This window comes from Trachinotus anak, unplaced genomic scaffold, assembly GCF_046630095.1.
Source record: "Trachinotus anak isolate AG129_WGS33_773 ecotype Australia unplaced genomic scaffold, CSIRO_AGI_Tana_v1 ptg000032l, whole genome shotgun sequence".
In the NCBI taxonomy this organism is placed as follows: domain Eukaryota; kingdom Metazoa; phylum Chordata; class Actinopteri; order Carangiformes; family Carangidae; genus Trachinotus; species Trachinotus anak.
In genome coordinates, this window is record NW_027273883.1 from 5,171,261 (window position 1) to 5,459,618 (window position 288,358).

Consider the following 288,358-nt stretch of genomic DNA (forward strand, 5'->3'; position numbering starts at 1 on the left):
AAAGAAAATCCTGAAGAGTTGACTCTTTGAAGATGCAGCTCCAGTGTAACGAGGTCCCTCTGACTTTAAAGTCTAACTGAAACTGAAATCAATTCTTTTTTAAGAAATCACAGGCACGGGATGAATGGACACTAAAGTTCCAGCAGCTATAAAGAAAGCACCTGGGGGGTAGTATTGTTAACCTTTGCTTAATCCTAATTTAAGATTTAATTGAACACTCCTGACATTACCATATGTCACGATTTAAATCCCTGAGGTTACAGGATTACCTGTTTGGCAGTCTGGTCATTTACCCCAACTTAGCCCAGTTTGGGACCCGTCTCATCAACCCTGTCTCCTCTAAAGTACATCTCTATACATTTTGTCGGAGACGTAATCACTGTCTGGATTATGGTCAGAGGCAATGTCTCTTTATGAAGGAGGCAGCAGTGGAGTCAACAGGAGGTGGTCGGGATGGTTGGCAGGCGTACAAAGCTCTGCACACTGTCACACCGGCCACCGGGGTTTGTATCCGATCATGTTGTCTGAGGTCACTGTGAACTTCTTCTGTGTTAAACAAGACATTCCCAATTAGCTTAAAGGAAGTTAGCGTGCTAACTGGCTAGCCCCAGTCCAGCGAGTTACTGCAGCATCCAGCCGGCCCTGAGGACATAGCGCCGCTCAGAGGGCGTATTATCACCTCTTGTCTTGTAAATGCAACAATGGCTGAAGCTCTTGGCAAGTGTCCATCTCCACCACCTCCACCCAACAAGAAACCACAACCAGCAGCTGTTATAAGGAAGGTTTATGGTTATACACTATGAAGGTGTCAACAGAGAAATGCATCCAACCCGTATTAAGAAACTGTGCCTTAAAATGAGACGTCAGGACTTCTGTAATTTTGTGATGTCACGACTGTACAGTCACCAACCGCCCCAGCACAGCCCACCAGGACCCACCATCCAGCCTTTTTGTTTTTAAGTTAATTAACAACGCAACACCAAACGGTCATTCTGTTACGAAGGTAGACAGCTACAAGACAATGAGCCCAATCCCAGCTGACATTGGGCAGGGCGGGGTACACCCTGGACAGGTCACCAGTCTATCGCAGGGCTGACAACCACACACACACTCACTCACACGCCTTCGGGCAGTTTAGAGTAAAGTGCATGCCGTAGGTGACCTGTGGCTGGCCTGCTCATCAGCCAATCAGAAGCATAGGCTCAGAGATAGACACAAAACACCCAGAGAGAAGTGTGAGGGAGGAGATTAAAAACTAAGCTGAGATGGTTTTTTGGTACTTAAAACCACAAATATATTGTTTTATGGATATCAAAACCTCAAAGTGTAAAATATGAGACTTTAACCCTCTCAGTACCTAAACATACCAATAAAAAAGTTTAATATTACTGTAGTCACTTGTCTGTAAACATTTTACAATGGACATTAACAATATGTCCTCATTATATTGACAGAAAATGTTGCAATTACATTTCCTAAGAAACATATTTGTTGCTGCAGTTTAGTTTTACAGAAATGTAACATGTAGGAGACAGGGTTGGTCAGGGTCAAACACTATGTGGGAGACAGTTGTGGGAAGTCCCACAGAAAGTCTCTGGGCAGCAGCTGTTCCCTGCACTTTAATGCAGGTGGAGGAGTTAACTAGATGCACATTTGCAAAACCAACCAGTTAGTCCTCAACCTTAAAGTCCTGTCTCTTGCAAAACTTTTAAACAAATGTGACATTTATCACATTTGTTTAAATTTTTGTTTTTGAGGCTCGTTTGTTGCTCTTCTGGCCATCGGGGGGAAGACACCCATTACCAAGTTTATAGCTTAAAGCTTAAATGCAGTTGATTTATTCTCTTTTGCTGAATGGAAAAATCTGCACAATATCATTATAGTTTGTTTTCCTTACACAGAAAGGGAAGAGAAGGTGGACAAAGGTCAATACACAAACACCAGAACACTATATCAAACAACAAAAGCTTTTTTATTATAACCATTGTCACTTTTCTCAGTCAATATTGGCAGGCATAATTTGTTTTAGGCAGAACAACGTGGTGTGAGTTTTAGAGTGAAGCAGTAAGCAGAAAAATAAAGAAGAGTACAAAAATACAACCTCACTGTACAAACGCTGCACTGTACAAAGCAAAGAGATGGGAGGGCTCATCAGACCTCAGACTCCACTGACGTATGGCACTTTAAAAGACTGAAACAGTCGAGCCTGAAATCATTCTCAGGAAACATGCAGGTGTGCGATTCTGTTAAAAACAACACTTTAATCAGGTGTGTGTCACACTGGTAGGTCTGTAACAAATCCCCAAACATTTGAAGTGGTGTGCGCATTTGTCTTTGGTGAGACTGAATAAGATAAATAACAATAATAATTTGAATGCAGAAACTTACTGAATCATTTCATCATCATTTTCCATCCAGAATATTCTTATTAAGTTGTATGAGGAGACTTATATGTAATAAACTGTTTAAAATTAGTTGTTGTTTTTATTTTTTTCAGAAGGTGCACTATGAAAGTAGTGGCTGTAAAATGCCTCTGAAAACTGTGATTATTGGATGGGATTGATTTTCAGTATTGATTCTTTAAATCAAGCTTGTACTTTATATATATGTCAATAGTCATTTTGTTTTTAGACTTTAATTGGTTAATGTACGCTTGTATGCACAGTGAACTATAAACACTCAGCTGCAGACATTAGAACAAATCAATTACCAGAGGAAGTCAAACTGCTTCTTGTGAATGTCCAACTATACAGCAATAGTACCAACATACAGTCTGACTGAACACTTTACTGCTTTCTGTTGCCTTTTCTTCCAGTACCTGAGTACATGTTCAGAAAAAAACACAGGCTCTCATAAAAATGCAGCCATCTCATAGATAAAGTGTGATATGGTTAAACCGAGCAGCACTGTAGATGCAGAATCAAAGAAACGATCAATTTCCACAAGTGTCAAAACACATCTTGGTCACTCATGCAACACAGAGTGTGCACACAATTGGTAAAACTATCTGGAAATCTCTCGTGCGACATAAAACAAACAGTGTCATGCAATTTTTATGAGCGATCAATAATAATTCCTAATCTTTCCACTGACGGAGCAGCTACGCAGCAGATCAAAACATGACAAAGATGACTTGCAGGAACCATTCAAAGAAAGCAGAAGAGATCCTCTGTCTCTGCACTACTGGAAGCCAATCATGAGTGAAGCGCTGAAGAAATGCTGAGCAAAGAAACTTCACTTCTTGCAAAACACACTCGCTAAAGATTCAACTGCAAACTCCAGATATGTCAGTTCTAACAGCAGCAACGTCTTTCACTGTCCATCATGCATCAGGGGTATGCAAATGCAAATGCAAATGCAAAAAAATAAAAATAAAAACAAAACGTTAAAAAACATCAACAGCAGCAAAATATGAATAAATAAATACATCATATCACAAAACACATTCATCTGTGGACTTAGTCCACATGGCACAGATCACAACAGAAAAAATAAAAACAGACTGTAAGAAAATGTTTTAGACTTCCAGAAATAGCTTCAGTATTTTTGGAGCTAAACTACACCACAGACTGTAGATCGAAAGCATCAGTCCTAAACGCACCTCATTCTGGATGAAATGAGGACTTCCCACTGAGATCTTGAGAATGCTGCAGGCAACACGTACTGAACCTACAGTTTGCTACTGTACGCTGGGCTATCAAACAGGCATCAAAGACCCACTTCACTAACGGGCCGAGTGGTGATCGACATGTGACCACTGCTCCGCAGGTGCTCGTGAGGACTCAAAGGTCTTGATCTGTGATGGATCAGTCTTTGCTCTCGGTGCGCGTTCGTCTGATGACTGAAGAGAAGAAGCTTCGGCCTTGCGGTGGTCCCATTAGCATGGGAGCCTGGTTCTTGTGGACAATCTCAATCTGGTGTTAAGGAGAAAGAAGAGTTGAAGATTTAGTTTGGCACTACAAGCTGCCGGTCGCTGTAAAATTTAAACAATATGGAAGGACACAGTGTGGTGAGGAAACATTTCCTTTGTGCTATTTCTGGTGCTCTGTGTATCTGTTAGCTCCTTGTTTCAGAAATATGAGCCACAATCAATTACGGTTGGGCAAAGTCTATCGAATTGAGAATGGCTACAGTGAGACATTGTGATGGACGATGACAATGTCTTACCATGCTGGGTTCAACAACTGTCAGACAGTCAGCAACCAACTGCTTCACTCCAATCGATAAAAAAATCTTTTAATCTTGTTCCAGCACTTTTGGTCAAATTACATTCATACATTCAAAGTTTATTCACTTGTACCTTTGGCTGTGTTTCATTGAGACTTAATGCTTCTCTATAAACTGATGGTATTTTTGTTCATTGGTGCAAACACGCCAAAGTCAAACAAGTCCTAGTCAAGCTAAATTTTTTAACTAAACACTACCCCTAACTTTTCAGCTACGCTAACACACCAACACTGGTCCCTCTCCCTGTTTAGACAGATTTCCATCCATTTATCTAAAATGGGGTGGGTTTGATATGATGACTAACAGAGGATTGCTGCTGAAGCATTTTCGTAAACAACCACTGCCGCTGATGAGGAAAGGTCTACTGAAGTAAACTGGATAGTTTGCTTAAGAACTGCACCTTAACAACTGGTCCCGCCCTGTACTACATCACTCTTTGAGTTGCTCTGATTGGTTGTGGGTCTAAATGCCCAGAGGCATTTTAGTCTGCAACCATTAACGACTGTTGGAAATCGGAAAGGGGATGAGAGGTTCCAGACCCAGTAGCAAATGCGCATTTGGTGAAACACTAACCTTTCTTCTAGTGGCCAAAATTTACACTGATTTCACTTTGTGAAATCATTGGCAGGATAATGCGTCATGTACTGAGTTACTGGCAAAACAGGAAATGGCTCTTATAAACATTGCTCCATAACACCACTTGTGGTCAAAAACTCCACAGGGTGCAAACTGGAGAATTTCTGTATCTTGAGACACTCTCTACATTCTGGTGCTGAGGAAGGTTGATCAGTTCGTCAGGTCACTATCTAATTTTGCAGAGGGTCCAACAACATTTCAACTACTGTTTCACCACTGCAGAGGGCAGTTTATGTAAACTGACTCTCAAGGGATCTACAGAAGTTCTTGAAGGGAGGCCCAGTGACAGGTGAGGTTTATTTTACTTGTAATTTAATTAATAAATAAAATAATTCAATTAATCAGTGCACACTCAAGAAACAAACATTTCTAGCCACAGTTCATTATACCCACTGCCATCTCATCACATCATCATCAACAACATAAAATCTCCCATATGGGTCCTGAGTCCATATGGGTTCTTGTCAAATGGGGTCTGTTGGCATATGAGTGTATATTTGAGGATCCTTAATGTGACAAACTTTGAGATTCCCTGGGGTTCATGACTCTGATAAAGAATGGTATAATACATTCTGGTAAAGTATGGGCTTTATGGGTAAAATCTGACAATATCCTGTTTCCCAACAATGATGCCATTTCTTTTGAAGGTTGTAGATCAATGGAACAACAAATATCAACTATTAGGGGCTGCCATATTAAGCACATAATTCATTACACTGTTGCACTAAAAGTCTAAAGGCAGTAATGGGGAGAGGAAGTGCCACCATCTGCATTAAAGAGACCACATTCACTTCAAAGGAAAGCTGCCATTTATTGTGCTTGCACTCTGACTCCATAGCAATTACCAGACTTTCTTCCAACATTGAACATGATTGAACTTAATGTTCCTGATGTACTTTACAATATACAAGATAACCTTTTTGGGAAAGACATTGGTCACAAAAGGAAAATCTAAAGGAATACCTAAGATTTGGAGGATAAGCAGTTTTAAAGATGCAACATTAGGCATTTACATGGCCCAGTTAAAGAGCAATATGGCACAACAATTAAATTAAATGAATTATGTATGTAATGTACCCCATCAAAAAATCATCCAGGTTGATGACTGAGAGGACATTAAAAACAAGACTTAACAAAGTGGCATTTTATCAAAATCATGTGTAGTAATAGAGCAAAATTTCAGTCTGCAGCAGTTATTTCAGACCTAGTTATCAAAGACACGGTGATACACGTCATATGCCACTTCAAAATGCAAATGGTTTGATGGTGTTAAATATGTCATGCATGCAGAGGAGCTGAGGTGCATTTGCATAGCTGTTGTTAATAATTAGTAGGATAACATCCCATTTCATCTGTCATGTTTTTATAAGCATTTAAGAGGTCAACTGATTCAAATTCAGTCTCGACATACAGTATGAATAACTTGCCATGGAAATCACTGCAGCACAATTATGTATTGTCAGATCCAAACTTTGCTCTGTGGACTTGTGCCAGCAGATACAAGAGCACTTGCAGGCTACTCATTTTGTCATGCACTGGGTTTTTCTAGCTTTGCCTGGGCGATCCATATGTAAATCTCGGCAGCACTTCATCTGCAGCGGTGTTGTAATTAAAGCTAAACACAACAGTAATCAACACAAACTGAGGAGTTTCATTTTTGAAAAAAATGAACTTGGGATAGAGAGCAAACACTTGTCGAGGTACACATTGTCGATATAGATGGTGAGCAAATTAGAAGAAGTAAGACTTGCATCATTAAGTATTTGTTATCATAAATTGCTGCACAACCCCCCCCCCCCCCCCCCCCCCCCCCCCCAAAAAACAAAACACAAAAAAACAAAAGCAATGATCTGTGGGAGAAATGCAAGGAGCAGATAACTGCACTAAATACCAGTCTTTTATTTTGAAATCAGTTCTTTAACAAAATTCTTTAATTCTTTTTTCTGTTTTATTTCTTAACATCAACATTTAATTGCATTGTGTTATGCTGACATGTCTTTCTATTATTTTGTAAACTCCATTTGTGTCAGCGGAGGCAGACTAAATAACAGAAACACCTCTCAGAGTAAGGCAGTTCAACAGCACCACAAACTACATCCTCCACAATGATCACTTTCAATAAAAACTGAACATCATAACCTTCATGAAGGGGGGAGTTACTGCAGGACTATTGTGTTGATTAACAGTTGCATCACTGTTGCGATGTCAATCAATCACAGTCCATACACGCCCACACACTCCTGAGAAAAGCTCCAATCAGTGGAGTGAAAATGTCCGTGCAGGTGTAGTAAGGCTGTGTGGGGGCAAGTAACCAAACACCAGCTGAAAATGTTTGCTTTTGTTGATGTTAAAGTTCTCACCTCGCTGCAGTGATGTAATAGTGCACTCACTCTGCTCGTCGCAGCACAGATTCACTGTTACGTGTGATTGCAGGCGCAACAGATTGCAGTTCTGACGACACACAACATGGATGGATCGGTGTCATAAAAGGTGCTACAGACTTACAGACCAGAATAATCTGGTGAAAAAAATCAGTTCAGTCTGGCGTTGAGTTCTCTATAAGCTCCTGTTTAGCAGCCTAATAAAGCTGCAAAGCCTCAACCCCATTGGGAAGCACTTCATGTTTATGTTCAGTTGTCAGAAAGTGGTTTATAGATTATGCAATATATGTTTTGGCTCAACTGTGGCTGTGTGCAATACACAACGAGGAGACATTTAATGACTTACAGTGCAGGGAGTCTGCATCCAAGGTTCACCATCAATCTGCATCGGGAGGGATTTACTGGTTCTGCAAGTAACGAAGAAGACATCATGTTATGGTGAAACTGTGTGTGTCAAACTATGGTGAAAAACAAAACAAGAACTTTAAAATGTCATATTAGACAACAACAAACGACAGGAAGTGATCATTTTAATATTCAAATGCTTAAATTAAACTTATAATAAAATAATGTAATCATTTTTTTGATCAGAAGTAATTTTTGCAGCACAGCAGAGTTGTGGCTCAGTCTAACACCGACCTGATGGTCACAGAGGAGCACTGTGCCAGACGTCTTCCAGCGCTCTTCAGGCCGGTGTAGATCTGACCCATCTCCATGGCTCCTTCCAGCCCCACCACCTCCAGCAGCTCGTCAGACAGGTCTAAAACACAAAGGAGACAAAAAACACTTTTCACATTGAGAGTCCAGCCAACTGGGCATGTTTCTATGATAGAAGTCCTGTGCTGATATAATGGCGCCAGATACAAACAAGGCAATGAGAAATTCTGTCCAGATATGAGCACATATCATAGTTTGTTACTTTATGTTTGCTTATGCCTTCAAAGTGGAGTTTTACACAGGTAAATATGCTGAAATTATTCAGTAAGTAATAAATACAACATGTATGTTCCCATTGTTGCCTCTGAAAGTTGTCAATGTTGTCTGAAAACCAACAAGTAAACGCTGAACTTTAGTAAGAAAGTGAGGAAGCAAAGAATGTGTGAAGGAAAGTGAGGACAAATAAAAGAACATGACATGTGATGTTCCTCACTTCAGACTCTGCGTTCTGCTTCTGAAACATTTAACATTCACCGTTAAAAAAGAAAAAAAAAAGGCAACAAGAAAAACAAAACAGCTATTAATTAGATTGCACCGGCAATGCAAAGCAATCTTGTGATCATATAATTATTAATTTCTCCTCTGTTTTGCAGTTATAAGCATTGATTTTGCCCCTGTTGGAAGCCCAGTGTCATGCAGGGCCCATCTGTTTCAGCGGCCCGCGCTGCCTCCGACTCTCCATCGACTCGTCCCTCCACAAATTAAGAAGCTGCTGCCTCGCTGTTGGGAGTATACAGACACTAATTGAAACTAAGACCCATTTTTAGGTCCTTGGTGCGTGCGAGCGAGTTAGCTCGCTGTCACCGGTGCTGCTCCATCGCTGTCATGTTTATCTGAGCCGTGTTGGTTTCCTGAAGGAGTGTCGTAGGTAATGTTGCTGTTTCATGAGGTGTTGTTGTGGCTGCCAAGCTGTGGTGTCCAGGTGTCACCATGGTGATGGACATGCGTCTGTCCTTATCTCAGTGCTGGACTGTGAGTGCAGTGCTTTCCAGGGTCGGAGTGGAGGAGTGTGTGTACACACACAGCGGACCTCTTGACACTGGGCTTTAAAGCTGCTCCCCCTCCCTTCATGACTTCTCACGTTAATGCTAACAGCTAACACAGACCCGCACTGACACGTATGATGGACAGTGTCACCACGGCGATAGGGCTTCCTTGTTGCCCGGGGCTACAAAGATACAGTATACCCATGGGTGCTTAGTGTGGGAAAGACCATAGAGCCTCTCTGCAAATACAACAAGGTCAGGAAGACTCCTTACAGTCAGTGGATGTTTATTAAAAACACAACTAAATATATTTGTCCTGCTGTTTTGAATTTAACCATCACCTTCTAGAACAATCTTAACTCAGAATACAACAATATTTGACTCTGTTTGAACACAATACTAATGCAGACATACTGTTTACAGTCTCAAACAACTGAAAGACCTCATTTAAAGGAATAGTTTTTCCATTTTAGAAAGTTTTGACATTTTAAATTATTGATTGATGATAATCATGAGAAAAATGTGGTAAAATCTTTGGTTGTTAATCCAAAACAGTCCTAAATTCGACAGTGAGACAAAGGCAACGGACAGCCGATTTCGATGTCTGGCAACCTGTGGCAACATATTGACGGTGTCAGAAATTTAAGACCAAATTCTCACCGTGTGCACAGCTACAGAGCCAGTCAATCAGAATATGACACGAAATGACACCACTACACTGGCCAGTGCAACATTTTATGAGCGCCATTTTTGAATTAAATTTCGGAGGAAATGAAATGAAAAGGAGGTTTGAAGCTTGTTCATTAGGTGAGCCAATGACGTGCCTCTGTTTTCACATATCTTTTTATCCACTTACAATCTGACTGATGCCTCGAAACTGATGTCATCCAGTCTGACACAGACTACAATTAGATTAGGCTTCATTAGACTCATCTCACACAGTGACATGCATAAAATTACATGATAGATGTTGTTGCAGAGTCGATAGGCGCCTTTAGATGAGAAGATCGTTTCAGTTATCATATCTGTCCTTTCAGTATGGAGCTGGAGCCATGAGACTGTTTATCTTAGCTTAGCATAAAGACTGGAAACAGGGCAAACAGCTAGCCTGACTCTGTCCAAAGGTTACAAAATACGCCTAGCAGCACCTGTAAAGCTAAGCTAACTAATTAGCATGTTACATCTAATTTCTTTAAAGGGGCTATTCATACGTTTTCACAGGTGGTGGTGATTGTCGCTTGCCGAGAGCTTCATGGCAGCGTTCGGTCTTCAGCGCAGACTGGAGGCTACAGCGAGTCCCTACCAGACAGTGGCGAGATGGGCTAGCTGGTTAGCATGCTAACTTCACCAGAAAAAATTCCTTGTATGTGAAAACATACTTGGCAATAAAACTGATTCTGATTCTGATTCTGATTCAGAAGAAGAAAAGAGGAAACAAGCGGTAACATCGGTGTAGCTTTCCACTGCTGGAAACATCTCCTGGTGAGTAAAGGAATGAAGTTTGATGCTGATCTCAACAGCAATAGCAAAATTTACAAATAGCTCCTTTAATCCATACAAAGACAAAAACAAACAAAACTAAATATCAAGCTGTTCTTTAAGATGTTCCATACTGTCTTGTTTTGAGCAAAACCACAGATAATATTTCTATTTCTGTCACTACTTAAAGCCCAGAGGTAATGAATAACATGCTTTCATGTTGGACCAGGATTTTGAAATTATCTTAAAATGAGCCTACACTTCAGTGTCTTATTTTCCCCTATTTTAATAAGGTGCAGAGACATGATTTCAATAAAGGATAGTGAGTGAAAGTCAGACTTCATCTAGTGTGATTTACTGGTGAATTTCCATTTTTATTTCGAATCAGCAGCTATAATTTCACATATTACAGGTGCAAATGAAATACCTGGAACAATAATCAAAAATAGACTCTGCCAAATATAGAAACAGCACCACTATGTTTACTGTCCAAAGATAAACTGAGTCACCCAACTGTTTATACCAGAAGGAGGTTGAATTAAGAACACACAAGATAAGCAGCTGGTAGCGAAATATAAACCCAGACATCCCTTACTTGACTTACCATCAACCTTATGTGCCTCATTTGGATGATTGCAGCAATATTTGACTGCGATAAACACACAACACACTCAGAGACACAGAAGGTGACAGTCGTATGAATGAATGTCCATATGGGAGATTCACAAAAGCAGCGCTGTGGCTTTAATCTCAGCCATGCCTTCCAGTCAGAGTGTGGGATTAGAAACGGCGTCCGTGTCACTGTCAAACAACTACCTGTCGAGGCCGGTGGCTGCACTGACACATGTGGAGCGACAGGGCGAGAGCGAGGGAATAAAGGAGGAACAGCGAGGGAGCGGAGCAGAACCAGCAGCCGATCAGCTGAAAGTAAAACTAAAGAGGAATGGCGGGAGGAGGAGGGAGGGTGCGTGGAGGTCGATCCTCCAATGAAAGCTTCATGGGGCTTGTCATGGGGCATCAGTCCCCAGCATCAACCCCCTCCACCCACACATCAAGCCTTCCCCACCCCCACCCCACCTGCCTCTGCAAAAACCTCAGTCCCATTCTAAATAATTCACTCCGCAGCCATTCCCTTCCACCTGAGGGGCTTGTCTCCTGGCGTCACCAGCGGGACGATTTAACAGCTCCCGAAAGGTCAGGTTTTTTTTTTTTTTTTATGTCCCAACCACCCTCCACCCATCCACCCATCGATTCACACACACACATTCAGACACAAACACACACAGAATAATCCCAACCAACAGTTTGATCTGTGAGTCGTGCTCGGCGGTGCCCCCTCTGGCCTAATGCACTCCTGTGTTTACCTCTAAATATGCCGTTCTCTTGATCTGACAACTTAGGCCGCTCACCTTGAGGGCACCTTCAGCAAGGGCATCCATCCTCACACACACACACACGCACACACACACACAGGTGTATGCCAACACACATCAATAAACACACACAGGCAGACACAAATGGGCATGAGCACACAAAGACACACACCCCCCCTCACACTAAGTGCCTTCCCGGCTTCAGACTATAACCTTTTTTTTTTTTTTTTTTTTTTTTTTTTTAAACACAAACACCAAACTGATTGATTTTTATTCAGGGATTAATGGAGTGTTCATCATAGCAAGGTTGGGCTTTGAACTATCCCCGTCACAGTCTGCCCTCCTCTGTCCCACACTGCGTCCTCACCTGACAGTCACATCATCACATTAGGGAAGTTAAACACATCCAAACATGCAACAGCATTTGGTCTATGTTTTATTATTTTACAATTGAGCTGTTTTTCCTCTTTCTTCCACTCCCTCACTGTCCCTGACGTGATTCTGACTTTCTCTTGTTCTCTCAGGTTTTCCAAAGATCACTAAACATTTATTTTGTTTTTGATAGTACAGTAAACGCTGCCACAGATTTTAACAAGCTTTGAAGGCGCAACAGCCCCTGAAATCCAAAGGAAACAAAAAACTGAATCATATCAGTAAAAAAAAAATTAATAATGCCTCATGGACAGCTTCACAGAGCTCTGTTTTTACACCAGTCATGTTCTGACCCGTGAAGTCTCATAAGGGATCACTGGCAGCCACGTCTGGAGATCCTCACTGACTCGTCATGTTTCAAGCCCGACACTGATTGTAACATCCACTTGATCCCCAAGTACAAACACACAATCACTGCAGGAAACCTAAAAACATACTGCGCATCACCTGAACGGGCAGGAGTCAGACATGATGGAAAATAAAAAACAAGAACCAAAGAAAACCAAAACTCGTGGCAGTGGTTCATTTATGTGGTGAAAAGTATGTTTTGTGCTTGTTTCTCTTGATTTAGGATGAGTCCTGTGATGCTGATTATGATTTTGCATCTGATGTAAGACAAGCATCATTGTTGTCAGGTACAAATATTCAAAATGTCAACTTTCAGGAACTCTTAAAAAAAAACAGCCTTGTTTCAGCTCAAAAACAATTTATTTTAGAGAGTCTCTGAAACCAAGATGATTTAGTCATCCAGCAGTGAAACAATCCTTTAAGTGATCTTTGATATTCAAACATGCTTAATAGTAAAGCAGGTATAATTTTACCATGTTCACCAAATAGTTTAAACTCGCAATGTTTCTTCTAGACTGGTAAGTAAATTGCTGTTAATGATAACATTAAAACAAATAGGTCATTTAAGTATATGGGCTAACATTTGCTTATTAGCATTAAACACAAGTAGAGCAGAGGCTGATGGGAAGTCAAATATTTGATCATAAACCAGTAAACCAAGTATAAGATAAATTAAAAATTTGACCTGCTAGGGATAGAAGAAAAGTCAGGGAATCACCAAAGTTGTTAGAATTTATTCTTTTCAGGACAAAGAATGTCTGTCCATCTAGAAAACCTGAGACTTTTCACTGGTTGCTTAAAAATCTGACTGGATGGTTGGGGTAGATGATAAGTCAGAGGGTCACCACAATTAATAGGATTCATTCTCTTGGCTGAATGATTGTACTAAAGTTCGTGGCAATCTATCCAATTTGGTAATCGTTGAGATATTTCATTCTTGCCTTGACTGACTGAACAACTGACAATGCGATTTCCTGAAGCCATGTTGCACAGGATGTCCAAAAAAAGATTTTTTTAAAAATAAAGAAGGAAAAGAGAAAAACTAAACCCTACTCCTTTTCACTATATCAACAGAACCAGATCCATTTTGGTATTAATACTTATTGGATGGGAATACTGCATCTGCTACGGCCTTATGGATATTTTTTTGTTTCCATAAACTCCTTCAAGTGGCTCTCACCATTTCACCAGTTACCACAGAGCAGCTGACTCATTCTGCTTCATTCATTCATACATTCCCATTGATGGGCTTCCTTTTGACGTAAATGGATTCAGGGGTATGCCCAACACCCCCCCTGAGTCCGCTCCTATTAACTGAGCCTGCCCACTGGTGCCTACACAGACCATTAATACACAAGTGACAGTCCCAAACAGTGACATGATTGTACCTCTTCTTTGCAAACAAAACCTGCTAGCTATGATTCACCTTGTCATCAGTGAAATATTCATGCACTTGCGAAAAGTTTGGCCAAAAGTTTAGTCTTTGTTCTATCTGATTGGGGCAAGGACACAGACTGTCTGTGGGCTTTAGGGAAAAGAGACGCCCACACTGTCTAACCTATTCAATTTATAGTATTACTGTCCCATAGCACTAACCAACCACGATCAACGGTACATGCGGGGCAGAGGAAGTGCTGTTGGTGACTCACCAATTACCTCACCATGCGTCAACATTTCGTTTGTTTGCGTTTGTGAGTCTACAGAAATGCAAGCGGCTCTCTGAGACTGTACTTTAAGCTAAATGCTAACATCAGCATGGCAACGTCACAATGACAATGTTCAGATGGTGATGTTTATATCGTTCACCATCTGAGTTTAGAGTGATGGCAACGGAGTCATCAGGATTCATCATTTGGAGGCCACAAATGTCTGCGCAGGGTTTGTGCCAATCCATCTCGTGGATGTTGAGATATTCCACTGGGTGAGTGAAAACTTTGAACTCCTGGTGTTGTTAAATGAAAGAGCTTTATCTTTTGGGGACCATGACATTTCACGGCAATCCATCCAGCCCACATTGATATCCCAGGTTGCTGAGCATGACTAAAAACATAGATTCTGTTTGTATTTGTGCTCTGATGTGCGCCAATGACTGCAGGATTTATGCAAACAATCCCAACAGTCTCAATTACACTCACGTCAAATCTTATGCGGTCAAAGGTACCTTGAACTGCAAACATCAGCTCTTTGGGGTCGACCACTGGTGTCCTCTTGTCTTGGCCCTTTTTTCCTCCCTTTCTGTTTCCCCTCCTCTTCTTGCTCTCGCCCCAAAGGTTGGAGCCGCCATGCATGCTGGGAATGTTGAGAATGGCAATGCCTTCCAGGGAGATGCTGCTGAGGTCCAGAGTAACACCATCACACTTTTAGAAAGGAGAAATAAACAAAGGGAAAAGCTAGAATTTGGCTTATCATACATCTTTCATATGGGAAAGCAACATAAGCTGCATCACGTGCATTTAAAAACTGGGTAGTATTATTGAATGGCTAAACACCCACAATTCACCTGATGAACAAGCATATATCTGATATAAATATGCATTTGAACCAACCCATGCATGTAGCTGTGAAACAGTTGTTTAGTTCACAGATTATCTGGTTCGCAGTGCTAACTCAAATTGTACTAAAGTAGTGAGCTAGGTCATTCACCTGAGCTTTGGACCAATCAAAAGTCTCTAAAATGTTGTAAAATCAGTTGGAACAGTTGAGAGGCAGTTGAGCTACAGTGATGGTGACCTCCTGTTTCAGTCGAGTCTCCTTGTTCCTTTGTCAGTCTGTATTTGTTTCTGAGCCTCTGCCTGGACCTGTCTCTCTATCTGAGCTGTGACCCGTCTCTCCATCTGAGCCTGAGCCTGAAAATGTCTCTCCAGCTTAGTCTTAGCCTGTAATTGTCTTTCGGGGGAAAGGTCTGACCCTCAGCCTAAACATTTCTCTTTGTCTGAGCCTGAACCTGAGCCCGTCTCTTTGTCTGAACCTGAGTGTGAAGTTGTTTTGCCGTATCAGTCTAAACCTGTCTATCTGAACCCGAGCCTGTTTTTAAACCACCATTACTGTCAATTTCATCCAATTTTGCTGAAAGGAGTCAGGCCAGTAATAAAAGAGCTCCATGCCTACTCTACTCCAGTAGGTACTTATCCAACACTAATTTATAAAGACCTCTGCACTGTGTGGATAGCTCTGAGAATGGGGAAGATGAATTGTATAGACACCTTCTTCATTATCACTCAATATCACACACAGCAGGGTCATGTAGGGCTAATTACCTGTGTGCTGAACTGAGGTTCAGTGAGAAGCAGGTGGTGAGATGCACAGATAGCCGTCACACATCAACACTTTGTCTGCGTGAATTTGAAACTAGTATAAATTCAGGCTATTTGTGGAACAATGGTTGACCAGGATATTTTACCTGACCAAATATTCCTAATAATATGAAGAATGTATGCCTGCGCAGGATTCACGTGATAGAGTTGATATAAGGATAATGCACAAAAGCAGTGACTTTCACAAACATGTCTTTTGCGTCTTTGTTTCTTTTCTGTCTCCACAAGCTGAGAAGGCATGGTTTGATTTACCTCAACCTCCAGAAAGTCGTGGAGCTTCTTACATGTGGCCGAAAAGGTCTCCGAAGTGCCAAACTCAAAGTACCACAGCTTATTCTTTGTTCTGAAAGAGACAAGACAACAGGAAGTGCAAAGGGACCAAGAAAAGAGGAAACATAGGAGTGTTTTCCCCACATCAAAATCTGAACCTTGTATAGTCAAAGCATCTCTTCTTCTCCTCTCTGTCTCTAGCCCCCTATATGCTGAGCTTATGACAAAGAGGAACAAACAGCAGACTGTTCTGTAAAGGTGTATTTGTGTTTGAAAAAGGGTCTTCTAAACTACACAGGAAATACACCTCTAATGTTTACCGCTGACCAAAATCACAGAGTCATTAATCTCTACAGAATGCATAATGTGCATCATTAATCACATATCGAAGCAGATGATGAATCTAAAGTAAGTTAAGGAGGCATCTGAGGGAGCACATGAGGTGACCACTGGGTACCCGTGCCCAACATTAAGGCCCTGTGAGGGGTGTAAGAGGGTAATCTACCTGCCCCTGCAATTAACAGAGGACTGGGGTGCTGCTCCCCAGGCTTCCTACTGCACACATTCCCATTACTAAGGCTGATGATCAATGACCTCGCAGGAGTGAGTCACCATCTGTCCCTAGGCTGCTTACATTCTCATGGCTACAAGAATAAAATGTCATTGTCGTCTTACAATGACATTAGCATTGATAATTTGTTGTAGCCCTTTTTGTTAGATTTTATTTTTATTAGTGAAACTCGAAATATCACAGATAAAATAAATCACAGATAATTTTGCAACTGTTAGAGCCTTATAGGTGGATGGGGACGTGAATGTAAAGCTTGTGCTAAAGTATAGGGGTCATTAAAATAACCAAAAAAAAAACCAAACTAACAATAATTTAAAAAAATGTCCTGGGAGCCTGTATTAGACAATCTTTAAGATGTAATGAGATGCGGGTGAAATTGTTAATTTGGGGTCCATTCATCCATCCATCCATAGTAGAGGATAACTGTACAAAATGTGAATGAGCTTTTTCCTCAGTAACCTGGGACCTGTTCTTATTGGTGCGCAAATAAACCCCTGAATGTCACACTGGGTCAGGCTTGCCATCAATAGTTTGTTGTTGATATCTACAGGAGTTAGATGAGAGGCTATTTCATACAGCATGTGGAAGATCAGCACAGCAGCTTCAGATCTGAGGAGCATTAAGAGTGAGGATGTTGAAAACATCTGCTGAACCTTCAGGTGATGTTGTTACCCTCATGCACAACTTTTCATGCACATGATGCGATTCCAGTATGAAAATTACAATCACATAGCGACACATCTTCAACATTTGAGCAGGTTTTAAAATTGCTTATGCAGTATAGTAAATTAGATTTTTGGTAATGGCATCATTTATTTCTAAAAGACTGTGTCCACTACACATATAGTTACACTGCAGCTCCAGAGTTTTGCAAGAGGTCTGTACTAACTTTTTCCACTCGCCACTGGTCTGAGGTGAATTACTCAATGGAACATGTTTCCTCTCGACTCTTTGTGGCAAATATCCAAACCTCCTCTTAGTGCCTTCAGTGAAAACAGACTGCAGAGTCTCACTGAAGGTGGGAAACAAGTTAGGTATACTTTATGTTTCCTGGAAATTATTAAGTGATGTTAAGCTCTGCATGTTGATTTCTCAACAAAAAAGAGGGTTAGGTTAATTCTTTACAGAATCCCAGATGGCTCTTGAGGAAAAAACAGACAACAACACACAATTCATCTCAAAGCTTCAAGGAGAGAAAAAAAAACCTTCAACAGTGCTGACATGCAGAACTGAAAACGGTAAAAAATGGCCTTCTCTTTGCTGGAATCAAAGCACTACAAGAGGGACGTATTAGTATAAGCAGAGTAACAATCACTGAATTATTGATTTCCTCATTAGGACTTTTGTCAGGACCATTTAGCCACTTTATAAATGAGCTTTCATTAGGGTACTTGCAAGGTAGCTCAACTCGCGGTTGATTTATAATGTGCAACATGGTCAATAGCAGAGGGATGGGAGCAGAGGGAGGTGGGAAGAGGCAGGAGGGCGACAGGGCCATGTTGAGAAGCTTTCTACAACAACACGTCCCTATGTTTCCTCCAGCTCAGTAGTCCAGAGGGAAAACCCAGGAGAACACATGAACTTGTGCCTGGGCAATTTTGCAAACAAACAAATGAAGGTGGCTACTTTGAAAAGCATATTCAAAACTAGTGGTTGGTGACTGATGGAGAGAATGGAGCCAGATATAGGAAATGCTTTGGATCCTTTGACTTTGCTTTGTTGTTGCTTTATTGAAACTGGTTTTGATTGTTCAAGAGCCTTTGATATCTGAAGCCATGTTTAGACTGAATGAACAGAGAGTTTTAGAGTCAACAAAGCTGCATACAAAGTCAATGTAAAGACATTTTGCATTGGGGGTTACGTAGTTCCCAGGTTTTGACAAGGAAGAAGATTTTGTTGGATAAAAACCAGGATATCTCTGTTCCTGTTGCATCAATTAGATTATTTTTTAAAAGCTGTCCAGCATGAGTCCAACACTGTTATAGAAGTGCAATTCTATATCAGTGGAATACTTTTTTAAGGCCTTATATCAGTGGGCTCCAAGAAAAAAAAATACAATCTCCATGCTGCTACATCATTCACCTGCTGGGCAGAGTTTACCTGAGAAAAACACCTACTGTACACTCAAGAAACCTACTAACCTCCAGTGATTCTCATTTAATTTTACAGCATGAGTAGAGTACCATCCTAAACAGAGAGCTCTGCGCTTCTTTTTACAGGACAGCAGAAGCAACTTTAACAACAGATACAGTAAGAGACAACGTCTGACTGTCCTGTCGATTCCCACCACTTAACCTAACAAGCGCACCATGGCAACAAATCACTTCATGTCCCTGTTCATTAGGTAATTAGGAGCATCTCATTGGCTGGATTGGATTGTCGTTTGTTATCTGCCGACTGATGCTAAACACTGGACTCATCTGACAGACTGACTGCGAGCAGCGTCTTCAACAGTGGCTAGCTTACACCAGGATTAATAGGGAGTCCATTTGAGTAAGATGATACTTTTATGTTAGATAAAGAGGACCTTACTTTATGGTAAGTGCAATAAAAGTGAACATAAAGTGTTCATTTCCTTAAACTGTTGGCTGACTTTTAGCTCCTGTATCCTTCCAGGACATGTTAGAAGTTCATTAATAATGTTTCCTGTGGGAGTGATTTGTGCTTTCAGAAAAAAAAACAACAGGGTCCTGTTCATGTCAGGTTTTTAATTCTCACTGTAGCCACAATGCCTCTGCTGTGACTTTACCTGCAGTGTGTCAATGCAAAGCGTACTGCAATAATAACTTTAGCGGTAACTTTAGTGAGATCAGCTGTAGTGTCACAGCTGGCAGGCCAAAAGAAAACAGTGGCTCAGGTTTCCAGAGCTGCTGAGGTGTCGTTTATTTGCACAAACAAATCATAATACGAAACTGAGAGAAGGGGACGAATACAAATTTTGTGGCCAAGAGGGAAAAAAAAAAACACACAGAGCTTTATAAAAACAACACAAGTTGAGAGACAGGTGAGCTGAACATCAGGAAGACAAATGTAGCTCAAACAGCCTGAATCTGAACAATACACCCATGTTCATCAAGCCTTCGCTGCTTGGTCACCATATTAAAGGATGTCAGAGGCGATAAGCTTCAGTGTAGCGTCACTGTCCTGAGGCCACAGCACCTTCAGATGCACTTTCCACTGGCCACACTGAACGCGAGGCACAGCGCCCATTGATTTTTTTCCCCTCTGACACTTAATCTAACCCACAATGATCTACGACCTTATTTTCACACTAATTTCTTCTTGATCAGAGGTGATAAATATCGCATTGACATAACCAACTCTTTGTGCATTGCATCAATGCACTGTTTTGTTTAACATGACACCGCCTGGAGCGCTCTGACTCCGACTGGCAGCTTGAGAAATGACCCAAGTTGCATCGTCTTGCCTTCAGAGACGCAGCAAGCAGTTTGAAAAATGTATTTTTCTCTGTTTCACTGCAATGATTCCAATATGTTTTTTTGAAGTACTGATACCAGTATAGAACACCCAACATCTTTGGGAACAAGTACATATACTACTAAAATGAAGCGAAATGATAAGCTTGAGTCCTAAAATATTTTTTCCTTTTCTCATATTCTTTATTCATATTGGTGAACCGAGTTGATTTAAAGCTACACAGATTTGTGTTTTATGTAAGTTTTTAGTCCCCAGAGTTCATGACATTTCGGACCAACCTTGTGACTGTGACTACAAATAAATGTAATAACTATAACTCTATAACCATTTTGTTGATTTACAGGATAAAGTCTGACTGAAAGTTACATATTTTTAGACACTTAAACGGCTTTATTTCAATGTGAAGCAAGTCTGAAATATATTAATTGAAATGCTCTTGAAACAAAGCCAGTATGTAACTTCTTCAAGACCTTCACTTTTTAATCAAATTTAGAGCAGTTTCAACCTAGACCTCTATATCTTCTGAGCTGTAGATCATCAAGTCCTGAGCATGGATTCCCAAACATTTTACATTTACACGGACTCATTTGGCAGAAACTTTTATCCAAAGCGACTTACAAGTGGGGGGCATCACTAAAGTTTCAGTGCAGTAGGAAACCTTGGCGTAAGTACTAAGTACTACGGCTATTTAATAAGTGCAAGGAGATCAAGTAAAGAAGTGCACCAAAAGTGCATCATAAGTGCTGGTTAGGCATGTTAGGGTGTGTGTCAGGAGAGGAGGTGCTCTCAGAAGAAATGAGCTATCAAGAAATTCTTGAAGATAGAGAGGGGTGCTTATGGACGCTCATGAACCTTCAAAGCAAAGAAACGTCTTCTTGCAACCTCTCAACATGGGTTTTAAATATCTAAGCTGTGGACAGTTCAGCCAAAAAAGTGATCTGTGATAAAGTGTTCTAAACTCAAGCTTGACACTTGACCTTTTTCTGGATGTCTTAGACCTATTCAACACTTTTCTTCAATGAACTGAACTTGCTTATTTGTTGAAGTGGCAAACTATGCAATTGTTGTGGGGACTGGTCACTGGTATGTGGTCACCGAATAAGGTTTGGGAGAAGGCGAAATGTTTAAGAAAAAGCTAGTGAGTGAACTTGGTCACACAAGGTTGGCGAGTTTAGAGTGGGAAACTGTGGCATCATTCTTTAGAAACCACTTACATAAATTGGTAATACTGCAACTCAAGTCAGGTTGAACAAGTAAAAAACAAAGTCTTATTTGTGATACTACGCCACCATAATGTAGCGACTAGAACCATTCATTCTGGGAATTGTTTGACACCTGATGTGAACTTAACAAAGCAATACTGTTAATTAATGATTTCATATTGTTTTCGAGGCCTGAGAGGTGTTTAAGAAATGTGTTTATCTAAGGTCTGGCACCTCCAGCAACACATCAGCAGGGAGAAGTTAGTTAGACTTCACTTTCTGCAGTGAGAGTGCAATTCAGTCAGTGATCTTTCTTCATTACCTTTTGAAAGGTGCCAGTCTCTAATGTGCTTCCACACACCCCATGGGTTGTCTGTGCCAGCAGCTATTACAACCCATAGTTACATTTTATTGTTAGGCGACCTCTAGTGGGTGTAGTATGTATGACAGGAGCAAAGGAGGACGTCACATGACGTAGTTAAAAGAGCGACGGAGTTCACGTTAGGAGAAGGTTGGGGTGGGGTTGGGTGTATGAGTCCATAAAACAAATGAAATAAGTCTTGCCATGGTCATGCTTAAGCAGCATATACAAAATGAAAGATGAGATCTCTTTCACTTTTCCATAAATAGTGGGGTATTTCAGTTTTTTTGCCTCCGGGAGTTGCCCGTCTCATGCACACGTTATCTCAGTAACGCCTTGAGGGAACTTCTTCAAATTTGGTACAAACATTCACTTGGACTCAGGGATGAACTGATTAGATTTGGGTGGTCAAAGGTTCAAGGTCTTGGTGAGCTCACGTTCTTGTGAATGCAATATATAAGGAATGCCCAGTGGGAATTTCATTAACTCTGGCACGAACATTCAGTAGGACTCAAGGACAAACTAACTAGAATGTGTAAGTAAAGTAATTGGTAGCTGTGCTTTCAAAGTAGCTTCCTCAACACTGTTAAAAACAACCAAGGTCCAGAAGGTGTATTGTACGAATGTGTACATTTTGACCACTTCTGGCAGACAACCACAGCACAAAGGGGATATGACGCCACTGACAGGCAACCAAATGAAACGGACCAGTTACCTCGATTAAAATTACGGATTACTTCAAGTTTGAGAATTGCTGGACACATTTGGGATAATCTAAGTACACAACTCAACAAAATATATAACATAGGCCTAGTTGTTTTTAGAAATTTTAATTCAGAAATGTTACATATTCTACCTTTAAATAATAAATGGCTGACAATGATGTCAGGGGGTCACAATAATCATCAAAAATAATGTTAAAAAAATAAAAAGAATTGATTTTCATTTTATTATTAAAGTGAATCTGTGAAATTATCGTGACGGGTTTTTTTTCCACATCGCTCAGCCATACTACTGATGCAGATTCTTGTGTTCATTTGAGATTATGTGTTTTTTTGGAATGTGTGTGTGTGTGTGTGTGTGTGTGTGTGTGTGTGTGTGTGTGTGTGTGTGTTCCCACTGAGCAGGGGACAGGGCCACAGGTGAGATCCCTCTAAATTACACACAAGTGATCATTAATTATAGATGACACTTTGGTCACATAAACGATTTCATCCTCAAATGAGGTCTGAGGGCGGCCGCTACAGAGGTCCGCCATGCTTATGTGTGTGTGTGTGTGTGTGTGTGTGTGTGTGTGTGTGTGTGTGTGTGTGTGTGTGTGTGTGTGTGTGTGTGTGCATGTGTAATTTAGAGCGCCATCACCTGTGGCCCCGTTTCCCAGCTTGGCAGGAAACACACACACACGTACATGCGAACACACACATTAGCATGGGTGTGTTGATGGGAGCGTGTGTTGGTGAATCCGGCGGCCCCATCCAGCACATTGCAGGGCTTTGATGAACATACTCATTATGCTAAAGAGTGCTCCATGCCTGGGCTTCCCTGTGCCTTCAGGAAAGGTTAACTCAGGATGGTTACACAGCACAGCGAGAGCCTGTGGGCGCACGGGGGGCAGAGCGGCTCTGGAGGAGTGCACTGACGGTGTTAGATGTCTCAGGACCAAAAATAGATCTGGGTATGCAGAGCAAATATCATGGGAACATCAAGGTGCCATGATTGGTGCCACAGAATAAACAAACATTGTAGGCGAAGCCACAGCACCTTTCACACTGCCGCTAAAAGGTCCCAAATCAGATGTTTCCCCTCACAGATGTCACACTGTCTAATTATTTAAAACAGCTTGATAGAATTTTATCGGGTATCAAATCTTTTTAAGTAGTTTGTTAATTTCGCTCAGCAAATTTCAACAGCTTTGTGTAACAAAAGATAAATTTGATAACTTGATAATTCGTCTAACCATGTTAATGATACGATTTTAGTTGTTATTTAGTGATTAATGACCAATCAACTATCAACTATCAAACCTAAACCATGGACATTCTGCTGTGCTGAAGGGGGGCAGGGCCTGCACCACATATTCTGTCTGTCTGTGAGGACTCTCAGTCGTCCAGGTTAAGTGCCTGGGATCAGTCACTTAAAACTGAAGAAACTTTTTGCATGAGACACGAAACATCTTCAAGAACCTCGAGCAAGACGAGTTGCTTTTGTGTAGCAGAACCATGTTCTGCGACATTCATGACGTTCCCTGTCCTGACTCTGTGGTGAGGGAAGAGGCCGTCTGCTCACTGGGGGGCTGTGTTGCTGAACATCAACTAAACAAATCGCAGATGTTTTGAACGCATAATGCACTTTTCCTTAAGTTACATGAAGGTGAACTCGTCGTCGTGTTGCTACAGGTCACAGAATCTGCAGGGGTCACAGCGTAAGACCAGCGGATGGCTGAGGTCCAGCACCCGTCCTTCCCAAGTTAAAAGACTCAAGTTATTACTTTAACATGCAGTAATGTAAATATTTAAACCAATGACCCCTTCATGAGTAACCTCCGCAAATTCTGTGTTTTGCAGTTTGTTTTTTTTTGTTGACTTTAGGAACATTTTAGACGACGCGCCAGGAGGTTATCAGGAGTTTGTATTTGTCATCAGTCTTTCATTTTTCTTTGCTGGTGGTTGTAGTGTCAGAGTGAGAGGCAAAACAGATTAAACTAAACAGAGGATATAAAAGCAAAGATAAAGGTTTTGCTGCAGGGCTTCACAAATCTGAGTATTTTACTTTGAACTGGATCCAAAATGGAGCCGGCTTTCTGAACACACCCATATGCTTGGTGGCCAATTGTGCTTTCAAAATATGACCTAGACAACACAGATAATATCACACAATCACATAAGTAAAGTTTTAATAGTGCAGCTGATCCTGTCTGGCAATATGGATGCTTTGTGTGAGGATGATACAGATTCAGATTGGACGATTGTACAGCTCACGATTTATGTTCAGTGGCAACAATCAGTGCCAATGCAGGAAGTGCTTTGTCTTATCTGTAGCAAGGTGGAGGGTAAGGTTGTGGAGGGTAAGGTTGTGGAGGGCAGGGTGGTGGGTGGGCGTGTAGCCCATCCAAACTTGATGGGGTTCATGTCCCATCACTGACCTACTATTAATGCTGCCTTCCTATGTAGTTGCCTACCCATACCTATAACATAACTAGGAGATCATTTTCTATAATCACATCTTTCCTCAACTTTTTTTCTATTGCCTTTATTGGATAGTCGACAGTGGTGAGGTCGACAGGAAGCAACGACTGAGTCCACAGCTGGAAATTAAGCCGGGGCACCTTAAGTGTTCGGCTACCAGGTGCCAAGCTTTCTGTGCAGATACTGTAGAAAGAGAAACTTTTAAAAACTTTGTTATTTTTTTGTGTATTGTTATTCTCGTCTGGCAATAAAAAATAAACGAAGTGTAAAGACTGAAACAGTTTAACAGCACAAAGTTCTTATTTTCCAAACCCTCTCTCTCTTCCTCTACTTCTCTTTCCTTGTTTCTTCCCTCTGAATCAGAGATTAGTGTGTAATTACATGAGAGATCAGCAAAAAAAAAAAAAAAAAGGGGGGGGGTGAAGTGAAGGGAGTAGTATATTTTAACAAGGCGGTCGCGGAGGAGTGGCAGTGGGGGAGGAGGTAGCGCAGCCCTCGTCACGGGCCGACTGATTGTCTGCTTTTAATCCTCGACCTCATTATCACCTCCAGGTCCGGCAGTGGCAGTAAATGAATCTATCTGCCGAGTGTCAAATCTTCACACCTTCACCCTGGTAATCACCCCAAGGTGCAAATACAGAAGATGGATAGAACGGGGGAGATGAGGGAGGGAGAGAGAGAGAGAGAGCGTATGACCCCTGCATTTCATCAACAATATCCTCTCATTTCATAATGAAGAAAAGCTACATGATGCTGTTTGGTTGGTAATTAAAGCTGATTAAATATTCAGTTTCTTTAAGGTCAAACAGTGACAGAATGTATAGATTTGGTACATATGAGATATAAAAGAGCAATTACTGCTGTCAGATTAAAATCTAATAATTCAATATTTGACATTTAGTATGTGTTAATTCAACTATTCTTTTTGACCTTGAAACCATTACATTGGCAGGACAAAGTTTAAAACTACATGGGTATGTGAGAACAATAAAAACACACCAAATATTGATAAAGCATTATTTAATATGTATTTTTTATTTATAAAGAGATGCAAAGATGAAATACATTATTTGCCAACAGTGTTTGTTTTTTTTGTTTTTTTGTTTTTTATGGGAAAATTTAATTAATTGTATAATGCAGGCCAAGGGTGTTAGAGAATCAATTGTGGTTATAAAGGTTTAGGAAGAGTGTAAAATACTAATAATTAATAAAATACTAATAATTATTCATGTTTAATGATATCTGAGTCTGTGAAACAGTTTTTACATTTATTATTTATCCAGATGTTAACTAATTTAAGAATTATGAACCAAAACATTCTCTCTCTCTCATTCATATATATATATATATATATATATTCTGTTATCTCAGTACATTGGAACATAAAAACATTCATATTAAATCCATTGCAATACAAATAGCATGCATTTAAAATAGCGAAAAATGTACATCTCAATTTGATCCTGATGATATGTGACAGGTATATATGATAGGTGATAGGTTTCAGGTATGGTAGTAATTAGTTACATTTCACCTCTAGAGGAGGTTGCTTGGTAACTGTTAAAAGCTGTTAATTTTTAAAAAAATGGTGTGGTGTAATGTAACTGTGTAATATCACATATGAAGTTGATGCATTTGTTGTTAAGGTAATTCAATTACAGGGTAACCCTACGATTTGCAGGGCATAAGAACATCTTTTAAATTTTCACTTGCATTTATTGGAAAACATGAACTAATGTTCTTTTGACATCTATATTTTGCAGATTGTCAGAGATAAGAAGTTATTTTGATTTTACAGCAACATTTGCAAAGAGCTTTTATTGTTTTTATCAATATTGTGGTTGTTGTGAGGAATATTTTTAAGTCTCTGGTTCATGGGCCTCTTTACTTCCAACAGGGTTCCACTGCTGTTATTATGATTCTCTTCCATTGCTGCACTGAGTGAGTTTCATGATGTTTGAACCTTTTTAAAAACTCATCAAACACACTGCAGTTGCTCTACTTTCCCTTCATTCATACTTATTGCAGACTTGTGAAATTAAATATTTCCCCTTGAGACAAGCCGCACTTTGCTTCCACTGTCACTAAGGGTCCTGAGAAAGAGCTTCCGGCTGCAGGAAAATGACTCTGTGATAAGCTGCAATATACTTCCAATGGACACAAGCCCTTTGGACAAATCCAACAAAATCTATGCTACCTTGAAAAACTATAATCATGCATTATTGAATTGGCAAGGATAGTGTGTAATAGAGAGATCCTAAACCCATTCCCCCTTGTGAATTATTAATTGAATTCAAATAACAGACAGAATAATTTTCTTAAAATATCTCAATCATTTTTCACAAAGGCTTAAAATGGGGTAAAACAACAGAGATGCCAGTCCATGCGTCCTGCATGTGGATGTAGAAAGTGACTGAATCTGTGTCTAACAAACTATATAGAAGAAATTGATGAAGAATGGGCCGCCATGTTGGAGCGGTAGCAGGACGATACCTACCCAACACTCCCTTTGTTGAATCGGGGAATTCAGGGTAGATAACGTACAGTTATCCACAGTCTCTCCAACATGGTGGCAATGACGGTAACCATTCAAACCAGCCAGTCGGAATCCCTTTCACTTCCGTCCGTGTAGCTACGTGTCGAGCAGTGAGCAGCAGAGGAATAGTTGGCTAAATGTTGCACTAAGCACAGGGTAAAATATGATAATGAGTACAAATGGGATTATTAGGAGGCTGTGTGTCATCAGTCTGACTGATCCACAATGTCAAACTAGCCAAGCAAATTCAATTAGGCCTGCAATTACTCCCTGGCGCTAGTGGAGACGTATTGGGGACGTTAAATATTGATGGAAACATAGATGCCACATTTGTTCTTCTCCAAAGGTGAACGCATCTCCTCAAGGTAATCACCAACGCTAAATACGAAGCCCGACCATTCGTCACACTGAGCTCCAGAGCATCTACACTCACCACTCAAATGTTTTAATATACCCGCATTTATCCGGCTGTTATTTAAATTTATATAATTTAATGTCTTGGTGTTTCTGAAATTAAAGCATAAAACAAATAAACAACTGGAGATTTTTCCAACAAAGAATCATTCAATTTTTCTTGTTTTACTAGATTTAATCTAAATTTTTTATTCATTCTGCAGCTGAACACACAACAATCAAACATGGTTCAGACAGTTGCAGAAGATTCCATAAAATGTCTGGAGACACTGCTGGTCTTCATCATGTGAAGACACTGTCTGGTTCTGTTCTTCCAATGTTTTGGCTCATTATCTTGTTGTAGCATGAACCCCTGACAAACCAGTCTGTCTTCCTTTGTTACCTGCCTTTATCTCACTCATCTCAATCTGATTTATACAACATTACATTTGTACAGTGAGTCATCAACAAGTGTTAGAAATTGTTTGCATCTTTCAACTTTGACTCCCTGCAAAAAAAAAAACCTCTAAGTTAAACCATTACTTTTATATTAAGTTTTTGGTGACCTAAACTTTTTTTTCCACCTTGGTCAGTTTACTACTCACCTCTGCACCATTTCATGTTTTTCACTGGACTTGAACTGCTTGAAAATCAGGCTGTTCTATAACTTTTAACCTGTGGAATATACATCCATCTGTTGTTACTAAGAGGCCATGCAGAGGTTTAGAAAGTTTAAAGGTTGAAAACTCAGATTTACTCAAGTCATGGTCATAAGTTTCAAAATAAAAGGCGGAAGCATTTACATCATTCAAGGACCATGATGATTACATAGCCTTATCCTCAGGACATACACCTCTCCTCAAGAGATAGAAACTTTGAATTTCCTCCTAAAAACTGGTGTTTAACTGGATCTAGACCAGTACTAAATTCAGCCATATTGGTGGGAGACTTTATATTCTGAAGAGGTCAATCTAGTCTGTTTAATCATTTCAATGATCTCAATATCTCAGCAATGTAAAGACTCACTCACTAACCATGAGGTATGACCAATATGTGTCTTCAGCTTCAGCTATCGTGTTAAAAGCTTCACATTTCATCACAAACCTACAGCCACAGCCGCAGCAAGTCATTAAAACCTGAAGGTGGATAACTTGCCTATTAAATTTGACCATTGAGAAATAAAATGTAAAATTCAAGATGCAATAATATGTATATTTTTTTTCCAGACAGGTTTCCAGACATATCTTTTCTAATGGCCGTCTACAGGGATGATGCTGTTTGGGCTGCAGGGGATTTTCTCATTGTAATCATGTGGATGGCCACTGGGACAAACTGGTAGCATTTATAAATATACCCATGGCTGACTGTAGTGGTCTTTCCTAAGTCTTTGCTTCTCATCCCTGAGGCTACACCAGCTGAGACCTTCTGGGTTGAGTCATCATCATTTCCATACAGAAACAAAGCAAACAGACACAAACATACCTGCTGTTAAACTTCTCAGGATGCTTCTCTCTCATAACGTGGAAGCGATGTGCAATGGAGGCATCCTGAAAGAGAAAAATCAAATCTGTATTTCAGGTTATGTTTGTTAAGATTGTGTTGTAAAAATACATCCATCTCTTCTGCCTATGATGCAACTGTAAGTCAGTCTCATCTCCTCAAACTTAAAGTCTGTATTTTTGGGCTCTTAGTCCAAATTACTGTTCATCCTGAAGTCAGCGAGCATGTTTTTCAACAAAGGTAAGGAAAAGTTCCTGTTGCAGCTCTACAATGTGCTATTCTCAGTTTAGAAACATGTCATATGCTGGCATTTGGAGATGCTAACATGTAAAGTTACTCAACATCCACTGCATGTATAAAATCATTTGCATGTAAACAATGCTTTTACATGCAGGACAAGTATATTTCTATAAGATGAAAGGAGCTGTGTGTGGGAGGAGGCAGCGGGGTTGAGTCTGCGATGGAGAGGTATTGACAGAAACCCTGATGAACAGCACGCTGTCTCCACACAGGCTAATTAATTAAACACACATTGTGAGTAATCACAGCTCCCAACTAACCTACAGGATGCTGCCGACACCCTGGCAACCAAGTTGTTTTCTCTCTCCCTTCCTCCACCTCTCCTCTCTCTCTTTCACTCTCGACCTCTCTCTCACCCTGTCTGATCCTCTCTCTCTCTCTTTCTCTCTCCCTCTCTCTCTCTCTCTCTCTGTGACCTGAGGAAAAACATACAGCCACATTGGAGTACGTAGTGTGATACAGTTGATGTTACATGTAAGGGTGGTGTGACTGACGGATACACTTCACCAAGTATATTAACACCATCTCTGCATCACTGTATCTAGTACTTCAGCAGGAACTTATGGAACCAGGTATATTTATAGTAAAGCCTGCATGATTTTAAAGGAATTTCTAAATGAGATGGAGAATTATTTACAAGTGTAAATGCACCCATGCTGCACAGAGGTGGTCTGTTCTCGCACTTTCAAATATATTTGAGACTGGTCTCTGGTGTTACGTGAGTTTTCATTTTGCTCTCATATATGTCATCATCTGTGGTTGACTAATGTTGTGGAATGAGTAATAAAAGTGTAGCAGTTAGGAGTTTTTGTTTGTCCATGTTTGCCTGACTGATGAACGAGTTGGCAGATGTACTGACTCAGGCCACATTAAGAAGCCACAGCCTCTCAGCTCAGCCACAGGTCTGCTCTGCCTTGAGATTCCAGGCTACTGGACGTGTTTGTATTGTTAAACTCTTTCTTCAGTTTTCTCCAGATGGCAGCCGTTCGCTGCTGGAGTGAGTAGAGCCGAGCGGTTTGAAGCGGTTGCTCGGTAAGCCATGTTTTTTTAGTTTGAAATAAGTCTGAATTCATGGCAAAGTGTTCCCACTTAAAGTTCATCAGTGATTCAACAGCTTTGTGCAACAGATGAAATTATCTGAAATCTGTCCAGTTTCAAAGTCCAGTTTGAATTAGCTCCTGATCTCAGCCAGAATTAATTGCAATCATTCATTAAAGAGTAACACCAGGCTGTTTCACTGCACTCTCTGGTCACAGTTTCAAGCCTATTTCACCAATGAACATGCCCATTAGTGATGTCACAGGGTCCTGGAGTACACCAGCATCATCACAGCAGCAGGATCAGACGCTAAATCACTGGCGGTCATCGAGGACACGATTTTGTGCAGGTTTATAGCTTGTCTTTAGAGAGAAAGTTCATCTGACAAGTTAGACAGTCACCTAACTCCATCTCTTCATCTTTTAGCGCTCACAGCATATTAACCCAGTGTTAGTGTCCATACAGGCACAAGACCATTGTTTTAGAGCCTATCCTTTAAGTCAAAAATCACCTTCTTCAGAAGCTAAATAAACCATTTAATTACCAATTGGATTATGTTCAAATGTATCGTCACACTGGACTTTCACGGGACAGCAAAGCATGAAATAACAACAGCCAGAAAGCCTATTATTACCAGCTATAAATGCAGCACAATGCACCCAGATTCAGATCACATGTAATTGCCAGGTGACGTATTACTTATTTACGTTATAGTTGATAAGTATCAACCATGTATCTTCATAAACTGCTTTAATTAAAGTTTTGTCTTTTCGGTAGGATAAACTTCATAAAATGTTCAGTTTGAATTAAATTCTCTGCAAAACCTTACAAAGGCCTTTTCTGGTGTAATAACCTGCATGTTGTCTTTTCAGATGTACTGCAAGGACACAAAAATGCAGTCTGAGTGATAACTTGTTAATATACTGGTCGTAAAGTGTGCAGACTATCTCGTCAAAAGATTGTAAAGTCTGAAGCAATAAACTACACAGGGACACTAAAATTTCCTTTAATTTACACATCTGAGTCCGTGTCAGGAAAATGCTGGCAAGGCCTTTAAAAAGTTGTGCAGCTCAAGAAAGACTCAGAGAAAGTTGCTCTAAACTTTTTGGGCTTGTTCCTCTCCTCCCTCCACTGAAGCAATCTGTTTTGACCCACTCCATTTTGAGTGGCACTATTGAAACAGCACCTACGGGGAGGACCCCCTGCTAGCTCTCTGTACAGAAATTTTTAGGAGAAGCCAAAAGAGAAAAATCAATGGAGCTTCTCTTGATGTCTCTTCAAGAAGCTGTAAGCAGAAGACCAAAAGAATCCTTCAAGATCCCCGCAGACTCGCCTCACGCTTCCAACACGAGCCAGAAAGGTGAGATGATGGATGTATCTAAGAGACTGTAACTTGATTTTCTTACAAACAGGACAATAGCTGCAAACAAGAGAGCAAAAGCGAGGAAAGGTTGTCTCCCCTTTGGTTTGGGGTCTATTATCTGAGATCTGTACAAGTGGAGCCGTGGCTTTGCAACAGTAAACAGAGATTTCAAGCAACTCAGAGTGGATGGAGCATTTTGTTATCCTACATTGATGCAGCGCTTTGTAAAAAGTGGGAAAAACTTTAAATATATAAATTTAAAAACACTGCCCTGTAGCTTAAATCAACATCAAAAATATTTTTTCAATATGGATATATATTAAAAAATGGCATATATTCAAAATTACATATAAAATTGTAAAACTGATACATTTCAGTCCACATAAAAAGCAAGAACCTTAACTTATTTTCTTAGTTTTAATTACAATGTGCTTGAAATCATTAATTTGGGCCAGTGGTTCTCAACTAAATTAACTATGGCCCTTAAAACAAAACACTTATCATCCCATGGGGTAAACATAAATTGGAAAAGTTCAACCAAAGAAAGATTTGATCTCTTGGACTGTTTCTAATTATTTATGAATGATTCTCAGAAGCTCTAACAAGTATTAAGAAGAAAAACAGCAGAAAAATGTTGTATGCATCTGTTTTTCTTTTATACACTTTTGATTATTTTGTCACCCCTAATATTTACCATGGGACCAATTTAGGGATCCTGACCTCCATGTTGGGAGCCGCTGATTTGCACAGAATTTAGTAAAACAATAACACAATATGATCATACCATCACAGTGATTCCATCAATTGTCAGTTATACAATAACGCTGACCTTTTGCCTGGTCCTGTCCAACCTAGCAGCAACTGAAAATATTGTTTTTGCCAAACTCTAGTTGTTCAATGTCTCATCTTGCATGTAGAAGTGTACTCCGGGGTGGGTCGGTACACTGTGACATCACTGCTGGGTGTGGCTTCAGGTGTAACAGAATTATGTATTAGGGTTCGTCTCAGGAGGAGCTCTACATGTGTGATCAAAACTATTTATAACAACAATGTCAGTTCTTTTTGTTGTTGTTGTTGTTGGTTTTTTGAGTGGCTTAAGTTATTGAATTTCCTCCAAAATCCTCAGGTGACAACACTCAAACAGTAGATTGGTTCTCTTCACTAAATAATTACCAAACTGTGGCACTCAAGTTTGTTTACAGCATTTGAGCTGGAAATCCTCCACTGAGATTTTACCTCATTTCAGTTTGAGAGGTTGTTGCTGAAGCAGAGAAATCAATAAATAAACCCAGTTTTACCTACATCACTGTACATTTGTTAGGTTCAATACTCATTCTTGACCTTGGAAACAGCAGCTGAGCAAACAATCTCAACACAAGATCCATATTTTTTATATCTTTATTTTCATCTGGAGCCTGATCATGTATGTAAAAACAAAACCAGAAAACCTCAGTCAAACAGGACGACGCAGTGACACCATCAACACATGACGGACAAATCTACATCTTTTTAAGCCCTGACCCCTTGCGGCAGTGGGGCGTCTTCAGCTCACTCACTCTCTCTCTCTCCCCCTAGCTGCCTTCAAATAATTACCAATGTAAAAATCTGGCACCCAAATTAATACAGGACATGTGTAATGTCCTCTCATAGCTCAAAGTTTAGTCCAATTATGAGTGGGCCCCAGCGGTTTGATGTGCCTTTCACTACGGGGGAGAGTAATGGCTTTGACAGGAGCACCAGGGTCATTAGGGCGACTGACTTGCATTATGGTAGTGAAGCGTGCTCAGTGATTAGTTCTGTCTCTCACCCCTGGCCCTGATTGAGATCATTACACTTCACGTCACTTCCACATCCTCCCAAAGGGATGGCGCCATTAATTCTCAGTCCAAATGGGCCGTGGCAGATGGTTAGGTTAGAAGAATTTACTTCTTTTTTTTTTTTTTGGAAGAATTACCTGGGCTGTGGTACTGAAATTACTTAGAAAATTGAATTTTACGGTAAATATTTCAGTTTGTCACTTACGATTTGAGTCTGAGATGAATACAAATTTGAAAAAGATTCGAACTTCTCTGTAAATGACTTCAGGTTCAGGCCTCATGTGTTGGTGGTGACGTTCACCGTCTACGGTGGCTGCTACTGCTGATCTTTTGATTTCGACAGTGTCATTACAGAAACAATCTACTCTCCATCTGCATAATCTCTGAGGTAATTATTAGCTTGACTTGTCGCATAATCTTTATTGTAATTTTTATTTTTTTATTCAACGGAAAGCAAAAAAGAATTTGATGCCAACAAAATATTATAGCACACTCAAATCCATAGAGAGCTCAAAGTCGTCTTAATCCCCCCACAAACAACTTCATTTGTCATCATCACGCCCGCTGGGTACTAATCCCACTAACAGAGCACAAACAACAGGACTCATAATGACTTTATGAACCAGCCGAGCCAAAGCTGTTTTCTTTTAATGCTCTTATACGAGTCTGGTTCAGCAACAAGGACTCAACCGGTCCCATTAGAGTGTAAAGCATCATTATTACTCCTGACTGAAATGTACACTGGGCAAAAATTGAAAACACTTTTGTTTTTCCTTCCATTTTTCACGGGTTTAAATCAAAGACTAACTCTAACCTCAAAAAAGTTGCTTTTCCCTCAAATTTTCTACACAAATGCGTTTAACCAGTGTTAATGAGCATTTCCAGTCCCTCCACCTGACAGGTGTGGCGTGTCAAGATGCTGATTACAGTGCGTTGATTATGTGCCTCAGCCTGATCACAATAAAAACAACTTTCAAATGTGTAGTTTTATTTTGGGGAAAAAAAAGACATTTATTAGGTATGACTTGGGCAACAGATGTGCATTTTTGATGGGAAATCATATAATGAGTCAGTACCATTTGCCTCTTGCAGTGTGACATATTTCCTTTAACATATTGTTACCGTGGTAACAATGGTCATCATTGACACCTGCACTGACCAGTAGCTCCCAGCAACAAAAACCAGGAAAACATGGCTCGTAATTTATGGCTTCTCTAACATTGTTAAGGAGAGAGAAGGGGTTTTTAGAGATCACTGCCATTTTTTTTTTTTCCCCAAAATCTGAATTTTCTTTTTATTGTTAAACTCTTCGCTGAATTAGAAGCAAAATGTCCTTATAACAGTTGACTTCTTCCAAAAGAAATATTTTCCTCTGGAGTAAACAGATTTGAGATGTTGGATGTGGTTCCTTTGTCAGCCATTTTTATTATTTTTTTTTAAAGTCTTAATTTACCCAGAATGTGTTATAACACAATCTGGTTTAAGACTTAACTGAAGTGCTTCATGTAATGTCTGAATTTAGACCAGAGCATCTCAAACAGGCTCGGTGTGGCTGGTGACTCAGAGGCTGTGCAGATGAATGGCACAACAATGGGACTTGGGAGTAAAGACTAAAGTGTTGCACTTATATTTTTATTCAGTGTAGTTTTTCCAAATTGGGAACTGCCTCCAAAGTAAGAGCCTTTTAACGGCAATGTGAAAATCATTCACATCTTCACACTTTTATATCTGGATCATTGTTCTGTAACTCTCTCAGATTTTGAGGAGGCACACTTTCCTCAGAAGCCTTTTGTGTTTTTAAAATGAATAAACTTGACTGGATTGTGCTCTGACCCACGCCCACTCACAACAAATGTACTAAATCCACGTTAAAAATGTTGTTTGAATCAAAAGATTAAGTAACTTAGTGTTTTTGACATTTATACTGGGAGATTAAGGATCATTGTTCATAGATTTATTTCACACTGTAACACTTCCCCCTGTACACATCGCCATATGTTCAGCACTGTAGACAGATTACAGCCATTGTTCTCCTCTATCACAATGTTAACAAGACCTGTCCTCTAATATCCTCTAACATCATCATTAGGGGCCCAGGCTGGAGGTGTTATTCAACTAACATTTGTAAGGCCATGCATCACTTACGTCGCCGCCTCGGTCTAGTACAAATCTCACAACACAGAGTGGCTCCCTCCTCTGCCACCAGCAAATGTCAATTACCATATTTCCCCCTGACATTTATCAGTAATGGCTAACATGAGCTACGTAAAATCAGTGTCATTATGGTGGAGATGGACATGGGAGTGGGGGGTGCTGATGGGTGCGTCACAACATGCAGATACTTAACAAGGCTTGTTTATCAATCGGGCAGTCGAGGCTTGAGCGCATCCACTGCAGCGGCTTCTGTTTAAGTTTGTATTTGGGTTAAGATGTTTACCGACAGCTTATATTCTGCAACTCTTTGTCGCCATAATTGAACTTTAGTGCGGAAGGTTTGAAACACCGTCACCTGCAGTGCACAAGTTCACCATTACCATCACCCTGCAGTCACAGTCAAGTTCTGTTGTCTTTGTATTGTGTTCTTGGTTTAGTGTGGTTATTATGGTAGTTTTTTTTTAATCATCTTTTTCATGAAATACTGAACTTATGTATCAGCCAAGGCCGAGTACTGATCAAAAAAATATATAAATCTTGAAATAAAAAAAAATAAAAAATTGTCCTTCACTAGTGCCAACCCTCCAAATTAAAGCCTTGAAAATTGCTGAGAATTTGTTAACAGCTAATGTTACACCACCGGAAGTCAATTCTTCTTTGCTGCTCTAAAACAGCAGCTGCCAGTGGCTGCGCAGTGCAACTTCCTGTGCTACTGTTTTAGAGCAGTGAAGAAGAACTGATTTCTAAGAAAACTGCAGTTTTGTCTGAGTGTGAAACTGTAAAATGTATTAATAAGCTATGTGGTATCAGATCAGTGCACAGACTCACATATTCAGTGGTACCTGATACCATGTTTTAGACAGTAACAGAGGCATTTCCAATACTAGTATCAGTATCGTTACAACTCTACGTAAGTGTAGCTCTAAATATCTATTAGTTAATATGAATGGGACTTATGAGAATCAATAAAATATAGTATAGTATAGTCCCCACTGTTCGTTTAAATTTTTTTTTTTAATTTGCAGTAATTCAACCTTGTTATCCTTGGTAATCATATAATTTTTTTCCTGTTGGTTTTATTATTTTTTGGTGTTTTTAAAGTCTTATCATATGATATAATCAAACATTTCATTTAGGACATTTGAATCACAAGCGCTGCACAAATAAAGTTATCATTATCATTTCAGCTGGCATGGGAGAAGCTGATTGGTTATGTATTTATCTCGTTTGTTTTGATTATAAAAAAAAAAACAACAACCTATAAAACAAAGTGAGAAAATTGTGTTTGGGTGCAGGTACTAAACAGTTTGTTTTCACATTTGACACTTGAAAAGTGAGACTCACCACAATCCAAATCGCGCTGAGGTGTTTTTGTACTGAGAGGTGTTTTGGTTTTGTTAGGCAACATACAACTGGCTGTCATGCCTGTGTGGAGGTGCAGCCACACAAACAATCAACTACATCTGGCAACCATAGATTATGTGACCTGAAAAAAAGTATTTACTGTAAAATGCAGTGGCTGTTTCCTTTTGCAGTCATACAGACAACAACTACTGAAGGTGTCAGTTAATATGAAAAACTTTTTATACGGCTCAGATATTTCCTTTACCTGTGTTGTGGGCCTTGACTCCAGACAGTTCTTGTTCATTAAACTTAGCTTTCAAAATTACTTTTTACATGCATTTTAGTTTCCTTGTTTTTAATCCTTTTAAAAAATATATCTTGGTAAAAAAGTAGGTATGAGGTTTATATTCTTAACCCAAAAACAAAGAACTTGAGGCAACAAAGAGCAGCTCTATCTCTGCATGTTAATCCGTCGCCCGCCTGCTCCGTCCCATGAACACTGACTGACGTCCCACTCACCACTCCGATGGAGAAGTAGTTGTTTATAATGCTGTAAGGCACCGGGTCCCCTCGCTCCTCCTTGTCTGTGGGTGTGACATCAATCTTCCAGCGATCCAGCATCACCTCCGAACTGTTCTCAACGTCCCGCAGGATCTTCAGGAGGCTCTCGCCCTCGTAGCCTCAGGAAGAAGAAACACCGAGTGAGTGAGACGTTAAAACGGGTGGAGGGCAGATTGAGCCACTCGGCTGACACCTTAAAGTGAGTTACAGTAACAGGAGTGTGAACTAACCCCTGTATCTCTCTCTGTCTTTGTTCATATTGTATCTATGTATCTGTCTCTTTGTTCTGTTGTAAAACCCTATTGTCTTGTTTTTGCACCAATAAAAAAAAAGAAAAAACAATGTGTGTGAACTACCGCTGAACTGATGTATTGATTTATTGGGCCAATAATGGCTGTTTTTTTTATTAAGACATTGTCATGCTTCCTGGTGTTGATATGATGAAAAGAGATTTGTGCAATGACAAATGTTTTTTTTAAATTCATTTTATTAATATTTATTTTTCTCATTTTATTTCATGCTTAACATGTTCTAATAAACTAATTTTAATCTCCAATATGCTGAAGATAGATGCTGTGAGTTGCTAAAAAAGATGCTACAATGTTTAAAGTGTCAGTTTTAGTGTTGACAATGATCTAATTGCTCCTTTCGAGGCTTTTCTACCCAGATCTGAATTAAATTAGTAATTCTGGCTTTTTTTACAGGTACTGAATACAAACATTGGCCTTAAAAATCTCCCTATCAAACTCTGCTGCATATGTTTTTAGTTTTGGTGTCCCCAACACTAAAACCCCTGATGGTGTTTAAAATGGTCAACTGGCAGAAAATTAATAACCAACTATTCTGATAATAGTTTGCAGTTTCTCCGAAGTGAAGATTTGTTGCTTCTCTCTTGTTTTATCATTGTAAACTGAATATTTTTGGGTTTAGGTCGAACAAAACAAGACATCACCTTTCACATTTTATAGATATTTATCAATGAATCTGAAAAATAATAACCAGTTTAAAAAATAACTGTTTACAGCTTTACAGCCTTATTTTTAGTCACTCCCTGAGCTTTGTCTCCAACAAACAATTTAAATAACATTAATGATAACATTTAGAAATGGTGTAGTATATGAATATCTATATATAACTCTGAGTGGGATAAGGTAAATTGAGGCCATGTATTTCACTGTTATGTGTCTATTTTCTGTCAGTACCTCCTCCCCATCGCAGACATCTTGCCAGATCGTTGCCTGTGCCAAGAGGAAGTATACACACGGGGGGGTTCCTGTCCAGGTTGGCCTTATCTGGAGCAGCAGGACAAATATCACAACACGATGTGAAACACGGCCAAAGCAAGAAAACAAACTCGCTGCAAAGACTTGCAAAGAAAGCATCAAATCCATTTTGCAGCCCCACTTGTAAAACTACAAGTCAAGATGAACGTCCAGTTGTACAGTCTATTTCAAGAGACACATTTTGCCTGACGGTTATTACCTCTCTTTGTTTTGATTGATAAAAAATTGAGGCAATTTTTGAGAACCCAAACAAGTAACACGTCCTCAAGACCAAATAGAGGACGCCAGGTGATTTTTTTTTTCCCTCAAATGATGACTAATATGTTGTTTTCCAACACACGTAATCATCCCATTTTACCACCCCTGAATACGCAGGCTCGGACGTAATGAAAGTGTTTATACACAAACCATAAAGTACACTTTACCACTTCAGCCTGAACAACAAGAGTGCAGCTGCCTTTGGAAACTAATAAATACAAATGCAATTTTACCAAAAAAGGAAATGAAGTGTTTAAGTTGTAGTGTAGACAGTATGAGTACCCGCACTACTGCACCCCTGGGAGGTTTGGAAGTTTGTAATTCTTGTAAAATAATTGAAAACAGCACAGGATAAGGCCAAATATTATGAAATATTCAATGTACTGTGTACCTATGAAGTCCAGGATCCAGCCCACGGTGCCGTCTCCTCCACAGGCCAACACTCTGAAATCAGGAACGTCTCTGAAGAAGTTCAGCCTGAAACAAACACAGTCCGCGCTCTACGTTACTGCCACACAGGGTATATGTATGTTATCTACTTTGTATATATTTTTTACACATTTCCATTGCTCTGGTGAACCCTTTTAATGCTTAGCTCTTTATAGTAATGGTAAAATTCATCCCACAACATGCATATTTTTTTCTCTCTCTCTCTCTCTCATTCTACTCTCAGTAGTAACGGAAAGATTTTACTCCTGTGTTTTGGTGACATTGATTTTGTTTCCACATAAACCAAACTGCTGCATGCATAATAACGATCATATAGGAAAATCTAGCATTTTCTTCCTCTGAAGGTAAACAGACTGCACCAATATAGTGCTTTTCTAGTCTTATCAACCACTCTAAGCGCCTTACGACACTTGCCACATTCACCCAAAAACTAGATAAGGCAAATTAGAGTAGGCAGGGATGGATCCACCAACTTCCTGATCAGTAGAGGACCTGCGCCGCCTCCTCTGGCCTTATTGAGTATTTAGAAAACTACTGGCACTGCTGGTGGCAACACTTTAATGAAGGCGACAAGACACAGAAATGACCGTGAAGCATTGTTATTACACCAAACATGGAAATAATTCACGTTTTATAGGTTACATAAACACATGGTTGTGTTATTTTTGTTTGCCAAGAAATGGACAAACAACCAACAACCAGGTTTTATTCTATTTTTATTCAACCTGCATCTTTTTTCTGTTGGGATTATTTTGTAAATCCGGTTGTTCCAGAGGTTAAAAGAAAAAATAGTTATTGTCTTCATTCATAGAGTAAAGTCTGCTCTGCATTAGCATCATTGGGAGTTGCCTCCACTGCCTGTTATGCTTGTTTTGCTGCCTTTTTTCAGTCTGCTCTAAAAAAAAACAGTTTAAAAATGTCAGATTGACTCAGGTGAATGATGTTACATTAAAATCTCTCTGCTTTTCTCAGCCTGTCCTGACAACAAGAGAAATGGTGCTAAATATTCACAGGCCGAGATAAATAAGCATATTTCTGAGCCTAGGGAAACAACGCGCTGCTTCACTGCAAACCCCCTCTAATCCCACAAAGTAACACATGTGGCATTGACAATTATTCATTCAGTGAGCTAGCCTGCCTGTTGGAGGGTTAATTGGATCATGACAGGCAATGTTCAGTCCAACTTCTTCCGTTCCTTCACAATAACAAAGCCCTAACTGAATGAGCCAGCCTCCGAGCCTCGTATGGCGGGTAAATGATTCGCTCAATTACTCTCCAACTGGGACCGCAAACCGTATTAGACGCAAAACAGACAGACGCAAACATGAAAGGCAACTTTGGGGATATTTAAATACCAAGAAACAAACACTTAATTTGGTGTAATTGCATTAGCGGGGCAGCTAATTGACAGCAGTGCGTGCGGCTGCCTCGGCCTGCAGTGTCCGACGGTGACCGTTCACCTCGCTAATGTGCGCTGCAGTGTGTACACTTGACAAAATATTAACAAAGTTACAGTGGGGCGAGGTCATCTGGAATGTTCTCAGCTCTGAGGAGAAGCTCTGGGTTGGGCCCCAGACAGAGGGGGAGGCAGGTGATGCTTCAGGCCACGTGCAGGGCGGGAGAGGGGGGGCAGGGGGCATCAACAGAGGAGGAACAAAACAGTGGACACGAGGTCAGCCTCCAAAAACTTGGAGCTGCGTTGGCACAATCTGTGACATGAAGGTTGTGCCAGCTCCTCACAGTCCAAACCTTGTGGAGGTTTTTTTTGTTTTGTTTTTTTTGTATCCTGCGTGTGCTGCTGTGTATTTATTTTTTATAAAGGCACAAAGATTCTGTTTTCAGATCTAATCAGAGCCAAACAACGTGGCAGCACGGCAGCGAGGCATTCCTGTGTATTTAAGCGCTGCTGGACGCAAACAGCAAAGTGAAGGAGCCTGATGCATGTAAATGATCCATTCATTTTCTTAATCACAGATGTGAACCATAGGAAACCTGATGCTGCCCGCACCTACAGCCCGCGGTGAGCTGCTCGTCTGTATGCGTGATCACATGTGCTATGGCAAAGAGTTTCACCCCTCTCTGTCCGTCACTCGTCTGTGTCGCCAGCTCTCTGCTCACATACAGACTTATGCATATGGAGCCGCTGTTCATCCGAGGCTACAGCATGAGTCTGTCGTCTCCAGGATTTGTTATGTGTGAACTCACCTCATTTGTGTCTGTGCTGTGTGAGGGAGCTGAGTGGAGGCTTTAATACTACAGGCCTCTCTTGCATGTGATGCTGGTTATTATATGCGAGCAACAGAAAACAGCAGCATGTTTGTAAACAGAAGACAATATCATATTTTTAAAAAAGATGAATTGGGACTTTGTCTTCCTTTGTTTTTCTTTCTCCTTTCTTGATGTTAACAACAATTAATAATTAAAGATGACAAGAATGGCTATTTAATGCAACTTGTTGTCAGCAGGAACATATTCTGCATCATATTATCTGCATTTTAATTTCAACGTATAACATTTTAAACGAGTAAATGTTTAATGTAAAAATATTGGGGGTTTGTCCAGTTAATTTCTTCACTATCTTGAGTATTTTTAAACAAAATAAAATAAGATACATTGCAAATGAATTATATGTGATATATTTTTGCTATTGAAAACCTAAAACTAAAAATCAGTGCACTTGTACCCTAAATCCGTGAAGAGCTGTATTGAGGAATTTCTTTTTTTTTTTTCATTTTAGTTCTGCTCTCTTCATTGTATTTGTCATTAAGCAGCATGTAATTTGATATATTACATTTATTATAGTATTTAAAAAAACAGGACATGCACATCAGGGCCCATATTCATCAAACTTCTCAGAATAACACTTAAAAATGCTCGTAACAGCCACAAGACACATTTATCAAGCAACTCACCCCTACAGTGATCACATGATTCATCGCATTTATAAATTCAGACAAGAATTTATATATGTCTATCTGCAATATTGTTTATTCTTTAAAAAATCCTTATTTTTTTACTCCTATATGTTTAATTTCTAATTATCTCAAGCAGCAGTTGACATAAATGAGCATAAATCTGTATGAAATAAAAGGAAATTGTCTGAAAAAGAAACTAAATTCTGCTGCTGGTAGAAAACTAAATGGAAAGGGCTTGCAGACAAAATCAATGCAAACTTTATTGATGCTGTTAAATGCATCAATAAAAGTATTCTGAATTACACTGCTTCAGCTAATGTACTTATTCATGACCTATTAAATTTTGGACAATCATTCACCTCTGTTTCTGCGCTGCAGTCGTCCGGGAGCCATTCTCAACTCTCTTCAATTTAAGAGCATTTTTAACCTACAAGAACTTTGATTAAACAGCTTTTAATCTGAAGTTAAAGGTAAATACGGGTCCAAGTCAGTCGCATACACGGTGACCTACATACCCTGGCATGGGTCCATTTTTGGCCAGGTTGTACACTTGTCTCGGGTTCAGAAGATACTGGAACTTTCTGTAAATCCTTCAGGAGTAAAGATGCAGAGAGTTCACATCAGAAAACATCAAGACAACAAAGAAAAACTCACAATACAAATATCTGACTCAACTGTGACACATTGGGCAGGAAAATGTGGATTCACTGTCAGATTTCATCCCTAAACGACGACCAGCGTCCAATCAGAATGTGACAATGCAGTGGACTGGGCAGCGGGGTGGGACATACCCAAAGTCCCCTTGAGGAGAAACCATTAGAAAGACTAATTCATTTTAATTTCAATTTCATTATATCAACTGGCTGAAGTCATATTTTGATCTCATAATTTAAACAAATGAGGGCCGGCGTAATAAGGAGTGAATGAATATGTTTCAGTAATAACCCAATTAGCCCTGGGTTAAAGAAGGGGGACCAGCCAGGGACGTGACAGTGAGGAGCGTGTCTGAGGAGAGGAGGAGGGGGTGGAGGGGTGAGGGGGGGGGGGGGTGTATGAGCTGACAGCAGCGGTGGCCGGTGTGTTAGGTAAATGTTATTGTGTATTTATTTGACTAAGTAAGCCTAAAGCACTTGGCAGCCAGAGGCCATGCTGCTGCCTTCCCTCTGTGGATGAGGAGCAGGGCTTCAGAGGCCTCTTGTAGCATGTTGAGACAGATTGTGTGCTTACCTCTCTCCCTGCTTCCCCCCGCTCTTCGGATTGACAAACACTAGCAGAGGATGAGTGCCCTCTATTGTTGTGATCTGAATGGGAAGATGTCAAAACAAACCGTTGGTGTTGGGAGACTGCAGGATGCTTCACAGGAATTCACTTTCAAGCCATATCCCTCAGACAGTATGTACAGCACTTACAAGCAGTGCCAGTCATCTGATGCACTTCACACTGTAGTTTTCCTGTTACCTGGCTATGGTGAGGGATGGGTGCTCACTAATCCACTGAGTCCAAATATAAGCTCCTGTTAATTATAATACCTGATTATTTAAGTATTAATAAATCATCACATCAATGCTCCTTTTAAGGTGAATTTTTTTTTTGATGAACTGATGCAAAGATCAAGGTTGTCATTAGGGCTGTCAACAAATATTACACAATTACACAATCAAATTGTGAAAAAATAAATAAAAAAACAGACATTTAACCGTCAAAAAAGCAGCACTACTGTGGCTGTCTGCCTCGCAAGATCTCATGTGGGCCTGAACCTCTACACTGAATGCACTGCGTGACGGACGGAAGTCACATAACATCACTTTTGGTTGAAAATGAAATGTAGGTCAAGCTGAAACAAGCAGGCAATTTAACAACAACCATGTGATAATGAAGGCAGAGAGTTCACAACCCGACTCGGCCACAGACTTCAGATTTGGGTCAGAAGACGGCAGAATTGTGGAGCCTTGAGATAAAGTTGTATGCACACTATGCAAGCTAAAGTTAGCTTAGCCTAGCATCCCAGCACTAGCAACCTGAGGGTACATCTTGAAAATATGCACCCAAATGAGCACCTATACAAGTACTTATGTCTCTCATTGTATTGGTAAGCCCTTGTATGGACATAATGCACAAAAAATATATATTCAGATGGTTCACAACTTGAAGATGTAAAGCTTTAAAAACAGGTAACAAATATGTTGTTTTATTTTTAAAAAGGCCTCAGTAATTTCCTCAAGCAGCTGGGCACTGTAGCCTTTAGCAAATGTTACTTAATTAGGAGTAAATAGTGCATTTGTTGGGGACTACTTTCAGTGGCGGATGAATACACAGACAAAACTTTTTGTAGGAATGGAAAATTCTTGACAATATGAAAGCTATAGAATATCAGCAGCAAAATGCATCACACTAACTTTCAGTCATGACAGCTTTTGCTTTTATTTGCATCCATACTTCATAGATATTAAAGTTTTTGTAGAAGATGCAACAGCAAATTATACAGCACAGTAGAAACAAACTGTTCGTCAGATATCAGTAACCAGACGGCCGTGAATATGAAGTACAGTAAAACAACCCATCTATCTCTCAGTCAATCAATACTTTCAACCTGATAACTCAAGATTCATAATTTAGTCTTGATCGTGTGACGTGAAAAAGGATCTTCCAGTTTCTCTGAGCGGCAGTGAAACTGTGGACAGACAGACAGAGCCTGCAGTGCCGGAGGCCGAACTCACAAAGCGCCACATAAACAGGCTCTAAACCAGCGGCCCCCTGTTTGAATTGCCCTTCCTGCAGTTAGTCTGCAACAACTCGCCGTGTGCTCTCCCTGACACAGATGAAGCGCTTAACTCCCCCTGTCTGCTATCCCAGCAGGCCGAGGGTGAATTAATGAGCTCCCTGTCCAGTCCAGAGTGATCCATTACTTCCTGTAATTATAAATAATAATCTTGATTATTACGCTGGTTAGCCAGCAAGAGGCATAGATGGATGTGCCTGGGATATGATTCATCATATTTCTCTCCCAGCCACGCGTAGACGAGCAGTCGCCACAGACGGCGGCAGGTTTCCTTCCATCGCCAGCATACAGGCTGACAGATATTAGAGAGGATCAGGCTGGACGGGGCTCTGCTGTATGATGCTGATTACCAGCAGGGCCTGCAGACTCCTATCATGCATCCTAACACCAACTGCAGAGGTTCATTTCAAAACATGATACTCAGCCATTAAAACAGGTTTGATACATGGATATTCTGTTACAGCTGCTCATCCACAACTGCTGCAGACAGGTACTAGATTTCTCTCTTCCTGGCCGAATCCTACATTGACTCTTTATTCATTTTAGAATTAAATTTAAAATTCTGTTGATTACTTTTAAATCCCTACAAGGTCTGACTCCACCAAACACATCAGGTCTTGTTACACTTTGTTCTGCACCAACACCCTTCAGATCTGACAAATGTTAAAAACGCCACACTCCAGGTTTGTGATGAAGGGCAGTCATGCTTTTACTGTTCAGTGTCACTGCCAGTCGCTGACATTTTATAAACCCTTTTATAATTTTTACTCTACTGATTTTATCTTGTTCTGCTCATATTTTGCTTTATTTATCTGTATCTGGACACAACTGTATTTTGTGAGGCACCTTGTAACTCACTTTTGAAAGGTGCTATAGAAATAAAGTTCCACTTCCTTACTTACTCAGCTTCACACTGAAGTTGTGACTCATTTTACAACCAGAGCTTACAAAATAAATGTACAAATTAAGAACTTAAAAATGTTGTTTTATGAAAGTGAAATGTCTCTTTTTTACAAACAGATTTTAGAACAACTTAACTACATTGTTATTTTACATCAAAATAAGATTGCAATTCTAAAAAAAAAATTCTCTGATCCAGTTTAGCAAATTTCTGCCTTTTTCTAAGTCATTATCACTGAGATCACGAAGAAAAAAACATTTTGGTAAACTTCAGATAGATCACACTGAGGCACTGCAGCATGGAAACGGATAGACTGTATCTACACTGTAAGAAATGAAAGCAGTGATGCTACACTGAGGTTAAAAAAAGATGTGTTACCTGCAGTCCTTGGCCGTCCACTGTAACGGAGTTGGCTCTCTGCATCTTCCCTCGGCTCGACTGGCTGGACCGTGAGTCTTTCCTCAGAGTCGACTGTCTTTCCTGAGGTCAAAGGTCAAACAGTGATGCTGTTACAAGATCTGTAAATGAAGTTTCACTTGAAAAAGGTGATTTCCACTGTTTGGAAAATGTGACTTCTACCTCTTGAGAGATATGAGACACATTTAGAAGATTTTTGTTGTTTGTATTGTATTTATTGTTGTAACCAGGGCTGTAACTACCAGGACACAATCTCTGAATATTTACTGAATAGATTTAGCATCTCTCCAACAGAATTTTATTCCTGGCAGCATGGAGAAGGCTTTGAAACAGCACAGACCATCATGCTGGAAAATAAATTACTATAGGGGCTGTAGTTTACCAATAATTCATTACTCCATAAAGTTACCTATTAAATATGATGCTGATTACAGGGAAAGTTCTCAGATAGTTATTTAGTTCATGAGTAGATTTTGATTTCCTGAGAGATTTCTTTTAAAGAACTGATCAGTTTATATAAAGTGTGCAGAAAATACAAATGCACTTTTGAGGTCCAACAAATAAAATATTAAATTAATCAAAAAAGTTTCTCCTTGGCATCTTTGGGGGGATGTTTGGACTTTGACTTATGATCTCAGTATATCTAAAATCCTGGCTACAACCTGCCATTGTTTGGCCACGTCTGACCAACTTTCACCAGAGAAGTTTGAAAGATTACCAGAACAATGGGGCAGATTGAGTTTGGGGGCAGGATGTGATCCTTCAGGGGTCCGCAGTCACACTCAGGTTTCACGTGGGAGGCACACTTGTTATGGAGCTGGAGGAGGTGGCAGCCGTTATTAACAGCCAAACTTGCGTCAATAACAGAACATGTTTAAAGTGTACATTTTCAGGTATATGCTCAGGATTTATTTGCATTACATGTGTCGCTGCCTCTGTTTTATTTCTATTAAGCTGCAACCACAAAAACAAGTGTTTCCTGGGTGTAAATTGGTGGGATGACTTGTGAGTTATCAAAGGTGCAAAAACGAAACCCTAAACAAGAAGAAGCAGTGGGAATATAATGAGGAGGTGGCTGCCTCTCCTCGGGTGGCGGCTTACCGTGATTTGACACCACACACAGTGCAGCCCAGTCAGGCCCTGGTAACACTTAATGGTTTTGTGACACTTGTCACACTTGGTGGGGCAGTTGCCTTCCACCCAGAAATGATGCATTACCTGCGGAGAGAGGCAGAGACGGCATACAGGGAGGGAGAGAAGTGAGAAAAGAAACATGGTGCAGAAAAACAAGGCACGCACAAAGGCACAAGTGACACAACAATTAAAGACAGCAAGAGGGAAAGAAAACAAGCAAGAGGGAAACACAAAAATGAGAAAAGAGAAAGAAAGGAACAGCTCAAACAGGTGACGCTGCCGGTATCTGTGTCTTTACACCAGGCTTATCCTGGTAATTAGCAATGCTTAGCAGCAGATTGAGTTGTTTTAATTCCATTAGAGGAAGAGAGGCCCTCATCCTAATCTCCATGGAGCATCGCTGATCCAAGCGTGCCGACTGGTAAACACTTCAATTGGACGCACCTCTGTGTTTTTCTTGGACTTGACATAGGTTTTGATGCAAGACAGCGGAGCGCGAGCCACGCAGCGCTCGTGGACTGTGTACTTGCAGACTGGAAAAGGAACGAGAAAAGGAAAAAAAAGCGTTTTAAAAGGGAACATGGAGGAAAGAGAAAAACAGACTTCTCATACAGTTATAAGTGACATACACAAGGGTTTGCGTAATGTGTTTGTGAAAGCTGCACTGAAGGTGCTTGTTGCCAATGTTTTTGTGAAAAGCAGCTTCTGTGTAAGGTGTAGAGTTTGGTGCTCTATGGAAAAGGGAAAGTGGTAATTGGGGCTGAAACACAAGAAGTGTTTATACTTTCAGAATTAAAAAAGAAAAAAAAGTTTTTTATAAAGTGTCTATTGTGGAGAGGTGATTTTTGTTTTCCATTCACATTTCTGAAAACAGCTTTTAGATCATAATTAACTGTTTATTTTCGGCTCAGATGGAACATAAGTCTCAGTTGTTTTTATATGAATTTGATCACACACGAACATCCATCACATCTGCAACACATGAACAGACAACGCTGCCCCGGTGTGCTGTGCTGTGTTACTGTATGTGTCTGCACGAATCACTGTATCTGTCGAACCCTTGATAGCGAGTGAATTACTCACATGAGCAGCAGAGTCCCTGCTTCCCCAGTCCAATTAGCATGTTGAGACACAGGTTACAGTAGGCTGGCTTGTTGAAGTGCTTCAGCCTCCACACATGTTGCCCGTCATCTTTTACATTCTGCAGTGAGAGAAGCAGATCAGGTGATTAGCTGATTGAATCAATACTAATTAACTGATTGACTGATTACATCTTTTTATATTCTGGTGGGAGAATCATAAGATAATCATTGTTGTTTGCCTCTCAATATGAGTTGTCTTTTTTTTTTCCCAATAGACATTTTTATTTTTCCTTGTATTTTATTTTTTAAACTTCCAGCCAGATGCAGTGAAGACACAGGACAAGTCTTTCTGTCTTACCTTTACAGTAATATTCATTCATAAAAAATGACATCTGATAAAGATTTCTGTTGAAGTTAGTCAAATGCTTCCATCTAGTGGTATATTAATGAACTGCAGACAGAACTCATGGCGCCCTCGTTAGTTTGGGAATTACACAGCAGCAGCAGGGATCCACATGTTCTGAGAAACCACTGAGGAGTGTGTAAGATGTTGTGAGATCATTAATGAATTGCAAAAAATGGTTTAATAATGAGGAGAAATGCCTTTTGATTGTCAAACATTGTATATTCACTGACTCTAATCTGTTTGCGATTATTAATTACAGAAGAAAATAGAAATAAAACACTTCAATTTAGATTAGATCAATGTTATCATGCAGGAATGGATTTAAATTAGGTAAAAGTGATTAAGTCATTTTTGAAGTCAAATTTTGGGAGTATTGATGTGTTCAGGATGTATTGATGATACAAGTGGATAATGAAGACTTTTAAGACTTTTGAGATCTCTTTAGAAATCACAACTTTGGTCCGTTGGTTGGTCGACACTGAAATATCTCAGAAACTGTGAGATGATTATCAGACGTCCATGGTTCCCTGAGGACGGTGGTGAGACTTTATCTTGCATCACCGGAGGTTCACATTTGTGTTTTTGAGTGAAACGTCAACTATTGAATCGTGTTCCCTTCAGGATGAAGTGTAATAACTTCAGTGACTGACTGACTCTTCATCGAGCTCCATCACCAGGTAAAACTTTGATTTGTCCAGAACTTTGGTTTGTGGCCATGTAGTGTTAATTAGCCAATGTTAGCATGATAACATGCTAAAATAAAACAGTGAACATGGTAAACATACCTGCTAAACATCAGCATTGTCATTGTTAGCCTGTTAGCTGCTAATGCTAGCATTTTGCTTAAATCACAGCTGTGCCTCACGGAACTGCTGGCACGGCAGTCAACTCTCGCTAAGCTGTTGTTACACAGCTCCACCTGGTGATCACCTGAAGTTGATGTACACATTTTGACGGCTGTGTAACTAATAACATTAGCTGAGTATGTTCACTGATTCCAGGTTGACTTTACATGTATTAGATTTATGTCTTTGCCATTTTTGACTCTGATAAAGACACAGGTGTTAAAACTACTGTGTGGCGTTGGTTAGCAAGCGACCAGCGTCTCCAGTAAACTGCGTGTCTCTCTGTGGACTCACCGTCTCCAGGCCCAGCAGCACCAGCAGAGGGATGGTGGTCATGCCGCCCTGGATCCACTCCTCCAGTGACACGGTGCCATCGTGATCGTAGTCGATCTCCTGCATCATTTCCTGGAGGATCTATAAACGAAAACAATGGATCTGGAGCTTTTGATCACATCATTTTTAATAGAGTTGTAGATGGTTTTTTCTGAGCACTTTAAGGAAATGATGTGATTGTTTTCTTTAAGCTTTGAATATCTTTTTTTTGTATTTAAAAAAAAAACATAATTCAAATTTTTGTGCAGAAAGTCATCCCATGAAATTATGAGTATTTTTAAGTTTATAGGCGCCGTGCTCATTAACTGTGGGGGCACAAATATGATAAGATAAATAAATAAATAAATGTTTTAATCATTGAGAATGATAAATTAAAAACAAATTATTAGACTAAATAAAGATATTGATCAACAATAAGTACATAAATAAATATTACAGAAAACAATATACACAGAAAGATAATTTCCTGTGCTTATTTATTTATTTTTTAACCATGAATTTATCTATTTATTAATTTGGCAAAAAAAATCTATCTATTTTTAATTTATCATGCTAATCTTTTTTATCTTTTTATTTATTTATTTTTATTAATTTATTTCTTGTGTCACTTTTAGGCCCCCATACCCTACAAAGGAAAACAAAAATCCTTATTTCGTGTCAAAATAAAGAAGATTTCAGCTCTCAGAAAGCTGAAGAACTGTGGCCTAGAGTTTTATTTCACAGAATATTAAATTCAGACTCATAATATTATTGATTTTTGTTAATTGATCAAATGTCTGGCTCTCACTGGTTTCAGCTCAGTCACGTCCCACTCCAGGTACTCGGCTACATGCATCATCTGGGAGATAATGTGCTCCAGCTCCTGCGGTGAGACCACAGACAGTCATTACACAGGCACAAAAATACTGTATTTACCTTTCTGTATATTGCAGCCTTACAAGTTGATGTCACTAAATGTCTTTGGCGTGAATAGACGGATAAAGAGCGAGTAATAGCAGGTTGGGAAATGTCATTCTTCTGCACAGAAGAGTTGCACGGTGGAAAACAAAAGCAGCGTGGGAAGAGCTCCGAAGCTGATGGTTTAATTACAATGGTTGCTTTTTTGGGGGGCAGAGGGGGGGGGTTGACATTATTATCTAGTGGCAGAATGAATCACTATGATGCACTCTCAGTTTATGCTGAGTATCAATAAGAGCAAATCAAGAGTTCACACTTTTAAAAAATGACTAAGTATCTTGTACAATTTGGCTCACACTGAATTAATATCGGTGCTGTTTTGTATGCTCTCTGCCTCTGCCAGCCAGCAGTGGGTGGGGGATGACTAATAACGGGATACATTACAAAACCCCCTCCACCCACCCCACCCTTGCCCTCTGCCTGCTAACCCTTTAATTCCAACACCCCACTCCCTCCTACGCACTTTCTATACATATACACATAAACACTGGTGCTCGTTCATTCATAAATACACCCATGCCCCACCTTTATCCTCTTCCTGGTTTGCTCAATTTCATTCTTCTTTTCTTTCTTTCACCCTGTCACATACTCATACCATATGTTAAGCCTTAACATATGGTACAAGTGTATGAAATGCAAAATATACAATTCGTGTAGTATCTTAACACTAAAAGTAATACACAGATTGTATATTTTGCAATATTTACTCATAAAATACAGTAGGTAGGTGAGAGAAAGATAGAGACAGAGGTTGAGTGAGAGAGTGATGTTGATATATATCAAATATATTATCATCACATATACACATTCTTTGGATATGTGAAGATATAGGTTTATAAAATATATGAAATAGCCATGGTAAAATTTGTATATCTACATGCATTAAATATATGTAGTCAGGCTTTGATGAATATATATTCATGTAATATTTCTCTACAATATTTCCCTGCTGTATTCCTATAGCTGAGGGGACGTATAAAATAAACAATGAAAACACTCAAAGTTATCAAATCAGTTTCATAATGTCAACATCAAACATCTACAATGTGCCTAATGCAAGTGCTCAAACACAGAGCTGAGAAGAATCGTTGACTGAGTGACGGAAAAATAATCTCAAATTTAATCCTTTAAATACTTTTTGAAGCAAAAGCATTAACGAGGCATTTGTTTGTCTTAAAACAAATGCCTTTGAAAGTGTGACAGGCATTTTTCTCTGTTTTCTGACATTCACTGATTAATTCCTAATGAAAATAATTGTTAACTGTAGGGGAGAAATATTTACCGAGCTGTCCAGAGACCCATTTCCATCTGTGTCATAGAGACGAAACATAACTGTGGAGACAAAAACACAGCGTCAGGCTACAGTATGACCACCCCGCACTCTCTCCCCTCGACCTCTGAGGTGAACGTTTCAACATTGTTTCTGTGTGAATGTCACTGTGTACTTCACTGCATGCAAATGGGAAGCAAAACCAGCGTCCCAGTAGATGTACGCATCTCAATGCTGCAACTTTAAGCGTCCTCCAGTTACCACTCAAAAGTGTCACCATGGAAACAGGGAGCAGCCAATCACAGCTGTGATGTGGGAGCTGCCTAACGTCACAGCGATGCGTAAAACACCCCCCCAGAGTCTGAGCGTTACAGAGTCGTGACTACAACAGCAACATGACCTGGCTGCAGATCATTTCCATACTAAAGGCTATACTTAGAAGTGCTCTAACCCGGCAGTACCCCACCTCCACCCCCGGCGTGAGGGTGGGGGTGGGGTAGCAGCAGAGGGTGGCTGCTGACATCATAAGGAGTTGACGTCAGATGGCCGTTCTTCAGGCCACTAACGAGGAGCTAATTGCCAGTTTCCTGAGAGACTGTGACCTTTTGACGCAAAGGGAGGGGGAAGTGATGCCGGCGTCTGGTGTTGGATGGAGGTCGATGGTGTTACGAGAAGGTGACTGCGGTCACCCAAAGAGGCCCCAAAAAGGCAATAAAGTGTAAAAGATGATGAGAGTTGTTGTTAAGCTCTGTCTGCAGTGCAAATAAGCTGAACAGCAAAGTCTCTGAGAAGGAAGGAAAAACTCTCGCACTCACCTAAATCTCTTAAAACTAAGATACAAGACACACAATTGTCCTTGAAGGGATAAATAAAGTTGTACTGAATTGAACTGAATTTAAGTAAACCAAAGTCTTAAAGTAGTTCCAGGCATTAGAAGTTTAATGTTTTATTTAGACAGTCAAATGCTCATACACATTACTATTAAGGTAATATAGCACAGTGTATTAATAAAAACTGCTAAATGTAACACAATATGTTTTAACAAAAGTGTGAAAGATTCAGTCTTTTTGGGTTAAAGTTATAATGTTCACTGTGTGATGGCCCACTCTGTTTTACCATGAGGATTTTCTGTCTTTAGTCTTTCTTAATACAGTTTTAAACTAAATGCTTAACTTCATTTATAAGAGTTTCAAAAACTTTTGTAAACTTTATATTTTATACCTTATACCTGAAAAGACAGCTCTGTTGAAACATTAGCAATGGCTGCTTAACACTAACATATCATCTTCCCCAGTTGTGTTAAAGCTGTTTTTTAATAAAGTTGCTTATAGTTAAGACATTATTGAATTAATTTTTTTTTTTTTTTTTTTAAAAAGAGATTTTATTCCTTGTTTATAAAACAAAACATTATATTTAAATCATTACCTTGAATCTTGGGCTTGATGCTGCCTGATAGTGTTTTGTGTTTTTTGCTCATTTCAAGAAAATACCTGAGCATTTCTCACTATTTCACCCCATTGCCAGACATTTGCTTTTTTTTTTTTGAGATAAAAAACTACTGTTGGTTGAATCTGAAACTAACTCACTTGTTGAGACGTGTTTCTTTTCAGTGCAGATGGCTGTAAGAACTTGCTTGTTTCAGACTCTGAAATCTTTTGAGCATTTCTCAAACCCACCAGCAGGTGGAGGCATCCACTACAGAGACAACGTCAGTGTGGACCACAGAGGAGGGAGACAGGGATGCAGGGAGAGTGTGTGTTCAGGAAGACATAAATCCATGATGTGTCTCTCTCTATTTCTCTCAAACACACATAAACACACACACACACACACACACACACACAAACACACACACACACACACACAGACACCATCAGCTGAATTATTTAGTCATCCCTACATTTAATGAGTGCAACTCCACTCAATAATTCAGCAGCTGGATGAGAATTACCGCAACATAAAAAAAAAAACAAACTCTGATGTCCAATTAAGCAGTGTAACCTTGTGAATAAATGATGTGATAGAGGCAATTAAGAGACGTGGGAAGATGTGTCAGTAAACTGCAAACACGCGGCATCAAACATCCCATCACAGATTACATGAGGCAGAAACAGAGTAGAAACAGTTAAATAAACTGAATTTCATTTGATAATAAATGAAGAGTATCACATCCAGACGGAGAACACATAAGGGAAAATAACTTTGATTGTGCGCTGAAAGAGCTTATTTCAATTATTATTTTCACCAGAGGGGAAGAGCAACACAACAAGAAAGAAAGAGTTTGACTGAAGGTGTTTTTTAATCACTAAATGCACCAGAGAAAACTCCTGACTCACTCCAATAATGACGGGAAGAAGGGACAGAGAGACACAGAAAGAGGGAAATATTTGGACGGCAAATAAATGTCAATAGGACAGTTTAAATCAACGCAGGCATCTGTACCATCTGTTGCCTGGCTTATATTAAACCAAATATGTTGGGTGAAAAAAAAAAGGGATATTATGAACATGCTGTATATCTGTGCTTGTTTAAGTTAATGCCTTCATGTCATGTTAACAGGAATGTGTTTCAATGAGCATTTATGAGAAAATAGTCACAGAAACAATATCACTGGTTGAGTTAAATATCAGTGGGCGGAGCTGAAAGCGCATAATTCACCAGAGTGAAGAACTAAGGTCAACAGAGACAATAAATTAATAAGATTAATTGACTTTTCATGCATTTCTGTGCTTTCATTCCTCTGGAGCCGATCTTCCCAACGTTTCTTCGTGTGACAAAGAGGAAATTTTGACAGGAGCATTTTACAGTGCTGAGTCTTTGGGAGATGTAATTCACAGACACGGTTTTCTGGACTCAGCACCTGGAAAAATACTTTGTGTTTTTTCACACAGGCTGTTTCATTCATTTGTGGCCACAGCTAAAGATTCAAAGGCTTTAGCAAGAAGTAGGGGAGATATAAAAACAGATTAAAACCGATGCGAGCTAAAGTGTAACATGAGGTGGTCATTGTAAATATTCAGCAGTCAGATCATATAATATTCTTTATTACCTCGACATGAATTCACAGCATTAGCCACATCTTGTAATACACAAAGCTCAATTTTGTTAGCTACATGCTACATGCATGCTATGTCATGGCCAAGGAAAGTACTTGTTTCTGATTTGCTGTCCGCTGCAGGAATCACATCAAACAAACTGTTCTAACTGAGGGTTTCCATCCACCTGTTTTTAAATTTGCTACTTAGTGTGGCTTGATGTTGCATTTTCCCACAAAGCAGCGGGACAAGAAATCATGGTTTTAGCTTTGTCGTCTTTTATCATTTGTCTTTTTCACTGGGCTTCAGTCTGACCTTATGTAGCCTGAAAAATTGCTTTCCACCCAATGAAGTTTAACTGTGACGTTCGTTCTGTTCCCTGTAGCTCAGTTGTCTGGCTTGTGTATCTATCTAGCCTCAGGGCTTCCTCACTGTCTGCACATCATTGTACCTCCGATGCTTGCTGCATATCAATAGAAGAACCAAACAATCATGAGACACGGGATGGAACTCACACTCGAGCTTGTCCTCGGGACGCCCGCCCTCCAGCAACGACAGGTAACACACGATGTCCTTCAGCTGCACCGAGTCCAGAGGCCTGGGCAGCGTGGGCGTCTTCAGAGGGGTCGAGCTGCCTTTGATCAGCTTCAACCCTGTAGGGAGATGAAAGGTCAAAACATCCTCCATAATGCATCTATCCCTGGCCCACTAACCTACTGGGTTAGGATGACTGACAGTCAGAGTCCAATCAATCAATGGTGGGTGGTGTCCAGCTCATCCAATAGATAGACCAGTTTTAGCCCTGTCAAAGGTTTTGTTTTGGTTTGGGGGCAGGGCTGTGTTCTTCAAGTGATTATGGATTAAACAGTGACACCAGAATATTTCAACCTTATCTCATTGGGTTTGATGATTAAGGGTGAAGAGAAATACATGATGATTAGTCATTAACACTCACTGATACAACCAGCCAACATACTGCTTATAGCCTACATATAGGGTTTTCAGTGGCACTGCTAAATGCAGTATTGTATTTTCACATTATAAAACAAAGGTAGCACTTCAATGGCATGCTAAAAAATTAGCCTACATTAGCATGCTAGAATATTAAATAAACTAGAATTACCGCATCGTGGTTGTATGTCTCTGTCAACCAGTCGAGTTGCAGGAAATAAAGTCACAATCTCCTGAGTTACAGCACTGAATAATTGCGAGATGAGTTTTTACAGAACATTATGACGTCACATCCTTATAGACATTTGAGTTAAATTGTGGTATAATTAGTGTATGAATTTGTGCATTCACAAAAACAAGACGTGACCTTGGCCTTTGACAACCAAATTCTAATCAGTTCATCCTTGAGTCCAAGTGAATTTGAAAACATTTCCTCAAGGTATTACTGAGATATTGTGTTCATGAGAATGGGACGAACCGACAACATGAAAAACATCAGTCTCTGGCTGTGGTTGTCGCCAGCAAAGGTAAAGACAAAGATCATGATTACTGATGCCACAGCGCCATCATGTGCAGGACTGTCCTGGAGGAGAAGGAGCTGAGACTGGATGCACAACTCTCCATTTATGAGTCAGTCTACTTTCTTTCACATATGGTCATGAGCTTTAGGTAATGACCAAAATGAAATTACAGATACAAGCATCCAAAATGAGTTTCCCTCACATGGTGGCTGAGACGACCCATAGCGATAGGTTTATAGAGCTCAGGCATCCAGAGGGAGCTCGGAGAACCACTTTGCTTTGATAGAAGTCAGTTGAAGTGGCTAAGACGTCTGACTCAGATGCCTCTTGAAAGCTTCCCTGTGGAGATATACAGAGCATGTCCCAGCGGGAGGAGAACCTTGGCAGACCCAGAACATGCTGGAAGGATATATATATATATATATATATATATATATATATATATATATATATATATATATATATATATATATATATATATATATATATATATATATATATATATCCAACCTGGCCAAGACACACCTCAAGATCCCTTAAGAGCTGGAGTATATGGCCAGGATGTAATTTAGACTTGTATAAGCAGTGGAAAGTGCATGGATGGATGGATGGATGGATGATCAAGATTGGCCAAACATCTATGATAATGATATGGAGTAAAACTATTTCAGAAACTGAGTGGTTAGATGGCTGAAGCCAGCACGCTTATGAAAACCCTGCCTTATACTGAAGGCACATTAATAAATCTGCTATTATTCTTCTTCAGTCCTCTCACCAAAGAGCTATTTATTTATAAAGTCAGTGTATAGATCCAGCTGCATCAGCCATAAACTGTACTTTAAACAAGTTAATTATGCTGTTTGCTTCAAAAAGTACTTGCATGGGAAAATATACCCTTTAATAATGTTATAAGAAAACAGGCTCCTGTTTGCAGACAGCAGCAGTTAATGGCTGATGGGACTTGTTAGCTCCCTTACCTGTACTTGGATATGCCACAGGTGTGGTGAGAGGGCTTATAGTCCACAGAGCTGGATCAATGAGGGCCAATCAACAAACTTACCTACTGTAGGCTGCACAGGGAAAACTTTGTGCATTAAGTATTGACGAAACTGCTGCGTAAAAGAAAGATCAAGTAAAGCAGTGTAGTTGATTTAGCTGTGTATTTATTTACTCTTTAGACTTTGGAGCTTTTAGCCTGTTGTGAAATCATTAGGGCTAAGGCTGTGCCAAGGTGGGTAAACTTGGGGGAACAGAGTTTACAGTTTTAAGGACATCAGGTTTTACTGTAAATGTGCTTTTGTACAGCTCAATTCTCCACCTGCAGCTACTTAATGCCACCAGCAGCTGGGGAACATTGCTTTATTCCATAATACACTCTTTTGATTCTGCTGTTCGATGACAGAACAACCTCTGCTTTAGAATGCAGGCAAAACAAAAATACAAAGGCTGTTTCATTATTTCAACCACTGCATCAACATCTATTCATAACTACAGCTTGTTTACAGTCTACAGTTCATGTTCAGCTGTTGCTCATTAAGTCTGCAGCAGCTATCAGCTGCTTGTGAGCAAAGGCTACAAATGATGCTTGTAATGGCAAGAAACCTTGTCCTTGTAATTTGTTGAAGCTATTGATAAACTGTCAGTGAACGTCTCACAGTTATGAAGGCCTGGGCTCCTTAGATGATGCTACATACAGTACACATACAACATTGCAATATCTGAGTGATGACATTTGCTGTAGTTTTAATAGGGCTGGATTGGTTAAAAAAATCTGTTCTCTGATTCAAATCGATATAAACATTAGAGACAAATACACGGCAGACCCAGCTCCACTAAAGTCTTAAGGCAGATGTGTGGTTGCGTTTCAGATTTAAAAATCATGAAGACAACAAAGCGCTGGACAAAAGTGAAGACATATGCAAGATGTGCAAAAAAGAAGCCTTGTGTCTAAACTGTTGGTCAGGTTAAATTAAAAAGTGCATTAATGTAACTGCTTTGGGGCTCATTCTTAATGTAAACATCAATATTTTTAATAATTCACCAGGTTATAGACACAATTTACAGAATTAGTTCTCTGAGAATCTCATTCATGTCTGAGCAGAATTGGTATTGTAAATATTTCTAAATACAAAGATATTGATTCGAATTGAATCAAATCAGGACCTTGTGAATCAGAAATCAGTTCGGGAAGTCAGTGGTAATACCCAGCCCTATGGTTTTGTGTCTTTGAGGTTTTTTTTTTCCCTCAGCTGTGGGATGTGATAATCTTGTTTTCAGGCCTTGCTTGTTTCCTATTTTTGAAGTCATCAGCAATACAGCTCAGGACACTTGTGACATGACAACGGACATTGGACAAGGTGTAACGGGTTGCTGGGGCCTTGCTGTTTCATAAACGTCCAAAACTTTAGAGTAGAGGTCAGTTAACTATTTTGAATGAGGTGGTAGGAAGCCAAGTCCCAGTGCAGGGGAATCCTGGCTGAACCTACGATGTCCTGACGTGTTACTAGTGTCATTTTACTATCAGTCAGTCATTACCACATGAGAATGAGATATTAGTATAAATCCTGTAAACAAACAAGACTATTGCCAAGACAGTTGGCAGCTTCTACACAACAATTTACGTTGTGCTCCACTGGGCTCGACTTGGCAGGAAATCCATTAGACTGTTTGACGGCACAAAGGAGAGAGATGAAGCTGCTTTAACACAGCGATAAAATGAAGCTCTAAATGCTTCTGGAAATTGCAGAGTAAAATGGCTCATCTTAAAAACAGACAAGAACGTGTCACTGAAGAAATGCTGTGAGGGCAGAGAATAAGTGACAAAGTGGCTGCACGTCGTAGTTTCACACATATGTATCAGTATCTACAAAACACCAACATGCTGTGTTGATGAGTTGAGGGTTTGTGGGGTTAGAGATTTCATTCCTTCACTTACCAGAGACTTTGGGTTTGTCCGAACATGACGGGCTGGGTTTGGGCCCCTTGTTGCTAAACGACATGAAGAGGTGTTGACAGAACTCTTCAGGGAGTTCGCTCTCCAGGAACGTCTGCATGAAGACCTTAAAGCCCTCAAAGTCAATCTCCTAAAAAAAAATAACGAGACAGGAATAGAATATGTTGTTCGGTGAAGCTGCAGTGGTTGCCTGAAAGGCTTCAAGAAAATACAGATGATTTTCAATGTAGAGGGAGTATGTTTTTCTGTGATTTCTGCACTGAAAGATTTCTGAACTGTTGTTTGGGCTGTGGGCGGTGAAGACTTATTTTAGAGTAGTTTCTGCAGCTTGTAGCTTTGCATGTACTGTGGTCTTTATTACTCTCCTTTTTTCTAGCATGAAGGTTTTAGCTTATTTCCATCCTTTTGACTGTTTGGTTGGTTTGACTCAATCAATGAGCTGTCATGTGTGGACTGACACAAACGTGGACCTGTATGTTGTCGTGCACTGTGCTACATTTTGCTTGTGAAGACACTTACTACCAGTTCAATTAAGACACTTCAGATGAGTAATATTTTCCTGCAAGTGGCTGTGTGCCCTTTAGAAATTCCTTCAATTTTGTTTCCAGCCAAAAATATTTTTTATTATTTCTCCACTGCAGACTGACGGTGGAACTTCTCTACATGAGCACTCACCAAAACACACCAACAATAAATGAGAGAGAAGAAAAGAGAGCAGTTACCTGGGTGAGGATTTCCTGCTTCTATAACCCGCAGCAGTTTAGAAGGAAAGAAACCCAATATGTTCAAGGATGCATCATGCAGTTATTGAATTCAAAATGTGCTAAATGTCCAAAAAGGCACAACAAAGACATGATATTTGTGATATGAATAATGGATAGAAAATAGTGCACCTGTGAGTCAGTGTAGTGAAAACTATTGTATGTAGTGAAAAACACAATTATTCTCCACACCTCATCACTTTTACCCAGCAACTGTCAAAGCTGAATACAAAATTCAAGCCTTGAAATACTTTTATTATGGTGACATATCTGAATAAACTTTTCAGCTGCAGGGGTGTAGGTTTTTTTAAACATTTTTTTCATGCTAATATGGCAGCTCACAGTTCAGCTGTATGTATTTATTTATTTAAATATTTTAGAAAAAGTGTGAATGAAGCAGAGTGCAACATCTGTCAAACTGCTCTGCTAAATACTATTACCTCCAAATCATTTTATGTTTAATTGTCTGCAGTGCTGTGTTTAAAATCAAACTCTATTTATGGCAGATTTTTTTCATTCGTACAAAAGAAAAGCAAAGCAACAAAGACAGCAACCATTCCTCCAGAGACAACCACTGTTCAATTTTTGTCATTATGCAGATAACAGGTCTGTATGAAGACTGTTAGCACAGCTGGATTAAGCAGGCTTTAGACTGTCTGTTACAGTATAAACTGAACATACCTCCTCTGGATTGTATTTAGCCAACACACCATCTCCATGGAACTCCTGCAGCACATCCTTCAGCTTCTTGGTTGAGTCTGAGCAAAAACAGTGAGGACACGTTAGCTACTGTATTTCTGTGTTGTGTTCTGCTGTTAACATTTCAAAAACCTGGCTTCCTCTTCCAGTGAGTATTGATATTAAACATTCATCTACAATACTGTACCCAGCAAGCAATGCTAAGTGTGGAGACAATAAGGATTTAACAACAAATGCATCTTGTTACTGCAAATGATATTCTTGCACCCTCCCATTCAAGTTGGAGCTGTGAAAAAGTAGCCTGTACGTATGTGCTGATGAACCACAGCTAGGCCTATATGCTTCCCAGAGTCTTACTGAGGATACCAGGTTTGTTATTATTGTGCCTCTATAGAAACCAAATCGACAGACTGTATCTGGAAACCTGCACTGAAGCCGGAGACACTGCACATAAGTACTGGGCAGAAGGATAAACTGTTGTTCGTCAAGAAACCGTTCCAGATGAGAGGGGGATTCTCCTAATATTTGACATTTTTATATTTTTTGTTTATGTACAGGTTGAATTGAAGAGATATTTGTTTATATAGTGAGCTTTAGAGGTGTTGATCATCATATTCTCGTCTTTATGTCAACCTACACTAACCTCATCCTGATCATGCAGGTATGAGTGTGACATCAATCCTCAAAAAAGTTTTTTTTTTTTTTCAAAATGTTGACCTTTAAAGACACACAGTAAAATTACCAATGCCATGAACATGGCATCAATTATTCTGAAAGGGCAACAGCTAGCTAAGCTAGTTTTAGTTTCGACCTCAGGTTAGCAAAGTTAAACTGCATTTAAACCTGCATTACATTATTCTCTGTTTGACCACAACAGAAACCGCCAGCAAACACAACTACATTTATAAATATTTTATAATATTATCATATTTTAAGTTTATATAGTGAACTTGTTAGCAAACAGTAGCCTTACGTATCCGCCAGATACATTAGCACCAGCATTTATTTGTGGTCAGGTTTCTGGCCGACTTACAAATATAAGTCCGAGTGTGTTTAGCTGTTTTTGGTTTGCACCAACTCCACTAAAGACACAATAAAGATCAAAACATATAAAATACAAAAAATGCATGTAATTCAAGATCTATCTAACTAGTGCTATTTAAAGCAAAAGTGCTGTAGAACAAATGTAGACAACATATTAATTTGTGTTAGAAAGAGGCTGAAATTATGCGACTGCATTGGTGTGTTTTGTTTTTACTTGTTTCAAGAGTGTCACAGACAAAAATAACTTGAACAGAGTTGCTGTGATAATTACTGCGTGCAGCAGAGCGTTTATGAGCCCTACTGCTAAATCAATTTGCTGCGCCACAGATACCAGGTTCTAATGTTACTGAAGTTAATTAGAAGCACCATTTTATCACTGGAGGGCCTGGTTCATCTCTAAGTATAAGCCAATCCCTGCTCATCACAAATTACATTAAGATGCTTGTTTAAGTCGGTGCCTCATATTAGCTACCTTGTCTCCTAACTCCTAACAGGTTTGATCAGGCCCAAGAAAAAGAAAGGTGGACTTTTGGTTCCTCTCACTGATAGAATTATGTCAGTTTCTCGAGCAGTTCTGAGAATCGTTTTTAGAATAAAAACTCCCACCTGCCATTATGGAGCAGCCAGAAACCCTGAGGTAAAGCTCAGCACGTCACTGATTGATAATCAGCAGGTGTGTTGGGAGTTCAGCCTGGCAGGTAAGGACTGAGAGTGTGTTGCTCGATTTCTCTTGTCAAAAACTGCGAAAGCTGGTTAAGGTGTATCAGAAATTCTACAGTATGTGTTGTGCATGATTACATTAATTCATTAGCCTTTGGTTTTAATCAGATTTACAAGCCAAAATATCACAGCTTACACAGATCTTTCTGCCACTCGTTCAGTTAGTTAAAATACATGAGCATGAGAAAATGTCACAGAAAATGTAAGTATTAAAAAATGAATAATGGATGATATTCTCCATCTATTTAGATGTGCATTTGAACTCCTTTATACAGCGCCGTGTTTGTTGTTTCATTTTGTCGCCTCCTGCACTAATGGCTTTGGATCTTTGTTTTTGTCATGATGCATTTGTCTAGAAATAAATGCTTCACACTGGACTGAGTGTGTGTCATCATTACTGACCATCTTTAGCAGCACACCATCCACACAAAACCATTATGGAGCACAGTGATTATGTATACACTCATTGCCTGTCACATTCAGCAGGCACTGCTGAATGTATTTTCTCAATCAGGCTAATGATTTAACCATTGTGTGGCACACAGTAATCAGATGCGAATCTCATTTCATGTTTTTAGGTTTATAAACACATTGAAAATGTTTTTTGTTTTGTTTTTTTACCTTGAAAGGTAAAGGTTCTCCTTCTCTGAGGCAGAACTGTGCAACACTACGCACACCAGCAATTATATCACATAAAGACAACCTCTAATTGTTGTGAGTCAGATCTTAGGTGCCCGACTTGGTGCACAGCTATTAAAATGTTATAAAAGTGTGTGCTGCTCACTTTAATGAGAAGGAAGGGGGAAATGAAGTGGGGACGGGAGGAGGGAGAGATGAGGAGGGAAGGTGAGGCGATGTGATGCCCATTGTTGCGGCTCAGAGAATAGGATATTTTATAACCTGTAGCTGCACAGTGCACAAAGAGTCGCCCAGAGCTCATTGAAACATGATTATCCAAATCTGTCTAGCATGCACACATGCCTGCACGCACACATGCACACGCACACACACAGTAAGTCTCCTTAGTTTTCTCTCGCTGCTTTGCTTTTTTTCATTACGCTCTCTTGCTCTTTATTCCCACACAATTTTCATTTCAAGCTCACGTCGCTGAAACATGTTCTCGCTTGGCCACCCACAAAGCAAATATTTGCAAAACATGGAAACAACAACCAGAGCCCAACTGACTCTCGAGTGCAGCATCCGCCAGGAAAGAGCAAGGGAGTCCCTCAGAGTAAGGAACAATGTTGGCACCAGGCACAGAGCAATTAAAGGAAGAAATGTCATTACCAAGTGAAACACTGGTGCGAGAGATCCTGGGTGAAAAGCATTAATTATTGAGATTCATACTCAGTGTTCTGAATAGCAAATAAAAGAGACAAAGGCTGAAATGGCTTTAAGATGTCATGTTTTTGCTCTAAAAATAGCTGAAACATATTCAACAATGTGCACCCACTCTGCTATCGTACAAGGACAGCTGTCACAAAAAGCACTCTTAAAAAAAGTTGGACAACGAATGACTCTATTTCTTGTCCACAGTTAGTTTTATCGTTTGTCTTCCTTCGAACGATTTACTGGCGTCCAGAGCCGGTCCAGAACTATGTGTGGGTGGTGCACAGCATCCTGCAGTTAGCCTGCCAGGTATCGTCATATTTTCCGTCCCTGGTACCGTTTCAAATGATGAAATGTGTCAACATCTTGGAGTGTAACATAAACTCCAGGCATCCAGAGCACAGTCTGGTGAGCAGGGGAGCCATTTGTCGGGTTTTGCGAATGAATCATTCAGAGCTGAAACGGCAGCACACAGATTAAATGCTTGAGCAGCTTGAGCTTCCTGCATCAGCAGGACGAGCGGGCGTGCAGCCGGCGATTACAACGTCAAAATTTTATCATTAGAAGGAGGGATGTTCGAGATTAACCACAGTGAATTGAATTGCGCTGCGGTTTATAGCAGACACAGGAACACTCTTGTTATTGTTAACTCCGTGGTTTGATGCTATCAGAGAGAATTTGTGTTTGTGTGTGTCTCGGTGTGCAGGGGACTTGACCGTGAATTGCACATTTGTCTTCATGTGTGAGGAGGATGACCGAAGATATGAAAGCAGAAATCTGACTCATGCAAACTTTTTCAACAGGTCGAAGTGATGAAGTGAAAATTTACCTCAAGTCAAAACATTTTAGTGAACTGGGGGAAACTGCATAGACGCAACACAGACACAAGGTAATGAGGAGACGACATTTTGGACATTGTTTTGCTTTCTTACCCAGGGGCTGGTTTCATAACGTCAAACTTTCACTATAGCTTAGATATAACAAAAAGTCAGACTTCAGACAGACCTCTAACTTCACCCGTTGCACAAAGCACTTTAGTTCTTGACTATCTTAAGCTGAACTAGGGTACAATGCATTCTGGGTAGATTAAAACTTTTTTCAAAATAAAAAAAAATGGCTAACCGAGGAACCGCATCCAACCATTCAGCTCCATTTACTCCAGCAGAAAAAGGTTTGTCTTTTGGAGGAATTCAACAGTTGCAAGGACATTTTACTTTTAGTGAAGAGAGTAAGAGTAAAAAGAAAAATCAGATTTGGAAAAAATAAATAAATAAATAAAAATGCTGCATCTCTAAAAACTCTTTCCCTTTTCATTGCTCTCTCCATAACAATGTTAACAAACCATAAACTATGAGCCATGTTTTCCTGTTTTTTGGTGCTACTGGTCAGTGCAGGTGCCATTGATTGTTACCATGGTAACATTGGTCCTAGGCGTGATCAGTCTTTAGCTGTGTCCCAGTTCAGGGGCTCCTCCGTAGGCCAGACCAACTCATTTTGGTTCGGGCTTTGCGGCCTATGACGGCGAGGCTACGAAGGGTTCTCCAACCGGGTCCTGAACTGGAACACAGCTGTTGTTTTTGTGCAACAGTCTGACTTGTATTCAACTAATCTATGAGCAAAATTAAAACTGGTCTAACACTACAGAGCAGTCTAAAATACCTTTGTGAAACTAGGACCAGAACGTACTTGGATGAGAAGATATTGAATTTCATCTCAGTGTATTCTGTAGAGAGACAGGTCTAAGATGTGTTTAGCCAATTAGCTTCACACAAGCAACCAACCTTCACCAACAGAAAGAAATTCACCTCCTTACACCTCCCAAATTGTCTTATTTCCTTGTTTTAGCTTGTAAGCAAACAAGCTAACCACCAATACATCCAAACATTTGAAGGTGGAAACCTCATGATGACGACAGGACCTCTGGAGTCACTGTGCCCAGCGGTGGCTGATCTGTAATTAAAGCTTTACCTCAATACAAGAAACCACTTGTACAGCCAAAATATAACTGCTTTAGAGTTGTTAAAAGATACCTTTGATGTTGTTATGCTAGTATTTCTCCCCTACTTCCATTCTGTGATAAGATATGCTAAACATGTAATGAACCTACAGTATATCAACAGTGAACACACACAGATCAAACTGGTAGCAGTTTTCTTATTATCTTAATATTTCCTATTATCCTATTTCATGTTTTCAAGGAATATAAACTACATTGTGCTGTTTATTTGTCCCAACAGTGACAAAGTTATGAGAACATAATAACAAAACACCCTGACAACTGGTACAAGGGCAAAAGAACCTAACAGAGAGAATCCAGTAAAAGAAGCGTAGCTACAGTACATGTCTAATCTAATCTAACGTCTTTTATCCTACAAAAATATCTTTTATGGTAAAAAAACTGTGACAACTTTTCCTGTTTCACAGCTAGAAGGGCACTCGGAGACCGCAGACCTGCACCAATGCCAATGTTACCATACTGGTGTATGCTGTTTGCATATTAGTTCAGTACTTTTTTTTTCATAATAGTTTGGACTGTGGTATTACAGGTCCTGAAGAATACTGAAAACATCACCACAGCTGTATCAGTCTCACAGCCATGGCCACAGGGAGGAATGAAAGAACAGTAGGTAATGTTTCACTGTCAAATGTTATAATGGAGGACGTTCACCCAGACACCGACCTGCATAAATACCCTGAAGCTGATGAGTGTGAGGATTTATGCATCAACTACACTGATTTATGTGAGATGTCACACCAATAACAAACCAGTAAAATGTTTACCTTAAAATTTATTTTGATTTCCAACATTATAATTGATAAATCATGATGTTTTTTGCCCGTGTGGAGAAAGGGAGACTATCAATATATATATATATATATATATATATAAAAATATATAAATATAATGTATGATGGGCCTGGACTGACTTTGTGGTTGTCATTCATACCGGAGAGAAAATCCAAAATACAAGAGCACTGGTGAAAGCGATATGCTCTTAACATACCTGCAACTTACGATTATACCTGCTTGTGTAAGAGGCCAATTGAGAGGAAAAACTGCATTGATTTATATTTTGGCTACTTTAGGGCAGCACAAAAAGTTGTAAACAACAACACTGGTATCACCATATATAACTGTTAGCAAACAGCTGCCAATTAAGACAGAACATATCTGCTTTCTTTACAGCTCTGTCTGGTTTCAAATGAGTCCTTGGGGAAATATCTGGCGGGTAATGGTCCACTTTCTTCTTCAGCTAGTTGCTAACTAGGTGGGCAGATTGCATCTGTTTAGATGTGCAGCTTGGGCTCATAAGGATGCTGAACAGTAAACAGGCTGTGAAACCATAACAGTGATCATTTGATCGATTGTTAAAGGAGCTATTTGGAAATTTTGCTGTTGCTACTGCTGCATAGAGGCATTAGCATTAACAGCCATTAATCTACCTGTCAAACATTGTGATTTCATAATCAAACTTCATTCCTTTCAAAAGCAACCATTTTTTTGCTTCTATTTCTGTCACTTCTTTTCTTTGTATAAAGTTAGCATGCTTGCTAGCAAACCCAGGCCTGGTTAGCCCATCTTGTCACTTTCCGATACTGAGTCACTGTACCTTCCAGAAGTAGAGCTGCTCAAAGGATGTATTATAACCTCTTGTCTTGTAAATGCAACAATGGATATATATATATATATATATATATATATATATATATATAGCTTCTTTAACATAGAAATATTAGCCATGTTGGCCTATTAGCCAACATAATGAACACACAAAGTCTGTCACATTTGATCAGAGCCAAAACAGTCCGTTCCTAGTTAAAGACATCCCTGAGGTTAAGCACAGGCTGAAGATTAAGAAAGAAATGAGTTTTCCAATGTTAGCAGCAACTGTTGACTGGAGAATGAGCACCTATTTCGCTGCCTGAGGGTGTGATATGTCACTTGGAAAATGACTATTCACACAGAGAAGCCTCTAAAAAAACCAAACAAAAAAAAATTATCTCCTTATACACCATTAGACACAAACAGAAAGTACCTCTCCTACTCACACTGCGTGTATTCCTGTAGCAGGGCGAATTCAGCTGGGGTCAGTGTGACCCATTTGTCCTGGCTGCTCATTGTGTTCAAGCCTCGTCTCTTCGTCCGCAGATCATTCCCTGGGCAGCGACACACAGCGGGAGCGTCACACTAGAAAGCAACAATAGGCATCAGATCACCTGCCCCATTAACAGCTGCAGACATCTCTTTGTACTTAATGGCAGTGAAAATAATCAAGCGGGTTAAATGCACCGGCTATGTGGTTGACTTGACACAGAGCTGGAGAAGCTTGTTTGTAATGAGAGCCTGCAACCAAGCCAAACAACTGTATTGTAAAAGGGCAGAAATAGATTTATCAATACATACTGATATATCGAAATATCATTTTGTCTCACTTCCTATGACGCTGACATTTTGGACATGTGAGATTTCTGTTTTCTTGCCTCCCTGATTCTCTTTATGCAGCTGTCACCTCAACAATCAGCAGTGTGACAGCCAAAATATCCCTTTAAGCCTCTTCTGTCAAAGTTGGTGCAACGACATGACATTTCAGACATTTGGCAGCCAGGATGGGATGGAAAATTAATTGTTTAACACGAGCCAGAGTACAGAATCCATCATAATTAGATGCTGATGGAGACATTTCATAAACAGAAACATTTAAGTTTAGCACACATTTTAGGAAGCATAACAAATGACACTGGACTCTGCGTCTTTGGTGACCTATGTTCATGTTCCTATATTTGTATGTCCAGATTTCTATCCACCATTTTTAAATTTACTTCATTTCTCTAATAAACTGTCACACATTGCTCCAATGACAATTAAACCCACAATGCCCTCTTAAGCTACATAAGTCAAATTAAAAATGTTATTGCAACATCTGGAAAATGGAAATATTACCCATCATCCAGTTTCTTGTTGGTTTTTGAAGTCTAAAAGTGTTTGCACTTCTGCAACAATTGGTATATTCAGACCACAGGGGTATTACAAAATTATAAGAAATAAAATATGCATTGCATTTCTGAAAAGAAAAAAAAAACTGCAACACAAAAACATCTCTCTAACCTCAGTTCAGTGAAGCATCATAAAATATCTGTGGAAGAGAAAAAAAGCCTAATTTGGGCATTACAGGTATTCAAAACTGCGTTGGAGGTGCTTTTTTTAACAACCTTGCATCAGCCTCAATGGTTGTTATGAGGACAACAGGATCAAGTTCTAGCTAAATGGGCTTTTGTAGGCTGGTACTTATATTTTTGAACTGAGTCCAATATCCAGTGTTTCATTGGAGGTAAATTAGCAACAGTCGGTGTTTCTGCTCGAATTGCCGAGGGCTATTAAAACAGCATTTAAACCACCATGGTATACACAATATTTTAAAGTTTACAGCAGTTTTAAGGGGGAAAGATGCAGTTGGGAGAAGGAAAAACACAGAACATAAATCATATGAATAAAAAAAAAAGGCAAAATAAATAAATAAATTATTATTATTATAATAATTTCTTGTCAGGTTTTACAGCTTTGTATTATGAAGCTGTGACTCAGGAGGAACCTCCATCATATCAGATGATGGGTAATGTGCCTCGCTGGTATTTGATATTTCATAAAAGCCAAGTGTCAGCTGACATCTTGTACTGCCATGCTGATTTAAGATTTCAACACATACAATATATATTGTATGTCATTGTTAAGCTGCACTGTGTAGTACAACATCATGGTTCTGCTGTCACTTATGTGACCTTGCTCTTCCTCTTGCTTGTGTAGAATGAATATGCATGTGTTTGCATGTTTGTGTCGGTGTCACTCAGGCATTGGTGTGGGTGCTTGTATGTGTATTTGTACATGTGTGTGTGTGTTTGTGTATAATTGCCCCAATTAGTGGAAACTAAATCCTGGATCAACAGGTGTAGATGTTCATTCATGTGGAGATATGAATGTGTGTAACTAATAGACACTGATGTGCATTTAGTGAGGCATGAATTGTGTCTCATTTTGTTTTGGAAGTCAATAGTCCATGTATGTCTTCATACAAGTGTGTGTGTGTGTGTGTGTGTGTGTGTGTGTGTGTGTGTGTGTGTGTGTGTGTGTGTGTGTGTGTGTGTGTATCCTAGCATGAAATACATGTACAGAAAATTCCCCTGTGACACCACATTTTACCTTGAAGAACCCCTGCAAAAGGAGGCGATTTCGTAAACAAAACCTGTATGAATTATTAATAGAGCATCATTATTATTATATAGACCACACTTAAAAGGGAAAGCAACAGTCAACACAATGTGCAGCCACCAGTGTTGCTGTGTTAACACGCTGGCTGTGTGGGAATCAGCTTCCTTCGCATAAACTTTGATCTGCCTCTGGAGCTTAAACTAGAGACGTCTTATTTAATGTTTCACACACACAGCAAAAAAAAGGGCTGATGGAGACTCCTCTTATTTATCTCATCAATCTCCACTTAGTCAACACAGTGATACCATCATATAGTACCAATGTGTCAAGTCTATTCCTGCACTGGAATCATCTTCTGTCTCTTTCTGGTGTTGCCTAACTGCAGTGCATCCTCACAAAACACTGGGCTGGCATCCTGTCAACAATCACAATCCAGATCAGCTTCACTTTCCACCAGTGGTGCAGTGAGGAGATTCAACAGCCAGCGTGGATCCATGTGCAACACCCCACCGACAGAAGATCTGAGCCGAGATACCACCGGTGCCACAAACACGAGATGCAGCACATTAGTGGCCACTGCGACATCGAGCGCCACGAAATGAGATGAGATATCAACATGCCGCTCACCTGCTGCAGCGCTGGAGTTCACCACCAGGAGAGGGTGAGGGAGGAGTCCTCCAGGCAGATGTTTTCAGATGAAGCTTCTCACTCTCATTCCTGCCGTGTCCTCTCCTCTGGATCTTCTCTCAACTGCAAGGCAAGAGTGGGTGTTTGTAATTAGATGGAGCGTGAGATTGTGTGTATGTGTGTGAGGGAGAGGAGACGGAGGAGCAGCAGCAGCAGCAGCCCTCTCTGCTGCATGTCAGTGTATGAGTATGTGGATGGGGTAGTGTTTGTTTTTCTCTGACGGTGTCTGGTCAGAGCAGCATCGCTGGGGATGTAGAGTGGTGAGAGAGAGAGGGAGAGAGAGCAGGAGAGAGGGAGAGCACAATTACCCAACACTGCGCTGCCTGCAATGATCAGTTTCCATACTCCCGCTCGCTCACGTCACATCCCTCCATCCCTCCCCTCAGTCGCTCTGGTCCTCACCTTCCCCTCCCTTCCCTGAAAAACCCTGAGGTCCTATGCTCTCCTGCTCTTTCTCTGTCTTCCTCATCTCTCTCTCTCTCTCTCTACTACTCCACACCTCCCTCCTTCTTTCAAGACATCTCTACTCCAGTCACTGTGGCACGCATCAGCCGGCCACATTAGCATTCAACACGACAGACAGTAAATGCAGTAACCTGTGGGATATCTTCTCCAAAGGGCTGAGAGAAGGCGGGAAAAAGAGAGAAGGAAGAGAAGGTGGGGGCTGATGCAAACAGAGAGATGGAAACATGAGAAATGGGGACAAATAGAGAGAAAGAGGGGGAGGATGAAGATGATGCCGGGGAACAGGAGATGGAGGAGGATGGATACTTTCTCTGACCAATTTCTTCACAGAAACATGACATAGATTTTGACAGCAGTCATACAGTAAATGCACACTAATTAATGACAATACCTACTGTACATTATCATCAAAAATGAAACAAATGCGCAGACACCCTGCTCTAGATCTTTACAATAAAAAAAACAACTATAATTGAGTGTGAAATATATGTATTATATAGTGCCTTCAAAAATTCTGCAGTTGAATGAAAAAAGTAGTGTCCATTAGGTGGACAGAATCCAATGTCCAACAGTGCAAAATTACAGTTGTGTGGCCCAACATTTATTATGATGACACTAAATTGCGATGATTCATAAGTGCACTTTTCAGGGTCTGCAGTGAAGAGATGAAGGCAACAGAACCACCTGCCCTCTGATTGGACTCTGCTTTGTGGTTGGACTGTCATTGTCCAATCAGATTCAGGTGTGAAAACAGGTCAAAATTTGTACCCTCAGTGTCCCAGACTGCATTAGTTTTAGCAAGGTGTTTCTAATAAACTGCCGACTGAGTGCACATTTGTAATCATTAGTTGTACACACAGACTGCAAAGTGCCTGACTGGGATTTATTGAATGCTATTGGTGCAGTTCTACCTGGCAACAGTGTATATGCAAAAAAATACCAATGCATATACGCCTGGTATCATATTCTTATTATCACCATATTTATTTTTACCCCTCAGCTTCCCCCTTTTAAAAATGTTAAAGCAATAACATTTACTCAGAGTACATTTTAAGTGACACAGTTTGTACTTTTGAGAACATTTTTACTTCTACTCGAGTAAGAGTTAAGCAGCCCATTATGAGTCTGACAGTGTTAAAGGAGCACGATATTATACTAGTGTAGTACTATGCAATATCTTTGCATGGCAACTAGAATATGAATAGATCACATTTACTATAAATAAAAGGTTAATTGCAGATGTGAGATGCAAAGCAACCTCTAGTCTCCTGAATCAAAGTCAGATGCGCAACCCAGACCTCACCACCCTTTCTTTCCACCTACATAAATGATGTAAATCGTAAGATGTAGAATGGTCTGATGTGACTGTAAGTCCGTGAGATACTGAAGAGAGGGTATAATGAAGCATTTTGTGCATTTTCAAAATGTGGATTTTACTCTGTGGGATCCAGGTTGGTTTGACATTAGAAACATGATGATTAATTGTTTTACGAAAAATAAACCCCTGAAGACGATCTTTTAAAATAGTCACATCCCAAAGGATAAAATCACCAATTCTTCAGGTCCATTCTGTTTATGAATGAAGATTCAGCAGCTTGAGGCAAAATATGTTCATTAATATTCCAAACAGTGTCATTGACATTTCAGACATTCAGCTGACACTCCAATCCAGCAAGATGCACGATGAGTGTGCACGTCAAAATGAACTCGGAGTCTTGGGTGGCCTCACTGAAAGCAATCAATAGTAATGAAGCCAGAGCATTAACACATGAAATATAAAGCAATTTTTGCAGTTAGCACAGAATGGTCATACACTGTTACGAAAAAACATGAACAAGGATGAAAATGAGAATACATTAAAGAGATCAATAAAGCACAAAACAAATCAAACAATATTTATAACAGCAGAAGCATTTAAAACCATGTATGTATGTATGTATGTATGAACTACATATGCACATGAAGTATACAGTACATTAATTCTGATCACACATATATACACACACACACAATATATATATATAAAATCATATTATAATGGCAGTGACCCAAAAGAAAAAAGTTCAGTCGACCTAATAAAAGAGGTTCAGAATAATCTGCAACTTAAATATACATCATGGAAATATTTTTAAATGAATGTTTATGCAAAGTTGCAAAATGTTTGTGCAGAACATAACTGCAAAGTGTTTATTAACAGAGGATAGGGTGCAGAGATGAGTGGCTCTTGTTTTTCGCCTGTCCTAAGAGGCAGAACAGCATTCAAATAATAAAACTGGTTTACTCTGAGATAATTTGTGTTAGTTCTTGGAATGGAGACACAGCATGATCAGTAATTTACCACACTGAGTTCTGTACAACAATCCCTGTTCCCCTCCACTGTTGGGTTTGAGAGGTATAAATAATTCAGTGTTATCAGCATATAAATGGAGATTTATGGCATTCACACATATTAAGTCAACATGTAAACAGCAAATAGCAGTGGACCAAGTGTGGAACCTTGTGGCACTCCAAACATTACAATGGAGTGATTTGAAAGAACAGATTCTTTCTATGCATGGTGGTTTTTAAGTTAATCTTTATTATTAAATGTAACCAACACTGACTGCAGAAGGAGACAAAAATCTGGTGTCAAAGTCAGATGCTTTGCATGTCCATCCATCCACCCTGAACTACTAAAAATATTCATCAATTCTCACGAAACAGTTCAAAGAAGGTGATGTCCAAACTCGACTTGACTAGATGTTTCAGAAGTTATTCAGAATTTTCATCCATTCATTTTAAGCTGTTTAAACAAACTGATGCTGTAATTTTTTAGAACACAACACAAAACTATTAATGTTTTCACTTTTCTGGAGAAAATTGTTTCAAAACTAAATTAGTATTATGAGTGACTCTTGCGGCGAAATTGTGATTTTGTAGTATATAAGTAAAATTGACTGGACTTGTCTAACTCTGCAACAGCTATTGTCTAGAAGATCATGGGCCAGACATGTAACCTGGAGCTACTCCAGTATAAATGTCTAGCTTTGTGAAGCATAGCAAAATCCCTCTGCAGGAGACATAAAGGTTACTCAATAACAGCTTCTGCCCTGCTGTTCTGTCTTTCAGACAAGGCTATAAGAGGAAAAAGACTTGAGCTATGAGCATGCAGCTTCCAGGAACAAACCTAATATCTCCAATTCATTTACCAGCTCACCTTTAGATAACCTTTACAACCATGTCACCGTTTACGTAGCCTCCCACCCACAGGACCCAACGTATAATCTGACCCATCAGCCTCAGCATGGATCGAGTGTCATGAAAGATCTCCGAACAATGACCCAGATATGGGCAGTGCGTGGGGTGGGGGTGGCTGACCAGTGTGCCAATAACATTTGTGTTTTAGTGCTGCCTCCAGGCCGCCTGTGTAGGTCATGTGGGTGTTTACATTTGTGTCAGAGAGGCAGAAGCAGTTGAAGTATTGACATATCCTTCAGATGTGACTGTCAGTTGGTAACTACAGGGCATCTGCACCTCAGTAACAAGCAGCAAAAAAATTTAAATCATAAGTCCGTAAATAAATGTGGGAATTAAAATTATTCACCTGTTGTGGAGGAAATAAAATGGCCTGTGGTTCCGTATCGAGCTTAACCTTGATTTTGTTTTGTTTAAAACAGCATCAGCTCAATTTTTCTACTGCTTAGGGGCAGCAGAATAAGCTGTAAACACAATGTGAGCATGTTAGCAAACATTTGCTTCTTTACATGTCCAGCAGACACAGCCCAACATTAGCATTCATTTGGAGTTGTGTCTCTGTCCAGCTGATGGATGTAAGTTCAATATTCACTCTCCTCGTAGCTCAGGTTGGGTGATCAACAACTCCTGAGAGAAACATCTTGTTCTGTAGTTGTTAAATGCTCCGTTATGTTCATCAGCAAGTCGCTAACTGTGTTTGTCTGCCATTTGGAGCTGATTAGGTAGTTTACAGTGGGTTTATCAGCTGCTGTGGTGATGACAGCGGTAAGCTGTGATCACTCAAACCAAATCAATGAGCTGAAAGACAATAAAATGCTTCATAGAGCTGAGGGGGAGATGGGGAGTTGTGATAATTCTCGGTGGGTTTGTCATGACGAGCGACCCCTTTTACATTAAACATTTCATTTCATCTGTTGTTAATGTAAAATACTGAATAGTGCAGCTGTGTTGCACTGTTAAAAGTATAAATTAAATATCACTATTGAGCATAGAAGCTCAGTCTTAACTTTGACAACAGGATTTTTCAAAAACAAAAATCTCAAGGTCCACTTATGAATTATGCAACTGAGCAAACTCCATCTGCCGAGAAAGACTGAGCGATGGTTCAAAGACGATAGTGGATGTTCAGCTTTCTGGCACACAGTAGTCATAGTCGTAGTAGTACTTGTACCATGTTCCTGTTTGATCTGGTCTATCTCATTAGTGTGGGGTGTCAAGTACTGTATTTTTTATATATTTTATAGGAAAAAGTCCTCAAATTTGGATTAATTCTGTATCTTAAGTCCAATTTATATAATTAAACTGTAAACTTGTACATCTAAAATAACCTTTTCTCAGAGATTTGTAAGGATATTCTACCAATGTTGTGTAGTTAGTCAATTTCCTACAGCAATAAACACAGTATTTATATTTTCTCATAGGGTATTTTGTTTATTTCTGCAGTAAAGTCAAGTCATTGATTCATTTATTCTGTATCTCTTCTATCTGTTGCACACTAATTAACTGACCCTTGTACTACAGTTCTACATTTAGGCAATAAGGCACGACTCTCTCGTATCATCCAGGGTGTTAACATCTCAGATATTGATATCCTACAGCCTTCTGTAGTTCTGAGGGTTTTGTTGTAGACATGTTTCTAATTAAACCCAGGTGCTACAACTAGTTCTTGACATCCACAATGTATTGTGGCTGCACTCCATCTCATCAACAACAATAAAAACAACCCTCACAGATGTTTGTTTTGTCTTTTTACAGGATGTGCACTTGTGTTTAACATGCAGATGACACAAAAGATGCACGTCAGATGTGCCCGTCACTGCTGAGCGCGTCGGACTTTCATTAACTGGAGATCTCATGAGGTCATTATGCATGTGGGTCAGACACACTGGAGGCAGGGTTATAGTAGCCCACCCTGGCAGCTCATCAACATCACTCAGTGAATCAGTGAAAATCAAAATCTAATCCTTCTGACTCCATAAATAGAAATGTACAGTCAGTCTTCTGTAAGTCCTGCACTGTTTTCTTTTCACCAAGTTCTCTGATCTGTGGTCAGAAATAATCTTACTTACTCAGTTAAACCAATATAGTTATAGATTCCTTTTCTGGCTAAGCAGCATTAGACTGGAGCCCAGTAAAAATGAATAGCTATAATACTGTGAATAGCCAATATACACTAACTTCACTGACCTTGAACTCATGCTGCCAATATCTTTTATAGTCGTTCTGTACTTTCGTCGACATTGTATTTCCATTTAAAACCTAAGAGATCCATTAACCAGCTGAGAATGAAGCTATTTGCTATAGTTTTCAGTATTATTTATGCGAGCTTCACAATGTAATGCCATCAACACAGCCAGATTGTGCTTGATGATCTTGTTACTGGTTATACACAGTATATTATTAATACATTACATAATATGCTTCATACTGTAATATTTTGCACCCTATTCCCCAGACCTCAGCTGTCGATCAAACCAAAATTGCACCTCATTGTACAGAGCCCGATAGTTATCAGGGTAAAAATGTAGACCAAAAAAATTAATAAATTAAAAAAAATAAAAATAAATTCGCAATTCATATGTCAAAGGCTCATGGGAGTTGTAGTTGCTACTAGTGCAAAAGCTATTTTGGAAGTGGTATGTCTCTTAAGTGATTTATTTTCCTTCGGATTTTCTATTGATGCAATTTTGATGTGAATTTTCTTCCTCTGTCGAGCTGTGGTAGTTAATTGCTCCTCATTCAAACTACCCTAGGAAGACCAATAACAAGAACTGCGAATATAAAAGCGTTAAAGGACTGGGGATGACACACCATACATTGTGACAACTTTGTTTTGGACAGTTAGGACACACAGCTAATACTGATGCACTAATGATTACAGCACTTCCCGTACAGAATACTGTATACAGCGGCCTGGACCCTGTGCTGGGAGCAGATGGGTTGTAGAATAAATTTATTGCCATGCACATCAACACTACAACTTCTACGCCCCCATCAAATTGCCACGTCACTGAGAAGGGAACTGGCCAATCTGTCACCACCATAACTGCTCCCAGTCAGGAGGGGGGTCAGCAGTCCACAGCACATATCAATTCTACCCCACTTCTGGCCCTCTGTGCTATAAATAGCAGTCTGTGAGTGTGGAGTCTAGTGCAGAACACCATGTATCATAATGGGACCATTATGTAAGGGCCTGTCCTGTGTATCTACACAGGCTGACCCTGGGTCTCCGTTCCCATGGGGCTCAGACCAGATTGATGCTGGCTAGGTAACAGACAGCTGGGTCTCCCTCGCTGAGTATACATCCCCAGGCATCAGTAAAAGAGCATTAAGAGTGTGGAGAGACTGACGTTAATGTACACACACTTAATAACAGCCTATCGGCATCTACCATTTTCAGCAAATCCCTCGGTACGTAAGAGAGTTTCATTGAAGACTGCATGGGCCAGATGACAGATTGAGGATGCTCAGACTCCATGAATAACTTTCTTATACACAACTCTTCTTACGATTGTTATTATTAACTACAATTTTGCTTTTGAAAGCACATTTTGGAGAAACCACAACACATCCTGCATGGCCACGGTTTGGATGCATGGAATATTAAAGCCTCTATGATCACTGATTGATTATTTAGTGTTCTGATCGCACAATCCAGGTGTTACCATCTTTGTCTCTGTTGTTATGACTGTGTACGTTTTACGCAATTATATGTGTTACACACTAAAATAAAATTGAAGAGTATACACAGAGTATTAAAAATTGCACTTACATCCAATGCGTATAGAATTTGAAAATTCTCAGCTTTGGCACCCCCCAGTGGTTGTACATATACTTGCTTTAATAATACATTAAGTCAGTTGTCAGTTTAATGCGTAGGTGAGAAGTCCTTATACGAGCCCCATCAAAACACTTGCCTGGTCAGAGATTTTTTTCAAATAACAGATATTTCAGTAAATTTGTGAGTCCTCGTGATCAGACAGAGCCCACAGGACGATGCAGTCCACTGGGTGACACATAGAAAACACACAAGTTCTATATAATGACAAAACATGGCACAGACCTCACTATGTGTGTCGGTCAGGTGTGTGTTTGTGCATTCATGCATGTTTATGTAGTGCTTCTCCTCTCTGTCCCTGCACAGACAGTTGGTGCAAATCACTGAGCTATGTTATCATAGCATGAGTCACTGGAGCATTCTGTGGCTCTGAGGGAACAAATCACATTTGTCCACTCTTCCCATCTGCCATGTAATGAGCAAAAAGAAGGGAACACACACACAAATAAGATGTTTTAGCTGAGGCGTTAACTGTTTATACAAAGACAACACTCACAATCGTAGACTGAAGAATAAACTGAGATTTAAAGTGATAAAATAAAGATGAATGTAAGTTTAACTGATAATTAACACAATGCCTTGTTCATTTCTGTTGTAGTTTGAGTTTCAGTAGCTGATGATTTTGGTTTTTTTTTTTGACATTTTACATTTCTTACCAAATTGATCTGTTCGTTCTACAAACAAGTCGAGTGCACTTCCTACCCCACAAAGCCAGTGTTTCAAGCCACTGTTACACCTCACTTATACTCACTTGCAGACGCGTACACAGACAGCTGCGAACACCACAGCTGCGTAGACTCCACTTGGAATCAGCTTGGACAACGTGCTCCACATACGCGCAGTAGATCATCGATGTATCACACACACGCACACCACGAATCTGATTAAAATGTGATATCCATTACAGAAGAAGGGCTGCTTTGTCTGATGTGCTTTGTGCAAAAACATTAAAAAGAGGGAAGGTGCGAAGAGCTAGAAATTCAAACGAACCCAGCCTCTATCTTTCTTTTCGAGGTCATGCTACCTTTAGAAGTGTAGTGGTTGTACAGAAATAAAGAATTTGATGGGTAGGTGGATGAACCCGCCAGAGCCTCGCGCCCACCATCAGATAACAAAATTTAAGTCACATGGACCCTTGCAGAAATCTTGCAGACCTTTGCACTTGCATTATGTATACATATGAAAAACATTTTTCCTTCTTCTTCTTCACCTTCTACTCTTTGACTTGGTGTGCTAGCTTTTACAGAACGTAACAGAAAGCAACTGTCGATGGCCCTCACCGTGCTCGCTGCAGAAACTGTGTGCCCTCACATAAGTCACACTTTCATCTGCGAGTTGTCATCACTCCCCAACTCAGGTGCTGAGAACAAATTTACAGTGAACACAAGGGAAGGCCACTAACGGTGACTTTTCAAATTTTGTAGAGGCATGTGGTGAGACCTGAAGTCGTCTGCAGTTACATAATTTTGTCCAGTGGACGCCTGGTCATACGGTCATCAAGGTCCTGTGTACATGTCTATGACTTCAGACATTGACGTCAATGAGCAGCTCGGGAAATAAAAAAAGAATGATGAACATGCAAACTCACCAGGTGGTAGGCAATCTTCTAAGTGAGCTGTAAGGTGGAAAAGAAAATTATGTTATGCAGGTGCAAAAACAGACAGAGCTAGGTTAGCTTCCAGTCTTTGTGCTAAGTAATGATAATCATCTCCTGGCTACAGCTTCATAATTAGTATGGCGAGAGAAAAGGTTCATCTCCCTAAAATTCAAACTAATCCTTTATGTTGAAATCTAATACAGCTTGACAGAGCATCGGACAGGTACGAATTCTTCAAAAGCTCATTTTCATGTTACTTTCCTATTTATCTATAGTGTCAGTTGAACATGGACATGCAAACACAAGTTGTAATACATGAGTCTCATGACTAATTCACATGAACGGCACGTTTTCATGGAGACATGATGTCGACGCTTTGACACCAGGTGCACTAATGAGGGACAGTACAATCATCATTACATGTACTCCAGGCACCGTAGCACATCAGCGGTAACAGTGGTGGAGTTGTCCGGTGCATTCAGGCATTCCCAGGTTTTCCTGACCACTGCTGATGTGATTTGTGCTCAACCCAGTGAGCAGAACACATTCTTACGCTAACACAAGCGCTGTGATGATATGAAACTGGCATGTGATTATTTTCATTCGTATCTCACGGGGAGCAGGAGAGAGGCTGCGTTCCTCTGGTGGCAATGTGGAGGGAAATAGAAAGGGGGTGACTGAAGATATTTATCCACTGAGTCCTATAGTATTTTGTGGTTTTATATTAGACTATCTTGTGTTTTTGTTATTGGTGATTTTCCATTTTTCTCTTATTGTCAACAAATGCCATTAAGGAAAACAGACAAACAGTGAATCCATCCTATTTCTTGTGTAGCTATAGGCTGATATATGTCGTTCCTCTGTGCCACAGAGCTCCACTGTTGTCCAGAAAATATTACAGCACAGTAATAAGCTGCATTTTTGCACAGGGTGAAACCTTCATTCACTATAGTTTATGACTCAGTCCCACACACACCATCCTGAGGATGGATGTGTCCACAAACCACAGGGCTGTCAAACAGGAGACTGCTGTTCATTTCCTATGTGAAACTGACCAACCTGATCAACGTTGTTTGTTTTATCTGTGACCGTTTCACAACCTTAACCATGTGTTTATTAATGTAACCATGATGGTGAAGGTCCTCGAACCTTAAGAACTTTAACACAAACAACAATATTTAGTTAAACCTGACCAAGTAGTGCCACTGGTACGCTGCAATGGGTCGTATCAAGGGGTTAAACTGGTATTGTGAGGTATTGTGAGGCAGAGCCTTTGTCTAGTGTAGAAATCAATCACCTGAAATCTTTCTCCTTATAGTCTAGAATTACTCATCAAGACCAATATGCTGTTATATTTACTGGGAGATTTTAAAAAATACAGGTGAGATGTAATGATATATGAGCCCAGCTCCAGAGGGCTCTGGCTCAGTTTAACCCCTGGTTATATCCGAGGTCAGGGGCAAAGACCTAGATGGTCATTTATGGAGGAGGACTTGTTTTGCTGTAAATACTACTAGAGCATCAAATGTGTGTTAGTCCACTGCTGAAAATAGTCCCTAATAAATTCACAGATTACTCCTGTTTAATAAACTTCTACTAAATTATAGTGTCTGACTGTTTTAGAAAATTATTTAAACTTTTTTTTTTTTTTTTTTTTTTAAATGTAAGTATATATTTAGGACTCAATTAAAAAAATTATGTCTTATTCAGGAATGAATAGTCTAGGAGATAAGAGCTAAGGGAATTAGAAAGTGTTTATTAGAAAGCAACTGGTTTTGGTCTTTTCATGGGATTTGTCAATAGTACAAATGTTGAAAATGTTTAATATTGCCAGCCTCGTCCCATGACAGCTATAATTAGAGAAAATAATTTCAGTACTACTGACTTTCAGTGGATAAATATGCACTAAATGAATATCTTGTATTCCAACTAAGACAAATTCTAATTAGCTGCAAATATTTTGTGTTTGAACAGATCATCAGACGTTTATATCTGCACTGAAATGAGTTTTGTGTTTTTCATTTTAGATGTTAATGGGCATCAGTCTGGTTATTAATGAAATACTGGTTTTGATTTATCTTTCCAATGAAAATAAAAAGCTGCCGTAACACTGCAGAGGATGAAATGACTGCTGGTTTGTTTTGGCTCCCTCTTACATTAGAGCGAGCCCTTCGAGATCTAATTCTCATTGACGCTCTCATTGATCGTCTTTCTCCAGCGACATTTCCTCGTTCCATTAAGCGAGACCCCGGGCAGAATTCCCTCACCACTTATTAGTAGGATTTCATGTAAAAGGTGAAGGCCATATCCTTCTACGCTGCGATCAATATGTCAGCCTCTCGTCTCGTCTTGTCGGTGGATCGCTTCAATAACCCAACAGATCATTAAAGAGCAGAGAGTATGAGCACAGCAGCTCAGAGGAGTGCTCTTAATCTTTGCCAAAGACTATTCAGAAACTGTAACAGGTCACGGTTGTAATATTGTTATGTTATAATAAATGGAAAGACGATAATGTCTTAAGTTGAGGAGTTAATACCGTTAGTCAGCTGTTATTTCCTTCTCTCAGTTAGATTGAACTCGATATGACAAGGAATCAAATCAAATGTGCACAGGTGAAATACAAAACCCCCACAGGGGCTCGTAAAAAACTGCTCCCACAGCTCCTCTTTCAGTCTCTGCTTTTCTAGTAATCACCTATAGATCGAATGTAAACTTAAAAGGCCCCAAACAGTAACGTGATGTTAATCAGGGAAGACACAGTGTGCATGATGGGAAATAAACACAATTAGCAGTCAGGGCTGACATTGATAAAGTAATAAAGCACATAATGGCTGGGAAATTATAGCAACAATCATCAGGTGGTTCAGTAACAACAGCTTCGGTGCTCCTTGTTCAAGATTCTCTGAACTCTACTGTTCTTCACACATTTGGTGTTTAAAGATGTCGTCACATGACTCGCTCCATGACTGCCATTAGCTGAGTCCCAAGTCAGGGCTGCATTTGTAGACCGATTTTGTCACAGCGGTGCGACTAGGGTGGCCCATCCTATCCCAAGATTCATACAAAATACAAAAAAAAAAAGAAAGGTGTTGTCAAGGTTGCTAAGCAACAGGATACGCACTTTGTGATGAACCGTAAAGGCAAGCTCACCTGGTGAAACTCCAACTGGTGAAAAGCTAAAATCGTCCATAGACCAGAACGTCTCATTTAGGTTTGACGGCCTACGCCGGTCACAAAGGGCCACAAATTTTCTTACCAATCAAGCCCAAACAAAATCATTGAAGCATCACCAATCTTTGGTTTGGTTCCAGAACGTAGAATTAACAATAATGAAACACACCATTTTACCATTTATCTGTTTGGTTTTTTTTCAATCATATCTAGATACTAAAAATATGTATTTAAATTTTTTTTTTTTATATATTTCACAAAGATGAATTCACTTGACTTTAGGGATTAATATAATGAAATGAATGAGTTTGATAGGATTTAATATGGCCTGTAAGTGGACATGACTTTTTTTCCTTCTTTTTGTAACTACTCAAACTCCCTGGTCAGGGGCGACCTGGGGTGCACACCACGTGGGCTCGGACCAACTCCTGGTTGACCGGACTATTTGGTGCATGTCTTTCCCCTACTCTCTCCCTGCATTTCCTGTCTGTCTTTACTGTCTATATCAAACAATGTGACAAAATGATGGACAAATGTACAATGTTTTTTTTTTTTTTTTAAGTAAACAGCCCATAGGTTCATGCTGGCCTTCACCTGTTACTTGTATGTACAGTGTGTATGCAGCAGCCCTCAAAACAACCACATAGCAGGTATGTGCAAACTGTAGTTGTTGAGCATTTCTGTAAATTAATTTGCTATTCAAAGGCCTAATATTTTCCTCAAACACTGGGTTATGCCTTAAAGGGTAAAATCACACTGAGCAGAAAAATGATCCTAAAATCCTGAGGAGCTGGAAGCTTCCTCGTACTATCACCAGGCAACAAAACCAACTCTGCTTGTTCTTTAGATGGTGTAGATAATGACACGAGCAAGTGCTTTCAAATGCAGAAAAAAACCAAACCCACTCACCTTTCATTTCAGTCACGACACTCATAACTCAGCGTGGCTCAGCGATAATCTGTGTTGGTGCAACAGACAACACACCAACTCTACCTTCATTTTCTGAGCATAACAGTGGAGGAATGAAAGACTGACACGTCTTCAGCCATGTTGTCGACTCTAAAATAAAAACCAGCTAAACTAATAATATGTTTGATCACCACACGGATTCAAACCTTGAGCATGTTGACTGTCGGGCCACACCCCAATCAGTGATCCCATAGCAGGTGTTTGGCTTCAACAGCTGATAGAAATCACTGATCGTGACATCACTGATTGAGACGTGAACCGAGAGCAGCAGCAGCAGCAGGTGTGTTTCCTGTGTGACTCTGAACAGACTGAGCTGCTGTCTCTGAAAAATGTGATTCACCTGCAGCTTTTAGTGGAGATTTAAAGAGTGACGATGAACTTCACTGTGTACACGTACACCCAGATGAGCTCGTTCTGCCAGCTGTTCTTCACAGATGTTATCTGCATCTGTTGGATGCAGATACATTTGATAAGATGTCAGGTATTTTACTGAAGCACACGCGTACAGACGAGTAGTGTCATCTGCAGACCTAATATGACTCATCAGGAACATTCACACCTGCTCCTCCCCTCTTCAGTGATAATTTCATCATTAACATTACACAATGTCACTCTGATATTAATATTATTACACTCGTATGACACACACTGCCCTACAGTGGATGTTATGTCATTGTACATAATTGGCGGTTCCCAGTGAGCAAGAGATGAAGGTAGAAGACCTTTCAATGAAGTGTTAGGGAGACGTGATGCCGTGTCATGATGCCCTGTGCTTCATCAGTGTGAATGAAGCTCACAGTCATCATTTTGTTTTATGTTAGAATATATATGCTGTAAATTATATGGACAATTTTACTTCGAAACTCTTTTCTTTTCTTGTGTCTTGCAGTCATTCCAGATGTAAGTAATATTTGCTTTTGCTCGACCTCGGTTCTTTAATGGATTTTCTTTATGTCTCCCAGACACACTGTCGTGCAGGTTTGATGAACACAGGAGCAGCTTGAAAATAAGAGCTGATTTAAATGAGAATCATGATGGAGGGATAACAGCACCATCTGCTGTGGACTGTTGGTCACTCCCACACAAGATCTGGAGGCTGGAGGATGAACTCATAATCTTCCAGCACTGAGCCGACACGCTGCACAGCCTCCAGGGATTCATTTTGCTTTTATATTATTTTGTTCTGTCTGGCCTACATGCATTTTCAGGAAATCAAAAATGGCGACTGGTAAAGCAAAATTACAAATGTTTTATTGCGATCAGATGCAAAAACCCCCAAAACAATGCTGTACAGTGTTGTGCAATATTGCAATATAAGTCGAAAGGGAAATTAACAGGCATCAGAATGAACAGCATTTTATTTATAAGAGGTATATGTTGTATAGTTAATGTACACAGTGGCTCATGTTAAACATAAACATGCTGATTGATTAATACTTTAATTATAACTGCAGCAGAGGCACAGAAGGACAAAATTATCAGGAGAAATATATCATTTGATATAAAACTGTTGAGCACCTTGAGTTTCCTTACCACTAAATTCCTTACCTAATTTAACAGTCTTAAATTAGTTGTTTATATAAAGTTAAAAAAAAATGAATCAAGCAGAAGCTGAAACAAACATTTTGTTTTGCTGTTTTGCACAAGCTGATGGATGCCACATACAAATGAGGCTGTGCAAAGTGTTTATGGTGATAAAAATAATTTTCTGTGGAATTATGTCAACAATTATGACTTCAAAAGATTGAGTTCCCCTGCCCATCAGTCAGCGTCGCCTGGTGCTGACTCAGCCGGCCTTCCTCTTGATGCTGAGCAGCTGAGTGAAGCTCTGCAGAGCCCAGTACAGCAGAGAGAGGGAGACAAAGGCCTGGACAAGACAGAGAGAAAGAGAGAGAGAGAGAGAGAGAGAGAGAGAGAGAGAGAGAGAGAGACAGAGACAGAGAGAGAGGGTCAGAGGCTTAACGTGAATGTGTTTGACTCACAATGATGGTCCTGACACTTAATAAACACTGGGAGATACTGGTCTGTGAAAGATTTAGTCAGCCGACTGCCGAATGTGAAGGTTTGACATGTGATAAATGTTGTGTTGATAACCTGCATCATCAGTGTTTTGGGAAGATGTTTTCATTTGTTTTCAGACATCTGGCTGCAGCTAAAGATTGGGTTTATTATCAATTAATCTGTCGATTATTTACTCATTTCAAATGATTCATTGTTTGGTTTATAAAATGTCAGTAAATAGTCAAACGATGGCCAATTCTGAGACACATTTAAATAGTTTGTTCTGTCAGGCCAACAGCCCCAAAGTCACAGAGCAAATCTTCATATTGAAAAAGCTGCAACCAGTGAAACTTTGTTTCATTTTATGACTGATTAATTGATTATTAAAATTATTAATGAAAATAATAAATATTCTGTCTAAATATCTGTTAAGTGCGACCACCTCCGACAGAGAATAGCTCCTTATCACACCTTCAGTTCAGTGGTTTTTGAAACTTGAACTGGAAGCTTTCCTTGCACATTTTATTTGTGCATTAAGCCATTAATAATATATATTTTTATATTTTCACGATTATAGGCCTGATTGATCACAGTTTCCCTTCTCAAAGAGCTGTTGACCCTACAAGAACTTCCAGGTTTTATTGACATTACCAACACTTACAGAGAATATATGTATTTTTATAACTGTAATGGATTCTTAAAAATTTAATGCATCATTTTACACCCCTCAAATCACATAGATCTGAGGTCCTCCATGTTTATATTGCACCTCAGGAAATGACAATGTGAATATTTTGGTACATATTTGTTCATTGCCTCACTATGAGTTGGGTTTTGCTCTTGGCGGACTAGATATAGATCCACTTACTGTTACTCTGACTACCAGCATAAGCTAAAATGCACAATGTTACAATGCTTCACACTGAGCAAAATGAATCTGGAATGTCGTAACATAACAAAAACAGCCATGACAAAAGAAAAAAAAAGAAAAAAAGACATAAAAATGTGACAGGTTAAATTTATGATCACTGAGCACAAAGGAAAACACTGCAAGCGAATCTGTAATTGAAAGAAAACAGTGAGACCCTTCAGATGCAGTCAGTCTCAGGATGATGTAGAAAGTGGACTCGGAGGTTAAGGAGCAGGTCTTCTCCCCAGATGCTCTCACGGCGGGGTCAAAGGGGTCGCCGCCATGGGGGACCTCACTATTCAGAGAGGGGAACAGAAACAGCCCTCGCCTCCACCCCCCGCTGCGTTCTGGCCCATAAACTGCATCCTACATCGCAACTCAAGCCAAAACCAGACTGCTGTCCATCACAGGCAAAAAAGCCTGATGGGAAAAAAAGTAATGTTTCCTCCTGGACACAACAGCTGTTTTCCTCTGAGAGGGGGAGAGAGACAGAGAGAGAGAGAGAGAGAGAGAGAGAGTACAACACACACCTCTCTCTGCTTTTCTACCTGAAAACAGCCTCCCCACTGAGGGAGAAGAAAAACCCAACGATGGACGAAACAAAGGAAAAGAAAGGATTTATCAAGGATGTAAAGGGATTCAAAACATGTCCGCCCTCCTTTTTTTAGTGGCCCTGATCCTTTAATTGCCTACTTTACATTTCCTTCTTGTTGTTGGCACAGACATTACAGAACATCCCAGTGCAATTTAGATAGTTTTAAACTCCAAACCAACCAACGAAGAAATAAATCATATTATAAACCTGCATTCAGACCAGTGGTGGAATGTAAGTGTATTAAGTACAGTTTTGAGTTACTAGTACTTTCATACTATTTTATGCTACTTTACCTCTACTTCACTACATTTCTCAGGGAAATAATGTAGTTTTTACTCCTCTATATTTATCTTAACAGATTTATGCTGCACATCATCTCATAAAATATAATGCATTTTTATAGATTAAAATACCTCTAACAGCATATAAAGCTACAACATTGAAATGCTTTGTTCCTTTTTTAAAGCACCGGTACTACTACTACTACTACTACTAACAATAATTATAATAATCAAAAATAAAATATACAAAGTTTACTGAAAATATTTTTTATTTAAGGTTTTTTTTCTATGCTTAACTTTCACATGTAATGGGAGATTTCTACAGTGTGGTACAGCTACTTTAACTTAAGTAAAGAATCATCTTCCACCACTGATACAAAGACAAGGATCTGATGCCTGTTTGCATCCATCTTGTAATTTCCTGCCATCTTGTGTCTCTGGAAGCCGTCAATCATTTCTATTAATGGTCGTGGACTGTGTCCTGTTGACAGGCTGGGACTTGTCAAGCAGAGGGTGGAGCAGCATTTTTTGGACTTTTGCCCATTGAGGATAATCCTGGTGTCTTTGACAGGTGACCAGCTACAACTAGCTGCAGACAAGTGTGATTGTCAAGCTGTCTCAGCTTCCACCATTCTGAGATTAGTTATGATATTGCACATATTATTAAGGACATGCGCAGATGTATGTGGAAACTTGAAATTACTTCCACAGCCTTTCTTATAAAGCTTCAAGTAGAAGCAGTAGCAAGTAAACGAACAACTTACACCTTATTACACATTAGTAATCTATCATCTCAAATCGTTATAAGTTGTCTTACTACTTCGTAGTTGTCATATCTTCTACTTTCTGTTACTCAAGGGTTCTCTGTGCAAGATCGTTAAGAAGTCTGAGAAGTCTGACACAGGATTCTGGATTATCAGTGGAGTGTCATTGTTAGTGAAGAGAACCACAGAAGTGATTTTTAGATCATTTTCATCTATACTGAGGGAAATTGATGAAAATTAATTTACTATCAGTTTAAAAGAATAAGCCTAATACTATGTTCAGTCAGGAAGGAGTGCAGAAAGTTGGAGATGTCCTGGCAGAGTGCAGCAAGATGCCAGCACAAAATCATAAGACAGGACAGGACCTGAATTTGCATCTGTAGTTGCTGAATCTCACATTGATGGTGGTTTGTGGGGAGCAGCAGTGGCAGTGTGTGTGTGTGTGTGTTTGTGTGTGTGTGTGTGTGTGTGTGCACTGTGAAAAGATAAAGAGACAGAAGATAAATACGGGAAAACTGACAGATCTTGTTCAGATGAAATATTTAAAAAAAATAAATAAACAAGCAGTAACTGAGGATGTGGAGTTTTTCATTTTCACCCAGTGTTTTCCAACATGTTTACGTGGGCTTGTGGGTAATTGATTTAGTAAAACCCAAGGTTTAAATTGTATTGACATTTGGCTTCTACTAAAACTTACTGGATGAAACCACTTGGCAACCTGCTCGTCCTGGTAAGTCCAGGAAAAAACAGTTGAAACACGATGGCTGCAGGTCTAAATTCCCTGAAGGAAAAACAGATTGTGTCCATCTCAGAGACAGAGTGGGATCGAGAGTGGAGCGCAGGCTTGGCCGAACCTCACAAATCACATTTCACTCAAACAGACTGAAACATGACAGCAGCTTCTATCAAAGCCGCATGTCCAGGGCACCTATTTTTCATTGTTTCCATTTCTCCTCATTTGCCCCACTATATGCTACATTTTAATGGACTCTGTAGGAAATCCATGTGGGACAGATTACATAGTGGGAGGAAGCGGGTTTGATCATCTACAAATAAGCACTATGGGCAGACAGCAGCAGCTCCCAAAGTGGAGATCTCAGCGAATCAACTCACACTCACTTGATTTTGAGCAGAAGGTACTTTGTTAAGGGGAGTAATACAAAAAGCCACAAAGTTTTCCTCCACTTCTTTGTTGAACTTTATTCACTCAGGGAAGACACAGAGGCCTTTTTTCCATACCAATCAGCTTTGGGGTAAAAATGGTTGCACTCAGAGCTCCACTGAAGCAGCTGAGGTCGACAGGAAGTGCCTTGCTCAAGGGCAGCTCAGTGAGAGTTACAGATGCCTTTGAGGCTGTTTCAAGTGAGGCAGATGTGGGATGTAACGAGAGGCATTTGCATCGTATCAATTCAGTTTGCAAAGTGAATCTATTTACCAAACTAAAACGTGATTAGGAAAGTTGATTTGTCAGACCAACACTTTGGCCAAGAATAGCTCATATGTCTCAAACTATTGAACGGTCAAATTTGGTCTGGACATTCAAGGTCCTCAGAGGATGAATCCTTTGTTATCATCTCACTTTTCATCTACCAAGAAATTTCCACTTGTCTCACTTGTCCAACACTTCAGTTAACAAACTTTAACTAATACGCTAACATGTTGCAAATTAACATCATTAGGATCTATCCTCTGCAGACATAGAAAATAAGCTCCACGTACAGCGTAGACAAGCTGAGTCCGAGACATCTTAAAATGGCTACTGTACAGAAGATAACGTGGGCTTTGCTTTGGCGACACTCTCAGGCCAAACTTCACATCTTTGTTTTCACTAGAGCAATGGTTCCCTACCTTTTCCAAGTCTCTCAAAAATGTTGGCAGCCCACATCTAACCCCATGACAATACGGAGGCCAAATGATGCCCAAACATTCAGGGTTGAACTGAAAGCAGGGAAATCTCCATTTTTCTTTTTTGTTTTAGGGAGGAGAGACAACTTGTCGATTCATGATCTGTCTCTTGATTCTCTTTCCTTTTAACTTCCTGTTGCTAACCAGCTATTCATTTTGATTCTCCAGTTTTTGCCATGGATGTCATCGTTTAGCACACAATCAGACTGAGATAGCAAACAAGCATGTTTCACCAAAATTGTTTTGCAAATGATTTGTCAGCCAACTTGCCGTACCTTGATGGGGAACTTGCTATACGTTCATGGCCCTGGCCCACAGGTTGGGAACCACTGCACGAGAGGTAAGGATGTTGGACTGACCCATAATGGAAAACCTACCAGAACTTGACATGTATAAATGAGTTTTAGAAAAGGGAGGCTTGACCCGGATAGACCAGAGGATAAATATATCCTATATCCTATAATTTACAGTTCTAACAGTGAATGCAAAGTCATAGAAACATGTCATTTAAATGCTTGTAAGACTAATTTTCACCTCCTGTACCAACGATAAAACACAGTGTAGAAAACTGGATTATTGATTGACAGAATATGTACATTTTAGAACCAGTTTATATCTGTGAATCAAATCTTTTACATATGAAGATGACTTCCTTGAACATTTTCTCCAACAGTAATTATAAAGCACCACATGATCACAGCTGATACTGAGTTCACACTAGAGATCCTACCTGACCCACCTGTCTGTACTAAAATGCTGCTTTAAATATGCAAATAGCTGCCTCTTCTTGAGCAATTTCCTTGTTCTGTTTTTCAAGTGCGTCCGATGGAGTAAACACTGTTTTAATACTACTGCAGCCTGACATGAATTTCTCAATACTTCAAACATGGTCAAAAATAAAAACATGAAACAGCGGCCATCTGCAGCTCAAACACAAAAATATCTGCACGGACCTTCAGAACAACAACGGTCAAACTCTACATTAACCAGAGTCGTTTCGGCTGCTGTTGATGGACATGAAGCATCGAGCAGATACATTAAACACCCCAGGGTGCATTTTGTGCCCCTGGTGACTGTCTCCCAGCATCCAGTGGGTTAACGTGGCAGAGCCTCGCTGCTCTCCAGCGCAGCTGCACTCGTGATTGAAATGAAAACAAGGCAGAATGGCTGCTGTCAGACGTGTGATATATGACCTGTAATGGGATGTTTCCAGAGCTGCCTCTCCATATGGCTGCCTACAGTCCACCAGACCTGGCCTGAACTGTATCGGAAAATAACTCTGAGCTTTTTGTTTTAACCTGACAGCAGCGAGGAGGGGAGTGGGTGGAGTCTGCTACATCTGGACATTGCTAAATTGGCGAAAATAAACCACAGAAAATATTGTTGTTTGATCCAGAGCACTACTCTTGCACTGCTCACTTATCTGAGTGAGTGACACAGACACACAACAATGAAGTACTAAGTAGCACAGCCTGTAGATTTTCTTTTATTCTTTAAAATAATCTGACTTTCTGTTGCCAAAATATAAGAAAAAACAAAGCCCCTCGTCATGTGACAACCTTCTACTGTAAAGGAAACTAGAAAAGCTTTTTTATGCACGAGAACATACAGAGGCTGAAGTTTAGGATAAAATCAGTGAAACTGTTTTACTCCTTTTAAAACAAATCCAAAAAATGTGAGTCTTATTTACACTGGCAACATTTTTATAATAACCATATGTATCACAGGTCAATGTGAAAGCATGTGATAATGTGAAAGTCGTCACTTGTAGAGAATTATTACCCAAATCTGCAGCTCTGCTCAGGTTTCAGCTCATTGTTTAAATGTCTGGACCAGGACTTTACCTTTCTGGTAAAGCTCTAAAAACCAACTGGTGAGCATCGTGCAGCATTTAGAAGCTAAAGAGCCAGATTTCCAAACCAAGTAACCGAAAACAGCTAAAGGAGAGCGAATACTGGACTTACACTCACCAGTGGAAGGAAACATGACTCCAAATGAGTGAAAATGACGCCCCATAACTGCTGGATGTCCAACGTCACCATAATAACTTAAAAGGTGAAAAGTCAGTGCTTTTTTCACAACTTTCACAGGGGAATCAAACACCGCTCTGCTGTGTCATATTCCTATGTGTCGTTGACCCATCCATCCACCCCAGCCTCCTCCTGACGTGGACTTTGTCGCTCTATAAACTACATCACCTCACTTCTCCCAAGAACTACAGCCAGTAGATGTCGCCTAACAACAAAACACAACTATGGCTCATAATAACCTGCTGCACAGACGACCTATGGGCTCGTTTTTGAAGGACAATCTCTACAGTAAATAAAAAAAAGACAGGTAAAGGGATGAAAGACCATGACATGACATGCACACACATACACACATGTGCATGTACGCTCACACACACTGCATGCACAGTCTATACGGTCACAGATATTACACAGTAAATATACTTTAAATCCTCTAACAGATACACATGAAATGCAAAAATACACATATATATATACACACAAGTGCACCAGCACACACATCATATAACACAAAGACTTTTGCATACACGCAGTTCTATAAAAGTACACCTTCACTGGTCCTTCACCTGCACGTACACACAGAAACGTGCACCCTCACACATACAAAGACACAAAGAGGACTTCCTGTCTGTTCATTATGAGCAGATATACAGTCTCTGTGCCGGGGTTGTTTGAGCAGACTCAGGAAGGATACGCTGTGCAGGTTAATGTCCCACAAGAGAGTCAGTTTAGTGCCTGCCCTGTAGCACAGCCATGAGAAATATCGCCGTCACACTCCCACGCACACACACGCACACACACACACACGGTGCAGCCAGACAAAACACGTGAAGCGGCAGTTGCTGCATGGTGAAAGTGTAGCAAAACTTGAAGCGGTCTGATTATATGCCAGTTTAGAATGATACAGGTGTTTAGAGGTTTTCCTTTTCACATCTGGTATTTGTACTCATTTACCATGTGTCTGCAAGAGGGTCACATGTAAGGTCCGCAACGACTCATCCAGACCATTACGCCTCATTGAAAACATAAGACAAATCCCTGAGAGTAACCATTTTCATATCTGTTCAATTCACTTCAGACCACAGCAGCTTGGCACCACTTCAGCCTCAATAAGAGAAGTCTTCACCTCATCATTAACCACATGTCCCCGGGTGGCTGCACTGGCGGACCTGATGCTAAAGAGCGCACAAGTCGACGGAAATTTGGAAGGCAGGGCGGTGGGCATGAGTCCAGAACACAAAGAGGATGGAGGCACAGGAAGTTACATTTACTTTTATAAAATCAAGCCCCTGTTTGTATTTTCATGAAGCAAAGAGAAGACGTCTGGGTCCATGGTGGATTACCTCAATGGGATTTCTCAGAGTAACAGCACAGATGGATGAGTCTCCGAGGGCCTGTAAGAGGTGTATCTTTACCCTGACTCCTTTCATCCAACAGGGACATTTATAAAAACATTCCTACTGTAGACTTTGAAGCCAACTGTTCTTGAAGCCATTCTGCGTTCCTGCCACATGTGTGGCATTCTGGGTAGGAATGTCCAAAGAGGCAGTAATCAACGCTGCCAATTTGGGGGTAATGCAACACAAATAGTACAACTGCAATCAGCTCAACAAAGAGAACAAAGGTCTCATCTCTGCCAGCTTGGTCCAAGGTGTTAGCACAACAAACGTACTAAATGAAGATCTACTGCCCCAATTTAAGTTTATTTGACTGAGACAGTGAAATACAAAATCTGAACCAGGAACAGATCAACTCCCGATATAACAAAAATTTGCTTTGAAGGTAATAATTCAAGGGTTAGGGTTAGGCAGGAAAAAGGCAACAAAAGGACACTCTCCAAAAAGAAGCTGAGCAGCTCAACTCGCTGCGTCAATAAAAAAATTTTAAAAAAACTCCCAGAGTCAGGTCAAGACCTCAGTGAGGAGCAAATCTGTCGCCCTAAAGAGCAGCTCAAAAAGAGAAAACATAAAGTGTGTGGATGCCTTTGGAAAAGGAAGTCACAGCCTTTCAGTAAGGTCTCGAGCAGTCAGGTAGAATATACAGTTCACAGCAAAGTAGAAAGGACAGTATGAGGTGGTAAATCAGGAGCCCATATTATTGCTTCACAAGTGTAATAATTTCTCTGCCTAGGAACAAAAAAAGGCCTGCAAGAGGTAGAAGAAATATGTCATATATAAGGAGGTTCCTATTACAGATTGCTGCATTTTCAGACATAGAGCACCATTAAGGCTCAGCATAGTCACCATCCTAACCTTCTGCAGCTGCATGAGCACTGCCTGCAACGATTATTATGTACACACTCCACCATGTGGGAGTTCCCGTTGCATTTCAATCAACAGCAAGCACACTGAAAGGCTGCTGCTGAGGGAGAAACCAGAACAAGCCACGCAGTTGCATGCCGCTGTTGTGCAGCACATATGAAAATATGTTTGCTATCTGACTGTTGGTGCATTTTGGAACGAGATGGAAGAGACAGAGCAAATGATCATCAGCGAAGAGCCACACAAACTCAGCACGACTACAGAGATGTTTCAAATTTTGAGAGGCACGCAGCGGGTCCACATGCCAGCCGAGATTACGTCATTGTGAGGTTTTACAGATGCACAATGGAGTTTGCGGAGCCTGGCACGAGAACCAGGCAGTGGGCTTTAAAACGTGGTTTAGGATTTGTTTCAAAGGCAAAGACGACCAAACAAAAGTCTATGGGAGCTCAACATCAAGAAAAAGATCAGCATCACCACAGATACTGGCCTTATTTAGGGGACTGGGTGGCTTGAGCAATCCAGTTTTTTATGTTTGTTCCTGCTCTGATAAAATCATGTTTCTGCTTTTAAAATGTAAATGAACAGTTTTTGCATGAGGTACTTTTCAATTTGACCTTGTACTCACCCAGTTACATAGACATCCACAAACCAACAGCAGGAGCCATTCAAGGCACTGGTCTAACCACCTAATAGGGTTCAGTGTCTTGCTCAAGGACACCTTGATATGACAAAATGTATATAAAGATACAAAGGACGTAGCTTGTAATGTGTGATGAATGTTTCTATTTGTTTGGTTTGGAGTGCAGAGTGGGCTGTTTCGCCATCGCCATCTTGGCATTACCTGACTCCGACTATCTCCTGGCTAATCCCAAAGTGGGCAAAGAAGTAGGGCAAGTGTGGAGCCAAGACTTTGGTGCATGGCGGTTTGTGGCACACCATCAATTATGTATAACTTTAAGTCTTAATAAGATTTAAACAAGTGAGTCATATACAAATTCAATATGTACAGTTGTCATCAAGGGGGAACTTAGCTATAGACATCAAAACTGTTTTTATACCAGGCTTTAAACCCGGGGATATACCTGCTTTTGGAGTCAGCCTCAAGTGGCCATATGAAGAGCTCCAGTCTTTGGCACTTCCTGTGTTAGCTTCATTTTTCAGCCCCAGAGGATGCCTCTTGCTTGATATGCAGTAAAAAGTGGATGATGCCAGGGTTGGGGCCCAGACCCTGAGTTTAGATATCACATCAGGGCATCAAAAGTTCCTGTCCCAAAGAATATGTGACCCTGGACCTTCACATTACACCTTGTCAGTGGATTCTTTGTCAGTGTAGAAAATATTGATTGGTGGAACTTTAATGTGTTTCCTTAGTAGTTGGACAGCAAGGAATAAAATTATTGTTCAGTCTTTGTGTGACAGTGGCTCTTCCCAAATTTGCAACCTTAGATCTGGTGTCTGTTCAAACTTGTAATCCCCTATGGCTCATAAATCCTGGCAGCTGAAGACATTTTCCAGCTCACTTCTGGGAAGATACTGTCCCTTCAACTATTGTGAAAAAATGACCACAAAGAATTTCATTTTACTACAATATCAGACGTGTGATTATTAGCCAGTAAGCCAATGAGTGAGGTGGAGAGAGAGAGATTAATAAACTGAGTAGAGAGTGCTGAAAGCTTGCAGTGGAATAAAGATTGCTAAATTAATATGCTAAGCCTTCAGTCAGCACCCCACTGATAGATTTTACGGGAAAAAATCTTTGACTTCTTTATATTTGAACTTTATGAGAGTCTTTTATCATTAGTGATGTTTTCGATTTGTGCTCAGACGTCTTTGGAAATTGGCGTTATAGTTCTGTGAAATCAGCTTTTTAGAAGAATGGAGAAATGATACTGCGAGAAGAAAAAAAAGTAGTAGAAGAAGAGCTATCGTCAGGTTCAATCAGGTTCACATGCTGGCTCGGAGGCTGTATCATAAACTGGACGACTGTTGTGTTTCACCCATGAATTAAAGCACAAATAGGAAGACAAATTCAAAAGAAAGTCATCGCTGGCCACAGAAACTAACCCTATAAAAAGCCAAACTAAATACTGCTAGAAAACCCCCAAAGGGCCAGTTGCTGTTAGATTTCCATAGCTTTACCTGGCAAGTGGTTTGACAACATAAACCAAGCGGTTACTCTTTGACGGGCACGATCCCCTGCACATTGAGTGATAATATTTCACACTGTGTACGGTCGACCACCCCGCTGTTTACTCCAACGGAACAGTCCTACCCAGCATTTCTCTTTCAAATCCCTCCACTTTCTCCATGGGAGGAGATTTCCTTTCCTTTCCATTCCTGTGAGCTCTCAGATGATGTCATGCTCACAGAGTTTCCATAGCTCCAAACAGTCCTGTTAACCTCAGCCTCAGCTTCTTGCTACCACACATTCCTGCTTCAAAAAAAAAAAAAAAAAAAAAAGAGCCCGCTAACCTCTCACACCTGAGATCTGGAGGGTGGAAGTGACACTCTGAGATAACGGCGACCTCTCGCTGTTTGCTGTCTTATCTGCCCCGCTCATGGCTGGGATGGCGGGAAGGGGAAGGCGGGATTTTGCAATTATTACAGACAAGTCACTGAAGATAAAGCCACTTTGCGGTGAGATTGGGCCTTTGTGTTTGACACGAACTTCATAATATTGTTCTGACCTCTTCTTGTGGCCATGGAGCATTTGTCTTTCCCTTCACAGCCTGACAGACAGGGGCTCCTGTGAGATTGGAAAACACTATCAGCAAAGAGATGAAAAGATGGAAAATCCAATGGGGTTTGAAAACAGTTTAGATGGCTTCTTTTTACATTTCGGATTCAAATGGATTAGGTAGATTTAGATTTTCTTCTCAAATGTCAGACTTGCATGAGCTAATATGTCACTTCTTGACCTCTTTTTATTACAAGGAAACATCTCAGTTATATTGTAGATGCTGAATGCTAAAATCTTCTTGGGCTTTTTATTATTCTGTTTTAGTTTTTTATTTTTATATCTATAAAAAAAAAGGAAAACTGACAGAAAGACTTGGAAAAAACTGCAGGACGCCAAAGAAAGTTTTTTCCTGTTGGATTTTAACCCAGTAAGTTAAATCTAAAATGTTTTCCACGACAGGAATCCCTGAGAAACTCTCTCTTCCTCAACCAAAGGCAGGCAGGTGTATTTTTATGAGCTCTCCTCTTAAATTACTGTGACTTCAGCAGTTAGAGGCTGTTTTTTTTAGAGAATCGCTGCTTAATTACTCTCCAATACACACCGTCTACGTTCTGCTCTGCAGTGTTTCCCTGAGCCTCCAGGCAAAACCAGGGGCCCACACACTAATGCAACCATGTGTTACATCATCACTCCCCAAGTGCCCCCCCCCCCTCCAGATACACTGCACATGTGGACCACAAACAGATGGGGGTGGACTGAATAACACCAAACATTATAACGCAATCAAAACAATCTTGGTGAAGCTCATGAGACACATCATTGTCAGAGAGGTGCTAATTTAAATAACTGCTGCTAATTGCTTTCGCATCATTTTGTCAACTCCACATATATAATGATGAAAATCTCGGTGGGTGAGATCCTTGTCATAAAGCAGCTCACAGAGCTGAAAGGATTAGTTGTTTAATTGACGGAAAATTAATCAACAACTATTTTAGTACTTGTTTCAGTCATTTTTGAAGCAGAGAGGCCTTTGCTGCTTTTTGCTGTTTTATATCACTGTAAACTGAATATCTCTGGGGTTTGCACTGCTCGTCAGACAAAACAAGACATCAAGGAACACAAGATTTTTTTAAACCTCCACACCAGCGACGGCCAGAGCCGGAGGCATTATGTTTTTCGGTTTGTCTGTCCGTTCGTCCGTCCCATTCTCGGGAACAAAATATCTCAGTAAAACCTTGAGGGAACTTCTTTAAATTTGGCACAAACATTCATTTGGACTCAGGGATGAACTGATTAGATTTTGGTCATCAGAGGTCAAAGGTTAAGGTCACTGTGACCTCAGAAGTATATTGTGACATTTAAATGACCAAACAATTAATCAAGAAACTGATTTTCAGAACAATTAGTAGTGAAACTAATGATAAGCTACAGTCCTAACCATGTGTGAAGGGGCATATTAGCAGACTCTGCAGACTGGAACTAGGTTCTGGTTCTGGTTCTGGTTAAATGAGCTGAACTTTCTGAAGCTAAACCTGCTTTCAGGCACAAACCATGATCTGGCCAGTGGCCAACAGCTATAGAAGCCGCCAAACAATATCACATTGATTAGTATTATATATTTACTACAGCGTGCGGTCTCAGTGGACAGAGGCAGCTGCGAGGTCTGAAAAGTTGTTCACTGTAGTGATAAAGTTGCCAAACAGAGTAAGTATCACTACAGGTATAATCAAATCCACTTTTGTAGAGCACTTACTACAGCTTATCACTTCACTAAATGTGAATCTAACTCTTGTAGTTTAACATACTCCAGTCCGTCGCCATGATTACTATAATAACAGTCATGGCTTGGTTGGGTTTAGGCGCAGAAACATATTTGCTTGTGTTTAGGAAAATATGGTGATTCAGGTTAAAATAAGTACTTCATCGACATTAGAGATCCTTGTTGTCATGGTAACAATAATAACAACAACTTTAACTTTATTGAACAGAATAAACTTCTACTTTCACATGGGACTCGAACACCGCTCTCCTGTGTAATATAGCTGTATTTTGTTGACCCATCCATCCACCCCAACCTCCTCCTGACATGGACTTTGTTGCTCTGTAACCTTCGCCATCGCACTTTAACCTTCACTCCTCATAATTACAACGACCACTAGATGTTAGTTGTATTATACAGTTGCAGTGAGAGAGAGATAAGAAAGGTGGGGAGAGAGAGGGGTTGACATGCAGCAAAGGGGCCCAGGTCCGATTTTAACCCTGGGCTACTGTGGTTAGGACTAAGCTTTAATAGTATGTGCTCTACCAGGTGAGCCAGGTGTGCACCCTTATCATTGATAGCACTGATTAAAAAAACTGTTGTAAATCAGCTTTTTTTTGTGAATAAATCTGACGACCAGTAAGTACTAATTCCAGTCCAGAATTTACGTCAATTAGGAAAATCAACAGCATTACATAAATTGTGCACCAGAAATCACTCAATATTTTCATCTATAAAATGTTGAGTTATTTATAAAATGTCTCAGCACATATCTTGGTCACATTTTTTTAATAACCAAATTTAAGGAATCCTGTATCTCTCACAAAAATCTCATATTCTCACATTATGCTCATATTGTCTGACAGCAAACACACAAACATTAACCCTTCTTTCACAGAAAGCTATAACCTCATGCAAGGCGCTCATACAGACGCGGTTATCTCGTCTGCTCTGCAGCAGCGAGGCCTTCATGTGAGCCACACAGACACGGGTTTGGGTGGGTGAGTGGGCGGCTGGGAGCGAGAGGCAGCCCTGGTTTACAGGTCAAGCCTGCAGCTTTACAAGGGAAATCTCCAGAGCCACTATAAATACCACTGTGAGCTTTAAGGGTGCAGTATATCACACCACTGGGTTTGAAGGACCACAAACCGACCTAGTTTTTGTAGTTTTTTTTTTTGTAGCCCCCCACCCCCACACACTTTTTCCCAACTGTACAGTCGCATGAGCCTGAATACAATTAAATGTGAATTTCCCCTCCTCCATTTCAAGTGACTGTTAATTGATTGGCTCGACTTCAAAACACGCCCCCCCTCTGCAACAAAGGCCTGGCCGTTCACCTCACGCGTCAGAGCCATATATCATTAAAGTACCTTTAAGTTTGGGGGTGGTTTCACGTTTTTTCCCTTTGCTGTAGCTCTGAACAAAGGGCACAAATATGTCAGGAACCATTTCAAGCCAATTGTGAGGATTTTCAATGAGCCCCACCTGCGAGCAAGACATTTATTCAGCTCAATCTGATGTACTGCGACTTTAAATGAGGCCTAATGATTCGCTTAAGGAAACGGCTGCATAAAACTTACAGCGCTGTCAAAGTGACACAGCCGCGCAGCATGTGCAGCATAAATCAAAACACCTTTTTTTTTTTTTTTTTTTTGGCTGTGAAGCTGATTGAATATGCACTTCATTTCAGACTTGGGCATTGAAAAATTATAATTCATTCAGGTTTATTCCATTTTAAGGTGAGAAAAAGAAAAGGAGGAAAAGCCTCGAGTTGTCTCTTGAACACCTGAGCAGCGCAGATGTGGAGTCAGAGGACAATAAAAGCAGCAACTCAGCACTCATGTGCAAATCTCATCAGCCGGCGCTAGTTAGCGGCAGACGGCACTAATTGGTTCCAGAAGTGCTGCTCTCGTTCACACTGGCTGAAATGGTAAGCAGCGAGGGCGGGCAGAAAGGGGAAGGGGGGTGGGGGGGCAGGGGAGAAAGAAAAAAAAAAGAGGCAGGGAACGTAATGAGAGGTCAGCCGCCATCTACAGTTGGGCTGCCAGAGCCAGAAAAGCAGGCCAATTTTATGGTCAATTGGGCAACGCATCTGGACTCATAGATCACAGAGCTGTGGGGCTGGACTTAGCACCCAGCTCGCACATATTTCACACACACAAAACAGACCACACAACACACACAATCAAAGGCAAAAGGCTACACACACACACACACACATACTAGGGCAACATGATGCTGTCAAGGAATCATATGATGATTCTCATAAACATGCTTTTAATCTCAGAATCCACATTTTCCCCCGACAAAGATTTCATAATTAAAAAATTTCAGTGTGTTATTCTGCGCGCTGTCATCACACTCATTTCATTGTGACACATCGATATTTATATGAAAATTATTCTTCGTCTTTCCTGCTGTTCCCAGTGTTTGTTTAATTAACTTTCCACTGTTACCAAGATGTGGAATTATTTATTCAATATGTTCCCAGAATATAATGTGCATAGACGAAAGGCATAGGCCAACACACACATGCACTCTACATGCATTCAACACTGATTTGGCTGATTGGTTCTTGTTGTGGGTTGACTTTGTTTCAGTGTTGCACATACTGAACCGTAATCTGGACACAAACTGATTCTCTGCTCCACGCTCAACAAATATTGAAATGGAGGGTGGCAGGCAGAAGGCCAAACTCTCTGTAAACCCATATGAAAAAACTATTTCCACAATATGTCATTATATAAAAAAAAGAAATTAAATCGTTTTGGAGACTGTTTTGAAAGTACATTCAAAGGTTTTCATGCTCAGTTCAGGTCCATGTTTAGAACCGCTTGGTTCAAAACCATCACATTAAAGTCCCGTCAAAGAGATTCAGTCAAAATGACCATTGGACAGAACATGATGCACTTTGAGTCTTGAAATGAATGGAAAAATTAAACAATCCTAAATGAAGATCGTGTGATACGATCAAAAGCTCCAGCACAGCTACTAAATGGACCCTGAGGTGAGACATTTTTTTGTCAACTGGGGCTTCCAAGATAGAGAATAAACTCTGAAGCTCAACCAAAAGGGACAAGATGTGCTCAGAAAAAAAAGCATGTGATGATGAAGATCATGTGCTGTGATCAAAAGCCCTAAAACAGCAACTAAATGGCACTTGATGTAAAACTGTTCTGTCAAATCCTAAATCCTGTCTGGGATCATAAGGACTTTAAAGTGAGTCAGACTCACGACCACAGTGTTTTGATCATTTTAATTTTCATGTAGCTGAAGCACCACCTGTAGGAAGAGCACCACCACATTTCGCTAATATCTGGTCTCTATGACGACATCAGGAGCTTTGCTTTTTGTTTTTGCTGGCGACTGTCAGTATCCGCAGCTGAAACAACAACTCCGCTGTAGCTAATTAACTCCATGAGTTGGCCAAACTACAAAATTCAACTTTGGCTGTTGTCTGGTAAGTGTGGTCTCTGCGGGCCGGTGTCTGTAGGATTTATATTCAGCCAAAGATGGTTTCCTTGAGAAGAGACACCACTCTGTAACATTTTGATGTTTGCAAAAAAATAGAGAATAGACGATGATTTTGTGGTGACGACTTTTTTTTTTATGTAAATCTTCTACTTCATCACTTGACTTCAAACGGACAATTAGCAGATACAATGAAAAGACGTGATAATAACTATATATTGGCTCATTATATTGTTTTATGCTTTTTATGGAGTCAGGACTTTGACGCCGTGAACCAGCTCGTCCTGTTAGTCTGTGAAGCTAAAGCTAGCTCAGGCTAAACTGTACAGCTGTCAACACTTACTTAAAGGAGACCTCCATCTATTTTACACATAAAAGACTGTTTATAGGTCTAGTGCATATGTGAAAAAAGTTGTATACAGCCTTTTGTGGTTCCAGAGGGGGCTGAATGAAGGCACATGAATACTTCTATATCGCTGATGTAATGCCACAAACGTGACAGTACAGGTTGTCTTACCTCTGTGGGCACAGCCAGTGAAGGCAGCAGGGGCTTCATGATGCCGTACCTCTGCGCTGTCACCATGACGATGCAGCGTAGCATCTCCAAGACAGCTGCCCTTGGCCTGAACATGAGGAACACATCAACGAATGACACAACACTGAGGCCCAACGACGTCTCAGCTTGACATCTTCACCATACACGCACTTCCTGACCTTCACCTGAAATTTTTGCTGTCATGATGTTACAGGAATAATCAAGTTGATTAAGCTCAAGTAGATTTGACCCCTGAGGAGAGTCATGGTCTATTAGAGGTCAATTCAAGTAGACACCGCACATGATGTTGTAAGTGTCTTAAGCTGAAGAATGTTAATATTACATGCATCTTTTTTTACATGTACAGTTTTATTACATGGTTATTTTAAAAATAAACCTCTTCTTTATTTCCGATAGTAGAGTTTCATCAGCTCAGGACAGTTTGTGATCTGTGGGACAGCTGAAGAACTAGAAGGGGTATTTACTAATCTGATATCTGATACTAGATCATTAACAGCAACAGTGGGGCTTCAAACGTCTCACTGTGGGCAGGCATGGATCAGTTGTCCCCAACCTTTATGTCTTGTGAGCCTTTAAAGCAAAGCGAGGTTGCACTTTTTGAGTTGCATAGAAGTTTAATAAAAGGCTTCTTCTCAGATTGCTTCTTTTAAAAAATAAAACATTAGCTATGTAGCAATAGCAAAACTTACAGATACTGTAGCTCCTTTAAGATACAGACTGTTAAACTTATACATGTAGAACTTTAATTGATTACAGATCAAATATTAAATTTCATTCCGATCCTAACAGTGCTTTGGATTTCAAATGAAAGCCATAACTAAATGACATTTAATTAACGTTGTTTATGAGGGAAATCTTCACATTTGTCAAGATGGTGCCAGTAAATATTCGGTAAGATTTAAACAATCAATCCATTATCAGATATGTCAATACATTTTCTGTTGATTGATAAATAATTTCAGCACTGTTAGCAGAGGTATGTTCTTTTTCGTCTTTCCTATCTTATTAACCATCTTGTGACCCTCTGATTTATTTTGCGACCCCTTTGTGGGTTTCAACCCCCAGATTGGGAACCACTGACATAAATAACCAGTGGCTTTTCTTTTGCTTCCGTCTAAACTCTCTTCCCACTTCAATATTTTTCCACCCTCCAATCAAATATGCAAAGACTTCAAACACTTCTACAGAAATTGTTAAAATAAACAGAAGCCGGTACTGTACCTCTTGTCGATGATGAAGCCCAGGGAGGTGAGGGTGAGCAGAATGTAGATGGTCATCCCCAGAATGGTTAACTGGGACAGCACCTAGGATCAAGATACATTTGCTTGCCATGAGAAATGTGGTTGGGAAAAAATACATTAGAATTTAAACCTTAAATCAATATCATGGCTGGTTAAGTTACGATCACAAGAGACCTTACTGGGAGAGCAGTCATAAACCGCACGGCTGTTCGACTGTTTACTTGACAATGCCAACCAAAACATGTCTGACCTTCAGAATAAGTGTACTGGCACGTACAGCATCCTGCAGCAAACGCACACCGCCTCTTACTTTACACTGACATGCCTAGTTTACATAGACGCTCTAATCATCCCGGATGGGTCTTGACGGGGGACTTGACCACAGTGGCAGAGACTGCAGTTTGAATCCCGACAGCCCCAAAGCGGAGCCAAAACAACCAACATCGAAGCAAAAATCCCATGCAGATTCTCGCTGACCTTTTCCGAGCTATGTGGGGACGCGCACACACAAACAGGCTCCCACAAACATACAAAGTACAGAACGTGATGTACGGTCTTATTCGTGTTCTCTAACCTACGGCCTTGGCTGAGGGCAGCAGCTGGAAGCCCGGTGTCTCCTGAGGATGCTGTGGGCTGTCAGCTTAGGTTTATATTTCTCCGACACTCAATACAGAACCTAACAGCCAAATCTCACCGACTGCTCCCATACCATACAGACCCAGAGGGCCATATATAGTAAACATAAAATCAACCCATCAACAGGATGCAATATAGCAGCATTTCTTTATGTTTATCCAAGATCTGTAATCCATAAGCCCCCATAAGAACAATAACATCCGAGCCCTCGCATGAGAACACAGAAGGATGATATGATTAAGTTTTCCGTGAAAACGAGGAGGGGGAGTTTTGGGCTCGGTCCATCTATCAGACCAAAGGAACTAAACTCACTCCAGACTGTCAAAGCTTATTAAAACAGAGTGATCACTGCATTAGAGTTCAGAGGCTACAGATACAGTTATTTTTAGTAAGAGGTGTAATCAGTGCAGAATTATTTTGGTATCAAAGGTTATGTGAACTTATCTGTGTTTAATAACCCAAGGGGCTCGAGCAGACCAGACATGCTCTGTCACATGATATTTTTTTTTTTTTGTTATGTTTGACTATCGATCACCCTGGGGGCCACGCAGCCGAGACGCTACGCTCGAGAGAAAATCCTCTACAAATCCTTCAGTGTGGTCAGGTGCAGTCACATTTATGGGACTTTTTAAAGGCACAGAGGAGAGAGGGGGAGGAAAGGCTTCGTGCTTCTTTTTGTTTTTTTTTTTTCTTCGTGCTAATTTTTAATGTGATCAAGTGTCAAACTGCGGTAATAGCAGCAGAGGACAGAAGTGAAAGTTAACATCTGGTGGCAGCGCTTTGCCGTGAGCAGCGTTCTGATTGTGTTATTCTGCTGTCCCCTGAGACGAAGCAGATTAACTCATTACTCAGGCCGTTACTGCAGCCGTTATTATGAAGTTCATGAGGCTCACTGGGAGATTACTGTGCACACAGATAATACACCTCCTATACTTTTAATGATGAATGTAAAACCTTTATAAAAACTTTGCATGAGGATTATTTTTTGCAGCTAATGCAAAAAATACATTAGTGCTTTTTGTTGCACTGTCCTAAAGCCCAAGTTCTGCACGAAAACACTTATGCAGAGCTGAAGAAGTCTTTACTTGGTCAATTTCCCACTCTGCCTCTAATAGTAACTGTTTAGGAAACCTATAATAAAACGTACATGCTGGCCTGCTGATGATGTAATTGAAGAGTAGCTTCACTTGTTTGAAATAACCATGTTTTCATGGCTTTGAATTAACGCAAAGCCCATAAATTGTCCAGCAGTGTATCATCAATTGTCAAGCTAAATAAGTGGCTAGCGAACATGTGGGTATAAATATATAACAGTGACATGATTTATTGTTGGGCCAGAGTGCTCACTTTGTTATTTTCCCTCCAAGTCCTGATTGCTGCATCCTGAAGGCTATTTGGGTTGGGAAATGGTTGACTCGACAATTAAGGCGTTTGTGTTCACTGCTGGACCACCAGCTGGTGTTTCATTTGCCGAGAGGGAGGGGAGCCCAAGACCCTGGAGGGGAAGTGTGTGTGTGTGTGTGTGTGTGTGTGTGTGTGTGAGAGAGAGAGAGAGAGAGAGAGAGAGAGAGAGAGAGGGGAGGAGGAGGTGGGGGGACCACAACTGAAGGAGCACCATGAAGGTAGCGATCACAAAAAGACAGGCCATTTTATTTGGGAGTTTGAAGGGGCTGGGCGTGACGGCACTTTTTGGCTAACCAAAACTATGCCTAGGGAAAAACGCCTTCCAAAGATAACTGCTGAGGAGACCTGCTTCTTTTTTTTTTCCTGGAGGAGGAGGAAGGGGGTCCTTTGGCTCATCGAGTGGAAAATAATAGACAAAGGTTGTTCTAAAGGGGAATGCCGATCAGTCATTCTGTCATGATGTTAGACCGAGCTAGTCTTTTCCTGCTGGCTAAGTAGAGGACTCTGCTCGACCATGGACCAGCCACAACAAACTGCATAATTGGGTGAAATAATGTTGGCAAACAAACACGCAGCACTCAGTCTTAAATTAAGAACCCTGGACCACCTTGTCATACTTTATATGAGGGATTACAGTAGCCTAAACATCACGGTAGCCAGTGTGTGACCAGAGTTCAGTCACCAGCTTCAGTCCTGTAGGAGCCTGAAAAGTCTGACTGTAAAGAGGGAGACTGCGGAGGTCAACTAAACGTCTCTGTTCTGTGCTGATAATCACATTTATAATTTCCCTAATGTGACAAAAAACATACCATCTTGTTTTCGAACAAATCGTGGTAAGTCCGCAGCACCAGCAGGAAGTGTACGACCACATAGACTTGTAAAGGCGGTGACCAGCTGGGATCATGAGGCACTTCCTTTCCGGTGACCTGCACAAGGAAAATAAAACATGTTTAATTCCCTAATTCCTGTAATTTTCTGGACAGATTCTCACACCGCATGAGGTGCCTTGTTTAAACAGCAGCAACTGATTCATGTGTAGCTTCGTATTTATTTTTACATGTTCAGAAATTTCACAGAATTACTCGACTTTTCAGTGCTGTGAAAAGCTTGGAACCCGGCAAAAGTAAATACATATGTGAACAATATGTTTTGTGTATTAAAGCAGCATTAAAAGGACAATTAAAAGCCATAAACAGTAACTGCATGACAAGTATAAAGTGTTACATGTTCACTTATCTGAATAGACAGTATGTCAAGAAAATAACTTTGAGCATTAATATGTGAACATATGTAACAGGAAGGAGATAAAGCAAATAACAAAAACAACAGAAAACAACACAGTGTCAGTGTGAATGTTGGAGCCTTTAAAGAGGAAAAACTAATAAAAATCATGGAGGCAAACCTCAGCTTCATATGTTCACGCCAAAACAGGCTCAAATTGACCTTTCTCAATTCTCAAGTCCTTTCTACCTCTTGTGTTTATTTCCTTTGTAACAAAAGGCCTTCTGTTACTTCAGTCTCCTGCACACTGAATTTCAAAACTGGTGAAAATTAGCTTGTTGTGCTCCATCTGTAAAGTTGTACGGGATTTATTGGGTGTAGCGGTTTCCCCCAAACACTGAGGAACATATGAGTCCTTCTGTAAGAATTCCCTGAGTCACTTGACCTGTTTTTGTCTGCCTTTGCATCCAAACGATAAGTGATTAGGCCTGAGGGCTTTGTGTTGAAGCTCTTTTGGGAATGAAGTACGAAAAAAACCTGGCCAATCATGGACGCCTGTCTCTCATTCAGGGGGTTTTCCCAGGATCCTGAGGAACCAAACCGCCACATGTGGGTTCCCCCGCATCCCTTCCCCAACCCTGTAGGTATTCCAGCACGCTGCTCTGCTTTGTCTCAAAGAGCTGAGACACGTTCAGCCCTCTGTCCTCCTTCACTCCCCTCTCTTTCCTTCCTTTCTTTCCCTCACCGGCAGATATCAATAAGCAGACGTCCGCACGCACCCTTTCAAGATATTTCAGTTAAATTCCAGCTCAGTCCATGTTTAGAATCACCCTGCTGAGTTTAAGGGGCCAATATAATCACAAAGGCAAAGGGGAGTTTTTTTTTTTAAAGTGTGAAGCATGAGGGACCTAAATATGTGACACCATCAGCGTTATTTCAAAGCTAACCGCCGGGCATTCGACTGGAGCCTGTATTTCTTTCTGTGCACACATGCAAACACACACACATTTACACTCGACTGCATGCGGTTTTAATCCCGCAGACTGCATTTAAAGACGGTGAAAATGAACTTATTTTGTTCCCTCTACAAAGGGTTTACAGCTTTTTATTTGATGTGGCAATTCCTTGTAAAACTTGTAGAATATGTGAATCCTTCAAATAAGGAATGCTCTGAGTCATTCGGGCCTGTGTTTTCAGTGTGTCAAAATGATGGGTAATGAGGCCTGAGGGCATTATTGTGAAAATATACCCTCTTTCAGGAACAATGGGAACAAAGGATTGTTGCACAAACCTTGGGATTGCCAACGTGGTCGCCCAGCCGAGGTTTACCAGGTCTCCAACTCGGTCCATTGATGAAAGTTGACAATTTGTTGCTGATAGTGTTGTAAGTTTTGGACTTTTTCCACAAATACAAATAGTAGTGTAACTAAAAGAGAAAAAAAAAAATCTGTGAGCCGAACATCAACATACAATCAAACGCTACATTTAAGTGATCAGTGTTAACCAAGCAATAGCTGCGGCAATTAATCCTGAGTATAAATGTTTCTGCTTTCATTGGGCAGGACATTGCTCATGCTGTGCTCTGCCAGTTGTGAGGGCAACAAAAATAATCATAACATCCACCTTCTTGGCATTGGGTTTTATTGGCCTCCTTCACCTCTGCTGGCCAGTTTGTTTAGAGTGGAGTAATAATGTTATGGTTACAAAATGGCCACTCAGCCAACAAGGGAAACATGAGCTCACGTCTCATCTGCTGGAGGTGTTTATGCTCGGACAGAGGTGAGCCGTTCCACTGATGGGCGATCGCTCATGGTAGCCACACCAGGGACAGAAGGTGGGACTAACCTGAACATAGAGGATTTCAAATTTCTTGATAGGGTACACCAGGCCATACACCACTTTTTCTGTCTCCAGAGCAAAGGTACCTGGAGAGGAGATGCACAGTTTTACAATGTTTTATTAATCAAACAAAATAATATGAATAAATACCTTAAACCTGAATCTATTGACTTTTGTGGTCAATTGACTTTTTAGATTTTACATCTAGTATGTAGCAGGTATAAGTAGGAAAGTCAGACTAGTATCCATGGTAATAATAAAAAATATTGATCACACAACCAAGAAGAACTAGAATTACCACCTTGTAGTTGTATGCCAGTTTCAGGGTACATCCTGTTTATCCAGAATCAATATTTGGCCAAAACCATGTTTTGTGGGGTCACCCGTGACGTTGACCTTTGACCACCAAAATCTAACCAGTTCGTCCTTGAGTCCAAGTAAATGTTTGTGCCAAAACTGACGAAATTCCTTCTAAACGCTACTGAGATATGGCATTCACGAGAATGGGACGGTTAACTGTCGGCTGTTTGGTGCTGGACAGGTGTGCAGTCAGTTTATCAGAGCTTTTTTTTTTTTTTTTTGCTGATAACTCCCTGCTGCTGCTGCTGCTGCTGGAAACCAAAACAATAAGCTGAAAGATGCTAAAATGGGGACAAGAGGCATATATAAGACAAACGTTTGCCAAACTTTTGGAAAAGGGAAAAATTCAAAATTTATGTATAAAATATAACAGTTACTCCTTCAGAATATTAAGAACGGCTTCTGGGATTAAACTCTTAAAACTTTCTGCAGCCATGGAGAGGGAAAAAAATGGCCTCAGGGATTTATGGGTAATGTAAACCTCAAAATTTAATCAGTTACCTCTCACTGACGTCTGATACAAACTTGCTGAGTCCAGTGTAAAGGCTACATCCAAACCTACAGTTTATAGAGTCACGGTTTCCCCTCATTTTGACGCAATAAATGGTGACACCACAACTTTTGGTTTCCATTCAATAACAAATAATGACAGGGCAGGCATCACAGACACCAGTGCAGATGCTATATGAAAATCCAAAACAGTAAACTAATAACTTATTTCAACAGTACACAGAAAATTGTTTTAGAAATTTGGACTGAGACGTGTAACAGTAAATAATTTTAAGAGCAGTTTTACCTCACAGACTGCTAATATTTGTTTATGAGTCATAAACATACTCAACACTTTGTGTGCAAAATTTTATGTAACGTAGTTCAACACATCAATAACAATAAAAATAAAAAAAACATAAATTTTTACAGTGCAAAACTTTAAATATATAACTGGTGCGTCATAAATTTCTGTGTGGTTAGCACAGTCTGGGTCTGCTTTAACACTTCAAACTGTTCTGTAGCGCCACTCCTGTCTTCTTCAACAGTATGTGATTTAGCAGCAAATGGTAATTTCACAGTTAAAGGTCCCGTATTGTAAAAAAGTGAGATTTAACTCTTTTCTGATTCTAAAGCAGGTCTATCTTCTATATTATTACTGTGAAAGTATCAAAGTGCAAAGTACTCCAACTAATGTTTTCAATGGTTGTAATGAACTAAACTGAGGCATTGAAAAGGAAAAATAGAAGAAAATTACTGATGACTTTTTCTTACCGAATAATCTGTCCCATATGATCAGAATTCCTCCGTAGTTCTTGTCAATACAATAAAGGTTCCTCCCTGGGGAGATAACTTTAGTGAGGTTACCACAGTAATTATTCTAAAAAAAACCCAATCCTTGGACTCAAATGCCCCCTTTCATTCCATTATCTCAGTGGCATGTTTTCCCAAGCCTGACTGGTCAACCTGCCAAAAAAGAAACTGGAATGGACAAAATTAAACAATTATCGACCTCTTAGTCTTTCTCAGATGTTTGATGGCGATACACCAGCTCAGCCATGGAAAACATTGTAAAATAAGAAGATTTGATTTTCTTGCTCATTTATAAAACTCACCGTGATGTACTCTGTGATGTTTTGGGGTGTTGAAGACCCACTCCAAAGGTCCAAGGTCTTGGATCAACTGAAGGAAATAAAGTAGAGGACATTAAATCTATGAAATGAAGCCAAACTTTAAAGTCTGTCACATATTCTGGTATGAAATAAATAAAAGTAATTAAATCTATAGGTAGTTCAAGCTTTTACATTTTCTGTTCTGCACACCTAACAGTGTCACAACATGTACATTGACAATTTCTGTAAACCTGATTATCCAACATTCATACACATTTCACGCCGTGGCTGGTCAGATATGTTGAGCTTCTCACCAAATCTCTCTTTTTTCATTCTTTATACAAACATTTCTTCCACTTTTCAGGTGTACAACTGAGTGCAACACTATAAATGCAAAAGAAATATTATCTCCATATGTCTCCTTCCTCCCTATGACAGCTGGGATTTCAACCCGCCTCACAGTGTCCACGTTTCACGGACTAGTTTTGTTCGAGCATAACCCGACTCTTAGACTCTGTTTGTTCTCATGGTGGAGGAAAGTTATCATGAAAGGGTTTATCTTCTTGGGAGCATGTTAATGCTCAGCCAATTTCACGAGAATCTTGTGTACAAAACTTTGCATACAAAGACATTTTGGCCTAATGGTGATACAAAGGGAAAGCTCACGGAGTGTCCAAAATAGAAAAGGTTCATCCTCTGGGGAGTATGAACATCATGAGTACATTTCATGGCAATCTATCCATTAGATGTTGATATTTCTCGTTTGCAGATGAAAATTCTGGTAGTGGTAGTAAGAGATCAATCAATCATGCTGTAACTTTTCTGGAAATAAAAAGACAACTTCATTATTGAGACCAAAGTCCATAGACATCTTGTAAATAATACTCAAAAAATATCCTGGTCTGGTTTGGACATAAAGCTCAACTTCTTGGCCAATGGACTTCATTTGGACCATCTGCAGCTCCAGAATCAGGAAGTAAACCAAGCGATTGCTGTAAAAAACTGTTGGAAGGAAGCACATATGTCCTGTTTGAAGGTTTAGCTAAAGTATATTATTGCAGTGAGCTGTCGATATCACTTTCATACATTAATCTGTGTCCATAAACCTTTTTGATTTACTGATTAACAAGATCATACAAGTTCAGTTTGTCAATAAAGAGCGATATCTGTTGACTGGTAGCCGAACAACTATAGTAATGGGAATGAGGACAAGTGCTGCTAACACTGCTGATAATGGTTAAAGCCATTAACACACATAGAAGAAACATGCACATGTATAGTATCAACAACATGCAGCTGAATCCACCACGAGTTCAGTCTGTGCATAAAACTAACATGAATCATTTTCTTCTTTTAGATATCAAACAGATGCTCTAGTGAGTCATTACAGAGGTCACACTGAGCATATTTCACACAGTTCAAGTTTCTCTTCTGGTTGTGACTCCGAGATATTTCTGATGTTTCTCATCAATACGACCGGCCTCTTAATATGGAGAAACGTGCACGGCTGGGGAGAATTTCTCAGTGATTCATTATTTCCATGTAATGGCTGCGTCTGGCAGCCGAGCGTGAGAGCTTTATCTTGAATGAAAAGGGGTCTCCACCACTTCACTACGGCTCTGAGGCTGCAGCAAAATGGTGTGCCAGTAAATTACGTGACATCAAAAAAAGCCCATAAAGGAGGCATAAATTACATCCCCTCAGAAAATTGTGACTATTATGACTGTTTTCACTAATAGTGCACTAAAAGATGGAAGGCGTTCCAAATCCATTCATTCCCTCTAACGATCATGGGGATTGTAAAAGTGATACTCCCAGTCACTTTAAAGGCAGACAGAGTGGTCATGCTTCTGTTTGGAATATTTCATAAAATCTCATTATTTTTTATTGAATACAGGTTTCACTGCAACACTAAGTCTACAAAGGCTCGACTTAGCAGACGGATTAGTATTGGCACAGGGAGAAAGATAACTTTACAGACTGTTTTGTTCTGTCAGATTAACTCTGCACAGCATCAGTGCATGGAGTACATTCGTACAGTACTAGTGCTACATGCTGGTGGGTTGTATTTCAATATTTTATTATACAAAAATATTCATGTTCTCCATATATATAAACTTAATTTCCTAAACACCAAGAAACTAAAAAAAATGTATTATTGACTATTATAGTAATGTTTAATCATATACCAGTGAAGTCCTCGCCCTTGAGAAGCTGTATCCTGATTTTTTTAGTTAATAAGTTGTCAGCATTTATTTTCTCCATCAAATAATAAATTGATCATCTATTTTTTTCTATGGTATACGCAAGGCTATAACACACTCATCACCCCATTAATCATTATGTCATGACACAGAGTGCCGTGACCATTAAGTCACTTTTGTTCCCTTTCAAAATGCACTTTTCTTTATTTTTCTATGACTGTGTTATTTCCATTTTACTTAAACCACTTTGTAACATGGTTCTGTGCAAATAAAGGTCATTATTATTATTATTATCATTATTATCATTATTATTATTATAGTTTTTGATTAGGATCATCTTTTACTTTATTCAGACGCCCTACATATTTTTCCAGAAAATGACAACAAACACGCAGAAGTTATAAGAATATGTACCTACATTAAATCTATCAAATGTTTGTTTTTTTTAAATATGCACATTTATAGGACTCAGCTGATGCTCCCATCCAGAGCCACAGAGTCAAAGAGTGAAAGAAAATTAAAACAGGACCTGTGGCTGCTATTGGACAGTGATCGGTCTAACTGCATCCCTCCAACTGTTAAATGTTTTAGCAGGAACATCATCTATCATGCACCCTCCAGTAGTGTCCTTGCTTTAGTTTACACAGCATAACACATCTCTCATCACTATACAGATCTACTGTATGTGACATTCTGCCAAATCCTAATAGTCAAGATTATTTCAGGGTTTTTCACAACAGTCAGTCACACTGATGACAGAACCTATAACCTGTTTCAGTATTCACCTCCGTGTGGATCCAGAACTGATAGAGCAGATTCAACTGTATGTGAACAGCAAAGATCGACGGAGGTACAGCCAGAGCCAGGGGCAGGTAGAAAATCTGAAGACAGGAGGAAAATTAATACAGAACACATCAGACAAATCTCCTGTGACATCTTCACAGCAACGTCATGGGGGCCTCACACCAAGCCTGAACCGCTGGTTTCTGTTTCCTGTTAATATTCCTCTGTTATTAACATATTGTATAATGAAAGGACAAGTCAAGGGATTTTATGTGCAACAGATGGGATGTTTCCAGCCCTAAAAATGTTAACTTTGATATACAAACTTAGAAACATCGCTAGCATTTCCTCACACAGTTACACCACCGCTGGCGTGTGAATAGTGGTCGGAAACAACACACATGTTCTATTTTATGAGGTTGTTTTAATACGAAATCTGTCAAATACTCGTGATTTTACAAATTGATGTATGCCACTGTATGCTACTACTGTATTGTGTAAATTAGAACACCTGATACAAACATTATGGGGACCACAGAGCATCAAAACATTGCTCTTCAACACTGACTACATTTAAAGGATACAACACTCAACACTACTGGTTCCGACTAAAGACGTAAATCTTTGAGAACATGTAGTTTAATTTCTTAAAAAGGCTAAATAAATAATTTCTTGAAACAGATGGGAACTGTAGTTTTTTTTAGCAAACATTACTCAAATGTGAGGAAATAGTGCATTTGTTGGAGACTATTTTCAGTTGTGAATTAAATACATTTTACACTTTTCCAGTGTTTTATCTGAAGTGTTGATATCCATGAGAAGATATTTGTGGTTTTACGAACCAAAAACCATCTCAGTGTAGTTTATACATCTCCTCTCTCAGACTTCTCTCTGGAGCTCTAGTAACAACAGGTCGGTGAGCCAATGGCCGACTGTTTTCTGAGTGATTGAATAAAAATGTGGCAGATTTCAGGTACACACTCCAAATCCTGGAGGGTTGGATGATGGGTCCAGGTGGGCGGGACTTGGGGCACAGCTGAGAGAGGCAACAGCTTTTTTATGACATCACAAAGTCCCAGAAGTCCTGACGGCTCGTTTTAAGGCTCAGTTTCTGAATACAGGTTGTGTGCATTTCACTGTGGACTGAGGCTTTGATAATTTCACTTTATTAATATAGAGCCTAGACCTGCTTTATAATCACCTTTAAGACACATCCACCTTACTAGTTATCATCAAAATGTTTGTGGGATCATAATAAACTACAGTGCCCATGTTTATTTTTATGAAGACACGTGTCTCCTTGGGCAACAATTGTTAGTAGGATCAATTCTTCTGATTGCTTTTAAATTAACAAATGGGTTTTGCTGACTTATTATTTAGGAGAGCGAATAAGACCTTACCCATGATGTAAACTGCTGGGTGAGGGACTGCCTGAGGGCGGTGGTGAGGTTGTAGTACTCTGAACTGTGGTGAACCTGGTGAGCAGCCCACAGGAAGGCCACCTCTGGAGACACACACACACACACACACACACACACACACACACACACACACACACACACACACAAAACATGAGTCTAACAGTTCAAATCTCATAAGAGGTTATCACTTCATTCACCTTCTTATTGCTGTTACAGAAGTAACAGCAGTCATATAACTCTCCACACATCTCCTTTACATCACACACACGTTCAGCTGACTTTACATCACCAGGACAAGTGATTTATGTCAACAATCAACTCTGCTTCTTCCCCAGACGAGTAACTAGACACTTTCATCCTACAGAAGGAGCCATTTTGGTCCAGCTCCTGGCCAACCATGATGAAAAGTCAAGGCTTGAGTCTAGCTGTCCACTTGGGGGAGTGGGGCTCACGCTATTATGATGGCGGGGGTATTCGGGTGCAGCTGGTAAACGTCCAGCCTTATGTCCCAGTGCTCCAGTTTACATTCCTCTGCTGTGTTGTGATACTTGCTACATTAATATCTGTGTTACACTTCATTTTAACATCCAAAGGGAACATGCTTGTTAAGTTTCACTGGATCTCCGGGCCGTTTCCGGACCACCCCGTCTGGTCTGTGCTTTTTGGCACCTCCGGTCCACTTTGGCTTCTGCAGCCGTACAAGAGAGAACAGTAACCTTAAAATATTGCAGGACCACAAAGCCCCATTTCGACTATGTACAATAATGTATTCATTATAATAAAATCAGCCAAAGTAATTAAATGAGGTTTAAGTTTCATGTAGCAGCCTCGATATGTGATGATGGGATTTGTAATTAAAGGATCAACTATCCAACAATTGAACTTATTGATGAGAAAAGATTGAGGATAAATGAATGTTGTTACATTTGGGTGGTTGAGAAGCAGCTAAAATGTCAAGTTTAGAAATACACGATACATATAAATGTGTGTGTGTCCCCACACAACATTATTTTTACCTTGATAAAGATGCATATTTTAATTTATCTGCACGTTTCTTTTGTTATCCCCAGTTCCTTTGCTTTGAAGGTGTAGTTCATGTCTGTAAGCTAAATATGATGGGTTACGTGTGGCTGTAGTGGTTTTATTGCTCCCAGCTAAGAAATAGTCCACCACAGAACCTCCTGTAAAATGGCAGACCGTAGCCTTTACACTTGAGTTTTTGTCTCGATCAAACAAGGTAGATACAACTAGTTGTGTTAGTGAGCTTTAGGGGTGCCTATAGGCAGATTACATTCCCTTTGGATAGAGCCAGGCTAGCTGTTCCACCCTGTTTCTATTCTTTGTGCTAAGCTAAGCTAGCAATCTCCTGGCTACAGCTTCATATCTGCACATCACCAAATGCCAAACTCTCCGCCAGAAAATAAAGAAGAGTTTTTCTCAAAATGTCAGACTATTCCTTTAACCAATCACTAAATCAGAAGTTGTGATGTTTTCACAAGGCAACAGTGCTCAAGCACACATGTCCATGTATGCACAGACACGTACACACACACACACACAATAACAGCATTTCTCCCTTCTATTTTGAGAAATTGTTCAAAAGCCACATCTCCCAACTCCTCCTCTCTCGCTGTTTAATAAACTTGTGAATTGCATCGGGGTTGGCAGTCGTAAAACCCAATGGGTCGAGGGTCTGTCGCACCTGAAAAAACACACTGCTGAGAATGAAGGTGAGTGTTGTGTGAGCAGAGGAGCACCACGATCGGCCCGAAGACGTTTCCAATCAGTTAAAACAAGGTGGAATTCCTCAACTGTTTGGGGAAACCCCGAAGAGCTCCGAGTGAAAACTACCACTTCCGAGCGATACTCCACACCTCGCTTATTTAACAGGGTTATTGCTGGATTTCAGCAGGTGTGAGAGAGTAAATGTCACACGGAGTGTTTTTGGAAGTGTCATATTCAGTGTTAAATGGTGTATTTTGGATGGAGTCAAAATGGAAGCAACAGGGTTGGATTTTATTTCAAACTTTATTTGCCCTCTCAACGCAACTGACAGACAGTCAGGAGAGGAGAGGAAACAAGGAGAGGGAACACAAGGGGAGAAAAGAAGACTGACTGCAGCAGTCAAGAACAAAAATTATGACGTCTCTTCCGCTCTGAACCATGGGGGATTCAGAGATGAACTGTCTTGCAAAGAGACATATTCAGAGGATAATCCAGCCTTTGTTTAATTCCAACAGCCTGAGTCTTTTGCTTTTTTTCGTCTCACTGGAGTCGTGCTTGGCAGGGTCCAGGACTAAGGGCGGTTAAGATTGATGCTCGTTGTCATTGATAGGAAGTAAGAACCGCTAGGCTTCACTGCAAGCCCATGTCCTCATCTCTGGACTCGGCGGGACACTGCATAGTTTGGCAGGGCCTATTCAGGAGGGAAGCCCCGTTAATGGTGAGAACCAATGCCACAGAGTCTGCGTTCCCAGCAAGAGTAGAGAAACGCTGAGGACGGCACTTCCAACTGGCCTCCAGTGAGCCGCAACTCATGACTTCTCAGGAATAACAAGGAGGTGATGGACAGGTTATGACACTTCATTTAAGACTGTCATCCCAGTGAAAGGGGCAGCATTAGTCATTTATTATAATCCTCAAAATAAACTATGTTTATGTTTACTTGACAAGGACCCCTAGTGGCTGTGAATTATGACTTTTGTCTGTCAGGAACAAAGGCGGAGGGACTGCAACAAAGTTATAGCATCACAAAACCTTTTAAAGTAGGAGTCGGGGCAGAAGGATGGGTAAACAAAGCAGCTTGCTGTTTCATATCCAATTTCATACCAATAGTCAAGATTGTTTCTTTTCACAATGTTCACAATCTGTCCTTAACCAGGTTTTTGAGCCTTAACAAAAAACAAACGACCTGTTTTGTTGTTCCTTCAGGACAGCTTGTTGCTTTTGCCATGGCTGCAGAAAATATTAGCTGTCACATCTCCATTAAAGTCATATCACAGAATACCTCAAGCTTAGCTCACCCATATCAGTGGTCAGGGAAAGTCTAAGTTCAGGAATTCATAGCAAATGTTTGCTACAGTTGCTACTAGTTAACAGTTAAAATAACGAACTGCAAAACTACACCTCTTGTGATATAACCATGCAAATAGTTTTGGTTTCGTCAAAGGTTTGGAATTTCCTTTGGCGCTCAGCCCTATATTGTGTTCATGTTAGCCAATTTCTTGTTGGGAAGAAATCAGTAGTGAGTGATGTGTCCTCGCTGCCAACGTAATTTTCACTCAAAACAGAAGCTACAGTAGCAGCTGCCAGGAGCATGAAACAGTTTTCACAATTATTATAATGTTTAAAAAGATGATTTTAGAGTTGTTATTTGTGTAAGCTACATAAACAAAACTTGTGTAGCTGCATCCATCTCTCATTAACCCTTTCATCACTACTTTTCATGTAGCTAGGTTTACGAAACACTGATTAGTCAGTTATTTGTCTAATCAAGGGAAACTGCCGACAATGTACACAACACCACAACAATGTGAACCGCTGAATAAGTCAGTATGAATGGTGATTCAGCATTGGTCAAAAAATTCAACCGTATAATGTATGCTGAAGTTAATTGCTGACATTGGAAAAGGGTGTACTCCACCCTGGACAGGTCACCAGTCTATCACAGGGCTGATATAAAGACAAAAAACCTTTCACACTCACAATCATAACATGTACAACAACAGAATGTTTTTAACTAAATGGCTACATTTAGCTGCCCCTGCTTATAAAGAAAATTAGACAATAAAAATAATAAATCACAATAAAAAAAAAAAAAAAACTAAGATGGCTTGTACTCTTCACACAGCACAAATGTGGGCCTTGCTCTGTTATCTCTGTAATCACTGTAACGGTGCGGGCTTGATCTCCAGTTGTTTGGGATTTTCCTGTTTTGCCAGAAACGGATATGATGTTGTCGCCATCATGGTACCATAAAACAGAAATCGATTAAAAAAATTGTAATAAAAAAAAAAAAATCCCAGCCCTACTAACCAGAGCAGCACCATGCCGTCCATTATCACTTAGATGCAACAAAAAACCTTACTTTCCCGTTGCTCTGTGTATAACAACAGAGAAGGACTGGCAGCAAGGTGACGTAATATTCTACATTTTTAAATTGAGCTGTTGAATCATATCATGACACATAATCAAAGCCTATAAGTCATAATCAGTCATGTTAACATGACTGAGTTAGACTTTAACAGAGTCTGTTTACGTCCACCTCACCCCATGTCAGGAGTGGTGCTTACATAACCAGACTCATATAAACGCAAGAACCAAAGTCCTATTGAGCCCCATAAATTCAGCTCCAGTAGGGGCCTGCAGTTAAGTGCCAGTGATTATCAAACTGTACTTTGAATAATGCTGCTATAAAAAGAAAGTATGACCAGACAAAAGAAAAATAATCAGCATAGAAGGAGATCCAAATCAATCTATTTCTAACCACTCAAAGCTTATGAAATGCTTTTACAGGCACATCAATCAGCTGCCTAAATCATCACCCTAAGCGACAAACTCCTGGCACTAACGGGCAACGTCCTTCATGTGCAGCCCTCCGAGTGGTGGGCTGCCCTGTCAGTCACAGAGGTAATGGGCTGTGAATGGCCCTCCAGTGTTTGGATTGGAGGGCTCTTGGATGGGGTGCCAACCCAAACAGGGAGTGCTGGACTCGGTGGGACGGTCAGCCAACTCCCCTCCGCTGCTGCCATACTTCATGCTGTCCACACAGCTCAGTCACACGCACTAAACTAAACACACTAACCCTGGTCAGGGCCACTTACAGCTCTCACAAAGAGGGTGTAAAACTATGTGTAGAAAAGTGACGGCTGAGGTAAAATGACTTTTCTCTTATACTTTATTATATTTAAAATCAATTTAAATTGATTAAATTACAAGTTCTTCTTTTATTGCTCTGCTGCAAACTGATTTCACGCAGTAGTGATTCACACTGTTGCCACTCTATGAAAGATTTTAATATCACTTTATTAGGAATGTCTGCTTCATGCAATTCATGCAATTATCCGATCAGCCAATCACGTGTCAGCAGTGTAGTGCCTATAATCCTGCAGATACAGGTCAGAAGCTTCAGTTAATGTACACATCAAACATCAGAAAGTGTGATCTCAGTGACTTTAACGCCTTGTTGATGAGAGAGGTCAAAGGTGAGGGCTAACCAAGCTAGCATGACTGATTATGTTGGTCACTATAGACACCCAGATTGTGAAAAAAATGTTACTTCTGAAACATCCACTCATTACCACTCATATTCATCCTTCATATTCACACCCTCTTGTCGGTGGGGGTTGGTCCTCAGCAGCATCAGCAGTGGAAATCTCGTCTGTCAACAGTGTTGACAGGGGGAAGTCTGTCCGCACGGCGAGGGGAGCACACGAGGGCAGCAGACGGCCGGACTGTGGCCTCTGCTGAGCTCAGCGACCCTCTCAACGATCATAACACACTCTTCTTTTCTGCACTTTCTACACAGGCGCTGTGGTCATTGTCTCTTTGTGATGACTAGGTTTAATCAGACCAGTCTCCCTCTCTCTCTCTCTCTCTCTGTCATCACACACACAGCAGACAGAGAGTGAGAGCACAGTGACCTATAGATCACTGTTGATGTTATCTCTGCCTCCCATGAGGCCTTTCACTTGCTCTCTTCTGCTGCCGTGAGCGAGACCCCCACATCCTGACCAAACCACACCGATAGAACCAGCAAACCGAGCGGGGGCCCGGATTCTTTTGTCAGCCCTGCAACCTGCACTGCGCCAGGAACCTGCCGTCAAAGTGAAGATTTATGGAGCCCCGGGCTCCCCAGGGCAGGCTTACCCCCCCCACCCATCCATCCCAACCCGCACGCCCTCCACCCTGCCACACAGCCAGGAGAAACTCCTCTTTAAACAATAACATCCACATCGGCTGCGTCTCCTTGGGGATGGAGGACAGCGTAGGAGAGCAGAGGAGTGCTGAGCACATCTGTTTGTCTTAACAGCTGCAGCTGTCTGCAGAGCTCAGGGGGAGGGAGGGTGTGGACACCAGGTAACAGCTACAGAGGATGAAGTGAGGTGGCAGGGCAACTGAAGTAATGGGAGAGGTGTGACAACAAAGAATCAGCAAGACAAAGACACAGAAACTATTGCAAAGCTCTTTTTAAGCTTTTGACAAGAAGTATGAGCAAAAGATCCTGTAGAAGCTTAAAATGTCGGGCTCTCTAGTGACTGTAAATATTCACAGTAACCAACTGGCAAGAAATCAGCAGGCCAGCAGTGGAACACAGGTCAGACCGGTCGGATAGTCTAACATGCCCTGGGTCGCTCCTTTGGTAGCATTTTGTTCATAATGTAAACATGGTTTGAAAAACATGAAGATTTAAAGGGGGAGTGACGCAAAGAAAACTGCCTTCATGGATAAGAGGCTTGTGGGCTTTGCTTTGATTTGCATTTTTTCCATAGGTGGTTTGCAGAGAGGTGAAGGGGGGTCTATTCAGCTATGAAGTTTTCTCATTGAAATGTTTTTTTAGATTATAACCTTTATTTAAATGGCATTTCTTTGACATTTTTAATATGTAAAACAGGGATGTCACAATATCAGATTTTCTTCATATGATTATTGTGGTTAAAAAAAAATCTCAATGATAATTATATTATCATGATATCTATAGAAAATTTGAAAACAACATCAATAATAATAATAATAATGATCTTTAACTTTGTTTATTGCATGATTTGTTTCTCTTTTTGACAAATGAGTTAGACTCAAATCCGAGTGTAGGAAGGTGACATGATTATTGTCAATAATATAAAAAAATTTTCAGGATCTTCTGGATATTTCTTGTTAAAAGCTGTGAAAAGTGAAATCCTTTAAATACATGACAGTGTAATTGTGTTGGTTTACAAAGGAAACACCACCGTAGTAATGGTGACTTGGGCTTTGGTAGAAGAAAAAATGAAAAGGGCTCTTGAACAGTCTGGAAAATTGTGCATCTTTGTTGGTTTCATTTTGTTGAACCGATGGTGAATTTTTCAACAATATCACCGTTGTTTTTTTCCTAACAGCCGACCAGTTTACACTTCAAATCAACCAATCACTGTCCTGCTTCAACAGGAAATGCATCACACTAAAGGTGCAATGACAGCATCTCATGAGACCTTTGAGTGATTCTCTGATGTTTCTGAGCTATAAGTGTAACACAGCAGCAGCGCTTGGTGTGGTGAGACAACTGCAGTGCAAATCCATTACCTCACATATAATCAGAGTACGGACAGCTGACTTGCTGATTAATGGCTTCAGCCTGGCTGGCATGCCTGGATATAGATGCTGCCCGAGAGTAGAGCTGCTATTAGTGGTGCTTGCCATATGAGGTTAGAATAAACAGAATCAACAGGCCTGTCAACAACATGGCCGCATCTGAACCGAGTCGGCCTCCTGCTCACCCAAAACCCATCTGGTTCCAGGCTGGTTGAGAATAGAAGGGTTCCGAATATATATAGTCTGTCTGAGGGTGAAAGAGGACCTGAGGGGAAAACAGCAGGAAAAATGTGGGGCAAACTGGAATTTGGATTTCTATTTTGGTCAGTCACCAGGTTATTGAACTAACGTGTTTATACAGGATGGCTTTGATGGCTGTTATACATAAACCACTGATTAAATATTCAGTCAGGGTCATGTTATTTCGAGGGTTAAAGAACATATACTTTCTCTCAAATCTGTCAGCAACTGAAATTTTACACCTTTATTAATATATAAAAATGCAATCAGGAACTTAGATACTTAGTAGAACATAACTGTGGGACTTTCACCTCTTTCAAGAGTTCAAGCAAATACTGATATCAGGAGTAAAGATAAAGGAGCACTTCATTTGAGTCAATGTATGCACAAAGGTCATTCAAATGTTTGAAATTCCACGTTTGCCTCAACTTTAACCACGGCTGGTGTTTGTCTACGCAGCTTCAGACCAAATGCCAAGCGAAGGCCACAGCTACGGTCTAGTTGCATGGATTTTGCTAATATTTCTGTCAATGCAGAGTCCTGAATTTCATCCAGGCCTAAACGTCTGCAGACTGGCGCGTAGCTCAGTTTCCTTTTCAATCTGTTGCTATCTCCAAGATCACAGTGTCTGGCAAGAGCAGAGCCAAGCAGTAATGTCTCCTCGGCGAAGGAGGCATCGGCACAGACGACTGACCGCCTTTCAAAGGACTTTCCACTTAATTATCTCTGAGCTGTCCTTTCATGTGGCAGTCAAGAGAGGGAAACTATGAAAAAAAGGGCCATAAAACTGGTCAAGCTGAAATTGATATTTTACACTGAGGCTAATAAGGGCTTGTATTTCCCAGCAGAGGATGTCACTTTTGCCTCTTTTTGCAGTTTTCTATTGTGATTTTTCCTTACTATGTAATATTGAGATTTATAGCTCATATGTCTTGACACAATAGGATTATAGATGCAGTGTTCAAGCTGTTTTCATGCAAAAAAAACTGGTCAGATTGTAAAACTGTTCCAAGATATAAGAGCAATAAAACAAGTCAGGCACTCCTAAAGCATTGTTACATGACAATTTGACACTCATTAAATTGCTCTCTAGCCACATCCTACATAGGTCTCATTCCTCAGTGTTTCATTATAGGCAGCATCCATCCCACACATTGGAATATTTTGGTTGAACCTTGCTTTGGAGAGAGCCCGAGGTCAAAGTCTGGTTGACCGAGATGACCTCGGCTGACCAGAGCGAGGAGTGAGGACCGTGCCGGCCCTGTCCTGCGGTCACGGCGAGCTGCGTCCCTTTGGTAGCAAGGGAAAAAGCTTATACATCCTGAGCGAGCGCTGCGGCCACACAGCACCAGACAATTATCTGCGACCCCACAATGTTCCATAATAACAACCCCAACGGGCTGGAAAAAGAGGAAATGAAAGTAAGTGGAAACTTTTTTTTTTTTCATAAAAAGTGATTCTGCAGTTCAAAAATAAAAGAATTCCAACCGAATAAACCGAGCAGATATTTGATACTGTGAGCGTCACTGCTCTGCATCGTCAGACAATGAGGGCAACTCCGGGAACACACACATCATTAAATCCCCTTTCAGGTTTCACTGAATATTACTCAGCACACTCATCACCATGGTAATTCTAAAAATAAGTCGCACACATGGACCATTAACCCTCAAAACATCAGCATGTGCTGCTCACTCTGGTTTCCTGGATCGTCAAAACATAAGTGTGGAGCTTTATTTACACGATTCTCTGTCAAGGTGACGAGGACACTGAGGTTAAACTGGGAATTTGTCCCATCACAGATTACAAGAGCTGATCTACCACAGTGGGAAAAATGGTTTGGTTTGGTTTGGTTTTACTCTGTGATAAAACAACCTACTGTCCACACAACACACTTTACTGCATAATCACCAAGAAAACAAACAAACAAAAAAACCCCACAGATTCAATCTAACACTAAACACGGTCATGTAGCAACACAAAAACAAACACTGACAAATAAACCACAAAATGAACATATAATATAAACACACATACATAAGGGGCAAAAATGTAGATAATAACATACAATAACATTAAGATGAAGAGAAGGAAAAGGAAGAAAAGGGATTTTTTTGGTTTAATTTTCAAAGATATTGTTTAAAAATGGTCAGTTTTCTTTGTTACTCTAGCTACAGAGACTACAGAGTTTATTTATTAGTATCTTTTTATTTTGAATAGAGCTGAAACACTTTGTTGAATAAATGATTAGTCGACTGAAAGAAAAATGAATCTGCACAGCGTTGCACTGATTAGCACGCTGGCATTAACATGCGATTTGTGTCTGGTTGAGGAAAAACAGACATTAATGCAAGGTGTCAATTGCACTCGTCACGCATTATGATCAGAAAGCAATCAGATTGGCTGGTCCACATCTGGAAGTGGTCTGAATGTGCACACTTAAAGGCAAGGTTAAAAGTTGGCCGTCATGAAGACGGAGAGACGTGATATTATTTAAATATGGAGATAACTGAGCACATTTTCAGACAGTCTCTCCTGGAATAAATCACTCACTTGTTCACATGAAAAGTGCCAGAAATGGTTGTGTAACGAATGAAAAAACAGAGCTAGAGAGAGACGTTAAACCTCAGTTTACTCAGTACGGTCTCAAGTGGTCAAGTGAGGCTTGGCAGGTGTTGTTAAAGAGACTCTAGTCAATTTAGTCAGAGGCGCAGGAAGCAGCGGCAACACAGGAATCAACAGGTGATGATGTTAAGAGTGTTTATAAAGGGCAACTACGCAAAACTCACAGGAGTTTAATCACAGCTGAGCAAAACTGAGACACAGAATCCAAGATAGACGAAAGACGAGGAACAGGAGGGAGTGGAGAGGTAAGGGATGATGGAAGAGTTGAAACCACAACCAGCGCTGCGACACAAAACAGTCTCATAACAAACACAAATGCCAACAAGCAACATTATGCTGAGAGACATAAATTTATTGAACTAGTTCCTGCTGTCTACTAAGTGAAAAACTGGACAAAGGTGATGAACCTTTTTCACTATTTTCAGAGCTTTTATAGACAAAACTATTTATCAGCTAATTGAGAAAAGAATCAGCAAATTAATTAATATTGAAAATTATTATTAGTTAGAGCCCTAGAATAACTCACTCAGCTGTTTTGATACTATTCCTTTTAATAAAAAAATAATAATAATAATCCATTTGAAATAATTAAGTCAATCTCATAAGTTTCTACAGTACATTATAACATGGGTAATACGTCTGGCATAAATAGCAAAATGCTCCCAAATCCAGTTGGATCACCCTCTCTGCAGAGAGAACCTGTCAAGTTATTATGTACAATGACAACAACAATGCCCTCTGTCATGGTGGGCAATAAAAATACCTCCAGTCCACGTTAAGAACAGGAGCGTCCTGAATTGATCGTGAGTTTGTTGGTCACCTCAAAATCATGTCGGGCATTTGTTGGCGAGCTGCAGCAGACGTTTAAAAAAAACACAGCTTCTGTGGAACCAGATTCTAACGTCAACACAGCGGCAGTGGACTTTCATCCAAAACTATCTGGACTAGATGTCGGGCAGGCTTGATGTGCCACTGACACAAATAAACATCAGCACAGGCCACAAATAAATACCTCTTTTCCGGTGTGCTGTGTGGCAGCTGGGCATCTGGCACGTGCATCAGCCAACACACATGGAAGGAGTCGTTTTTTAAAAGATGTCGAGCCAACGCAGTAGGAAAACTGTATCCGGCAAATATTTTTCATTTCTGTTTTTTTTTTTTTTTTTCCTCAGTGCAGTGATGCTGCAGGATGTTAGCTGCCTCAGAGCCATGACTATATACAGCCCGTTGCTGTGACAGCGCCGGGTTAAGACCACAGTCCTCTGGAGACCATGGCCTCTCACATCTGCACAGCTCTAAAGCAGCTGGATGTAACTCAAAAATAATTGCTTCCTCTGCAACGTCCAGGAAAGCATGATGTGTGTGCTATCTTCACGACTCCTTCCTGCAGGGATGGCAACTAAATCAACATTTTTACAACCATTTATCATCAACTGGCTTTGTAGTTTTTGTTGGTTCTATCTGAGAGTCACATGAAAGGGGAGGATAGTGAGTGTGGTGCTGGCAGGAGGTGGAGTTATGTTGGCAAAATAATCTCACTTTAGGCCGAGAACACAAACACAACACTTGCTGCTCTACCTTCATTGTTATAGTTTGAATATGTGAGAGCTTCAGGAGTGCATCTTTGAAGCATGAATGAGACCAAAGCAGCATAAATATAACTGCCTGAAACACAGTGAGCATGTGCCCGGTCAGTGGAGAAGAGGATAATGCTGTAGGAATGGTTTGGAAAGTTTCTACTGACATTTTGATTCTTTTTCCACCAGGAAACGTGGTCACTATTCAAATCCGTAGTAACCACTGTGATCTGGGCTGACCGCAGCCGCCATGCTCCATGAAGGAGCAAACTTCAAAGCTGTCACATCCACCTATTAAGCCTGGAGAGAGGTGAGTGTTCCCCCACAAACACACTTCTCTTTCTCCCATTTCTCTTTTGAACACTCAGGAGGTACGTAGTCTTTCTATTTAATACACAGTGCAGAAACAACACGGCAATGACGGCTTAGCAACAACATTACTGTCAAAAAAAAAGAAAAAAGTAGGCTGTGTCTTGTGTCAGTACCGTGAGCGAAGCGGTGCACCCAGTAGTAGCAGAAGTCCACCCCCAGGAAGGTGAACCACCAGGTCCAGGCAGAGTCCCAGGGCAGCTCCACCAGGCGGTACCGGTCCCACACATATATGTAAGTCGACAGCTCACAGCCTCTCATCAGCAACCTGAGGGAGGACAGACAGAGCTCTGCATAACCCCAGTCTGTCAATGTAAGTTCAATTTTTCATGTTCATATAACAGCTGCACTGTTTATCTGATCACCTTGTGCCGCACACTAACGTAAAAGACAAAAACAAGAGGAATACAGAAGAAACAAACCCATCCTTTGCTTTAAAAACAGCATCTACTGTACGATCAAACATCTAAATTCAATTCTCCAACCAACTGAATCTCAAAAATAGTTATGAGACCACACTGGCGAGATGCCTTGTCTGTCTTTTTCAGCTCTGTAGCTGTTTTCCACTTCAAGGGCTAAGTCTGTGGAAGTCACATTTCAAGACAGAATACATAATAATGTGGGAACATTGCTGTCCCATCCATCCAGCAGAGATGTTTCACCATCTTTTAAACTGCTTTCAGGACAAAATGTCTGTTGTTGTCTTCACAACCCAAAAATCCACTACACACAACTTCAGGGGACATAAACTGACAACGATGTTACAATATAATAATACAATATAATACAAAAATAATAGTGTATTATTTATGAAAATGTACATACATTTAAATTGGTCTAGCAAATGACAAATTATGATGAAATTGGTTACTGTGCTTTTCATAATTGTGGTACCAAAACAAAAACAGTGTAGAAATGCTAATCAAGAGTATGGTGCTTAACCCTCTCATCTTTGAGTGATCTAAATTCTGGCCTTATTTTAGGAGAATATTAACTAAATATAAATAATAATAATAATAACAATAATAACCTTATGTATACAGCAATTTCACAAAAACAAAGTTTACAAAATGCTTTACATACTATTAAAATCATCATCCCTCAAGATACAGAAATAAAATACAACAGAATAAAATAAAGAATAAAACAAAATAAAATAAAACAATTCACACAAAAGTGCGTTTTCAGAAGGGATTTGAAGGACTCAATGGATTTTGCTAACCTAATATTCTCGGGCAGGGTGTTCCAGAGAACAGGTGCAGCAAACGCGCAGTCACCTTTTGTTCTGAGCCTGGACTGTGGCACGACTGAAAGGGCCTTACTTGAGGATCTCAGGCTCCATTCTGGCTCATAGTAGTCTAAACGGTCTGCAATATAGCTTGGAGCTAGACCATTTAGTGCTGTCAAAGAGCACTCCTAAATTACTGGCAACCGGTTTAATATTATGTGAAAAACCACAGAGAATGTTGGTAAAATGGTTTCTAATGGTAGGTTTTCCAAGGATTACTATTTCTGTTTTGTTTTCAGTCAGATGAAGGAAACTGCGTGACATCCAACCTTTAATGTCCTTCAAACACTTCCTAAGAGTAAGAATACAATTAGTGTCTTTTAGCTTAAGGGGCAAATAAAGTTGTGTATCTTCAGCATAGCTATGAAAAGAGATATTATGTTTATGAATTATGTGGCCAAGAGGGACCATATAGGGAGAGAAGAGGAGGGGACCAAGAACTGAGCCCTGTGGTACCCCGCAAGTAATTTTGGCCACTGACCATGACGAGCTGCCAATTCTAACAGAAAATGTTCTTTTTGACAGATAAGACTTAAACCAGCTCAGTGCCAGGCCTGAGATGCCTACCCACTGCTCAAGGCGATTAATCTAAATGGTGTGGTCGACAGTATCAAAAACTGAACTTAAGTCTGGGAGGATAAGAACTGAGCAATCAGCCATGAGGAGGAGATCATTGGCCACTTTAACAAGGGCTGTTTCAGTACTGTGTAATGCTCTAAAACCAGAGTCTTCATAAACATTATTTTGATTAACATCAGATAAAAAATTGGATAAAAACAATCTTTTCTTAGTCGATAAAAATGGAAGCTTAGAAATGGGTCTAAAATTGGCACAATCAGAAGTATCAAGTGAAGGCTTTTTAAGTAGAGGCTGAACTATTGCATGCTTAAAATGAGAGGCAAAGATCCCTTTGACCAGAGAACTGTTTACAATGGACAGAACAGTTGGACCAACTGCATCAAATACATCTTTAAGGAACTTTGTTGGAACAATATCAGAGCAACAGGAAGAGGAACTCATATGAGAAACAGTATTCTTGAGTGCCAGTAATGAAAGTGGATGAAAAGGGTCCAACACGGCTGTGTTTTCTGAGTTAGCAGAGGTCTCCGAGTCAGAGTGTGAGATCCGGGATCTTATACTTTCCACCTTCTGATTAAAATAGACTAAGAACTTCTCACACCTCTCTGGGCAGGCTTCGAGTGTGTGGCAAGATGAGGGCTTCATTACAGAATCAATAGCCTGAAAATGGCCTTGGAATTGTGACAATTTTCTGCTATGAGGTCTGAGAAAAAAGCAGCTCTTGCATCCTTAACCGTTTTTTTGATAATTGAACATTCACTGTTTCAAGATGTCGTGGAAGATCTGTAGCTTATTTGCATTTACGCTCAGGTTTTCTACATTCTCTAAGAGCAGCTCGAATAGTGTCATTGAGCCATGGGAGAGCTCGTGATTTTGACCTCTTCTGTTTGAGGGGGGCAATGGGGTCAAGAACAGCCAAACAGGTTTGTGGAAATGACTGAATAACTTATTAGTATCACAGTAAGCATCAGAGAATTTGGATGCAGATATAAATCTGCAAATATAAAGTAAATGTTCGGCAGTAGAGTAAATGTTCCTTTCAGACCGTTTCGGACGCACAGAACCTCAACAACCTTCACGAATAAGGTAGGACACCCTGTATGCAGCCTGACAGGTGAACCACAGGGAATAATGTCCACAAAACCATTTGCTGCTACTCACTGAGCTCATTGCTTTGAGCAGGTGATAATAACTGAAGACTAGCATAGCCAAATTTTTATCTCACCCTTCATGAAGTCTATGGGCTATGGAGGCCGGACACTGTCAGAAAGATTTTAGAAAGTAAATCAACCATAAAGGAGCTATTTGTAAGATTTGCTATTGCTATGTAGCCAGCGTTAGCATTAGCAGCTGTTTACTAACCAGCCTTGTTGAGAGCTTCAGCCAATGTTTACAAGACAAGAGATTATAATACGCCCTCTGAGCATCTACGTCTTCAGGATAGCCTGGATGCTCCAGTGACTCGTTATCGGAAAGGGATGAGACGGTCCAACCGGACTGGGGCTAGCAGGTTAGCATGCTAACTTTAGTAGAAGAAAGAAGTGATAGAAATAGAGGCAAAACAGTAGTCAGCATTGGTGTTGCTTTGCTCTGATGGAGACAGCTCTTTGTGAGCACAGGATGAAATTTGATGCTGAACTCGTAACGTTTCTGCTAGACTTTAGAATATACTTTAGAAATGTAGCATTAGCTAAACAAGTATCTCCTTTAAGTAATAAAAGTGGGGGTGACAAAAATATGATTATCCCCAGTGGAAATGGGACACAGCTCCACTTTAAGTTAAGTGTACAATCCCAGGATCTACAGAATAACACCATGTACTCCCTGATGCACCCCCTTCCTTTTTCCCAATCACATATAATGGTCCTTTAAACAACTACATCTAAAATTATAGCATTGCTTTACAGATCATTCAGGTACCATATTTTTCATTCAAAACACAAACAACAGCTGCGATACAGATAATCACGATCATGATATGTATGACCTGTCTAAACACTCACATTGGGAGTCTGGAGATCATTCCAGCAGATATGGAGGTGAGTCCATCACTGATAGTGACCATTGGGGCTCCTGCCTTCAGCACGCCCACCACCAGCTCCAGAAATATCAGCCCTACAAAGACAGGAGTGGCCTGCACACACACACACACACACACACACACACATACAGGGAATCATGATTCAGCACTGTTACAAACTGTAAAAACAAGACAGTTTCAAGTCCACTGTTGCTTTTACCAGTTGTGTTGAGATTGACTATTTGTTTTGGCTGATGAGCTGAAAGCTTGCAGAACTTTCATGTCTAGTGATCCATGATGTTTGTTTCACTGTGCGAGGCTGAAGCAGCAGGTCTAAAGCCACAATGTATTGGCAGATCGGAGATCACAAACATTTGTCTGCGCAGAGCTGCACTGGAGGCAGAAATGATCTCAGTGGTTGAGTTAAACATCAGGGCTAACAAAACATACATTGTCATTTTATAGAGATGCCAGATGGACGCCAAGTAAAACAAAACAAGGAGTAAGAGATGGTCTCATTATGAAACCCATAAACTGATAAAATACAGCCATACAAAGTCATCTAGGTAATGTCAAGGTAGTAAGCCTGTTAGCATGAATGAAACATCTGGCCCAACATACGCCTGGGTCCTTGGCCCAAGTCTGGCCCATATACTTCCACATCTGGGCAGAATCCTGCTGTTATCCTCCGATATTGACTGACAGCCGGAAGATTTTCTGTGTGTGCAAAAGAATTGGTCCAGATGTGAAAGTAGCATCTGACAATCATGCTATATATGGGCCAGATTTGGGCCGTCAAACCGGGCGTATACTGGACCAAAAGAAAACAAGCAAGAAGCCCAAGTCTGGGCCGGATTTATTTTGCTATCTGGTTAAGTAACCACCAAACAATCAATAATGAAGTGCAGCTCGCAGGTACAGCAAGCATGCTGGCAGGCCTTTCGTGAGTAGTCATTGTTATTTATATTCCCAATTTATTTTTCACCCAGAGGTCCTTCTCTGTTAGTTACCAAACACTTATTCCAGGAGGCTCTGCACTCTGCTTTTGTCTGGAAGCTTTTGTCTCCATTTGAAACAAATACATAAAAAAAGAGATGGCCTTCACATTCACTCTAGTTTCAATCAGTGCTGTGCCAAATTCAGAACATTTTGTCAATAAAATCAGGAACAAAACGGTGCGTCATAGTTGCTGAACTCAACCAACTTTGACCCAGAACTGAAATGTAATCTGTGTTGTTGCTGTTAGTGTGAACACAACAGAGTGTTTCTTACTGAAATGTACCTTGGGAGTCGTAGTTAACTTCCCTATATAGATTTTTATGTACGCAGGCTTGTACCTTTGACTTTAAATGGAAGCACAAGATATTTTCTAGTTGCTCATATTTTGTACTGAGAGTTTGAATCGGGTTTCATGTCCATCCAAGCCTTGGAAAGCTTGAAGTAACAGGAGAATTCTACTTCTGGGACCCAGTCCTCCCAACATAAATCACCCCATTTCATCCAATTCTATGTGAAAATGCGAAGATTAAAGGTGCAAATGTACAATTTTTGAGAGTGGGTATAACAATGCAGAAGAAATCAAAACTTCAGTTTCTTCAACTAGCTTCACACGATTATACATAAAGTTACATAAATCACTTTCCCTTTATATTATCAACTTTGATATGTTTTGGCGAATGTGTGATCCATAAAGACAAATCATTTTAATTAGCAGCTAACAAACGAAAAATGAAAGTGGAAGAATTTTACTTTCCAAAAGTTGCAAAGAATAGACGACATTTAGTAACTAGCTATGACAAAACAAATGGTGAGCGCGAGCCAAAGAGTCAGTGACAAGCTTCTGCTTCTAACTGTGCTGGAAACATGTAATAACCTCTTAATGGGTCTGTCAAACATGGAACAAATTAGTGAGGGACAGGGTTAGCAAACGGGTCACGACTGCGACTTCGGCAGCGTGTCAGCCCTGCTGGTTAGCTTTCGCTCGAAGAGGCCCATTGACCAAGTCAGCGCAGTCGTAACTGGGACACATGGCCCCCGCCAAGAGCGTGGGCGTGACGAGACCACAGAGGAGCACATCTGCAGGTGGGGTGTGAGGAAGTGTGTGTGTGTGTGTGTATTCTGTGTGAATGGAAATGAGAGTGACTGTGCATGCAAGTGTGTGCACATCCAGATGTGACTGTTTCCTCTTCAGCGTGCAGGTGTGTGATGTGAGTGTGTGTGAACGTGTGTGCACAAGCAGAGGCGAGAGCACCAACAGGGACCTGCGATCACACGCTACGCTCCAACATCTGGCAGCCGACTGCGGAGCTGCAGCTAACAAATGGGCTCGCAGCGCAGGCAGACCTCCTCTAAACCCGCTGAGAGAGAGAGATTATCTTTCTGGACGCCAGCCGAAGACCTTCCCCCCTTTTTTCTCTCCTGTCCAGCAGATAGTTTTACCTCTGCAGCTCTGCATTCTTCACAGCTTGGGACACAATTATTCAGCAGTGCAAACTCATTGACATGTTGTGCAAAAAAGACAAGGGGAAAAAGCTTGTCTTGTATTGTTGTTTTTTTTTCTTTGTAACATGCATCTTTGACCTTTTCCATCACTGTCTCCTTTTTCTTTTATTTATTTTACTTTTTTCTCTCTCCCTTTTTGATCTTGCATGCAATGAAATGTCTTTTCCCTGCTTTTTTAAAAATCTTTATATAAACAAACTAAAAATCACACTAGAGGAAGCCTATTTTATACTGCAGCATACTTGAGCTTGTGTGGACTGTTTGTTGTGGCATCTAATAATTTCATTTTATTTTCTTCTGAATTCAACCTTACATGGAGCATGACATTTGTGGACCAGATGTCTGCATTTCCTCCAAACAGCCTTTTTTATATGGCTGCGGATGACTGATGTTGGCCGAAAACATGTAGACTGACAATACACTTTTATCACTGCTGTCTGAGTAATATTGTGTTTGTTTTCAAATCACCGAAAAGCTGAGAGACCTGGCAACGACCCACGACGTCATAACTCCAAGCAACTTCCAAAATTAGAAGGTTGTGTTTTGTTTTGTTTTTTCCTATTAATTTGGCCTGTTGGGATCAGAGAACAACAGTTGTGCAGAATAATTAATGACACATCACAAACTGTAAACAGTGCTGAGTCACAAACTCCTCACACACACACACCCATGCAAACTTTTATCACCATCAAGCCCTGAAGCAATAACAAATTTGTTTAATCAAGTTTGGTAGTGGATTATAAGGACTCCTGCTGTGGGGGTAATTGTTCTCCTCCCCTGATGTGCCTCATAAAACCTCATAACAAACATGTGCCGTTAAACCTGCCCCAGACATTCACCGTAATAAAAGGCAAATGAGACACAGTAAACTGACAGTAAGACGAAAGAGAAACTGACTTTTCTTTCATTTAAATGAAGGAGATTTACTGAGATGCTGGACTAAAATACAGTTCAGTTCTTCTTTTACTCATTACGTGTCTGTTGTGACTTTAGTTACAGTGTAAGATACGTGCATCAGTATAACTGTGTTTTCATGTATAAGTATGGCTGGGCGTCGGACGTCTGCTCAGATTTAGGGCGGCAACTAACTACTATTTTCATTGTTGATGAATCTGCTGATTATTTTCTCTACTAGTTGATCAATCGTTTGGACTGTAAAATAGTTTAGTGTAATTTACATCAGGAATATACTTGATCAGTTATCAGCACCTGAATTTCCTGATGTGGCTCTTGTCAGACCTATGATCAGATATTTCCTGATCTAAATCAAAATTTGGACTGTGTAAACTATTCAACTTAAGTTATTGCGCAGGTGTTTGTGTTTAGACAACATGTTACATACACATGTTCTTTACTTTTATAGAAAAGTGCGTTGAAATTCCTAAGAGTATAATGAGGTAAGGTAAAAGTATCTTTTCATATCTGTTCTGAAACTCACACTGAAAGACAAGTCAATTTATACAGCCTTAAGTCACCAGTTAGCATTCTTCGTTAAACTGAAATCTAATACACATGCTAACATAGTAGGTTAGCTCCAAAGCGTCCTTGTCTCTACTCTGAAAGAGGAAAAACTGGTTGCAATTCATTCCAGTTTGGACCTTACTTGACCTGGAATGAACTGAACCACAGCTCTCATTCCTCTGAAAGTTTTACATTCCTGCAGTTTTTAAAATTGCTTTGTGATCGCTTCAATTAGTGTGTCTGTGTGGGAGATCTTTGGCTGTGTGTAACCCGCTCACAGGTCTCCTTTTGCTAAATATTATCTTAATCTCAACAAGACTGAACAAATACAGCTCAACCTAACTCATTTAGCCGGTTAACATAAAATATGGCCGTTCCTGAGTCATAATCTTGGACCTCCAATCACTTCTGAAGGACCTCCAGGTTCGTTTACATGAGATTTGGGCTTAATTCTAAGCGTTTGGAAAAGGAAAGCGGTTGGATAAGTTAGAGAAGCATGTAAATACATAAATCCCTAAAATAAAGTTTAGTCATAGATTAATGGGTTTAGTCTCCTGCTATATAATAACACATATTCAGATTGTTTTTTATGTGTGAACAGCTCAAAACCCATCAGATCTGCACATGTGAGAAGCTTGAATCCGTGAATGTTTGGCGCTGGATCTTGTTGGGTTTGAGTCTATAACCCTGAGACAAACATTAACTCTGTTCAAACCACACATGTATTGCATATCTCTGTAAAGGTCGCCTGAGGGGGGAGAGAGAGAGAGAGAGAGGGGGGGGGGGGGGGTCGTTTGACATTTGCACAACAAATCATCACATTTCACATCACATCACATCACAATCATCACATTTATTAGAAGTGAGTGAGAGCGACGGGATACCCACCTGCTGCACATACTGAGGAACATCCTCCACCTTCTCAAAGGATGATTCATTGGGTGTGAGCAGGAAGAACACGGCCCGGACCCCCGTGGAACCCGAGCCGGGCTCCACAGCTTCAGCCATTGACAGCCACCCGAGTCCCCCGCTGAGCTCCAGGTGAGTCTCTGCTACCTGTGCAGGTGTGACCGCTGCAAGCCCACACAAGGGAGGAGGTGGAGGAGGGGGGGTCGATTAACCTGTCTCCTCTATTGACCGTTTAACAGCCTTGTTTTTGTCTGTCTCAAGTTAAGTAGGTCAGCTGCGAAATGGAGAGAGCGTCAGCTCAGGAGCAAACTTCCCACTCACAGGAACCGGGTCCGGGCTGGATCCTGCAGGGTTCAGTCCCTGCGACCTTTTACCGTCCAGCCCCGCTGCCTTCACGGGGGGAGAACCTACCTTCTGTCGGCGCCGGTCAGGACACTTCCAGGTGTGTCCTCCCGAGTGGCTTTATATCGCGAGAGTTTGTGGTTACATAACGGGGGCAGAGTTATGGATCTGTGTGGTGAGACACTGTCAGGCTTGTTTGATGGCTGCTCATCTGTAAAACTGAGTCGAGCATGAATACAAGTAGAAACACTCAACAGGGCCGTAGCAAGGAATTACAAACAGAAAGTCCCCCCCAGCCCCCTTTCCCTCCTCAAGTTTTTTTTCTTTTTTTTCTCATTTTAACCAGATATAACAGAAATTAAAGTGGAAATGTCTCCTAAATTAATATGTATAACCTATATAATATATATATATATATTATAATATCTATCATTTCTTATCAGTGTATTGCTTGCACTTGAAAAGCTGTTGGTAACAGTTCAGTGCTTCTATCTTAAAGAAGCTATTTGTAAGTTTTTCTATCGCTACAAAGCCGTCGTTTCTTTAAAAGAAGAAGAAATGTTACAAGTTCAGCATCACGCTTCATTCATGCATGCTAGCCAGTACGTACAATAAGTAAGTACAATACAACGTATTATAACATTGTATTGTAAATGCAACAATGACTGAAGAACAAAGTAAAGCCAGCTAGTAACAGCTATATGGCAATAGCAAAAGTTATTAATAGCTCCTTTAAAGTTGTGGCAAACTAAGATAACTCCCGGTTTGACTATATATTTATTTGTGTCGTAGCTGGAGCGGTCAATATTATTCACATAGAGGTTCTGCTTTATTATTTCTCATTGTAATTGTCATTCCCTGCCTAACCTCCAAGCTGCAAATTATTGTTCTGCCTTTGTGCAGATTAAACAAATGAGATAAAACATGTTAATCGGTGAGCTCTGGAGGTGCCGGTGCAGTGGGTGGATTTTGCGACAGAGCCGGGTGTTTCCCACTGTTTCCAGTCTTTGGGTGTATATGCTAAACTAATCTACTGCTGCCTTACATGTAACAGACATATATGAAAATCGTATCAGTCTTCTCATAGATAGTAAACAACCAGTTTTGCTTTAAATATCAGTCTTTAAAAAAAGATACTGAAATTAGCTTCTAATCCACCATGTGAAAGTTTTTTTTTGTCGTAGTGTGTAAACTCCCCTCAGATTGATAAGAAACCCAAATTCCCCCCAAAAATACACAGAGGACATTAACTCTGTGTCCTCAGTGAAAGCCACAGTCCTGGTACTCATAGCAAAGAAGTGTTTAGAGAAACCCATAATCAGATCAGGTTTGTCTGACCAGATGGAAAAGTAACTGAGGGGGGAAGGAAAGACGAATAACAATAAAGGGAAAAAGTTTTGTGCAGGCTGAGGACACTACTTTTAACTCTTTAGATACACTAATTACTAAACATCATGTTATTAAACCCAAACGAAGCTATTTTTCCAAAGTTATTGATAAAAAAGTTTGAAATACCATGTTTTTTAGCTTAGTGTTGCTGCCTGATATCGCTAATCTACCCATTGGACAACTTTACGTCAGTTATACCCTTAAGGACTATCTGTAGACTGTTGATTAATTCATAATAATCAGTATCAGATGGGTGTAAATTATATAAAGACATATAGAGACAGTGATATAATAAAATATGCTGCCAGTAATGGCAGTGTGTCACATGTTGTTAGCTAATGACATTAGCCATTGCTACAGATATGTGAAATCTGAGAAATGTCCAAGAACATGTTCATAGCGGTTTAAAGGCTGGTCACCAGGTAAGATTTAGTCGCTGAAGTTGACTAGTATCAACTCTGTCCATTGTTTGATATAGTGCTTTAATGAATGGCGGGGAGAGGCCATGCGCTAACACAAGTAGCTTGGACCTCAGCAACTGATGGGAGACAGAGGGTGTCGAGGGGCTAGTTCAGGGGTCGGCAACCTTAAACACCCAAAGAGCTATTTGGACCCGTTTCCCACAGAAAAGAAAACACTGGGAGCCACAAAACCCTTTTGACATCTAAAATGAAGATAACACTACATATATCGTTTTTTACCTTTATGCTATGTATAAAAAAAACTATAGTGTGTTGCATTTATGAAATCAATGAACTGCTGCAGAGAAAACGAAATTACCAGGGGTTGAAAAGCTCAATAAATTAAACACGTTTTATTTTAATGTTACAAGATCGGACTAAAATTAAATAAAATTTAAATTAAATACTCATTATTTATTTTCCAAAGTCACAGGGAGCCGCAGCAGAGGGGTGAAAGAGCCACATGTGGCTCCGGAGCCGCGGGTTGCCGACCCCTGGGCTAGTTAAATAATAAAACAGCTTGTCAGTGTGGCTGTTCAGTTAAAGTATAAACACACTGTATGAACCACTTCTTTACTTGTGTAAATCTGCCCTTCGCTTGCAGAGGGCTGTGTGTTGAGGGGGTTTATCCTTTGACACACTTACATGTAAGGCCTGGTTACACAGCTGAGTACCTGCTCTTTGCCTGGGTGAGGGTCGGTTCAAGGACAGTTTAAAGGTTCAGGTTATCGGCGGTGTCACCTGAGAGAGGACCCAGTAGATTTATGATTGCACAGCCTGATTCCCCCTAATGATCGGTCAAAACAACACTCGTGCTGTGCTTCCATGGAAATGCTCACCCAAATGTCACTTGCTATCAGGAGAAAATGCAAAATTAATGAATTCCTCAAATCGTGCCTGCCTGCCTTATGATCATGGAGATTATTTAGTTAAGAGACCAAGGCCCATGTTCTTTTTATTGTATACAGTTATACTGCATCAGTCCTGTAGGTTAATAGAATCAAGAGGAACGTTAAAACGTTAATTTATACGCACGTATTGACAGTTTTAGGCCAAATGTGCTTAATATTTTGTTGCTTTTTTTATTGAACAGTCAAGAATCAGGAGACAGACATCAGCTGGTCGTTGCAGGTGACATGAAGACCATATTTGGAGGCGAGTCTGCTGGGACCTATACTTATATTGTGCAGAAGTTAGATTAGTGAGGCCCAGTGGAAAAGGTGAGTGTCCTCCATACTTTTCTCTGAATTGCAGTTGCAGTGTTTAAAGTAAGAATCACGTTCATCCCGTGGATTGCTTTGGGGGAAAGAAGAAAAAAAACGACAAACCTCACATGCCGTGCGAGGTGCGTCCTCAAGCAAATTAGAATGCACAATCATAATGTGGTGAAAGACGAGATCAAGTCATGAAATTATTTTCAACAGGATTTTGTAACAGAATACGATCCTTTGCGGGTTCTCCCTCTCTGAGTCTTGGCAGGAATCCTGACCTTACCCTGAGGCAAAGGTGAATTTAGCATGCGCCCCCATCACCAGCTTTCTACACTCTGTGCAATGTTTAATTCATTTCAGCTTTCACTCCATGAAACACAAACACATCAGCCTGGATTCATCTGGATGGATGGACGCGCACATGGAAAGACATGAAATCATAAGAAGTTCCATTTACCACTGGTTAAATTTTATTCAATTTGCAACTGTCCCTGAAAAGATTTAATAAAATGATTATTTCAGGTTTCAGAATTGTTTACAAAATGTCATCACCAGGCAGAAAACTAAAGAACTGTCAGTGTTTATTACTGCATGAGCTGAATAGTGTGGGTATAAAATTACTGTTAAGGTAAGACAATACTGAGGAATATTTACAGATCATTTATATTAGCTAGGCAAATTTGACCTCCTGGCACTTGATTTGATCAATAACTCAATTACATTGTAATTTACATTCTATACAGTAGAAACTGATTGAGGCGCAGACTGTATGTTCAACAGTGCAAATCAAAGTCGCAGCCTGCTTCTCTCAAGGCACACAACATGGAATGTTTACAACAGTTTGACTAAATATGATTTCCAAAATGTACGTTAATATTCTGTGAATTTCTGTAGCCAAAACATCACATTTCATTATTTATAAAATTCTATTTTTGGCACTTATAATGGAAATTTTTAACCAATGGCATTTTGAAATATTTCACCTTTTTGCTTTATGTGCTCAGTTCTTGAAATATACATTTTGCCTGCATGATGACTGTATTGTCTAACACACATCGTTCCACTGTACACTGTACACTTATTTAGCATCGTTGTATGACGATGGCGAATCAGCAAACAACAGTCCTTCTAAGGACAGTCCTGAGGCAGAGGCAGGGCCTATACTCGGAGGAGGTGGGGGGCGGGGGTGGGGCGAGGATAGATGTGTGTGCATCATAAGTGGGCGTGCTCGGAGCTCTGGTCGCTGTCGTGACTGTCCTCGTTGGCTAAGGAGTCCGTCGAGTGGTGGAGCGCTGCGATGCCAGAGAACTCTGACGGCAGCAAAGTCCCCTTTTTCACGTTCACCAGTTCTTTCTCTCGAGCTGCTGCCCCCTGCTGGCCGCCCTTCACTCTTTTCCACTTCATCCTCCGGTTCTGGAACCAAACCTTCACCTACGTGGTGGAGTAGAGAGAAAATGTCAAATTCACGGCTCTAAAGCTGACAGCATACAGTCACAAAAAAAAATAATCTAGAAGCAATTAGGAACCTTTACAGCTTGACAGCAACTTTCTCCAAAAGTTTGGCAGCTATTTCTACAGCAGCAATTATGTGAGCATGTACTGTTCCATCTGCCACTTGGCGTCTACCTGTTTTTCCCTGACTCAACAGCCTCGACCGTATTTACGTCTCTCAGATTGATGATTAAGCTGTTGCTTAAAACACTTTGCACGTCAAGTAGCAGCAGAGGCTCCCTGAGTGTCGACACATGCGCTTGAGGGGAGGAGGAGGAGGAGAAGGGATGGGGTGGGGGTGGGGGTGGGGGGTGGGGGGGGCGAAGTGCTCACTCCTGTCACGCAGGGAGGGGGGGCTGGGTTTATTTTTGGGGAGTGTCATTCCGAGGGGACCATGTGGTCACATGGCGAGGAAGTTAGTTGACAGCACAAACGTTTGTCTTACACGTCAGGGGCGTACGCCGTGCTGAGTACCACCTCGGATTCTTTACAAGCCTCAGAGCCTTTTCTGAGAGCAGGGGGAGGGGGCTGGGGGCTGGTGGAGGGTGGGGGGGTGTGGGGACTCCAGCAAAGGGATCACTTATTTATGCCAGGCTCTAATGTCAAACCAAACATGTGATCCTCAGGGCTTATGTGCACACACACACACACGCTCCTTTAAATCACAACACATCACACCATAGACTCTGACCTCTATGTTCATTTTAACCCTTCATTGCTCGTTTAAGCAGCGAAGCAGCATCAATATGCTGCTTAACTCCTTTATTTTACAGCATGACACATACCAAGAAAGACACTACTGAAATACATAAAACACAGCAAGCACTGACAAGTCAAAACCACAACAAGTCAGCTAGCTTAAAACTGGGCTAAATTTAGTTGGAATTGAAGGTAATGTACAGGTCAGCCACACCAGGTGTTTTATCAGCATTTTCAGTGACTATATATCAGTGTGTCATTACTACTTCACACTGAGATTTAGTCATTTAAATGATTAAATAACAACAGTTATATGTAACATGCAGGTCTAAAACAACATTCACTTTTCAACCAAATTTAGTGGTTTTGATTTATTTATTTACTAAAAATATTTGTGCACTCTTGATATTTCAGTGCAAAACTTCTATCTTGAAGTCTTTACTTTTTCTTTCCTATGCTGGTTTAAACTCTCACCCTGCAGCAAGTTAGTCCCTGTAGCTCCAGCTCTGCCATCTTTGAAAATACTCCGTTTTTCACAGCATAAAACATCCATCAAATTTCTCCAAACAGCTCATGCAGCATAAATCGAGCGCCGTGGCCAACTGATTGTAATGCCAATATTTACCTCACTATCTCCTGCTGTATAATTTCCCTCCCGACGAAACTGAGGTCGCACACAACTTCTGCTGCATGAGCTGCAGAAATTTCATGCACATTTAATGCTGTTTCGAGCCACAAAAAGATTAATTGCAACGGTCTGGGAGAAGGCTGAAGTGGAATTATGGTGGCAATCTCTGTGCTCGGTGGCCCTGCGGAGTTAAATGGAGCTTTGCCTGACGTGTCGGTATTTAGAAGTATTCCTTCAAAGTTTTTTTTTTTCAGTTTTGTAATATTAAGCAAAAGCAGATGATCACTTACACAGTCTGATATCACTTTTCATGTCACAGTTTCCAGTTGCTTTTGGATTGATGAGAAAGATCTTAAATGTGACTGAGCAGGTTTACAACTCACTTTACTTTAGAGGCCATTAAAACACACCTGCAGACTATTTCATTCACTGGGAGATTCCTCTTTGTGATGTTTTTATCCGACGCCCCTTACACAGAACCATGAGTGTATTCTGTATATTTTTAGCACGGTTGGCCCCATCGGGGAACTGAACCCCAAACCCTGACACACTGCTGATGTTTTCAGCTCACTGAGCCGCAGCAACATGGATCGATAGGCTACTGGGGCGGTAGTCAGAGGGAATACAGCAAAGATGTGCTGATTTAAGATGTTTATGTGATGCATTTGGTGAAGGAAAGCAGTGATTTAAAAACAATTTCTGATGGTTTTAAAGACATCCAAGGTTTGTAAACTTGAGGTTTGTACCAACTCTTGGTTCATTTAAATCATGACTTTTGACTTTTCACTGACTTTATTAAATTAAAGTTGGGACTATTTATTCATAATTTGCATTTATCTTTTTTATGTTACTCTTTTAATTCCTATAGTCTCTTTCTATTGACTAGTGTTGATTTTATATCTTGTCATGTTTGCCCTATATAAAGCACTTAGGTATAGGTACGAGGATGTATACGAATAAACCTGCCTTGCCTACAGACCGTTCTCACAGGCTGACATTTAAATAAGGAAAAGCAGGTGTAACCAATAACATCCATTTAGGCGTCTCAGTGAGCTGTGGCATTGAAGCAGCATGCACAATAAAAACTCAGTTTTTAGTTAATGCAAGTGATACTTTTTGATGTAGCATGACACAAGATACACGTCTTTCCAAAGACGTGATCTATGAGGTTCACATATCCTTGGGATCTTAAGTTGTGAGGTATCACCTGAAACGCTCCAGTCTGTTCTTCACATTCAGTCTATCACACTGCAAAATATCACTGGCAAGGTGTCAACTAAGTGTGACTTATAGCTTCCAAACGGGTGTCAGAGAACAACAGGCTGTACGCCGTTTCCTTCCCCTAACCATTCGTCTCCTGTTATTTATTTCATCTGCCTGCATTTTTTACAGCAAAGCGGCCCACGCTCTGAGACCAATCTGGGCTTTGCAGGGGCAGTGGGAGAGAGGAAGTGGCTTGCTAGACAGCACTTCCTTCAACCCGTCTCCCTGTCTTGACTGTGGCCCGCCTGAAAGAATAGACAGGAACATCTGGAATATGATAGTCCCGTCACACAGCCACATCTGGAGCACAATAGCCCCTCGCACCAGAGTTACAAAAACACAGTAGCGAGCTGAAGAGCCACGTCACTGTCCCGAGGCCACCTCTGTTTTCACAACATGGCATTAATGTGCTAATGTGGGGGGGGGGGGGGGGGGGGGGAGGACAAGCAGCTGTGGGTAGGCACATACTTGTCTTTCAGTGAGGTCGAGATTGACGGCGATCTCGTAGCGCCTTAGTCTGGTCAGGTAGTTGTGGTGAGCGAACTCGGCCTCCAGCTCTCGGATCTGCTCCTTGGTGAACGCCGTCCTCTCCTTCCTGGGCTTGCTGCTCACGTCTGACTTGTAATTTCCGTCCTGGGACTCTGAAACCAAACACCACACAGGTTTCTCTTCCACTCAGGGCAGATTTATATGCAACAAAAATAAAAATAAAGTGAATCTTATGTGGCAGGTGCGAGTCAGCAGGGGGAAGAAAGGAGGCAAGGTAAGGGAAACAATGGGAGCTGTCAATCACACTTTATTGTTCAGTCATTGTTTATGAACACTTTAAGTGGCTGGAAAGACTCACGGGCGGCTGCACATGTGTGCCTGACTGTGGCAGCTGTGCTGTTACAATAAGCTGGCCTTTACAATGCCAACATGGCTTTAATTTTTCTTTGTCTTAAAGGAATCTGCTTAAACCAGCCCAAAGCAGCTACGCAGGATACGCATTTCTTTTTTATGTAAAAACTCCTCATTTGGTGGTAACACCTGCCGAAGTACCACTTTTTGTAACAATTTTTTTCTTTCCTTTTTCAGCTTTGAATCTTTCAGGATGACAGTGAAACAATGATTCCTGTAATCATAAGATGATTGTTAAAAAAAAAAAAAAAAGTCTTAAAAACATTATGCATGTGTAACATAAAATATTACCCACTAATATAATAGAAAGCATGCTGTGGAAATTTAATGATGTATTTCCCTTTAATGAAAATAAGAAAATATAAAAGAACACATGCGAGCACTAAATTCAAGGAGGGGACTTGCAACCATTAGTGTGTTTCCTAAAGAAAAATTGTGGATTGAATTGAATTGTGAATATGAAATTTAAAACAGACATTCCCAGGATGTGTCATCTCCTTTTCAGCTCATCACCCCGGAAAATGCTTTTTGTTTTGGCATATCCGAAGAAAACTTTCCGAAGAAAACACATACGGTTAATTTACCCTCCAAAACTTTCCTATTGTGAGCAGCCTTTGTGGCTTCACTGTTGGGCACGCTTCAGTTGCACATTGCACTCGAAGGCAGCAGCGATTGCATGCAAATTCATCTGCGGTCCTGTTCTGCAGTGTGTGCTAATGCAGCAGGCCTGTGTCAAGCCAAACTGTAAATAGTCCTGCAGTGCGAAGGTCTGCAGCCACGTCAGAGGAGAAACGATCTCTTCACCTAAGCTGTCTCTCCGGAGGGGACCCCTGTTGGTTCTGTTTTTCTGCCAGAAAGAGGATCTTCCTTCTAATTAAGTGTGTGTGTTTTTTTTTTCAGAGCAAAATAACTCCCTTGAGAGGCTGAAGAGTAGATGAGGGTAAACTGAAACTGCTCTACAAAAGTTATATTTGTATGGCACTTGCACAGTTTTAGAGCCAAGGACAAACAAAACATATATAAACTGCAAGAATTCCCGCACGAATTTTATGAAATGAAACAGATCATTGCTTGACCCGCAGCCTGTGTCCGGCTCCCCCCTTGACCTTGCCTCTCCCTCCCTGTAATTTCAAACCCAGCGCTCCAAACAGTGTATGGCTGATTGAAGCAGGCCCTCGGACATATTTACCCACTCTCTGTCTCTGGTAAACACAGACACTGTGTAAAGAGAAATAAAAGAATAACACAGCCAGCTGCTGCAGACCAGCAGCCCTGGAGTTAAAACGAGCGGCAAGGCTTTTATGACACAGCCACTACACCACAGCAATTAGGTCCCCGCTGTAACTTTCATCTCTCCACAAAAAAGGAGGAATAATATGAGAAAAATACATGCACCCAGACGGGGCACGTCGTTTTAGGGTTCCCAAATGAACCGGGCTCGGTGCAGGAGGGACCCTCTTGAAAGCAAGAGAGGACAGTCCATATGTTGACCTGCTGATTGTTTTTTCTCATGTATTTTACTCACAGCTGTGCACATGAGAATGAAATCAAATGCATCAACACATCTGCAATGTTTTTTTCTAAAACTTACTCAAAGAAAATTTGGCCGCCACCAAGAAGCTTTCAGCACCTCACGCCTCCTTTTTACAACACCGCCTCAACAAAATAAGACTTCAAGCACCTTTTATTGTTCCACACAGAAAATCTAGTTAACTTTTTAAAGGACGACCACTCCCTTGACAGCGCAAGTCTTTGCAAATATAACCCAGGAGCTCAGCGGACAGACACTCTGCAGGGCTTAAAAACTGCCCGGCTTGCCCAGAAGAAAATGAACAGGTTCCCCCAGAAACCAGACACCCAGAATACCAAGGAGGTGGCTCATCTCATTAGCCCACCCTGTGGCCCTACTTGAGGAAACAATCAGAACTGAGTGTTAGACACAGAAAGTTGAGATGCTTCAAAGTTGAAAAAAAAAAAGGGTGTGGGGGGGGGGGGTAAACCTAAGCATGGAAATGAGCTCTCAGGTTTTGTTATTGTTCTGTATCTAAATTCAGGTTTTGCTTAAGTTTCTGGTCCAGATGGTGAAACCTAATCAGGGCTCTATCTCATGCAACTGGCTGTGGTGTGATATTTAGACAGCTGATTGAGTCAGCAACCTTGCTAGCCCCCTAATAATCAGCGTGATTGGTGTTAGCGTGGAGAGAATGTACCGCACATGTAATGAGTATGCAGTAACTATTGTTACAGGGGACGAGGGATTTGGAGGCTGAGGCTGAGGTTTCCAAATAAATTGACAAAGGAGGAAAGGAAATGGGAGGTGGTGTGTTGAATTTGTGGATTAGATATACTATTGCAACATTTTGCCTGTGGAGAACGGGACATTTAGCACAAACAGAACTGTAGAATTGAAAATTAAGGCTTTGAGCCTCTTGAAAAGCTGGGATAGCGTTGGCATGTTTTATGTTGCAGGATGCCTTTGTAATTTTTCAGCACATAACATCTGGAGTTCCTGTTAAATCACTGAGGAATATGGATTTTACCCTCTCTTTCTAGTATTTGGTATTATTACAAATACATGTTTCCAGCGCTGTTACACTGCCGACCACTTACAGTCAGTTAAGAATTAGTCCTGTTATTATTTTGCACATTTGAGTTATGCAAGCTGCAGCACCAGCCGGCCTGTCAGAGGGAACACACACTCCCAGCATCCCGAGTGAAAAACTATTCACACACAGTTATATCAGTCAGTGGTTAAAATGCAAGTGATTCGCTGTGCATACAAAGAGGCCTTTAATAGGCTGCAGGATCAGCGCTGCGGGCCCCGCAATCCTCAAATGGACAGAGAGAACACCGAGCACACTTTCCCTGGAAAACTAAGAACTCTCACTAATATCACGTTCCCTGCGAGAACTCCCGCGACCCGGCCTCGGCAGTTTGTCATGCCGTGATTGATTATTGTGGTGACTGCAGGTTGGAAATGTTCTGCAGGTCATCAGAGAGGTGCTACCTATTTGAGTACAGTCCTAAAAGAGGGATTTTTTTTGTTTTTGAACCTCTGTTGTTAGAATTTGTGTTTTATATATTATCATTAAAATACAGCTTATATAATTCTGGCTGTCCCTCTTTAAGGACAATGTAAAGCCTTAAACACAGCTGCATTATTTATGCTTAAAAACAGGGCCTGTGATTATAAAGATTAAGGTCAGACCTTCGAGAGACCTGCAGCTGCGTTTAGATGCCAAGTCACAAATTTTACAAAATCACAAATTAACTAACAACAGAAAAGTGGCCTTGAAGTTTACAGTGCAGGTGCACTTCACTGTGCAGAACATTCACTATGACTGTTGAATATATGAAAGTAAAACTGTGTAATAAATCTCTCTGACTCTCTTTTAGGCACTTTTCAGAGGAATGTGCTGAATATTTACTTGGGATAGTGAAATCATTTATAACCCATGAAAAGAAGAACCATAAAAATATCTGATTCATTTATTATTCTTTCATATTGAATTAAATAAGATAAATTCATGTACCATTCTGTCAGGATATATATATACTTAAAAATGACATCTGCAATTAGTGTCTTTGAGCTTAGCATTGCTTTTGTCCAACGTGACACACTTTCATTTTACTTCAGTAAACCTGACCTGATTTATTTGAACCGCAAGATTTAGACAAGAAAAAAGCCTGAAAGCTCTCGGCCTGTCGGGGTGTTTAGTGCGGCGCGAGGCGCCGGTGTAGTCTTTTACAATCCATGACATTAATTCTTTACTCTGTGCCTCAGTTTCTGCCCTCTGAAGAGTGTCGCAACAAACCAGATGTGATTTTTAAACAAAACATGGCAGCAGTCAGATGTGCCCACACAGTTATGATGTGGCCTTTGCTCCACGCTTCAGTCTGTCTGCTGCAACACCCTCGCTGCGCGTCAGCCAACACCTACAAACTGCTTTTCAGACAGTTTTTTGTTTTTCTATCAGAGCAGCAGAATCTCTGCAGTTATGTGCTGTTGAAAGATTTAGAATGACAAGTACAGATGTTTGTGTTATTCTTCAGCTCTGCTTGGAATTTCTTAAAGTGCTGATATTTATGTGATGATGTTTATCTAACTAAAAGACTGAGCAAAGACATGCTGGGAACGCCTCAAAAAGAATCTGACACTAAGGCTGGTTGTGATTTCTGTCAAAAGCAGATAATTTATTTATGATATTTACAGAGGACGAAAATCTCTGCCATTAGGATTGTTACAGTTTTTCACTTGTGACTTAAAAAGTGTAGTAAAAGACTGTGGTCTAAGTTCCTCTTACCTGAACTGTCACTTTTCCTCTTGCTGTTCCTCTTCTCGGCCTCAGCAGGTGACAGAGTCTGTCTGCCAAAGTCTGCAGGCACACAGGAGGCCCCTGTAGGGGTACTGCCACTGCCCAGACTGGGGGTGCTGGCACACATACTAGGCCCGCCAGGATGGCCAAGGTCGGGGGGTGTGGGTCCACTGTCGTGGGATGAGTGGGAGTGCGGGTGGCAAAGGTTGTGGCGTGTGGTACCACCGGGCGACGGCATCTGTGGGATATGCCAAGATGCATGGTGCTGAGGTGGGTGATGATGCTGCTGGGAGGGCAGGTGGCTGCGGTGGGGGTGGTGGTGGTGGTGCTGCCCGGGGAACAGGCCGTCATCAGCCGGGTAGCTGGAGATGATACATGGTGCCGGTGAGGAGGTGGAGGAGGAAGAGGATGAAGAGGCCAAGTCGGGGTAGGAGACGTGGTCCGAGCGTCCGTGCAGAGTCAAGGGAGACTGGGTGAAGGCGGGATGCAGGGCCTGTGCTGGGGCGTGGGGGCTCCGCAGACAGCCGAACAGTGTGTGATCCATCGCGTGCAAACACACACGGCCCTCCAGGAAAGGTGAGAAGGGCAAGTGAAAAAGGGTAAAGTTACTAAATCAACCAAGAACAAAAAAGATCACCAGCACATATCCAAGATGCTTCTCTTTTTCCCTTGACAAACCCAAAAACTTTTTCCTTCAATTCAAATAGTCAGAGCAGAAAGTAAAGTGTGTTTTGAAATGGGTGTCCTGTGGTAATCCGGAGCGTGCGGCCAGTTGCCAGGCTGTACAGGATAAACAGTTAGCCCAGGATAAGCTTCAGCAGAGCCTCTCAGATGTCAGGAGGAACTGGGGACTGGAGCTCGAGGCTAGGAGCAGAAGGAGGTTCCTAGGAACTGCAGAACGAGGGGAGCCGGCAGAGGGGATGTTATAAATAGGGTGTAACGTGAGAGGGAGGCTGGGTCACAGACTGCATACGCGCTACTGACCACATACATATGATCACCCTCCAAAAAGCACAGCACAATAAATCTGTACTATTAAAATGGCTGAGCCTCAGGAAAGAAGGCAATTTATTTTGGACTTGGATCTGACCTCCGGTGGCCATCTTTTTTCCCTGCAAGAAAACAGCCTTAATGGTTCATGGGTGTGGCTGGGGGAAGGGGGAGAAAAGGGAGGGGAGGTGAGGGAGTGTGGAGAGATGGGGGGGGCACGGGGCGAGGTGTCAGGGGTTAACTCAGCATGTCACCCTGTCTTTGTCAGTTTTGACCCCTTTAAACACAGTTAGTCTTGTGGCAGTCGGTGAGGAAAAGTTTCCTTTGCACACGGTGTCGTCTGCTTGGGTCTCATGGTCCTGTGATGTTGAGAGCTCAAGTTTATCACCGTATTTGTGTCTTTCTGCTACTTTAAAAGGAATATGAGAAGTTTTATTCCAAAACAATAATCAGAAAATAAAAAAATATTTATTGCAGTGCAATAGGATCATATTTAAAATAAGGGTTAACATTTTGTTGTCCAATGGAGTGACCAACTAATCTTTTAAATCAACAACAGTCCATTTAATTTTATGCAACCGATCATTGTGTATTTTATTTTGAAATGAAAGATCATCAAACCATTGAACACATCACTATGGATTCAGATTTTACCTTTGATAGGAGGTCATGAAGGTCAGCAGCTTTTATTTAAAAAAAAAGTTGCTTCAAATACTAAATATGGCCACTTTAAAATTAAATTAAATTGGCAGTACAAATTTAAAAAAAGAACTTTCTTAGATGTCACACGAGCCTTTATCATTGTTTTAAATGAGTTCATGCTGACAGAAAATAATATCTGTAGCTTGTAGAATTGAGTGACCAGAGTAAAAATCCCAGAAATCCCCAGAGTTTATATAAGATGAAATATTTCAACCACCTACAACCTGAAAATACATCAAACGCTCCTATCACATATTGTTGGCTCTCACATCAGTGTCTCACTAAATCAGTTTGGCCATAAAGATGTCATTTTCCATAAGTGAAGTAGCAAGTAAACAGCTGGGAGTGAAAAAGACACCTTTACTAGCTTCTCTTATTCCTCTATTATTATCATTATTATTTTTATTATTACTGTATGGAAATATACCAAGACTCAAATGGAAATAAATTTATTTGCTCACTAACTTATTTACATAACCTGTGATGCAAAAACAGGCAATATATAAAACAAAATGATAAAATCTGGTTTTAGTCTATAGAATTAAAATCTCTGTTATACAACTATATATACAGATAATATTGTAAATAAATATTTCATACATTTTATTAAAAAATAAATATGAATAATCACCTGACACACTTGTTTGCTTCCTCATTAAAACCCTGAGACTCAAAACAATACAACTGTCTATAACACTGTGTGCCGTAGTGTAAATAGAGTACAAAATACAGATTAAATAATATACAAAACAAAATGAAAATGTATGGCTGTGTCAGAGTTTCCGTGGCTGAGACAGATTTTTACAGATGGACAGTCACAATAACTCCACACTCTGGGGATCCCGGTGGACGACACAGGCTGTGCCACAGGCGCTGTGGGCCGCCTGAGAAAGGAAATTAATTCCTCTTTGAGAGAAAATTACTTTAACAGATAGCATGGCGGAGGCAGGCTGTAACTTTTGCCGCTGTTGCCCCCCTCCCCCGCCACCACCAGTCCCTCCAAAGTCTCTGAAGGAAGGCAGCAGCAGAGAGAGAGCAGCAGAGGAAAAGCACCTTAGGTGAGTGAGTGTCAAACTCTTCTACTGTTTACCTTACAAATTAAGGCTATTAGCAGGTTAGCCGAGGCGATATATATTTGCTCAGGGCCTTGAGCAGGTATTATTACGCACGTGTTTCCAATCCTGTCGCCAGTCTTGCAGCGGTGATGGCCTGTGGCGTGGGTGTTTTCAGTCAGTGCTAGCCTTTTCCCCTTGTGTGCAATATGAGGCAAAATCTCCAGTTGTGCGAACAAGTATGAGTGTGTTTGGGTGTGAAATAGGATTACATTATATATTGGGCCCATGGACTTTTATTGTGAAAATGAGGTGTCACCCAGTCATGTTGTCCACTTCTGATAAGCTTCAGGTTATACACAACTAATTAAAATTTATTCTCTTTACACATTTATTCTTTCAATCTGAAAATGGTCCTTTTTTCTTGTATGCTTGTCTCAACACATGTGGAGCCTTAAAGAGCCACTAACCCTCAAATAAATGCCATTAGTTTGGATACAGTGAAGATTTTTTTGTGTCCCATGATGGTGTAAATGTTGTTTCAGATGCTTTTCCAGTCTGAATTGAACAAACTCCAACTGGAAACTTTATATTTGGACTTGGAAATACCCACATTTGAAGATATGTGAATATTGGCCTAAACCATCAGTGTCATAAATCTAAAACTACCTTTGTTGGCCTCCAAAAGCACATATTTGTTGAACTCTATTATGTGATGACATGTAAAATGAAAAGGAGAATAAAAAGAGGTGAAGAGGTTACGAAGGTGAGTAGGTGTAACTCATAAAAGGGAGTTGGTGGGAAACCAGGGCCGTGTTTTGTGATGATCATGCGAGGCCGGGGTGGACACAAACTGAAGGTAGACCTGCTGCCCCAACCTGTGGCTGTCAGTCACACAGGCAGGAAGGATTACAGCAAACACAGCTCAGTGCCACTGTCACCAAAACAAACATGCAACTGCCACTTTAGTCCTTTTCTCACATGAATTTTAAAGTTAACATGGTTATTTACTGCATGTTTTGGGTTTGGCCTTCATTGGAAAATAAGCAACCTTCACTCCTGGATAAAAGGAGTCTTGTCTTTTTGCAGATACAGAGATCGCTTCTGGCTTGTGCAGAGGTCAATCAAAAGATAGCACAGTAGAAAAGCAGTGTGGCCTCTACATTACTGTGCCACAGGAGTCTCCTAAAGCTCCTAAAACATAAAAAAAACAAGGCACTAGTTTACTTTAAATCTCCCTATTTATCACTTATAAGCATTAACAATTAATAAATTATTTATAACCCTCTAAACTGTGGCTGTAAGCAGATGTAAGTGTTTATTAATGTGTTTTTAATAACTGTAACTACCTCAGTGGAGTAGGGGCTGCTGTATAAACAGCTAATAGTCATAATAATATAAAATATTATCACAGGGGGTGTTATAATTGCTGACAAATAATGTACACCAATAAACACTTGTAGCTGCTTTACAACTGCATCATAGTGTCTTATAAACCCCTTCTTGCATGTGTGTATAATGCTTATAAATGCTAATTAAGGGGACTAAAAGTATGTATTTTAGCTTAAGTAAATAAAAGCATTAATGACAATGGGAAAAATAGCAACAGCATAATAATATAGTAATTTCAGTCATAGACTGACTTTATGAAACAAAATGAGTTTTATCCCTGTAGCCGTTTTCGTTGCCACTCGCTGCACTCTCTCCAAACTTTAACAGCCCCGGATGTGTAATATGCTTTACTGGAGACAGCTTTGATGTCGCCCTCGGCTTCAGTAGTATAATACGAGCATTTAAGAAGACCCAGTGTGTGTGTAATCATTATTAGACGTTTTCCCTCTTATTAATTCTCCAGCTAATATGGAAACATTTCAGAGTGTATAACACTCACTGAGTCTCTCTGTGGATATATAGCAGCGTGCATCCAAGTGGAGTAAGATTAGAATTGACGTGTTCCGTTGCAGCTGTAAACCTAATACATCCAAAGATGGCTGGAACAATTACAAATGTCATCCTTGTAAATAAACGGAAACCTGCAGGAGTTCGGCCTCCACCAGCAGCTTTAAGACCAGAGATTTCTGTTTGACAATTGAATTTAAAGGAGAAGCTTTAACTTTCTTCTGATGTGAGATGTTCACCTTTTAAGGACCCTGATGTCTGCCTGAATTTCTGAAATTAAATCACACAGGATATCATTTTAAGATTATTATGTATAAGTACGTTGTGTCTTTGAGTCCAAGAAGTTCCCTAAAATATACATAAATATTTTGGATAAAAATGTAAAATATAAAAAATTAAATTGCCATTTTGTTGCTCATTAATTAAAACAACCTTTTACAGAAATCAGGATTCTTCATCATGTGGAATATCTAAGTGCTGGTACAGCTTCACAGATAATTTCATCCTTGGTTTGATCTTGCGACTAATAACAGAGCAGGGACAGTGACAGTGCTGCAGTGCTGAGACGAACATCTGCGGGCGGTGTGGAAACTGTTGTCGCCGCTCGCTTCCTTTTCAAACTTGAGCCGCAGATTTACAGCCGTTGTCAGGAATATTGTCCATGTGAACGATAGCAGGATGTCAGTGATATATCACAAAGCGAGACAGTAAATGTTGTCTCCATTTACAGCTCGATTACATGAGGAGAACAGCAGCCTTCTCCGGGAGTGACAGTGCAAATACATAAAAGAGGAAATGTTGACAGCTCTGAATGCATTTGTTATTTTTAATCTAATTTCCTTTGGCTTGAAATAGACAAAACCATATGTGTGTTTATAGTGCTGCAGTTTGCATGAGACTTAATTATTTGACATTTGCACGAGAGTAAAAAGTACGTTCAAATTATAAGTTTTGCCTTTGGGTTTTCAAATGTTCTTCCTTAAATTCTGGCTTCACTAACTTTTTTGTATCTTAAAATGTTTATTAAATATTTATTAGATTTGAAAAGTGGAATCTTTTTTTAATCCCACTTTGCTTCAGTGAGCTGCCACTATTATAAATGTTTAATTCATGCTGGTATATTACTGCTGTCATGGGAAACCTTGCAGTACCTTTTTCTGAAATAAATTGTGTTTTCAGCTAAATTTAAGGATTTTCCTGCTGCTGTGGGTTGAGAAAAATAGACGACCCTTGTTATTATAAAATTCATCTAATAATTTCTAAACTAACGTGGACACCAAGACAAGAATAAGCTGATTTTCTGATCTTCTGAGCTGATCTTTATAAAAATGTGTCTTCTGAGTCTGTTTTTCTGTGTTAATAGTGTCATTTAACACACTTGCTGCTCTTAGGTGGCCATTTTCTGTGTCTGTAATGGCCACGGACAGCCGGGGGTGAGATCATCATCTATAATGGGGGGCGGTTGGAGCCGCCTGGTGTGATGGTTCCCCTCTGCCTCCAGCTTGAAGGCACTGGAGTCTGAGTAGACGTGTGTGATACTGTGCAGGGCCTCGCACCGAGTCAGGCCACACCTCAAACAGCCTGGGGTCGCCGCACTAAAACCTCCATTTAGATCTGGACCTGGTACAACCGCCAAAACCAAAAGCGGCACCAACTCCAGCCAGCCTCAGTGCTAGGCGCGTTCGTTTCCTCCAAGACTAAATTTGTAAAAACGCCCTCCTTTCATTTCGCCCCCTTCACACTCCTCGCCGTCTTCAGGCGAGTGGGAATGGGTGCCAGGCAGGGAACAACTCCAGACTTCTCGATTTGTGAACGGGGCCATTAGTGACTTTTATATGTTCAATTGAATTGCCTGCCCGCCCACCTACCACTCAACCAAACCCACCCGCACGCTAAACTTCCTGCTCCACAACACTTAGGCACATGCAAAACACAGGCTTGGTCCAATGGCTGTGGAGGAGCTCTGGCCATATTGCATCACTCCAGCGTCCCTCTGATGGTCCAGCTTCGACATGCTGTTCCAATAAGGCAAATCATTCAGAAGAGTGAAGTCAACCTTTTATGATTTAACGGCTTCCTTCTCTCTTTAGGTTCCAGGGGGTTTCTGGATGATTCCCAGAGAATTGGTTCTGTTAAGTTACTGTACGGGGGACCAGCCTGTTTTCTGACTAATGTTAAGTCAATGTGTTAGGGCTGGTGAATCTCAATAACATTTAATTCAGACTCAGCGCCATCAGTTCATCCCCGCTATAGGTATGGTCATGCAGTTATGACAGGTTAGTGATGGTGTTTGATTTGTAGCCCTGTCTCCAAGAAATGATGGTTCTGATTTGCAACAACAAATAACGTTTTGAAGGAAGCATAATGATTCCCTTTTCTGTTAACATTATGAGGAAATGTTGTTCATTAATGTATCTGGCAAACAGCAAAAATAATGATAATGAACGTACGGTTCAGTGATCAGACAATAGTTTTCATTGATTTTCTGCCAAATATCTGATCAAAGCCACTACAGCATTATTAAACTCTAGGGAAAAACTGACTTTGTTTAATACAGAAAACGTCCACAGTGATTTGAGATACTATGTGTTTATTAACATTTAACTGAAACCAGGATCCTTCCCTAAACTTCACCCAAGTGCTTTTGTTACCTAACTGGAGTTAGGATGCGTCACAGTCTTCCCCGACCTCCCTGACCCCTGCAACTCCTGTGCGATTCTTAATGTTGTGCTTCATCCACTCATATCCCAGAAAGCAATTATGTTTTTAATGTACCACAACAGGGAAAATAATTTGGTTATATATAAAATAATGCCTAGGTGATAGGGTTGTGAACTTTGGAAAATTACATTTCAAAGCTGCTGATAATACCCAGATATCCTGACTCACCCAGATAGTAAATCTGGATGAGTCAGACTGTTTGTGAACTTTACTCTTTACACCTGTTGGTGTTCTGCAGAAATGTTCAATATGTTCAGCTGTATTGTTTGTTAATAGGAGCAAAGTGTGGTGCGAGCTACAGGTGTTTTCGTTTATTAAACCTCTGACTGTGTGGGTGTGTCTGTGCTTGACTGACACCTCACTTACTCACTCTCCTGTTTTGCTTTATTGCACCTATTTGGGCAGGACTAATTACACCCATATCTTTGTCATCAGTACACGGCCCTCACATGATTTCTACCAACACTGCACCCAGCTTCAGTCTGACCAGATGACTGATAAGACAGAATAACTGAAAACACCTCAGTGCGGAGCATTTATTCTAAATTTACTACATTTCAGCCAGTCACTGTCACCTAACTGTGATTTGGTGGCTGTCCAACTCTCTACCTCTACTATCACTTGCATTAGCAGGTCTTTAAAACTCATTATATATATTAATAGTTGCTGTTTCTCTACTCAGATTGCTTTGGTGCTCTTCTGGGGGAATACAGTTATAGGCCCATCTGGATTTCTGTCATCTGCTGATTTATTTTTTAAGTACTAAACGTACAGCTACTCTTATTACTACTGCCACTACTACCTCTATTAATAATATTACAAATGAAATTTGCGAATAGGGCTATTTTAGAAACAAAGCAACAGAATATCAGCTGGCAAATGCAAACAAAAAGCAAAGTAGAAACAAGCAACAAAGTAAAGTGAAAATCTTCACTAAAAATTTGATTTTCAAACAAACTCCAAAAACTCCACAACTTGTTCAGTCTTGCAGGTTTACTAAGGTGATGCTGCAGCTGAACAATATATCAGTGGTTTGGCCATTTTCTGTCTTGTTCTTTGTTTTCTTTCTTTATGTTTTATGTTGTTGCATTTTATGAAGCTTCATTTTGCTGTGAGTCATTAGTCAGATGTTGATAAACCTGATCTTTGAGGAACACTGTGATGAATGACTGTGGAAGTAATGAGTGATCTCACCCTGCTGATGCAGCTGTAGACTCTAATGATGGTCCTCATGCTATTTAAGGGTTTTTTTTTCCATCATGACAAGCATAAACCCAATGGGCTAACCCTTTTTGGCCAAATTCAACAACAACATGGGGATTGGCACAATTCAATTTTGGTCTAAAAATGTTGACACAAGTTGCCTTTACAAAAGTGATGAGAAAAAAGTCATGCTCGGGCTGCACAATGATCCATCCTTGATACAGTTGAAGCCCATGTGACCTGACGACCTAAAGGTTCTGCAGCCAGCCCTGTCTGAGGTCACAGGAGGTGCAGTGTGCAGCAGGAGAACAGTGACCTCTACTGGCAGGTAATGAGAGAGGTGTGTGCATGTGGGTGTAAATACTCTCTCAGTACAGCTGTATTACTGCTAATACTGACCCTTAGTGAAGCCGCTATGACTAATGTCTGACCTGTAATGTGCTGCAGAATCAGTTGGATGTAAAGAAATATATACTGCATATTGCTGGGGTTGAAAATTCGAGTTATTTTGGTGATGTGTTCACAATACAATTTTTTCTGAAGCTACAAAATTGGTATTTTTTTTCAGTTGACTGACAGTTCATTTCTGGCATAGTCCTGGGGCTTTGGAGACAATTTTCTGAACTCGATGAGCTGAGAAATGGTCTCATGCAGTGCAAGATGCAACAAAGGATCACTACAAGAGAAATGGGTAGAAGCCCTGCAGGCCAGTTGTCCTAAAAGCCCAATAAGTACTGCATGTCCACTGGCCATAAATAATTTAATCACAATGCTTACAATAATTATAAAATATGAATATAAGTCTTGAAGTAAGTGTAAACATTTTTTGACAATACAGTACATTTCATCACGAACTATCAGGAACAGTAGTTGTTACCAAGGTAACAGCTAACAAGTAATATCAGCTAATAATTGGAATTTGATCCTGCACACTAGAGACTTAAAACATGTTTTATTTATCCTGCGTTTATATGGTGCGTGTTAAATACTAACAGACAAACAGTAAACATAATGCCATGTGATACGTACTGGTATGTTTCTTGATGTCTGGGTAAATGATGATGCCATGTTTGCACTGTGCACTAAATGTTTGTCCCCGAACAGTGGTGAAAGATTTGATTTATTTAAGGAAAAGTAACAATGTAACACTATAAAAGTCTCCATTATAAGTACAATGATACTTATTGCAGTATGCAGGATCATCCCTACATTAGATCATTATCATTAATATATTATTGTGTAAGCTGTTGTACTTGGTTGAATTTAACTCATGCTCAATAAACATTGCATCATATTTAATAAAGTCATTATATTTAATATATTAATTCTTCATCTGCAAAGTTACGTGGAGGACAATCATAAAGTAGCATAGAATGGCCATGTCAAAACTGTACTTGTGAAGAGCTACAACACGTTCCTTCACAACTGGTACTCAACTTCTTTCCTTGTTTGTTTTTACTGGTTTTATTTCTCTTTCCTGCTCTGACTGAGCTGAAAATTCCTCACTCCCCTCAGTTTACATCACGGATTGTTTTCTACTGAAGACATGTTTGAAATTCAGAACTGTTTGCTTGACATTTATCTGCGTGCAAATAAATAGCGTGTCTCCCCCAGCAGCTCTGGAGTCAAGGGTTATTGCTGCTCGGTGTCAGTCAGATTTAGCTCTTGCCCAATAGAAACCCGGCGACCTCTGCATATTTTGCACTCAGCGGGGTCATCGGCTTTGCCTCCGGGGAGCCGTTCTGCTCTCCTGTCTCCTCTCACGCTGGGAAGTGGAGTTCCCAAGCATTTCCCCCGACTGTGATCCAGAACAATCCCATGTTGTCGCCCAATCAGGAGACTGGAGCGACTGGCTTCAGCCATGTAGACATGACGCATGGCCAGGACAATAGGAGGATACAGAGGCATGCTGTATGGATGAAATACCCTCCTTTGTCATTACGACTGGGCGAGATTGGTTGTGTAGTGCCGATTTCCTGAATTTTATATTTTGACACCTTAAGCCAGCTGAGGTCCTCTCCATGCTTTGCCTTGTTAAAAATGATGACCCATACTGCATAAAAGAAACCCAAAAATGGAGCCCTAAGCCTGATAATATATAAAATGTGTTGCCTGTGGATCAGCTCCACACAGTCACGCTATAAACTGACTGAAGCCCAGCGTTTTCTGTTGCCTGTGTGTCGTGACATCTGTTGAAATCATAGCCCAGTTTTCAGCAGGACCCTGTCCCGTCCTGTTTGCAGTTGCCACGGCAACGGGGCAGTGTGCAGGAGGCAGAGCAGGGTTTGGTCCAAGCTCACTGGGACTAAAGAGGAGGCGGCGGTTTGGACGGGATGGACTGTATTCAGTTCCAGGGCTTTCCAGAACCTCCCAGGGGCTTCATTAAAACAAAAGGAGGAGGAGGAGGAGGAGGAGGAGGTGGGACTTCCTGTTGGAATGCAACAGACCAACCACGACCCCATAGGAACTGCAACTTTTAATATGGACAGAAGGTCCTCAGTCACACCGCCGTAATGTCAAGTGTATGCATTACCGTTCTCCATCATGCAACAGCGCTGCAACAGCCTGTGTTGTCTTTTCTGAGCAAGTTATTGCAACACAAACCTACTGTCAGAAGACAGGTTCCCACATCATCTTCAATTCAACTTATCAGTGACCTCTACTGGTGAGCAGAAGGTACTGCAGTGACATCAATCGAAGGTACGGTCACGTTACACTCCTGTTCTACGAATGTTTGCTCCAGCTACATTAACTTCTATTGATGTGTACAAGAAGGACCAGTTTAAGCTGGTCTTTCCTGTTTCGGTGCGACCTCCAGCTGCTCAGACGGACTCACAGGACGAAGGTGAACTTTGACCATATGGTCGTTAATGGAAACACTAATGTGTTCAGGATTTAAAGGAGTTATTATTCTGGTGTGTTTAATTGCTATATTTAGCATATTATCAAGGTACAGGACTACAAACTGTAACATCACTTTCATGCACCAATAACAGTCTGTGATACCTGTGATCAATTTAATTTAATACCCGAATTAGAGTCATGGCATCACAAATTTTCAGGAATGAGTGCAGGGCAATTTTTTTGAACAGAAATGTAATGTTGCCTTACCTTAACTGTGGCACCAAGCCCCACCAATCCTGCCCCAATGATTGATTGAGTGATTCCTTTCATCTTTTGACGTGCAGGTTCTGCACAGCACGCAGTTGAAATTTGCACCCTTCTCTCTGGAGATTCTGATAAACATTTATATTTTCAGAAATGTATAATTGATGACCCCCTTGAAAACAAGATGATACTTCTCAAGTGGTTAATCCTCTAATTAAATTTCAAATTAATACTTTGCACTTTGGTTGATGCTAGGGAAAGACCTTGGTTTTGGTTTTAATGTTTAATACAACATGTCCAGTCTCAAGCTTCAACTCACTGTCAGCTTCTTCAGTATTTCACCAGGATCACGATCCTTCCCCAACATTAACCAACTGCTGCAAGAGACTAAACATAACCATAAAAAAGGCTAATCATGCTTTAGTTACCGCAAGTCAATACTGTATGATAAAACAAATTACTTATGATCTGATAAAAAGGTTTTGCAGAAGTTCAGTACAACATGCCGGATTCATTGATAAGCAGACTGCATTAAGTTTCCTTCCTGTGCTGTTTTAAAATAATAGTATATAAATGGTATCTGTGGGAAACAGGGCTGGGCAAGTAAAACTGAAACAATGAGCTAAGAGATAGTAAATTGCTCAGTAGAGCTGAGAACTGAAGTCAGATGATTTTTCTCTTCGGGTTTATCATTATTTAACAAACCTTTTTACATTACACATGATAGTCGATTAGTTTTTGATTAGTGCAGCTTTAAGTTTGGACTTAGAAATGCAGGGTTTGGATGTATTTCTTGAAACTCTGTTCCCAATTATTATTATTATAATAATAAATAATCCCAGCTGCCTGTACAAACAGTAAAGAGTTACTCATAAAAGATTAAATGTTCGGGGCGGCCTGATGGCGGAGTGGTTAGGGCGCGTACCACATGAGCGGATGCTCTTAGCAGGCGAGTGCCGGTTCGACACCCGACTCTTTCCTGCATGTCATTCCCCCTCTCTCTGCCCCTTTCCTGTCACTCCCTACTGTCCTGCCAATAAGGGCAAAAAATGCCCCAAAAAATATCTTTGAAACATAAAAAAAAAGATGAAATGTTTTGAAAAAGACTTTAACTGTAACTTAGATTTTCTTAGCGCACATTTTTTTGCTAGCTAGTTCAGCATTTAAAGGTTTCAGGCAGTGTTCTTCAGAAAGGGTGTCCATGTTTTCATGTCCTTCACTACAGAGCATGACAACTGGATAATTAGGGGCCTGTTGGGGATTGGAAAGCATCATATAAAATGCTTTGTTCCAAAACAGAACATTTTTGCTTTTAATTTTATGGCAGAAAACGTTACCTACTGCTGCACAAAGAAGCTGAACTCAATTTCAAAGTGACCAGCACAAAATGACTCCATGTTCAGATGCAAAGGGTGAAAGGAGGAGAAGACGCAGAGAGAGAGGGAAGAAGGGAGCAGCACCTGGGGTTTGACAGTTACATTACTGCAGTTCATCATCCAACAGGAAACAATAGGGATGTTGTCAGTCTGAAGCAACAGACTCGCTCAGGAATTAGTGTGGGACGACAGCCACTTGGATCAAAGATTGTTTTCCACAAAACTGATCTACAGTTCAATTTCTAGGCTTTCAGATGACACTCTTATCTTGTGTAACTCAGAGAAAGTGTAACTAGGAAAATAAGTACGGACTGCAGGTCACTAAAATTAAAAGCAGCAAGTGTCTTTCATCCACTGTGAACAGAGAACATTCATATAACAAGAGAAATATGACAGGAAAATAAATCAAATGAGAGTTGAAGAAAGAGATCAAGGGACTATTGTTTTCACTGACATGCAGGGGTCAGTGTGGGAATCAAAATGGTACATTCATGATATTGAATTTTTGCTATAAAACTGTCAGATTATGGAGTCATTCTCTGATGTTCAAAAGGTTAAATGTTCAACAAGCATAAAGTATTAATTTCACAAAAAGATGCCATATATATAAAATGCATTATCTGCTCATAAGATTTACTTAACACTCACAAATCAGGGAAGTGACTTGAACAGGGAATTTGCTGTAAAATAATCTTTTTTTAGGAAAATATTGCACCTCTGGACAAAGAGTTGGATAAAAACTTGTGTTACTGTGATCTTGGCTTCATTATCAATGGCCCTGTAAGCTGAATAAATAAACTCTGAGTAAATAAGCTCTCTGGTTTGAATTTCGTTTTGTGATTTTGACACATATTTCACAGCTATTCGCCAAGTATACAAACAACAGCTGTGGCTGTTGTTCATCAACCAAAGAACTTTCATGGCAAATCTCCACCACACTGTACAAACACTTAATAGCTACAAGGAAAATACAAAGAAAAGTTACACACTACATGCACATTGTACAGTGTGAGATATAAGAGATTATAAATTCTTTATAGCTTCACCTTATGAGAATTTATTCATGATACATTCAGAATGATTCAGACGATTGTTAGGCTCACTTCTTTTTTGTTTTGAACTTGCATTTGTTCCCTTACAAGTATATTTAACTTTACTGGAAAGGATTAAAAAAAGGGGGGTTTCAGTCAGGTTTCAGTCCAGCCATTAAACTCTGACACTCTGGAAACTCTGAATTTGATGTAGTGGCTCATAACATAAATCATACAGAGTAGAGACAGCTTAAGGTTGACAGACTTACAGCAGGGAAATTTTCCTCCTGTCTTGACTTTTTTCATTGACAAACCCAACCTCTCCATTTTAGTCCCACTCCAGTTCAATTCTGTGTAATTGTTCTAATCTTTAATGTTACAAAGAGCCTGGTACTGTGCATGCAACCTAATTAAATGTGAAAGTGGTAAGGCTTGAGGCTTATATATACTTAGACTAAAAGATTTCTCACGTCAGACCTTTTGACTTGTCATAGTAGGAAAACCACAGGTGCTAAAGTAACATCAGTGATGGCTCTGTTAAATGTCCCAGTAAGTCATGACAGTGAGCCAGTATGACTGATAGGAATTCAGAAATCATTAACTTAATATCGTTAAATAATTTTAATTTCGGTTATTTTGAATTGATGTTGATATTATAAACTTATGCTGAAAATGTGAGCATATTAAATCCACTTTGACATGTTATGTCTCACATTCTGGCCTTTTTAATTTGATTTCTTTGTGGTTGAAAGCTCCAAAAAACTAGTAATTTGATTTTTTTAATCACTTTTATTTACTTTGGTTGTACTTCAAAATGAGTTGATTTTTATTGTTTAAATAAAGCTTTCATTGAGAAAAAAGTACACATTTTGTAATGATGTTTGTAATCATTGATTGATTAGTGATCGTTAAAGGATAATTCTTGTTTATTTCAACTTGTGTCTCCTTTTTGTAGTTTGCCCACCATTCCTATTAATAACTAGAAGGTCACTTAAAGAGCACAGACCTCCCCTGAGACCAGTGCTCAAACAACATACACCAGACTTCAGAGAAAAAAATTTAAATTCATAATAAATGATGTGGATTTGCCCCAAAACTGAATGTGCTCTTCATTAAAAAGTCTTGTTGACATCAACCAAACATATTTAAAAAGCGAAAACATTGAATATTAAAATTGATTCCCAAATTGCCCAATTTAAACATCTGTCACTGTTCCTGCTTAAACTTTGACCTATTGTACTTGTAATCACACAGTTTTCCTGCTTAAAAAGAGATTTATTTTATTTTTTTTACCATTTTCTTATTTCTAAACATTTTATTTTCATGTCCTTGAAAAGTGCTTCAGATAATCTGGCTAAACTGTTGTCTTGTTTACAGTTCTTCTAGTTCTGCTAGTTCTTCTTGCCCTGCCAGATTATGTTGCCAATATTATGAAAATAAGTCTCAATTTGTAATAAACCAAAGGTATTCTTTACAGCAATCCAAATGGAAAATTGCTTTAAATGTGTTGCTCTAACCCAGAGTGTAAAAGTAGAATTATGTTTAAGTCCTAAATGACCAACATTATTAGTATTAAGAAGTGCAGCAGTTGGTGTAAATACTGTAACGATGTTCTTCATTTTCCCTCTTAATGAAGTGTGTTACACAGCCAGGCCATGTTTATCTTCCATCTGACTGATCCTTTATAAAGGCGCTGATTACAACCGACTAATTACACAATGCTGAACACACACAAACTTGCAGGAACCCACACAGAGTTAAAAGACACACACAATTACCAAGAACAGGAGGACACACAAGGATACATTCATGCACAAACACACATGCACAACAATAACACTCATTCACATACTGCACACACATACAGTGCCTACACCCATGCCCAGATACGCACACACACACCCAGGTGTGGGTATAAATACACAGATTCCCTGCCTCATTCTCACGCCCACACAAACACTAACACACAATCCTGGATTCCAGCTTGCGTCGGGTGTGTTTACATGCCGCCATCACTTCGTGGTCTGGCGTGAGGCATCGAAAGTGATCAGAAACGGGACGAGGAAAAGGCCGGGCCAAGCTGGAGAGTAAATAAGTAATAAATCTATCCCACATCAGCGGAACGTTTCACTGTAAACACACTCTTAAAAACTGAGTGTGTTGTGGCGTCCCGTGCTGATGGGAAGATGGCTGACATTCCTGCTGCTCTCCACAAGAAAGAGCTGCGATACAAAAAGGGGGCTGTGTGAGTTTACGGGGTTTTGGCCGGTTTCTCCGAAGCATCTGGTGGCTTTAATCACAACAAAGCACAATTAGTCAACGTCAGAGAGATGGAGAGGAGGCGAGATGAAGGGTTCTGTCCAGGACGTACAACGTGTGAGAAAGACTGAGAGAGGAAGAGCGGGTGTTGTGCCAGAATTTGTATCACGCTAAAAATGTGTTTCCCTCGGGCTCTGTACAATGATATTATAATGAAGGAAATCAGCTCCGTAGACTGACAAGTCACTAACAGAATCAACGGATGTGTGTGTGGTTAAAAAAATGAGATCAGAAACAAGCTTGTTGTGAGGAGTCATTCTAATTACTTTATAGTTTGTGAAATGTTTTTTAGTGCTTAAAAAGGGATTTTTTTGTTTGTTTGTTTTGTGTTGAAAGGGCCAAACATGTATTTTTGGCACAACAATGAACCTTCTCTGGTTTATATTTCCCTTCTTATTCTTGACTGTGATATTTCCTGTTTTAAAAAGTGGAGCCATTCTGTAAATCCCCATTAAAGCAGCATCATTCATTGTTTTAGCCAGTTGGGTTGAGGGGAAACAAGTTGTATTTACATAACACAGCATTTACACATCCAGCAGACATGAGCACTATCATTCATTTGGAGTCAGATTTTTGGCCACTTGATGAATCTGAGTCCAATCTTTACATTTCTTTGGGCTCTGTTTTGGTCTCTACCAACTCCAAAAAGAAATCTTTCTCTCTTAAACTGCTAAATGCTCCTCAGTGTTCACCATTTGCTAAAGTCGTCTGTCTTAACTTTGATGTTCAATTATTATTACGATTATTATTATTTTGCCGTCACATTACTAAATTCCCTGGTCCCTTTCACCCACAATACTTTATCATGAGCAGTGCAAGTTTTCCAGGTGGTGTCATATATTCTGTACAGCATCCTGTTTCAATTTGTCCATAGGCCTGTTGCTCTGTTGTGTCAGACGGTTTGGATTGGATTCAGACAGCCTCTCCAGCGTGGATGAAACACAGTTCAAATCCAGCTTTCATCCAAAAGCAGCACTTGAAGTGATTTTTTTCATGAGTGACGACTGTGCTGTCAGTGTAGTTATCTTGATTTCTTCCTAACTTTGCCGTTTTTATAGTCATATTGTTTCAATGATGTAACGTCATGATGCTGTCGAGATGTGATTTAAGATGTTGCGGGGGCATTATGAATATTTCTGTATGAAACTGTAATGATGCGGTTTTACTTCAAATACAAGTATGTGTACAGGTTAAGCAAGAAAATGACATAATTGAGTGACTCATGAATCTTCTTTCATTTTGAATTACAAAACTGTTGAAATGAAATGGATGAAATATTGACTGTATTTCCATTATTTCCTATAATCATTTTTAATGATCTAAACGCAAAAAGAAAAAAATTGACTGAAAAAGAAATTGATTAGTGCAGCTTTAACCCATACTAACAAACAATGTTAAAAACGCTATTTTGCATGAGAAATTCCTCAAAATACATTTTTTTAATCTTACATTAAAGGCTGTTTTCTTCCTACAGTCCCCAACTAGTTTGGAAATTTAAATCCATTTTGCATCATCCCTAACTAAATGACTAATTGTCATTCACTAAATTACATATTTCTAAATATGACATTGATTTTTTTATATTATAAAATGATGCAAAATGTACTTTGGGCATTTTCAAAAAAAATTTCAAAATTTACTTCAGTAAGTCATTACTGCTGCCTGTTAATAAATATTAATGACTTCATCTGTTGCTTTGTTGTTTAAATCTGTCTCCCTCCAATATTCTGGGTGCATTTTGCCACTGTGTGTCCCCCCACCCCAGTAGACTCAAGAGGTCACACATGAGCATAGTGATCATTTTACTGGTCAACATCAGGTCCATTTAATAGAGATGGAAAGAAGCTGGGATTTCTGGGGGAGTTTGAAACTGATCCCTCGCTCACTTGTAAAAGCTGCACACTTAACTGGACGCATGCAAGGAGGTGAAATTGATCGTAGCATAGTGGGTGTGAAATATATGCACAGCCCTCAGCCACCTGGATGTGCATGTGCATAAGCGTGTGTGTGCACGCATGAAAACGTGTGTGACATCTAAGACACCACACAGGTCCTATGCTCGGGTTAGAGCTGAAGGTAAAGCAGGGAGCAATAACCCCAATAACTTCTATGGCTCAAATTAGTGGTGCTTTTTTAAGAGGCCTCCCACACAGCTATCACCACGTTCACTGCCAAAGACCCTAATTATCAGCTCCGAGAGCGACGAGTTCACTCCAAAGACTGGACCTCATATGTCATCGACAGACAGTTGGCCACGCCTCCCTCTTAAGAGTGGGAACGATATCATAAAAGGCCTTGATGACATAAAACAAAGCGATTGGCTTTGACATGGGAGGAGATTTTAGCTCATTTGGGGTTTTTCAAAAAAAGAGAACCAGTTCTGAATTGATCCTGTGCTTTATGGCCTGCTTCCCCCTCTGTGCTAGGTCACTGGATTTATTTCTGCGTCTGCACAGCAGGACATAAATCATTCTCGGACTCTCTTTCTTCTGCTCCCTCTTTCTTCTTCGCTCTCTCTTTCTCTCTCTCTGAAAAAAGGGATGTGGCTGTCTGCAGCACAGAATCCGGCTCTCTCCCCTCCGGAAGAATTAGGCCCGCAGACATTACCACATTGTATTTTGCGGTGCATAGTTTTTCAAAAAGGGGGAACCAGTCCTGGCTCCGCCACAGTCCCAGTCCTGCGGGCCCCTTGGGCCTCTTTCCCTCACTCTTTAATTAGATTAGCCGGGTCCCCAATCTGGCAACCCAGGGCTCCAATCTGGCAATCCGGCTACCTTTGCGGCAGCGCAATATCTGGTCTTAAGAGGAGGAAATGACCTAAATGCATACGACCTAAATGTTGGTCAGCATGGTATTCTGTTACACCCAATAGTGTGCTGACAAAACGACTTGGGTAATGAAGACGTTAGAGGCGAAGCAGAGAGAAGGGAAAAGAAAAAGAGGATTTACAGCTGAGCACCATGAAAAGTGCAGGGCCGAGTGAAGGCTTGTGGTTGGGGCAGCCATTTTGAGAGGGAAGCTGGCAGCTGAGGGAGCCATCGCAGGTCGGGTAAGATCCAAAACAGCCAATTAGGAGCCCTGGGGCTGTTGCATATCAATAAATATCACCCGAGCATGTCGCTACTTGGAGGCGAACGGTTAATGTGCAATGAAAAGCAAAAGTGGATCTTTAGGTCGGGATGAATGCTGAAGCCGCTGAAATACTACCAGCCGCTTTCCGTGTCTCTCTTCTGCCTACTCCTGTGCAAGTGTTTCAGCATCTTCAAGTGTCTGGGCAGAAGGCTGTAAAATATCACAGCGGCATCGGAAAGGAAGTCATCAAGCCAACTGATGACGCCAAAGTCAAAGCCAAAGGGTTTTGAGCAATTTGGGAGCCTGAGAATCTTCCAGGACACTGTATTTCTGTCAGTATAGATGTTTAACTCACTGCCAAAGAGATGATTAAGAAATATAAAGAAAACACAAACTGAGTCTGTGCATATAAAAGAAAAAAAAAAAGCTGTTAAAACTGAATGAGGACAGTCAAGCGGCACACAGCTCCCCGCAGTGAAACACGTGTGGACAAGACTAATCCAGCCATGCACTAAATTCCAGAGCCAGCCATCTAGATGGGACATGACAGTATAAAACAGAGGAGGACGTCTGGAGATTTCACCGACAGGAAGTGAGTGCTGTGAATGATTCGGCCTCATAAATCATTTTTCGGGGGAGAGATGCAGGGAGCCTCCAAAAACCTAGAGTCTTTTTCATGCACAACTGATGAGCTGATCCCTCAAAGGGTGCTGCTGCTGCTGAGAATGGTGGTGGTGGTGTGTGGGTGTGTTTGTGTGTGTGTGTGTGTGTGTAACACAGCTCCCACGCTACAACACAAATCAAGATGTTATGGCATTTCGCGATGACTAACTTGCTGTTGTTGTGTTTGAGGTTGCATTGCGGAGAAAATAGTTACAATCCTTCACCATAGCCCAGTGGGAGCCGAGGCTCAGAGCTCAGGCCTGCTGAAGGGGGGGAGTGTCCTGAGTCAGGGAGACATGTTCATGGGAAAGATCAACTGGGGATTTGTCTCTGCGGTGCAGTTAGACTTTGAATATATGTGTGTGTGTGTGTGTGCGTATGTGTGCGTGCGTGCGTGCGTGTGTGTGTGAAAATCAGTAAGAGAAAGAAGCAGCTGAGTTTGAGACAGTTCACAGTGATTCAGATAAATGTGGTTTTCCTTTGTTTCAGCCTCCCATACACACTGAGCTTCCGTTTTCTGGAAATTGATCCTTTTGAAAAATCCTCTCTCTGAAAATGTTATTTTTCATGTTCTAGTGTAGACAGGAAAAATAAAGAGGTTTTATTAAATCCTGAACTATTCAGATATTGGAATGCAACACAGGAAAGTTAAAATAGTACAAAATTGTGATTCCAGGAGTGTGCGAGTCTGAGTTTCGAGGGAGTCTGACATTGAAGGTCAGCTCCAACATGGCGGCGCCCCATTGCTGAGAAGCACAGTGACAGTTAAAACAAACAAAGTTCATTCACAGCATTAAAACTCTATTTTGGACCAGATTACATCCATAATCCATCTGCCACTTCCTACACTTTAAGCACTAATTTTACAGTGGAGGATTTAACTGACCTGGATGCAAAAATACACCCAACACATCCAACAGGAAAAAAAAAAAAGACCAATGATCTTCAAACCATGGAAACTGAGGTTAGTCTACTTGCCAGTGTAAACAAAATATAGACATTCTAGTATCACTGCAGGGGGAAAAAAAAGCAATTCGTAACAGCCTGACATTTGTCCATAACCAAATCCTAACACTGCAAAAATCAAACCAGGAATTACAATTCTCTGTTAAAACACTCACCAAACAAATACCGTCACTAAAGAAAACAAAGTGATGAAAGAAATGATTCTGGATATACAAACCTGCTCAGTGCACAACAACCTCATCTTCTCAGGCATTTCCCAAAAAAAAAAAAATACACAAATAAAAATCCAACAACCCAAAATCAGTAACACATTCCACAGAGTTCACCGCCCCGGCTAACAGTCAGAAAAGGGACCCAGACCCATCATCTCAAATTCAAACACTTTCAGCAAAAACAACTGGTCACAAGCAAAGGAAAGTAACTTAAAGGCATAACATTCAGACTAAACAATCAATATCCATGAGAAATAATCAAACAATGGAGAATACTACACTCAATATTAAAGGAAAACAGGAAAAACAACAAATGTGCAACACTTGTAGTTGACAAACTGTATATCAAGGGACAGTTGTTTCGATACTCAGAAACCACAGCATGGCTCTTCTAAATGAAGCAAGAAACCATGATCAGAGGCAGAGAAAGTTTAGAAATAGCCTTTAACCCACACCACAAATTGTGTCGTTACATCACAAAATGCTTCTATGTGTTTTTCTACAGGGCATGAGCAAACAACCTAATTTGCTTAATTTGAAGGTCTTGTTGGTAATATCTCAATTTGTTTTACCTCTCCGTTTCTGTGGAGCCTGAACAAACTGTGTAGCATTGTGTGAAAGTTGTAAATGCTTTAATCAGTTTAGGCTTTAAGTTGGATCACAAGTGTTTAATGTAACTATCCGCCACAACAGATAATCAGACACTTATTGATATGGAAAAGCTGTAGGTCGTGACTTTACAGAATGATTGAAGGTCAGTCTGGTCAGTGTGTAACATCCTCAGAGGAGCGTGCGAGATCACATGTACGTGTCTGTGCTGAAACCCATAACTGTTTGTGTGGGCGTGAGCTGTAATGGATGGACGTCCTGTCTCGCCCGCTGGAGGTGGGCTTGATTGAACGGCGCCGGAGGAGTTGAGGAGCAAAGAAAGCAGCCAGGATGGATGCAGAGAGGAGACGCTGCGCTGAGCCCTGCTGATATTTCATCGTCTGAATCACGAACAGAGCTGCAACATGGTTGTCAGCATGATGGAGCTCCTATCAAGGAGGGGGGTGGGCGCGTGGGACCAACAGCCAAATCCACAGCTGCTTCCAACTAACTCTCAGTTTCAGCTTGATTCAATGAACTTTATTGGCATCAAAGTAAAAGGAAATATTTCCCAATTCAAGATAAGACATCAGTCTTTTTCTTTCTTATTAAATCTCATTCTCTTCTATCAGCGAGTGGTTCAGTAGCTCAACGGTGCAGTTTCTGGTCTTTCTTTCTTTTTCTTACCTGTTTGCTTCCATCCTTCCTTCTTTCCATTTTCTTGCTTTCTTCCATCAGTTTGTATGATAATTTCTTCCCTTCTTTTTTCTTTCCTTCATTCCATCCCATTCCCTCCTTGCTTCTTTCCATTTTTGTTGCACTTTCTCTCTCCTTCAATTCTCTTTTTCATTCTTTCCCTTCAGTTTTTCCTTCCTTTCTTCTTTTTTCATTCATTTTTTGTCCCCTTCCATTTATGAGCCTCTTTTCCTTCATTCCATTGCACTCCTTCCATTCACCTTTTGTTTCTGTCTTTCCATTTTTGGACGTCTTCTTTTATTCCCTCTTAATTTCTTTCCCTTTTGTTTCTGTCCTTCAGACTTCCCTTTTATCATGCCTCTTTTTCCAGCTTCTTTTCATACAGTGTAAATTCACTTCACCATGATGTGAACACTTTAACTCCCCCACACTGTCCCACCTGACCCGATCTTCATTTATAAAGACCTTTAACAGCAAAAACACAAGAAAACACACAAAGACACAGACACACACATTCAGATCAACAGAGGATGAGTCACTCCTCCTCTTCACCACCTCTGATGGAGCACCCATTAACCCACAGCACCCGGCCGCCTCCAAACACAAATAAGCAGAGCTGATGTGCGATCGTGTCTTCCCACCGCTGTAATTGTAGATAATTGTTGGACCTAATTTGGACCAATTCTCCCCATTACTAAACTCTCTGTTTCATCTAATCCACCCCTTTGGCTCTGGTAATGTAGACAAGGTTTGGATCTCAGCCCAGCTGAGTGATGAAGTCTGTAAAGTTCACAAGTGAACATCAGATCAGAGAGCAGAAAACCTCTTAGCTTGTAGGGAAAGTACTGAAATTACACACATTATTCAGGTACTATACTTAAAAGAAGCACTCTCTTTATATTTCTATTAACATTGACCTAACTGTCTGTGTGTTCCAACCCTATGGAATTAAACTCTAGATGGAGCTTTTTTAGCCCCTTTTAACTCATTGTTTTGACTCAGTGTTGCTGCTCTCATTAGGCTCGTTTCCAGCAGCAGCAGACAGTTGTTTTCAGGACACTGTCCTCCCATAAAAAATTACCCTTTAGGTCATTTGTGCAAGCAGCTTATTATAACGCATAGTTACATTTTGGCTGCAGTCATTTTGTCACGAGCAAACAAGGAAGTCAGCTAACATTGTAGCGTAGCGACAAAGTGCATGTCTGGATGAATGCACTGACAAAACATTGGACTTTCACGCACAAGATCACAAGATCTCTAACCAAACCTTTACCATTTGTCAAATCATAAAACAGTTTTTTTTTTTTTCCATTTTTCAACATTCACTTTTAAGGTAATCTGTGGCACTTCTTATCTACCTGGGCAGGGGTAGTCATTCAGGAAATGCTCCTATGGATCAAATCCGAGGATAGGGACAAACACTTTTACTGAAGATTTTTAACAAGCATTTTACTCTGAAGACTTTTGCATGTAATTACATTAGTTTTCTTTTTTCTATCATTTTGTCAATCCTTCACGAACTTAAGAGTTTGAGTGTTTCCTCCACCACTGATCCTAGCATATTACATATTATGCTAAAGCCTCCATCCTACATATTTTTGATCACTTTGGATTTTTCTTAACTATCTTGGATCTGAGTCTTGCTTCTGCTCACAGGCATCACCTCTATAGTGAAGAAAAACTTTTATTTCAGGCTACTGAATAAAACCCTGCCTTCATCTGCAGCAGGTTTTGGCAGAACTTCACATCATTGCCACTCAACACAAAGTTGCTCGCCACACAGTTGTGGTTCACCACATAGCACCACCTGGGCCCCGGGGCCTGTCCACATTTACGCACCATAAGAGTCAGATGAAGCTTCACACAGAATCTCCATTTCCAGCAGGTTGTTTCAGACGTAGCTGTCAGCGAGAGATCCCACGTCCTGCTGAGTCTCATTTATAAGGCGAGTCTCAGCTGTGTGTGGACCAGTGACAGCTCGGAGGGGGAGAAATGTGGAATTCATTTGGCCCTTAGGAGCGGTCAGCTTGTGGGGATAGGGGAAATATGTAGGAGTGGGTGCGTGGGGAGAAGACAGCACAATAAAAAATAAAAAAAAATACAATAGAGCAAAATCTGCCAATTTCTACTGTTTTATGGTAATTGAACACCAACACGCAAGACTGAATGAAAGCTATTCCACCACAGTGTTGATCCCTGTCATCTTTTCTTAATTATGGGTTTATCCAGTAACATTTGTCTGTTTGTTTTCCAGGACCAACCTGATCTCTACTCACAGCCTTTTCCGTTAATGTTTTGCTGCTGGAAACAATATAAGTATAAGCAGTATAAGCACATTCAAAAAGGTAGGACATGTATTCATTTAACCAAAAGATTTTCTCCCAGCTCAATGTTGTTACTCAGCTATGGAGAAAATTGATTTGTGCACAGTTCAAACAAAACCCAGGAGTGCATATGGAAGCTACAGGAACAATTATTTTTTTTATCTATGTAATTTTATATTAATTAAAAATTGAATACTGTTGTTTGGCTTTCTTTGGAAAGACTTTGTATAAAATTGTGCTTCTATTTTTCTCTTCATTTGAGTTGTTATATGATTCTTGTTTTTAATTGATGGAATAATAAATATTTTATTGATCCATCACAGGCCAATATGCCACTATACTCCTGATGAAGATAGGCGAACCACATTCCAATATTATTTTCTGTCTCATAGTAAATGTCCTAATTACTCTTAATTCCTAATTACTCAACCAAATAACCTGCTGTTTAAATGTGAGGGAACGTCATTACAGTTTCAATGCAGTATAAAAAGAATGAACTCCAAACAGACTAAATCATCTGTAACCAATCTGCAGGTGAATCATCTAAAATGGCCAAATCAGTCAGGGCGGGCTGAAACCACAAAATCTGGTTTTGATAAAATACCATGTAGGAAGAGATCTGGGATCACCAGTATTAATACAGGACATAACAAATGTCTAAGTGATCACTGGGTGCATGCAACAGCAGCACCACTGAGCATTCGCTGGCCCAGCCCTAAAGTCAACTAATATGTCAAGAGGAAAGAGTCTGGAAACTAATGCAAACATATGAACAAAGACCAACAACAACTGTGGATGTAAGTTGATATTAAAAAAATAAAGAATGGGAAAGCTCCTAACACCAGTGTATTTGTTCCAACTAATAAAGACTTGAGTGTCAGCAAACTGCTTCTTCAGGGTAACATCCAGCAGGCACCTTAATAACATTTATACCAACTGGAACAGGTGTGATAGATCAAGATAATCAACTCAAGGTCAACCTGAGGGAGAGCTGAGATCAAACACAATTTCACATCAACCAGGATGCACCAGAAAAATAAAGGACGAAGCTCAAAATAGAAAACACATTATATTCAAAAAAAAAAAAAAACAGAAAAAAAGTTTGTTTTTTTTGCATAGATATTGATTTGTATTTAATTTTGGTGTTGAGTTGAGTGTGCAACTTTTTTTTTTTTATGTCTACACCTAGCATAGATTTCCACTCAGTTTTTTGTATGTTAATATTAACCCAATGGGATACGACATACAGAAACATTACATTGGGGTTGCAGAAATACTGTTAATTTGCACACAACCCAATATAATCTGCCAGAAGCCCTCGAATGCAGCATAAAGCCTAATGTGATCAGTAAAATCAGCCACCTATCACAGACCACTGAGCTTCTCCACCAGTCCAATCTCCATAAATTTAGGTGCTTTTTTTCCCAAGCGCATCCTCGTGTTGGATGAGAAGAGAAAATTGTGTAAGAGGAGCACATGTTATAAAATTTCCCCCTATTGGATTTTCCCAGGCTAGCTCTGCATCTCAACCCCCTCCAAACCACCAAAATCACAGCTTTCTGTGATTTTTTTTCAGGTTGTGGGGATGGAGGAAATATGTAGGAGTGGGTCTGTGTAAACTCATTTTTCTACACACTGACATCACTCCCAGTGTGTTTACACAGCAGCTCCTCTGCACTCTGATCTCACAACAATTGTTTCAACATCCATCAGTTACGGAAGTTGATGAATCTTTCGGGAAAGTGTAATCTGAATTTCATAGCACCTTCCATCGCTGTAATTGTGGCTTCATGTGAGACAGCAAAGTTGCATTCAGTTGCTTACATTTGGTGGTTAGGCTGTTGAGTATTTGTTTCAAATCCACCATGAAATTGAAAAGTAATCTCCACCAGATGGCACTCTTCTCCACAGATGTGTCCCTCTGAATTCAGGTGACATTTGCTGGACGCTCTGCGAATGTTTGTATTTCATTGATATTGTTAGAATTGGTGGGAATCCATGGAAATTGAACCCTGACAGCATCAGTGTTATGGTTTTAACTACAGCAACACAAACAGACGCTGGATCCTACTGATGTCCAACGAATCAGAGTGAGTTTCATTCACTCCAGGATACCAGACGCTGTGGGTTTGCAGCAACTTCACAAGGTCAAATTCCTGAACACCTTCCCTCCTGTATTCATGGCTGCATTATTTTACTTGGCATCCCACCTCATGGAGCTTCCTGACCCGTCCAAAGTCCTCATATTCTTAGTCTGCTCTTTTGACCCCCTCGCTGTGTTTGTTTTCTAGTTTCCAGGAAGAAGAGGTTTCTTGTGGTTTCTCTCTGTGTGCCCTGTGTTAGGCGTTGCTGGCATGAACGTGACACTTTTATTGTGATCCGAATTTGGCAATCCCTCGGCCAGGATGAACTCGGACATAGGAGTAAATTTAGGGTTGTCACACGCACACTTAGAGACACACACAGAAAGCCTTCCCCTAAATGTGCTTGTATGAGAAGACACACACACCTAGTTGTGAGCACAGACTCTATTATAAAACCAAGGCCGTAATCAGAGCTGTGGTCGGCTGGTCGGGGTGACGACGTGCTGTCTGAGCCTGGCAGACCTACAGACAGTCAGACTGTGGGGATCTGGCTTTGGTCTTCCTCTCCACGGCACCAGCAGTGGCACTATCTAAACAGGACCTGGTCTGAGGTATCAGCCAAGGACCATCGCTCTGGTTAGCATTAAGCTAACTGGGCTCAGACAGAAGTGAACCTTCTGCCAGCACCTACAACCACAGAATCAGAGCTTAAACACAAGCTGAGGAAATTTAAAACAGGTGGATTTTTTTCTCTTCAATTGTAAAACTACTGTAAAATATTACAAATTTTGAAATAGCTGGTGACCAACTTCATCCATGAAGGATGGCAGTCACAGGTCTGAGAGTTTTTCAATGAACCTTATTAGAGATTTCACAGTAAAGTGATGACAGGAAATAAGGGCAGACAGAGAGAGAATTGGGGAACGACATGCAACAGAGGTGTCCGTCCAAACTGGGTTTGTGGATGTTTTGGTTTTTGCCAAGCATTGTTTCTTCTTACACTTAAATCCAAGACTGATTATTGTCTATGCCCTTGGGAAAACATCTTCAAAAGGTTAAGTGTACATGACCTTCATCATAAAAAGTCACAAAATGACCAGGCCAGAGAGGCAAACAAAAATGAGATCAGTGAAAACCTATTTATGTTGCCTTTCTTTGTCTTTGTTGTAAACTATATTGAAACACTATGGTTTTAAATGAACTGAATTTAATAAACAGAACAGATAAAACATTATCCGCCTATTGTCCCCAGCTCCTCTACCCCAAAGAGGTATTTAAAAAAACGTTAATGATTCAGTTTTTACAGGATGATATGAAATAAAGTACAATCCTTTCACAAATACCATAACTACTGTAGTTACACCACATTTCAAACCAAAAACGTTTAATACTGCTGTTGCAGCACCTTAACAAGCTCGTTTCTTATATAGATTTGGTATCAAACTCAACAAAACAATATCCAAACTTTGCCAAAGCAGCAGGTACACTTGTGAAGTCACAATATGGACATAAAAACTAAGTCCAATATGGCTCCCTAGTGGAGAAAGAATGTCTAACAACCACATTATACCAGACTTATTATCTATTCTGTCCACCAGGTGTCACTATACCCAAAGACATACAGTGAAAACATCTTCAAGCCCTTGTCACCACAGACTGACATATTAATAACCACTACAGCTATGTTAATAGTACTGATAATGTTCATCCAGTAGTTATCTGTCCCTCAGTTTATCAATGAACTTCGTCACATTCTGCCAAAATAACCTGAAAACGACTTCTTGAGTTTTCTGTCCAACCTCAGTCACTTAAACACACACACACACACACACACACACACACACACACACACACACACACACACACACACACACAGTTTCTTCCTGCTTCTCAAAGAAAAAATGAAACATCCGCTTTTCTTTAACTGCTCCCACCTTATTCTGAACTTCTGTCATGTTCAGGGAAATTGCATGATGACAAGACAGCACTGGATCCCAAGAAGGTAGAGACAGTACAACTTTATTGTCAGTTGCGGTGGAAATTCACCAGTTAACATCACCTAAAACATGAATAACATTGGATATACTTATCAAAACAGCATGATTTAAGACCAAACGAGCATTAAATATAAAACATGTTTTTTTTTTAATTCTTCTTCTGCAGGAGTGTCTGTGACTCCTCCGATCTGCTCCAATCAGCATCATACTATGATTTGAAGCCTACTGATATTCTATATTTTTCTTTGTGTCAACAAATCCCATTGAAAGACCAAAACCAACAGTGAACTGATCCTACTAACCAGTATTGTCTGTGTATCCAAAGCCTGATATATCTTATTCTTCCATTGTTGTCCAAAAACTATTAAATACACATCAACAAGCCACACTGCTACAATGGGTGTCATGTTTCTTCTTTCAGCTGTAGTTCATTTTGACTCAGTCCCACATACACAAGAAATACTCAGTAGACGAAAAAAGGCATATTATTCCGCAGCTGGAAATAGTACCCAACAAATGCACTAGTTCCTTATGTTTCAGTGATGTTTAATAAAAACTACAGTACCCAGCTGTAGCATAACATAACTGTGACTGGCTGTGCTGCAAATATTTTTTGTTACCAAAAACACCATCAACCATCCGAAATAGCTTTAGCTAGCCAATACTAACAATTCAACACAAAGCTTTCTTAGACATTGTGTCGGTAAACAGAGATTAACAGCCATTTAAAAAAAAAAAAAAAGCAAAACAACCAAGTATAGGTCTGAATGAATGGGTGATGGCACCTATTCACACAAACATTTTCATTTCACTGTGTCATTCACCAATTACACAGACACAGAGATAAGTGAGACAGTAGCTGAGACACCTTTACTCACCCATTAGAAGTTCACTACTGGACACTGCTGGTCTTTGAGAGTAGAGCCAAGCGAGCTAACGTTAGCATCCGCTGCTCGTCAACACCGTTAGCATCCCATGAACTTCGAGCAAGGTGAATAAAAACGTATCTAATTCCGTCATTTCACCAGTAAACTCATCCTGTTCTCTTTAATCCGTCCTCTTCTGAGCTTCGTTTTCTTTGTTTAAACTTTCTAGACATTATGCCACTAACTTTACAGCATAAAGTCCATTTGCTGATGTGTTCTTGCTATAACGGTTAAAAAAAACATGGCGTCAACTCACAAGTTATGACCTTATGACCTTATGACCTGAAGGAATGACAGGAAGCAAGCTCATTGGTCAAGTTAGATTTTCCCAGCAAGCATTTCTTCGTAACTTTTGAGAAGAAAGTAATCAAATTAAATAAGTGCTGGGTAGAAATAATATTTATTTTAACTAAAACAAACAATTTATGAACATTTCAATGAGAGTGATAAAAATATAAAAGACTTTGACTCAAAACCTTTTTATATATATAGTGATAGGCCCTTCCTAACTGATAACCACTGGTGTACGCAGGGTTTCTGAGATTAGCCTATTAATAACACTGTTGATAAAAATTGATTAGATTGTATTAATGACAAAGCAATTGTGACCCATGTTTTATGGCATGCATCTCAATATGGAATCACTGGGTAGGCAATCAGGAAATTGGTCATTTGGGTCTTTCCATGAAACATATTGGTAATAAGAAAAAATATAGAATAAGAGCTGTTTCAACCTTTAATACAGCACAGCCAGAGGTAAAGAGACAAAGAAATTTACTCGAGAAGAAAAAATAAAAGGTGGAGAAGGTGGAATAAATGCACAGATGGGTAATAAATTAAGAGGAAAAAGCTGAATGAATGAATAAAAGCCCAACAAATACAGATGCTTGCATATGCTTTACACTTTTAGTTACTTGCAGCACTCATCACATGTCACTATGGGTTACAATCTCCCGCGAAATCCCTGAAATATAAGTATATGTTGTGCAGAGTTCATTACAGGAATCTGAACGTGAAGACGGAGCTTCTCTCGCCTGAGGCGTCGCTCTATCAACAGCTGGAATTCCACTGAGCTGCAGTGGGACGGAGAAACGCAGGAAACTGGAGATGCCCTAGAAGTGTGAGAGGTGTACACAAAGCGACGAGGCCTTTGTGGAGATCTTAGGAATGTTCTGGCATCAACACTTTTAAAGACTAAATGTCCAAGGCTGTTTTTCCCACCTCATGTGACAAGTACATGATCCTGAGGACAGCTGCATTCACACATATGTGACCACACTCATCGCTTCAGTACATGCACATCCAAAATGTAGTATTTCTTAATATTCCCTGAGTTTTTCATGGTAATATATGAACATTTTGTTGGTGCTTTAGAGATGGAACATTCAACATTTCAGTTACTGTCATTTAGAAGAGTTTCATTGTATTTTACTTGCATTATTTCAGTCTTTCTATCTACTTCTTCTACCTGTTCTTCTTACTCCATTTCACCTATTTAAGAGCTGCTAGTTACTTTGCAAATTGAAATGTCTGAGCATTTTTTAACATAATTTTAACAATCTGGCTACACTATAGCTGACAGATATCAGCCTTAAAATACCCTGAGAAAGGCCTTGCACCTTGTTTCACACTTGGTCCTTTCTTACTTGAGCACCTAGTTGGCTGGTGAAGTTACAACAGCACACTCCTCTGGCCAAACACAAGGAGATTTCAATAAGTAAAGATCACCTGATAGAGAATGACTGAAGAGCTCAGTCAAGCTGTTTTACAGGACAAGTAACACTGGAGTGCTGCAGTAGCTTAACATCATACTCACAAAATCTGGCTAGAGCTGCCTGCAAGCCGCCCTCTGTTTATATGCAATGGGAGTAATTGTGGAACTTAGGGGCAGCTGTGCAGACAGGTGAGTGGTCAGGTGATCTCCAGTGGAGGGAAAATCACTGAAGGGAGCGAGAGGGAAGATTAGGCATGGCTGGAAACATCTAGTACAAAGACAGAGGAGGTGGGAAGAATGGGAGTCTGATGTTGAAGGGAGGGAGGAGGTGATCCCAACAGACTGAAGAATTAAAACCTTTATGTGAAAGAGTCATTTTCATACTTGGTCATTGTGCTCACTTCCAACTTAACTGATCCTGAAATCTCACTGGAACCCTCCAAGTAAAACAGGGCCTTACTTGAAAGATGTTCTTAAAGCTGGCCATTGTTTTTGGATAATTTTGATTTTGGATAATGCTGATATAATCAATATTTCTATATTTACAGTGGATCAAATGACTACCAGTCATATTGATGGACCCACAGATGATTATCACACAACAAAAAAAGCCAATCAAAGTTTTTTGAGTTGTGAAGCTGTAAGCAAGTAGCAAAGTAGCTACAGATTTATTTTCTGTCATCAGGCTTTCAGTGAATGAACTCACTTTTCATTTCTCACATTAATTTTATCATAATGAGAATATTTTACAGAGGACAGATAAACTGACCTCCTGAAATCTCTCAGCATTTAAGCTTGATGACCTCCAGTCACCAAGACCCTCTATGTATTTGACATTCATGGCTTCATATCTTAACTCCTGGAATAAAAGCACAATCTACATGGGTGTACGACATCACTCTCTCTCCCCACCATCACCCTCTGCACGGATAAGTTGCTGCAGACTCTGGTCGTATTAGAGCTGGTTCGCTGCAGGAAACAGGAGCCTGCTCTGCACTGAGCTGCTTCATTAAGGGCTTCAGTGAAGCATGAGCTCGCAGACAGACAACCAGGCCTGCATCTAAACTTCAGGAACCCATTTCCTCCAGCACACCTGAAAATACATTGTGTTATTATGGGAAGCTGTGAATACTTTCTCAATGAAGCTCATAATCATATTTCTTTGAAAAGAACAAAGGGAAAAGTAGAATATGAAAAACACATTTTTATTGCTCTAAAGAAGCAGTTTTAATGAAGTACAAAAAAATATACGAACCTTCTTGTTACATATTGGTGTTTCAGTCATTAATAGCTTTTTCCAGTGGTTATGACACAATACAGTAATTTAACTGTTATCATTAACGCCCCAAACTCGCCTCCATCAGTCACTTCACTTGTTGATGTATCGTACAAGCTGTGATTGATAAGTTCATGGCCTAAGACAGAAGGAGATGATTTATCCAGTTCTCTTAGTCTCTCTGAGTGATTATGCAGAATGTTTGAAGTTAATAACTTTTGCGGTATTTCTGTTCTGGGTAATTGAAAATTGCAAATCACCAGCCTTCCAGGACGGGGGTCATCTTACAGATTAGCGTAATGGAGTTTGGACAGTGTGCTTGTGTACCAGACAGGGAGAGTTTAAGAAAAGAATTGCTTGAGTTGCATTATGTGCAGAGTAGGATTCAAGATTTCTGGACTTGGCACGCACCTGGGACTAAAAATGAGGATATGTAGACCTCTGCTGCTTCAGTTTTGGCCATTCTGTTTCTGTGTATTAAAAGTTACTAAACTTTATGAGGTTGCAATATTTAATCATGGGCGTATCCCTTTAACCTTGCTGTAATCGACAAAGAGATGGATGTAGAGAGGAAAAAAAGGAAATCGTCTCCTCCGTGCAGCATTTTTGAGTCATGTTGAGGGGATTTTCTGTTGGTGCTGCTTCCCCTCATGCCTGCAGAAGCTGTCCCACCAGGGCGGGGCCCCTCTCCCGGATCAGGGCTGAAGTGATCTCAGCGACCCTTAACACTGACCTCTCCCAACGCTCGGTGTCCTGAGAGGGAGGGAGAAAGAGAGGAGCGGGAGGTCATGTGTCGAAGAACATAAAATTACAGACAGGCACAATAGCAACAAGCCGCCTCGCTCATTACATCAGCTCGGTAGTGAGGTCCTACAGTAACAAACTGAGACTTCCCCATGGAGGTTCACATTTGTTCACATTTATCTTTTTTGTTCCCTAGTCACGACTCAGTTGGAGTCATCCAAATGTTTGTACAGGCGCTTCACTTTATGGGCCTGCCAGCAGCATCCAGTTAGCATTAGCAGCCGGTTCAAACCAGCAGTAAACAAAGTTAAACCATACCCATGTTGTTCCACTTGTAATGATGGCAACAGTTAAGTAACAGTCCAGTTAGGAAGGAGTTACAACATCAAGGGTGAGGTTTCACTCTCAACTGCATCAACATCACTGACAAATGATAAAAAGGGAAGAGGGCGATTTTATGAATTTAGCATTAGCTGCCACTTTCTTTAAAAATGATGACCGACAGTCATAAAAGCATCCCAGATGCTGAAATTCCCACAAGGATGCACCTGATGAGAGAAAAAACCCTTAGCTCCTTTTCATGTCCTCATCTCTTGACACCTGCAGCGATTCAGCTGTGAGGTTGAATAAACACAGCATGAGCTGAACGACAATCTGAACCCACCACATTTAATTTGACTGCAAGAGTCAGAGTTGGAGGAGTTTCGTGACTCCCATGTTATGTTACGGCATGTTCAATCAACAGACGGAAGCAATTTTCCAAAGAAGGGGAAAGAAAAATGCCGCAGAATTAAGGCACTTTAACTTTCTTTTTTTCACAAATTTGTGTTAATGTCAAGTCCTCTGAAGCCTGTGAACCAATATGGCCTATTTTGAGATTTATGGTGCATGATATTAGACAGATCTATGCTAAACCACACATTAAGACAAAAGCAGACCAAACACTCTCTCATTCGCTCAGTCAAACTCCACTGTTGTGGTTGTTTTGCTGTCGTGATTCCTCTCTTCTATATCTCTTTCTTCTTTTTTCTACACAAACCGCTTACACAATGCACTTTTAATGGTTTTCACTCCCCTGTCTCGACTCCTTAGGCTACAGTGACTCCCTACTTTGATTTAGTTTCTTGATCAGTCCTGAGAATGACCTGCTTTCCATCTTTCAAAGGCCCTGCAGTTCAAGGAACTTTTACTTTGTTTTAATCACCAGCTTGTTCCTCACATAGATTTATGCTTCATGCTCTACCTGGACTTTTTCATAAATGGATCATGGACTTTAATAAGGTTTCTGACAAAGCTTTTGATGTAGCAGCATGCATGAGGGAGAACATGTAAAAAAGATTTTTCATTTCTTGAAACTTGATAAGTCCAGCACATACAACTGAAAACACAAAAAAGGTGTATACCACAGAGAACAGAAAAAAGAAAGGCCTGGGATAGACTTCATTCACTGGAAGCTACAAATTTTACACTTAGCTGTCAAAATTAAGTGGAAGGATAATGTGGTTTATTATATCCTTGGGCTTCTTTTCACATTTTTTAAGAAGCACCCTCTCTTACTCACTCTGGCTCTGCCTGTCAAGCTTTCAGTTCTCACACGCCACATAGCACTTTACAGTGACAACAGCGGCAGATTTACCATCAAAATTAATTTCAATTTTGAAACAATGGGTCCTTGATTTCACACAGAGGCCCACAAAATCAGGTTTCTCCTTTCTCACCGATGGTTATGAATGTTGCTGGCTAAAATGACAACTGTCACTGTCTCCAGATGACTCTTTATATTTCTGCTTGACTTGATTTAAAACCGGGACCCAAATGAAAAGAGTCTTAACTAGATCTCTACATGAATGATATCATGCTGAAAGACTGAGGCTAAAAACAACAGATACCAGGCAAAATGTCAGAATCTGCACCTGTTGATGATCAACGACGTAAGACAAAGTGCAGGCTCTCAAAATGTAAGTAAATAATCTGTTAGTGCACAAGCTACATGCAAACTATGGTAAGTAGAGTAGGTCAAAGTTGATGCTGGAGGTTGATCTGTAAACTGTGATAGATAATCTTAAAGTTCCTCTCCAGACATGTTTTAAACTGTAAAAATACTCATATTTTGTTTAACATTGTTTTTCCAGATAAAAAGTGAAAAAAAAAAAAAAACTGGGTCTGGATACACATCTACGCTTCTCATTTACTAATTTGGATCAGGCGTTATGCCCCGCCCACCACCGCTGCTTGCTCCAGGTTGACAGGTGAAAGAACAGAGTATCAATATGGTTAGAGGAGGAAACATCAGAGAGACTCGGCCACATGTTTGAGCCTCAGTCAGACCCAGACTCAGGAATTTTTGAGGAGTTTATTTTGCACCAAGACGTATCAGAATGGTAAACATAGTTAAATTATTATGTTGTTTGTTAGCTTGTAACTGGTAGTGGCTGACACAGTGTCAGTGGTTGTGGTAATGCAAATTCTCGCTCTCTGTACTGACATAGTAGTAGTAGTTCATAAGTCATATAACAAGGAACCAATCCTGTCCCCACAGGTTGACAGGATTGGTTCCTTGTTATATGACTTATGAATCCCTGGCTGTCTGAATCTGTTCTTACACGACTATCATTAGTTCACTGCAGTTCTAATGCTGGAAATACACAGTCATGATGTGTACTGCTTCTTTTGCTCATGAAATGCTCATGTATTGTATAAAAAACATCATATGGACATTTTAACAAGGTTAAAAACGTGATTTTCATCAGCACAGATACACAATTTGGGTGATAATTTCACTGTTCTACTGTTTTCTCTTTCAAATAAATTAATCTCATCTGAGGCTTAGTCTCAAACCTGTTTGACCTTCTGTGTGCTTGTCTTTCCCCACCTGACTTCTTAGGGATGTTGCTGTGCTTTCAGATCTCAACAACAGACCGTCTTCACAGTTGTCTTTTTTTTTTTTTTACCAGGAAAGGAAATTAATGACATTAACGATGGCTGAGTTCCACTTGGGTGTTCCAGTAAGTCTTGAGAGTGAACTGCACCACCTGATTGGAATGCAGCCTTTTATTACCGTTATTAGTTCCACTTGTGCTTATCCCGCTATGAGATGTCAAAATGTCTGCTGTTAAACAGGCCTATTACTTTGCCAAGTACAATGTCATCAAAACAGACAAAAGCAAGTGCCAAACCTATAATAATTAGATCCAAATTGGAATAAACCGTAATTATCCTTTAAAACAGGACCAGAAAAACACCAACAAATGTGACACTCTCTCTTTTGAGTCTCTGATGAGTTTTATCAGCCAGATCTCAAAGGCAGGTTTTCTTAAAGTGGAATAAAATCATTCAAGATGGCTTAAGGAGGCTTTTTCACAAAGCTTTTAATGTTCTAACATCCACAGACAGGAAAATAAAAAATGATTAAAACTATATCCCCCTAAAATGACAAAAATATATATGATTTGTGAACTTGTGAGCTCTGGCTTCCAAATACATTTTGCTTCTCAACTATGTGTCAGCAATTTAACACATTTGGAGCCGAGTGGAGGATCAGAAGGAGGAAAAAATAATCTCCCTTTCAAGCCGTTCTTTCTCGATCATGCAGCCTAACTCCACTGACCAGCTTTTAAGAGACCAGTTTGTGCAGGGGATTGGACGGTAAGATGACGAGGTGTGAGAGTGATGTGCGTGGAATCAGGCCTGACCGTGGTTAATGGGAGCGAGAGACCCGGGATCCAGAACTCCCGGAGCACTCTTCCCTAATCAGAACCAGTGGAGGGGGATTCAGATGACATGCATTTTCCACACCAACTGACTGAATGGGGGAACCAAGGCACTAGAGTACAAATTAGTCGCTCCAGCCTCTCATTGATTAAAGCAACACGGGTGATGAAAAAAAAAAAAAAAATTCTAAATATGATAGTTTTGATTGTAATCCAGAGGTATTTAGCCTCAGCATCTACAATCCTTTCTTAATATGCTTTTATATTTACAATTGGAAAAACCATTGAAGGATCAAAGGAAGTGGATTAAAAGGAAAAAAGTGAGTTTTTCCAGTTTTTCCTTACAATGTAACCAAGTCATTGTTCTGTGGTTTTATTATTACTACGAGGCATGAGGAGGTGGGCTGGTACATCTGTAACCAGTCAACACAATGCCGCTGATAGCACAACATTGTCCACATATCCACAGGAATAACGCAAAGATTCATCAGTGATCAGTCAGGAGCTCTGAGTGAGTTATCAAAGAGCTCTGGTAGATCTGACGGCATCTTTTCATTGTTTATCAGTTCAAAGCATTCCTTTGATTGTTATCTAAAAGCAATTACATCTTCACACGGAAAGTATTTGAGATGTTACATGTGTTTGGAGGAGCTAAAAGGCCGCGGGGATGATAAATGTGATGAGCGCGATCATCGGCAGATTACCACCCAAGTACATGGACGAGGACCATGGGAAAGTCACGAGAACTTGTGGGTGTCTCGGGCATATTGAAGACAGCTACAGCCATCAAACCACAGCTAATGACTCTATTATAGAGGTCTGTTTTCTTATAGGCAGAACAAAAAAAAAAACAGTTACGTTTGCTCACAAGAAAATAAGAAAAAGCAATGGCAAATCAAGATCACCAAGGAGGATCAAAGTTTTAAGTCTGTGGAAGCCCGAGCGCTGAATTATTTCCACTCCAGATACGTGGCCTTTGAAATATGAATCATGCTTCATAAAACAGCATCATTAAATCAAGTAGCCGCTTGCACAGTGGAACACAAATACGATTTGAGCACTTCATTGACTCGTGGCACAGTTTTAAGTAGTCACAACTGCCACTCAGGCTTCAAATGTGGTCGAGAAAAAAGCACGACAAAAGGGTAGAGTTACTGAACAGCAACAAACTCCGAGGCTGCAGAGACATTTACATATCTAACTGCTTTCAGGCTGAAATCTATATGACTTCAGTGTGAGGAACTTGCAAACTGATTGATCCGTTTCTCAGGGATGAGCTCACACTTCACTCCAGCAAGTGATTGGTCTTGACAGGACAGAGCTGGTACCTCTCCTGACCCGGGCTTCGTGCGCCGTTGGCGGGGGTAGCGCCACGCTCAGCTCGTGTCTCCTCTTTCCACTGAGAGCCATCCAGGATGAATAAAGCAGCTCGCTAATGAGCAGCTCACTGGCTCATTGTTACGGGCGCACAAACATCCATGAAACGGAATACACGTGCTGGGACACACACATACAAAAGATGTAACACATGCACAAACTGTGGAGACACTTCATTGTGCTTAAGTGCATGCACCCTCCCAGACACACACAGAGGGGGAATGTGATCCTGGAGGGATTTGCATGTCTCCAGATCTTCATCATCATCACAGCCTATGTCCTCCAGCGTTGACTGAGAGGCTTTTCCACTGTCTCTGCTCCAGTGTCTACTGCAGCAGAGTGCAGAGATGGAGAAACCAGTTAACGAACGCTCGCGGCTGAATATTTCTCACTGTGGCAGTGCTGAGACAAACAGAAGTGAAGCGGGGAGTTTGGACAGACATGAGATAAAAACCTGCAGCAAAGGCGTAACTGAGCCTGTGAGATGAAAACCACAAGCGAATTAGTCTGATTGATGGAGCTATTTGAGCTAACACGCACTCCTCACCTGTTTACAATGTGAGGTTAATCTTCATATATTCCAAAGATAGAAATTTCTTCATGTGCCAGAGTCTAAGTGCAGTCAGTAGAAGGATATTTTATTTTATTTTATTTTACTTTAAAACGAGCCATTTTTATGAGATTCACTTTACTATTATTAGACGTGAGGGAACCTCACTTTCCACTTCATAATCATTACCTGCCACAAATCCTCACTTAAAGGATTTCCCAGCCAAAGGTTTCATCATTTATTCACATTAGTGGAAGGTCTATCACTTGTAATTTATGCCACATTTAAACGTGAAAGCGACACATTTACATGTTGAAATGCAACACTTTTTTTTCCACTGACAGCAGAGCTCCTGCTACATCGATTACTGACGCATCCAATCCTTTGGTGGCCTTGTTGGCATTTAGATAGTTTCTCCTGACAGATTTCACATTCAAAAATAGAGTCTGTCAGCAAACAATATATGAACTGGTATCAAGGGAAAAATACCACTGGATAGGAGTCATAGATGGAGAGAGTTCAGGGGGCTTTATACTTCCATTTTTTATTTTTACTCTGTCCAGCAAGGACCCCAGATTCCAGTCCAAGAGACAAATCGTATTACAGAACTAAGTGACAGCACTGTTTTAATACATAAATAATTCAATATATAATCATATGACCGGGCAATAACTAAAAGCACAATGTTTTCAACAATCACTCCCATGTGTATGAATGCACAAACACATGCAACAGCCTTGTTATTCCAAACTGTAACCACAGGTTTATGGAATGGAACTTCAATCATTAGCTTCTATTTTTGCCTCCTGTTTAAAGGGAGGATTTTGACAAGCCATGAGGTGACAGGTCTTTGAAACACAGAGCGCAAGGGGGGGCGGGAGGGGGGCATCAGCAGACCACACAATAAGCAATCCTCAAACTCTCTCTACTCTTGAATGCCACGGGTGCAATCAACCTTTCCATGTGAGAGCAGTGCACAGCAGCATTTCTGCCACACAAGAAGGACCTGCTTTGAAGCTCAAAGGTTTCAACAATTAGGACCTTTAACAGTGACAATTTGCATGTCTCTGTCATACTCCCGTGATCCCCAGCCCCAAGGACTGCTGCTGCCGCTGCTGCCGCTGCCGCTGCTGCTGCTGAGGGCTTCCACTTCTGTTCCCTTCATGAAATGCCAAGAGAGCTGGGTCCTAATTGAAAAACAGCCTATGGAAAAAAAAAAAAGCTTGGCACTGAGCCCGAGCCAAGAGAACTGGAAAGAGTTGTTAGAGTCACACCAGCTACAATACGTAAAGTGGCCAAGAACATTTAAAAAGTTTTTATCACCTCTTTTTATCATTTTACTGTCACTGCATGTTTTCCTCTGATATGAGGGTGCACTGGTACTAATAGCTGTATAATCCACTTGAGGGCAGTATCATTACTAGCATTAAGACCCAGACAGCAATCCCCACTATGGGAGTCTTTAAAGCTTCAACCACCACCTCACATGAACTTCACTGAGCATTACTCTAACTTCAGCTCTTAAATAGATGAAGTAATTTCTCGGAAAAAACTCTCCCCAAATGACCTGCGTGTTGAATCCCAGTGATACAATACTGCTAAAAACACCCAGCGCTTTGGTCTGAGAGAGGATAGTGTTTCAGGGCTTCTGACAGCTTGTCCCTGGGTGGGTATTGTGGTCCTGCTGCCCTCCCTCCTCTCCGTGTATCATTGAAGACAGGCAGTAGCTAGGGGCTAAACTGAGAAGAGAGAAGGGGGTAACAGGTCCAATTACTCCAAAGTCCAAAAGTCTGATTAGAGCCCCAAATTTTACACCGTTGAGGCCCTGTGGAGAATCATTTGATATAGTGAACAATGGCAGCAGATTGAGTAAAATCTTTTAGTAAAAGCAGGAACACCACAGTGGGGAAAAAACACAGTTACAAGTAAAAGCCCTGCATATAAATTTTCAATCCCTTAATATCCCCCTTTTATTCCCCCTTAAGTTGGAAAATCCTGTTATTCCACACTGTCTAGTATCATATATATTCTGTCAGCTTGTTCTAGGTCTTTATAGAAGCTACAGAATATTTAGACTGAATGACATATTCAAACCAAAGACTCCATGTTTATATTCCTGGAAATATACTAGAGGTCTCGTGCGTCGTTTTATACTGATTCTCCCCAAAATTCAGTCTGACATATTTGGTATCTTTGGAAACTTTGGGTTCTCCACTAAAAAATTAAATAAAGATCTGTGGGTTTGGATAATGTTTGGCTGCACAGCGTGAGTTTGTAATGATTGAACCACAGGCTGGTCAATGGGAGTACAAAAGTAGAAGTAAACAAGTAAGAGCAGAAAAATATCCTCAAATATCACAAGTAAAAGTGCTAATTATAAAGCACAGTGTTAGCATTCAGTGTCAGATGAAAACATGTGGATTGTGATGTTTTTGATCAGTTCAAGAAGGAAGGAGTTAAGCACGAACATACAAAAAGGAAAGAAAATACCTAAAAATTGTTCATTTACTTTAACCTTTATTTATTTCCAGAGACTCGTAGACTTCAGATTTAAATTTCTTCTACAATCCAAACTTCCAATCGAAAACCATTATCATAGAAGACTATGTAAATATTTGAAGTACATTTACAGATTATTTTTCAAGCAATATCTTTTATGGAATTCCTTCGGTTTGTGCCTGACAAATTCTCCCACTTCCAAGTACCTTTTTAAAAATTTTTTCCCTCACTTAAGGATAACTTAAGAACCAAGTCTGTACTTAACTTGTTATCCATGCTCATTTTTTAAGAGGGTAGTTAATCTCATGAACTGAATTATCATCCCTCCTCTTAGCAAATGTTCGTTGTATTTTATACACATTTCCCCATTCAACGTGACATATCTGGTATCTTTGGAAAGACACAAGGATGTACAGTATATTTCATGGGTGTTTACTATTGGTTGTAATCATAAGATGATATGTAATTGGCTAATCTGTGTCCATTTCTTTAGCCTAACTCTGTATTGTTACAACAGGGAATGATCATACTTGCCAGCTTTGTGTGAGGTTTGCCCCCCTTATTGATCAATAATAAGCTTTTTATTCATCTTTGGGTCGATCAGTGTCTGTGCTTTTATTTCTGTGTCGGTGTACAGTGCTTTAACTCAAAAATCCACAACAAGATTAAGAAACAACATGTGGAATGAACAGAGAAAAGAGGGATGGAAGAAAAGTACAGAGAGTTTTGTCCTTAGTTGCTTCCTTAATACATCTTAAAAGTACTAATTATGTAAATAAGTAGGTCAGGTTTAATTTTGCTGTTAAGTGAAAACCTCTACATCCAGCATTGGGGATTTTTTTTTGCTTTAAGATCAATAGAAAAGGTAAAGGAGGAGGGAAACAGGAAAGGATATAAGGTCAGAAAGAAGGAATAAAGTAGAGTATACCTCAAAATTGTGCTCATGTACAGCGCTTTAGTACTTTTCACTTATGACAATGAGCTGGATACTGACTGGAGACCAGTAAAAGAGCAGATGATACATCAAAGATCGGTTGAGATGAAATGAATCAAAGATGACCAATAATCCCGCCAAACTTTACTCAGGAGCTTTAGCTACACTGAAGTCCACAGAGAAGGGATAAAACCTCCACTCGCTCAGATCCAGCCAGTTTTAATATTTACTGCTGAGCTCTGGGTCTAAACAACCTTCAGAGTATACATCACACTTACACCAAAAGTTCAGCCATAAATATGAAAATCAGCTCGGATCCAAGCTAAGAGACTGAGAGCTCAAATTGACAGAGATGACAAGGACATAAGCATTATTTCGTACTTCTTACAGATGAAGCGTTTCCAGGGGAATGTGTTTTATTGAATTTTGCCGAGGTATTTAGTGTCGCTGCCTGAATGTCTGTATTTTAGATACCCGTGTCGTTCCCACTCTGCCTCACTTCATCTGAAAGGGATAGTAATGTAGGAAAATGAATAAGTCTGTATCCCACCCTACTTTTGTGCCACTGTGAGTTCCCTCAGACTTTCCAGCCATAGAAAGAGCAAACTTTTGCACTGATAACTGCTTTTCAGAGCCCACGGAGGGAACAATTGCTACCACACAGGCCTTTCACGGTACACTGGTAAAGCTCTTTCAACACAGGTTTCCAAAATATCCTGTCTAGGGGCGTCCACTGGGCAAACATTGCAGATTGTTAGTCTCGTCTAATGTACGACTTCTCTTTCTGTGTACCCTCTTCAGAGAAGCCAAACCCTGCTAAGAATGGGACAGTGAGGGGGTCTGTATTTCCAATGGATCCCCTCACTAGGAACTTTTTCAACAAGCTCTGGTGAGAGACGACTTTGTTTGAATTGAACTCATCGAAAGACATACCTCAAAACAGTAAGCAGAACAATGGATCCTTAGTTGAGGAGGTATGAAAGCATGAAAGCTTGGGTGGGATTTATGAACTGGGACATACCGAATCCCACATGTGGGGAGAGAGCCCCACGAGCACACACACCCTCCACGGATGCCTCATTTACTTATCACACTGTATCATTTACAGAAAACCGAAGAAGCCAAATACAGTGTCTATCCCAGGCCATCTGAGGTCAGCTGCAGGTGCAGGAACATTTCACAAAACAAGACATTTATCACAACCTGGGTTTTCAGCAGCGCACATCCTGGCCAAGGCTTAGTGCCCTCACTTCTATCCTTAAAACAAGCATGGGATTGTAATCGTAGTAGGCCGTAAGCCAAACATATAAACATAGGTGCAACACCGTGTTTTTGTAGTGCTGTCAAAATAACGGTAAACCGCAGACTAAACATCAGGAGGATATAGCCGGCTGTGTGGCTTGACAGATGTAGTGTGAGAACAAGAAGGGGTCGCGACAAGAATCTGGTGAGAAAAAATCATTTTTACATGACTCTTTATGAGAAAACTCCAGGACTGTATAATTCATTTGAGGACACTAAATATACGACCAAATTTGAGTTCTTGAATCCTACCTTGAAATTCCATCAGAGCAGGAAATTTGACTTTAGCACTGGAGACCAAATCCCAATAGCCACCAGCCGCTTTCCCTTTTTTTAACAGCCAACTGAACCTTCAAACTGCTGGGGAAGACCTCCAAAAAAACATGGCTGGTCATCCACTAAAGCCATGCTTTAACTATTGTTTTCCGAAGTTTTGCAAAAACTTAGGTCATCACCCTAATGAACAAAAGGCGGCTTTAAGGTTGTCCCTTAAGGACTTATGTTTACAGCGGCTGTGTGTTCAGGCTCTGAAACTAAGGCATATATGCTGAAGAGGACACTGGCCTCCTTAAAAATTTAACTACACTCCAGGCCTACTGCAGCGACAGAGGTAAAACTTCAGAATCCCAAGAACTTTAAATGGTTACTTGTGTTTACAGTAAATGAATAAACATAAATGCAGCAATTTCCTGGCTATAGCACCCTACTAAATAATGAGACAAGGCAAAATAAAAGTTTTCAGGGTATAACCCAAGCGGTCTGTGTGTAGCCACTGCTACACATGTAGTGAGACTGAGGTTAAAATAATTAACCAGGACACGGCCCGATCACGTACGTCTGTCTACTGCTGCTGGGGTGGTCAGTACATGAAATCTGACATTCAGCTGTAAATGAAAACATGTGCTGTGTTGGTCCTTAAAAGGCACCCTCTGATGAAAATCAAGTTTTTAACTCTGCTCACATGTCCATATGATGTTTTCTTATAATACAAGACATATCATGGGCGAAATAAGCAGTCAGCACCACAACTGCGTACTTCCACCTTGAAACTGCAGTGAACCAATGACAGTCTGATAAAAACAATTCCGACAGCCAGGGTTTCATACGTCATATAACAAGGCACCAATCCCGTCAACTTGCAGGGACGGGGGGCGGGCAAAATACAGAATTTGTATTAACACAAGCCCAAACACTGTTATCAGCCACTGCCAGTTCCAGCTATGACAACAACGTTAACAAATCAAAGATGCTAACTATGCTAACTGTTCTGATAAGTCTGCTAATCACTGACTTTGGTCTCAACAGACTCACCTGTCAACCAAGCACGAGCAGCCGCGGTGGGTGGGGCACAAGGCCTGATCCAGAATTTCTAAATAAATTTTCTGTCACTTTGCTTATAAGTGGAGCACAAAGTAAGAAAAATGACCATTATTCTGGTCATGACTCAAATTTTGCGCAACACGTCTTTGTTCAGAGCTCTTATATTCCCGTATTTTCCCAAAATCACGGGCAACATCAGCTGATCAAAAGATCATCTTTGAAAAAGGTCTGGATCAGGAACAAGGTTAAAAATATTTTAAGCATTTGCTCCACGTAAAATTACTAATTTAGACTGTTCAAATTTGACAGAGGTATACAGTATGCCCTCTGAGTCCTTTCTAGTTTGCCAGCATGACTGGAAAAGCAGATAAATTTACCAGCATTACCTAAAGTTTTACTAGCATTTTGGGGCATCAGGTCATCCACCACACCCAACCAGAAAATAAAAGCACTGGCACAGCATGAAGGTGAGTCCCACAAAAACAAACTTTGATGAGGCCTGTTAAATAAAAGCATAATCTCTGAGGAGCTGTGTTCTCCTAAGACCAGACTGAAGAGCTGAGAGAAAACTCAAACCAGGACTACTGTGGGTGGTCAGAAACAGCTCAGAAAGCAAGTGGCAAAACAGTCATACACGTGTGTTTCGACCTTACTCTGTTTGATTGAATGTTTACAAACTAATTGTGAAGAGATGGCTGACATTAATCCTCCCTAAGAACATACAATCTGTTTGTAACACTAATTCGCTCTTGGAATGTCATTTCCAAATCGTCTGCAAGAGTCTGAGTCAAGTCACATCAACCCAAACACTGCGCTTGCTGGTCTTTTTAATCTACGAAATCAAAGCTGAGTAAACACCGCTTTGGTATGTCTAATTCCTTGAGCCAAACTCCAGCGGTCAAGTTTCACACATGCCGACACACATCTGGAGCACTCTCGGCATGGAAGATCAGACTTGATATCCTGCACATGTTGCAGCAGTGCGAGTCTCTCCCTAGGCTCTGACCCTAACACTCTTCAAGTGCATCAGTGTGGAGGGGAGCGATCCTCGGGCTTCTGTCTGTATGGAGATGTCAGGATTCCACAGAGGGAGCCAAGTGCTCTCATCCACATTTCCAGGGGGATCTTGGATAAAGTTTAAAGACATAATCATCTGAACAAAGACAAGTACTTAGGCAAACAGCAGGGGAAAAACTGTGCAGAGGGCCAGGGTGGATTCTGGACTTTTATTCTGATGCTAAGTGCAGTGGATCATGGACAAATACAAGATGACTCGCCAAATCTGTCAGTCCTCCCAGAGATGTTGTTTGGGCAACCAAAAACAGCTTCGTGAGATGCCACGTCATGTCTTATCTGGGCTGCTTTCAGTGTTTTCATTGGCTTATCTAATGGTTCATTTAAAGCTTAATTATGTACCTTTCTAATATTTTTCAGTTGAAATAACATCTTGATGTGTAGAGGCAGCGTCAAGGCTCGGTCTGGCAGCAGTGCAGAGATATCCTCATCCAAAGATTTTAAGCAAGCCCCGCCCTTCTAACCAATCAGTGAAGGACAAAGTTAGGGGTGGGAGCTCACGTCTGTCAATCAATACATGCAGTAAACAAGCCGCTGGTCTGCTAGTATCACCTGATGGAAGATGTCGCTAGCTGGCTTCTGGTTCCGGCATTAGCTGAGACTGCAAACACGACGAGGCTGTAGGTGAGGGGCGGAGCGTAACAGAACAAGGAGAGGAAGGGGTGGGAGGAGCCAAGTGGTTTGCTGTTGAGTCGCATGCCAGTGCTTGCTTGATTTCCAGAACTTGCATATTGTAGTTTTAAGTCAGTGTTTTTTCACTCCTTACTTAAAATTTCCCCTCAGCTGTCTGTCGGCCTTGACTAGATTACTCTTCATCTTTGTAAACTGGAATGACAATAGACTCTCAGGGTACATTAGAGCTCCCGATCCCCTTTCATCAAAGAAAATATAACACCAGTCACTTATTCATCTAAGGACAATTGTTGGATTTGCCAGGAGAAAGGTTGGGAGTGTGCTGAGGCAGCAGAGACAGCAGCCGTCCCTGATCTCCCTTGACCCCGCCAGGGTGCAAATACATAGGTGTCACAGCAAGAGCTTCGGTTGCTTGTGTAGGGTTTCATCTGTCTGCTTTGTGGCACCTAAAAAGGATAAGCTGCGTATGTTGCCTGACAGATGTAGTGTGAGAGTAAGTGTGGACAAAGACCTCTGGAGAAATCATTTGCCTTTGGCGCCTTGTTTAGCAAATTCTCCAGAAGTGTGTAATTCCTTTAACTAAAGCAGCAGGTTTTAGTTATGGAACTTTGCAGTGAAACCTGACTGTTAATGACTTTATTAACTTTGGCTCACTTTAAGTCTCTAGGGACGGCAACATCAGTCAGTCCCTCGACCCACTTTGGTCTAGACTGAATATCTCAACAATTATCAAATGACTCGCAGTGAAACCTTGTACAATCATTCAAGCTCATCCCAGATGATGAGGCCTAATGACTCTGGTGGTCCCCTGACCTTTTCTCTAGCGTCACCATGAGGTTTTGTGTGAAATCCCTCAACAACTACTGGGAGGATCAAAATTATAAATTACTTCATCTAGAACATCATCAGATCAAAATTTTATTTTGTCCAATACTTGTGTTGTGAACAAATTTGTTTGTGTGCATTATAACTGCTAAACATCAGCATGTTAGCATTGTCAATGTGAGCGTGTTAGCATCTGTATCTCCAGATTTTCTGCTTTAAGATTTTCTGTTTTATTTGATTGGAAACTGAAAAGATGCAGGTTTTAGACTGTTGTTCGGACAAAACGAGCAACTGGAGAGCTCACATCTGTCCTCAATTCTTTTATAGACTAAACATTTCATCAATTAATTGAGAAAATAATTGGCAGATTAAACAATAATGAAAATAATCATTAGTTGCAACTCTAATTATGTTCTATAAATCACTATTTCCCAAACTTTTTTTGATTAAAATGAATCTTTGTCTACTTGACTCATGTCTGTGAGTAATGAGCAGTTACACTAAAGGGTGATTCTCTCCCCCCCCCCCCCCCCCCCCCCCCCCCCCCAAAAAAAAACATCTTAGATTAATTTCAGTACATTTTTCTCTGTCTTATCCCATTAATCATCTCACAACCTGCAGACCGCAGGTTGATATGTGGACCTTTAAAGTGCTGTTTGTGGCTGGTAGAGAAGATAAACTTATTTGCCACAATTAACTTTGTTTCTTTTAATGCAAAGCTTGAGCCCCCATTAAGACCAGTCATTAGATTTAACCTGTGAAAAGTCAGGAGTGTGCTGAAGCCACAGAGACTGCAGACATCCCTGATCTCCCTTGACCCCGGCGAGGGTACAACTCCACGGGTGTCACAGCAAGAGCTTCGATGGGTCGTGTATGGTTTCACCTGTCTGCCTTTCAGACCTAGATCTGAACAGGCAGAGGAGAATACACCTATAGAGTCCTCTCCTTTTCTTCCTCCATCCCCTCCCTCCTCTCCTTTCTCTCCCTCTCTTTTCTTCCTGGCCGGCTAATCTCTTCTCAGGTTTAGGATTCCCAGTCCGGGCTCTTTGAGGAGGAGGAAATATGGGGTTGGGTAAACATCAGGGCTCTCACTGCAGGGATTACAACACCCATATATCACTGTGACAACTCCCTTTTCAGCGGATGACAAGTCGCCAGGACCCTGTGCGAGGAGGGATCCAATGACACTTCCTATCGCCACAGCAGACACTGATAGTGTATACCGTCACCGTTTTCACAACATCGTGTCAGTTTATGAGGATCCGGTGTCAGAATATTTCTCAGTCAACATCCTTAGACGGTTTGAGGTTTTCACACATTATTGCACCTGATGTTTGGCTTGTGGGCATCTTCAGAGAGACGGCAACACAAACGGAAAAGGACTCTCAAGAAGTGCTTTGATCACATGTCCCTTCAGAGAGACTGCCGTTCATTGTCCGTGACTCCATTTCACTCTCTCCTCTTGACGCACGAAGTGGCACGCATGGCGACTCGCTGCTGGATGCTTTGTGCCTCATCGGCTGAGTGTTTGAATAATGTGAAACCAAAGTCAGGCCTCATTTGAGAAAACCCACTTTTTATCCAGAAAGACATCATGAGAGGTCTGCGAGGCGGATCATTTCCCCAGCCTCTCCGGGACGAACACAATTCCATGTGCTCATGCATTTTAACTGTCAAAGGTTAAAATTCAATTAGCCAAATGGACGTTACTTTCCAAAACAGTGGGTGCGTCCAACAGTTTGCAGAGTGATGCATAATAAGAGGCGAGGGACACTTAAATATTTGCCCCAGTTGCTTCTCTCACTGGTGTCCAGTGGACAACAAACACTCAGTTCTGAGGATGAAATCATTAAGGGAGGAACAATACAGTTTATGGTTGATTATCTTTATCAATATTTTGTATTTAAAAAACTGGAAGATACACATAGTATTGAAGTCATACCTTAGGTAATTTCAGCCATCTGAAATTTTAATTAAACCTTTTCATCTAGTTTGTCAGGCGAGGGAACAGTACTGCATTAGGATATTGGAGATTTGTTTTAAATGTCATTTTTGGGCCTGTGTTATAGCTGCAGTGAGAGAGAGAGAGATAGGAAAGTCAGGGAGAGAGTGAGGGTCTCTAGTCACGGACCCGGGCCGCTGTAGTAAGAAATAAGCTGTCATGGTATGCTCTCTACCAGGTGACCCAACAGGGGGCACCAGGATTTGTTTTAGTAGAATGTGGATTCAAAATATTTCCAGGGACATGCAGCTCTGACTATAATATAGAAGTATTGTAAACTAACATGTCCTGGTCTTGACCTTGACCTTTACAGTTAAATCCAGAAGCATCAGCTTCAGCTTATTATTCTTAGCTGACACAAAGCCTCACTGATGCATGTTAAAACTGAGTCACTGAACTGAACACATTTCTCATAATATTTACCCAGTTCAGCTTTTCTACAATGTCAGATATTTTCACAACTAAATAACTTTTTTTTTCATTTTCTTCTCATTTGAAGAATTAGTTAAGATGTACTTTAACTCAGTGTCCTATAACTTTGGTTTCCACGGAGCCATTCTCCTGTTGCAGTTTCGATTCAGTTGCAGAATTCACTGCAAATACAGGAAACATGGAACAACATGTTCACACAGTGCAGCAAACTGTATGGGTGCGGTGGTCAAGACACAAGACTGTCTTTTCGTGTCTTAAACTAGTTGACTTTTTTTTCATTAGGACATTTTCTTAATGGGAGTCAGATGAAAGGATTGACAACATTCTCATATCTGTGCATAAATCATGGAGCTGGAGCTCAGAGTTGATTAGCTTATCATACTCCCCCCAAAAACATAAGTTGTTGCTTTTACATTTCTGTTTGTATAGAGATTAAACAAACAAGATATGTTGTGTTAATTAGTGAGCGTTGGAGGAGTTTGTATTTTTTAACTTTGGACTGTCAGGCTATTGTTCCTCCCTGTTTCCAGAGCAGCTCCACTCGAGCAGCTGGGAGTTATGCATCTTCCTCAGTGGTGGTGATGAGGGAGAACATCCAGTAATTCTTTAAAAACAGTAACAGCAGTCACAGTTCAAATGGTCACAGATTATGGCTCTGGTTTGGTTATTGTGCTTTGTTTCACCAGAAACCGCTGTTGCCAATGAAAACAGCCTCAGCTTTATATCATACAAACTATTTCCACAAAACAAAACGCTCCAAAGAAAAATAACTATACTCTTCATTTAGCCTAAATTAGAGCAGCATTCAAGATTTTATCTATGCAACTGTGGTGAGCGCAGTCCATGTTTGACACTGTGATAAACTAAGCCAGGAACCAGAAGACTGAATTTTAAGATCTGACCGAGACGATGTGGACCAGTGTTATTTCATTCTGTGGTGCAGAAGCTGGTTCACACATAAACACACAAAGCCACAAACACAAATAAAAGAATCAAAACACACTCACAAAACTGCATTTAGATGGATGAACACTAAATGATAATGGCTAACCAGCTCGAGTAAACCCTGTAACTAGTATCTTATTAATGTGAACCCAGTGAATGTTTATTGATACGAAGTGAGCTGTCAAATCACACTGGAAGAACAAACCATACAAACCACTGACAGCAGCATAACTACAATGTTTTTAGTCAACACTCCTTACAAAGACATTTTGAGACTTTCAAACTTGACTTTTCTTTGCAAGATATAATATAATATAATCTAACCCAGACTGTTTTGTCATGGTGAAAACACAACATGTGACCAAACGGAAAAAAACATCATCCTCTGGACGTTACAAATGGTGAGTTGCACGACAAAAATGTGTCTGGTCCTCTGCTGTGTCAGTGTCACTGTCACAGGCGTTTTCTATTCAAAAGTTATTTGTTACTTTTTATGTTTTCTTTAAAGCGACTGAGGGCAGAAACATAAACTTTCAATCAGACCGATTTCCTGTTCACCGTGTCTGATCTTTTTTTATTAAAACCAAAGAAATAAAGCTGACTTTATGAGCGATATTCATATATACTGTACGTCTGACGGAGGAAGTGTTGGCAGGCATCTCGACGACTATGGAGAACGCCATCTGGGGAGAATTATCCTCATTATAACAAAAGCTAACAGTGATTTAAACAAGGCTGCGTTCTGCTGTTCCACTATCTCATAACGATAAGCATTTTATCATGGTGAAACACGCATTATCGCCGTCCACTCCCTTCCCCTTCTCTCTGTTCTCTCAGAGGAGCTGGAGCAGGATGACTAATTAACAGCATTAGTCTCCAATATTCAGATGAAAACCAATGATGTCCAACTTCCGATAGCGGAATCAAACTCATATGTGGGCCGGCAGCGTATCTCACGCCGTGCTATCAGCGATACGGAGCATCTTGTTTTAATTAGAAAGCACTGTGACGTCAAGGCCTGACGGCATAACGCCGACTCACTGACCACAGAGGAGACGGGGGCTCCTTCAGCTCATCATTCAGGATTCCTTGTGCAGGACTGAATGAACCTGCTTAAACACCCGCTCGCCTGAGGCACAGAGGTTTTTACCACTGGTTAGAGAGGATTCAGCTGCCAAGAAGCCTCATCTGTCACACTGCCGCAGTAAGTCTTGGACATAAATCATGCCGGATGTCAGAGTTAAGGCCAACAGTGCCATGAATATTCAACATTTGTCTTTGAGTTTGCCCTGCACATCTGGCCCAAACGTTATGATTTGACTTGACGGCTTTGGTAGCATGAATCCTGACATTTCTTGCTGTGCAAGATGAATAATTCAACCTTATATAATCCTGTAATTACTGAGCAGTCAGTTATGGATTTCAGGTCAACCGCATCCACCCTGATGACTCCAATGAGCGCTTGGCGGGCCTCGTGGAGGATTCCCATGACACACAGCTTAACTGTGGAGGTTTGGCCTGCACGTGCGGTGGTCGAGGCTGCACGGTGCTTTAAACCTAAAGCACCTCTGCATCCTTTTCATCCCTCTGGCATTCAGTTCAAACAACTCTCCGCAACACATATGGTGGAAGGTGAAAAGTTAATATCCTGCCCCCTTAATGACACATTTATCCCTAAATAGACACACATCCAAGCATGTACACGCACCAGCATAGACAGACGGGTGATAAAAGACAGCAGGCTCGCCTGGAGCATTAAAGCATGACAAGATATTGGAGCAAGACACTTAAAAGACATTTCCCATTCTGTTTAGTTTGGCCTCTGTCAGATATGCAGCACAGGAACTCTGAGCTCACGTTAGAAAGAAATAAAAGAAAACAATGGAGAGGATGGAGGAATCACAGAGCGCTCACCTTTGACTGATGAAGCTGGATGCCATAGAGGAGAATGTTTCGCAGCTTGGCTGCCGCGGCCACGTCCGCGATTGGCACTGGCTCCGGCGTCCTCCCGCTGACAGACAGCTCATCCGAACCACTCAAATGCACCTATCAAAACAAAGGTCACCGCGCCCAATCAGAAAACACCTGCCAATTGTGAGGATCTCTTACCAGAAGTGCAATTATGCCCCTTTTTGGAGCAATTACAGCTCATTGTTCGAACAGTGGTTTAAACATGTTGCAACTCAATAGGCCTGTTTATTTAAAGTTGTGTTCAGGGAAGATCTGGGAAGCGTGAGCTCTGCTGTGCTGAGAGTAAACACAGGTTGCTTGATACACAGTCCTGTCTCGGGATATAATAACTCTCTAATTCAGTTGTAAATCTTTAGGGCCTCGGGGGTTTATTTTCTCCAATTAGGGCAGCGTAATCCAGACACATTGGCTCACGTTACTGTGTCATCTCCAGCAGCATTCGGTCGTAGCTTATTTCCATAACCATCCCACTGACAGAAACTTAACTCGTGATTTATTCACTGCAATTATTTTGTCATATATCTTCAAAAACTGTGACAGTGAGACGTCACAGTGGCGAGAACCATTTCAAATGTGTGAAGACATCTGCTCAAAATGAGTAATTTTAACATTTATACAAGAATATCAATCAAATGTTTGGTGTCATCAGGTGAAGTCTGAAGACTGATTATTCAGCACATTGGCAGGTGTTGAGCCTCCAGACCACTGGTTGGTCTGAGTCACTGATGTCTCACTGATGTTTGTTCCAACCATATGAGTTACTTGAGTTTCAAAATATGAATTAGCACAGCACAAGTTAAATCATTTAAAATGTGTCATTTTTCTGTTGTGGCAACTTTCTTGGAGCGAAAAAGGTTGTGAAGACTTTTTCATTTACACCAACAGTAACAAGAATATTCAAAAGAAATCAAATGGTTCCAGTTTTTCCATTGCGAAGATTTGCCAGTTTTTCTAGTCTTATGTGGCAATAAGTATTAACTGAAACTCATATTGGTTGAATACAAAAAGCTATTTCAAAAACATCACTTATATAATAATATCTCTATACAGTCCAGCCCTAATATCAAGAGATACAATATGGGGATACTATGTAAATATGTTCTTGTATTTTATGTTTCAGGTATAAGCGATGCTGCCACATTGTCACATTATGTTTCTGATATTATGAAAATGTTGCAGATGGTGGGAAATACAGCAATATTCAATATTATTGAATATTAGCCCAAGCATAGCTCTGGTAAATGATTATGTTCATTTTCCACTTTTTTCTGATGTTTTACAGAACTAATCAATTAATTGAAAAAATTATCAACTAATTAATTGATAATGACAACAATAATGGCTCTAGCACTTAAGCTGACATGCACTCTCTGATTTCTACTAAGTGGTTGCTAGGTAACTAGCAGGTGTTGCCCACAACTACAATGAGAGCAACAAGTTGCCTGTTTTCCTGTATTCTACCAAATGTAAAACATCTCATCTCAGTGATAATGCACGATGTGTCCCGATAAAAGAAAACAAAGAACAAGCTGGAGAAGAAAAAAGTTTCCTTGACAAAGTGGAGTTTACTATTACACTTAACCAATGACTAATTAGAAATGAAAATAAAGGAAAACTAATAGTTTCCCTGTGCCTATTCTCCTTACGAACTGCCCTGTAAAACCTTTTTACAGTATTTTTTGTGTATTTAATGTCATATATTTTCATTGAGATAAACACATTAAATTATTTGTGATTACACATTAACAGTACAATTGTCTTCTTCAATTTAAGCCATTAACCTCGGTCCTGTTCAGGGTTTACATTAGAAGTTACTATGCATTAACTAGAGGCAAAAACAGCTACAGCAGCCAGTGGTCAAACTGTTTCTTTCATTCACTTAGTTTGTTTAGAAACCTTCAAATTTGGTTTCACTGGCGAATTAAATGCTAATATGGAGTGAAACATAAGAATTGTTGCTATGGTTACTTGCCGTTTAATACAGCTCGTGCAGTAACAGCTCCTAAACTCTTGACTGGAAACATGTCTGAGGTGTACTGACATGATTTTAACCTGACAGTCGCTCAGAAACAAGCGGTTTTTATGGTGATTATGTAATACAGAAACTCCTGGAACAGACATCACTCACAGATTTATGATAAAACATGAAGTGATAATATCAACAACATGGGCTTCTTTCTTTGAATATCTTGCTCAAGAACATAACACCTCATTTTCACAGACCGTTGGAAAACAGTGACCTTCATCAATCAGTCTGCTTCTCTGCCCTCGAGGCTACCACCTACACTTCAAACTCAATAATCCCTCCGCTGATCACTAACATGTGATCAGACCTGCGATACATAACAAGGTACGGTTGCAATCTAACAGCAAAGAAGAAGAAAAAAAGAAGAAAAACACTTAGGTCGTGAACTCAGCCACATCGCTTATAACCGTGAAAGTCGGCGGCTGCTTCACGTTTCTCGTAGTCACAGCTTCCCACACTGAGCTCACAGTCAAACGTGACCATGAAATCAGGTTAGTCAGAGGGAAAAGGAAACTTTGTGTGATCTTTTGATAGAACCATTTTTTTTTTCCTTTTAAAATGCACTTTGCCTCATACTCTATAGATATATATATAAGAATATATAGTCTTATAGCTTTCTCTGGTATATAATGTAGGTCATGTAATGTAGAAGTTTTTAATGCTTCAATTAAGAATTATTTTTATTATGATATTAATTTATTGTCACGGTTTTCCAAACAATTAATTACTTAGTCAATAAAATGTCTAAAGACAGTGGAAAATACCTCATCAGGTGACGTCACCTTGAATTAAAAACCAAAAGTTTTTTTTTTATTTATTATATCAAATCTCTGACAACTTGGGATTTTTTATTTGAAAGACAATGTGGTGAAAAATTCCAATTAAATCAAATTCATTTTCTGATTGAACGATCAATAATGTCAGCCTCTTAATTTAGTGTCACAAGATTAAACAGAGCTGAAGAGAATAGAATAAAGTACAACAGAAAAGAGTCAAAGTGAGTAGAACAGAGAAGTGTTGAGAAGAGCACAGCAGACAGTAGAGTCCAGTAGAGCTGAGTAGAGTGAAGTAGAATAAACCATCATAGGAAAGAACAGAACAAAGTACAACCAAGTAGACTACAATAGAATAAAATAAAATAGAATCCAGCAGAGTAAACTACAGTGGAACAGAACAGAAAGAATAGAATAGAATAGAATAGAATAGAATAGAATAGAATAGAATAGAACCGTGGAGGAGCGCAGAACATAAAAGAATAGAATAGAGTTAAATAGAACATAGAGTATAACAGAGTAGAACAATATAGATTTTAATAAATCTAGACTATACAAAAAGATGCTAGAATAGAATAGAATAGATTAGAATAAGAGTAGTGGGAGTTGTGGGAAAACTTGACAGACTGTTTACTGTGTGTGTATATGTGTGTGTGTGTGTGTGTGTTTTCAGTAATGCTGTATGACATCTGCAGTGAGGGAGACTTGTTTTGTCGCAGGATTCGGCCTCTGCAGGTTTATTTTTTTCTCATTACCTGCCGTTGTTTTGGCGCTCGCTCTGTGTGTTAGCTGAAGAGGTCAATTTTCCAAATCAAAAAAAGTGTAAACAAGCCTTTCACAAATATTTAAATGTTTACTGGAGCAGATTTGATCAGCTTGTTTAGTTTTTTCTCCTGGTGAGCTCTCGGGTCAGTCTTTCTCCGGTGCATGTTTGAATCCGGATGAACAGTGAGCGGGGTCGAGCTGCTGCGCCCTCCTGGGAGGTGTATGGTTTCCAAACAGCTACAGAGCTCCTCAAGGGACCGAAGGCAGACTACAGGTGACGTTTTTACAAGCGGAAAAAAAGACAAGGTTTGGCTCGTCGTGTAGTGCATGTACCTCTATGAATCTGTCCTGTGCCAGATGTCTGTATTCACAAACACGCGGAGAAAAGTTAATTTAAAGTGTGGAAAATGGTTCTGAAAGATGCTGAACTCTGCCTCAGACAACCTTCACAACACACACTGACATCTGACAAGTTCTGACAAACGTTTAGGAGGCTTCCCTCACAGGTTTGCATAAAGATATTTGATAGTAACACATTTAAGCCTTGAAATTGTAATTATTTCCTATCAGAAACTGAGCTATTACCTCCGAGCGATTTAGGGTTTTCTAATCTATTTCTATTTTCAAAAATGATGAAGTAAAAATGTATAATGTAAACAAATGAAGAAATGATTGGCTGCTGCCGTTTCTGTATTTAAAGTGTTCCTGATGAACATCTAAGGGCCAAACTGTGGTTAATAAAGTCACCAACACAACTGTAACACATTAAAAGTTAAAATCATTATCAATAACTCACACCCATGCTCAGTTCTATATACTCAGGGGTTTTGCTGTTACAGCCTTACTTGGTTTGATGTAACCAGTGGTTTAAAATGGCTAATTTAAGCTAATGCTTTAGATAGACACTGAGGTGTTAAGCACATTATTGAGGCAGTTAAATGACTTTATGACTCTCTCCTAACTGTGCTACTGTTACACTATGTTATTGCCTGAAATTAGCTCTATATAAGTTTTTGCTATTGCTATACAGCCAGCGTTAGCATTAACAGCTGTTTACTTATCAGTCTAGAAGAAATTAGCTCAGCAGCTGAACAGGAGACTGAGTTGTAATATGATACCTTCAGCTTTCCCTGTCAGGCTTCACATCTGTTTCCTATTATTAACTTAAAGGAGCGATTTGCAAGTTTTGCTATCACGACACAGCCAATGTTACTGTCCTGTCTCTTTCCAATAGCGAGTCACTGTAGCCTCAGTCTGCCCTGAAGAAGTGGCACTGATCAGAGGACGTATTATAGGCTCTTGTCATGTACAGACAATGATGGATGAAGCTCTTGGCAAGTAACCATCACCACTCCAGCTCCTGGCGTGAAACCACGTTGGGCGGCAGAGAAAACCTACATGTAGCCTCTTTAACCATTTCCAGTAACTGCTGATTTATGGCTTCAGTGGTCAAACGTTGCAGAAACTTAAAAAAGTTACACGTGTTTACTTTAATTTGAAGAAGACTCACACTGAGTTTTTATTGCTTGTCTCCTGTGAGAATAAGACTTAGACAGATGCTTTTGTTCTGGTGTGACAGAGACAAATCAGTCCTGCGCTCATGAAACCTGCTGTGTGAGGACTGAAAAAGGCCGGTGTACCTACCCATGGTTCAATATGTGTGCTTTAATCGAGTAATGCCCTGTTGCATTTGAACTTATTAAACTGGAGTCGAGGAGAGCAAGCTCTCCAGGTTCTGTTGGCCTCTTTACTTATTTTGGCACTGGTTCTTAGGGTGCAAAGTTTGAATTAGAGAAGTTAAATCGTTGAGATCGGCTCTTACAAATTCAAGAAATAATGCGTTTTCCCAGTGTAACTTTGCGTGCCGCTGTTGCCGTACAGTCATTACTGGACAGCTCCTGCAATTCCCAAAATCCACGTGTTCTTTCTTTTTCACTGGTTTACAAATCTGTTCTTCAGACAACAACAAGAACAGCCAACTCACAGCAGGAATGGAAACAGTTAGGAGTCTGGTGAGTGTAGGACAGATCTGAATATGTGAAATCTCTGTGGTTTTTTTAGCCATTTTCACCGAGTGGTTTTAATAATGGCGATGTCAGTCAGTCCGGACTAACATGGGATGGATTACTATTAAATTTTGTACAGACATTCATGTTCCCCAGAGGATGAATCATCATGATTTTGGTGATCTCACAACCTTTCCTCTAGTGGCACCATGAGGCTCACAGTCTTCACAGCATTTGGACGGCCATGTTTTTTTGGTTTATTTTGTTATGTTGAAATATAAACACATTCAAATCCTGTTCAGTTTGAATAGAATCATTTACTTTTCTAACGTCTTGAAAGTAAAAAAGAACCATTAGTAGTTATTGATTAAGTACTGGACTGATAAGGAGTACTGACAGGAGCCGTATCAATAAAATATCCATCGCCAGTGAAACTTCCCCTTAAAGCTCTTGGAAAACATAAATAAGAAACCGATCTTATCAAAGACATTTTGTTTTTTCTTTGTGGTGTTTATCTTTGTGTTTATCAGGGACATTTTAAAGTCGCAGTTTCAGGGACGTCTGACGTTGCACATACTGTATCATTTCCTGTGAGTAAAAGCAGCAATATCATTATATGCTGCTGAGTCTGACCCTCGTTTCACTGCTTTGCTGACTGTATATTGTACTTTGACATGTGGCAAATAAAACTTTGAACTGCTGTTTAGTAGCAGCATAATTTATACCTGAAAAATACATTTTCTATTTGGCCTGGACTGTATTGGAGTATTTAATTTTGGACATTGCCCAAGCCTATAGACTATAAGTGTGTAGTACATACTGCAAAGAATTAGTCTGTAGTCTGGGTTTGGGACATAGCTTGTTTATAAAACCACGGCTCAGTATCTCTGTGAACTCACCAAAATGACGACCAGCGGGTGAAGAAGAGCTCGATTCGCTGCCTCCAGATCCTTCAGCATGGACTCCACTTCAGACACGCAGGAACGATTGACCTGGAGACACCAAGGAATTCACAAACTGGATGAGAACCTTCACAGGAAAGATACAGTTTTCCCCAGTACAACAGAAGCTTTCAGGAAATCTGGACACGTCTGACCGGAGCAGATCATGAATGTTTTAGCTTCTCAGAAAAAACAGGAACTCACAGAAACTTGGATGAAGTTCCACTCCTTTAACAGATACCTGCAGTTGTCTCCCATCAGATCTGGGATGACGTCCAGCTCCTGTAACACAGAGATACCCTGATGTGAAATACTCAGCTTGTCACAGATAACATGTAAAGCAGGTGCTGCAGCCCCAGAGCGCTGGTGCATCTGATGTCGAGTGACTGATCGACCTCAGTGCTTTAAGGTCAAGAGGCTTCTGGTTTTTGTTTCAGCCACTTCCTCGGTCATTTGGTGTGAGAGTGCACCCACCTGTTTTCCTGCCATGAATCACTTTATGATCAGAGAAAAGGGATAAAAAATCTAAATATACCGAGGGACTACGCAACTGAATGGCTTATTTCCATCAGCTGTAATCAGAAGCTTATTAGAACAAATGGAAGAGGTAAAATAAAAAGCGTTTCTGGGCTCTTTTATACTTCTGAACTGGCAGGAAAATTCTGTCATATGCAAAAGCTGGGGACAGCAATCATACACAAGCCAACCTAAATTTCATTACGCTGCAAATTGAGTCGGAGGCCGACGCACGGCCAACAATCGTAAAAGCTTTTTTGCTCAAAGAACCAGGACATTTAGGTCCTGATCTTTCCATTTAGCTTCAGCCCCTGGCAAACGGGCGACATGAGGCAACCAGATCGCTCACAGTGTCCACTGTGTCCGCTTGTTGTGCCTCTAATTACAGCCTGGTACTTCAATTTCACACATGCAGGAAATAAACACAGAAACAAACATTAAGAGTGACTTTGGCATTGAGGTACACTTGTTCTACATATTCAAATTACAGAAAGTCATTGAAAATGTGAAATGGTTATGGAAAACATATGTCAGAGGATTAATTGGTCTTGAACGATAACTGCCCATGGCTTCAGGAGGAAAATCATTTCAGTCCGAAACGTAGATTTGCAGGGTTTAAAAATACTTTGACATGATCTAAACCAGGTTGGGCATGAAATCCTGAGGTAGGAATGTTTATTTAAATTTAGGCACGGGCTGGAGAGCCAAGAGGCCACGGAGGCTCGACAAGTGAACCACTTCGAAGAGGGACGGAGAGAAAAACAAAGTGCTCAGCAGTGAGCTACTCACTATGAATTTCAAATGTGTTAAGGAAGAGTTTGTCATTTTAGTGTGGATGGGTCTAATTTTAAACAATGTAATGTTTAATCATTAAAAATGTTTTCAAATTACACTTAAAGAAGTAATATTTGGGTGTTTTAAAAAAATTTTTTCGCTACTTTACTACTTTATATATTTTTCTTTTGTCGTGGCGGCTGCAGAAATGTTACCAGCAGGAACACTGCTGCATGAAGCAACATTAGAAATAGTATTGTAGTCGTCTTTCTGGTCATTTACTAAGGCTGCACAATTAATCAAAATATTATCGAAATTGTAATATGAACAAGTGCAATATCTGAGGAGCTGCAATAAAGGTAAAATGTGTCACAACAGACCATAAATGAAGCATTTTGTTGTTACAGAGATGCCCCAATCTATAAACCATATCTTCCAGACATAAAGGAACTTCCTTGTTTGGTACAAGCCCCAACAAAAAGCACATCATCATCATTTAATTATCTTTTTTTTTTTTCAGTGAAAATGACCAGTCCAACTGAAATCATGACTTATATTGCAGTAACTGCTGAAATATGATTTTTTTTTTGCATATCCTTCAGCCCTATCATATACATATAAATATATATATTTATCTTATGTTGGCATCAAGAAGGAAAGGCAATAGACACTACCAGCCATAGTGTTGATGCAAATGTAATGACCAGGCCTATCAGGTTTGTCCACACTACCAGATTCTCTGACCCACTACATTCAGAGGCGCAGTATAGTCTCTACTTTAAAAAAAGCACCTTTCTAAATTGAACTTAAACCTATAACTTCTGACTATCAGTGACTGACAGACTAAAAAACCTTGCTCCCTGTGTGGTGTCTACTCTTTGCTTTCTGTCCAAATGACAGATCCTCTTATAGACTGAGGTTAATCATTGAAAACCTTCACTCAGATGATACATGAGCCTAATAAATTGTTTTGAAGTGGGCTGAATATAAGACTATTATCATACATCAAGATAAAAGGAATAATGATGAGGGAGAGAATACAGAGGAGGTGGTTGGACTTTTTTTAAATGAAATGAAATACTTCTGTCCTGGTTTATGTACTTAAGTGTCCATAAAACATCCGCTGGTCTGTGTTCAGCCTTTGTTCCAATTTCACTGCAGCCTAATGAATAATTGATGCATCCAAATTATGTAACAAAAAGGTGAAAGTAAGACAAGGAAAACTGCTTCAACATGAAGGAACTAGAATAAAGGAGTTCAGGGTTTTTAACTCTACATTAAAAACTGCACTCAGAGTTTATCACGTTATTAATACTTCAATGACAAGACCAAGAGGGACTCCCACACTGCACCAGTGAAGAAGCTCAGCAGCTTTCAGGCTGATCTCTGGGAAACTTCCCTGGATGAATAAAGGTAAAAAAAACACTTATTTTTGTATGAATTTTACATCAGCTGATGACTTTTCCTCTTTCTGTGTGAGCCTGGATTTAAACTGGACCTCTCATGTATCATCCTGCTGAGAGAAATCTTCATCATGTTCTTACTCTGAATGTCTTCCTCTCTCCCCCATACACATGCTGCCAAATCCCCCACCTGCAAACACACACACTCTACACTACACTGTCAGTTTTCAGCCGAGCCGTGCTTATCACTGTTATTAGATTCACGTAATGGCACTGGGACAAAGGTAATTCTTCACCTTCCGCTTCTTCTACTCGCCTTTCACCCCCCCGCCTCCATCCCTCCTGCCTCCCTGACTCCCTGAAAAAGGATGTATCTGGTTCTGAACACCCGCACCGGAAAGACACGTGGCTCCACCAGCTACCTGAGCGCAGACGGGAATGGCTCCAATCAGCCGAGCCAAAGGGGCTGACACCAACCCCCATTCCGTCTCTGGGGCCCGGCTCCAGCACCGGACAGTGAAATCTGCCCGTTTTGATGCCAGCTGATGAAGGACTTGGAGCGAGTTTAAAGGAGGATGGACTGTTTGTATCAAGGTGGAACATGGAAACACATATTGCGGCGTGCTCTGCTGCCGCCTTCCACCATCAACAGACTACACCCATGGAATATATATACACGTCAGGATGATCCAGGAGACACATTTCTATACATGAAGCCATGTGTGGGCAATTTGTCAGGCTGGGTGTCTGCTCTGAAGATGACTAATAGGTGCTGGATGTGAAATACTAGCACAGGAGGGATGGACACAAGATCAAAAAAACCTGATGTGTCATGTGATCCAGCACCAAAACCCTTGTGAAGCTTATATTGTTAATCTGTGTTGAGAGGGTTCGATTCAACTCTGTCCTCACCTAGGCCTTCACATGACGCTGTGTGAGCGCGTAACACAACATGAACCCCCGTCAGTGAAGGATGTAGAGTTGGTTTCAGGATTAAATCAGGCTACAGCTGACACCTGAGGATTGTGGTGTATCGTTATATTATATTTGACCTCAATTCTAGCCTTTTTCTAGGAAAATAGTTATTGTAAATAAAGACAGATTTTTTTTTATTTAAATACATGCACATGAGGTGGAAGTGCTTGAGTAGTGCCTGCACATCATCAGGAAAATGGACCCAACAACCTCAAGTAATAAAATCAGGAAAACTGAACAGTGCATTGCCTGAAACCCAGGATGAAAAGTCCATAAATCACTCGATGCTTGTAAGGGATAATTTCTGGGAGCTCACAATATAATTGAAGGTGACAATTACAGTGAAAGACAGTTTAAGTGGGTAGGATTTTGAAAAGTGAGGGGTACATGTCTCACCCGTCCTCATACAGTTCATACTGAAATTGACAGAAGCTTCTCACACCACCCGTGCACCTCCTGGACAGCCTCTGAGTTATGAGGAGGTGTGACACTAAAATGGTGTATTTATTTCTGCTACAGATAAACTGTAGGTGCACGAAACATGCAGACTGAGCAGATCAACAGCAGACAAGTGAATCATGCTGCAAGAGCTGTTAGGGAAGTCACACAGTCAACTTTTTAAACCTAAACACCTCAAGTGCTTGATTTTGAAAACACAGATTTTCTGCAGGATCTGATCTTTCTGCCGTCTTTGCTGAATGAGCTCTTCCCCTCCTCATAACACACTGCACCATCTCGCACCAATACACCTTTACTGTAGGCTGCATTGTGACCATTTTCCAAATACCAAAGCTTTTCTCTCAAAACTCGTGGTCATCTGTCCGACGCTTTGCTTCACTAGCAAACTGACCAACAAAGCTCATTTTACTAACATCCAGTCTTTATCCCTCTTTTTTTTAAAGAAAAATGAACCTTTGCATGAGTTCCTGGTTATGTGGTTTGCTTGAAGAAAGCCCAACAGTTGTTGAGGTAAAAGAGAGCATTTCACATGTGGAACCTCTGCGTGGTCTGTCCATCAGATTTAATATCTCAGACTGTCACTCTTCTCCGTTTTGCATATGGATACTGTTTTCCATTGTCTATTAGGAACAATTTTACAAATTAAATGGAGGATGTTTGTAACATGGGCCGAGGACAACATGGGAATTTGATGTGACCGAAAAAAGATTAAGAGTGAAAGGGAATGGATGTGAACTGCGGTGGAAACTGGGAGCTTGTCAAGTGTGACTGAGCTGAGGTGGTAGGAAGATGATGAGGAGAAGGCAAGAACTCATCACCAAACACTCCATTAATCAAGCAAACTCCCACGATACAGGAAATATAACTGCCATCTGCTCTCCTGCATGCAGGGGAGTGAGAGGTGGAGGTCTGGGATGGGAGGAGGGGGAGAAAATGAGGAGGAGGAAAAGTTGCAGAGTGTGGATGTCCCAGACAGGCTCCATTAGAGGCCTGACCGCAGATGGCAAGTCTCCCCGCCGGGCCACCCAAGTGGAGCTCAAATTGAGCTTGAGGGGGGATTGGAGGTACAGGACGGGAGACAGTGACGGGAAGATTGAGGAAAATAAAATGTTAAACTGGTGGGAATTTTTAGTAATGCTGTCATCAACATAACCAACGTTTTAATCAGCTGTTACTGTCAGTCTTACCATGTCCAGAGCTCCAGCAGCCTTCTGGAGGGCGTCAGCCAACGTCACAGCCTGTGCAGATCCACCTGTGATAATGCAGGCCGACCGAGACAGAGTCTCTGGAAGAGAAAGACAAATCTTCGAGCAGTTATTCTGGTGCCATCAGCAGAGATCCACTGCAGAAGCTGTGCATAAATAATAAGTGAATACTTAACAACCAGCCAAGAAAAGCAGAGTAAATTCTGTCATAAATAATAGGGAATGGTCTCAGATAGATGTTTTGCAAATGTAGGTTACTGTGACAGGATAAACTTCGCTCTAGATTATTTATGATTTATGTTATAACAAACTTCAGTTGTGTATTTCACCCTACAGCCTCACAACCACAACACCATTGCAGCCAAATTCAGAAACATGGGTTTACCCATCAAAAAACTGTAAATCTTCTCCATCTAAACACTTTCACCTTTTGATTTTCCCAATCATTACATTCAAAAGTGGTGTCATGTTCCACTTAAAGTTTTCTCTGTAGCCGGAATGTGGTTTCTTGCCGGGAGCATTTGGTGGTGATGGTCAAGGTTTGGCCATTGTTGCGTTTTCAAGACACAGGGTTATAATAGTCCTCCGAGCAGTCTACAGGGCAGATTGGAGGCTGCAGTGACTCGCTATCGGAAAGTGACGAGACGGGCCGCGGCTAGCTGGTTAGCATGCTTACTTCAGTAAAAGAAAAGAAAACATTAATGCTAATGTTAGCTAGCTGAAGGTACCAGATTTGATTGAACTGATCCAATTAACAGCTCTGTCTCTCTCTGCTCTGTCAGCTTTGCTGTAATTTAACAGACTGAGAGGACAAGCTGCTGCTTAGCACTAAACGCCCAAAGATTCACAGTTAAAGTCATGAAAATATTGATGTGATGAACTAAGGGATTCTGACTATTGTTTACTATCTGCTATCATTAGCTGTTGCATCACTGCTCAACAGCTAACTAGCTAAAATCTAATCCTGCATTTGATTTCATAGAGACAACTGGGCACAGAGAGATGAAGGTGATGGGAAATTTTATGTTTTAAAGGGATCATTGCTGCAGCGGTTCAAACCCTGAGCTCATCACAGCCACTGCTGGAAAATCCTGAGGACCTCCCCTATGGCCGCCTCACATCTATTGAGAAAACAGTTCAAAATTCAACTTGACAGGCACATACTTCTCTACAGGAAGCACACACACACATACACACACGTCGAGCTATGCAAGTACGTGTGAGCACACAGAAACACAAAAACACACACACACACACACACACACACACACACAAACTGAAACACCCAACAGTTTCTCATACTGACAGATGTGAGAACTTTCTTCCACGTCTTCTCTCAAAAACACACAATGAATTCATTCACTTCAGACGCTCTGGGAATAATCACCATGCACCTTATGTCACCATCAAACAGGTGATTGTTGGTCCAGGTGCTGGTGGGGTGAAATATAGGGCTGTGTTTGTTTCCATTTCTCTGATTGTGATTGTCTCCCTTGTCCTGACTTGCTCTTCGTAGTATTCACAGACCACTTACACCCGCCCCGCTCTAACCCAGATGAACAATGCTACAAAGAATTTCTCCCTCTGAATACAGTGAGGGGCCATTTTCGTTCAATGTCACCCATTCAGCTCTAACTCAAAAACAGACAAAACACTCTTGTGCTGCTCCTGTCAGACCATTTCACCTGCTGCTTTCAGTCTTTCATGTATATATGTCTGCATACTTGTGTGCATATAATGTGAGAAGAAGAAAAACTCCACTGTGCACACAGGAAATATTGTAAATGTATATTTATAAAGAAGGTAACGCACCTTTGATAATCGACTCTGCAGCAGCTAAATCCCGTTTGTAGGTTACCTGCAGGACAAAGTTCACCCAAATTATATAAAACTAAAAACAAACTAACAAAACAAAAAATACAGAATTTATACCTAGAGGTATCTTATTATCTTAGATATCTTCCTGATGAAAGTTCACAGACCATCTATGTTCATCAAAGCACTGAAAAATCATAAAATTTGGAAAACTCCCCAGCAACGTGTCCTTCAAGAAACAGTGTCCTACTTTCCCTGGATCAATGGTTCCCAGTGTCCTGAGATGTTTAATAGGAAAAAGAAACTAATAATCAAAATTAATAATATTAAAAAAATTATTTTGCTACACAAAATTACATTTATCCTCTGAACTTTTCTCTAATCCAGTGGTTCCCAACCTGTGGCCCAGGGCCCACTGGTGGGCCAGGAAGGTATCGCAAGTGGGCCGACAAATCATTTGCAAATCAGTGGGCTACAGTTTTGGTGAAAAGATGTAATTATTTATTGTGTGTATTATTGTGTAAATGTTTTTAAATGTTTTGATATGAAAGGATCTTTAAAACATTAAAAAACTGAGCTTACCTTGTTTTTTTATCTCAATCCTAAATGTTTAATCATTATCATTAATATAAAAAGTGTTCTGAGGCATTATTTACCCTCTGTATTGTTATGAGGTCGGTGGTGGGCCTCCAGCATTTTCTGAGATTTTCAAGTGGGCCATTAGTTGGAAAAGGTTGGAAACAGAATAGTTTAACCTCTTCAAGCCTCTAAAAAATCTAAGACGTTTCCAACACAAGAAGTTTTCGGGAGGACCAGGAAACATTTTTTCAGAGACAAAGAAACCTTACTTGCTTTTCGACTAGAGGTACCAGGGTGTGAATTTTGTTGCCCTGCTATATGGATAGCATCTTCCTGAAGCCCAGAAACTATTCAGCTACATTTGCAATGCGGAAAAAACACAAAATGACACTTTGATAAAGCTGCTCATAACTCACAGCCCTGTGGCATGAGGTCACAGCTTTGAATTCATCTTTAAGCAGAAGTTTGGGAACCACCACTCTGGATTATCCAGAGTAACCGGGGCACTGTTTCTAAAAAAAACACTGTGTTTATTTAATGTTATTAAAATGTCAGTCTTCAGAGCTTTTTGCACCACCAACAAAATTCAGACCATGTCCATTGTACCAAGGTGGAGACAGAACTCTCAAAACCAAACTATCTTCATGGTTAGATAACACTCAGTGTAACTACAAAAATGTGTCTTTTGTAATTTAGACTTAATCCTTTAAAGCCTGAGTTACATGATCTTACAGAGGCTTCAGAACAAAACATTTACATTTTGCCTAATCTCGACACACTAATCCCAGATGTCAGATTCAATATATTAAGGTTTCCTCTTCTGCCAGCACCCCTCACTTTAAATTCATGAGCTCTCTTTGTGCCCATATGATAAACAAGTAGTGGGCACACAGCTGTGCTAGCCAAAGTGTTACCAGATCCACAAACCCCAACCAGAACCAGGCATCTGGTGAGCTCACCTTCCACAGTGTTGGCGGACCCTCGATGAGCTTGGCATTGGTGCCACAGTACTGCAGAGCCAGATGGAGACACTCGGTGCCAAAGTCAAAATCTGACTCAGTGCACTGCAGAGGGGACAGGACAGAGGGGACAGGACAGAGAGGACAGGACAGAGAGGACAGGTTGTGGACAGTCGTAGGACAATATATTTCCATCACACACAGAGGAACCGTGTTGTTCCACTGCAGTGCTGGAACTGCACCAGCGGCTGCAACTAACTGGACGTTGCATATACATAAATGAATCTATTGATGCAAATGATGCAAATTCTATAACATTGACAATCTAAAAACATCAGCTTGTGTCCCAACACAAGTGCACTGTGTTTTACAAAATAATGACTATATTTATTTCTTTATCATCCTTTTATTGCTTTTATACAGCATCTGCTCTCACTAATTTTTCCTATTTATACAGAAATATATTGTATGTTGTCCCTCTTTAACTTACCTTATTTCTGTCTTGCTTCTGTATTACTATTGTTATTATTATTATTATTATTATTATTATTATTATTATCATCAGGCCGAATAGCCTATTACATAAAACTTTTTTTTTTTCAAAATAAGAGTCCTACTCTTATCTAATAGTGATTTAATAAGACTGTCTGCCTTGGTGCCCTGTATGGAACCCCCAGATGCTGCAATGATCATTACATCAAACAAAAAGTGTTGGATAAAGAAAACACCACTCTAAGACCTGGACTGTTCTTAGAGCCAATAGTGGTGCTAAGTTTAAAGTTTTGCCCTTTCCCTGGCAACTTGAACATGCTCCATGTCAATCTGATGATTGGGTTATGATGAATCTTATGTGCAAATTTGAGTTTTTGGTCTGTGCTGCAAGATGAAATCTTCCTTTATGTTCAGTACATTTCACATAAATCTGCAGTTTAGATTTAGAAATTTGCTGCGCATGAGTAGGAAACTGCAGAGTGACGGTGGTAGCAGAAAGGTCAGCAGCCAGAGTTGCTGGATTAATGGAAATCTGGTCACTAGTTTTTGAGGTACTTTGGATCAAAGTAATGGCCACTTTGATCCAAAGTATCTCAAAAACTAGTGACCAGAGGTAAGTTTGGCTGGACAATAATGATTGGTTGGGAGGGATATATGAAGCTATATATCCAATATATCCAATATATACCTTTCACAGTATTATCAGTCTGAAGCATGTTTGGAAAGGTGTCAGTCAACTTTGTAAACCTGCGTTTAAGAGCCACCTCACATTGCTACAGTCAGAAGAGCTCAGAGCTCATGACCTGCTCTGCACTCGCTGATCTAACACTTGTTCTTCTGTCCAGGCATTCCTCTGATAATCTGGCTCTTCCATTTGAACTTTACACACATATTTCACCAAATATCTCACTATCTGGAGTCCTTTTACAGCGTCTTCACAGAGACTCATAACATGAAGCTGCCATCACTACATTTTTCAGCAGACACTTCAGAGGATACTGTTTTCTTTGGCTGATGGACCACTGGTGCTGCAACGCTCTTATCTCTCTGAAATAAGATTTAAAATGTGTAAGTGGAATTTGATCAGGTCATAAGACATTTTCCCACATTTTTCGGTTAGATGTGATATGTTTTCTTCCTTTTCTTGAAGAACTGTGGACAATATACAGATGCTTTTCCCTGCATGTGCAAGAGATTGCAAAACCTTATCTTAGTCTGGTGCCAGCGGTGGTGCACAGTTGTTCCATATTTACTTGTTCGTTTGGGTGGAGCAGCATAATCTATTTCAGGATCCTGTAGTGTTCCCCTTGTTCTTCTGAAATCTTATTTCCCATTCTCAATCTACACTGGTTACCCACAGGAATTTATCTGTGTTACTCAGCTTTGTGAGGCTGTTTCTAGAAAATTTAGTCAGTGTTTACAGAGAAATCACCTGTTATTTTCAACTACTTTTATCATAAACTTTAAATCAGCTTTCACTTTATTGCCTTGTTTCAACAGAACAGATCTCACAGTTTATTTCCATGGATTTTCAAGAAACACGTCCAAGGCTCATTAGAAGGTTAAAAACATGTGGCTCTAGTATATTTTATTGAAGGAAAATGCTACACACGCAAATTTGACGCTTTTTTAAAAAAATGACTTACATAACATAAACATGCGTGACAGTGGCTGCACATGTTATGAATGGAAAACGGGCAGGTCTGTCGTGATCAGGGGAACGTCACATTTCAAAAGAGGAAAATAAATAGTAATGTGTGGAAAATCTATTTTGAATGATCAAACTAATTTACTGCACAGGAACAACTAAGCCAATGACTCCTAAAGAAGATATGTTCACTGTGTGCACAGCATATGTTCTCAGCTTTTTCTAACTGCCAGCTGCAGGTGAGAAAGAACCAAAACTGTAAAGTTGTAGGCCATGAACACAAACCAAGCTGAAAGACCAGGGCCAGAGTCAAACACCCTGAAACCTTTTAGTCTTTGGACTATTGGCAGGTTCACAGGTTGACGATAGGACGATCTGACTGTGGATAAGATCGTGCAACCCTAGTTCTGGTGTTTTCATTTCAGATAATGTAGATTTATGTTTTAGCCGTCAGTCAGTGTTTGCCTGCCTTCAAGGTCATATCACTGAAACCTGTTTGTATGTGCTGCAGCAGTAGAGGGGGCTCATGGTCTTGTAGAGAGCGCGCCAGGTGTGTCCGTCTGCTGCAGCGCTTTGACCAGTTGCCCCGCATTCTGCACTGGTGCTAACGCTGGCTGAACATGAGGTGACAATACTGTAAATGTATGTGGGAATCTCTGGCATTGTAAGGCTTACATTTGCAGAAATGATGTGGAAATGATGCACAATAACTGCAAACCTGCACTAACATTCAGGACATTTGTAAATGTAAATGTAAATTTACAGAGTCATCTGATCCAGTATTAACATAAAAGTATTAATTAGAGCTGCTTTAAAGGAGCTATATGTAAGCTTTTGCTATTGCTATACAGCTAATGTTAGCATTAACAGCTGTTTATTTACCAGTCTAGAAGAAACATTGCTAGTTCAGCATCAAACTTCATCCCTTGACTCGCTAAGAGCCGTCTCTAGCAGTTGAAAGCAACACCAATGTTAACTCCTGTCTCTATTGCGTTTTTAATTCTACTGAAGTTAGCATGCTAACCAGCTAGCTCTGGCCCCGTCAGCCTGTTTATCACTTTCTGATAGTGAGTCAATATCTACAGACTGTAGTTTCCAGGCTGCCCTGAAGACGCAGCTGCTCAGAGGATGTAAACGCAACAACAGCTGAACCTCTTGCCTTCACAACCACCACCTTCTCCCGGCAGGAAACCACATTTTGCAGTGGAGAAAACTTACATATAGCCCCTTTAAACTGAAGTATAGAAAAAAGCATTATCTTTTTATTATCAGTACCAAAACTCAGGTAAGTGTTTGCACCAGTCAGGCTTTATTGTGTGTGTAATTACGTCATTGTTGCTGACTGTGATTTCTTTTCCTGAACTAATCTTAGTTAAGATAAATATCTTCATAGTTCATTGTACCAGTGAACATTTCATTTGTGCTTTGACTGAACGCTGGGAAAGCTCAGTTTGTGAAGATCACATGGAAGTTTGGATTGAGGCGATGAGCTCATTTGGTTTAAAATACAGTCTGGACTACAAAGACAAATTCACGCTACCTGAGATTATATAGGTAATATTTTATCAAGCTGTGAAAGAGAGGGGTCTTTTATTCCAGGGACCCTGGAACTGAAGAGAGAAATTACAGGAGAAATACTCTCGGTCCTGAGGTAATTTAACCTTTAGCATTTTCTCCCAGCACAAAAGGCCTCAGTGGAGACTGGATAAAGTGTCTCCCCCTTTGTCTTTTCAGCCCTAAGTTGCTGTACCCTCAATAGATGTCGAGCTACAAATGAGCAGCTCTCAGAGATTTTTCATGCACATGTCCTACAGTCCTAACCTGACACTTTCCCCTCTTTTGAGGGATTGCGGAGGAGAACAACAAGAGGAGAGACTCAATCGACCCCAACCTCCTCAGTCCCCAGCGACCTCCCCAGTTTGTCTTAATTTTTGCAACTTGACCGGCCTTGACACTGCGGCACAAATGTGAGCTCATTTTCTGAAAAGGCCAAAGCCAACAAGGCTCTTAAAGCAATCTCAAGAGCCATATGTGCCAGGAATAAAAATAACTGCAGACAAATGGGGCTCCAATTGGAAGAATGCTTTAGCTCTTAGCTCAAAGTTTGCAGCGTCCTTCAGAAACGTGGCTATCAGAAGAACCCATCTAATGGAGTCAAGGTTGAAATAGCAAACTAAAAGTGTCTGAAAAATAAATAGGGTCAACTTCTGCCACTCTAGTTTCAAATTAAGTTGGTCTGCCAAGTCTTTACAATAAGCCCCTGCCTTCAGAGGAGAATCGACACATTTACGGCTTACGTCAGCGGGTGAATTCTTTCCATTTTTTCAGGTACACACATTAAAACACGCTCAACTGCTGAGACTATTAATCCGAATCCACCTAAATGTGCCATGTAATTTCAGTGCTGCTCCACCGTTTTTCCAGCTCAGCCTTCGCTCACTTTTATTCCACAGACTAATCCGCTGCAGTGTGGCAGAATATATTAACATGTCATTTCTTTCCCAGATGCAGGGAAAATGATAGCACCAACGCCACAAGAGTGAGACCCTGCAGGTTCTGGCACATCAGCTGAACAATGAGGGACTGTAAAGGCCTGATGTGATGTATGAGAACCATAGAGTTCCTTTGTCATCTAAGTGGTGTAATTTTTACAGCATAAATCTTGAGCTGACTGTCATTTCAGAAGATTTGAGAGACTTGTTTCGTAATAACTTCACGCCGGGAGTGAGCAGCACATGCCTGCAAGACTTTGATTTTTCCATCCTGTGTTGTTGTTGCTGTTGTGGAAATCAAACTTTATTGGTTGCATGTGCAAGTGAACTTCAACTAAAGACTAACTGCTCCAAATGATATAAACAACACAGCTAATTGTGGCTGCGAATCCTGGTTTAAAACATTTAGCTCAGGCACAATCTCTCTCACTTCCTACTTCTCATTCCACTCAACACATGAATAAGCATTTACCCTTTTGTTAGCATTAGCTAGTTAAATGTATGGATGAAAATTAGATGGATTACATAAAAAATGATTGCTCCCAGTGAGGTTTGCAGATTTTTAAGTTTGGGAGAAAAGGGAGCACATTAGGAACAGATCAATAATCAGTAACAGCAGAAACCCTGAGCTGAGGTATCAGGAGAGAAACAGTCAGGACGGTGCATCTCTAGTTTGAAGTAATGGAAAGAAAACACCCTAATTAACTGGTGCAGGTGTGCTGAGCTCATGATTCCCACAAGAGGGAATTATTGTTGTGAATTATTTCATTACTTTCCAGCTCCTAAGAGATTGTGCCAGCATGTGGCATCGTCATACGGCGAAATGCTGCGATCTGCTGTCTGTGTAGCTGCTTATACTGACTGTGATATTGTGAGTTATAGCCTGATTGTGTATGTGTCGACTGGAGAGCAGCCAGGGAACATGTTCTTCACTGCATGAAAAAGCACTGGAGGCATTTTAATCCATACGACAATAAATTATTTTAACTTTGAATTTATTGTGAAGGAAGGACATTTGTGTTACTTTCCAATTACAGTGACATACTCGTTGCTATGGCAACATTTTTGTAACCAGGAGCTAAGAGACTTTAGCTGCAAACTTTTTGACAGGTTTATTAAACGTCGTGCCACTTCAACACACTGCACGCACAACACGATGTCAAGTTTCAAGGTGATAATACTTTTTAAAGGACGTTCATTATTGCCTGTGGACCCACACTGACAACACAGCAGGAGCTCTCTCTTGTGTGTTACAGGTGAATTAAAGGACAGATCCTACCCTCTGATAGGCTTGAAAGATGACATCGTATGTGAATCCCTGCGGCATCTCGCTGGCTCTGTATCTGGCTCGCTCCAGAGAGTGATCCAGGAAGCCCTCTGACGTGGTGGCGATCACTGTGGAAACAAGAGGTCGGATGGCTCCCGCTGCCTGGGTGAAGAAAGGAGGATTCAGCTTTTAGTGTTTGTTTTGAATACAATCATAGAGTTTATATTTAACTTTATATTATATTTGATTTTTATATTGAGATACAGTAAATTATACAACGCGACAAGCTCTGTAAAGAGAAAAAAAATTGTCTCAAAGCTGCTCCTAAATATTCAATCATTTCAATAGTCAAATGCGAGGATTTTAGAATTCCTCACAAAGTTTTGCCACTTTGAAACATGGTGGTGGAAAAATATGATCAGCTCACAGTTTGATTATTAAGACATCCATGATGATGATGTCGTCCTTATCCATCTTATCTATTATCTATCCAAGTTTTTTCTCATTATTACTCTTTGTATTCAAATTAGTTTCAGTTTCTCTCACTTGTTGCAAGATAAAATGCCTGAATTAAAGCTGATATCAGAGCAACAATTTAGTTGGACTAACACCTTAATTAGATATTAAATCACAATTTCCACACAAAATGTGGTGATTGCTGCCATTTATTTACATTTTACTTTTCTGTGAACTGATATTGAGTGAAAGACAATGTGTAAAGTCACTGGACAGACAGAAACAGTGGTAAACAGCATAAAATGAAGATGAAGCCGAATCAAATCCATTTGTAAAATAATCAATTTTTGACCAAAGGTTTGCAGATTGATCATAAACTGTGCGACCACAGAAGTGAACAGTGAAGAGACGGGGACAGAGAGGAAAAGTTTGTAGGAGAAGACGTTAACTTCTGACTCACACCAAGATACCACTGTACATACAGTAAAACTACACCTCTACTGACAACACCTCCTCTCACTCCGGATGTCTATTGTAGATGTAAAAGTTTATTTTGGCCTTTATATTACCAAGACTCATGAATTATTGCTTATTAATTATGAATGAAGACCAGGAAATGCTGTAGAAAGCCCGTTGAAAATCTAGTAAGTTGACCTTGAGTTGTTCAGCAATAACTGCACATTTCAGAGAGAACCTTTACTCTATGTTACTTTTCATCAGCAGCCAGCTGGAGCTGGCACCGCTTCTACTTCCTCCCTTGGAAATTCAAAATAATCAGCATTTCTGAGATAATATTTTCATCTCCTCTCTGCAGCGTGATTAAAGACAGCTTCCAGCAGTAGGACGTCAGCGAGCGTGTGCGGGAGAAACTCCTCGCGTATGAAAGGAAAGCAAACATGTGTTCTGTGTGTTACACATGCTGTTAGAATCTAAATCAATCTCCTGCCTCTCAGCGCAGACAGGCTCTCTGTCATGAGCCGGGATACGAGCGAAGTAATGAAGAGCAGACCGCCTGCTGCGAAAGTTCATCACAAAAGCTCACACGCACACACACACACACACACACACATTCACACACACATAGACACACATACACATACACACACATACACATACACACATACATACAGACACACACCATAAATGTTGGGAGCTCTTGCTTTTTTCACAACCTGTGTGACCTGCATTCAACAAAGTCTCCTCTCAGCTGTTGAGCCTCACACATGAATCATAATGAAACTGATCCATGAGTTTCTTCATCAGGGCGGCTGCGGCTTTGGCCCCGTGTTTTCCATCTATCACCGATGAAATAAACACGGCCCACCGGGAGCGATGGCCGTGTCAATCTGTTAAACACTTTCTGAGAAGATGGAAAGGCCGATCAGAGGGACCATTTGTCGTCTTTAGTCTGAACCCGACTCTGAGACCTTGGCTTTGTTATATTTTGAGTGTTTGGTTTGTTTATGTTCACGCTGCACAGTGAAAAATCCACAGTGCGAACAAACACAAGTCACATGTTTTCCCACCAGGTGAAAGCTTTGATTCCAGGTCCTAGAACTGCTGTTCAGCATGATGGATTTGTTTATACTCGGAGCTGTAATTGACCTTCTCTGGTTCTGAGCTAAAAGCACAAGAAGCAGTGAAGTCTGAGCTTCAGCTGAGATTAAATTAGACGTACTGCGCTCTCCAAGCATGAGGAAATACTGGCATTTTGAGCTTGTTTCCTCAATTTGTAGAGGGATTACAATCTTTCTGAACTGCTCCTGGAAATAGACACATCCTGCCTTCAAAGGCTACTGGAAAAATTGACAATACATCCTCAATTCATATTCACAAATTGGAGCTTTGGAAATGATTATTTTAATTTTTCAAACATTTTGCTGAGCTTTAGCGGCTTCATCACAAGTGTTTGAATGTCTGCAGTGAACAAAGACTTATTTCAACTCGTTTCTGACAGAATGAATCTCCTGTCTGCTTTATTTTGTTGTAAAAAATGTACACAGTTAAACAACACAATCACAACCTGACAAGTAGAAAATCAGAACCTCTCCTGAGCATGTATTTTAGGGCTGTGACCAATGATTATTTTCATTATTGATTGACTATTTTTGCTATGAATGGATTAAAGTCCCAAATTCCCATTTGACCAGGATTTGTTGCAATTTCTGTCTTATATATGGCTGCAACTAAAGATTATTTTCTATTAATATGACAATCAATTTCTCGATCAGTTGATTGTTCTGTTTATAAAGCATCAGAAAATAGTGAGAAATGTCCATGATGCATTATTCAAATGTCTTGTTTTGTCTGAACAACAGTCTAAAGCCCAAAGATATTCACTTCACTATTATATAAGATGAGAGCTGCAGCCATCAGTCGATTAATTGATGAGTCAATCAACAGAAAAAAAGTGATATAAATGTTGCAGCTTCTCCAGTGCTAAGATTTGCTAGTTTTACTTGTCTTAAATTGCTGTAAATTGGATATTTTGGGGTTTTGAATTGTTGGTCGGATAAAACGAGACATCTGAAGACGTCACCTTGGAGGAAATAATCTGCAGATCAATCAATAATGAAAATACTTGTTACTTGCAGCCCTAAAGCTGATAAATTATTGTAGGAATACTCACATTTTAGAAGCTGGAACCGGAGAACGCTGTGCAACTATCTGCTAACAATATAGTTGCTGACTCATTTTCTGTTGACTTGACTAATAAATCCCTGTCAATAAAAAGGAGGAAGCCCAGTTCAAACATGCAGCGTGTTGGATGGATGTTAGCTTTTACCATACTGACCCCTTGTTCCTTAGCAGCCGTGGCGATCTTGTACAGAAAGTCCTCTTCCACGAAAGGCCGCACTGCATCGTGGATGATGACCACCTTCGGCCTGTTCGCTGGTAGCTTCTCCCCCTCCTCCCCCTCCCCCTGCTCACCCAGAGCCAGGACGCCATTGCAGATTGACCTGTGTCGAGTCGAGCCGCCTGGCACCACTCGAACCTTCCTGTGCTGGAAGCGCTGGATGATGTCCGTCATCAGGTCCATGTTTTCTTTGGCAACAACAACCACGATGCTCTGGATCCATGACACCCTGCAAGAGCACATCGGTCACTCAGCGTTGTCTGGTTTAAGGTGCACACAACACTCACCCACAGTTGTTTTATGTAGGATTTTGGCCTGCAACTAATCTATTGATTTTTTTTTTTTTTTTTACTTTTCAAAAGATGAACATCAAAAGTTTTGGCTGACTAACAAAACCCAAAGATATTCCATTCACAGTGATATGAAAGAGATAAAACCAGAAAATAATCACATTTGAGAAGCTAACTGTTGCATGAAAATTTGTCTGAAAAATAGGTGAGAAGATTGATACCACTCTCAAATATGAAGCTAGAGCCGGTGGTCGGTTAGCTTAGCTTAGCACAAAGCCTGGCAACAGCTAGTTCTGTGCAAACTCAACATCTGCCAACCAGAACTTCTAAAGATCATTAATTAACAAATTATCATCTTTTAAACCAGAGTAAAAATCCCATATATAAAAAATGACAAGTTGTGGCTTTGCTAGCTGTTTCCCCCTGCCTCCAGTCTTAATGCTAAGCTAAGCTAATGGCTGCTGGCTGAGGCTTTATATTTAGCATAAGTATACTGAATTTTCCATGTTGAAATGACTGCTTTGAAAATGTTACTGATATCAGGACCGACACCAAAATACGTTCCACCAACATGAAAACACATCTGCACAAATGTCAACACATACATTCCCTACAATGAAAGTCCAGATCAGGGTTTTGGGTCCACATCAGTTTTTATGACCTCTGACCCTCCTCTGCTGGGTCATCTTCCTCATTAATCACAGGGGCCACACAAGCAGCATCTCGTCCCAGGATGTTGCTGCATTCATTTCCTGGCAGCACGTAAACACTGACAATAAGCTAGGAGGAGACACTTCTGATTGTAAACACCGGTTGTTATTGTATTGTTATAATGAAGGTCAGGCAGTGATCACAGCAGAGTGTAAACATCCACCTCCTCATCACAGACCCTGAGCCTGAAGTCAGCAGAAAATCTCAGGGTCTGTCTGCCAGTGGTGGAAGAAACACTCATACTCATAAATATGATAAATAGAGGACCTGTGGGAAAAGTGTGTGAGTCAACTTTATTTCTACTTAGAGGTACATGTAGTCGTAAACAGATATTAGTAAGTATTGAATAATGTTAAATATCATAACCTGCAGTTCTGATGTGGTGATATGTACCACAAGATGATATAAATTTGTCGACCAGTAGTTTGCCACACTGTGGTAGTTATCGTTGTAATGTCTCTGGGAATATTTCATTTTATACGATTTGTACATTTAGACAGTTATTTAATTTTCAGGATCGGACACAGAAATATTCCAGGCTGGTTATTTTATCCATAAACTTTTTCTATGTGGACAGAATTCTCTCTGTTGTCATGGAGATGATGACAACTGTACCATCTCCATGACAACAGATGATGTGTTGGATGGATGATCATCTTAAAAGGTTAAGTAGAAGTACAGTTAAGTGTATGTATCAGCAGCAACGTGTACTTTAAAGTAAAAGTACTTGTTCTGTAGTAATATCTGACTCAATGTGACATTAGATTGTTAATACTGATGCATTAAAGTGTTGTAGCTGCTGGATAGTGAAGCAGGAGTAAATACAGAACATGGAAATACTGCAGTACAAGTACATCAAAGCTGTACTCAAGTACTGTACTTGAGTAAATTTACTTAAAAACAGTCAGTTCACTCATGAACATCCTGCACACACACACACACACACACACTGACCCTTACAGGTGGAGGTCTCCTGTCACTCCACCTGCACCTGGACATATACACTAACAGTCATTAACACTTATAATTATCCTGTTTCAATCACTTCTTACCTCTCGAAAGCCTGGATAGTGTAGCTTATTAGTGGTCTACCCAGAAACGAGCAGAACTGCTTTGGTGTTTGGAGCCCGGTTCTCTCTCCGGTGCCGCCCGCAGGTAGAACCACAGACACCGGGAAGTCTACTCTGCGTTCTCCCGGCTGGTGCGTTCTCTGCCCGCCTTCGCCGCCTGGGAAAATCCCGGGATGAGCAGGCCTGTCCGGATCACAGTTATCGCCTTCCATATTGGTATGATTTATCTCCATCAGTTCATGGAGGGGGGTTTGGGGGGGTCAAAGCAGATCATTCCTAAAACTGCCCCTCCCCAATTAATGGGCGGGGTGGAATAACACCGGCAACGTGGTTGGAAATTTGGGAAACACCGCTGTCGAGCTAAAAGAATTAAACGCTCTACTTCCGGTGAGTTCTTTCAAAATAAAACCCCCAAATCTATCTTTTTAACAACATACCTAAGTGCATAAATGGGAAACAAATTGAAAATGAGTAAGAAATCAGTATAAATATCTCAATCAGTTCTTTGTTTATGAAAAAATATTCAGAGTCTTACTTATGAAGGCAGTGACGCCACAATTGAAAATAATCTATAGCCTATAAAAGCTAACAATCTATCTAGATTTAAGTATCAAAAGAAACATTACTGTGTATGTTTGGTGGTGCAAATGGTATCTTATACTATATGAGCTCTTCATTTGTATTGGCAGTAAATTCTTTACATAACTACTGATAAGCAAATGTAGAGGAGTAAAAATTACAATCGTGAGAGAAAGGATTCCACTAAATATCTGCAAAATCTGGATGCAAATGTCATGCATTCAGTCAACAAACTGAACCTGAAGAAAGGCTGGCTTCTACAACAGGACAATGAGCTGTATCTCAAAGTCTACAATAAATCTAATTGCAGTAAAGTGTATTGAAGTATCAAGAGCAATATCATTGTAATGTTAGGTGTTGAAAATGGCACACCTGAAAAAGATAAGAATCTCAACTCACCCAATCAGATAGGCCTACAAATTAATTCAGTGAAAAAAAAAAAGTTAGGCTTCAGTGTTTGCCTCTGAAATGTAGTGAGAGGGAAGTAGGAAGTCTCTTAAATTCGTAATATTTAAGTAAATACCAGTTCTTAAAGCTTTATTGCACTTAAATGCTGAAGCAGTTTAATTCCACAGGGAGGCACTCAGTTTTGAACTTTAATTTTAAAGAACAAATTATGTCATTTCCGCTCATTTTCAAGTAAAGTCCCAAAACTTGACGCGTCATTAGGTCGTTAGAAAAAAAAAAAAAGCATCGGATCCTGATCGTCAAGATTCTCGCGTGATTTCAGTCAAGTCCCGCGGGATTCTGCTTTTGAAATAGAAAATTGCCCAAATTCTTGAATCTGACTATATGTTAATGTGTTGTTATGTTACAAATAATTCTACTGTAAAGGGGCATTTTCTCCCTGGTGCATTTGTGTCTAGTCTAAAATAACAATGTTGTCCTGATTTCAGTTTTAATGTGAATCCTCCTGCAGATCAAACAAACCTGGTAAAGTCTCCACTGACAACAACATGTGATAAAAAGTGATATTTATTTCATATAAAGTTATTACAAGTATGAATGATGAAGAAGCTTTCCCATACTTCACCCACAAACTGACGTCACTTAAGCAAAACTTATGTTATGTGTTGCCACAGAAAATATATTACATCATACACCATAAAATTTTATACACATGGCCATACTTCAAAAGGCAAGTAAGAATTTGATATATGTACAAGTATTTACATAAGATTTTCTTAGATGTTTGGTGTTGTTTACTGGTGTTGGTGCCTAAACAGGCAGGTCTCCGTCTGTGTATAAAATGACTAGGTTATAGGAACACATGCACATGGCTACATCTGGGACAATGTGGGTTATCTCGGGGGTCCAGAAAGCTCTACAGGCTGTACACCCCAGGTCTGTTCACATTATCTTTAACCTCGTGGATTAAAATGTCAAGAAAAGTCCTTAGCATGCCCTTTGGAGTTCTCCATCATAGTGAGGAACCAGCTTCACATAAATCAAGTCCCAGTCACTTTGAGAGATAATCCACCACCTCAAGCTCTGGATGTTGTGTCTCAATATCACAGAGACCAAACTCCTGTCAGTTGATGTGGATTCAGAGTGAGTCTGTAAGTCTGCCGGCGCTCAGGGTTCAGTGTCGTGCCAGTTCTCACTCAGCCGGTTCTTCCCCAGCCTCCTCTTGCTCTTGGACTTGTGTTTGTGCAGCAGCTGCGGCGGCGACACAGCCGGCTCCTCGAACTTGTTGCCTGACTCGTTGTGCTGCCTCGAGTACCTCTTGCACCTGCAGGAGGTGACCACAGTGATTTTGTATGTTCTCGTGCTGCCGTCCTGGCACTGCAGCTGGATGCGCTGGGTGCGGGTCTTGTCGTTGACGCACCGCCAGTCCTGGTTGCTGCTGCGGCGACCCCAGAACTTCCTGCCATAGGCGCCGCCGATCCAGTTTTGAAGCATCTGAGCTGGGAGGCACTCGCCAGCACACACCAGCTCCTTGATGGGGTTGATGCTGGTGCAGTGACCATCAGAGATGTACTTAGTGGACCTCAGCTCTCTGCATCCGATTTGGCTTCGTTCTGTGGAAAAACACAATGAGAATTAATGATATAGGTCAGTTAATAGTGAAAAAAGTCCCTTATATTTTCTCACGACCGCTTTGTCCAAAACTCCAAAATATTCAGTCACAAAAAAGCAGCAAATCTTCACAAGTGAGAAGCTGAAACGAGCTAATGTTTGGTACTTTTGCTTAAAAAAAATACAAAAAAAGTCGCTAGTAAATTCTTTTCTGCACATTAATTGACTGATTGTTGCAGCTCTAATATTTGACTGAGATTTTCTTCTTCAGCACTAAATGAGACAACAAAATTGCATATAACAGTAACTCAGTGTCATTATTTCATCATTATATTGAAAGATAATACATGATAACAGTGGATTCATGTCCAGCCCTTTACCCTGTACATTATATTATCCTGGTTATGAGCCACTTTGCAGCCTGTGGTGACTCACGGGAACACAGGGAAGGGACACAATAGCGTGTTGACCTTTCTACTTCAAAAAAGTTGAGGAATGATGGCATTGTGAAGGAGAAAAACGTTCTTTATTTCAGGGATTTAACAGGAGGATTACTTCTGTGCAGCATCGAAAACTGTCAGCATTATTCTGCTGCAGGCCACAAACACTGCCCATCCTCCCCCCTCCCCTCCACCACTGTAACCCAAGCTCAGACCCATTCATACAGCTGCATATACCTCAGTGACAATACCCCCCCGCTGCCCCTCTTCTGTGAGAGTGTTTGATGAATGAACAGTGCCGAGGCTCCATCTTTCTCTATCTCTTACTCCCCTCCTCCCTCCCTTCCCTCCCTTCATGGCTGATGGGAGAGCTCGGACCCACAATCACAGCTTTCCTGTGTGCAGGAGGACACCTCCATTCAGCTGCACTGACACCAGGTCAGCTGCCAAAGCCTGTCGGAGCCTCTCATCCCTACCTGGACACCAGCCAGTGAGGGAAACAGTCTCTGCTGAGAGTCATGATCACAGGAGCAGAGACACCGAGGTGATTATTCTCTGAAATGTGCCGTGTTTTATAATATTCTAACGCCATAATGTCTATGCAAGACTAAATGGCAGGTTTCCAGTGATCTTATACTCCATGGGATTTTAATATTATACAGCAATGGCAGGGTTTTTGTGGTTTAGGCTGCCTTTTATAAACAGGTGCTTTGTCACATATGTGTGAGGTATTTTTATCGTAGCATCTGTGATGTCCTTCAATAATGTGTAAAATGATTGAATGATGATGGGATTAAGTTTCTGATTAAAAGGCCCAACATCTGGCTCTCTGACAGGGAGATGTAAAAGACAAAAAGAGGAAACTTGATGGCTTAACCTGAACTTAACCAACAGTTTTGTGTTGCATGAGGAAAAAATAATGTGATTAAGGGCACAGGGGACAGAGAAACAGCATTTACCTCCTGGTTTTGTTTTCTCATCTGTTATTCATGCTCCTTTGGCTACATAAACTAGAAAAAAGTAGGGTATTAGACTACAGGAACCTATTGCAAAATCATAGATTTCAGTAATCATGACTGTTCATGCAATACCCAATGATGAAAAATACCATCAGAAACCAAAAGAAGTCGAGATTCTGCAGCAATAACAGAACTGTTTCCTAAAAAAAAAAAAGAAGAAAAAGAACCTCACAGCACAAAAAATGTCACAGCAAGTTAGAGTCCCCTGAATAACCATCAGAGCAGCTTCTGGCCATCTCTGACAGGCCCAGTGAAGGGGCGAAGCGGCAGAGCATCCCCCGGTCCTCTCCCCCACTCACCGTCTCCGTGCTGCGCCGCGCCGCCCGCTCCTCTCCCGCCGCTCCGTGCGCGGTTCAGGGACACGTTGCTCTGCGCCTCCGGCACCGGTGCGCTCACATGAGAGAAGAGCAGCTCCGTGGCGTCGTTCTTGAAGGCTTGGCAGCTCCTCAGCAGGAGGCAGAGGAAGACCAGGGAGTGGCACGACTCGTACGGGCTCAGGTGCATGGCTGCTGCTGCTGCTGCTGCGGGGGGGGGGAGAAGAGAGGGGAGTGTAGCGGCTGGAGATGAGAAGTTGGCCCGACTTGAAGTGGGCTGCTGCTGGAGGAACTGGACGGGTCTGCGTGGTCCTGCTGGTTTTATAGCAGAGCAGCCGGTCCGCCTCTCGCTCAGGTGCGTCTCTGTTGGGAGGCTCTGATTGGTTAACGCTCATAACATAAACCCGCCCAGTGCTTTTATTTTGGAAAGTTGAATTTGAGCCTGGATGCTGCAGAGGATGCTTCTACGATGATGATGATGATGATGATGATGATGATGATGATGATGATGGGATTAAGTGCCTGAGTAATTGGCCACATCAGTAAGTGTTTTTATGGTTTGGTTTAGTTCACTGACAACATCAACATCTGTAAAACAACACATAAAAACTTTGCCAGGAATGAAATGAGATTCTTAAGACTTATTTCAGCCGCTGTCCCTGGTGTTTGCACCTTAATCAGTTAAGACAGACATTCAATACATGATTTTAAGATCAATCAGAACATTGCAACAAAATGCTAGAAATCAAAATCAAAACTTTTGCTTCAGACATTTTGATGATGATGATCAGGAGAGATAAGGCTATAATCACATAACATGAAAATCTACTTGGAGATCAACTTCCACTGCAGATAAATATGGCATAAACTTCTTCATTATTGTGAAATCAGAATCAGTTGTATAGTCGCAGATTGGAAGGATACATTCAGAGAAGGCAGGATAGAGGAAATACTTTGAAATAATAATATTAAACTGTTGGTAGAAAGAAGGCTACTTTCCAAAGTCAAGAAGTTCTGATTAGATCCCTGGTCAGCTTCAGGTTTTGGTCTTTATTCAGGTTATCTAAACGCAGCAGTTTCATTCTAAATGAGACAGAAACGTTTTGCAGTCATTAAGTCAAAACACATGAACTCACATGTTATTTCTGCCACTATAAATACGAAAAGACTTGAACCTAAGATTTTTCCCAGCCTGAGCAGCTTGCAGCATATTTAAAAAAAAAAAAAAAAGTCTTTGTTCAAGAATACCAACAAAAATCAGGAGCTAAATTTAGCCAAACTTGGCAGTTGAACATCAACGTCTGAAAACCTGCGTCCAGATTTTTGTGCAGCTGTGGAGACCAAATCCAGTATGATGTTCTGAAACCTCCACCTCGGGTTATTTGCAGTAAATCTGCTGTTGCGATGCTTTGAGGTAATAAACAGCCTTAGCTTTGAGTCATTCTTGCTTTTTTGGGGTTTTATGATTTATAGCAAAGCAGAGTCTGGTTTGTTTGCACTGTTTGTTCTGTGCTACGCTACAGACAGAACAATTTGTGCAGTTTATTCATTTATTACATGAATAATTTCTTGAGTTCAAAATAGGGGTCTAGATTTTACGTGTAATTAATATGTTCAAATGTTCCACCAGACTTTCACAACTGAGGCACAAATTTGTTTCCATAACTTGACTGTGCTGTGAAACATGCAGGGAACTGTGCACTTGCGTATTATATGCAGTAAGAGTCTTAAGTAAAACCCTTCATGGTGAAGCAGAGGCCAGTTTTGTTTCTGGGTGAAGACCTTGTATCTCCAGTTGGCCAGGTGAGGAGCAAGCAGCAACCTGAGGGGCTGAAAAATGAAGACAACCCTAAAGTGCTAAAAACTGCAGGTCCTCAAATGGCCACGAGAGGCTGCCTCCAAAATGTCCAACTTTACAGCATCTTTCCAGCCTGGTGCAAAAATATTTAAATAACTCACCTGTTTCATTTTTGTTAAGGCCTAAAGTCCTGCATAACTGCGGGTGCGGCTGCTTTGAGTAACACATGGGTGAGCGTATGATTGTATTTGATGTATCTTTGTCCGTTTTAAGATGAGCTGGGAGTTCGGCAGAGTCAGGCTCTGCCAAGATGGTGACAGCAGAGCAGCCCACTCTGAGCTTCAACCCTGCTCTTCAGGAACCTGGTGGTGATGTCAAAGAGGCTACTTCCATCTTTACTGACAGTCTATGGTGAGGCGGTGAGGCTGATGGAAACGGCTTGGTTATAAATCAAAGTATTTAACACGTTCCCATTAGTAGTTTGCCACCATCATTTCTGTCCATTCTGAGGGAGAAGTAAATGTGTGTACTTTTCCACTTAAAAACCACAAATGTGAACCGCATGGTATCAGTGGAGGAAAAGTCAGCAGGGCCAGTAGCATTCAATCCCCCATGTGGAGCACGAATGTTTGCACACAAATTCATGGAAAACTGTACAATAGTTGCAGATATTTGAGTCTGTGCGGTGTTGGCATTGCTTAAAGGACGGGTGTTTGCAGTTTTGCAGATGAACATGGGTGTATGTGTTGGGTTCTGTCAGATAAAACTCACAAATGAAATCCAAACTGTACGCGAGGCAGCACGGAGAAATAAGTGCCCTGTGTCTGATTTTGTGCTCATGGAAATAGTTGGTACCAAAAAAGATCCAGAGAATATTGAAAAATGATGCATTCATAGCTTGTTTGTTTGAATCTTACCAGGTAACAGATGCAGTAAAAACTTCAATCACTCAACAGTTTTACCGAAATTATGTCTGAATTCTTTGGCATCTGCCGTCTTGTCCAGTGTGTCAGACCCTGATTCGGTCCACAGCTGCTCATTTTTCACCACCGTCCTCAGCAGCATTAATCACACGTGTGTACACAGCTGACGATTTAGGACACGACTCATATTTTACCTCTCGTTTAGTCCCCTCATGTTGGATGTTCTCCACGTTGCGACTTGCCTCTCTCAGGCACACGTTTAATTCAAGAATGAAAGCTGATATTGTCTGTGTGTAATTTGCTGTCGGTCTCTGTCATCCTCCGTCTGCCTACCTCTCAATCCCTGTCAGTTACACATCTAATGATTCGAGTGCCCAGACTAACTGGAGTCTTTGTGTGTCCGCTGCACAAAACAAGGAGAGGTATAATTACTTTTGTGGGGAACATTCAACCCGGGCTTGTCTAACTGATTTGAAAAGAGGCGTCGTGCAGAGACACTAATTGTTGCTCATGTGAGTGAAAGCTGATACGCAGATCACTTGTCTGTTTTATTATCACACCAGCACTTTTTTCAGGGCTGTGGCCCCTTTTCAGGATACAGGAGAGAGGAATAAAAGCCTGAGGTTGTGTCTTTCTTTTTCGGAGTGAAAGGTTATCGTTTGAATCAGTGGCGGAGGAAATACTCCCACTCAGCAAAACCACAGGGTTAAAAGTGGGTTAAAAAGAGAAGTCCACAAAAAGTCCTATGAACACGACTCAAGATCCATTCTAACGTAACCCTGCCTGGCTGATTAGCTTAGATAGTTGTTTGTGTTTTCAAATAATACACTTAAGTTTTTTATATTTTACTTTGAGGATAAGGACTGACCAATGAGTTTGTCAAATGTAATATGCAAACTGAACATATGCCCGTGTCCTCAGCCCAAGCCCTTCCCATATACTTCCACACCTGTACAGAGTCCAGCTGTTATCTGGTATTGACTGACAGCCGGAACATTTTTTCTGTGTGTGCGCCAGAAGTGGTCCAGATGTGGCAGTAGTATCTTACAATCTTGCTGTATATGGGCCAGATTCAGGCTGTGGAACTGGGCGCATACCTTGGCCAGAAGAAAACAAGCTTGTGGCCCAAGTATGGACCGGATTTATTTTTGTCATCTCCCCAAAAGAGCAGGAAAGCAGCTAACAAGAACTCTGAAAGTGTCCAAGGCTGGCCAGTCTGCGAGGAAATACTACACAGTGGACGTACTAGTTGACAACAGGTTTTGAGCTTTTTACATATTACCTGTAACCCCACAAACTACTATAATCAGTAAATGTTATCAGGCCTGGGAAGGTCTTATGCTAAGGCAGACAAACAAACAGTTTAATCCATTCATTACACTTTTACTCTTTTGGTTTTGGAAAGAAGAAACAAAGACACCACCCTCCAACCTTTATAAAAAATTGTAGAGTAATAGAAATGCTCAGGTACCAAAGCTTTAAATGTAAATGTTCGTCCCTGATCTCCACAGCAGGTGAACCCAGCCTGTCATTAAACTTCACACAAAGTTTCTGTTATTGTTTCCTCTCTCTTTTGTTTCCCCTCAAACAGCGACACCAGAGGCTCATTCACTCCACTTCCGAGACATAATAAAGGACAACACGGCCCGCTCTTCTCAGGAAGCTATTTACACTCCGACGCCCCTCTGAGCGTCTTATGAGACCGGGTTAAATGAATGCTGGAAAGTGAATATGATAGGCCCCCGGCTTTTGTGCCCTCACTGTGTAAAGAAACAGAAAGCTGGGCGCTGACTCCCTCTCCTTCCGCACTGAAAGTCACCAACCGGAATTCACTAGCCCCTAACCCTCATGGGAAATGAAAGGTGGCAGGGTTAACAGCTCACTGACAACCAGCATGGCAGGGGGGGGGGGGGTACGCACAACACCTGCAACAAAGTCAAGACAGGAAGTTTGGAAAAGATCCCAACAGGAGACAAACAATAGTTGAGGGCTGTGTCTCAATCACTTCTGTTATTTCCTGAGATTAATTCAATGTGATAAACAATGATACTTTTCCTATTAGTAAAATCTTTTTTAAAGATAAATTATTAATCATTTATGTCATTTTTCCAGCAAAAATAGAAACAATATCCGGGTACGAGCATCTCAAATGTGAATAATTGCTTTTTTCCAAGTTTCCTACAATAGGAAACTCTACATCTTTTTCACGTTTTTACTGTAGTCAGACAACAAAAGAGGCTTAAATGCATTTTACAGACATAGACATTTTTAAACTGAACAGTCAATGGATTAATAAAGACAATAATCGTCAGACCAAATGATAATGAAAATAACAGCTGCTTGCAGCCTCACTCGAGGGAATAATATTACTGCCTTCTTTCTCAACATACACAATAGATAGAAAACAGCGATATGTTATGAGCACTATTTGCAGTTAGCATGACAGTGCCATGCTAGCTGTTCCCCTCTGCTTCCAGTGCCTATGCTAAGCTAGGCTAAGCTGAGTGCGTCTCGGCTCCAGCTCCATAATGTAAAAACATAAGAGTGGTGTGGATCTTGTCATCTAAGTCTCAGAAAGAAGCAAGTGTGTTATTTGTGTTCCCCAAACTATTTCTTTAACCAAAGTAGCGAGTAACTCGGGCTGTTAGACAAATGTAATGAGTCAAAAAGTTCAGTGTTTCCAGAAGAAAAGCACAAAATCAAAACATCCAAATCAGCAGCTTTTTAATTCCAGCTCTGCAGTAAAAGGACTAAATGACTTTGCACCTCCAGGGGCTGCAGCTACAGCGTGCCACAGTTTTTCCATGACAAGAAAATCAGTGGAGGCTTTAGTGAACAAAATGGTCTGTTTGTAAAAGCAGCTGTTGGCTGCAAAAATCTTCTGGAGCCTCCGCAGCACGGTGTGACTAAACCTGAAAACTCAAGTGACCTTGTTTGCCTGTGAATTCTGGTGAAACACTCCCCTCTGCAGGTTATTTACCTCCCCTGCAGCTGAATGATGAAGCATTTAATCTCTACCCTGTACAAAGATTAAGTTAAAAATAAAATTAAAAATAAAAGAAAGACACCACTGTCCATGGATGAAAGGCAAACTAAAAAAACGGTATAATTTGTGGAGTAACAGTAGTAGAATTTTTTGTTTGTTTGTTGTGATTTCAATCACAACAGCAGTTTCCTGGCAACAGGTGAGGCTGGAGATCCAAAGGTGACGACAATGGAGGTGGGCAAGGTGAGCAGCTTTATCTCAAAGCCCTGACAACACGTTCAACCTCAGTGCAAAGGCACCTGAAGTTTACTTTTTCAGATTATGTTTTTTATTTCTTCTTCTCTTATCTTAAATACAGGATATAAATGACTTCCTCCAGAAGTGTGGAATAAGGAGGGATGCTGATGTTTGCCAACTCAGCCTCACCTTAAAGTAAGACAAACTTTTTTTTTATTTTAGCATCTGAAACAAACTGAACTGAGTCTTGCTGCATAATTTCACAAACAAGCCTTTTTAAAGGAGTTTTGCTAAACAGGAAACTCACCAGTGTTCCCGACTTATCAAGATTTCACTTTCTGAGGAAGCTGTGGCTGAATAACAACAAGGTAAAGCTTCTGTAAAGCTTCATTTACATCAGCAACAGCTTGTTGTTTTTTAAGTTAAATGGAGTGAAAGTCTCATTTATTTCTATCCTGATTCTTTCAGATCAGAGAGCTCAGCTGTCGTTCCCTGAACTGCTGCTTGACTGAACTCTACCTGCACAATAATAACATCAAGTCTATTGCAGGTGAATTTGACAGTGTACATATATTTTAAAGAGTTTTTACTATTTACTTTTCAGACTTTGCTCTTTTTTGGATGTAATTTTAAGAGGATATATATTTCAGTTAAAGCACTTTATGCTCCACTACAAAGGCAGCGAAGCTGCCAACATAAAGGACAGATTGTGTATCAGTAGTGGAAGAAGTACTCTGATGTTTGCTTAAGTGAAACCAATACAAAAATAAAATGTAGTAAAAATACACCATTATAAGTAAAAGTGTAACTACAGCTGTCAGATAAATGTAGTGTAGTTGTAACATTTCCCTCTGAAAAGTAGTAGAGTTGAAGCATCAACTGGAGACACTCAAGTAAAGTTCCTCAAAACAGTAGGAAAACACTCTGCTTGAGTAAATGCACTTAATTACTTTCCACCTCCTTCAGGTAAAAGTTTATGCAGGTAGATGAAAACCAGATGCTGGACCTGGATGAATAAACCTTAGAAAAGACAATCCATCTGAATCTCTCCCACAGGGGCCCTGAATCATCTGACCTGCCTGCGTCTTCTCTTTCTCCACAACAACCAGATCAGAGGGCTGGAGGACACGATGCACGAGCTCAGGAGGATGCAGCAGCTCCAAAGTGCCAGTGGGTGACGAAAACACAGTCAGACCACAGCTGTGGGCCGGAGAAAGTCCAACAACTCCACTAATATTCACAACAGCCTGTAGATGTTTTTTTTTTTTTTAATTGAGGGCATTTCTTTGCAGCTTTTTTCCTCAACCCCATCTCCCATGAACCTGGGTACCGACTCCATGTGATCCACTGCTTACCTTCTATCCAACTCTTAGATAGGAAAGGTGATAAAATATGGAGACGTCCTGTTACACTTTACCACAAACTCACACTTACTGCCTCTTTATGGTCTTTGCTGCCATTTGCTGTTACATTCTGTCTCAACATTGCTCAGCGGTTTGTTCTCTATCTGCTGTGTGTTCAGAGGTGAAGCCAGAAGAGAGGAAGAGGTCCTTCCAGATTTACAGCCAGGACGGTCATCGCGTCCTCCAGTCTGTGGCCTTCGGCAGGCGAATAACCACATAGACCACAAGAAGAGAGGACGATGGTGGCTGGTTTCTCAGGAATGTGTGTTTCCTATTTCCTCTGCAGACAGTTCAGTCATTACACAGAGGAACGCAGAGTCTCTCCCACTGTATCACTGTTTCTGTGGTCTGCTCAAAACAATCTGTTGCAATCAGTTTAAATAAAAATTTGACAGTGAGGTCTGGAAATTATCCACAAAAAATAATACGATGTTCTTTTTCAAATAAGACATTGTTTCTGAGTCGACGCTGATGAGAGGAGAAAGAGTGAACCAACACAGGCTGTAAAACCAAAACAAAGAGATGAAAAGATGTGAAACTCTCTGAGGAACTGCAGAATCTGTCCCATGCAGTCATTTGATAGATTGTAAATATAAAATTCTTGATTATAACAGCTTTAATTCCTTTCACCATCATTTTACAGCAGATGAAGCCTCATCATATTAAAAATCTGCCTGGTAGTACAGTGGAGGGATATGAGAAAGTCATGTGTTTGTAATTTGGGTGAACTGACCCTTTAAAAGATTCATTCTTTTGTCATATATGATCTCAGGACTAATCCAAACTTCTCAGTGCAAATGTGGACAAAAACTGGATTATTGAGGGGCAACTAGATAGTACTTTGATGTTTAAAATATTTACTTGCACCTCCAGTTTAATCTTGGCCTCTCTGAACATTATAGTGTTAAAAAAAGAGGACATGTTACAGGGATGCTGCATTGGTTTGCATTAAAGTGTGCAGGTATAAGCCTACCTAATAAACAGGAACACTTTGTCTCTCTGATGCTTTAGGAGCCACATCAGATCATCACTCTAACATCCACAGTGAAACGAGTCCTCTATCGACATAACCTGAAAGGCTGCTCGGCATGGAAGAAGCTACTGCTCCAAGACTGCCATAAAAAACACAAACTACAGTTTGAAAGGATCCGACAAAAGTCTTTCTGGAGAAATATCCTGTGAAGCAAAAGCTTGTGGAAGCCACGTGGGATGTTTGACCCCAGTTAAATAATTGTGATATCGTGCGAGGTGGGGAGTTTTCCTGCTGAGGTTTGGAGGAGTGGGTGCAGGAAGTGAAGACAGTGAGGCGTCGTCTTTCATCTTAAATGCAGTACATGCAGTCTTCTCAAAACAGGTCAAGTTAGATCTCTTTAATCAGAAGATCAATAAAACTAAAAAACAAATCAAAACTCTATTTCCCTATGTTATTGATATACCACTCTGATCCTCTCTGCCTGGTCTCAGTCTCCTCTCACTGAAGCTATCAGCTCATCTGATTCAGCTGGGCAGCACCTGGTGTCCTGGCCTTCCTACTGACTATGGGTCTTGTAGTCTTTTGCTGAAAACCGTGACGGGTTGTTGTCCTTACTGCAGCCTCAGGGAGGGAAGGAACGCTTCTCCCCTCTATGACACTACGTCACACAATTTAAAGGCAATGCGACAAATACTAACAACAATAATAAATAAAAAGTGTATGTAAACTTCTGAGCCACTGGGAATGAGATGAAAGAAATAAAAGCAGAAATAAATCATTCTCTTTACTATTATTCTGACATTTCAGTAGTGATCCTAACCTACCTGAGACAGGTAATATCAGGAACTGTGCAAATGTTTGAATGTATTTGGCTGTTTGTAAACGTCTTGCACTTCTTGTACAAAAAACCACATGTATGACACTTAAGGTTTAATTCCTCCTTAGCTGTAGGAGTTATTTAAGGGTGTTGCTCAGAATCAAAAGTGAAGTAATTTAGGGCAATGAAAGAGAATTTACAGCAGTAAAATTCTACTGTTTCCATGGAGACTGTTGATTTGCTGCCATTAGCACTTGTCACAGGCCTATCTATTATTACCACTTTTCAGAGGTGGGTAACATTAAAGAGTGCACCACTTTATACCAACACAATAAACTTGTGAAAAAAATGAAGTGAATACTGGCAAAATATGAAAATCTACTGCAAAAATGGTGAAGATAGTTTTTATTTCACATGATTAAGACCAAGTTTTTGGATCATTCAGGGCAAACAAAGCCTCCCCGGACATGTCGTTTACCTTCTGCTTCTCCGTCCATTCAGGCTGCATCATATATGAAAGAGTATCTCTGATTTTGTTTTTCTGGACATGATGGTTCTTGTGCTGTGTACAACAACGCTTGGTCATCAAATGTAGCATTTTGTGGAGGGAAAAAAAAACCAAACTTTCATTCAGTTACATTTGGAAAGTCCTGAGTTAACATCATCTTTCATGATTCACTAAAAATAAATTCACGTTTATGTCATTCATATTTAAAAAATATACATTTTTGGTCAATATTGTGCAGCCCTGCTATCCACTCAGAATCTACCACAAGGTTATCAGTACAAAAAAAAAAAAACCAAAAAAAAAAACCATCCCAATAACAAATCAAGTACAATGCAAACAAACAACAGCTCTGATTGGCTACACAGTCACTTCTTTCCAGCCCAGGTTGCTACAGGTTCTTAAGGCAGAGTTATGTTCCTTCATGGATGTGAACCATTAGCTCTTCACATATTAGCCACGTCTCCTCCGAGTGACCTCTACAACAAACACACCAGCCCTACGCAATTCTCACATTCACATATGACAATGTCAACATGTAAAAATGACAAAAAGATGACCGCTGTGGCACAAACCTTCCTCTGATGCTTTAGCGTCGCCCTGCCTCTGTGACAGTCTCAGGTCGATAATAAATACAGGCTCTCCTCTCTCCTGCCAGACCAGTCCTTGTCTGGCTTTCAGTCTCACTGCCAGTTTTCTCTCTGTCTGTGGAGTATGGATGTGTTCTGGAGAAGGCGGATGCTGATGTCGACTGTTTGATGTTCCTCAGTTGTCAGCAGCTGTGATGGGAGTGGGCTCTGAGGTTTCTGAGGGAGCGACCTCGCTGTTGGTCTCCACTGAGAGCTCCTGTATGGAGTCTGCGGCCTCCTGCACTGCTTTACTCTCCTCTGAAACACAGACACAATATTGGTAACAGATCTGACCTTGCTTTTATATTGAGAGCAACATTATCAATAAGACACTTGAGGTGGTGGTCAGTGTCATATTCTGGTGTTAGATTTATGGAATTCACTTTAAAGGTCCCGTATTGTACAAACGTAGATGTCAATGTGTTTTTTGATTATAAAGCAGGTCTAGGTTCTATATTAATACTGTGAAAGAATCAAAGCCTCAGTCCACAGAGAAATGCACACAGCCTGTATTCAGGAACTGAGCCTTAAAACCAGCTGTCACGACTTCTGTGACTTTGTGATGTCACAACAAAGCAGTCTAATAGATATCAACACTTCATATAAAAAGTGTCAAATATTTGATCTTTGATGCAACCTGGACAAGAAATCGATTTGTTCAAAGAGGCTTTGAAGACATTTAAAGTTCATGTTAACATCTTTCCAAATGATTTTTAAGGCTTGCTGCTTTTACAAGAAACAACAATTCTTTTTAAGCAGGTGGGTTTGCATCTCAATTTTATACCCCAATGAATTCCAACATTTTTATGTTTCTTGTCACGCGAGGACACTGATCACTGCAGTTTAAAATAAAAAAGTAAGTAGAAAATGCCAGTGATTGCCCTGTTTCAGTGTTTCATCTGTTTCATATTCTGTGTCTTAGACAGATGAAGTACCTTTACTCTGCTGCATCCTCAGTTTGGCTGATTCTGCTTCTTGCTTCTCTCTCTGCTCTTGGAGCTTCTTACAAACTTTCCTGTGGGTGAACCAGTGCATCTTCTGACAGGCCTGGTTGCAGTAGATCACCTTGTCAACAAAAGATAAAGTTTACTTTATTTGGACATGTAACTCATGAAAAGCTCAGATGAAAAAAGACACAAGGAATACCAACAGATGAGGCCAAACCAGGAGTTCATAAAGATGAAAGATGAACCATGGAAATAAATCAACACAAGAGGAAAAGTAGCACAAAGATGCTGTTTAAATATAAATAATAAAATTATAATTCTGCAGAAGGTTCACAATGACACGTGAATATCTGCAAAGACCATTACAATGCTTTTGAAAGATCTTCACAGTTTTATGAGGAAAAGTCAGTTTTCTGCTGTGAAGGTTAAATCCGACACAATTTTTTTGTGCATAGCAGAGACGCCATCATTCTCTGTGTATGTTGATATACTGCTGTAGTTCTGACTCTCACCATTTTACAGATGGAACATCTCTTCTCAGCTCCTTTCTCTCCACAGGAGGTGCAAAACTCGGCATCCATGAAGCCGACCTGACCTGTGATGGCCTGAGTCAGCACTGACAGAGCTGTGGGGTCGTTGCCCTGTAATTTAGGGAAGAAAAAAAAACCATCAGAACATAACTCCAACACACAAAGCTTTACATTCAGATGGCTTCATCAAGTCTGTGTACTCTGCACTGTGATGTGATAAGAAACAGTAAAAGACTGGATTTAAACACACTGCAGCATATAATCATCTCTACACAGTTTTTATCTTCCATCCAGACTCACAATCTCCACAGGAGCGATACTCCGCACCAGCTGCTGCAGCAGAGTGGCGTCGCAGTACGGGAACTTGCGAATGCACTCTCTGATAAACTTCTCCTGATAGACAGGGAAACCGTCGCTGTCCTGACCCTTCAGCAAACTGCAGGAGAGACATGAGGGAGACGTCAGGAAAACTTTCATATTGGAAATGCATATCACTATACAACTATTATTTCAGAGCAGATACAGCAGAGCTTCAGTCGGGCTCTGCTCAGTTTTGTCCTGTTGAAGCAGTGAAAACATGACTAGAGTGATAAACAATCTGTTGTAGGCGTGGGCCAATATTTTCCATTATATCAAAAATCAAAAATTTTGGAAATTGCACAGGCCTAATCCATCGCGTCTCTTCCCGCATCACAATAACTGGTACCAGGAGTAAACACAGAGCTATCAGACGTCACCGACACTCAGACATTATAAAGACTCAGACTCAGACTGCTTCCTCCTCTGGTTAATTTAACATAAAAGCTGCACTGAACAGTGAACACCTTTTCCAACAGTTTATATCTCTGATGAACAGATCATAACACAGTTTCCTTCACCTCTTGATGAGTCCGTCCAGCTTGTCCTCGCGGTCCTTGAGGAAGGAGGCACACTTTCCCAGCACGCAGCTGATGTAGTGCATCTTCATGGCCAGCACCTCATTCATGTCCTGCTGCTTGATGCACTTCTCACAGATGAGCTCCATCACCCGGCGGCATTTGTCCAGAGCCTCCACCTCTGCCAGCAGAGGGTTCTCCTTCACCAGCATCACCATCTGGAAAAAAACACAACAAAGTCTCATTTTGTTTTCAGTTTCTTTTGTAATAAAAATTTAGAAAAAAATCAAAGCTAATGATGTAACATGTTGCAATTTAACCTGCAATTTTTTTTCCATTGTTATTATTATTATTATTATTATTTTTAATTGTTTTAGTATTTAACATGTCAAAGATAGCAACAAGTGCCCACTACACATTTTCAGGGTAAAAACCGATGTTTTAATTGCAATTAAATTGGCAAAACTGGATGAAGCCTCATTCCATGAAAACATACAGTATGATCAGTGAAATTGAAGAACCACTCATAGAGAAGATCAATTTTTCTCTACTATTACTATTCCCCAAGACAGAGGAGGTAGAAATAATATATAAAGAGATGTTAGAGGATGTTTGGATGAGGGTGGTGCACAGCTACAGGATGATGAACTTGAGAGATGAATTCAGTCTGCGTCTGAAAATATAGTCCCTGTCCAGTGGTGTCCTACCTTGACAGGGTTCAGGTTGGTGCTCATGATGACCTTGTGGAGGGGTCCGGCCAGTTTGGGCGGCAGCTTGGGCTCCTTCTCCAAACCCTGGGGTTTGGTGTAGTAATCCAGTCTGGCACGTGAAAAGAAGTTGTTGATCACCGTGACACAGTCGTGTTGCCCTGAGCAGCGGAAAAAGAAGACTGAATGAATGTACTATCCGTCACATGTTTATGTTTAGTCAGAGATATTTAAGTTCAACAGCAAATTCAAGCCCGGAAGCCACGGCCTTCTTCACCAACTTCAGACCGGTTGGAGCGTAACAAGTGTAGTGCAAGACTGCCAAAGAAGTAGGTCAGGAAGTAAGCATCCAGATGATGGAAGTTTAGCTTAAAGAAGACCGTGAACAGAAATCAGATTAAACAACAGCTACAGAGGTACAGACGTACCAACAAAGGCGGCCATTTGTGCGGCGGTCCTTCCGACAGAGTTGACCACGTCTGTTTCCGCCCCTGCATCCAACATCATCCATGTGATATCAGTCTTCCCTGCAGGCACACAGAGAGAGAGAGGTCACATCACACAGAGAGAGGGACTTTCCAGAACAACAGATTTTTGATCATTTTGCTGCATTGATCAACTTGAACATCTTTAATTTTTCATCTATTACACTAATAACGTACCCGACAGGCCAGCAAACATCAGCGCCGTGTATCCGTGCTCATGTTCATTACAATTCACATCCGCTCCGTGTTGCAGCAGCAACTTGCACATGTCTGCCTTTCCTTTGTAAGCAGCATGCATGAGAGGGGTCATCCCGTACTGCGGACGACACAAAAAGACTGAAAGATCCTGTGCACTTTACATGAACCATCTCTCGTGTACATTGGAAAAACTATGAAACAAAATTGTCACTACAAAAAGTATAAATAGTCTTTATTAAAACCACAAACAAAAGCACTTTCGCACTGCCACATTTGCTCTTAATGGTCCCAGCAAAGACTTTAAACTGTCACTAAACAGGAAATATTTTTGTATATGGATTTTTCATTTTTCTTCTCTTTCTGCATTGTCCTAATTACCTTTGCTACCATGTTAGCTATTAACTTGAAATATTCAGTTATCTTAATGTATACATTACAAGCTGCAAATAACTATTATTTAAATTATAGTTATTCAATTCAATTTTAGAAAATAGTGATAATTTCCCATTGTTATTTCCTACAGCTCAAGGCAGCGTCTTCAAATGTCCTGTTTGTCTGATCAATAGTCTGAAAACCCAAAGAAAATCAGTTTATGTGATTGTCTGATTTAATATTAATAATTTAAAATAGAGAATTGCAGCAAACCCTCACACCGGAGAAAATGACAGAAACACTAATCAAAATACCTGCCAATTTTACAATGAATCAATTATTTAACTCATAATCACACCCTGTACTTTGCCTCTACTTAACTACTGTTGACATGTCAAGTAAAACTATTTTGTATATTAACAGTTTTTTATCCTGTTATCATTGAGTTCTGTACCAACCAAATATTTTCAAGTTACTGTTATGATGTTCAATGAGCTACACGCATCAAGTCCCTGTACATAAAAACAATCAACCAGTTGCTGTTAATTTTGTTCATTCCTTGAACAAAATTTAACAGTAGATTCCCACTCATTGTCACAATAGATGTAAAGTTACCTGCGACCTGGAATGTACGGTATATTTACCAATGACGAGGCCAACTTTAATTACGCTACACAATTATTATTATTATTTTTTTCTCCTTTCAAGCAAAGATGAAAGAGCAAAACGTCAACTGAGACTACTGAAGTGCTTCCGTTACTTAAGAGCATGTTCGTTTCAAACAGCTGATTTGGACAGTGGACAGAAAAGAGTGACAGAGTGAAGGAGGGACATGAAGGACCTCCTCCAAAGCCCTTCAGTGTGGAGTCCTCTTGTCCAACACATGTCACTGAACAAAGGAAGAGCTTTGTTAAAAGATTATATCATGTCTTCTCTGTCACAGAAGCTGTCATCCCAAAATAAACCAAAGTAAACTTTGTAGGAGGCCTCAGTGTGTCTTTTCTGTGTTCATGACACTTTTGATACTTTAGCAAGACGCAAGCTAATATTTTGCCAAGGATAAATACAAAACAAGCCCACCAGCACAATTTTTAGAAGCATTAATATATTATGTTTTATAGTGTTTGGTTACCTGTGCAAATACTTAACTAAACAAACAACATCCTGGCATGTGAGTTTGGAAATAAAGGTTATTACCAAAGGTGTTTTTGAGAGTTTACTCTTGTCAGAAATGTTCAGTTACCTCATCCAAACAGTTGACTCGAACATCCTTACAGCCAAGCAGCCTTGAAGCCTCTTGAACGTTTCCTAAAGGCACAAAACTCAGTATTAATCCTTCATGATATAACACTAAGCTTAACCAGCAATTAATGCAACAGTAAACCCACCTGTTTGTTGTGACATGTTCTGTCACTAATTGACCCATTATAATGCATCTGTTACATAAGACATACTCTTGTGCATCCAAAATACAAACACTTCTATAGAAACCACTTTAGAGATGAATTTTATTCTGGAAGTTGAGGTGGGAATATGAAGACAACAAGCTATCAGAGGTAAAGCTATTCATCATTAGCTGTTTGATAACGTTAGCTGCTGCCAAGCCTCGCCATCAAAATAACCATTAAATGAACAGATGTGATTTAACAAAGCAGTCACAGAGCAACACGTATGTTAAACTGACATTATTCTGTATTATCTGTATCATTAACTTATCACAGAAGCTAACAGGAGCTAACTGCTGCATGGTTTCCTCAGGGATTAGCGTTAGCCGAAGAGGCTTACCTGCAGTAATGACTTCAAACAACTCCTTTTCGCTTGCGGACAAGTCTCCCTTCTTAGGAGCAGACATGTTGGTGATTAATAGTTTAAAATTAGAGTATGAGGGCACAGGTAAAACACGGAATTGTTGATAAAAACGGCCCTTTTCTATGACTCCGACCAGCTGCTTGTGCTCGGTATAAGGGCTAGCTCAGGTCGAGCTGTCATTTGGAACGTACCACTGCGTTCTGCTAACAGGGGAGCGCTGGATTATAGACAAGAAAATACTTTAAAATTCATACCGGCAGCCCGAATTTATTTTTAAGAAGATATATTATAGACAATATAGGAATAAATTATAATAGTTAAAGTAATAATTTACGGCCAAAACGTTAACATTTGCACAGTTAGAACGGTTAATCACCCCCTTTTCTTTAACCGAATTAATCAGATCCGCGAAGGTCCGTTCGAAATACCAGGGACTTTATAAAAAATACACTTGAGCAAATGAAAGAAGAGGTGACATCTTCTTCATCAGTTTTCATGTACATTCATATTCAAAATACTGTGTTTTTGTTGCATGAGGCGGCTAAACCTGCAAAACAGTGGTGGAAAGTAAAGAAGAGCATTTAGGCAAGTGCTGTAATCAAAGCTGGATTACATGGAAGTGACACACACCCAGGTGGCAGTTTATTAGGTACACTTAAGTGATGCAAAAGTCCTGCAATAAATTCTGCCTTCATGGCTTTAATGTTCCGTTTTTAAGGAAGGTGTTGATTCTAGGGTGTACTTTGTGGTGCTGGTCAACTGTACAGAACATAAATTACAAATGCAGGTAAATGAGTCTGGCAGTAAAACTTAGTGATGCATTGTATTTGGATGGTAAGTAACTCCTATTTGTTTAAACAGGCCAACACTGTAAAATGGATTACAGACCTACCTTGCAGTAGATTAATCTTTAATCTTGAATGTGTTGATACAAAATTATTGTTAAATCTGTTTTTTCTCTTTATGCCAATCGATTATATACACACAGTCTACATATCTGTAGATTGAAGTTTTAGTTGTTAGGTTTTTTTAATAGGTTCAATATATTGCACTTTTTCTTCCCTGCAGCTGCTCAACATATTTGGTGATGGTCTTTTTTGTCACTTTTTATGAACAGGAGGATAGCATTGTTACTGTTTTTTTTTTTTTTTTTTTTTGATCCTGTGTTATTTTAATTTATTTTTAATGGTATATTATTTTATTTATTTAGAATTCTATTTTTATATACATTATTCCATTGCTTTATGCCTTTTTCTACTGATTATTGCTGTTCATTGTCATCAGTGTATACCTCTGGCCTGTGTGCTAATGCCTGCAGTTGAGGTTGAAAATCAATAAAAAAAATCAGAAGGAAAAGAGTGAGAATCATGAAACTCACCCCAATTGAGACTGTCACAAGGCAGTGTTGTGGTCGGCTGTAAATTTGGATGTCGCAGAGTATAAAGCTGATTTAGAAATGAGTCATGCAGGGTCAGTGTGTGTTTGTTTGTGTCTGTGCAGATATGTCTTCTTTAATATGTAAAACGAATGAAAAGTGGATTAAAACAAATGCAAACTAAACTAATGCTGTGAAGGGCAAACTAAACTTGGATGCTTCATGTTGGCACACACTGCTGCCAGTTCTTTCATTTGGAGGGTGAAGTTGATCTGGAAGTTTTGTTATATTTTCGGCTCATTGGGTTGGTTTCCAAAAGTTTTGCTACAATCTAGAGTTTTTGAGACTGTAAGGGTCTCAAAAACTGGACAAAGGGACAGGTACATGACTACTTATCAATATGTTTTGCATCAGCAGTGGCAATTGAGATAAGCTACTCTACCGTTAGAGCCTGACTGCTGTAATTAGTGTCAAACATCTGAGTCATTCACTGTAACTTACACTTAGAAATCACAGAGAAAAGACATTACTTATAACTCCAGTTCTTGCTTGAGAATCACCCTGTTTTTAAGTTTTCTTCAGTCACTAATCCAGTGAAATTTAACTTATCAGTACATCCAAATGTACATTAGCAAACAAGAACTGCACATTGTGAATTCAGCATATTTCATTTTCCATATGTAAACAAAAATGGGGCTCAAGTTGCAGCCCCTGCAACTCACAGGATGTATGTCAACATTACACTTCCTGTGTCTTGTTTACACCTGTTTATATAAGTGATGTTTAATATGTAATTTAAGGGTAACTAAAATACTTTGGATGAAGAAGCATTGAATTATACTGATATTAAAAAATTGGGCTGCTTTTTGTGATGACTGAGCAGGTTCTAGGCTCTGATTGAGCTACTTTTTTGTCAGTCAAAACAACACTTCTGTGTATATTTTTAGGGTAAGGTTGTGGCTTTAGGCTAATGACACAACCTTTGTAAAGCTGGAATGAACTGGACTGCTATTTCATATAATTAATTATTAAGCCATCTGAATGAAAACAACCAAAACAGGTACTGTGCAAACTGCAGCTGTATCCGGGGCTGCTTTCACAAAAAGAGCCTTTAATCCGGGCTGGAGTGTAAATGCGGATCATTTAACCAAATGTAATGTTGTAATGTCAGCCACTGCTGCGTACTGATACCGCTTTTTGAGCCCCACCTTCAGCCCCCATTTGTTTACGACTGGCATCATTAAGTACGGTGAATTAGCTTTTAGCAGATCCTGTTTTCCATGCACCCATGGGTGATTCCTGGATACTTAAACTCATGTCTTGTTCAAAACTCAGTGATAGTTATACATGTTTTTATGTGCGTGTTGCAAGAAATTTAGTGTTCATTGTTTGTGTAAATAAATTGTGATACAGGAAAATTTCAAACAAGATGACCAATATTTTCTTTAAATATCTCCTGTACTTTATTTCATATAGCAACAAAAAGATTGTAGTAATGCAAAATTATTGTGTTTATGTGGGAGTACGTTCACAAGCAAATAAAATTGTAATATACGGGTTCTCTGCCTTTGATTACACCTGACAGACTGACAGATCTAACACCTCCTGTCAGCAACAGCGAGAAGTGCCCCTAGGTGAACATTCTTAATCTTAAATGTCATCAACACAGAAACCTAAACAAGCAATGGTCAAAACAGAAATTATATATGAATAATAGAAGTAAAACATCACTTTCATCTACTGCTAACCACAAATGAAAACATGAATGAGAAATTACTACAGTGTGGAGCCACAGCTACAGCATAAAAGCAAATTTAACAACACAACTAACATGTAGTTATAGTCATAAACAAAAATAAACAATATGACTGCAATATGATGTATGTAGGTTACTTGCTCTGTGCTGTTTTCCTCTGCACTGGGAGAGATGTGTATGTGTGAATGTGTGTGTAGGTGAGGGTTGGTGGATATGATTATCTGTCAATAATAAGAAGTGTTACCAAAACAATTAAGTGACCACAATGGCATAGTTTAGATCACTTCTACATTACACTACACAGTCATGGTTAATATCATAGGTCACTGCTGGTATGAAAATTAATCAGTGAATTAGTGAGCACTTTGTTTCATGTGTGACTTCTGTCTCCTGCTATCTTAAGGTTCCTTGACAAAAACTCTTCCATCAGGATGCTTCTTCCATCTTAGTGTGACAATATTAGTCAGACTCACATTCCTCAGCTCCTGTGTCATCTGAGGAACAGAAGACAACATTAACAAAGTAGAACAAAATGTTGGTTTGATTTTTTTTTTTTTTTTACTGGGACCCTTTCCTCTTTTCAATATCTGCTAGCGTGGCTTCTCATATCACTGCTACGCAGACGACACCTAACTATACCTGTGAGACGAGCCCACAGTTTATTCCTGGATCTCAGCTTGTCTCCCTGACATATCCACATAGAGGAACACCACCGTCAACTAAACCTCTCTCAGGCTGAACTCTTAGTCATCCCAGCCAGTCTCCCCATCAAGTTATCAATATCAAAATTGTGTCTTGTGTCTAATAACCTGTTATTGCTGTTTATTGTTGTGGTCTCGTAATCTTTGAAAGAGGAAATGCCACAAACTTCTTTTTGCAAATGAAAAAAATGTGTCGGTGACTTTTTTGCTTCTGTTTGCTTCTCTATTTGTGCCATTGTTACACAAAATTTTAGTCAGGTCAAATCTCAAGAGAGTAATGAAATGAAAGGAAATTCAACCTGACATTATTCTGGAAATACCACATGTGCTCATAGGGGTGCTGTTCAGGAAAAGTTATAGTTTTGCTTTAAACTATCAAAATTTACAAGTTCTTCTTCTTGTGGTTTCTTTGGTTGTTACTAAACAGCTTCATGTTCATTACAATCCCCATCTGGACTTGCTAATTTGCATGTAGTTTGGAGATGGCTTCCGGTCAGATTTGTGATCTCATTTGGATTTCATTTGGATTTCATTTGGATATAAGACATTTGAAATGACAAGTGTGAATGTGGCCTTTGACTCACTTGCTTTAAGATGCTGTCTTGCACTTCAGGGTTATTTTGTTCCAGAACTGAGTCTTGTGAGCTGATCCTCATTCTAATGACCCTCGTAATGGGACCTGATAATGAACACACACACACACACACACACACACACACACACACACACAATATCCATTATGACAGACCAACACACAGTAGGATGTAAATTGAGCCATTCATCAGTGTCACCTACAGATTTAGCATTTATAGCATAGAGAAAATAAACATAACCACTGTGATCAAAGGCTTTAACCAAAACAGAGTAGAAATAATCTAAATGAAGAGGTTTGCTTACAGTTACAGAGGAATGGATGCTCTTCAACACATGGCTGCGCTTCCCATCTACCAGATTCACTTTTCAACAAAGCGGCACATAATCTTGAACCAGGTGCAACATGAATATGATGACCCACTTTCCAGTATCTCAGGGAGGAGTAAGTCCCGTCTGACCACTGCAAACCGTCTCTGTAGAGGCCGAGCCACACTGTGAAGCCATTTGCTAGTTTCTGAATGATCTGGTTTTCTGCCTCATTCCTCACACTGGCCAGGTCTGTGTGGTATTTCCTGCAGTAGTTCTGAGCATTCATCCAAGTCAGCTTTGTTGGGGTGAGAACATACTGTTCATCACCAAGTTTTTTTGCTAAATAAAACAAGAAAGAAACTCCAGTTATTTGTTTGTTATATAGCTTTTTGATCCTTGGGCCAGTCTTATAAAGGGACATGAAACAATTCCAACATGAACACATCTACCAATGTCATGTTAGATGATTTAGATGAGAGGTAGTCAAGGCGACGAGACATGAAGACAGTAGGATGATGGCCTACTGGTGAAGTGAGACAATTTTCCTAGTGACTACATACAATATGTCAATAACAATTATAACATTGATAATCCAAAAATATTTTCAGTAAATTGGCAGCCATGATATTGACGACCTGTTGAACAGAGTACTGATTTTGTGTTAAATCTGTTTTCATGATATATTTAATTTTCAACCCTGTGCCGCCAGTGCCTAAACATAACCATAGAACAGTTTACCAATACTTTATACAAAAGTGGATATTATACTGCAAGAAAACAAACATGTTGCCTATGAGCAGTTTACATTTGCAACTTGCCAAGTACATACATTTGTAACATATCATTACATTAACAGGAAATGTAATTCTGTCACTATTATGTTATCTACAAAACATTTACTGTTGCAAATTAGTTGTAAACGTATTCAGTGGATGTTCCCCCAGTGGAGAAAGGCAGAATATCACTATAAATACATGTATCACTCACATCGAAGAGGAAATTCAAAATACAAAAATGCTTTCTTAATTGACTTCAGAACAAATTGCTCAAGTTGTTCTTATAAAAAGCCCAAAATCTCAGATTTCATGTTGGGCCATGCAGTAAGTATCTGAAGCAGTAGCACTACAATATGGCCAATCACCCACCAACCAACCAGTGGTGAATATGTGGGTAAATTAAATTATTAGGATAATATGGACATTATTGTAATATGGTTACCTAAAGTTGCAAACATTGTTTATTTTTTTCGTTTGATGCTTCTAAAAAAAAATCTGTACGAACATCACAGTTGCTAGATCACATAAGAAATCGAGCAACAAAGGGATTTCAACCATTTCTCTTTTTGCCAGTTCAGACAGTTGGTCATGGGCGGGAAACTTTCTCATGCAGCTACTGTGCATGTGCAGGAAAACAATCAAATAACAGCCCCCAGAATATGATACACTGTGTGCATATATACAGCATACGATATTCAAACTTGCTAGCATGCAACTGAATGTGTGGCACCAGAATGCGAATGAATGACACTCACCATCGAAGCAAATGGAAAAAAAAATATTGTGACAGGCAATTGAATAAAATTTCCCATATCTGTAAGAACCACAATTATCTAATGTTTCTTTCCCCCAAATTAAATAATTTCTTTCTCCCTCCTTGTAGAAATGTTTGTCGGGCAGAGACCAGTGCCACATCTTAGTATCTACTGCCCGAAGCCCGGTCCACAGGCCAGTCACATATTTGTCCCCGACAACTGTGAGAACTGTTTCCATCTCTCCCACGTCGTCTATGGTGGCCAGGTCCAGACAGTTCTCTCTGCAGTAGCTCTGCGCCTCATACCAGGTTTTTGGAGTTTCAACTAAAACATAGCTATGCTTGGGCACACATGAAGACAGAGAGCACAGCCCTGTGGGAGAAATGTCACAAAATGTTATGCTGTGGACGACAGGCAACAAATGGAAGGAGGCTGGAGAGAAATGACTTCGCTGTCAGATATTTTCAACGTACCAACATAAGTTTGCACTTACAGGAAATTGAAGGTAAAACACTGACCTGACAGAAGGAGAATTAGACATGAGATCCTTTCCATAGCTGTAACAGAGTTCATAAAAACAGGGGAAAGAGAATTTTCTTTGTCAAACTCCAAAAATGTATAATATTCCTTTAGGTGGCACCAACAATGATCATTTCAGCTTATGCTGTTCTCCAGAGTAATATAAAGTCGCTCAGCAGTCACTCTGCCAGTGTACTATGAGGATCGAAATGCTGGTTCACTGGATAAGAGGTGGTTTGTCTACCCAAGTCAACATCATGGCTGACAGAGGCTAAACTCTAAATTGTTTACATCCAGTCTTTGCTTCATAAATTAATGAAGCCCAACATTTCATCCTCTTTAAATCTGCTCGATCCAGAATTTTGCATGGCCCTTAATCCTGTCACTGTCAATGCAAAAGTATTGTCAAAGGCAGTTTCTAATTACACTCATTTACTCTAAAAATGTGATTGGATCATAGCTCAGTGATTTAAAGTCAGAACCAACCACAGGCAGTTGAAATGTTTTATGCCCCTTCTGCGTCCCCTTCTCCTTAACTGTTTCAGCCAAATCCTCCCTTATTCTTGTCAACTCCTCTTTATTGCAATTCATCTTCTACATAAAAAACAGGCTCAATTCCAATAAGCACAATTTTTTTGTCACATATGCATCTCTGTATTTACAGGTATAAGCTGATGTAAAAAAAAAAAAAGAAAAAAGATAACTAATTGCTAATATCAGAAAAATATCCACAAGTATAAACAGGTTATGCAGACTTACCTGATGTTTGTTGAGTCTTGATTTGTCAGTGGTTTACTGGTCTTCTCTCTTCCTTCCTTCTCCTCAAAGATCATTTAGAGACTCACTTAAAGTTGATTCAGAAACACTTCAGGCAGGTTTAGTTGGCTTTGTCCCATCTTCTTATGTATGCACATGTTTCTTCCTCAAAATGTAAAGCATATGGAAATCATGTAAAATACAAACCATATACTAATTAATTAAAGGGCAAGCCAAAGACGCCTTAAGTCACTGGCAACTGGGGTCAGAAATGACATGGAAAATAAATAAATGTAGGAATAAATAAATGTGGAAAAATATTTGTACTATTCCCTCTAATAGTTATGAGTATATAGCATAGTAATTTTGAAATTGTGGGTTCTTGATTTAAAAAAGCAGACGTTATCATTTAAAAGCTGTTTCTGGCTGTCACGTTTTAAAATGAGAATCTTGTGAAGAGGTTGTAAATATGCACTTCAAGGCTACATACAGTGGTATGAAAAAGTTTAGGCACCCCTTTGAGGCTGCATAATAATTCACTCTGTCTTCACAGAAAATGATCACACTGGCATGCCATTCATTTTCTAATAAAAGCTGAGTACTGGGGTATTTTCCAGACAAAGATTTTTAGTGTAGCAATATTAAGTTGTATGAAATTAAATCAGATGTGAAAAAACGTGGGCACCCTTGTCATTGTGTTGATTTGAACACTGTAACTACTTAGAACTGATTGGTTTGGTGAGATCATTAAGCCTTGAACTTCATAGCCAGGTGCATCAAATCATGAGATAAGGTATTTAAGGTGGCCAATTGCAAGTTGTTCTTCTCTTTGACTCTCCTCTGAAGAGTGGCAACATGGGGGCCTCAAAACAACTCTCAAATGACCTGAAAACAAAGATTGTTCAACATTATGGTTTAGGGGAAGGCTACAGAAAGCTATCTCAGAGATTTCAGCTGTCTGTTTCCACTGTGAGGTACATAATGAGGAAATGGAAGACCACAGGCACGGTTCTTGTTAAGGCCAGAAGTGGCAGGCCAAGAAAAATATCAGAGAGGCAAAGGCGAAGGATGGTGAGAATGGTCAAAGACAACCCACAGACCACCTCCGAAGACCTACAACATCATCTTGCTGCAGATGGTGTCACTGTGCATCGTTCAACAATTCAGCGCACTTTGCACAGGGAGAAGCTGTATGGGAGAGTGATGCGGAAGAAGCCTTTTCTGCACACACGCCACATACAGAGTCGCTTGACGTATGCAAAGGCACATTTGGACAAGCCAGCTTCATTTTGGAATAAGGTCCTGTGCACTGATGAAACAAAGATTGAGTTATTTGGTCATAACAAGGGGAGTTATGCATGGTGGCGAAAGAACACAGCATTCCAAGAAAAACACTTGCTACCCACAGTAAAATTTGGTGGAGGTTGCGTCATGCTGTGGGGCTGTGTGGCCAGTGCCGGTACTGGGAATCTTGTTAAAGTTGAGGGTCGCATGGATTTCACTCAACATCAGCAGATTCTTGAGAATAATGTTCAAGAGTCAGTCACAAAGTTGAAGTTACGCCGGGGCTGGATATTTCAACAAGACAACGACCCAAAACAGGCTATAGGAAGCGTCTAGAGGCTGTGATTTTTGTTGGAGAGCCCAAATTTATGCACCTGTCTAATTTTGTTTTGATGCATATTGAACATTTTCTGTTAACCCAATAAACCTCATTTCACTACTGAAATAATGCTGTGTCCATCAGTTATTTGACTGATCAAAATGAAATTGCTGATCCAAGCACCCAATGATTTATAAATGAAAATAATGAAAATTGTCAGGGTTGCCTAAACTTTTTCATACCACTGTACACACTGTGCTAGAAGTAATTATACTAAATAATATAAACTTTCCATTGCATTGCGAACCAAGACATTTTAGCTCTTCACAAAACAATAGTGAGAAACATTTTTACTTTGCACCTACCATCATTAACTCAGTCAGATGCAAGTTATGCAGGAAGCTCCCATTAGTTTCGAAGGAGGTGGGTGCACACAGCTCCAAATGTAGATACTGTTACAAGGAATCCTGGAAAGATTTTAAAAAGTTTGAATTTTAAAATGCCTAAAAAAAATTTGAAGCTTCTAAGGACAGGAACTACTCTGTCTATGAAATGAACACCAAACACACTCACTTTTGTAGCATGGGACAGGCTGTGTTAAACCTTACATCACTTGGTTGTGGTATTTATTGGTGCCAATGGAAATGAGAGCCTATTTCACCCTGTGCCTAATTCTAGCTGGCACTGTTTAGGGGCAAATACAACCACATTACAATAATAATTAATTTAGTAGTAGTAATATCCAGCTCTCCACCCGGGGATATGGGCTCAAATTAATTTGAAATAATTTGATCTTGGAAAGAGTTCACAAATAATTAGTTTGTTGTTTTAATCAAGTTTCATAAATCTGTAAAATAAATCTTGATACTATGGGTCCACTATATAGGCATGTCTGGAACTAACTCTATTTACTATTAACTATAACTAACTAACTATTAACTATTTAAAGAGCTGTTTGTGTACTCCAGTCCAGCAGGTGGCAGTGGTGCTCATTTGGCTTACTTTTTTTTTTTTTTTTTTCCAGTGACTGTATCTTTAAACAGCACACAGAGGGCTGGAAACAATTCTTCCTGTTGTCTGTCTGTTTGAGGCACATTTGGCAAGAAGCAAAGGGTAACGTATTGCATTTACAGTCAACTTTGCTCAAATTTGATACAGTAGTCGTGTTAATATTCATTATTCATAGCTGCATCCTCTGAATGTGTGCGAGAGAGAAAGAAACAAGCTTGATCACTTGTGAATAAGGCAAGTGACATATAAATAATGAGCAAACAGCAATAACAACAAAATACAATAGGGCTGTGAGAGTCAGTGCATCTGTTAGAGCATATCCTGATTTCACCTGAGCTGCCTGCTTATTTGAATTGTTCCTCTTACTTACTGTAAAGCGCTTTGTTTTAAGTGCTATATAAATAGAGTTTATTGTTATTATTTTAACAGGTGTTTGTGGGCAAGAACCGACTCTGTGCCTCCTCTTCCACTGGATGGTTCAGCACTGACCTGGGAAATGAAACAAGAGTACCAGGATCTCATCCTGCAGGCGTGTGGTGCCTCATCTCTGCATGTTGGTGTAAAGATCCAGACCCTGTGGAGCGGCTATGGGGAGATAGTCAGACTACACCTGGAGGGCAGCGACCGGCCCTCTGTGGTCGTCAAACATGTCAAGTTTCCAGAGGAGGCCGAGCACCCGGGTGGCTGGCACACAGATCGCTCACACACACGTAAAGTGAGATCTTACCAGGTGGAGACGCACTGGTACCAGAACTATTCCACCAATCCGAGCTGTCCCATCCCCGCCTGCCTGGCTGCCTGTTCCCATGGAGACGAGATGCTGATCGTGCTGGAGGACCTGGATGTGGCGGGTTATGATCGGAGGAGGTATGAGCACAGAGTGCCGTATGAAATACTGTGGTAATCTGTGGCTCTGCAAAGTCTAGGGCATCAAATGAATGGACAAATCCTGCATTTCCATTAAAATGACACAGTTAAACATTTTGTTTGTGCTGAAAAAATACATTTTGACAAAATCAGTGTCCACAAAACGTCTATATAGGTTGATCAGCATGACTGTAGCAAAGATTTTAGAAATACTGGAGTCAAGAGTCTAATTTTCCCCCCAGAACTTCCCCACACACCTAAGCAAGTGATCAAAAAGCTTATGAACTTCTAGATTTCAGTTTTTTCATCATTTAATTAATTAAAGTGTTTAATTCTGCAGTTCAACATCATAGCCATTTTAATGTACTGGAGTACAGAATATATATATATATATATATATATATATATATATATTTAAAAAAAAAAAAAAAAAAAAAAAAAAAAAAATCAGTCCAAATATTTCAAACAAAACTATAAGAAACTGTGAGTGTAGGTGTGCCAGTACTGAAGCAGGCTGTTTTTTCTTTTCAACATCCTACATACTGTGTAACTCTCAGTTTCAAGGCATATTTTCCAGGTGTTTCAAGGCATGGAGAAGAGCGAGACATAATGCACAGGAGAATAAATGAGTTTGTTTTTCTCTGTAGAACCAGCGTGAAGGACAGAGAGATAAGGGCTTGCCTCAGCTGGCTTGCCCACTTCCATGCTCTGTTCCTGGGTATGGCACCAGAGGGGCTGTGGCCTGTCGGCACCTACTGGCACCTGGAGACCCGGCCAGATGAGCTGGAGGCCATGGATGATCCGGAGCTAAAAGCAGCAGCTGGCGACATTGACAGGATACTCAGTGGATGTCACTTCAAGACCATCGTTCACGGAGACGCCAAGTTGGCCAACTTCTGCTTTTCCCAGAGTGGACGGGATGTGGCAGCTGTAGACTTTCAGTATGTTGGCGGGGGCTGTGGGATGAAAGATGTGGTGTATTTTTTAGGAAGCTGCATGGAGGAAAAGGAGTGTGAAAAGAGGGTACCAGGCTTGCTGGACTACTATTTCACAGAATTAAAGCTAGCTGTGAAAAAAGATGTGGATTTTGCTGCTCTAGAGGAAGAGTGGAGGGAGATGTTTGCGTTTGCGTGGACAGATTTTCACCGTTTCCTGCTGGGATGGATGCCCGGACACTGGAAGATCAACCGGTACAGTAAACAGCTGACCAAGGAGGTGCTGTGCAAACTGAAACTGCAAGAAAAACTTCAAACATCCGACAACCAGAGAAGTAAGCATGTGGCTGAAAGGTGATCGGCTGGAAATTCGTGTATGGAAAAATGAATCACCTACAAACACACAGTTAAATACTTTCGTGCCTATTTGCAGTGAAGCATGCTTATCAAACCTTTTCTGGATGAATAAAGGTTTTTGAAATATGCTTTGGCTTTTCTTGTTTATACTGCAGCTCTTTAGAATGAGATTTTTTTTTTATGTTTTGCAAGGTTGGTAAACTCATCTCATTTCTCATTTTGGTTGTTGTTTGGTTGCATCCATCAAATCCTGAAAAATCCTGTCCCACACTAAAACTACATTAACTGAGTCTGCTGAATGACCAGAAGATCATTCAAAGACATCCTCAATCTCTTTAGTGCGAAAGGCTTTTAGTACTGAAGCATCACTCAATCAGTATATTGACAACGATTTGAGTAATTCGTTGTTTTTTGGTTGGGAACTTCAGGGAACATAACAAAATAACCTTTAGGAAACCTTCAGGAGATGTTACATTGATCAATCAATCAAAGTACTTTAATGATCCCAAATTGGGAAATTGTTGAGTTGCAGCAGCAGCATAACTTACAATATGTACAATACGAACAGAAAGCAACAAAAAAGAGGTGTGCAGGGTGTTAAAGAGATATGAAATAAATAGCAAATGAACAACAATAATCAACAGCTGTGCAGGGTGTAATGAGGTATATAAATAATAAATAAACAGGATTTATTTACCTAATTTAAGGTTCTCTAAAAAGCTTTTCACAAAGATAATCCTCAGGGAAGGAGCCTTAAAGGGTTCCTGAAGGTTACCTGTTTGCTCAGTTGGTATATGCATTGTTAGAAATGTTTAATTCACTAATAAACAGCTGATCAAAAACGCACAACATCGCCTGTTAATTATTTTTAAAAGAAACTAATGGTTACCTGTTTCTAGGTGTCTCCTAGCAACCACGCCGCCATAAACTCTTGACTAAATAACTAGCAAGAATGCTATTGATTGTATAACTTTTAGTGTTATAGCTTTGGTTATAACAGTTACACCGGTTTTAATAGGTTAGGACTAGAAATGGTCAGTCGTCGTGGTTGTTTATCTTTTTTTTCTGATCAGCTGTTTGAAGCGGATGATGACGTGTTTCCGCTCTCACAGCCGACATTACAACAACAGGGCAGGCGAGCGGAGCCCGGACGGGGAGAGGCGACGGCAGCAGAAGAGTAAGAAGGTGGGAGAGGAGAGCTGTCTGAAGGGGTAATCCGGGTTTAGTTCACTCACTTAGGTCGTTAAATGTGTTGCCACCGGGGGAACGGTTTGTTAGTCCGAACGATTTTCTAGCAAACCTCAGCGAAGCTAACGTTAGCCGGTTAGCTAACCCCGCTACCTGGCTTTATGACAGGGGTCAGAATATAAACAGAGCAGTCCGGAGTGACCTGCCTTATGAAGCCTGTTTACACAGTGGATTTGCCAGTTTGTGAACACAAAGGCTTCATTGGTAAACAGAGCAGTTGGCTAAGTTCACTCTGAATCTCCTGTTTTACCTCGACTCCGGATGATTTACAGTAAGTTAGTAGTTCTGACAGTTTACTGTGAAAATGATGCAACAGGGCAGGTGTCAGGAAGTGTGAACCCCCCCACCTCAGTAGTGGTGAGTTTCTGTTTCAGTGTTTAAATGTTTTAGCCCCCTAATTATAGAAGTCACGACATGATAAGATAACCTAAAGGGCTACAAGTAACGATTATCTTCAATATCGATTGATATTCAGATTAGTTTGTTAATTGATTGGTTGTTTGGTCTGTCAAACATCAGGAAATGGGGAAGAATGAAAATCATTTCTCAAAAAGCTCTTGTAAAGTCCAGCTCATTAAGTAATCATTCATTTCCACTGTTAGGCAAAAATCCCAAATTTCATAAATTGTCTGGTTTGACAAACATAAGAAAATAGTGAAAAACGACGATAATAATTTTTAGAGCCCAAGTTGATGTTTTCAAATAGCTCTTTGTATTCAGTCAAGAATCCAAATCCCAAGGACATTCAGTTTATTACAATGTAAGACTGGAAGATGTGGCATGTCAAAGATGAACTGATTCATTGATTATCAATTGATTATTATGAATGAATATTAGAGAGCAAACTCAGAACTCGGAGAACAAAGAGACTCAGATTATTCCTCTTTTTTTCACCAGAAATCCAGGAGCTGTCACCACACCAAGAGATACATTATATTGGAAACCACGAACAGATCTACAGATGCAGCAGATGTTGTAGAGGGGGAACCCCATCCCCCACTCACGGCAGGGACTGTTTTAGGTGTTTTGCTGAGTCCAGAATGGAGTGACAATAAGCTCTCCTGAGCTCAGGTTCTTCAGAGCCCACCCTGCTAGTAATATGAGCCATGGACTCTGGGGCAGTTGATAGTCCTGTAACCCTGGTCATTAAGGCCCCCAACCAGAAGTATGAAGACCAGACCATAAACTGCTTCCTCAACTGGACCGTGGAGAGGCTGAAGAGTCACATCTCCAATGTGTACCCCAGCAAGCCGGTATGTAGCTCTTGTCTTTGACAGTTTTTCAGTAGTATTTTATCTGTCAATATAAATGTCTTCATTTATTCATACATTTTATCGAAATTAAAACACACAGACAGATTTGATAAGTGGCTTAAACATTTTTTTATGTCAGTTACAATAAAATCCATGTGTAAGTAGATTTTATAGTGCATTGTGCTGGTTTATACACAATAAAGCACCTGCTTCCTGCTCCCATGTTTGGTAAAATAATCTCCTCTTGAGTTTTGTATTCAGAGGATAGAGAATGGTGCATTTCTAAAGATAAGTTCTTCAGTTGCTTTGGAAGACTGTAGTTTACATCTGTGTATCTGTACCTCAGAACATTCTTATTTTTTTATTTTTATTTGTCACAGTAAAAAAATAGGCCACAGATAAGAGCAAAGCAACGATGTATAACCACAGCAACAAAACATGCACTTAAAGGGGGAGGGGTGATGTTTGTGGATTTCACCCGGACGTGTACCCCAGTTAATGGACCAGTCAGTTGTAATGAAGTTTTAACATTAGACTTAATGCACAAACATGTAATACCTCACTGCTCCATGCTGGTCTGTCACAACACTCAGCCCGTGTTTGGGTGTTTCTGACAAAAACTCTGACTTATTCAGAAGTGCTCATATGACTACACTGCTACAACAGAGAAGTGGTAGGGAGAGTTTGAAGAGGTGTGACTGGAACATTTCCTCTTCTTATCTTAAAGGACCAGTGCATAGGATTTAGGGGGACTAATGGTAGAAATTGAATATAATATACATCATTATGTTTTCATTGATGTATGATCACCTGAAGCTAAGAATCACTGTGTTTTGTCTTCTTAGAATGAGACCCTTATATCTACATAGGGAGTGGGTCCTTTTCCACACAGCCTGCTATGTTGCACCACTTTCTAAAGTAGCCCAGAACAGGCAAATCAAACACTGGCTCTAGAGAGGACCTTTTGCATTTTTATGTTACCTGAAGGCCACTGTGGGTTCTTCTACACTCTTGGAAAAGGAGAGATTAGGGAATGCCATTAAATCCTAGACACTGGTCCTTTAGAACACATATGTGGCTCATGGCAGATCATGGTCCACAAGAGAAAGAAGCAAATGTAATAAAAGAACAAACATAAATGTGAGATTTTCTATGTATTGTGAGAATATAGTGGGAATGAGGGGACAACATTTCAGTTTCTGTTGCCAGTTTTCTCTCGTGGTCAAGTGTCCTTCCTACAATGACGTAAAGGAGCTGCCACTAAGGAGAAGTGAAAGCTTTGTGATGCACAGAGAAAATTTCTGTACACACAGAGAATGCTTTTAAAGTTTTAAAGGTCCAAGATTTCTGTGTCTTTTTTGATCATAAAGCAGATCTAGGTTCTATATTGATACAGTGAAAGTATCAAAGCCTCAGTCCACAGAGAAATGCACACAGCCTGTATTCAGAAACTGAGCCTTAAAACAAGCCGTCAGGACTTCCCCAACCCCAGCCCACCTGGACCCATCATCCAACCTTGCAGGATTTGGTTTTTCTGAGTGTTTACTTGAAATCTGCTTTACCTTTATTTGATCACTCTGAAAACAGTGGGCCAATCAGAAGAGAGGCCCAGATCCTCTCTTCTGATTGGCTCACCGACCTGTTCTTACTTGAGCTCCAGAGAGAAGCCTGAGAGAGGAGATGTAAAACTACACTGAGATGGTTTTTGGTTCTTAAAACAACAGATATATCTTCCAATGGATATCAACACTTCAAATAAAACACTGGGATAGTGTAAAATATCGGACCTTTATAATCTAATCCAGCCAAGCAGTCTAATATCTAATTTAATCCAAAGGCACTTTATTGCTTTTGATTTCACACAATAACGTTTCCATACAACAAGGTCTTACCGGCCTCATAGCTGGAGGCAAAACATTAGTGTTTATCTGAAAGGCTCATGTTTCTAGTCTGTGATGTGGGATCACTGTGGGCTGGTCACACTGGTCGTGTATCCTCAGAACAAAATTGTTGTTGAGGTTCAACATTCCTGGCCTTGAAAACAGAAGTTGAGAAACTAGTCTCACCACAATGTCGATTTAGTAGCTGTTGATTTTGGTTGTATCAAATTACATTTATCAGCACATGGAGTTTTTCGGTTTGTCATTGAATTGTAGATATTGAAATTGCAGTTTTAAAATCTGAGGTTAAAAAGTCCATTCTTGACCTTGGAAACGCTTCCAAGAATGTTTGGGGTTCATTTTAGCTCTGAGGCCCTTCACAGTATCATTTCCAGTGTCCCAGTGTTACAGTTAATGTCTGAGGAAGAGCCACAAGATTTCAGGTCACGTCATATAATCACAGCATTTTTATCACACGGCGCCTCTATCTGGTTACACTGTAAAGAAAAGCCTGAGAGAGATAGTTAAGTGAGTCAGTGACCTACATGCGCTGGCCTGTTGCGACATGAAAAACACATTTACGCGTCTTCAGACTGTCTCTACGCTGATCTGTTCCCTCTCTCACCATATGATGCTGTTTGTGTTGTAGCTCTCCAAAGACCAGCGGCTGGTGTACTCAGGACGGCTCCTTCAAGACCACCTGCAGCTCAGAGATGTGCTTAGAAAGGTGAGGACTGTGTGTGTGCATGCGTAATGTTTCACATGGATAACATTTAGTTTGGCAGCCCTGATTGATTCTTAAAAAAATGATAATGTCTTTATTTCCTAGGTGCATTAATATACACAGTTAGTCAGCTTGTGAAGTTATTGATGTCCAGAATTTCCTATAAATGTTCTATATGGTTATTTCAGATATTAAGAGTCAAGCAACTAGAAACTACACAACGAGTATGATTTATTGTGACATTAAAGAAACTGGTTATGTTGTACGTATCATGCCACTGCTCCTTTTGTGCTCACACGGTGGAACTGAAGATTCCTGGAGCATAAAAACATGGGCTTGATGCCTCATTTGTGACACATTCAGTGTTTTCCTTGTCACAGGAAAATAGTGTTAATGAAGCCAGAGTGCACCGCCACAGTATTTCATTATCCAATTCAGCTTCTACATAATGAACAGGAAAGTCAAGTGTTAAAGCAAAGATCTCCTATAAAAGAGACAGAAAGAAATAAAGTGTATGCATGCAGCTACTCAGTCCTCTAAATGACTTGTCAAGCCTCAGCACTATGGACCATGTTGGTTGTGAGTGCAACTGTGGGGGAACTGAAACAGGCTGCCTGGGAAACAATAGCTGATCTGATGGGTTTTTACCAACAAAGGCCGAGCTTTGTGTCTGAACTCTGGTCAATTCCACACTAATCCTACCTCTCCCTCTCTCTCTTGCTCCCTCTCTCTCTCTCTCTCCCTCTATCTCCATTTCTTTGTCTCTCTCTTGTCTTATCTCTTCTGTTGCTGCCTTCACCTCCTCCTCCTCCTCCTCCTCCTCCTCCTCCTCCTCCTCTTCCTCCTCCTCCTCCTCTTCCTCGCACATCTCCGGCTCTTGTCCTGAACTTATCGACCCACAGCAGGATGAATACCACATGATGCATCTAGTGTGTGCCTCCCACAGTCCCCCAGGCTCGCCCATGCCTCGGAGCCCCTCCATGGCCAACGCCAACTCTTCTGCCTCCGACTCCAGCGTGAGTAGACCGACACAGCACAGCGTGTCCTCCTCTTATAGGCCTCAAACAACGTGTGGATGACAGCTTTATTGTTTGGAGCTGGGGCTCATTACAGGACACACAAAGGCGGAAAACATGCATTAAAATGGCGTATTGTTCAGCTTTGTCAAACATTCATGAGAGTTGCTGAGTCATGACAACACACACTTGTTTGTAGCTCTTCAGATTTAGTTCTAGCAGCTTTCACACACAGCTAAACCCCGAAGATGACAAGATGTCTGGACATGTGCTTGATGCGAGTTGTTACGACTTTGCACAGACTACAGCAAATGAGCGTCTGTCAGCACCCACTCATGTCCTCACATTGACTTTTTATGGAGCCACACTGCCACTAAAATGAGCTTTGATTTAGTCTGAACATATTTTTTTAAAACAGCTGTTTTCCACATATTGGTTATTTAATGGTTGATGATGGTTGGTTGTTTTTATCTCGTCACTCAGAGTTCAGACAGCGTCGGCGCCGCCTCCCCTGCCACCACACCAAATCAGGACAGTCAGACAGCCTCTTCCTCCTCCTCCCCCTCTGTCCCAGGAAGTTATGATGGGCTGAGGTATCGTGGCGGCTTCCCCGAGTACAACCCTCAGAGCCCCCCTGGAGTCCCTCAGTGGTAAGCAAGTCTTTGGTACCACAGTATGACTCATAACCAATGTTTTCGTGTTTTCCTCAAAATAGGGTAAACAAATAGGCTTCTTTTTTTCTCTAAGCCAAACCAGGTTACAATTTAGATAATCATATTGTTATTGCAGAAACTACTGTGATTTGACAATACCTCTATTTATATACATTTTGCTAATAAAACTTTTATGCAAACTAATTTGTGACACACATAATACCCAAAGCAGATCTTTTTTCACTTTGCAGTTCTTAAAATGGACATTAAAATACTGGGTAATGTAATGTAATGTAAACCTTTTAAAGAAGCTAATTATATTCAGTTTTTGTCAGGACTGTGAGACAGGTGCTGGTTCAACACTGATAATATATAAGGCTGCAGTTTGTGATGGTGTTGTGTTGGATTGCATTATACCGAAAGTCAGGAATAAATATGAGAGATGAGGTGTATGATCGTCACATTTGCACAGAAGATACCATATTGTAATTAGTCTGAGTATTTATTTTGTTGTTTGACCGTCTATTTATGACATTTCTTCTACAGGCCAGGTGGAGCCCAGGTCCCTTTACAAGGCGGCCTCCCTGCCAACATACCCCCCCACCCGATGTACATGCCCATGCAGATGCTGTGGTGGCAGCAGATGTATGCACGCCATTACTACATGCAATAGTAAGTGAAAGAAGTGTGTCTGTAAACGGTTAAAACACTGAATTGAAGGATCAAGATGATTAATATCACTGTTTCCTTCACAACATATTGGCTGTTGCAGATTATTAGTCTATAAACATAATTTCTAAGGCTGACAGAGCTGGTGGTGTAGTTGTTGTGTTTATCAGTAAAATCAGATGATGTAGAGTTTGAAATGAAAACCAAATCTGTAAAATTGTCTGTATGACTTTGTACCTTCCTCTGTCCAGTTGTAAACTTAAGTTGGAAATACTGTTTTTTTTTCTAAACATGTGAATCCTCTGTTCTGTCTCCTCTTCCTCCCTCTTCACCTCCTCCTCTCAGCCAAGCAGCAGTAGCTGCCTCTCAGCCTCCCAGCACCTCCGCTCCCTCCTCTCCCTCGTCCACCCCCCATCAACCCGCTCAGCCCAATGAAGCCGTGCAACCCCCGCTGGGGCCTAACCCGGCGCCCAACCCTTTACCGGAGAACCCGCCGGCCAACCCCAACATCCAGATGAACGCGCAGGGCGGGGCAGTGTTGAACGATGACGAGCTGAACCGTGATTGGCTGGACTGGTTGTACACAGTGTCTCGTGCTGGCGTCCTGCTCAGCATCGTCTACTTCTATTCCTCCTTCAGCCGCTTCGTCATGGTGGTCGGCGCCATGCTTCTCGTCTACCTGTGAGTCGGAGCTGCAGACAGTAACATCCGCTCTGTTCAGTGCATTGTCCTGTTAGTAGCAGAGTAGCACAGCTGAAATGTGTCTCTATACATCTGAATTTTAAAGATGAAACTTGTAGCCCAGGTCTAGGAGCGTGTTCTCATTTGTGTTTCTATTTTTTAGGCACCAGGCCGGTTGGTTTCCCTTCAGGCCGGAGCAGCAGAACCCTGGAGGAGGAGAAAGAGCTGAAGCTCCTCAGGAGGAAGCAGAGAGACATCAGGACATACAGGAAATGGTGAGTTGGAGAATGTTGGCATGTCCCAAATTCATCCTACAAACAAATAAGATTTATGTGAGAAATCTGTTGGAAAGAAGAAAACCTTGCAAGGCTGTGTCAGTTTATATAGAAGTGTCAGCATTACGGCCACAGCTTGTTAATTGTTCTGCTGCATTATCAAATCGTTCATCTGTTTATGTTTTAGTGCTACGACTCACAATGTGACATGCCTCAAACTGATACTATACAGTCTGACACAGCGACCAAGGTTTTTATTATTTCCGTGTTGCACAGTGACACAATAAATTTACATATCTACTGTTGTCGCAATCATTAGGCACGTTGAGACAGACATATCAGTGTAATTTATCTGCTTTTCCAATGATGACTTCAAAGACTGACAATTGAAGATTTGTCTGTGTAGAATCTTTAATCAGCTGCAACAAGACAAATATGTGTGTATTTATTTTCCTGCATGAAAATGAGCTCTGAGCTACATGTGTAGATATGCAAAGGGTTTCACTGTAATTGATTTGCATCTCTTCAATATACACAGACTACACATGATACCTAGGAACTGCAGTTCCTCTGCCTCTGGCCAAACCATTTATGTGCCTGCCCTTTACCACTATTTTTACCTCCAACTGTCAGAAGTGGATGTGAGAGAATATAAGCTTTGGTGTAGAATGACGCTCAGCTCTGCCTGAAGTGTTGAGACTGCCATCTAGTTCTGCAGCTGCACTGACAGTCATAAGAGAGAGTTCACACAGAACTATAAATTACTACAGCAATCAATTTTAGAATGTAGTTGATACGAAACCTTGAAAGAAACCTTGAAACTATCTGAAATTCTCTGTTTTGAAAATGTGAAAAAAAAAAAGGCCAATCAAGCTATGTTACAAACGAATGGATCTACATTTAGATATGGATCCGCACCAAAAATTGATCTTTTTTCATAAGGTCATTTATAATAAATGTTATTAAAATCAAAGTTTGGAGATTTTACTGCTGAAAAACAAACCAAATATAGCACTGTGTCTTCAATATTGTCTGACTCGCGTGTCCCAGGAACGACTGATGGACGAGGGGCTAGAGGACGATGACAGCGGTGAGGAAGGGGGCGGAGGGCCTGAGGACCAGGCCCAGGCCCAGGCTGCAGCTGCTGCTCTCCCTGAGCCGAGCTTCCTCACCACCGCGTGGTCCTTCATCAGCACCTTCTTCACCTCGCTCATCCCTGAGGGACGGCCCCATCCGGCCAACTAGGTAGACCCCTACCTCTCAAAACCCCTTTTCCTCCTGCCAGCAGGTGTCGCTCTACAGCATTTCCCCTGTTCATCTTTACTGTCCTGGATACCCCATTAACTCCACAAGCATCCACCAAAACTGACCTGTTATCCCAGACGGCCGGGCACAGCCCCCGTCACTCAGCTACAAACCTCCTACATGCTGCCAACGAACGAACCCATATTTAAAACTGACTCCTCTGACGTCTAAGAGCGGATGCTGTGTGAGTTTGGCAGGGGTTCTGGGGAATAAATGAACATTTAGAAAAGATATATAAGGCTGTGTTAATGGAGTAAATGCTTAAGCATTTAAAGTTTCAATTTCATTGATCGTGTATTCATTGATTCGTGCAGATGGTGAGAGACGCTGGAGGGAGCTGTCTTCCATTTTAAGCAGTGATATGGTCATGCTTTTGAAACGTTTCAGATGAGGGATGTGACCCAGGTCATAAAAAAAAATATATCAGGAATCTCCCTAAAATGAACCATGAAAACCACATCCCTAAAGACATTTTCATATATGCACTCGATGTGCATAAAGACATTGCAGCTACTGAAGCACATCGTTTTCCCACTTTGTGTATTTACACATGTAATTTACACGTGTAAGTATATGCATCTTTAATTCCTGATTATATGCTTTTTTGAATAAAAATCTTGCGCTTGTTTGACTTTGTCTGCTGTTTTACTTCCGTAGCTTTTTCTAACATCCAGCAGGTGGAGACATTCACACACAGATGTTACAGTGGTTCAGAGCTGAGGGGTAGAGCAGGTTGAGTTTCCTCATACAGGACTTTGATAAATTGATTTATTCTTTGCTGAATTTGATGCTCATAGTTCTTTATGTTTAGTAAGATTGACTCCAGCCCCCACCCGTCACCCTGTACGGATAAGTGGTATAGATAATGGATGGGTGGATGTTTACTAAATTTATGGTTCTGCTTGTACAGAAACTTTTTTATTTCTGTAATTATTATGTCACATCATCTCATTCCAATACTGAGCCAATGACATTGTGATTGCCTGTCATGTGGAATACATTTATTATATTAATACTAATAAAGATAATAAACTATAAAAACAAATAATTTGTGGAGCAGAAGGGAATGAGTGGTGCAAATGGTAAAAGATATATTCATATGGTGAACAAAGGGAAAAGTGGACCAGAGTAAGATAATAAGGTAAAAGACAAGTCATGTAAAATCAAGGAAAAATAAAAAATTAGGATAAACTGAAACAGTTTTATGTCATAAAAAGAGATGATACTGACTGTCTGACTTCTGCCATTGCACATGTTTATCATGCAGCTGGTTTGTTCAAACCCAAAGAACATTTTTTGATACTAGCAGAGGAGCTAAAGCCTCCAGAGATTAAAAATGTGTGTGATACTATGCATCAGATAACAACTTCACACATAAAAATTTGACCTGCATGAAGTGGAAACTTCCAGAATTCACTGAGCACATTATCCTGCTTCACGCCTCATTTTTTTTTGCCACGGCTCTGTTGATCCACACTGAGGGTGTTGGTGTGGCCGCAGACACTTAGTCTTCTAGAAATTAAATACAGGCTCATCGTTGTCTTTCTCAAGGGCAGCTCAGTGGTAGACGGCGGAGGGGAGGATGTGTTTCATTGGCTTCACCTGCTGAGAACTGTGGGTTGTGTGTTTGTAAAGACTGTAGTGACTTTCAGCAAACCTTACACATCTCAGGAGTGAGAACGTCCTGGAGTTTTGACGGGAACTTAATGAAAAGTCTGAATTTTGTGCTCGTTGGATGTTACAGTTAAACGTTGTTTGTACATGGGCGGGATAACGCCGCCCTGACACTATCCTCACAGATAGAGAGGTGAGTGGGGAAGCAGCTCAGACAGCGATGCACTTCAGAGAGTCCTCCAAAACCCCCTAATCAAATGACCATGGATTTTTGTGTAGTTGGTCGTAGAAGGCCCAATTAATTATGCATGACAGCGGCTTGACGGCCATTTGATTTCGTTACGTGCGCCCCCTCTGAGCCGCCGATCCAATCAGGTTAGGATCTCCCCCCTCTCCCTCCCTCTGGGGCGAGGGTTAGACTCCCCTTATCGGAGGGAGAGATTTCTTTAAGAGGGTGTTTGGGGCCTTGTAGGACATTTCATCATCATAAGAAGTCCTTGTTATGCAGCCAGCTCTGCCCCGTTTCCCTGCTATCAGGCCTCGTCGTCTTCGAAGAGGCAGCAGTTGGGCTGGACACCTGCCACAGAGGACACAGAGGAGATGGACTGAGTTTATTATGAGCAGAGAAAAGATGGAGAGGACAGATAGAGTGTCTGACACCTGGGAGGATGGGACGTTGATGCACTGCAGCAAGTGCCCTGACTGAGCATGTGCAGTAGAAGTTTCATGAAGAGCCTGAAGTGATTCAGTTTAGTTGTTTAGACAATAGTTTGTCCATGAAAGAGCAAACATTTAATTGGTGTAGAGCTGAAACAATTAGTCAATAAATCAAAAAGCAAATATCAACCAGCTGACAGAAAATTAATGATTAACTACAGTTGGAAAAGAGACTTGAGATTAAAGTGAGACTGTCCTGGGAAGAAACGAGCCCATAGGTCGTTTGTGCAGCAGGTCGTTATGACCTCATGTTCATGTTGTTGCTAGTGGCCGTAGTGATTGTGACAGAAGCAGAGGGAAAAGTGCGGTGACGTAGTTTATAAAATGGTCAGTATCAATGACACAGGACAGCGATGATTGATTCTCGTGGGAAAGTAGCAGTTTGTGTTATTTCTATTATCCATGACCGTCCGACCAACTTAACCTGTGTTATTGGAACCATGACAACAAAGATTGTAAGTACTTATTTGAACCTAAATCATGATCTTTTCCTAAACCTTACCAAGCCATGACTGTTATTATAGTAACCATGGAAACAAAGGTAGGTATGCCACCCTCGGTACAGTCCACCTGCTTATTATTGTAACCATGACAACCAAGGTACGGTGTGCCTGCTGCCATAGGGGCGCACTTTCAGGAGACGCTGCTATGAGTCATATCAGAGGGTTGAAGAAAACGACCTGTGTGGGCGATCAGGTTGGAGGACAGGTTGGAGATTAAAGGCTGAGGTAATGTTTGAACACTGTGGGTGTGAGGTCAGGCACAATGAGACACCAGGAGAGGTCCAATCACATCCAACTCTGATTTGGTTCAGTCTTTTAGGCTCATATAAACAGGTAGAAGTGGCTTGAGGCAATCAAGGTGGACAACAATTAATGCTGTTGTTAACCCTATAATGCCAAATGCATCAAATTTGATGCAAGCATTTCTGAGACCTATTGCATCACCTTATGGTAAAAACTTCACTCAAAACCCTCTTGTATCCAATCTGACACTTGTCTTCCAACCTCTGGTGGATCCCTTTATCACTACAACAATTCAAACACAGTACATGGGACAATCCAAGTTGGCCACCTTCAGATAGTTCCCAACTCACTGGATCAAGGTCAAGAAAATTGCGATTTTTACGATTTTCCAGTGACATTTTCTTTGAAATTTTTAGTAATATTCTAACATGAACACTTAATCTGTTGAAGCAAGTTATAATTACATATTTTTTTGTATTTTAGTATGTAGTAAAATCGTGTATAAAATTTGGAAAAACCTATATGCATGCATGTAATTTTTTTTTTCAAATTTTGTGAAAGGGCCAAATAAAGGTTCCAGGTTCAAGAAATCAGAATTTTCTGTCCATTATTTCTGGGGTCAGGCATTACAGAGTTAAAAAAAAAATCTAAACAGGAAATACAAATCATGTGTTAATTACTCTAAGAAAACATCTAAGCTTATGAAGAGTCATGACGTACAACGACTACTAACAGCTTAACTTTAACATAACATCTCAGACAAATACTGCAGATAATAAAGAATAGAGGAGCTCATGTTAGACAATCACCCGCTGCTGGGAGAAGCCCAGGCCTCTGCTGCAGGTAGGTGAATGGCTCACAGCTGAACTCAATCCTTCATATAACCTCTGATGAATCCAGGCCCCTCCTCCCTCCTGCTCCTCCTCCAGACCTGCTCTTCACAACATTAATGATATTAAGGTGTCATTGCATCCATTTAAAAACAAACAAAAAAAAGTTTTTGGACTTATGGTTGGATAAAACAACTACTGGAATACATTGCGTAGCACTCTGAGAAATTACAATGGGCATGTTACTGAGATTGAGAGAATAATTAATAGTAAAAATAATCATTAGTTGCAATCCTAATTTAATAATAATGCAGTCTTGCCACACTGACACTACTTCATTAAATGTTTGTAGCATGTGTGTTTTTACATATCTGACTCTTATTTGTCAGATCTCAACCTGTATAAATACTGTATTTCTGTTGGGTTTGTGTTTATAGGTGTTATTGATACAAATGTACTTTCCAGTGAAGGTTGGTGGTGGTAAACACTACAGCACGGCAGGTTTATCAGTTTACCAAGGGTCTAACTTTCACATGCCAGTGTGTCGGTTGTTTGAGAGTTAAAATATCCTGCATTCATATTTGTATCAGGATCAAAAAGCCAGTACATGCCAGGCTCTAGACTCAGGCATGTGTCAGAGGTAATATTATATAACACGGTAAGTGGATTTCTTTGGCTGTGACTGACACTGAAAGGAAACTTGCATCTTTTGGCCAGTGTAATCCTCACTCCTGTCAAAAGTCATGCACATACAAGATATGATTAACATGATTACCTTGTGATTCAATTGATTCACAAACGTAACTGCATCCAAATCAGAATGACATACTGTTTTTTGCATTAGCTTAGAGCTCAATTTTGACATTTGTTCAAGAGTTTTAGTGCAAAAAGTTTGCAGCCATCGAGTCCAGTCCCTACTGTGTATAATCTTATTAACTGATTCATAATCATAGCTCCCTTCCCATAGCTCAGTCTAGGCACTGGTGGAAGATGTGTTCAGATATTTTACCTCGGTTAAAGTAAAAATACCATCCTGCAATAATACTTTATTACAAGTAAAAGCTCCCATAGCTGCTGTAATCAATATTTTCATATTAAGAATGAATCAAATGTAAAACTTGTTACAATGACAAACCCACAGAAAATTATCACTGACTCTCCACTACCACTCCGGTCTATAGAGCATTTTAGCATCTTTCAGCTTGTTGTTTCGGTTTTTAAATCTGCCTCTTCTGTTTTCGCTCTCATCAACGTCATTTTCAGATGCAGGCAGCTGTTTTCAGTGAGAAACATCTGGACTCTCCAAGCTCTTCACCAAACTGCAGATAAGTTAGCAACTAGCTGGTGAACATAGTGGAGCAGTTAGCAGCTAAAGAGCCTGACATTTCCCTCATGGGCTGGTGGAGGCCAATATGGAGCAAATATTGGACAAATACGATACAAACACGACTCCAAATGAATCCTAATGTTACCTCATGTGTGCTGGATGTGTGATTAGGCAACTGTTTGTAGATTTACGTGGTGATAATTGTCAGTTTTGTGCTTACAGCTTGTTGCACTGCCCCCAGGTGGTCTAAAACAGGTAATACAGATTTGAGTGTTAAAGGCCAAAGCAATTATTGTAAAACAGCATCCCATCAAATATCAGAAGAAATCTGGAAACCTTTACCACAACCTTTGTGTCAGACTACATTTGGTTTAAGAAATTTTTGGCAAAATCATTTGTACTTGAGCAGAAATCCAAATGTTTTTGGGCAGGTAGTGAAATTAGTCTGAGCTCTGTCAGGAAGTCCTGTCATCTCTGTTTGTCTTCAGGCAACTTTGCTTTCAAGGTGTATTTCCTCTAAAACGATTTTCCATTGTTCGCCACAGGTTTCACATTTCACCACAAACTCCTCCGTGTGTTTGTGTCCTTTGTCCTCCCTGAAGCACTTTGTGGCCTGTTTGTTAAAAGCGCTTTATCGCTAAATTTGACTTGGCACGTCTTGTCAGGAGAGATTGCAGCTGATGAGACTCTTGACCTGCAGATAAAACATCCATTAAGTGGCCTGTCTGGGGCTATTCTATACTCTTACCCTATTAGCATATTCTTATCCATTTGCAAGATGGTGCATCAATGGATGCACGCTGCCGTACTGCAGCCAGTCACCACGCCATAAAGACCCACCTCTCACTCTGCTGCCGTGCTAAATGTCGTCTCTGACATTGTAATGCTCGCTGGCTGTCCTCCGCCAGACGATTCAAATGACCGCTAAAAGCCTGAGGGAAGGAAAAAAAGGGCCAAAATGCAAAATTGATGGAAATGACATTAGATTCAGCTCATGCTCCTCACCGTGTAAATTATGCCCCAAAATGGACTCTCTGGCCCGACTGTTAGCTCCAATTTGTTAGGCCATACCTCATGGTGGCTTGTCTTGCCCTTCCCCTCTCCCTTTAATCCAATCAGAGCCACAATGGATGTTATTTATTTGTTTATTTATTTATTTTCGAAGGATGTAACCGATTCTTATCAGGGCAGAAGTGGGGCCTTCTTCCTGGTGAAACAGTGACTAACGTCCAGCCATCGATCCGTCAGTTCGTCTTGCGGTGGCGGGCGATGGTTCTGGTGATAGACGACTGTGTGTGTGTGTTTATATGTATGAGTGTGTATGCTTTATGTAGTGGAGTCAATAGTGCAGATGTGGGTGTGTTTTTCAGTCACTGAATTGTGAGTGAATACGTGAGGGCGACAACACTAACAGGCCTATGGGAAAAATTATTTTGAGCTGATTCTGATGTCAAATTTGTTTTTCTGAATTATATTTTTGGTAATGACTGGACTCATTCAAATATATCCAGTGCTACTGTGGGTTCATAATGTTTATGCTCATAAATGCAAAGGCTAAATGCCTAAAATGTAAATGTAAAGCATTAAACTGCTCCCATTTGAAGACACTTTTTATGCACATCAATTACAGGTCTATTTAGCTTTACAGAATATTATGATATATGATAGAGTTTAATGGAGAGCAGCATCCTTGAAAGAACTCAGACTTGGCTTTAATAATTTAACAACTCTTAAGGGTTCCAGAGTAGATAAGATTTTGGTCCAATCTGTCTGGTTCGTTCCATCATTCTTAACCTTCTCTTACTTTTATGCATCTTCAGACATCTTTAGTTATAGTGTACAGTTGGTATTATTTTAGATTTTTCTTATTGTCAACAAATCCCCCCAAAAAAGACCAGAAGAACAGCAGCTGACATTATCTTGACATCAAGAGTTAATCAAGTTAGTTGGCCTGTCCCCAGCCTGTAAACTACAGTATATATATGGAATGACAATAAAGTCTCCTTGAATATCTTGAATATATTTAATTTAACCTACAGTAACAGTAACAATGTGTACATACTATTTGTATATACTTAATTTGCGTGTTTGTGATATATATATTTTTTTATAGAGCTGTCACTCAGATTCATTTGAAGTTTTACTTTTCAAAGACTGAACTTTTCTTTGTTCTTTGTGTTTTCACTGCATGCAGATGAATATTATATCACCTTTGCTGATAAACCTTAATAATAAAAACAGCCTCCATGTCACCTTGAATTTGTATGAAGCAGTTGAAGTAAATGGGAAAAAGGATAAAGAATGCAAACTGTAGTGGAAGCAGTGAAAAAGATTAGATGTGAGTCATGGTGGAAGTGAGTTGAAATACACAGAGGGAAACTGTGCTTGCACTGGCTTGTGCATAGCCTGCACTGGAAATCCCAATTTACTCACTAAACTTTACAGGTTTATTGGAAACGGCCTGCACACAAAACTTGTTTACATGCCAATAATGCAGACAATTGAAGGACCTGCAACTCGACAACACTCATCACAACAAAACCAGACCAGATATGCAAAACGCTGGACCTCTGCCCAAACACCACCTATTTTCAGTACAACGGGGGCTTCTAAAGACAAAAGCACAGCAGTGCTCACCAGTATCTCCCGTTGTGGCAAACCTCTACATGGAAGAAGTAGAAACTAGTGCCCTGAGTTATTTTAGAGGAACAGCACTGAGCCACCGGTTCAGTTCTGTGGACAACACATGGATGAAAATTATAACCCAGGATGTGCAATCCCTCACAGAACACATCCACTACATCATGTTTCTACAAGAGGATGTCAGACACAGTTTGCCTTTTTTTCAGCTGTGCCATTCACATTGAAGTCAACAGGAGCATGCACAACTGAATATACAGGAAACCTACCCACACAGACCAGTACCTGCTCTTTGATTCTCACCATCCACTGCAACATAAGCTAGAAGTTATCAGAACCCTGCAACACAAAGCTGATCACGTGCCAACAAGTGTCCAGTGTCCAGACTAGTTTGAGATCAGAGTCATAAAATAATACTTTGTCATAATTGCTGTATAAAGTCTTGAGTAATAACTAAAAAGTGTTGTACGGTCACACTGACCTCGACCTTTGAACTTTAGCCACCAGTTTGTCCTTGAGTCCAGGTGGACGTTTTTACCTAATCTGAAGACATTCCCTATGGCTGTTATGTAGGTTTTGCAATCATGAAGCCAAAAATCACATTTTGTGAAATCACCATGACCTTGACCTTTGACCTGCAATCACCAAAATCGAATCAGTTCTTCCATATGTCCAAATGGACATTGTGCCAAATCCTTCGAGGCGTGACTGAGGTATTCCATTCACAAAGCCAACAACGTGTTTTGTGAGGTCACTATGAGCTTTTTTTGTTTTTGCCCACCATAAATAAATCATTTTGCTCCTGAGCCTTGAGCTTATGTGAACATTTTTACCTAATCTTCAGATATTCCCTGAAGGCTTTCTTATGGTGACTTATTTCAAATTTAAGAACAATACAACACAAGATGTCACCTTTAAGTATCAAATTTTGGTTAAAAAAAAAAAAAAAAAAGGCATGGCGGCTGGCTCGACCCCCAGGGGCCTGGACATGTATTCGTAACTGCAGTGTTTAGTCTTCTACACTGTTTGAGTTTTAGATCTAGTATTCTGCTCTGCATCTGTACAGAAGTTGACAAAAGCACTTCTTTCATTGTGTCTTTGTGCAACCTCATCACCGATATCATTTCTTCAGATTTGAAATCTAAACCATTTTTTAAAACCCAATTGCATTTGTGGGGCAAATACAGTCAGTTTAAATGGTAAATGGGCTAAATTTATAGCCACTTAAAACACTTTACACTGAATCTCACACATGACTCTAATATAGTGTTTCATCCTCAAAGCATCTGGTGCAGAAAATAACAGAAATTATAAATGTTAAAGTCATTATAGAATCTATAGGGGTCTTTACTTACATGATCATGTGAACTTGAAATGAAAATGTTATTTTTCTAGGGCCACACTGGACCTGACTGATGAATATGATCGAAGCAGGAGAAGAAGTCAGCAGGTTTGAAAGTATTTAATCTTTTGCAGTCAGTCAGGTGTGAGTGGTTATATTTCTACAAATGAAAGAAAGCCTACATACAGGTCAAAGTCTATCATATTATCTTCAATAAAGCAACAATACATTCTGACTCTAAATATATAATCATGTGAGAACAAACCAAGGAGATTAGATGTTCCACTTCACAACAAAAATAAATATAACAAAATAAATACAATAAAATAAACCAGTCACTGGACACACTCAGGAACAGAGGTGAAATAATGCTGAAGGTCAAACACAGAACGAGCTCAGGACACAGAAGAAAGAAAACTCAAGGCACCTGTGTGAGCTGCCCAGTCAGCTCACCTGTGCCCAGCAGTCATGTGACCCCACTCTCCACAATGTGTACTAAAGTAAGAATTAAAAAGAAATGCAGTAATCCAATCAGTATTTTCACTTTCACATACTCCTGTCGACGTTCTGTGACTATATTAGAATAAAAATTGAAAAGCTGTTTGACATTTGATCTTCAAAGACTTTTCACCTGCTCTACAGTGACAATATTCAAATACAATGACCAAACAGCTCCCGCAGTCCATTCGTTTATGTTTACAGGTCACTGTGCTCTTTGGGGTCAAAATGAACATGAAAATCTAACCTCTTCTCTCATTAAGGCAGATCATCAGTGAGGATGTCACTTCCTTGTCACTTTGTTTGTCTGGAGCAGTGGCAGCAGCTTGTTTCACTGGTCTGTGTACAAAACTGTGTTTAATATCAATAAAGCTCAAAGGAAATGATGAGAGGTCAGATTTAAAGAACTTTAAATGTTTCACAATAAGTGATAATATGCTGAGAGACATGAATCCGGTGGTTATTCTGATCCCAGTTCACAGCAGAGATGTAACCAGCTCTGGGTTTCAGTGCAGACCGGTGGGGTTCTGGACTGAAGGGACATAAATGACACAAAGATCAGTGTTACTGTCATTGTTGTGATCTCCCACTATACAACAGAGATTTGTTAAAAAAATATGCATGTGACTACATTTTAATGTATGTGTAACCATAGAGACAACAGTGAAAATGCTTTGTGTGTAGCTTCTTCCTGTTGATCCTTCATTGGGATGGGGAAATGAGAAAAGTTGAGAATTTTTGATGTGAAAAATTAAACACTTGAAGCCGCTGTATGATTTATGATACATTGATAAACTAAGATCTGCATGTTAGAGTTGCTTTAATCAAATTCTGTTAGGGAGGTACTGAACCTGCCAGAAGTCTCTGCAAAATAAACACTGGTCTGGTGGAACCCAGATGAGGGTCAGTAGGTTTACATCAGAGCTGTTCTTCTCACAGTGAACTAAATATTGTGAAGCTCAGTATTATCAGGATGTTTTACTGTGATGCATCTTGAAGAATCAGGGGAAGATGTTTGTTAGTTAAGAAGAACATAAAGTGGGATTGCGTTTGCAGCAATAATGAATTATGTAGAGCAAAATGTTTTGTTGTGAGCCTGGGGCTTTTGGGGCCCCTGGGGGTCTGGGGCTCGTGAGCAGCCTTGACTTGCATGATCAGAACCTTGGATAAAATATTCACAAGCCACAGTATCCTGGTTTCAATGCACTTACTCCAGCTGTAGCATTTCTACGTTTATCAAAACTGACATGTTTTTTTTATTTTTATTTTTAAAACATAAGAAAAAACCTGATCAAAACCAGGGTACTTGTGTGCATGAAAAAACATTCCTCCCTCAGGATAACCTGCCTTTATCTCTCTCTCTCTCTAAACACAACAATCTAAATGATAAGGAAAGGATCTTCATTGTTTCCTATCTTATCTCCTTTAGCATAGGAAATACTGGACCTTCCTTTATGAAAGGAAAGGAGAAAATACTATCCCACAATTCCTTACTACAGCAAACAAAATATTACATACATAAATGTTGTTTCACTAAATCTGCTCCAATTGTGTAAAGCTTCAAAAATTAAATTTATCTCCTTAACAAATGTACAAAAACATCAAAAGCACCCATCAGGAAACTGTCTGAAAGTAATTTATCCTGATCCTTTGCTCAGTTCCTTATTTTTATTTGATTTTCATTTTAATGGCTCAACTTTCTCTTCTTGTATATTCCTCTCATGCTGTTTTATTTCAACATTTCAATCCTGTTTGGTTCTTTGTGGTTAGTAAAGGAGAATTTATCATCCACGTGTTATAAATAAATAAGTGTAGTTGGATTCTATCAGCTCCGTGGTCGTTTTTTCTTAAGTCCTTATGAATCCTCCTTCACATCCTTTCTTGACCTCAATGGGAAACGTTGCGAGGTGGTTAAAGAAGGAAAATTTTGACTTTGGCAGCCTGAGTGTCACTGAGCAGCTTCAGTTTCTGGGTCTTTGTTCACTGTCATGATTTAGTGGGACGTCGAACAGAGCAGAGCAATCGCTGAGGTCATTAGTAACACCTGTGCTTTCCCCACGACGACAAGTCAACACGTCTGCCTTTAAAACGGTTTGTGAAGCTGTGATATCAGGAGGAAGGAGGAGTTTCTTTTGTTTTTACCGTCATTGTGGTCCGGACTATATTAAACATGACTGTGTGGTCTTCTTATGATTCATTGCTGATGCAGTGAAGTTGATGAAGATGATCACATGACCCTCTAGAAAACACTTTCTGTCCAAATATCTCAGCTACTCATTTTTTTGAGTAAATTTGCTCACTTATTGATAAAATAAATGGTCAATCCCATTTGGAAAGGGGTTATTTACTGGAGATTATTCATGTGTTTGATAAGTACAATTAAGTTTGACATTTAAGTGTCTCGTTGTAAGAAGTGGTTCCAGATGTGACAGATTAACCTCATCACTGTCAGTTTTCACACCTTTAATGTATCCAACAAAAGACAACAAATTTTGGTCATTGATCTGGATTATGACTGAAACTAATATAAGAATATTATTTTAAAAAAATTCAATTTATTTTTATAGGTGACAACTGCAAACCAATTCATCCAGTTAGAGGCTGGACTTTTTTTTAATCAGTTAATTTTCTGGTTCTTTCCAAAAAATCCACAGAAGTATGAATTCTTATTCAAACTTATGTCCTGTTTTTAAGATTTATATCCTTATTAACTTGATAAAGATGCTTATTCAGGGTTTAGATTAAATGTATTTCATCAGTTAGTCAAGAGTTACAATTTCTAATTGTACGATGGTCTGAAAAAAATTTGACCGTTTGTGTGTGAACTATGGACATAACATAACGCAGGTACCAGCCAATACATGAGTGCAATGTGAAACCCACAGCTGACCACTAGGTGGTGTTGTATGATGTGTTTGTGATATTAAAATAGTTAAAATCATGAAGCTGTGGAACCAAAACAATACTGCAGGTTTTTGCTGTCTGTATTTTGTCATGCTGAACTTTTACAAGACTGATTTCTGCACTGGCCTCTTCATATTTAATAATATTATATCCCATAAACTAGAAGATACAGACTTCATAAATTATTGCATAGGAAAAATAAATTATAGAGATGTTACTCAGATAAAAGTCCTATCTGCTTTGGCTTGAAACAGTAACACAGGTTCATTAAATATCTGTATATCAGCTGTGGTTTTTAAATCATTTCATGATTTAATTTATTTCTGACAATCTGTGATTCACTGCGAGGGAGAAATGTGTACATGATTCAGTCAGTGAAAAAAAAAAGTCAAAGTGTTTGGGTGGTGATATATATTTCTTAAGGTTTACAAATAAGTATTTTTTTTTTTAAATGCGGCATAGTACATTACACATTATTTCCAGAGAGCAAAATAAATATATTGCACTTAAAAATCATCAAAACACAATCTCGTTCGGTGTCAGATTATGGCATACAAAAGGAAACAAAACAATAAAAAAAACAAACAAAAAAAACCCAGATTATTTTCAGTGGTAAATTGGGAATGTGCGTATGGTTCGAGGGGAGGAAAGATGGAAATCAACTTTCAGTTCAGGCTGTACATCAGAAAAAGACCCAGATTTGATTCCAAACCAAAATAAAAATAGGAGAAAAATGTCTGTCCTCGATAAACAGAGAGAGAGAGAGAGATAAAATCAGCTGCTTGCACATTAATGATACGCAAGGGGTCAGAACAGAACATTTATGTCCATGTTACACAGCAACAGGCTTCATATGATGTAAAAATGTGGCACAAGTCAAACCACGACATTTACAGTGTGTTGTGTAACCAGCTCAGTTTGAAATTCTGCCTCTACAGAACGGGCACTAGAAACATTACACACACCTCTGAAAGAAGTTAACGCTGGTGCTTTCATGATTCAACAAGATTTTGTGCATAAACATGACAGACTCCCTGCAAAAAATCTCCATCTGAACAAATAATTTTGTCATTAATCATTGTGTCTTCTTAAAAGTCAAATTTGTCAGAGAAAAAATATTGTTTCAACATCTTTCCAACATTCTTCAGTAATTTGAGAAATTAGTGTCTGTATCATAAAATGAGAGAACAGCAGCGATCACTGCACTGGAGTCAAGACAATGTCTCTTAAATAGAGACTACAGTTGATTTGTGTAGGAAACAGAACAACAACAAGTCCCACTGTAATGGTAGAGTTTAGTGCAGCCTGAATAAAACAACAATACATCAGCCAATATTAATTATTCATAGATGCAGAACATAAACAAATTTGATAGGGATCCTTCAATTTCCAACGTTCCAATGAGCTGAGACGATCAATCTGTTAATCGATTAGTTGATCTGTTGATTCTTTCAGTTGTTTTTCAAGCCAAAATGATAAAAAGTATTATGGGCATGTCTGATATTATTGTTGACAAAACAATGATCAATAATAATCATTGTAATAACGGCTCTAAAATAATTTTACAGTTGAAAAAAAGCCTCATCAAGGTCATAAACTATGCAATGGTCTAAATTATTTCGGTAGTAAGCTAATATTGTCCAGTTTATCAGTCTGATTCTGTTTCTTAGACTCATAAACAATTACGTGTTAAAATGAGGAGTTTTTGCTGTGGAGCTTCTGAATTGAAAACATCTCTTCATAATAAAATGCACCCCAACACAGTGGCAGTGTCAGTCCAGGTGGGAACATACCACCTCTGCTGCTTGTATTTGTAATTCTTTATAAATTTTCAAATAAATGACTTTGAATACTTGGCTGCACCATCACTGAGCGTGTGAGTCGGCTCCTGCAGCTTCCAGCTTCTTCCTCCCTGCGTGTTTTAAATGAAACAGCAGAGAGCCATTATTTCCAGGTGTGGATGCCCTGTCGGCACGCTCTGACGCTGCCATGAATCAGCCCGCTAACATCTGCTAAAGACCAGCTGCTAAAAGGCTGCAGTCAACAGTCTGCAGCAGAGAACGTGGTGGAGTCAAACGTAGACGCTGCTGTCTGTTTACAGTGGAAACACATGCAATCACACAGATGTTTCTCTGTGTTCTGACACAGAGGAGATCACAATGCATGATCAATAACTTCAAAGTCTGCCTGTTTGTTTCCCTCGACGTCAGAGGAAACGGATTCATTATGGCTACATTTCTGACACACTTAAATAATGAATTAAAATAATGAATATTTTAAAACAGGTGTTTATGAACTCAACACATGGTGTGGTCAAAGTCCTCTTAGTTTCAGGCCCAGTCACAGCGGTTGTGTCTGTGATAAACAGGTGGCGTTAGAGGCTTGGCTGATGTTGGGACTATTCACAGGGCTAGCTGATCCGCTAACATGCTAGCAGGCTGGGAACATGCTAGCAACGATTACAAAATCTCCTTCGGTTTCTTTGTGTTTTGTTGCCAGGACTGTAAAACGTTTCATTCAAGACAGAATTACTGGATCAAAGAGGGGGAAATTCTCATGGATGGCAACATAGGAAGCTTGTTACCAACAGAGGAGGTAAAATAAAGGTTTATGGTGCGACACAGCCAATAACCTGCAGTCCAAGCTATAATTTCTTCCATTCTGGACTCTCTTCTGTCAGCACTGTCTAGACGGTTTGCTATTGGATTTGCATGAATTCACCAAAGTTGAACCTCAGACAAAGAAATGGTAAAACTTCACTGCTCCTGTGAGTAAATCCAAAGACTTCAGTGAATTCTTACTGATTCTTCTGCAGATATTAGT

General features: G+C 40.4%; 11 protein-coding genes and 1 long non-coding RNA gene across 18 annotated transcripts in view; 4 read left to right on the forward strand and 8 right to left on the reverse strand.

Moving 5' to 3' along the window:
• Positions 1 to 1,953: 1,953 nt before the first annotated feature.
• Positions 1,954 to 85,423, reverse strand: dgkb (diacylglycerol kinase, beta). 3 transcript variants are annotated; one of them, XM_071470799.1, is made up of 28 exons: positions 85,076 to 85,423; positions 80,987 to 81,013; positions 80,150 to 80,278; positions 71,802 to 71,924; positions 69,020 to 69,158; positions 61,859 to 61,935; positions 61,139 to 61,159; positions 60,399 to 60,546; positions 56,507 to 56,644; positions 52,969 to 53,018; positions 51,517 to 51,591; positions 50,691 to 50,810; positions 49,147 to 49,264; positions 48,508 to 48,596; positions 48,031 to 48,147; positions 47,648 to 47,746; positions 46,891 to 46,992; positions 44,060 to 44,133; positions 43,348 to 43,422; positions 39,859 to 39,944; positions 39,129 to 39,218; positions 37,885 to 38,045; positions 29,332 to 29,396; positions 16,146 to 16,236; positions 14,741 to 14,936; positions 7,884 to 8,004; positions 7,591 to 7,651; positions 1,954 to 3,914 (listed from the first exon to the last, which is right to left on the reverse strand). In XM_071470799.1, the coding sequence occupies exons 5-28, from the start codon at positions 69,087 to 69,089 to the stop codon at positions 3,807 to 3,809; spliced, it is 2,352 nt and encodes a 783-aa protein (XP_071326900.1). In that variant the 5' UTR covers positions 69,090 to 69,158; positions 71,802 to 71,924; positions 80,150 to 80,278; positions 80,987 to 81,013; positions 85,076 to 85,423; the 3' UTR covers positions 1,954 to 3,806. The 3 variants fall into 3 exon arrangements, with proteins under 3 accessions (XP_071326900.1, XP_071326901.1, XP_071326902.1); XM_071470800.1 differs by lacking the exon at positions 80,150 to 80,278; XM_071470801.1 differs by lacking the exon at positions 61,139 to 61,159.
• Positions 85,423 to 86,740, forward strand: LOC139613852 (uncharacterized). Its single transcript, XR_011686834.1, has 2 exons — positions 85,423 to 85,616; positions 86,098 to 86,740. It is a non-coding gene; the product is annotated as an uncharacterized lncRNA (long non-coding RNA).
• agmo (alkylglycerol monooxygenase) lies at positions 86,365 to 138,330 on the reverse strand. Its single transcript, XM_071470803.1, has 13 exons — positions 137,898 to 138,330; positions 133,030 to 133,160; positions 129,276 to 129,427; positions 117,041 to 117,144; positions 115,643 to 115,738; positions 112,657 to 112,723; positions 112,316 to 112,381; positions 110,699 to 110,778; positions 110,145 to 110,279; positions 108,442 to 108,558; positions 105,573 to 105,655; positions 104,313 to 104,418; positions 86,365 to 87,002 (listed from the first exon to the last, which is right to left on the reverse strand). Exons 1-13 carry the CDS (start codon positions 138,015 to 138,017, stop codon positions 86,922 to 86,924), a joined length of 1,338 nt encoding a protein of 445 aa, XP_071326904.1. The 5' UTR covers positions 138,018 to 138,330; the 3' UTR covers positions 86,365 to 86,921.
• A 3,438-nt stretch (positions 138,331 to 141,768) lies between these two features.
• meox2a (mesenchyme homeobox 2a) lies at positions 141,769 to 180,810 on the reverse strand. The gene is made up of 4 exons (XM_071470804.1): positions 180,500 to 180,810; positions 150,607 to 151,183; positions 145,871 to 146,043; positions 141,769 to 142,752 (listed from the first exon to the last, which is right to left on the reverse strand). The coding sequence occupies exons 2-4, from the start codon at positions 151,160 to 151,162 to the stop codon at positions 142,534 to 142,536; spliced, it is 948 nt and encodes a 315-aa protein (XP_071326905.1). The 5' UTR covers positions 151,163 to 151,183; positions 180,500 to 180,810; the 3' UTR covers positions 141,769 to 142,533.
• Positions 180,811 to 183,445: 2,635 nt separating this feature from the next.
• On the reverse strand, positions 183,446 to 230,714 carry crppa (CDP-L-ribitol pyrophosphorylase A). The gene is made up of 10 exons (XM_071469794.1): positions 230,317 to 230,714; positions 228,201 to 228,492; positions 224,963 to 225,112; positions 219,052 to 219,156; positions 217,511 to 217,556; positions 215,681 to 215,778; positions 210,571 to 210,648; positions 210,325 to 210,417; positions 203,799 to 203,930; positions 183,446 to 184,290 (listed from the first exon to the last, which is right to left on the reverse strand). Exons 1-10 carry the CDS (start codon positions 230,565 to 230,567, stop codon positions 184,186 to 184,188), a joined length of 1,350 nt encoding a protein of 449 aa, XP_071325895.1. The 5' UTR covers positions 230,568 to 230,714; the 3' UTR covers positions 183,446 to 184,185.
• Positions 230,715 to 231,870: 1,156 nt separating this feature from the next.
• sostdc1a (sclerostin domain containing 1a) lies at positions 231,871 to 235,006 on the reverse strand. Its single transcript, XM_071470532.1, has 2 exons — positions 234,691 to 235,006; positions 231,871 to 232,934 (listed from the first exon to the last, which is right to left on the reverse strand). Exons 1-2 carry the CDS (start codon positions 234,893 to 234,895, stop codon positions 232,489 to 232,491), a joined length of 651 nt encoding a protein of 216 aa, XP_071326633.1. The 5' UTR covers positions 234,896 to 235,006; the 3' UTR covers positions 231,871 to 232,488.
• A 4,858-nt stretch (positions 235,007 to 239,864) lies between these two features.
• Positions 239,865 to 243,721, forward strand: LOC139613464 (leucine-rich repeat-containing protein 72). Of its 2 annotated transcripts, XM_071470129.1 has the most exons (8): positions 239,865 to 240,655; positions 240,771 to 240,844; positions 240,948 to 241,017; positions 241,118 to 241,199; positions 241,706 to 241,819; positions 241,942 to 242,031; positions 242,172 to 242,314; positions 243,064 to 243,721. In XM_071470129.1, the coding sequence occupies exons 1-7, from the start codon at positions 240,641 to 240,643 to the stop codon at positions 242,270 to 242,272; spliced, it is 546 nt and encodes a 181-aa protein (XP_071326230.1). In that variant the 5' UTR covers positions 239,865 to 240,640; the 3' UTR covers positions 242,273 to 242,314; positions 243,064 to 243,721. The 2 variants fall into 2 exon arrangements, with proteins under 2 accessions (XP_071326230.1, XP_071326229.1); XM_071470128.1 differs by lacking the exon at positions 243,064 to 243,721 and having other exon boundaries at positions 239,877 to 240,655; positions 242,172 to 243,039.
• Positions 243,722 to 244,232: 511 nt separating this feature from the next.
• On the reverse strand, positions 244,233 to 251,078 carry ankmy2a (ankyrin repeat and MYND domain containing 2a). The gene is made up of 10 exons (XM_071470127.1): positions 250,876 to 251,078; positions 250,334 to 250,398; positions 248,698 to 248,836; positions 248,464 to 248,562; positions 248,036 to 248,196; positions 247,332 to 247,546; positions 246,754 to 246,889; positions 246,436 to 246,564; positions 245,912 to 246,041; positions 244,233 to 245,234 (listed from the first exon to the last, which is right to left on the reverse strand). Exons 1-10 carry the CDS (start codon positions 250,940 to 250,942, stop codon positions 245,113 to 245,115), a joined length of 1,263 nt encoding a protein of 420 aa, XP_071326228.1. The 5' UTR covers positions 250,943 to 251,078; the 3' UTR covers positions 244,233 to 245,112.
• A 3,248-nt stretch (positions 251,079 to 254,326) lies between these two features.
• LOC139613067 (secretory phospholipase A2 receptor-like) lies at positions 254,327 to 261,070 on the reverse strand. Of its 2 annotated transcripts, XM_071469387.1 has the most exons (8): positions 260,409 to 260,923; positions 258,444 to 258,606; positions 257,684 to 257,722; positions 257,166 to 257,537; positions 255,629 to 255,973; positions 255,312 to 255,410; positions 254,840 to 254,900; positions 254,327 to 254,524 (listed from the first exon to the last, which is right to left on the reverse strand). In XM_071469387.1, exons 3-8 carry the CDS (start codon positions 257,718 to 257,720, stop codon positions 254,521 to 254,523), a joined length of 918 nt encoding a protein of 305 aa, XP_071325488.1. In that variant the 5' UTR covers positions 257,721 to 257,722; positions 258,444 to 258,606; positions 260,409 to 260,923; the 3' UTR covers positions 254,327 to 254,520. The 2 variants fall into 2 exon arrangements, with proteins under 2 accessions (XP_071325488.1, XP_071325487.1); XM_071469386.1 differs by lacking the exon at positions 254,840 to 254,900 and having other exon boundaries at positions 255,316 to 255,410; positions 260,409 to 261,070.
• A 4-nt stretch (positions 261,071 to 261,074) lies between these two features.
• Positions 261,075 to 263,341, forward strand: pkdc (protein kinase-like domain containing). Its single transcript, XM_071469385.1, has 3 exons — positions 261,075 to 261,156; positions 261,484 to 261,921; positions 262,569 to 263,341. The coding sequence occupies exons 2-3, from the start codon at positions 261,551 to 261,553 to the stop codon at positions 263,212 to 263,214; spliced, it is 1,017 nt and encodes a 338-aa protein (XP_071325486.1). The 5' UTR covers positions 261,075 to 261,156; positions 261,484 to 261,550; the 3' UTR covers positions 263,215 to 263,341.
• An 836-nt stretch (positions 263,342 to 264,177) lies between these two features.
• herpud2 (HERPUD family member 2) lies at positions 264,178 to 273,543 on the forward strand. 3 transcript variants are annotated; one of them, XM_071469383.1, is made up of 9 exons: positions 264,178 to 264,424; positions 265,359 to 265,714; positions 268,244 to 268,321; positions 269,221 to 269,334; positions 269,818 to 269,984; positions 270,534 to 270,659; positions 271,002 to 271,337; positions 271,501 to 271,612; positions 272,663 to 273,543. In XM_071469383.1, exons 2-9 carry the CDS (start codon positions 265,568 to 265,570, stop codon positions 272,855 to 272,857), a joined length of 1,275 nt encoding a protein of 424 aa, XP_071325484.1. In that variant the 5' UTR covers positions 264,178 to 264,424; positions 265,359 to 265,567; the 3' UTR covers positions 272,858 to 273,543. The 3 variants fall into 3 exon arrangements, with proteins under 3 accessions (XP_071325484.1, XP_071325483.1, XP_071325485.1); XM_071469382.1 differs by having other exon boundaries at positions 264,178 to 264,398; XM_071469384.1 differs by having other exon boundaries at positions 264,178 to 264,390.
• Positions 273,544 to 285,079: 11,536 nt separating this feature from the next.
• The window catches only part of tbx20 (T-box transcription factor 20), a 15,931-nt gene continuing 12,652 nt past the window's right edge, over positions 285,080 to 288,358 (reverse strand). The window contains exon 8 of the mRNA XM_071470070.1: positions 285,080 to 288,358. This exon is cut by the window's right edge and continues 1,227 nt beyond it. The gene's annotated coding sequence lies outside the window, so the exon portion shown is untranslated.

Excerpts from the sequence above, each read along its gene's own strand:
- dgkb (XM_071470800.1), bottom strand. The coding sequence starts at position 69,089 with ATGAGCAGCCAGGACAAATGGGTCACACTGACCCCAGCTGAATTCGCC. Across the intron at positions 53,019-56,506 it reads TCCCGAGGACAAGCTCGAGT|TTATGTTTCGTCTCTATGAC; the intron begins GTGAGTTCCATC and ends TTGTCTCCACAG. Across the intron at positions 38,046-39,128 it reads ATGTCTGCGATGGGGAGGAG|GCTACGAGGGCGAGAGCCTC; the intron begins GTACTGACAGAA and ends CTTCTTCCTGAG.
- pkdc (XM_071469385.1), top strand. The coding sequence starts at position 261,551 with ATGAAACAAGAGTACCAGGATCTCATCCTGCAGGCGTGTGGTGCCTCA. Across the intron at positions 261,922-262,568 it reads GCGGGTTATGATCGGAGGAG|AACCAGCGTGAAGGACAGAG; the intron begins GTATGAGCACAG and ends TTTTCTCTGTAG.
- LOC139613067 (XM_071469386.1), bottom strand. The coding sequence starts at position 257,720 with ATGGAAAGGATCTCATGTCTAATTCTCCTTCTGTCAG. Across the intron at positions 255,974-257,165 it reads TTTTTCCATTTGCTTCGATG|CAAAAAAACTTGGTGATGAA; the intron begins GTGAGTGTCATT and ends TGTTTTATTTAG. Across the intron at positions 255,411-255,628 it reads GCATCCATTCCTCTGTAACT|GTCCCATTACGAGGGTCATT; the intron begins GTAAGCAAACCT and ends GTTCATTATCAG.
- LOC139613464 (XM_071470129.1), top strand. Across the intron at positions 240,845-240,947 it reads CAACTCAGCCTCACCTTAAA|GAAACTCACCAGTGTTCCCG; the intron begins GTAAGACAAACT and ends TTTGCTAAACAG. Across the intron at positions 241,200-241,705 it reads TAACATCAAGTCTATTGCAG|GGGCCCTGAATCATCTGACC; the intron begins GTGAATTTGACA and ends TCTCTCCCACAG.
- agmo (XM_071470803.1), bottom strand. The coding sequence starts at position 138,017 with ATGGCTGAAGCTGTGGAGCCCGGCTCGGGTTCCACGGGGGTCCGGGCC. Across the intron at positions 133,161-137,897 it reads TTCCTCAGTATGTGCAGCAG|GCCACTCCTGTCTTTGTAGG; the intron begins GTGGGTATCCCG and ends GTGTGTGTGCAG. Across the intron at positions 117,145-129,275 it reads GGTGCACCGCTTCGCTCACG|AGGTGGCCTTCCTGTGGGCT; the intron begins GTACTGACACAA and ends GTGTGTCTCCAG.
- crppa (XM_071469794.1), bottom strand. The coding sequence starts at position 230,567 with ATGGAGATAAATCATACCAATATGGAAGGCGATAACTGTGATCCGGAC. Across the intron at positions 219,157-224,962 it reads TCTTTCAAGCCTATCAGAGG|TGCACTGAGTCAGATTTTGA; the intron begins GTAGGATCTGTC and ends TCCCCTCTGCAG. Across the intron at positions 217,557-219,051 it reads GTCCGCCAACACTGTGGAAG|GTAACCTACAAACGGGATTT; the intron begins GTGAGCTCACCA and ends TTTGTCCTGCAG.
- herpud2 (XM_071469383.1), top strand. The coding sequence starts at position 265,568 with ATGGACTCTGGGGCAGTTGATAGTCCTGTAACCCTGGTCATTAAGGCC. Across the intron at positions 270,660-271,001 it reads CGCCATTACTACATGCAATA|CCAAGCAGCAGTAGCTGCCT; the intron begins GTAAGTGAAAGA and ends TCCTCCTCTCAG. Across the intron at positions 271,338-271,500 it reads GCCATGCTTCTCGTCTACCT|GCACCAGGCCGGTTGGTTTC; the intron begins GTGAGTCGGAGC and ends TCTATTTTTTAG.
- sostdc1a (XM_071470532.1), bottom strand. The coding sequence starts at position 234,895 with ATGCACCTGAGCCCGTACGAGTCGTGCCACTCCCTGGTCTTCCTCTGC. Across the intron at positions 232,935-234,690 it reads CGCGGCGCAGCACGGAGACG|AACGAAGCCAAATCGGATGC; the intron begins GTGAGTGGGGGA and ends GTTTTTCCACAG.
- ankmy2a (XM_071470127.1), bottom strand. The coding sequence starts at position 250,942 with ATGTCTGCTCCTAAGAAGGGAGACTTGTCCGCAAGCGAAAAGGAGTTG. Across the intron at positions 247,547-248,035 it reads CCAACCTGAACCCTGTCAAG|ATGGTGATGCTGGTGAAGGA; the intron begins GTAGGACACCAC and ends GTTTTTTTCCAG. Across the intron at positions 246,042-246,435 it reads GATGTTCCATCTGTAAAATG|GTGATCTACTGCAACCAGGC; the intron begins GTGAGAGTCAGA and ends TTTGTTGACAAG.
- meox2a (XM_071470804.1), bottom strand. The coding sequence starts at position 151,162 with ATGGATCACACACTGTTCGGCTGTCTGCGGAGCCCCCACGCCCCAGCA. Across the intron at positions 146,044-150,606 it reads GAGGAAAAGTGACAGTTCAG|AGTCCCAGGACGGAAATTAC; the intron begins GTAAGAGGAACT and ends GTTTGGTTTCAG. Across the intron at positions 142,753-145,870 it reads TCGACCTCACTGAAAGACAA|GTGAAGGTTTGGTTCCAGAA; the intron begins GTATGTGCCTAC and ends TCCACCACGTAG.